This window comes from Cervus elaphus, chromosome 15 (assembly GCF_910594005.1).
Source record: "Cervus elaphus chromosome 15, mCerEla1.1, whole genome shotgun sequence".
NCBI classification, from domain to species: Eukaryota; Metazoa; Chordata; class Mammalia; order Artiodactyla; family Cervidae; genus Cervus; species Cervus elaphus.
In genome coordinates, this window is record NC_057829.1 from 57473112 (window position 1) to 57761469 (window position 288358).

A 288358-nucleotide genomic window follows, 5' to 3' on the forward strand; every position below is an offset into this window, starting at 1 on the left:
CTCCAGGGGATCTTCCTAACCCAGGGACCAAACCCAGGTCTCCCGCATTGCAGGCAGACGCTTTACCATCTGAGCTACCAGGGAAGCCCTGTGGATACACTAAAAAAAAACCATTAAATCGTACACTTTAAATTGGTGGGTTATATACAATGTGAACTTTATCTCAATAAAGATGTTTTAGGGAATTCCCTGACCATCAGTTTTTAGGACTTAGCGATTTCACTGTGGTGGCGTGGCCTAGGTTCAATTTCTGGTCAGGGAGCTAAGATCCCACAAACCTAGAGGGATGGCCAAAAAAAAAAAAAAAGATGTTTAAAAAAAAAAATGTATGTTACACACTTAGCACATAATTGGTGCTCAATGAGTTCTCATTGTTCTAACATTCTCCTTGCCTGGTTTGTCTCCAGCAATCAATAGTGAACGTTTGTTCCTATTTGCAGTGCCCTGGCTTAAGTGCATACCTACCCTCCCCCACTCCTTCTTAAACACTTGGTAGACTTTCTTCGTCTCCTTTTTGAGGTCCTTGAGGATTGGGGGGCAGTCTGCCTGCTGCTCCTTATGCTTGACCTCTGTCTTGGCCTGGGCTGTCCTGTGTATGCTCCTCCTTCACTGTGTCTCTCAAAATCACCTTCCTGGGCTACTTTTCAGACCTTTCCCCTCTCCTTCTTACTCAACAAACACGAGGTAGGAAGCCACCCTAAGCAGGGTACTGCTAGGCTAGGCACTGTGGATAATGCAAGGCGGTTAAAGACTTGCAAAGAGCTCTTTGATTATGCTTGGGGAAATGGCATATATATATAAAAACACAACTAAGCTGAGGACACAAGTTTGTTAAGTGTCAATTGTGTAATTCTCACAGAGGTGCTATGGGAGTTTAAAGAAGTGAGAGATCATTGGTTAGGGGGCTCTTCAAAAAGCAGTTGGTTTTTGACTGAGGGGTGAGCTTCCTACTGGAAGAGAGAATGGGGCCGGTGTGTAAGCAAAGGCATAGATAGAGGTCTCCCTTCTTCCTTCCTTACACATGTATTAAGCATATACTATATATGCTGGACTCTGGGGTTGTAAAGAAAGAGTGAGTCCTGCCCACTCAGCTTACAGATGTGGGGAAGCTGGACACACAAAGAAATAAAGAAAAATCCATGAATATAGTGGAGCAAGTTAGAGAGGTGCCTGCGGGAGTCTGCAAAGGCAGGGTAGAGAGCTGACATTTGGGTGTTCAGAGTGAAGAGGTGAGGAAGCAGTGTGTAGCGAAAGCAAAGGCTGGGGCATGACGGCTGGGATCAAAGGCTGGGGCTGTGGCTGTGAAGGTGTGTTGGGGTTTCATCGTAAGGGTTTTGTGTCCTGCGTTAAGTAATTTATGTTTCATTCTGAGGTAATCAAAGGTGGTGGGGGGCGGGGAACACTTTCCACTGCTCCCAGGCAAAACTGTCTAATCCCAGTTGTCTTTCTGCTTTCTTCTTGAACTTTACCCCTCTTCCAACGCTTCCTGCAGCTGGCCTCCTTCTTGCTTTCATTAAATGCTGAATGTTGTAGAAGTCATCTTTTCTTGAAGTCTTGCATGTGGGTCCCCAGGAAGACCCTACTTCTCTTTTCCTCTCCCATCTTGCACACATCTTACTGGAGGGTGGGGAGGGAAGCTTGAACAGGAGTTCTCCCCTCGGCCATCAGAGATCAAAATAATGCTGATCCCATGGGTTTTTACCTGTGGTCAAATGCAACATGTAGATTGCCTGACTTCTCACATTTTAGTTGGATTAAAACATTTTATTTTTTAAAAAATATTTATTTATTAAATTTTTTTTCTCTGCCTTGGGTCTTAGTTGTGGCATGCAGGATCTTCATTGGGGGCACTCGGGCTTCCGTCTAGTTGCAGCAGACTGATTTAGTTGCCCCCTTGCATGTGAGATCTTAAATCAAACCCATGTCCCCTAATTGCAAGGCAGATTCTTAACCACTGGAACACCAGGAAAGTCTCTGATTAAAGTGTTTTAAAATGCAGGTCCAAACCTTCCAACACATGAGCCCTTATAATGTTCCCAAACTAAATTAATACACTATCCATGGAATTTTTCTACATACAGGAAGATTTCAGTCATCTTTCTAAAAACAAATCCACTTGTAGATCACTGAAGGATTAGTAGAAATACATATAACATATTCAAAGATAGCTAAGTAGTTTTAAGCATAGCACTATACAGAAAACTATTTCTATGATATACAAGTAAGAGGGGATTGTAGTTTCCAAACAAAATAAAAGGGCAAATCTGTTGACTGAATTCATACTCATTTATCATAGTTTCCCGTACTGTATTAATATCTTTAACTGGCCAGTCAATCATAAAAAAATTAAATCCTCAGTAAATCTTATCAGGACCACAAAAATAATGGGATTTCTGTTTACAAGGTGTCGATTGTGTTCAGAGTCTTTGATAATGACTGCAGACAGTCAATAAACACTGAGACATTTACATGGTCTGTAGGAGCCTAACTAAACTATCTAATCTTTCAAAAGACAGTCAACACAATGAACTCTAAACCTAATCCCCTCAAATACTGGAGAGACAGTTTAGTGCTTTAAATACTCCTCAACCCCAAACTCCACACTAAAAAGAACCATTAAAGGCTTTTTCTTAAACTCACAGAAGTGGGACATTCTGATTTTAGTTCCATTCTCTGATGGCAAATCTTTACCTTATAATCGAAGTTCCACCTTTTATAGGATCTGGGATTTGTGAAGGGTGGCAAATATTGTAAGTATTGTAGGACTTGACTTAAAAGGAGAAAAGGAGTAGCATTTGGTGATTAAACTTTTTCAGTGACTTTTAAAAAGTTTCAAGAAAGAAAAACACAATACTTGCTGGTTTTGTTATGATCAGGTAAACTCACATTTACCCAGAATTCCTGCTCCTGGTCCCATATTTAGTCCTGGGAGATTTTTTTAAAGAAATTGAAAAAAAAAAAAAAAAAGCTATTGATTAATGATTTCTTCTTTTCCAGGACTGTATTGCTCAGTGAACATAAGGTTTAAAAATTCTAAACTCCTGACAAGAGACTTGTATAAGGGAAGTTGAAGATGCCTAACTATGGAGTCATCAATTTAGATACTAAGAGAAACCTTGGGTTTTCAGTGGCTGTCAGGGAAAGAGAAAGGAGAATTTCAGCAGCACTTCTGTAAATGCTGTTTTGATTCTACAATGTTTTTGTGAAGTTAGTCAATGATATGAAGATGCTTGGGAATACATTTGTCATATACTGGCTGGAAAAAGTGGGTCCTGGCATCCCACTCGGAAAGAATGAATCTCTTGAGAAGTTTGATATGGGGCTTTTTTTTCTTTCATTTCTTGCACAGTCCATGGTTCTTTGTTGCTCTTGTTTAAAGAGCCTGGCTTGAGAGGTACTGATGGATTGTTCCATTCCATACCCAAGGCAAGAGTGGGACTCAAGAAAAAGCAGCCTTGCTGCTTGTGTAACAGTCTTAATGAGATTCCAAACACATGTGGCTTTTAGCCTTAAAAACTGATGAATGCAAGAGACTGCCTACTCTGACAAGGCAACCACAGCAAATGCAGTGGTTGATTTTCAGTGCTCATCTTAATTGAACTACGACTGACATCTTAAACAATCATTCCCTCCTCAAATAAATATCACCATCAAAGGGTTTCACACTACACTCCTGGTTTCCCATTTACTTCATTGTTTCTCATTCTCTTTGCCTGATTCTTTCCGTTTCCTAGATCACTGAACGTTGGAGTTCTCTTGATCTCCAGTGTTGATCATTCTATGTTGACGTGCCCGGGGATTCTGTCCTAGGATCTCTTCTGTTTTGCATCTACACTTATTGCCTTGATGATCTCATCTAATCTCAGGGCTTTAAATACTCCCTATTTATAGGTGGGGGCTTCCCTGGTAGCTCAGATGGTAAAGCGTCTGCCTGCAATGCGGGAGACCCAGGTTTGATCCCTGGGTTGGGAAGATCCCCTGGAGAAGGAAATGGCAACCCACTCCATTATTCTTGCTTGGAAAATCTCATGGACTGAGGATCCTGTTAGGCTACAGTCCATTGGGTCGCAAAGAGTAGGCCAGGACTGAGCGACTACTTTACTTTACTTTTATATTGATTACTTCTATTTATATCTCCAGTATATACTATACTTCCCTGTGCTCCAGGTCATATGCCCAACTTCCAGCTTAACATCTCCACTAGGATGTCTAATAAATATCTGAGCATCTGAGCTCCTTCTGCTGCCATCAGGAAACTGCTCCTCCCAGAGTGTTCCCCTTCTCAGTAAGTGCCAATTCCATTCTCCTAGATGCTTAAATAAAAATAATCTTGGCATCACCCTTGACTCCCTTTTTATCTAATATGTCACATTCTAATCCATTAGCAAATCCCATGTGTTCTACCTTCAGATGTATTCAAAATCTGACACTTCTTCCATCTCCCTACTACTTCACTGGTTCAAACCAGCTTTTAGTTGATCCTGCTGCTTCTATTGTATCTAGTAAGTAGAAAAGCTGAGATTCAAACCCAACTGTTCTTTCATTTTGAAGACCTTGATCTTTTTGCCTGGGCTCTACTGTCCCTCTGCCTGGTTGCCTTTGGTGGCTGCTAATGTAGGTACTTCCTCTCTCTCCATTCTCATTCTTTCCATTTTTTTCTAATGGAATCATAACTACCTTCAAAATGGCACTGTGAGCAAATATCTTTTGTTCTGTCTTTCCCAACCTCATGCAGATAAGTGCACACACCAGCCCTGGACTGTCCTAGTCCTCATCTGGACTCATTTACACAAGAGAACAAAAGCCACTTGTAGGCTCTTTTTCTGTGACTTGAAACAACATAATTTCTACCAATTTACCTTGTCATAAATGGCAGCCACATACTTCTTCTGTATCTTTTAGACTCTAGCACAGTGCTAAGCACATAACTGGTCCTCAGTAAATGACAGTGATTGACTGCTTATGATAAAGCAAAATTTCTCCAAGTTTTAACTAACCCATTCCTACCACTATCAGTAATGAGATGACTAAAGCTTTGGAATCGAGTTTGTACCTCTGGCACTTCTGAGGGAATTTTTTTTGTGTTGAACTACATATGAAAAGTGAAAGTCACACAGTTGTGTCCGATTCTTTGTGATCTCATGAACTATATAGCCCGCCAGGCTCCTCTATCCATAGAAATCTCCAGGTAAGAGTACTGGAGTGGGTTGCCAGGGAACTATATAGCTCGGCCTTAAAATGAGTGAGAATTTTCTAGGTAAGAATACTGGAGTGGGTTGCCATTTCCTTCTCCAGGGAATCTTCCTGACCTAGGGTTTGAACCCAAGTCTTCTGCGTCTCCTGCACTGGCAAGTGGATTCTTTACCACTGAGCCACCCAGGAAGCCTAAGTAATATGACAGACTTATACCATACAGTATAGGGCTTAAATTAATAATAAAATTTGCATAAAATACAAGTATGGCTTATGAGACTGAGTCCATGAGTTTTCCCTAACATAAGTTCCATTACTTTAAGATTCTAAATAAAGATTAAAATATTTTTAGCAATAAATAAATAAAATACTGTTACCATTCTCAATGCCTTCCTCTGAAACATCATTTCAAGACAAATTTCTGTATAACACAGACTTTGGGTCTTTAAAAAGATTATGACATTACAAAATCTACTATAAGAAAAACAGTACTAACCGTCCATTGTGTTGGAATGTTACTGCTGAGCTGCTGGTTGCTGTTGTTGTCGCTAAGTCATGTCTGACTCTTTGTGACCCCATGGACTGCAGCATGCCAGGCTTTCCTGTCCTTTGCTATCTCCTGGAGGTTGCTCAAATTCATGTCCTTTGAGTCAGTGATGCTATCTAACCATCTCACCCTCTGCCGCCCTCTGAGATGTTGGTCGGCTTATAAATGCCTTAAAAGAAAACAATTTATAGTCTTGCTCTTTCCTGTTATTGAAAGGTCTTAAACCTCCAAATCACAATCCACCTCCAAGGCCTTTGAGGCCTGAATTCCAGGCCTCGTTAAGCAGAGAAACAGTTGAATATTACTCACAAGTGTGCAAAATCGGTTGGGAACTGCTTTGTTCTGTGCTGAGTCCATCTTAGGATTCAGGCCATGGGCTGTGGACTGTATTCATTCTAAGGTGAATTCTGATTGGTCGTCTCTAAGATGAATTCTGATTGGTGGAAAGAGCATGCTTCTTCAAGGGCTGTCCTCACTTACAAGTCTCTGGGCAGGTCGTTTAACCTCTCAGAGTCTACATTTTATTATTATTATTATGTAATCTACAGATGGAAATAATATCCAAAATAGCTATTCCATAGAGCTGTTGAGATGATAAAATGAAGGAATATTGTGAAAGGGCCTAGTTCATAGTAGTCACTCAATATTTGTTCATTCATCTTGATATATATTACATTTTATAAATGCTTTAGAATTTTTGAAATGCTTTCACACACTGTACAGGTTATTGTCAAAATATCAAGCACCGATTAACACTTCCTCTAAGAGCATTTGGATGGCTGTACTTTAATTATTTTAGGATGTGACCAGCTTTTGTGGAGTTGAGTTAGTTGGCTTCATTATTCCCTTGCAACATTTCCTCTGCACTCGTTGATTTCCATGGCTACACGATGATTACTTCCTGAGAAACAAAGGAACACATGTGTTTGGAAGTAAAAAGGAAGCATACAGATCACCTACTGAACCACAACCCTGCAAAACCTGGTATAAATGGAAACTTTTCTTTTTATCATAGTGTGTTTGAAGTGAAGGAATTCACATTAGTCATTCGCTCGGTTTTTACTCTACAATAGATGTCCTTGTAAGGGGCCAGATAGCGTCAGGCCGTATAAACCAAATATACTCCAAAATGTTTTGCGAGGTAGACTGTTTACAACATTAAAATTTCTGAGTGGTGACCAATTCAGAAAAGTGATAGTAGGTAATGGGAAATTTGAAGACAAAGAATTGAGTGTAGGAGGAAATAACTCACTACTTTAAAACACAATGATTCCTTTTTACTGCATTCATTGATCGATTATTTTAGCAAACATATGTTAAGGATTCTGGGTATGAGGTCCTGTAACTAAGTGCTCTGAGAACTACAAACATGAATAGGACCAAGGGGAATAAGGCCCAGAGATGGTCTTCAAAGAATTTATAGTTTATATTGGACATAAAATCTGTATGTCTCCTGGGTCCAAATTATGTCCCATATGAAGTACAATCCAAGACCTGTGATGGCTTTGAGAATGGGGCTATTTATGTTGAGTCTCAGAGAATACTTATAAAATTTTTCACCACGTAGACAGATGGAAAGGCATTCCAGACAGAAGAAACAGTGTATACAAAGGAACTGAGGTTACCAGGCTCAGAGCTCATGGATCAGAGATAGGCAAAGATTGGAGAGCAAGAGTAGGTTGAAAATATCTGTTTTGAGAATATCACCTGTTATTAGTAGATAGGTGTGTGATGTATGGAGATTGGCTTACAGTGGGAGGAGAGTGCTGTAGACTAAATGTTTGTGTCCTGTCAGAATTCATATGTTGAAACCTAATCCTCAATATGATGGGTTTTGGGAAGAGAGTAGATCATGACAGTGGAGCCTGTGAGAATTTGATTAGCATCCTTACAAAAGAGACTCCAAAGGGCTCCCTCTCCACCATATGAGGACACTGTGAGAAGACAGAGAAGACAACCATAGTGCACCAGGAAGTAAGCTCTTACCAGACCCCAAAGATAGGCTAGCTTTGATCTTGGACTTCTCAGATGTTAAAACTGGGAGAAATGTTTGTTGTATAAGCCACATAATCTATGGTATTCTGTTATAGCAGCTCAAACAGGCTAAGATAGAGAAGAAGTTTAGTATGCTCAGTTTGGGACAAGCTGAATGTCAAATGCCAGTGAGACACGATATTCTGGTGGAGATGTTATGTAGGTTTTTAGAAATGAAGTTTGGAACTTAGGAGAGATGTGCAATTCAGATTTAGGACTTGTCAGCATACAATGGAAGATGAACTCTTGGAGTCTAGTGTATGAAGAGAATGTAGTTGATGACAGATTCCTGGGAAACAGCTACATTTAAGGGACAGACTGACAAAAAGAAACCTAAGAAGGAGGCTGAGAAGAAGCCAGGGATATATGAAGGAAAACTCTAAGAAAATGGCAGCTTTCCCCTTTCTTTTCAGTGAAGTCCTTCTTTAGTGATCATTAGGGAATGTAAAAGTGGAAAAGGAACCAGTAAAATTGCATTTAATCTAGTCCTTTTTCTTTTGAGATTCTTTCCTGGGATTTGGGGTTCTTTTTCTAATTTTTTTTTTTTACTGTGCCATGTGGCTCACAGAATCTTAGTTCCCTGACCAGGGATTGAACCTGGATTTTCAGCAGCAGAAGCTCGGAGTCCTAATCACTGGACTGCCCTGAGGCTGGGAATTCTCTTTTTCTAACCTTGATTCCTTTCTTTATCTCTAAAAATAAACTCCAGGAGCCTAGGGTAGACCAAATAGGTGATCAGCTCTGGGGTTGCCCACAGAATGGAAGGTTCTAAGATTCAGGTAAATGGGATGGTCCTGGTTGTGAAGCTTCAGTGAGCCAGGGAGACGTTATCATATAGTGGTTATGAGCTCTCAGGTAGACAGTTGTTGTTCAGTCGCTAAGTCATGTCCGACACTTTGTGACTCCATGGACTGCAGCACACAAGGCTTCCCTGTGCTTCACCATCTCTCGGAGTTTGCCCAAACTCATGTCCACTGAGTCTGTCATGCCATCCAACCATCTCATCCTCCATGGCCATCCATGGCCAACCAACCATCCAACCATGGCCTCCTTCTCCTCCTGCCCTCAATCTTTCCTAGCATCAGGATTTTTCCAGTGAGTAGCATCAGATAGCCAAAGTATTGGAGCTTCAGCTTTAGCATCAGTCCTCCCAATGAATATTCAGGGTTGATTTCCTTTAGGATGATTGACTGGTTTGATCTTCTTGTTATCCAAGGGACTCTCAAGAGTCTTCTCCAGCACCACAGTTCAAAAGCATCAATTCTTTAGCACTCAGCCTTCTTTATGGTCCAACTCTCACATCTGTACATTATTACTGGAAAGACCATAGCTTTGACTATATGGGCCTTTGTTGGCAAAGTGATGGCTCTGCCTCTAATATGCTTTCTAGGTTTTGTCATAGCTTTTCTTCCAAGGGGCAAGCATCTTTTAATTTCATGCCTGCATTCACTGTCTACAGTAATTTTGGAGCCCAAGAAAATAAAGTCTGTCACTGTTTCCATTTTCCCCTATCTGTTTTTCATGAAGGACCGGATGCCATGATCTTAGTTTTTTTAATGTTGAGTTTTAAACCAGCTTTTTCACTCTCCTCTTTCACCTTCATCAAAAGACTCGTTAGCTCCTCTTTGCTTTCTGCCATTAGAGTGGTATCATGTGCATATCTGAGGTTGTTGATATTTCTCCCAGCAATCTTGATTCCAGCTTGTGATTCATCCAGCTCAGCATTTCATATGATATACTCTGCATATAAGTTAAACAAGCAGGCTGACAATATACAGCCTTGACGTAGTCCTTTCCCAATTTTGAACCAGTTCATTGTTCCATGTTCAGCTCTAGCTGTTGCTTCTTGATCTGCATAGATTTCTTAGGAAGATAAGGTGGTCTGATATTCCCATCTCTTTAAGAATTTTCCACAGTTTGTTGTGATCCACACAATGAAGCAGAAGTAGATGTTTTTCTTGAATTCCCTTGCTTTTTCTATGATCCAGTGGATGTTGGCAATTTGACCTCTGGTTTCTCCGCCTATTCTAAATCCAAACTTGTCCATCTGGAAGTTCTTGGTTGACGTACTGCTGAAGCCTAGCTTGAAGGATTTTGAGCATTATCTTGCTACCTTGTGAAAGGAGCTCAATTGTATGGTAGTTTGAACATTCTTTGGCATTGCCCTTCTTTGAGATTGGAATGAAAACTGAACTTTTTCAGTCCTGTGGCCACTGCTGAGTTTTCCAAATTTGCTGACATATTGAATGAGGGCAGCACTTTAATAGCATCATTTTTTAGGATTTGAAATAACTCAGCTGGAATTCCGTCACCTCCACTAGCTTTGTTCATAGTGATGCTTCCTACAGCCCACTTGACTTCATAATCCAGGATGTCTGGCTCTAGTTGAGTGTCTAAGAGTGCTTAGGATCTGCATTCAAAGCCTGACACTGAGACCCCAAGGGGAATTCTCCCAGCAGATGTGCATGCCATCCTGGGTGTGGACTGCAGATGTCTCATTCCCAGATCACTACTCTCAGTCTGGTTGGAATAAAGGAGAAATTTCTCTACTCCTTGTGGAGTTCTCAAGGGGTTAGTATAGAGTAGGTTCTTAAATATATAGTTTTCTTTTTAATAATCAGTAAATTAACAGAGAACTTTTCTAATGGCTCCGCAGTAAAAAATTCACCTTCAGTGCAGGAGACACAGGAGATGCAGCTTTGGTCTCTGGGTCAGGAAGATCCCCTGGAGGAGGAAATGGCAACCCACTCCAGTATTCTTGATAGGGAAAATCCTATGGACAGAGGAGCCTGGAGGGCTACAGTCCATGTGTGAGTGTTAAGTTTGTTCAGTCATATCCAACTCTTTGCAATCTTATAGACCACAGCCCACCAGGCTCCTCTGTCCATGGGATTATCCAGGCAAGAATACTGGAATGGGTTGCTGTGCCCTCCTCCAGGGGATCTTCCTGACCCAAGGATCCAACCTAGGTCTCTTTTGTCTCCTGCATTGTCAGGCAGGTTCTTTACCACTAGCGCCACTTGGTAAGCCTCGACTATAGTCCATAGGGTCTTAAAGAGTGGGTCACGACTGAGCTACTGAGCAAACTCACAGAACATAAAGATCAATACACAAGAAATAACTTTATTTAGGTATATGAGCATTGTGGGCTTCCCATGTGGCGCTATTGGTAAAGAACCCGTCTGCCAGTGCAGGAGATGTAAGATGCCGGTTTGATCCCTGGGTCAGGAAGATCCCCTGGAGTGGGGCATGGCAACCCACTCCAGTATTCTTGCCTGGAGAATCCCATAGCCAGGGGAGGCTGGTGGGCTACAGTCCAAAGGTCATAAAAAGTCAGACACAACTCTAAGTCACACGAAGTGACTTAGCAGGCATGAGTATTGTAGTCTGCTAACATCTTTATGGGTCACTGATATTTTCAAAACTCTGACCATTGAGCACCAGAGAAAATCTACCCCTGTCCATTATAAAGGAAATAGGAGAACAATACTACTCACTATAGCAAAATTATAAAACAGTTGACTTAAAAAAACAAATGATCCTCAATGGTTTATAATATGGTTCCTTATTAATAAGCAATGGCATAATACAAATGCTTCCACAATGCTTTTTAAATTTTTTTTACTTTCTTAACACTGTCTTGAAGAACTTATTTGCATTATTTAATTTAATTTTTCCAACAAATCTATCAAATAAGGGCTTGTCTATTATGTATAAAAGGAAACTCCAGACACAGAAGGTTCCCAAGGTCACATAGTTAATAGTTAGCAGAGGTAGGATTTGAACCCAGGAAGTCCAGATCTGGAGTCTGGGCATGCAACTGTTAACACTACACAGAAACCTGCTTTGATTCTGCTACTGGAACACTTTGTGAATCACCTAGTATGGAAGGAAATCTACACTGTACATGCAAAGGGAGGCTTTCTCAGCAGAGCTTCTATGTGGGCAGGTAGAGTGGAGGCAGGTTGTGGGAGATATATTTGTGCTAAGTCAGGGCCACAAGCATGATAATTTTTTATACTAACAGAAATCATAATCATATAATGATCTTATTTTCAATTTCCCGTTGGTGGGCAGACGACCTCAGCCCTTTGTCACAGACTAAGAGAGAGAGGCTCAGAGCTCGTGCAAAGGACCAACAAATATGTCTACTTGGAAGTCTCCGGGGAACTCACTGACCCTGTCTGTCTTCTCTGGTCTTATTGGAGTTTTCTGAAGGGACTTTGTATGAAGGGCCCAATCTTTTAGTTGGCATCCAGGAGCCCACACTGATTGTCCCTTATCTGAGGAGGGTAACTGAGAGAATTCTCAGAGTCTTTAAACCTTTCATGGCCACTGCCTTGAAAAAAATTTGAATCCAAAATGATTATTTGGAATCACTCTAAGGAATGAGCACAGTATATACTATAGCACGTATGCTTAAAAAAAAAAAAGATTCAGAATAAAATATTTCCTGATACTATGTGAATGAGGATGTTTTATAACTCTTATTTAAATATATTTAATATCACTTACAGAAGAAAAGAATTCCAAACATAAAAATAAATCAGATTAAGCTTTATCTTTTGATTCTTTTTTTTTTTTTTTTGGCTGAACAGGAAAATACTTATTAACAAAAGTTTTGAGAACAATGAAGTCACTGCAGGTTATTAATATGAAAATATTGTCAATTGTTCCTCTTGTAGAAATCTTTCTGGACAGCCCACTTCCTGAAAAATGACTCAGCAAAAGCTCCCAAGAAGTGTTGTTCATATTTAATACAATTGTTTAGGCCAGCACCTATTTCTTATCTGTGAAGTCTCCTTGTGATTGATGATTCATGTTTCTTTTCAATTATGGGCTTTGAATGCAAACTATTTCTTAATGTAAACAAATGGCTTTAGTATTTAAAGCAAAACATTTCCGTTTGCTTAGTACTATTTCCTATTTTATGCCTCAAACCGTATTTTTGAGGGAATTGTTTGGTTTCAAAAGAGGGAAAAGAGATGATTGTTTAGAAGAATGTGTGCAAGAAGGGTGTACTTGCCACGGGCTGCCTGCCAGACGTGCGTAGACTCAGATGGGGCACACTGTGAACTATCATCTCACATCACAGCCAAAAAAAGTTGTGTCCTGAATTCTGACGGTAAAGATTCAGGTTTTTCTGAGGGAGAATGGGGGTACCTTTGGCAGCTTGATAACTGACCTTGCCGAATGTCTTCTTAGTTCTGCTGAAAAGGTCTAAGCTAGGAGAATGGAGGATAAATTACACATAGAACAGATAGAACAGTTTTCAGAAATACCAGGAAAAATAGAGCAAGATATTTAGTGATTTCTGATGACATTTAACAATTGCCAATGCAAGAACTAAAATGAAAACCTAGAAGAGCCTGAGCCGGTTTCAGTGAAATCCATGCCAAAATTTGACCACTAGGTAGCGCCATAATTCAGCTCTGTGACAATGGGACTGCTGATGTTGATTCTCTATTGGCCAGGATGAAAATGTTTAAGATTTACTCCGGAAAAGATCAACAAGGGTGCCCTAAAATTTTGCAATCAGAACACCCTCACATAACAAACATAAGAGGTATAAGGTTCAAGTATTTACTTGGGGAAGCTATTTCTACCATTGCAAGTATGTTTACTGAGAACTCAGAAATATAGTGGTTGGTAGGAGAGATTTTAGCTTTTCCTTTTCTTAATGAAATCCCAGATTTACATAAAGAAAAGGAAAAGGAATAATCACAGTTAGTTACAATAATTAATCCAGAATTTCCTTGTCAAATTGAAAAACATCAATTTAATTAAGCAGTAAACACCACTCATGTTTATATTCATCATTCCCACTGAAGTCTTCCATTCATACTGGACCATCATACACCTTGCATCATGCTAGATGCTCAGAATATAAGGAATCATAAGGCATATTCCTTGCTTTTGTGTAGCTTATAGTCCAGTAAGGTTGATAAGTGTTTAACAGAAAAATATGTTCAAAAGGCTTATGGGAGACAGTAGCCAATCATTCTACACAACCAGGTGGCATTTGAACAAGGCCTTGAAAAAGTACTAACAGTAACAGCTGGTACTGATATTCATGTGCCAAACACTCTCCAGAGTGCTCTCCCTAATAAATGCCCAAAAGTCTATGCTCAAAAGGTCAAAATGCTCAAAAGGTCGTTGTAATCTTTACAACGACCATATGAGGTCGGTGATACTGTTATTATTTCCATGTTCCATACAAGAAAGGGAGGGTATTCTAGATAAAGGAAGCAGCATGTATAAATAAAGGTTCTGAGATGTACAGAACCAGGGCATGTTCCAGGGAGTAGAAGTTCAGATAACAGTAATGATACAATATTCATGGAAATACCATCTCTTCTATGAGTTTATAAACAGAAAAATGTGATGAGTTACATCAGAAATTTAGAAAAGATTAAAAAAAATTTTTTAATTACTCAGAAATTTGATTCTTGGGAATTCCCTGGAGGGCCTGTGGTTAGGACTCCATGTTCTCATTGCTGAGGGTTGCTGTTCAATCCCTACTTGGGGAACTAAGATCCTGTAAGCTGGCAGCACAGCCAGGATAAAAACTATCCTTTAAAGAACAGTAGAAATACAGTTTATTGAGAAAACACAGATTCATTAAAGGACCAAAATCCCTTTTGTAATGAAATTTTACATCCTGAATTTTGAAGATGATAGGAAAAAAATATATAGAATGGCTCTCTGGAAACACTATTTTGGATGCCACAGATTTTTCTTAAAAAACTAACTTTCAAATAACAAAACATGTTGCTCAGAGTCTCCTGAAAATAATAGTGCTGAAGTTTTAAAATTAACTGAGTGTTTTTCTGGGCAGAGAAGATACGAGGTAGGGGAAGGGAGGAACAGATAAACACAAGTCACTGTTGTGGAGTTTAGACGCTCACATGTTGAGTTTTATGGGGGAGGAAGTGGAAATTCTTGCGCACAGGTCTTATGCCTAGGCAGTGTTCCTGTATTTCAAGTTACACTGTCAGACGTGTATGGTAAGGCAGCAAGTTAGATGTGAAAGGTCAATTATGTAGGTATTATGACATACGAAGAGCTGCTGCAACTTGTGGCATCACCTCAACCCTAAAAGCTAGCCTATCTACTCACCACACCAAATGAGTTTAAAAAGTCACCTGCAAAAGCTAAAGGTCATCCTAGGTAACCATTCAGGCGTTCCTACCCATCCAGGCTGCTCTAGATTTTCTTGTGCTTTTGCTCATCTTATAGATCCCTAACTCAATCCTAACCTCTGGCTCCACTGGGATTGGAAATCCTCATTCTGCCTTTCTGAAATCTTGGGCCGTGTCATTCCCTAATATTTTAAAATCCTGTTAGAACTTTCAGTTGCAGCCCAATAGACTCTCAAGTCCTAGTTAGCACATCAACTTCCTAGATATTTATTGTATTTATATAATACAACCATGGATTCTGCAAATGTCAGTTTTTCTTCTTTCTTATCAACCTTTATATCTTTAATTTCTTTATCTTGCCTTATCACTAGGACTTCCAGGTCAGTTTCAAATAGAGCTAATGATTGTTGTTTCCCTGAACTGAGGAGTCCAGTGTTTAAGGTTTTGTCACCAAGTAAGATGTTAACGAGGCTTGTTTGTATTGATGTGTTTTCAGTCACTCAGTTGTATACCCCATGGGCTGCAGCATGCCAGGCTTCCCTGTCCTTCACCATCTCCTGGAGCTTGCTCAAACTCATGTCCATTGAGTCAATGATGCCATCCAACCATCTCATCTTCTGTCATCCCCTTCTCTTCCGGCCTTCCATCTTTCCCAGCATCAGGAACTTTTCCAATGAGTTGGCTCTTCCCATCACGTGGTCAAAGTATTGGAGCTTTAGCCTCAGCATCAGTCCCTCCAACAATATTCAGGGTCGATTTCCTCTAGGATTGACTGGTTTGATCTCCTTGCAATCCAAGAGACTTGTTTGTTTTAATTTATTTAATTTTTGGCTGTGCTGGGTCCTCACTGCTGCTCCGGTTTTTCTCTAGTTGCTGCAAACTGGGGCTCCTCTCTAGTTTCAGTGCCTGGACTTCTCTTGCCGCAGAGCACAGGCTCTAGGTTCGTGGGCTTCACTAGTTGCGGCTCCTAGGCTCTAGAGCAAAGGCTCAGTAGTTGTGGCACGTGGGCTGAGTTGCTCCACCACATGTGGGATCTTCTTGGACCAGGGATGGAATCTGTGTCCCTTGCATTGCTAGGCAGATTCTTATCCCCTGCCTTGCCTCCAGGCTACCAGGCATTTCCGAGAAACTGCAAATTGCAAAAGGGGCACCTGTGCCAGTGACACCCATGAGCATAATGTTTCCCATTGGTGGTTCCAATGCAGAGTTAGGAGGTTGGGATTCCAGTTTTGGTGAGGGAGGGATACAAAAAACTGACCGAGATTTTTTTTTTTTTTTAAATAATAAACTTACTTTTTAAAGAAGAGTCCGTTTCTAATTCTAGAGGGTTCCTAGCAGATTAATAAAACAAAGACTCAGTTACAGAGAAGAAAAAAAAAATACTTACAAAGGGGTCTGGGATCAGGGCATAGCCTGGTGGTGTGTCCCCAAGATACAGCTAGGGCTAGATTTCCCAACCTCAGCACTACTGGCATTTGGGGCTAGATAATTCTTTGTTGTGGGGAACTGTACTGTGCATTTAACAGAAACTCTAGCCTCTGTCACTGGATTCCAACCCACCTTCAGCATGAGACAGTCAAAAATGTCTCCAGTCTGGAAATAGAACTGCCATATGACCCAGCAATCCCACTCCTGGGCATACACACCAAGGAAACTAGATCTGAAAGAGACATGTGCACCCCAATGTTCATTGCAGCACTGTTTATAATAGCCAGGACATGGAAGCAACCTAGATGCCCATCAGCAGACGAATGGATAAGGAAGCTATGGTACATATACACAGTGGAATATTACTCAGCCATTAAAAAGAATTCATTTGAATCAGTTCTAATGAGATGGATGAAACTGGAGCCCATTATACAGAGTGAAGTAAGCCAGAAAGAAAAAGACCAATACAGTATACTAATGCATATATATGGAATTTAAAAAGATGGTAATGATAACCCTATATGCAAAACAGAAAAAGAGACACAGATGTACAGAACAGACTTTTGGACACTGTGGGAGAAGGCAAGGGTGTGATGTTCTGAGAGAATAGCATTGAAACAAGTATACTATCAAGGGTGAAACAGATCACTAGCCCAGGCTGGATGCATGAGACAAGTACTCAGGGCTGGTGCACTGGGAAGACCCAGAGGGAGGGAGGCAGGAGTGGGGATCGGGATGGGGAACACATGTAAATCCATGGCTGATTCATGTCAATGTATGGCAAAAACCACTACAATATTATAAAGTAATTAGCCTCCAATTAATAAAAATAAATTAGAAAATTAAAAAAAAAAAAAAAACCAATGTCTCCAGGCATTGCCCTATGGCTGGGAGAAGACAGGAGCACCCAGTGAGAGTCGCTGGCCTAGAGCTACCTACTCGTCTCCCGTCAGTGATCAGACTTGACTCCAGAGAGCAGTAAAAGAGTCTGAGCTGCAGCTGGGAGGTGAGGCTAAAGGTTGAGACTGGGAACATTCCAGTCATACTCCCCATTCTCTTTTATGGGTATCTTGGAATATGGCTGTTTAATATTTTTCCGTTACCTCCTTTTCTTTTCCTTATTTGGTGAATTTGTTGTCAGCGCTATGGGGTAGGGGAGCTTGTTTTCCTGACTGTTTCTCTTGGGAGGAGATTCTCTTCTGTTCATTCAATCTCTGCTGACTTCCGGCAGGAAATGGCACTCAAGGAAAGTTTTGAATAAAAGGAAGATGCTGGTTTAGTCAGTGGAAACAGGAAGTTGTAGCCTGCGTCTTACAAGGCTTAGAAGAAAGTAAGAGGCAGAGAAAAAATTCACTTAACCGAAGTGGGAGGAGCAGAAGGGAGCCGGGTGGGAGTAGAGGACTTATGGGGAGAGCTGAGGGGTGGATGGAGGCAACCAAGCCAACAGGATGGAAGACTTTGAGTTTCCTGGTGGGGTTGGCTATACAGGAAGAGAATAACGGCGCTATGCAGTAGGAACAGGGTTGGGCAGTAACTATGAGTCAAAGCTATTGTGGTTTGTTAATTATACTACTTTACAGTGTAACACTGTTCTAAAAATAGTCTATTTAAATTAACACAATTTTATCACTAGTTGTATTAAAAGCATATGCCTACATTACCGAATCCCCTTAAGTAAACAAAGAGAAAAGGAGAAAGCAAATGTAGCAAAATGTTAACAATGGATGAATCAGATGAAGGTTATCTGACTGTTCATGATATTCTTGTAATTCTTCTGTAAGTTTGAAAATTTTAAAAATAAAAATTTGCGTTATGTGGGGATAAAAGTCAATTTTTAAACTATGTTAGATTTAAGGCTGGATAGGTCATCATGGGTATATATGTTCCTGCGTACGTGGCCTTACCTCTGGGTTTGTTCTCTACAATATACTAAAGTGATGACCAACACTCTCTTACGACCAGAATGATTTCCCATCATGAATTTATGTATTCTCACAGTCTGTATGTATTCTATCTGGAAGTCTCATCTTTTCGCATCATTTGGACCAAACACATCCTCATAAGACAGAAGTGACTCTTAGCCTGTAGTTTTGCTGTCAATCTTTCATTGATTCAGTGAGCATTTCTTGAGCATCTACAGGGCAATGCATTAAGTGTTATGAGAAATACAAATACAAATCAAATAGACATTCTGCTTTTAGATAATCTGATTATTTGGTATAAATTTAAAACCTTGCATATAAATGATTTTAACACAGACAGAAAGTTACTGTTTTGTGTCAGGTCTTGAAGGAGGCCATGATTACTTCCTCTTGGAGGAAATGGTGTATGACATATTCCTGGTGCATTTCTTCCATTCTGCCAAGGAGGAAAACTGGGGTTTAAGCGTTGAGCCTATTGGTGGGGTTGATGTGAAGAATGCTGCAGTGGTTTGCCACTGCTGCATATAATCCATCACTTAGTGGCTGCAAAGAACCATCATTCATTTTTCTTCCTGTGTCTGTGGGTGTGTGGGGCCCGGCTGATCTGGCCCAGGCTGGGATGAGCAGCTCTGTATCAGATGCTGCAGCTGGATGGGAAAATGTCTTCTCCCTGCAGTTGTGTGGATCCATGGGGATGACTGTGCTTCATGTATCTCTCCTCCTCCTTGGACCAGCAAGCCAGCCAGGGCATGTATTTCTCAAGCGATGGCAGAGGTGTAAGAGGGCAAAGAGAAACATGTTTGCAAAGCCTAGGCTTAGAGCTCAAGTTCTGTCACTTGAGCTCGTATATCATTGGCCAGCAGGAGTTGCAGGGCTAAGCCCAGAGTCTTGGAGCATTAAGGGAGGGACACTTGGTGAGGCACTGGCAAGGATATGGATGTAGGGAGAAGTGAAAAACTGATGCAGTTGATAACATATGCTTTGTGATTACATGAACAGTCCATTTTGAGGAGAAAGAATTTCAATTTCTTTTCACAGTATTATTAACACATCTGATAAAAACTTTAAAAAATAGATTCATATGGAAGAATGTCACTACTCATCCCTTTATTTATTTTGGCTGCATGGCATGTGGAATGTGGGATCTTGGTTTTCTGACCAGGGATTGAACCCATGCCACTTGCAATGGAAGCGTGGACTCTTAAACACTGAACTACCAGGGAAGCAACTGTTCATTCCTTTAAATATGCACTTTGTGGTACTGGGCAAGAAATCATGAGGTTAAACTCAGAATTGAAGATGATCTAGCACAAATTGTAATGGGAAATTTGTATCTATTTAATTTTTTAGGCCTACCTGGGGCTATATGTTGTCCACATTTTTCCTTGATATTTTAGGCCTCTACTTCTTGCATGCATTCTTCCTCTCAGCAGCAACCAGCCCTCTTCAACCTCCTGGCATCTTCATGCTTTTACCCTTCCCATCAAAAGGATCTAGCAAACTCACTCACAGTCAGGCATAAGGAACTGATAAGGATTAAAATACAACCACTTCCAGGAGCATTTGTATTAGAACAGGAAACAAAAAAAGGAATGGCTCCATCATGGTTGAACTTCACCCAGCAGTGAAGAGTGTGGAGAAATGAAGAAGATGGGGGACCAAAGTGCTTGCTCAGTGACCTCAAAATCATATCCGAGAGGACTGTTTTTTTCTTGTTGTTGTTATTTTTTTGAGTTTGTGGGAACAAGGGTAGAGTTGCAGGAATAACTGAGAGTATGACTTTAATCACATACTTAGCATAAACAACATTAAAATATGTGCCCCAACAAGTCAATTGTCTTTCATAACTTTTTACAGTGTAATTGTTCTAATTCCTATCAAAGTTTGCAGTTACTGTATTTGAGAAACAAGTAAATAAATACAGCAGGCATCAGGCAGGAACTCTCTGAACTGTGTCAAGGTTAATAATAAGTAAAATGTTATAAGTAGAGACAAGACAGCAACAGCTGTGCAACATTCTTGGAAGCAAGGATTTTGATAGCATGAAGTCAGACAGAGAGCTCAGTTTTTGCTGCTACTCTGGCTGGACAGAGAGATCCTGTCATAATTATAATACAACTACATTTCTCTTATAAAGTATTGTCTTACATTAAAAAAATATGATGTCCACAGCTGGAAAATCAGGAGCAATGTTGGAAGAAGACCCAGATCAAACCTATGAGAATGTCCTGGCTGAGATTCAGTCTTTTGAGCTGCCCATTGAAGCTACTTTAAGGTAAGGCTCCTTTATATTTTGCTGTTTCTTCTTTGGTGGTGATAAAGTAGTCTTATTCATGTCTTTTTATACTTTTCTCTATAACAATAAAAAATAATTTTTGAGAAATGATTGCAATTCTATATATACCTAATCTCAGATTTTTATCCTTAGAGAAATGACGGTGAATAAATTATCCACATTTTTTGTATTATATTTGTTTCATGATTCATGACCACAAGGTTAAAAAATAGAAATGACTTTCAAGTGATCAAAAAGGGCTGCATGCCAGCTCCAAATAGATATTCCACCTTATTTACATCAGGTTTCACTTGTTTTTTCTAAAATGCTGCTTAGTGAAAAGTACAGAGAACAATTAGTCATATCATTGAAACTCATTTATATTTGAGTGGATGTGGATGTGAGTTGTAGGAAAAAACACAGAATGCTTATTTGTATTGTTGCTGCTCTTGGGTATATGGGGCACTCTCAAACATGTACTTTTTATTTCTACATAAGATTAAAAATCAGTTTCTTTGGTAAGATGGGGATTAATTTGCGTAGTTCAAGGACAGAATTAAAATGAAAGACCATATGTCTCTGTGTTAAGTGTGCAGTTTAAAAAATTTAATTCTTTTTGACTGCCTGCTTGTATCTTTCACTTATCAGTATGGGAACAGGATGGCAATCTTTGACTGTGATAGTGACAGTCAATAAATATTTGTTGACTAATATCTGTAGATTAAGTGAAAGGATATTTTTTTTGATGTTGTCTTTTTAGTCTCAGAAAGATCCAGGAGCAGATATGTTTAAATCTGAATTTAAATTTGATTTTGTATTAAATGTATCCTGAATCTTTCCAAAGGGCCTAAGGTAGGGTTGGGGGTTTTGGAAGCTATTGATATTAATTGGTTGATTCTTGGATTATCAATGTGTAGGTACAGTAGAAAAATAATCACAACTCCATTAAAACTGTTATTTATACCTTCATTTTATCTGAGCATCATGAACATCCATGAATAAGGGCAGGTGCTTTTTATTCTATTCAACAGGTAGAAAAAACCAAAGCTTTTCGCTAATGGGAAACTTGGTAACTTTTTGCAAGTGGAACATACTTTATACTGTACCAACACCTTCTAAAACTTGTGCATCTGCCCGGTGGCTAGGTCAGAAGTCTAAAAGGAAACATGAGAGGGGAACAAAGGGAGCCTGAAAAAGTGAAAGTGTTAGCTGCAACTGACTCTGTGTGACCCCATGGACTGTAGCCCACCAGGCTCCTATGTCCATGGAATTCTCCAGGCAAGAATACTGGAGTAAGTAGCCATTCTTCTTCCAGGGGATCTTCCCGATCCAGGGTTTGAACCTGGGTCTCTTGCATTGCAGGCGGACTCTTTACCATCGAGCCACCAGGGACGCCTGGGCAAGTGTTAATTCCTGTGGCTTTTGCAGCCATTGCTGCTTCAGAGCCCTTAGTCTTCAGCCCCTGACCCCCTCTACATCTCTCCCCTGGTCTCTCAACCCTGGCCAGTATCTACAGGCTTCATCCATCCTTGAACCTATCAGCGAGTTTTGCTCTGGTACTAGATCTGACTTCCTTTTTTGGTTCTTGGCTGTGTCCTACCTTCTGTTCCGAGGGTAAATGTCCTGGGTCTTGTACTAGGTCTCCTAAAGGAAAGAGTCAGTTTAGATCTGGCAGTCACAGCACTCTCTCATCATCACAAGAGCACACACATACTTTCTCCAGGTGCTGCCTGTCACCACCAGCGGACCTGGAATGCCCACTGTTAGCTTCACAAAGAGCTCTGACTCTATGCAACCTCATGGACTGTAGCCCATCAGGCTTCTCTCCATGGAATTCTCCAGGCAAGAATACTGGAGTGGGTTGCCTTTTCTTCTGCAGGAGAGCTTTCTGACCCAGGGATCGAACCCATGTCTCTTGCACTGCAGGCGGACTTTTACCATCTGAGCCACCTTGCGTACTGGGTCTTAGTTGTGGCATGCGGGATCTTCAATCTCCACTGTGGCATGCAGGATCTTTAGTTGCGGCATGTGGGATCTAGTCCCTGACCAGAGGTCGAACCCGGGCCCCCTGCATTGGGAGCATGGAGCCTTAGCCACTGGACCACAAGGGAAGTCCCCTAACAAACCTTTAATTGAGACAATATTCACCAAAATTACTGTTCCTAAACAATTGCTATAATCATTGATGAGATGAAGACTTCTTAGGCTGGTGTTTGCCTTTCAGCACTTCCCTATGTATGTTATTGATATTCCAGTGTCAACTATTCTGGTCCACTCCTCTTATGGAACATATCAGCTCATGTGGCCAAATATGAGGGTTGGAAAATAAAGACAGGACTTCCATTTTGGCCAAACTAAAGTATTTACTGTTTGATAATATGCCCTGATATTTTCTTCCTTCTGGTTCTTATGGTTCCTTTTCTTTATTAAATTGCACTCTTACTTCTGTCTGCCAAAATCCAACCCATCTTGCAAAGCACAGCTCAAATATTCTTTCTTCTATGAAGCCTCTCTGATCCATCAACCACCAGTGAGTGCTTCATCCTTTGAAGCCCCAAAGAATCCAGGGCATTTATTCTGACTCATTTGGGTGTGTGTACGCTCGCATGTATTTTGTGCTATAACCATTTTCAGGCTAAAGATTCCTGAGGGCACGGACTATTTATTTATATCTTAGTATCCTCTGCAGAAGCCTCTACCATACTTGACACTCAGTAGCTAGATAAATATTTGTTGAACTAATTTGTATGAGCTTCTGAGCTAATGACGGTCTTACAAGACAAAGGAAAAAAGGTAGTCCAGAGAGAAAGTCATCATTTCAGGGAATAAGAAAAGGCAGAAGTATTTGAATAGATTTGAATAGTTACAAGTTCTAAATGCAGAGAGGGTGGAAAAGCAGTTTGGCTGGAGGGAGACTGACCAGGAGGCCTGCACACGACCTCCTGTGAGGCCTTGTGAGGGGACAGTGAAGGGAAGGTCAGGACATTGAGAGGACAGGGCTGGGAATACAGGGGAGAAACCCCGTACGTGGAAACTGAGGGAGAGGAAATACCTGAGAGCCCTCCTAGTCATTCTTTCATGTCACAAAAGAAAGGCATTTTTCCACAGACATTTTCTGCTGTAAAATCCCAAACTGTTAAGTTAGCTTCCTCTCCCTGCCCACCTTGTTTCTGAGGTCAGTGTTCAGATCAGGGTTAGATCAGGGTTTTGTTTCTCTAACAGGGTGAGCTCAGGACTCAAAACCCATAGATGAGTTCTACTAGCATCATTTAAAAATGGCTCCACAGCCCTCCCTGTCACTCTCTGCCTCACCTTCATCTGAGAGAATGGGTCTCCTCCACTGAGGAGTCGTGAGTGAGTTGCTGAGGTTGCGGCTCAAGTCATCCAGCATTGTCAGTGGCCCTCGTCTCTTTCACCTGCCCAGGCTTCCTTCCCCCTACCTCCTGGTTTCATACAAGGCTGCTCCAAGAGCAGGCTTCTCCCAGGTGGCCCTTCCTGTCTCCTGCCTGACTTATCCATTGGGCTCTTGGGTCAGCTCCTTTGGTCTTTTTTCTGTTTTGGTGGAAAAGTGGAAAAGGATCAGATGATCCTGAGATCCTATGTTTGTTTTCATCTATGTGTGAAACGAATACTTCACTGCCTGAAGTATTAAGTTGAAAGGAGAGACAGTTTTAGGGGGAGCTGAGACATTATATTTTTCCATGGTTTATTTGTATTGCCAATAAAATACCCAATAAAGACATATCAGGCAGCTCTAATAATTGAATTGCTGGAGAAGTGGAATTTGATGTTGGACATGCAGACAGTGATTGAATTTCAAAGAAAAGACAGAAATGTAAAGAAAGATCTACTGCTAGTGCCCGGTTGTCCTAGCTTGGCTTTGCTTTGGGCATTCAAAATCTCCTGGCTGACAGATTCTTGGTAGGCTGAAACTCATGAGCAGGTGGGGTCTGAAATTAGTTTTGCTGTCCTAATCCTTTTTGCCCTGGGCATCACTGTTTTTTTATCATGTTACCGCCATATGGTAATTTCCACTAGATTTTCTCTTTTGGTTTTATGATTTTTACTCCAGTTCCTCCATTTGGCCTAGACATGCCCAGCTCCTTGCCAGCTGCTCCCTCTAGGGGGCGGGCCTGTCCCTGGTAGGCTTAATGGCTGTCTGGAGCCATGCTTTAAGAATCTACAAGACTAGTACTTTGTTGGGCCTTAATTAGTATTACCAGCTGCCTTGAACATGCACAGTTAATAGTTTTCAACCAGTATATTAATTCCAGTGCATTGGTAGTTATATGAATCCTCATGTTGAGGGTGGTTCTGGTAAAATAATGCTGGTGGCTATGGTCTTAGAACAGCACAGTAGCAGGACCCTAACATATTTATGCTAGAACTTCCAGCTGCCAAGCCTCCCTCATTAGACCTGCCCCCCATGGATATCCTCTCATACCTGGATATAGCCTGGGCTCATGATGCCTCATGGGGTCCTGCAGGTCTGTTGTTAGCCTCCTAGAATAGGTCCTGAAATGGTAACATGTTTGAACTGATTTGAGTTCAGAAATTTTTTGCCAGAGCTGAGACTGAGATAAAGAGATTGAAGAGAAGTGCAATGTTAGTGGGAGGTAGAAAAAGAGGAGGTATCCAAAGAAAGCCCTGCTGAGGGCTGGGAAAAATAGGAGGAAAAGGGAATTGTACATGATGACGTACCAGAAGAAATTTTTGCAATTGTTTTATGATAACATAATTGTTTTACATTTGTACTCACAGACTCTCTTGGGCTGTTTTCCAAAAGCTGACCGTGGAGTTTTACCAGTTTAAGAGCAAACAGGATATTGTAATTTCTTTGACTTTAATGTTTTTAAGAATGAAGATAACATACTTTTAGGAAAGCAAACTTTAAAGCAACAACAGCAAAACACCAACAACCTAAACTGTAAACACAATAAAATCTTAGGATGACATACTAAAAAATATAACTGGTTATATTCAGCAGTAGAATTCTAGGATGCTCTTGCTGTTTTTATCTTCAGAAATGTAAGATTTCTATTAAATCTTATTTCATTAAATACATTGATTAAGATCAAAGGTATAACATTTATTAGTTGTTTGATTTTGGCCTTAGTTTCTAAAACTACAAAATGGGGATTATAATAAAACCTATATCAAATAATTAAGGTATATGAAGTGCTTAGCACAATACCAGCCTAGCACATTGTAAATACTTGATAAATGTTATCAATTATTATTATTATGTTTAATTTACACTGGGATATACATTTCAGCATAATGTAATGTATACTTTAGAGTGCTGAAGTAAATGAGCATTCATGACATTTTGAAATTCTGAGCAGGTGGGATATACTGAATAATGTAAATTTTATTTTGGTTGCAAATATTCAAGGGAGAGAGGTATCCCTTTTTCAAAATCCTATTTACTAAGGCTTATATTTGATGCTAATATAATATCATAACCTCATCTAATGTCTTATGGGAGTGGTGTAGTGTGCCGAATGTTGTAGATATAAAATGGAATCCAAAGAAACTGTTTAGGAATAACTGAGGGCCTAATTATGACTGAGGCCTTCGATGTCTGCAGCACCGCAGGAAAGCTTGGGGTTCCTGATGACAGTGGGCTGTGTAGTTGCCAAATTTTCACTGAATACTTAAATGATTCTGTTAGCTGCTTGATCTTCAGGGAAACACTAGAGAGAAGTTAAATTTTTTTTTTTTAATTTTGAGAACAAAGTATTCCAAGCAGGGAGACAGTTTCATTTATTTATAGTTAAATGAATGGGCTCTGGAGCCAGTTCAAATTTTGCCTCTATACTTATAGATAGAACTATTAGAAGGTTTACACAAATTAGGCATTCAATGTATTTAATGTAGTGGCTCATATATGAGCCATACAATGCTCATACAATGCTCAGTCCTTTGTTCACTAAATAAATATTTATGGAGCATGTCCAATGTGGCAGAAGTGGTCAAGGATGGTCAGTAGCCTTGTTGATACAGCAAATTCCCTGCTATATCAGGGAATTCCCTGCTCTCCCAGGGAGCTGACATTTTAGTGAAGAGAGCTAAAAATAAATTAAAAACCAGTAATAAATTCTATGAAGAATAACAAATCAGGGTGAATGATAGTGAGGTCCAGGGATGCTATTTTACAAAAGTGACCAAGGGAGTAAATATCAGCTCTTACTATCATTTCAGTACATTAGTTACATTTCTAAATCCTTTTTGCTGAGAGGAGGAAAAAAATAGGACAAGTGAGAGGAGAAGCAGAAAGGGCAACAGGCAATGAAGGAAAGCTAAATGAGGAAAGAGTGAGGAATGGAGATGTTGCCCTGAACAGGATGAGGAATAATAATAATATAAAAACCACACAACAATGAGGAGGAAAGAGAAGAGAAAATAGTTGGTATTATAAGCCAGTGCTGGGGGTTGTTGGGGAGAGAGGAAAGAGAGAGAGAGTAGAATTCAGGGGAAATACTATTGCTCTTTAATTGCTCAGTGGACTTTAAAATGTTTAGCTTTGGGATGAGCAAGTTAATGGTTCTTTCTGGACATCATTCTGAGGGCAGGACTAGTAACATAATTTACAGGACCAATGCGAAATGAAGATGGAGTCCCCCTTGTCCAAAGGATGGTGATAGCAGAGTATTAACCCAAGAGCAACTTCTTCAGCCCCGCACGGATGAGCCAGCTCTGTCTGAAAGCTTAGCACAGAACCTGGCACACAGCAAGCTTTGAATAAAAGAAGCTGTTGAATGAAGAGAACCTGGGGCTAATTACTTTTGAACTTCTTTGAGGACCAGCCCATATTTCAGAAAAACTGATTTTATTTGGCTTCGATTTCAGGTTTCCTTCTATTGTTCTCCCCTGTGGGATATGGAACAGATTCCTGGACACAGTTTTGCAGCAGGAAGGAATCCTCCCAGACCTGGCAGGGCTTTGTTCCCATTCTCTTGCACTTACAGACTGTGGCCACTTGGGGTCACTGTACCAAGGTAGAAGCTGGAGGAACGCAGCTGTCAAGGCATTCTCCGAACAGTGGCTAAAAGGGAAGGCTTAACTGATTAGAGCCAATAAAGACTACCCTGTGTTCTGCATTTTGACAAAGTTCCGCAGTTATGTAGCAAAGGCTCTTAAACTCTTTAAGAAACATCTCAGTGATAATAACAAATTCCCGAGAGGTTAAAGATCAGGAAGTCTGATATAGGGTTCCTAGGAACGAGGAAGGGACTCTGTGTGGAGATATACCCTACCTCATGAAACATGCTTTTACAACAATAAACTTGACATGAGAAGTGTTATTTGCATATGGATCATTCATTTAACAAATAGTAACTGGGCTGGTAGTGAACAATACAGACATTGTCTCTGTGCCTGGAAATGAAGACAGACTCAACGATTTGTTTGCCACCACGATGTGTGTCTCAGAAGATGAGCATCGTCTCCAAGGACAACAAAGAGGCACTTGACTTAGAAGCAAGATCCGGAGGGCTCACTAAAGTGGATCCAGAACCAAGAGTCTAACCTAAAGATAAGGTCTTGGTTCCCTCTCCACAATAAGAACAACTTTCAGGCAGTTTCCACCAATCAAGCATTCAGAGAAAAAATGAGGTTCAGGTTCAGAGAACTCTGATACAAAATTAGGCTATTTTGTTAGTGATTAGAGAAAAAGGAACATTATTGTATCTGTTTTTTATTTTTATTTTACCAATGAGGAAGCTAAATTCTGGGCTTTTTGGTTGAATAACAAATGTCAGATAATCCTTACCTCCAATGCTCCATGTTGAATGAGCTCTGGACTAAACATTGTACATATATTATCTTCTTTAATATAATAGATGGTAAAGGATACATTATGTTATGCAATGGTAAAGAATCCACCTGCCAATGCAGGAGATGCAGGAGATGCAGGAAATATGGGTTTGATCTCTAGGTTGCAAAGCTTCCCTGGAGGAGGAAATGGCAACCTGCTCCAATATTCTTGCCGGGAGAATCCCATGGACAGAGAAGCCTGGCAGGCTATAGTCCATGGGGTCACAAGGAATTGCATGCAACTGAGTGACTAAGCACACAGGAGCACATCTTCTTTAATCCCCACACCACTTGGTAAGCTAGGGACTTTTATTGTTCCCAATTCACACTTGAAGAAACTGAAGCAAAGACAAGTTAAGTCCTTTTACAGAGTGTCCCACATTTAGTGAGATATGAATTGGAATTTGAACCCATTTAAATGCCAGACCAGGGCAGCAACATGCTACAGCCTCCTTCTGAGGGAGGGGCTTTCCCAAGGTTGGTTATTAGTCTGTAGACAAGTGGCTCAAAGTATAAGTTCTTAGTGACTAAGATTTTATTTACAGATTAAACCCTTACTTTGCTGATTAGTTTCCTACTGGACACAGAGTGTGTCTCCTGCTCTGTCAGTCTTCCTGGTATCTTTTCCCTCCCAGGAGTCCTGAAGAGAAATTTTGGTTGGATTTCTGGAAATCAATATCCACTGCTTCCCAAATAACTCACCAAACATGTGTAATCTTCCGATATGCCCTACTACCCCCAGCTTCCTCAGACCAGACTGACAGTCATTTATTCCTTGGGTAAAACAATATCAGAACAGTCTTCTTATCTGACTTTTTTATTAACAGGAAAAGCAAGAACAGCTTACTAGCTCCATCTTCTCCAACTCACTAGCTGTGTGGCCTTGGACAAGTGACTTAATCTCTCTAAGTCTCAGTTTCTCCAAATTAAATTGGAGATAGCAAGAGTACTACAAAGGCTGAAATTAGATTTTTAGTAAAATTAGTACTAACTTAATTACCAATAAAATGATGAATTAAATTAGTAAGAGTTAAATTAGATAATATAAAAGGCTTAGAAAATCGTGCTCAGTAAATAGCTATTAAGGTTATTTTGGTCTATAGCTGAAATTCTTTATTTTGGAGACTTTTAGAAATGTAGCACTTTATTTTTTAAAATATTTATTTATTTGGCTGCATCAGGTCTTAGGTGTGGTGTGCAGGCTCTTTGTTGCATCAGGCAGGGTCTTTCATTGCATGGACCCTCCAGCTGTGATGTCAGGGCTTAGTAGTTGCCATGTGCAGACTCAGTTGCTCTGTGGCATGTGGAATAGTTCCCCAACCAGGGGTCAAACTCACACCCCCTGCATTGGAAGGCAGATTCTTATCCATTGACTGGACCACCAGAGAAGTCCCTAGATATGTAGCAGTTTAGGCCTTTTTTCACATTAATGTGCATGTTATATCTATGTCCATAATTAAAATTTACATAGTGAGCTATTTAGGACATTAAACTTTCAATTCTTACCAAAAAACTTCAAGTACTAATGGATCTGCCAGAAGTCACAGAGGGAACCAGCTAGAGCTGTTTTAGAAGAAGTGGTAAATGGACTTCCTTCCATCTTAACTTGAATTAAGGGGAAGAGACTGCTACTTAATGCTGAGGTAATCCCTATGGGCAGGTGTTGAAACAGGTCAGGAGTGAGGAGTACATAAGTAGGGTTGGCTTCCCAGGGCAGGGGCATTTAGAACTGGGTTTGGATAGATTGCATCAGGGTTGGAGAAGAGAAGAGGGAAAGGTCTGGGTAATGAACACTGAAAAGAAATGACCCACTAGAAGCTGATCGCCAAATAAGAAGCTGGCTTCTGTCATATGTCCTACTCTCCTCACCTTGCTTTACTCTCTAGAACAATGAATTCTGGTCCTGCTCATCATTCGAGCTAAGATAGCCTGCCTTTTCCTGCAGAGAGAACTGGCTCTCTGTTCTCTTTGTAGGACACCATAAAATTTGTCCTCAGATCTTAGGTTTTGGTTTCAGGTTCAGTGTTCAAAAGGTTTATTTTTCCCGCTCAAGAGCTGAACCTGCATCTCGGACATGCTAACACCAGATGCTGGTGCCTCAGCAATTGAGGACTCAGTCTCCCAGGAAAAAAATTTGTTTCTTTTTTCTTACTACTCAATAAAAAGCAATTGGGGGAAGGGCCAAAATGCTGGGGTCTGGGTACAGGGATTTGACTTGACCCAAGAGTAAAATTTTAAGTAACCAGAGGAATGGGTGAAGTTTATATATATATATATAAACTATATACCCTCTAACGAAAGCCCATAAGTATAATTTCTTGCAGTGAAACTCTGATGGTGAACATCAGGGAATTTGAGGTAGCCTTTTCTGTTTGTGTTGCAGATTTCTATCAAGGCAACTGAATACACTACATTATAAGATGTGATATTTAATGTCAACTATATAAAGTTCAAGTTTGAAGAAACTAACTTTTTACAATGTGATATTCTAATTTCTAATTGTTACCAATAATGGATTAAACAAACTCAGGCCTTATGCTTTGATCTGTTTGGAACCCCTCTCTAAGTCATCCTGAACTCTTTTCAGTGGCTTCAGAACTTCAGCATTGCCTGGTTTTAAGACCCCTCCAGCTTTCTCTCAGCCACGCGCAGAACTCTAGGAGGAGCTATAAGAAACTTACATAGACCTTAACATGCTATGAAAGTGCTGGTGGACTTGGGAAGAGATTTTTTTTTTTTTTTCTGTATGTTTTCACAGCTTGAGGAAGTGAGATTTCCCAGGGAAGATCTGGGTTCTCTTGTACTATCAAGACAGTGGAAACAGGGACTTCCCTGGCTGTCCAGTGGTTAAGAGACTCTGCCGGGGGTGTTGGTTAGATCTCTGATTAGGAAACTAAGATCCTACATGCTGCCCAGTATGGTTGAAAAAAAAAAAGAAAAAAAGACAGTGGAAACAGGCTTGTGATAGGGTTTCTTGGTAGAATAAGCATGTGGATGTAGCAGAGCTTTCTTGGTCTTTCAAGCTAGCCTGCACTGAAATCAGTCATGTGTTTCTGTCCTGTGAGTGTCAACTGTACAAAAACAAACAAAATTCAAATTATAAGAAAGAACTAATCAAAACAAGTGCTCATTATTAAAACAGTTGTTGGTAGAGTGGGTAAATGGGCTAACTTAAACCTAGTCAGTAGAGAAGGTTTTGTGATTCCTTCTTGTTGCTGTTGCTTAGTTGCCGGGGTCCAGCCTCGGCAGGATCCAGGGGATACCCTCAGGATGAATGGTGTCGGCGAGAGAGAGAGAGAGAGAGAGAGAGAGAGAGAGAGAGAGAGAGAGAGAGAGAGAGAGAGAGAGAGAGAATGACCAGATGGGGGTGTTTACAGGGTCTGGCAGAGTCTGGCAGAGTCTGGCAATGCTTTATTTTTTACCCTGGCTTTTATACCCTAAATTAGTACATTTCTAAGGGGAAGATAGTTTAACATTACATCAGCTTGTTCTTCACGAAACCAGGGTGTTTTCTGCATACTTCTTTGTTTACGAGGGTCTTGTACATTATCTTCTGGCCTTGGGGTCTATTAACATCTTATGCAAGTCAGGTGAATGTAAACCTATTTTCTGTTTCTATGGTGACCTTAACTGAAAGGTAGCAGTCTCATAGGGCAACAGTACAGAGTAGAAGTATAACCTTGTTAACATAAAAATTAATCCTTCTGCAGAAGTTGTCAGTTGTGTTTATCTAAGAAGTTTACCCCAGACTGACTCTGCGACTTTGGTGAGGCAGCCTCTGCCTAGCACTCCTGGCTGACAATTAACAACCATCTCATTGTTACCACACAAGGGCTAAGCTCTTATTTCTCTAGATCTTTAACTATATTAACAATGGTTTCCATAACACAACGTTAGCACATTAAGAGCAAAAACACAGCAAGCAAATGTTAACCCAATAGCTACTTTTAGAATAATAATTCTTGTGTTTTCTAATAGGGCTTCCTCACCCCCCAAAGGGCTCTATGTCTGTTAGGGCCTTTATATGATCAGGTTCTTTATATTATTTTATGATTAGGGTATTATAAGCAATCATGCATATTAGTACCAAGGGCATAAATGCATTTGGCTAACAAACTACCAGCAAAGGAGTTTAAATTAAAACACTCCTTTCACCCTGGATGATCTCATAAAATACCACCACCTGGGAAACTTATTGATTAAAGTTCTAAACTGATTCTTATTTGGGAAGAGATCGGGGAAGGCCTTCTGCCTGTGTCACAGAAATTAGGGAGTAGTCTATTGAGGCAGGCATCAGAAAGGCAGATATCATCTTTAAGGTGAGTGCTGGGGGGCAGCTTTTCGAAACCCCTGAAAACCTGATCTGCCTTGCCTGTCAGGTTTTCTCCCTCATGACCTTGTCATGGGTAGGGTCTCGTGTGTTGGCTCCCGGTACTTAGTAGCTAAGTTGTATCTGGCTCTTTTGTGACCCCATAGCCTGCCAGGCTCCTCTGTCCATGGAATTCTCTAGGCAAGAACACTGGAATGGGTAGCCATTTCCGTTTCCAGGGGATCTTCCTGACCCAGGGATCGAACTCGCATCTCCTGTATTGACAGGTGGATTCTTTACCCCTGAGCCACCTTATTCCTTAGGGAAATCTTTATGAAGGAGATTAAATTTGAGTTGAAATTTCCGAGGAGGACAGAAATTTCAGATTAATAGGAAGGACATTTTTATACGTTAGTAAAGTTTACTGGGACCTTACTAAGAGGTAGGTAGAATAATGGTTCCCCCTAAATGTCCACAATCTAATCCTTAGAATCTGTAAATATATTACCTACATGACGAAAGGCATATTGCAGGTATGCCTGATGTTAAGACCTTGAGGTAGAAGATTCTCCAGAATTATAGTTGTGTCAAACCTAATGCCATGGGTCCTTAAAAGCAGAAAATCTTTTCTGGCCTAGGTCAGAGTCAGAGGGAAATATGACTATAGAAAAATGGTCAGAGAGATGCAAAATTTCTGACTGGAAAGACTGAGGAAGGGGGCCATAAGCCAAAGAATGTGGGTGGCCCCTGGAAGCTGAAATACATAAGGAAATAAATTCTCCCCTAGTGCCTCTGGAAAGAACACTGTTGTGCTGACACCTTATTTTTAGCCCAGTGAGACCTGTATTGGACTTCTAGCCTTCAGAACTACAATAAATTTGAATTGTTTTAAGCTAAGTTTGTTATAATTTGTTACAGCAGTCATAGAAAGCTAACACAACATGGGACAGCAAAATGAGGTAGACACTACCATGGTCATTTTCAGATGGAGAAACTTAACTATAAAGGGACTAGGTTCTGACACAATGTCACCCAGCTGTCGAGTGAAAGACTAGGGGATTAAATTGAGCACACCCGCCATCAGAAGTCATGCTTTTAACTGTTAGGCAGGATTTTTGTGGGAGAAGGATGGAAGTAGTAAAAGCTGCAAGAAAAAGCTCACTGGAGTGAGTTACACAGCTGTATTACAAAGAGCTTGGTTGACTCAAAGGGACATGCTGGGCCATGGATTAATGGAGACCAGAAAATAGTTGTCTCTCAGGGCTAGGTTATGTACTCTCTTTCTGATTAATCTTCCTCAGTCGCTGATTTGATCATGACAAACTGGTTTACTCAGCAGTCTCATAAACAAGACTCTTCCAAGCACCTGCCTGTCCTTCCCATCTCTCTGAAGCCCACTTCTCTCAAGGGCTTCCCCACCTCATCCCAGCCACAGCAACTTGGGGGCACTTGGGTTCAAGGACTTTGGCATGAAATCACACACTGCACTGGGTCTCTCTTGTATCTTTGCCATAAAATGTCTTCGTTTTACGTCATTTACTGTTTCTAGCGCTTATAATTTATCTCCAAGTAGACTGGCCTCTGTGAACTTCCCGCAGGCAGGAACAGGAATCCACTCAGAGCGGTCGTCCTTTTTCGCCGGCTGGGTTCTTCTTGGTTCATTCCTAAATCTTATTCCCACACATCATTTTGCTTTTCTTGAGTTTTCCTTTCTCTGACTCTCCACCACCCATGCCTCCTCGTTAAACATTCCCGTAGCCTTTATTGTCGACATCCCTCATTAAGAAAGAATCCCAAGCGCTAGTACAGGGTCTGCACACAGAATACAGGGATCTATGCGTTTAAAGCAGGGTCAATTACTAGACAGCAACTAGGGGCCAGGGCCGGGCGACAGTTGGAGGTGACAGGTTTCCACTCCGCACAGCGGCCGGCAGCACCTGGGCCTCCCCCAGGTGTGGGGACAGTGACCCGGTCGCGCGCCCGTGCGCGGCCTTCCACGCGCCCCAGTGCCGTCCGCCCCGCCCCTTTCCCCGCTCGTCCCGCCCCTTTCCCCGCCTCCTCGCGCTCGCGGCACAGGTTGCTCGCCCCCGCGGTCCGCGCGGGGCCGCGCCTCGCCGGCTCCTCAGCTTCCAGCCAAGATGGCGGAGAGCGGCGAAGGTCCGGGCACCGTCCCAGAGCACGAGCGGATCTTGCAGGAGATCCAGAGCACAGACACCGCCTGCGTGGGGCCCACCCTCCGGTAAAGCTCTCATCCTCTCGGGATCTCTGGCTGCCCCCTCCGGCCGCTCGTCAGGAAGCGGGCGGGTCTTCCGCCGTCGGCCGCGCGCGAAGCGGCCCGACAGGTGGTGCGCGAGGAGGCGGGCGGCCGGGCGGGGGCCGAGGCGCAGAGGGCCAGGACCTGAGCCGGGACCGGGGCGGGGCGTCACGGGCGACTGCACCTGTCCGCGCGGCCCGCCTCAGCCGCGGGAGCTGTCACTGCGCAGCTGGAGGGTGTGGCTGCCACGGTGCCTGTGACCCCGGGAGTCGAGGCACCGCCCCGTTTTCGACGCCCCGCCCTGCCCCAGTCCGGGCCTGGGGTCTCGAGAACGCGCCTGGGGCTTCCCGGCTCGCGCGACGCTCCGGGGCTGAGGGCGGCTCCGCCTCGGGCGTGCCGGGGACGAAGGTGAAGTGCCGGCAGACGGCGGGACTGAGGTGCCGACTCGCGCGCAGGTGGAAACGCTGGCGCGCTGGGCTTCTGCGGGCGTGGGAGAATTGAAATTGAGCGGGAGTCGCCGGCACCATTCTCTCTACTCCCGCGCCGCCAGAGTGGGCGAGGAGGGAGCGTGGGCGGGAGGGAGGAGCTGACGCTCAGGAACGCGCTGGTGTGACTGATCGTGACCGTGCGCTCGCCCGGCCAGCCTCTCTGGAGTCTGGGAAGCTTTTATTTATTTACGAATGTTTAATTTTGCATGCATTTCCCCGTTTATTTTAAAAAGAATCTCCACCGTTTAAAAATAGTATAAGAACAATGAATATTCGAGTATCTGTTGCCCTAGTAAATCCAGACACTCTAATGATCCATTAGAATGTTAGCCACTTTCTTCAAGAATGAGTGCCCTTTAAATATAAGGCTTCATTTTTCGGTGTGATAATAATGAAATTATTATTCACTTAGGGAACTTGGAACTCACTGTGCTTTTGTCATTATTATGTGGATCTGTGGTTGTAGTACAAAGTGAAACCAGTTATGGTGTAAATCCACCTTGCCCTTAGAGTAGGTAGAATTGGATTCTTGGTTTACACTAGTCTTACCACTGATGAAGTGTGCGGTCGTGGGCAAAAATCATTTAACTTCTCTGGACCTCGATTCTTTATTTGTAGACAGGGGAGGGGGTACGTGTTTAGACACCTAGAAAGCCCAGGAATTTGAAGACCTTGCCGATTTGTTCACTGCTGTGTGCCTAAGCATGTGGTAGACACCTGATACATTTTTGTCACATGAAGTTCCCTCTATGATATAAGTATGATTAGTGCATTTCCTTAATTTTTCAATACAACACTTTTCATAAAACTGCATTTGCTAATGAAAGTTGAACTAATACATTTAAAGGAAGCTTTGTTTTCCTCACTGCATGGTGAAACTGAAAGAGTATAGTGTGTGGTATAGTTATTACAATAGTCCATTTTTGAAAATAGTATTGATTAGGAAGGAGGTGCTTCTTCTTGAGAAAATGTGCTAGGCAGGATCCTTGAAAGCAGGTGAAATTAATTTAGAATAAAAATTTGAACTACAGTTGACTCTTGAACAATATGGATCTGAACTGTGTGGATTCACTTATACCTGTAATTTTTTGATAGTAAATACAGTGGTAGAGAATCTGCCTGCCAATGCAGGAGACGCAGGAGACTCAGGTTGAGGAAGATCCTGGGTCTAAATGATCCCCCAGAAGGAAATGAGAGCACACGCCAGGATTCTTGCTTGGGAAATCCATGGACAGAGGAGCCTGTTGGGCTACAGTCTATGGGGTCACAAGAGTCAGACACAACTTAGCGACTAAATAGCAACAACTGTGGGGACTGCTGGGGTAGGAGTTGGGTGCCCAGTTGACCCCAGGTGGGGGGAATTAAGATCCGGAAAGCCTCGTGGCTCGGCCAAAGAGAAAAAATACATACATACCTATTGTGATACTACACGATCCACAGTTGGTTGCATCTGGAAATGCGGAACTTGGGGTATAGAAGAACCCATTGTATGGACAATAAGTTATATGTGGATTTTTCACTGCATGAAAGGTCCTCGACCCTGATCCCCTCATTGTTTCAGGGTCAACTGTACACTGAGAGATTTTTGTAACACAAATAGAATATATGTGTTGGTGGTGTTATCGTTCTGTTTTGCTGGTGACGTTTGTATCACCTACTCACTTTGTTGAAACCCACACTCTTCTTTAGTGAACTACACTGACTCATACTTACTCTATATATACACTTGTCATCTCTCATTTGCAAGCAGGCCCTGCACACATATGTGGAAGGCACTGCTAGCAGTCCTTTCTCTTGAACAGAGTTTAAGCCAATGCTGTTTTTTTCCTAAGGTTTCACTGAGTGAAATGCTAATACTAAAGTTTAAAAATACTCATTATGGGAAAATTTAAATGTTTTAAGAAGTAAAAAAAAAAAAAAGTAAGGAATCCCCTGGTAGTCTGGTGGTTAGGACTGTGTGCTTTCATTGCTGAGCCAGGTTCAGTCCCTGGTCAGGGAACCTAGACCCTGCAAGCCTCTAAGTGCAGCCAAAAATAAAAATAAAAGTGAAAAATAAAGATTAAAAAGACTGACCGTACCACGTGTTGGTGAAGTTGTGAAACAACTCGCATTCTCTGTATACTGCAGTGGGAATTTCATAGATGCTGTTTTTCAGGTTGAGGTTATTCCCTTCTAGTTTGTTGAGTGTTTTTACTATGAAGGAGTGTTGAATTTTTTGGATGCTTTTTCTGCATCTATTGAGATGATCATGTGGATTTTGTCTCTTATCGTATCAAAATGGTGTTTTATATTAATTGATTTTCAGATATAAATCAACCGTGCATTTTTGGAATTAATCCCACTTGATCATAGTGTATAATCATTTTTTATATGTTACCAGATTCCATTTGTTAGTATCTTGTTTAGGACTTTTGCATGTATATTCATAAGAGCTATCTGTCTTTTATTTTCTGGTGATGTCTTTGGTTTTGGTATGAGAATAATACCTTATTGGTTAGTGTTCCTCAATTGAGATGAATGTGTTTTTATTTCTCCCTTTATTTATGTGGTGTACCATATTTATGTATATATGTATGTAATGTTGAATCACTCTTACATTCTTGGAATAAATCCCATATGGTCATGGAATATAATATTTTTAACATGTTGGTTTCAGCTTGCTAATATTTTATTGAGTGTTTTTACATTTGTGTTCATAGGGGATATTGGTACCTAGTTTTCTTTTTTTGTGATGTCTTCAGCTGGCTTTGGTATCAGAGTAATGCTGGCCTAATAGAATGAGTGAGGAGTGTCCCTGCTCTCCTGCTTTTTGAAAGTTTGTGTAGGAATAGTATTAATTTTTCTTTAAATTGATGGCAGAATTTGTCACTAAAACCATCTAGCTTTTCTTTCTTGGAAGGTTTCTGATTATTGATCAGTCTCTTGTTATAACAAGTCTGTTTTGATTTTCTATTCTTACTGCATCAGTTTTGGTAGTTTGTGTCATTTTAGAAATTTGTTCATTTTGTCTAGGTTATTAGGTTGTTAAGTATAAAGTGGTTCATATGCGTGTGTGCTCAGTCTGACTCTTTGGTGACCCCATATTCTCTAGCCCACCAGTCTCCTCTGTCCATGAGATTTCCCAGGCAAGAATACTGAAGTGGGTTGCCATTTCCTTCTCCAGGAGATCTTCCTGACTCAGGGGTCAAATCCACATCTCTTGCTTGGCAGGCAGATTCTTTAACATTGAGCCATCTGGGAATCACAGAATTGTTCATAGCATTCCCTTATAACCTTTTTTATTTCTGTAAGACTGGTGGTACTGACTTTTCCTTTACTCTTTTCTATTTATTTCTTTGGCTGTGAGGGACTTAGTTGTCACATATGGAATCTAGTTCCCTGACCAGGGATTGAACCTGGGCCTCTTGCATTTGGGAATCAGAGTCTTAACCACTGGACCATCAGGAAAGTCCCTCTTTTACTCTTGATTTTAGTAATTTGTGTCTCTCTTTTTCTTAATCAGTCTAGCTAAAAGTTTGACAATTTTATCAACTTTAGCATCATCTCATAAATTTTGGTATTGTGTGTTTTCATTTTTGTTCATTTCAAAGTATTTTTAAAATTTCCTTTGTGGTTTGCTCTTTGAGTCATTGCTTATTTAGAAGTATGTTGTTAAATTTCAACATATTTGTGAATTTATCAAATGCCTTTCTGTTACTAATGCCTAATTTCATTGCATTTGATCAGAGATCGTATTTTGTATGATTTCAATCCTTTTAAATTCACTGAGGCTTGTTTTATGGCCTAACATGTGGTCTGTCCTGGGGAATGTTACATGTTCACTTCAGAAGAGTGTATATACTGATGTTATTGGGTGGAAGATGCTATAGATGTCTGTTAGGTCTCGTTAGATTATAGTTGTTCAGGTCTTCTTCTTTCCTTTTGATCTTCTACCTGTTGTTCTGTCCATTATTGGGTAATGGGTAGTTTTTGTTTCATGTATTTTGGGCTCTGTTTTTCGGTGCATGTGTTTGCTCAGTGTGTCTGACTCTGTGATCCTTTGGACTGTAGCCCACCAGGCTCCTCTGTCCATGGGGATTTTCACACAAGTATATTGGAATAAGTTGCCATTTCCTCCCTCCAGGGGAACTTCCCCACGCAGGGATCGTACCTGCACCTCCTGAGTCTCCTGCATTGCAGGTAGATTCTTTACTGCTGAGGCATTGGGGAAGCCCATAAATGTATATTTCTTGTTGTTCACTTGCTCAGTTTTGTCCGATGCTTTGTGACCCCGTGGACTGCAGCATGCCAGGCTTCCCTGTCCTTCACCATCTCCCTGAGCTTGCTCAAACTTGTATCCATTGAGTCAGTGAGACCATCCAACCATCTTGTCCTCTGTTGCCCCCTTCTCCTCCTGCCTTCAGTCTTTCCCAGCACCAGGGTCTTTTCCAGTGAGTCAGTTCTTCTCATCAGGTGGCCAGAGTATTGGATCTTCAGCTTCAGCATCAGTCCTTCCAATGAATATTCAGGGTTGGTTTCCTTCAGGATTGACTGGTTTGATCTCCTTGCAGTCCAGAGGACTCACAAGGGTCTTCTTCAACACCACGGTTCAAAGGCATCAATTCTTCAGTGCTTGGCCTTCTTTATGGTCCCACTGTCACATCCATACATGACTACTGGAAAAACCATAGCCTTGACTAGACTTTGTTGACAAAGTAATGTCTCTGCTTTTTGATATGCTGTCTAGATTTGTCATAGCTTTTCTTTCAAGGAGCAAGTGTCTTAATTTCGTGGCTGCAGTCACCATTCAGAGTGATTTTGGAGCCCAAGAAAATGAAGTTTGTCACTGTTTCTATTATTTCCCCATCTATTTGCCATGTAGTGATGGGACTGGATGCCATGATCTTAGTTTTTTAATGTTTAGTTTTAAGCCAACTTTTTCACTCTCCTCTTTCATCAAGAGGCTCTTTAGCTCCTCTTTGCTTTCTGCCATAGGGGTGGTGTCATGTGCATATCTGAGGTTACTGATATTTCTCCTGGCAATCTTGATTCAGCTTGTGCTTCATCCAGCCCGGCATTTCACATGATGTATTCTGTATATTAGTTAAATAAGCAGGGTGGCAATATACATTCTTGATGTACTCCTTTCCCAGCTTGGAACCAGTCCATTCATTCTTCCATGTCTGGTTCTAATTGTTACTTCTTGACCTGCATACAGGTTACTCAGGAGACAGGTAAGGTGGTCTAGTATTCCCATCTTTTTAAGAATTTAATACAGTTTGTTGTGATTCACACAGTCAAAGGATTTAGTGTAGTCAATGAAGTAGAAGTAGATGTTTTTCTGGAATTCCCTTGCTTTTTCTATGATCCCGCGGATGTTGGCAATTTGATCTCTGGTTCATCTGCCTTTTCTAAATCCAGTGTGAACATCTGGAAGTTCTTTGTTTACCTACTGTTAAAGTCTGGCTTGGAGAATATTGAGCATTACTTTGCTAGCATGTGAAATGAATGCAATTGTGCAGTAGTTTGAACATTCTTTAACATTGCCTTTCTTTGGGATTGGAATGAAAACAGACCTTTTCCAGTCCTGTGGCCACTGTGGAGTTTTCCAAATTTGCTGGCATATTGAGTGCATCATTTTCACAGCATCATCTTTTAGGATTTGAAATAGCTCAACTGGAATTCCATCACCTCCACTAGCTTTGTTCGTAGTGATACTTGTTATATATTTCTGATTGATTGACTGTTTTACATTATAAAATGTTCCTCTTTATCTCTGGACTTATTTATTTTTTAAATTACTTTGTAAAGTCTGTATTGAATTTGTTACAGTGTTGCTTCTGGTTTTTTTATGTTTTGGTTTTTTGGCCCTGAGGCATGTGGGTTCTTAGTTACCTGACCAGGGATTGAATCCTCACCCCCTGCATTGGAAGGTGAAGTCTTAACCACTGGACAACCAGGAAAGTCTTCTAGACTTGTTTTTAAGTTTGTTTTGTCTGATATTAGTAAATCTACTCTAGCTTTCTTTGGTTGCTCTTTGTATGGTATGTCTCTTTTTATCTTTTTACTTTCAACCTATTTTTATCCTTGAATCCAAAGTGTATCTCCTATAGATAGCATATTGTTGTTTATCCAGTTTCATAACCTGACTTTTTAAAAATATAATTTTATTTATTTTATCATTTTTGACTGTGCTGAGTCTTTGTTGCTCCACAGGCTTTTCTCTTGTTGTGGTAAGTGAGGGCTCCTCTCTAGTTGTAAGTGTGCAGGTTTTTCATTGTGGTGGCTTCTCTTGATGCAGAGCATAGGCTCTACGGTGTGTGTGGGCTTCAGTAGTTGCAGTTCCTGGGCTCTAGAAGACAGGCTCAGTGGTTGTGGCACATGGGCATAGTCTCTGCACAGCAGGTAGGATCTTCCTGGATTAGGAATTGAACCCATGTCTCCTGCATTGGCAGGTGGATTCTTTATCACTGAATTACCAAGGAAGTCCATAATCTCTTAACTTTTGCCTGTACTGTTTCATCCATTTATGTTGAATGTTAATATTTATATAGTTGGATTTGTATCGGTCGTTTTACTTTTTGTTTTCTGTATGTCTCATTTCTTTTTGCTCCTCTGTTCCTTTTTTTCTATTTTCTGTTAAGTGAATATTTTCTAGTGTAATATTTTAGTTACTTTAATGATTTTTCTAGTATTTAAAAAGTTGATTTCTTAGTCATTGCTCTCAGAATCAGTTTCAGATTATTCTAAATTAATTTCAGTGAGATTCAGAAATACTCTATATAGAAGGCCTTCTTCAATGAACAATGAGTAAAAATAGAGGAAAACAATAGAAAGGGAAAGACCAGAGATCTTTTCAGGAAAATTGGAAATACCAAGGGAACATTTCACATAAAGATGGGCACAATAAAGGACAGAAATGGTGGACACCTAGTAGAAACAGAAGAGATCAAGAAGAGATAGAAAGAATACACAGAGGAACTGTATAAAAAAGATCTTAGTGAACCAGATAACTGTGATGGTATGGTCAGTCACCCAGAGCCAGACATTCTGAAGTGTGGAGTCAAGTGGGCCTTAAGAAGCGTTACTGTCAATAAAACTAGTGGATGCAATGGAATTTCAGTGGAGTTATTCAAAACTCTAAAAGATGATGCTATCAAAGTGTTACACTCAATATGTCAGCAAATCTGGAAGACCCAGCAGTGGCCACAGGACTGGAAAAAGTCAATTCTCATCCCACTTCCCAAGAAGGGCATTACTAAAGGATGTTCAAACCATCAGACAGTTGCACTTGTCTCCCATGCTAGTAAGGTCATGCTTAAAGTCTTGCATGCTAGGCTTCAGTATTACATGAATCAAGAACTTTGAGATGGCGCATCTGGGTTTAGAAAAGGCAGGGGAACCAGAGATCAAATTGCCAACACTTTCTGGATCACAGAGAAAACAATGGAATTCCAGAAGAACATCTACCTCTGTTTCGACTATGCTAAAACCTTTGACCGTGTGGATCATAACAAACTATGGAAAGCTCTTAAAGAGATGGGTATATAGACCATCTTACCTGCCTCCTGAGAAATCTGTATGTGGGTCAGGAAGCAACAGTTAGAACCCTGTATGGAACAACTGATTGGTTCAGGACTGAGAAAGGAGTATGACAGGGCTGTCTGTTGTCACCCTGTTTATTTAACTTATACACTGAACACATCATGAGAAATGCCAGACTGGGTGAGTTATAAGCTGGAATCAAGATACACGGGAGAAACATCAACAACCTCAGATATGCGGATGATACCACTCTCTTGGTGAAAGTGAAGAGGAACTAAAGAACCTCTTGAGAATGAACCTCTGAGAAAGAAGGAGGAAAGTGAGAAAGCCAACTTAAAACTAAATATTAAAAAACTAAGATCATGGCATCTGGCCCCATTACTTCATGGCAAATAGAAGGGGAAAAGGTGGAAGCAGTGACAGATCTCCTCTTCTGGGGGTCTAAAATCACTGCAGATGGTGACTATAGCCATGAACTCCGAAAATGATTGCTTCTTGGCAGGAAAGCCGTGACACACCTAGACAGTGTGTTGAAAAGCAGAGACATCACTCTGCTGACAAAGGTCCATATAGTCAAGGCTATGGTCTTCTCAGTAGACATGTACAGGTGTGAGAGCTGGATTGTAAAGATAGTAGAGCACCAAAGAATTGATGCCTTTGCACTATAGTCCTGGAGAAGACTCCTGAGAGTCCCTTGGACAGCAAGAAGATCAAGCCAATCAGTCAGTCTTTAAAAAAATCAACCCTGAATATTCATTGGAAGGACTGATACTGAAGCTCCAGAATTTTGGTCATCTGATGTGGACAGCTGACTCATTGGAAAAGTCCCTGATGCTGGGAAAGATCAAGGACAGAAGGAGAAGAGGGCATCAGAGGAAGAGATGTGACTGGATGGCATCACTGATGCAATGGACATGAACTTGGGCAAACTCTGGGAGATGTTTGCCCAGGGAAACCTGGGAAAGTTGGAAACCTGGGAAAACAGGGAAGCCTGGCCTGCTGCAGTCCATGGAGTCGCGAAAAGTCGGACACAACTGGGTGACTGAACAATAACAACATAGCTCTAGTCCCTCTTTCCCTCTTTTGTGGTATTATTGTTGTATCTTATATCTATATATATTACAAATCCAACAATATGTTGTTATAATTCTTACATATAGTTTTTTATTTTCCAAAGAAGCTGAGGGAGGGAGAGCAAGTATATTTATAGAGTTTGTTATGTTAGCCTTATTTACCATTTATGAATCTCTTCATTTGATGCTGAGTTTTTGGTTGTGTTGTTTTCTTATTCCAGTACAGCTTTGCTCCCACATTTGTGCTGTTATTTTCAAATATATTTCTATAGTTAAAATATATATTGTTGTCAGTACAGTTATGTACATGTTGTCTTATGCAGTTGCTTTTTCAGTCAATAAAAGAAGAAAGATGCATTTATACTATCTTAAAGAAAAATCATTTATTTAACTGTGCCAGGTCTTACTTGCCCTGACATGTAAGATCTTTAATTGTGGCATGTAGGATCTAGTTTCCTGACTAGGGTTAGAACCTGGGCCCCCTCCATTGTGAAAAGTGGAGTCTTAGCCACTGGACCACCAGGGAAGTCACTATAGTGTCCTTTATAGTTACACAGTTATCTTTACTGGTGTTTGTGTTATGTATGTGTGTTCATAAATGTGTTCATATTGCCATCTGGGCACACTCTTAATTATGAAGGACTTCCATTCATATTTCTTTTAGGACTGATCTGCTGTTAACAATTCTCTCAGCTTTTGTTTATCTGCAAGTGTTCTTATTTTACCTTCATTTTTTGAGAGAGAGAGCTTTGTTAGTTATAAGATTCTTGGTTGGCAGTTTTTTCTTTTCGCACTTTGAATATATCATCCCATTGCCTTTTGACCTGCGTTTTTGCTGATGATAAGTCAGCTGTTAGTCTCAGTGGGATCCCCTTTTATGTGGTTCCCCCACCCCCACCCCCTTGTTGCTTTCATGATTTTCCTTTTGTCTTTCATTATTTTACTGTGTTGTGTCTGGGAATGAGTTTCTTTATGTTTATTCTTCTTGTAGTTTATTGATTATCTTGGATATTTAAATTAATGTTTTTCATCAAATTAGGGAAATTTTAGCCATTGTTTCTTTCTTCTTTCTCTTTACTTTGGTACTCCCATCACATATATGTTGGTATGCTTAATGGTGTTCACATTTTTCTGAAGCTCTGTACATTTCCTTCATTCTTTTTTCTCTCTGTTGTTTGGATTACATTTTTCTGTTGGTCTGTGTTTAAGTAGTCTGTCTGTCTTCTGCCAGTTTATATCTGCTGCTGAGATCCTTTAATGAGTTTTTGTTTCTGTTGTTGACTTTTCAACTCCAGAATTCCAACTTGGTCATTTTTATAATTTCTCTCTCTGTGTCACAAATATTTTATAAGACACTGTCATCATACCTTCTTTCACTACTTTAAGCATGATGTTCTTTAGTTCTGTGAACATACTACTTTGAAGACTTGGTTAACTCTACCAGCTAGGCCCTCTCAAAGAGCCTGTTTCTTTTCCTGTGTGTGGGTCAGAGTCTCCTGTTTCTTTGCCTGTCTCATAATTTGTGGTTGAAAACTGGAAAATTCAGACAGTATAGACAGTATATTGTATCAACTTTGGATACTTAAACCCACCACCTGACCACCCTCTGGGGCTTATTTTTGTTTGTGTTTGTTAATTAATGGCTTGGCTGTACTATTTTAATCAAGTGTATTTATTTTCCTCACAATGTGAAGTCTCTGCTGTGGCTCCTCAGAGGGCACAGTCTTGGCACATAGTCACTCTGAAATGACAGTGTTTTAAGCAAAATTCTCTTTGTCTCTTTCCCTGATCTCTCTGTTAAGTTGTCTTCCTATCTTGGTATCACACTCAGATATTAGATTCCAGTAATTGCTGACTGGTTGCTTTATTGTTTTCAATAGTATCCAGGGGCATAAGTTATTTCACAGTCTAATTTAGTTAAATTTGGTCCCTTTTCCCTTCCCCCCCCCCCCCCCTTATGCAAGTGATTTGTTGAGGCAATATGTTCAGATGAAACTTGCAGGAGTGAGGAAAGTAGGATAGGGAAGAGATCAGTGAATCTGTGGGTTCAGCTTAAGTGTAGCTGCAGCCTGATTCCAGGAGAAGCTCTGGAGTTAGAATGATGTCACAGAGTTGTTGCACTTTGAGGCACTGGAGCTGAACTTTTGCTCCCACATCCAGCAATCTTTCATTGGCTACAGGCTGCCCCAAGAGCGTGTGTGCTGGCAGGGGGCACATACCTTCCCAGGCATTATTGGGCAAAGTGCCTCCAGCTTGCAGTTCTCCAGAGAAGAGGGTAGCTATGAGCCCTTAGCTGCTGGGAGGTGAATAGCACCACCAGGGATCTACTATACACCCCAGCAGCTAGAACACATTAGATCACACTTAGTAAATTTGAAGGAATAAATGGACAAAATTTTCATTTATCTTTCTATTTCATGAGCTTCCCTTGTGGCTCAGCTGGTAAAGAATCCGCCTGCAATGAGGGAGACCTGGGTTCGATCCCTGGATTGGGAAGATCCCCTGGAGAAGGGAAAGGCTACTCACTCCAGTATTCTGGCCTGGAGAGTTTCTTAATGATTTTTCTAGTGGATTAAATCCCCTGATCTCCCCAGTCTTGACTTTTAAATGTTACTTAAAAATTGTGGTAAAATATATGTAACGTAAAATTTATCTTTTTAAATGTACAATTCATGTCATAAAGTACATTCACATTGCTCTGCAACCTTCACCACCATCCATCTCCAGAACTTTTTCATCTTTCCAAACTGCAACTGTACACGTTTAAATGGTGACTCCCCATTGTCCCTTCCTACCAGCCCCTTGTAACTACCAGCATACTTTCTAGAATATGATTGCTTTAGATGCCTCATATATGTGGAATCATATAATTGTCCTTTTGTGACTGGCTTGTCTCACTTAACATTATGTCATCAAGGTCCGTGCATGCATGTTGTAGCTGTGTCAGAATTTCCTTCCTTTTCGAGGCTGGATAGTGTTTCATTGTATGTATATACTACTTTTTGTTGATCCATTATTTGTTTGCTTAGATTGCTTCCAACTTTTGCCTGTTGTGAATGCTGCTGTAAACATGATGTACAAATATGTGTTTGCAGTGTTAGTTTTTCAGGCCAGTCTCTGAGGTTTGTTCTGATCACCGGTGGACTCTTCACATTTTCTGTGGTTCTTCTTGGTAAACTGACTGATTATATAACCTCTCTCTATTTACCAGGGAGGAGGGCACAGTTCTTGAGGTGCTGTGTTCCCCCTTTGCCTGGCAAAGTAATAAAGCCATTCTTTCTTCTGGCTACAAGATGAAAGTGAAAGTTGCTCACTGTGTCTGAATCTCTGTAACCCCGTGGACTGTAGAGTCCATGGAATTCTCCAGGCCATAATACTGCAGTGGGTAGCCTTTCCCTTCTCCACGGGATCTTCCCAACCCAGGGATCGAACCCAGTTCTCCCACATTGCAGGTGGATTCTTTACTGGCTGAGCCACCAGTGAAGCCCACAAAATGAAATAGAGCTTACCCATAACAAGGCTAGTCCAAAAGGCAGAATCTCAATTAACATTGTGCCACAGGCAGAGCCTGAGGCAATAGGGAAGGATTCCCTGGTTTTGTTCATGTGAGCTCTGTAGTGGTAAAGAACCTGCCTGCCAAGCAAGACTTGGGTTTATCCCTGGGTTGGGAAGATCCCGTGGAGGAGGGCATTGCAACCCATGCCAGTATTCTTGCCTGGAGAATCCCATGGACAGAGGAGCCTGGTGGGCTACAGTCCAGAGGGTCACAGAGAGTTAGACACAACAGAAGTGACTTCCCACAGCTGGTCAAAAGTACTGATGCACATACATCAACAAGCAACATTAAACCATATATATATGCTCAGTGTCTTTTGCATTTAGAATTGTGTTATTTTTAAGTGCCTGCTTTTCTTTAAGCCAATTAAATAGAGCTATTTTACAAATTAATGTAAATGCCACAGTGTCCAAAGGCAAAGACACATTCTGAGACATACATATATCCAAACAGACACCAGGCTTCCCTGGTGGCTCAGTTTGTAAAGAATCCGCTTGCAGTGCAAGAGATCACCTGCAATGCGGGAGACTTGGGTTTGATCCCTGGGTTGGGAAGATCCCTCTGAGAAGAAAATGGCAACCTACTCCAGTATTCTTGCCTGGAAAATCCCATAGACAGAAGAACCCAGCAGGCTACAGTCCATGGGGTCACAAGAGTTGGACACAACTTAGAGACTAAACTACTATCACCCAAACAGACACATTATGAAATCTCATGGCTTCATTTCCCAGACTTAGTCAAGAGTCAGTAATCACAATATAAAACTCACTAGTTTATAATAACAGTTGGAATAAGTAAAAATTTTTAAAGGCTTCTTTTCCTATTTTTTTTCCCCCTCCTCAATTTCAGGAATTAGAGATGGTCTAGATAAGTGACCCTGAGAGCCATGGTCTCGAAGCATAGGGGGAGAAAAGCATTTTCTCTTAGTCAGTTTCCAAAAACTTTCAACTTATTTTCTTTGGAGTCTAAAGAATATTGTGGCCACACAGTCAAAAGTCACTTTTTGTTTTCTTTGGTCATAGTTTTGAAGTAGGAGGGAAGGAGGCAGGATACAGCTTTTGAAAGAGTGACATAGCCCAAGGATATAACATAAACTGATTAGAATCAAACGGGTCCAAGATGGCAGACATGTCACTTTTGACTAGACCTTGATCCTCAATTAGCAAGCTAAATGACACACCCAGGGGCGCCATGACAGTTCTAAGGCACCATCAAAAGACCAAAAGGTGTGTGGTGGCCCAGCTCCTGCAAATCTCCACCCCTTCCCTAAAGTAGTTTGAATAATCCTCCCATTCAGCGTTGTTGTTGTTCATTCGCCCAGTCATGGATTGCAGCACACCAGGCTTCCCTGTCCACCATCTCCCAGAGGCTGCTCAAACTCATGTCTGTTGAGTCAGTGATACCATCCAACCATCTCATCCTCTGTCATCCCCCTTCTTTTCCTGCCTTCAATTTTCCCTAGCATCAGGGTCTTTTCTTATGAGTTGGCTCTTCGCATCAGGTGGCTGAAGTATTGGAGCTTCAGCATCAGTCCTTCCAATGAATATTCAGGGTTGATTTCCTTTAGGATGGACTGATTGGATATGCTTGCAGTCCAAGGGACTCTCAAGAGTCTTCTCCAGCACCACAGTGCAAAAGTATCAATTCTTTGGCACTCAGCCTTCTTTATGGTCCAACTCTCATATCTGTACGTAACTACTAGAAAAATAGCAGCTTTGACTCGTAGTACAGAACTTTGTTGGCAAAGTGATGTCTCTGCTTTTTAATATATGCTGTCTAGGTTTGTCATGGCCTTCCCTGGGGTCTCAGTGGAAAGACTCCACCTCCCAAGCAAGAGATGTGGGTTTGAGCCTGGGAAATCCCATGGACAGAAGGGCCTAGCAGGCTACAGTCTATGGGAACTTGAAGAGTTGCACATGACTTAGCGACTAAACAAAAACATAGATTTATCATAGCTTTCCTTCCAGGGAGCAAGAGTCTTTTAATTTCATGGCTGCAGTCTCTGTCCGCAGTGATTTTGGAGCCCAAGAAAATAGTATCTGTCAACGCTTCATACTTTTTCCTCTTCTCTTTGCCATGAATTGATGGGACCCGATGCCATGGTCTGTAGAGAGGAAAATGAGACCAAACTCAGATAAACAGGGAGTCAGTCAAGTTAAATGTATGTTGCCACTTGTGTTTTCCTCCTAGGAGACCTTTAAAAACTAAAGCAGGGGGACTTCCCTGGAGGCCTGGTGGTTATGAATCTGCTTTGCAATGCAGGGGATGCCAGTTCAATGATCCCTTGTGCCATGGGGCAACAAAGAGCCCGAGTTCTGCAACCAAGACCCAGCGCAGCCAAGAGTTGGACATGACTGAGCGACTTCACTTTCACTTTTCACTTTTATGCACTGGAGAAGGATAGCAACCCACTCCAGTGTTCTTGCCTGGAGAATCCCAGGGATGGGGTCGCACAGAGTCGGACATGACTGAAGTGACTTAGCAGCAGTAGTAGCAAAAAGAAAAAGGAAGAGTTCCCTGGTGGCCTCAGTTCAGTTCAGTCGCTCAGTTGTGTCCGACTCTTTGCGACCCCATGAATCACGGCACACCAGGCCTCCCTGTCCATCACCAACTCCCGGAGTTTACTCAAACTCATATTCATCGAGTCGGTGATGCCATCCAGCCATCTCATCCTCTGTTGTCCCTTTCTCCTCCTGCCCCCAATCCCTCCCAGCATCAGGGTCTTTTCCAATGAGTCAACTCTTTGCATGAGGTGGACAAAGTATTGGATTTTCAGCTTCAGCCTCAGTCCTTCCAATGAACACCCAGGACTGATCTCCTTTAGGATGGACTGGTTGGATCTCCTTGTAGTACAAGGGACTCTCAAGAGTCTTCTCCAACACCACAGTTCAAAAGCATCCATTTTTCGGCACTCAGCTTTCTTCACAGTCCAACTCTCACATCCATACATGACCACTGGAAAAACCATAGCCTTGACTAGATGGCCCTTTGTTGACAAAGTAATGTCTCTGCTTTTTAATATGCTATCTAGGTTGGTCATAATTTTCCTTCCAAGGAGTAAGCGTCTTTTAATTTCATGGCTGCAGTCACCATCTGCAGTGATTTTGGAGCCCAGAAAAATAAAGTCTTAACACTGTTTCCACTGTTTCCCCCTCTATTTGCCATGAAGTGATGGGACCGGATCCCATGATCTTCGTTTTCTGAATGTTGAGCTTTAAGCCAAGTCTTTCACTCTCCTCTTTCACTTTCATCAAGAGGCTTTTTAGTTCCTCTTCACTTTCTGCCATAAAGGTGGAGTCATCTGAGGTTATTGCTATTTCTCCCGGCAATCTTGATTCCAGCTTGTGCTTCTTCCAGCCCAGCGTTTCTCATGATGTACTCTGCGTGTAAGTTAAACAAGCAGGGTGACAATATACAGCCTTGACGTACTCCTTTTCCTATTTGGAACTAGTCTGTTCCATGTCCAGTTCTAATTTTTGCTTCCTGACCTGCATATAGGTTTCTCAAGAGGCAGGTCAGGTGGTCTGGTATTCCCATCTCTTTCAGAATTTTCCACAGTTTATTGTGATCCACACAGTAGAATTCTGCAAAATTCACTTTCACTGCAAAATCGATCCCTGGTTGTGGAACCAAAAAAAAAAAAAACCCCTCAAGTGGAGGTGAAGATCTCTGGCAATGCAGTTTCCTGTTTCTGCCAGGTGAGTCCACTGGGAATTTTGATGAAACCTCCAGAACTATTAGAAGATAATTTTTAAAAATGATAAAATTATGCCCTGCATGCAGATAGTGAAAGAAAGAAAGTGAAGTCAGTCGTTCAGTCATGTCTGACTCTTTGCAGGCCCCATGGACTGTAGCCTACCAGGCTCCTCTATCTATGGGATTTTCCAGGCAAGAATACTGGAGTGGGTTGCCATTTCCTTCTCCAGGAGATCTTCCCAATCCAGGGATTGAACCCGGGTCTCCTGCATTGTAGGCAGACGCTTTACTGGCTGAGCCACCAGGGAAGTCATACAGATAGTAAATTAATGCATTCCAAAGATTCTCTTTAACTTATTAAATAATGAGGGAACCAATAATATGTTACAACTGTTTCAAAGGCAATGGCAAAAAAATGATATTGGCCTATGAGAATGCTGAAATAGATATATCAATAGGCATATAATTGGTCAGTATCTGCAGGGCAATAATCAGTTGCATTCCACTGATAAAAGTGTGTTACATTTCTATGGGCAAGAGTAACTTGCATCACTATCAGTTTCCAGCAATTTACAGAAATGTAAAATAGTTCAAAGACAATGAAAGCCACAGATAATCTAGAAGGGTGTGCTGGATGGAACATTCAGTGATTGTTTTCTGTTATTCAAAATATTTCAAAATTTTCAAAATTATTCAAAATATTTTGTAATTCTTGCCACTAGTTGGAAATTTTTAAAAAATTTTCTCTTTTACTACGCTGATGTGTTTTTTTTGCCATGCAAAAGTTTTTATGAAAATAAAATTCATCAATCTTTCCTTTTTGCTTGAAACTTTTCCATGCTACTAGGTTATAGGGAAATCCATTCATGTTTTCTTTTGGTAATTGTATGGTTTTATTTTTTACTTTCACATTTCTGATCCTTTTTGAATTTTCCTGGACTATTATGTGCTTTTTTCTTTTTTTTTAATATGGCAAACCAGCTAGCTATCTTAACACTTCTTATTGAAAAGTATATCTTTTTCACATTGATTTCAGATGCTGCTGTTATCATTTACTGAATTTTTATATGTGGTTGGTCTATCTCAGATTTTTTTAATCCTGTTCGTTGTCGACATGTTTATTCATGTGCTGTATACCATTATAACATTAATATGCTTGAATTTATTAAGGCATTTCCTGCTTTTGAAATAGTCCTGTCTTTATAGAATAAATCACATTTGTGTCATAGTGAATTGCTCTTTTAGTGTGCCGTTGAATTCTGTTTGTGCATATGCTTTTCAGGATTTTTTTTTTTTTTTGGCACTGATATTCATAAGTGAGATGGTCTAGTTTTTTTGGTGTGGTTTTCCTCACATCATTGAATCAATGTTGTGCTCATCTCATTAAATAAAATTAGAAGTTTTCTTTCTTTTTCTGTGCTTTAGAATAGTATAATTATCATTGATTATTATTTAACCTTTAAAGGTTTGTTAGAAATTACCTGATAAAATCAACTGAGTCTGGTGCCTCTTTTTTTTCTTGTATGAGCATCTTAACTCATTTCTCTATTTTTTCTGTTACAGTTGGTTTGTGTTACACTTTCTGTTTAGAGAGTCAATAAGTTGTATTCTTTTGAATTATCCATTTCTTCAAATTTATTTGAATGGAGTTGTGTAATGTAGTCTCATGTTAAAATTTCCTTCAGTTTTTGATGGCTTGTTTTATCCCCCTTGTCAGTTCTGATTTAGAATACAGTATTTGTGATTTCACTCATTTTTTCCTTGATTAGGTTTGTTAGTAGTTGATCTATTTTGACTTTAAAAAAAAAAAGTCTCAGGATTTATTCAATCAGTAGTTTATTTTCTAACTCATTCCTTTCTGCCTTTATATGTGATGATTTATTTCTTCTGGCTTATTTTATTCTTTTTCTAGCTTTTTGTGTTTTGTACTTAATTCATTTATTTTGTTTTATTGAGACAATTATTTGATGCTATTAATTTTTCTCTGGTGACTGATCTAGCTTTATCTTATATATTCTGATATTTTTTCCTCATTGCTATTTTAAAGAAATTCTGCTTTATTTTTATATTTTCAGTTTTATCCAACCGCTTTTTTAATAGTATGTTTTTTAAAAATTTCCAAATGTGAAGTCTTTTTTATTTTAAGAAAATGGCTTTTATTTTTTAATTTTATTTCACTACAGTTAGGTAAATCTATTTTCACTAATCCTATTCTCTGGAATTCATTGAGGTTTTACTATTTGTGGCTTAATATATGGTTAGTTTTCATGAGTGTTTCATGTACTCTTAAAAATAAAGCATATCCTTTTTTATATTTGAGTTCTCAGTTTTACACAGACTCTTTATTAAATAAGTCGGTTATATCTTGTTTCTTTCTTGAACTGAGAGAGATGTGTTACTGTCCCATTTTATTAATTTGTTACTCTCACTTCTTACATCTCTTAGAGGTCCTGTTTTATGAACGTTTGTTGCTAAAGTTTTGAGTATTATGTATTGGGTATAATATATACTATATCTATATCTTGAACTGTAGTTTTTAGCATAGAGTATACAGGTTATAAGTATAAAGCTCAATTTATTTTCTATTTTGTTTTCCATGATGAATGGTGGTTTTTGTTTTGTTTTTGGCTGTTTTGCTGACAAGTCAATCTTAAGTGAATTTCTCCTTAATTATAGATTAAAACTGCTGTAAAGGACTTTGGTAGCACATATAGATGAGAGATCTTAGGTTATTAGGCAAACTGCACTTTAGATCTGCTATAGACGGTTTGATATTTTTGTTGAACTTTCTAAATTTTTCTAGGGAAATAGTCCACCTCTGCATACATTAATCTGCTTAATTGTTTAAACTTTTTGAATTAAAGTTTACTTAGCAATTCAATTTGTTACCCTAGAGGAGAAATTTAATTTATATGTAATATGTGTTTTCCATTTCTCATCTTTAGCTTTTTACCAAGTAGCACAAAAGTCAACAGGAAGAGACATCTTGGTCAGGAGTGTAAAAACAGGAAGGAGGAAGTCTATTGCAAATCTGTGTTAGCTGATTATCAATTCAGATTTCACCATAGAGGATGTCCATTAACGATCATCGTTGTGCTGTGTTGTTAACCAGAATTTCAGTGAGTGTTAATGTCAGTATTACAGATGTCAGTCCTAGTTATAGGAAGTAATGTTAACGAACAGAATGCACTAGGCCCTTTCCTATGCATGGAAACAGGATACTATTAGTGAGAGCAAGTTTGAGAAATTGCACATAGAGGGAAACAAGGCAAGTAAAATATAACATCAAAAATAGAGAAAATCATCTTTATTTTTTTGCCTGTGCTTGATCTTGATGCTTTGATTGGTTGTATGATCCTTTAAGATATGAGTGTATCCTTTTTTTAAAAAAATTAGGGTATGTCAACTCTGTCATTAAAATATTGTTTGACAGAATACTTTCAACTGAATTAAAGGAAACACCTGGACGTTATTTACTAAAGTGTTCTCTAAGAGCACATGTAGCAAACTAGATAAAATATTTAATGGGAAAAGAGTGAATATTTTGTGAACAAGAAATCTTTTTTAGCTTTCTTTGGTGAAAGAAGTTGAATTCTTTGCTTATACATGTCTATGTTTATACACTCTTGGAGTTGCTAGTTCTGTTACTCTGTAGCTACAAGATACCTACTTGATTTAGATACCCAACAATATTTTAGGATATTTAACTTATCCTGAGTTCTTTACTTGGCCATGAAATATTGTGGATGTTTTAAAGAAATTAAAAGTGTTGTATAAAAGCTAGATGGCATTATATTATTATTGTTTTTTATTATTACTCTAGAGGCCTGTTTGACATTTTCTTTTCCTCAAACGTCTGTTTATTTAAACTGCGCCTTTATTTCTGAATTATTTTGAAATAAATGCGCTTCCCAGCATTTTGTATATCATGGCACAAATAGAAAGTTAGAATGAGAGTTGAGATGACTGTTATTGTGGTATGCCTGTAACCTATTCGTTTGGGAAGACATGCTCTAATACGTTAGTCAGATAAGGGGGTTTGTCAGCTCCTCATAATTGTAAGAAGTTGTGTTGTGTAGGTGTGTGCATGCATGTATGTCTTAGTTAAGGATTTTTTGTTTTAGTTTTAAGTACCAAACCAACTTGAATTAACTTAAGAAAAAAAATGAAAAGAAAAAAAATAGAAAGTTACTGGGTATCCCACAGAAATACTTCTCCAAAGACTGAAACAGAGAAGTAGAAGACCGTATTTCTTTCTGTTTCTCCATGCTTCATTCTGTCTTCTTTATTCTCTGAGGTCTGGCCTTCTCTGCTTCTCTTTGCCCTTGAGGAGGATGACCACGTACAGCTTCTATATGTCATAAGCTGACTATTTCTGAATTCTGCTTCAAAATTCCTGAAAGAATGTGTCTGAAGCAACTCAGATCAGTTGTTCACTTCTGGTGCAGTGCAGTCCGATGAGAAGAGGTTGTACTGCTCGTCCAGCCTTGTGGATGGTCAGTAGTTTTCAGATATATGCAGTTGTGTTTGTGCACTTTTCTAGGGAGAAGATATGTAACTTTTATTAAAATCATAGAAGAGTCTTGCCACTTCCAGACCCCTGCCTAGATAAAAATTAATAACTACTCTTAAGAGTTAGGATAGAATTCCCACCATGTTCAACAGGTATCCTTTGTATCAGTTAAACTGTTTGTCTTTTTCACAAGGCTGTGTTTTTTTCCTGGCTGTGTCTATCATGATTGAATTCTTTCCTCCTTATTTCTCCACTTACTCAATCTCCTGCCTATCACTGAATTCCCTTCTTAGGTCATATTTCCTTTATGAAATCTTGGCATCTCAGAGCACTGCATTCTATATGGAGGTATATAATTATATATATACACACACATGTATGTATATTTTCTGTGTCTGAATTCTTATAACTTGGATTTTTAAAAATGCTACACAGTGTTATTTAGTTGTATGTCTTAATATGTATATTTTATTTCTTTCTTATATGGCTGTGTTGCACAGCTCTCAGGATCTTAGTTCCCAACCAGGGATTGAATCTGGGCCATCCAGTCAAAAGTACTGAGCCCTAACTGCTGGACCATAGGGAATTCCCTGTATACTTTAAATAAATGTCCTAAATGTAGGCCTGATCTAATAGTCTGTGAGGCCTATTATTGTCGTGCATCCCTGATTAGTTCCAACTCTGTAATATAGCATAATGCCATGGGTACAATAGACTCTCAGTAAATATTTTTTGAATTAAATTAATGAAAAACAAGAACCTTCATTATAGAAAACTTGACTATATAGAATAGGAGAAAAAAATCACTTTTTCCCTACTGCTTAAGGATAATCAAAACTCTAGTCATTTTTAATATTAGAAACAACATGCTACTTGTTGAATATTTATTGGTTATGATATTCAACATTTTAAATGTTGAATTTTGTTAAACATTTGATAATGAAGTTTCATCTTGTTTTCTCTGTTTGTTTATCTTCTAATTGTTGCACATTTAGGTGGTTCTTAATTTTTTTGTGAAATAAAATAATTTCTTAGGATCTTTGTTCCTGGAAGTGAAAATAATCAAGTAGTAAATAATAGGTAATAGGGCTTCTCAGATGGCTCAGTGGTAAAGAATCCACCTGCCAGTGAAGGAGATGCAGGGGATGCAGATTTGATCCCTGGGTCAGGAAGATCCCCTGGAGTAGGAAATGGCAACCTGTTCCAATATTCTCGCCTGGAAAACTCGACTGAATGACTGAGCACACCACTGAATGACTAAGCACACAGACATGCACAAATAATAGGTAACAGCTAACATTTTTGAATATTTACTATATTCCACTCTTTAAAAGACTTGTTTCTGTTATTTCATTTAATCTTCATGAGAAGCAAATGAGGTGCCCATTTTGCAGATGAAGAAATTGAGGTAGAGATAGATTAGGTCATTTACCCTAGGTACTCAGTAAGTGGTGAGCTAGATATAGAACATAGGCTATTTGGCTTCTGAGCCTTTGCCTTCTGACTTAGATTATCAAATAATGAAAGCTGCAATATAAAAACAATTAAATTTTAACTAAAAAAGGGGGAAGAAGGTTTACATTAAGATTGGAAACAGTAAGGAATGTGACTAGAACTATACCCAGGGAGGGAGGGTCCTCTATCTTAAACTTGTACTGAGTCAGATATAGATTCCTTATTCCTCTGTGTTCCAAAATACAGGCCTCCAGTAGCTTTAGTAAGATCAGTTTCTGGTTTGTTCTCTCCAGGACTGGAAACTGCTTGATGCAAGAAAGATTACTGACCTTTTTACCTTCGTCTGGCCCTTTTTCAGTTCTGAATGATGAAAAAACAAGACACCGTCTTTCTCTGCCTTCTCTTTTTTCATCATTTCTATCCTCATTCATTCATTCCTGTGGTAAAAAGAACATAAGTCAGGTTTGTTTTTAGCCTTTCTTAGTAGAAGGGCTAGTTCTTTTCAGTTTGGTAGACCAGGCCTAATAGAATCCATGCACAATGGTTTGTTTGTTGTTTTGTTTTCTGTTTTTGCATGCCTGGATGTGAACGCAGGCAACTATTCTTTGTGTGGTTTGTGAAGAGAGTGTGTGTATGTGTTGTTGTTGTTTGAGTATTGCCAACTTCATTTTAAAGGAGCTTAATTTCAAGAGAATTCATTAATAGAGGCATTGCCATAGTAATAAGAAAGAAAGTCTGGAAATGTGTAATGAATCTGTTACTGACATATTTAAGATAAAGAATTTCATCTACTGAATGGTGATTCTTTTTGCAGTGAACTCCTTTTACTTCCTCTAACACTCCTTGTGAGTTCAAGACTTGGATTGTATATTTGGCTCTGGCCTTTTATAGGCACGTGCTGTTGAGCAAATCCTTTAGTTTCTCTGAGCCTCATTTCCTTCATCTGTGAGGCAGAGATAAAACCAGTTGCCCTGTCTGCTTCCCTAGGGTCCTTGGGATCAAATGCAATGATGTATGCAAAATTGTTTTGTTGATTGCAAAGCACCAGTACAAATGTAAAAGATTATTTTTAATTTTGTTAATTTATATTCTGCTTTTGAGTGGACACAGAATTGCTCTTCTCAACTTCTTCTCTCCATTTTTTCTTCTAAGCTGTGAAATGACCAGCAGAAGTGGACTTTGTGGTCAGGATAAATAATAGGGATTAAGATCAGCCTTGTATCAGGAGTTCTCTTTTCTTCCACATTATTTCTCAATTACATTTATTTGGCACAGTGTCTTTTGAAAAATGCATTATAAAAAATATGTATTAATATATTTATTTTTAAAATGCATAATTTTGGAATCCTTTCTTCCAGAGTTAAAATGAAATGCATTTGCATCAGTCTTTCATTTTTAATATTTTCTGCAGCTTGGTAAAGTTCTTTCTTTTACTTCAGGATATACTTACATCTTTTCCAGGACCTCCAAAACTAATTTTTTTTAAACACTAACTTCACTTGACATGTTTTTTCCCATAAAATGCTTATGTTGTATAGTTCAGAGGTAGTTTTAAAAACTCAAATCTGTTAGAAGTTTTAGATTATTTTTCATTCAGTAATTTTAGCATTATCCTCATGTATAAGACACTTAACATGAAAAAATCATAAAAATTGTATTTTTGTGGATTTTTCCAAATCTGGTGGAGAAGATAAGTGAAATAAATTTTCATTTATATTTGACTGATACTTAGTTTTTTTGGATCTTAACTTACGAATCAGTGCTAAGTTCCCATCAGTTTTCAATATAATATATAAATTCTTACATATTTATTACAAATTCAAACAGTGACTTTAAGGTGACCTTTAATTTCTGTGTGTTCTTTTAATATCCGAATGCCTATGATATATCAGGCACCATGTAATCTATAAGTTTATCCTACATTAGATTGTCCATACTTTCCCATAGGAACCTGGAGTTGCCAGAAAATTTTTATGGTGTTTATGATTCTGTTCTGTTATTTTTAAAATTAAACAGTTTTAAAATTCAAGTATAATTGATTTCCAATATTGTGTTAAGTTTCAGGTATATAGTAAAGTGATTAGTTATATATATATTTTCACATTATTTTCCATTATATGTTATTATCAGATATTGAATATAATTCTCTGTGTTATACAGTAAATCCTTGTTTCCTATCTGTTTTATATATAATAGTATATAATAATATAATATAATATCTTCAATTCCATATTCCTAATTTATCATTCTTCCCCTTCCTTTTCCCTTTTAGTAACCTTAAGTTTGTTTTGTATATAGATTCATTTGTATTTTTTTTTAGACTCCACATATAAGTGATATATACTATTTGTCTTTCCCTGTCTTCACTTAGTATGATAACCTCTAGGTCCATCCATGGAAATGGCAATATTTCATTCTTATGGCTAATATTTCATTGTATATATTATATACACAATGTCTTCTTAAACCAGTGGTCAGCTAGTGGGCACTTGGGTTGTTCCCATGTTTTGGCTATTGTAAATAATGCTGCTGTGACCATTGAGGGGTGTGTATCGTTTGAATTAGTTTTCTGTCTTTTCTGGCTGTATGCCCAGAGTGGGATTGCTAGATCACATGGTAGCTCTATTTTCGTTCTTTAAGCAATCTCCATAATGTTTTCCATAGTGGTTGTTGCCAATTTACATTCCCATCAACAGTGTAAGAGGGTTCCCTTTTCTTCACACCCTCTCCAGCATTTATTGTTTGTAGACGTTTTGATGACAGACATTCTGACTGGTGATACTTCATTGTGGTTTTGATTTGCATTTCTCTAGTAGTTAGCAGTGTTGTACATTTTTTCATGTTCTTATTGGCCATCTGTATTTCTTCTTTGAAGAAATACCTATTTAGGTCTTTTGCCCATTTTTTGATTGGGTTGTTTTTTTGATATTGAGTTGTTTATTTTGGATATTAGCCCCTTGTCTATTGCATCATTTGGGAATATTTTCTCCCATTTCATAGTTTGTCTTTTCATTTTGCTGATGGTTTCCTTTGCTGTGCAGAAGCTTTTAAGTTTGATTAGGTTCCTTTTGTTTACATTTACTTTTATTTCTTTTGCCTTGAAAGGCTGATCCAAGAAAATATTGCTACATTTTAAATGTGAGAATATTTTCCCTAAGTTTTCTCCTAGGAGATTTATGGTATCGTGTCTTATAGTTAGGTCTTTAAACCATTTTGAGTTTTATTTTTATATATGATGTGAGGGAGTGTTTGTTCTAATTTAATTGATTTACATGTGGCTGTCCCGCTTTCCCAACACTATTTGCTAAAGAGACTGTTTTTTCTCCATTGTATATTCTTGCCTCCTTTATCATAGATTAATTGATTGTAGGTGTGTGGGTTTATTTCTTGTTTCTCTGTTCATTTGTCTGTTTTTGTTCTTCTGTTTTTAACCATTATATTAAAGCAGTAGATAACAGGATAAAGTAGATTCAGAAAAGGAGGAAATGTTATTTTTATTTTGATTTCATAGTACTTAGTTGTTAATCAAGTTGAATGTGAGATTCACATCCATATTTTGATGCAACAGTGAAAAGAAATATATTGGATTTCTAGATTACTTTTTGGTGAAGAGTGCCCTCTAGTGAACCTTTTCTGTTTATTAAGATGAAGTTCTTTGCATCCTCACAGCACTTGTGAACTGAGTATAGAAGTGGAAGACACCTTCAGTTCTCAAGGAGTTTAGAAAATAAAACATGCAATAAGTTATTGGAGAATAAATTTGATATGTTATACAAATAAATAAAAGTGTATTACAGACTGTATATAATAGCACTGGGAAAATCCTAGGTCATGGAAAGTGAAGTTGCTCCGTCGTGTCTGACTCTTTGCGACCCAGTGGACTGTAACATACCAGGCTCCTCTGTCCATGGGATTTTCCAGGCAAGAGTACTGGAGTGGGTTGCCTTTTCCTTCTCCAGGGGATCTTCCCACCCAGGGATTGAACTCAGGTCTCCTGTATTGCAGGCAGACACTTTACCATCTGAGCCACCAGGGAAGCAATAGATCATGGGGCACCAGGGAAGCAATAAATAGGTCATGGGACAGTTATTACTCAGTATTCATGAGAGTATCCCTGAGAAACTACATTGAGGTGAATTTTGAAGGAAGTTTAAGATTGAGGCATATTGTAGGGAGGAGGAGCATCCTGGGTTGGAAAAAGAAGTTAAGGACAGTGCCAAAAAGGATTAGTGCCAAAAGGAAAAAAGAAATAGTGAAAAAAGGAATTATTTTAGAAAATATTCAAATTTAATTCTGTTTTAGATACTTTATACAGATGTTTAAACAAATTGTTCTTGTACTTGAAAACTTTTGTAAAAGATTGAAGACAGATTCCTCTACAGTTGTGTCTTGGGGTCTTTCATTTGGCTGCAGTCAGATATTGGTCGCTGGTTGGGCCAAAATCAGCTGAGGCCCAGCTGGACCAGACAGCCATAGTGGCTCACTCATGCCGGCGGTTGGTGTGGCTGTCGTTTGGGAGTGCCCACATGTGGCCCTTCAGCGTGTCATTTTTAGGATTGTTAGATTTCTTACATGATGGATAGTTTTCCCCAGAGTGTATGTGAAAGGTGCACGGCTTCTTTCTAGCTTCTGGAGTCACATATTATTACCTGAGTTATGTTCCATTGGTCGAAGCTGTCATCAGTCAGTTCAGTTCAGTCGCTCAGTCGTGTCTGACTCTTTGTGACCCCATGAATCGCAGCTCGCCAGGCTTCCCTGTCCGTTACCAACTCCCGGAGTTTACCCAAACTCATGTCCATTGAGTCAGTGATGCCATCCAGCCATCTCATCCTCTGTCTACACATTCTCCTCCTGCCCCCAATCCCTCCCAGCATCAGGGTCTTTTCCAATGAGTCAACTCTTCACGTGAGGTGGCCAAAGTACTGGAGTTTCAGCTTCAGCATCAGTCCTTCCAATGAACACCCAGGACTGATCTCCTTTAGGATGGACTGGTTGGATCTCCCTGCAGTCCAAGGGACTCTCAAGAGTTTTCTCCAACACCGCAGTTCAAAAACATCAATTTTTTGGCGCTCAACTTTCTTCACAGTCCAACTCTCACATCCATACATGACCACTGGGAAAACCACAGCCTTGACCAGACAGACCTTTGTTGGCAAAGTAATGTCTCTGATACAAAGTTATCATAAGCCTGTCCAAATTCAAAGGAAGGGGATATAGACCCTACCTCTCGATGGAAGATGTGTTAGAGAATTTTGGAACCATGTTGTAAAACTACATTTCCTTTCCTGCCTACTTGAAGAGTTAGGCTCAGTGCAGACACATTGTAATGATTTGGCGAGCAGCTGTCCTCTGTGTCAGTGTTACCTGTGCAGTGACTGTCCTCTGCACTTCGTTTTCAGCTTCTATTGTCCATGGTTGGCGTTTGATGAATATTGTTAGAATTCTCCTTTATCTTTATCTTGCTGTTAATGTTTTTTTAGCTGTTTCACTTCTTAATTCCATCTGGATTACAAAGAATCAGGGCAAGTTATGGCAAAGTTGTTATTCATGTTAGATATATTTGATGAAATGGTTGGAAAAATGTTGAGTGCTAATGTTTAACATGGTACCTTATGTTGACACTTTTCTTTCTTGCTGTTCTAAATTGCTAAGTAACTGTAGTGTAAATTTTTTCCCCCCAAGATAGAGTGGTACTTTGAGCAATCCTTTTTGTGTTTAAGATAGGGACATGGTGTCTTTGCTATTCGTTGTTTTTTTGAAAAAAGAATTCCAGATCATGTGACTTTATGTAAAAGAGGCTTTTCTCATTGATAACTCACTTGCTATCATGAAATATTTTAGCTCATTGTTTCTCATATGGATATTACTTGAATTTTGGGTACCTTAAATGTTTCTAAAGGCTGTTGAAGAGAGTCATAGTGTTTCAAGTCCCCATTTCTGACTCTGGCTACAGGTTTTTCAAGTGGGTTATAAACTGGCATTGAAGAGACTGCTCCACTGAAAAATAAGATTACGTTTCCAATTTACATAGCCTAGGAATACCAAAACCATGCCCTTAGGGTAAGAGTACTTCAGTGTATCTTTTCCTAGTTTCCAGGATCCATACAGTGGGCAGAGAGAACTGCTGATGAGACAAAGTCAAGTCTCACTGGTGTGTAACTGCCCTTTTATACTCAGGGCTTACATATACCCCATTCTGAAAGAACTTAAACTAGTAATTCATCATGTGCTTCTATAAAAGAAATATTTTCAAATCTTGCCCTGAAATTAATTCCCAGATGATTGGTGTGTTGCATGACCAATTGCTGAATTTACCAAATTTGCTGATATACCAAAAACCTGTTTTTAAAACTGTTTTTGAGATTGATAGCAAGTGACTTGTATTGGATAGGAATTGGATAGGATGGTTTTAATAGCTTTTGAAAATTTCTGGTCAGTTTTTCTGTATTATGTTTACCATTATCTTCATAGCAGCATTTTTAGGAATGCTAAATTTGTCCAAAGCTGATAATCATAAGGTGGTTAATTGTCATAAATATGTTTAATATTAGAAAAGTATTGGTTTGATTGGTACTTAGAACATGAAAAACACTCAATATAAATATGAAATTGCTGAAAAAGTATCATAAATCTCATTAACATGAAATACCAAATCTTGAATACTAATTACTAGAAATGCAAAATTGACTCATATTTTAGAAATTAAACTTGATATGCCATTTGAAACACTGGTGCGAGAACAGAAAAATGCCCGTGGACTGGAAAAATACAGAATGGTCAAAAGGATGCAAAAGCAATTTTTTATTACTAGAAATTTTAAAAAATCATTTCTCAGGAAACAAGTAGATTTCCTTTACAGTTAGTATGATAGAATCTTTTTTTCAGTGAATATACAATGAAAGAAAAAGATGCTGAGAACAGTATAAGAGGTTTTTTTTTTTATGCTTTTTGACAAAAAATTCCTAATGTTACTAGTAATTAGAAGAGTTCTTTTTCCACACAGTAGCTTGTGAATGTTGTTTTTCTTCAGAAAGATGTTTTCCTAAAAAAATTGGAATATGATTAGTGAATTGATAATATTAACAGAATGTAACATGTCCAAAAAATCAAAGTAGCTTGAATGCCTCTGTTAGGACATTTGATTTGATGATACAAATACTAATTTTCAAAGAACTAGTTTTAACATTTAAATGTCATGTTTTCTTATATTTATTTTATTACCACTAGGTGGAGCCCTATACATAAAATTTAAGAAGGCAGTTCAGAAGTATCATTTATTTACTTGTTTAAATTCTATAAGTTTGATAAATCGGGTGATCAAATACTAAGAGATAACTCATATTTCCACACTTTGGTATAGGTTAAATATAATGAAGATGGAAAGTGTATACCAAAAAATTGTTTTTTAGCTATGTTTTTAAAACATACATTTTAAAAAGACATATATAGGAATGCTTTTATTCATTCCTAGTTGCTAGTTAAAATATGTAAATAAAATCATAGTGTGTAGCATAGTCTATCTTTGTTTTTCTTCACAAAGTTTTAAAGTCATCTCTTTTAAATTGATTTCTCATCTGCATTTTTGTCTGATTAGCATTACATTTTGTCAGAAGTTAGATTTTATTGTGCTGAGCTTTTGGAAGTGATGACAGGACTCTTACACTTAAGTCATTATCTATATACGGAGCACTAAGTTGCAAGCGTAGTGGATGAAGGTAGTGGAAAATTTACTGACTTTCTAATGTTCACTCTGGTTTTGTCATATCTGTATTTATTTATAGGAACTTGATTACGTTTGCCAAGAGACATTATAAAATCCTGGGGACATTTTGAAAGAAGAAAAGCTTATTTTCATTAACATTGTATACTGCTTGAAAATTTAGAACAGCAGTATATCTAGGACACTAATTAGATGGATACAACTGCTTAACCAGTTTAGGATTCAGAGAATGAATAGTGCTGAATGGTATTTCCTTCTTGCCCTGCAAGTGAAAATTTCAAAGAATGATAACTATCATTCAAAGGCATAAAAAGGAAAAAGAAAAATATATTTTTCAGAGTCCCTTCAGCTGCGGTCAGCCAAGTACCGTACCGGGCCCTCAGTTTTCTCTTCACACTTCGTTCCTCCTCATTTTCTTGCATCTGTAATTTAATACTGCCTAACAATTAGCTATGCCTCACTTCTCATCCCCTCTTTCTGTTCATCGGATGATTTTACCTGATGGGTGCAACAGTGCACATCAGGGAATCCCTACTGAGTCATTCTCAATTGTTGATCTTCAAAGGTGATCTGGTTAGTTGCTATGCTGCTAACTTCTCTGCATTCTCATGGTGCTTATCACCATTTCTGATTGGAGTGGCTGTCTAAAACAATGGTTTAGAGCACTGGCTTTGGAGCCAGGTAGACCTAGGGTTAAATCTTGGTCCCACTACTCTGTGATTTTGGATTTAAAATCTTAATCTTCCCAAACTACATTTGTAAATTGGGATGCTGACAGTATCTACAGCATCATTAAGCTGTAGTGAACACTTAATGAGATAGTACATGTAAATCACTTAATAGTGAGTACGTGGTTGTGTGTTACTGTCTTTTTTTTTTGCAATCTTTACCACCTTAAGCCAGAAGCAGCGGAATATGACTCCTCTTTAGTCAATTAAGTCGCTGGGGGGAATTGCTGCTGCTTCTCTCCATATCTGTCTCCTACATCTTCTTTCCAAATTTTCTGTAATTAAGCATAGATTCCTTCAGAGAAAAGAGTGGTAATTCTTGCTGTGTGAAAATTCTTAAAGTAAAAATTGCTCTTCTTTTCTTCCTTTTTCCAGTGTTCTTATACATATCCACCCTTTCTCCCTTCCTGTCTCTATTCACTTAGCTATTTGTTATTGGCTTTATTAGCACATATTTAGAGTAGTTCCCTTGTGGCTCAGATGGTAAAGCGCCTGCCTACAATGCGGGAGACCTGAGTTCAATCCCTGGGTTGGGAAGATCCCCTGGAGAAGGAAACGGCAACCCACTCCAGTACTCTTGCCTGGAAAATCCCATGGATGGAGGAGCCTGGTAGGCTGTCCATGGGGTCGCAAAGAGTCAGACACATGGGGTCACAAAGAATCAGACTGAGCGACTTAACTTTCACTTTTTTACTTTCTGAGTAGTTATTTCTTACTTTACTTTTCATCACAGTGGGTAGAGAGTTAAATCAACTACATGTATTGATTAATGCCTTTGTGAGTACTTGTGTTTGGCTTTTAGATTTCTGCTGCAGCTATTAAATTGAGAAAGACAGAACTATGAACTTTCTAGAGTTCTTTTCAGGATCTGAGAATAGTCTAACTTTTGATGAAGTTTGCATTCTGGCACTTGCTTGATCCTTCAATACTTTCTTTAAATGTAATGTATTTCTGTGATTTAGAACATTTCTTTATCTTGACTTCTCCTTTCTGTGTACTCTGCTCACAAAGATCTCATTGATGTGGATTGTGGTTGACAAGTGGTTGTATCAGCTTGGGGTGCAGTTTGTACTCAGAAGTGGAATGATAGTTACCAAGGATCAGGAGAGATTAAGACTTATCAGTAGGCAGATCAAGACCTATTCTTCTCATACACAATACTAATTCTTTAATTTTTTTTTTATTTCCTGTATTGGGACTTATAGTTCTGTTTTAATAGCAGAAGGCATGGGATGTGAATAGTGTACCCATTTCAGGCTTTGGTTTTCTGTTAATGGAGGATAGGTATTACATGTGTCCTGATACTGTTTGTCTACATTCTAATAACATCAATAGGAAAAAAGGCATTCACCTGCTATAATAATTACACTGCTATTAAATATATTAATATATATGCTATAATACATGTATTATACCCATCGTTGTTCAGTTGCTCAGTCCTGTCTGACTCTTTGCGACCCCATGGACTGCATCACTCAAGGTTTCTCTGTCCTTCACTCCTGGAGCTTGCTCAAACTCATGTCCATTGAGTCGGTGATGCCATCCAGCCATCTTGTCCTCTGTCGACCCCTTCTCCTCCCAGCATCAGGGTCTTTTCTAATGAGTCAGCTCTTCCCGTCAGGTGCCCAAAGTATTGTAGCTCCCTCTTCAGCATACCCATATATATCCATATATATGTATGTAAATATCATATATCAGCACATATACCCATTTGTGTGTGTGTGTATGTGTGTATCTATGTATATATATAAATAGATGCCATAATAGATGCACAGGTAGTATCCTGAATTACTATAAAATGAGAGTAGTTTTGTTTTTAAAACTCTAGAGATTAAATTGAAAAGATACACTAAAGGGGACCTTTAAAGAACTTTCTAAAATAAAATAGACTTCTGGGAAATAACCATTGTTTCTCTTCCTTCTATTTATATATTATTGTCATTTTTAAAGAGAGAACAGTATCACCTTTGCACTCACAAAAGGAGTCACACTTTCCTTTGGAGGGACATTGTAGCAGGGCAGTCCTGAAATGTCTCTTGCTAGTTTTTTGCTACAATGCTATAGTAATTGGGGGGGGGGGCGGGGAAGAGCCAGTTTTTTCTGTATTTTCTGTTTATTATCTGGTATTTTGAGTCAGATAAATATCAAGCTTTTATTAAAATACGTAAAAAATAATCTTAGAAAAGCTTTATATATACATACATATATTACTTAAAGAAATGTAACACCTGTTCACAATTACGAAATAAAAATTTGTTTATAGCATACCAAGGTCAGTTGGGGCTTCTCAGGTGGCCCTAGTGGTAATGAACCCACCTGCCAATGCAGGAGACGTAAGAGACTTGGGTTTGGATTTGCTTCCTGGGTGGGGAAGATCCCCTGGAGGAGGGCACAGCAGGCCCCTCCAGTATTCTTGCCTGGAGAATCCCATGGACAGAGGAGCCTGGTGAGCTACAGTCCATAGGGTTGCAAAGAGTTGGACAGTACTGAAGTAACTTAGCATGCACGCAGGTCAGCTAATGCGAATTTTTCTTTGGGATAATGTTGTTAGTTTAATTAAGAGTTCTTTTTAGCTATGTTTATTAATTGTAGGAAAAGCATGAGATGGGAGTGACATTGAGCAAGTCATTTAGTATTTCTGGACCTAGTTCCTCATTTGTGAAAAGGAGGCAATGATATTTTCTGTGGTATGGTGTAAGAAACAAATGAAACATTACATGTAAAAATTACAGAAGTCCCTATACAATTGCCAGGTGTTACTGGTAGTCAGCCCCTACAGCATGGATAATTTGAGTATTAGGTATTTGATATTTGCTATCCATACTTAATTGTTTGGCAGATGGTTCACTTATTTAACAAGGATTTGTTTGACTCTTATGTGCGCTATGTGATCGTAGCCAGTGTATTTTGAGTACTTGCTGTGTGTCGGTTATTGTGCTAAGAATTTTTCATATGTTTGCTAATTTAATCCTTATAACTCTGTGATGTAGATACTTTTTTAATCCCTGTTTTATTTTTGAGAGAATTTGGATTCAGAGAATTTGTGTGGCTTATCTGAGGTTGAACAGCTACTAAGTGATGTTTTTAATTCCATCTGTCCATTTGTCCATCTGTCTATCTATCAGTTCTTTATTCAGCATCTGCTACATCAGGGACTCTTTTCTAGGGCTGGTTGTACAGCAGGGAACAAAACAGACAAAAACTGTCTGCCTTCCTGTAGCTTACATTCCAGTGAGCAAAAACAAAAACTACAAGTGTGAAGTAGAGAGTATATTAAATAGTGGTAAGAGTGATGCAGTAGCAAAGTGAATTCCTTTATTTTAGAAAAAAAAAAATAAAGCAGGAAAGGGAATAGTGTGTGTATGTGTGTGTGTTTATAATTTGGATATTGTGGCCAGAAAGGGCTTCATCAAGGAGACCAGAAAACCTGAAGGAGATGAGGGCGGCAGCCATGTGTGGAAATGTGATCAGAAGAGGAAAGCACGTGCAAAGCATGGGACAGCAGTGTGCTTGATGCGTTTCAGGAACCACAGGAGGCCAGTGCTGCTGGCATGGAGTGAGTATTAGGAAATGAGATCACTGTGGTAACATGGGGCAGGGTTCCATAGGGCTTTATAGGCTGCTGTAAGAAAAAGGGTTTTGAGCAGAAGAAAGATACGGGGTTTGCCTTTAAATTTAGTGGGATTATTTTTTCTACTTTGTTGAGTACAGACTGAAGGGAAATAAGGGTGGAATCAAGGAGACCAGTTAGGAAGCTGTCTGGAATAATGTAGGGAACACACGTTGATGGCTTAGTCCAGGGTGATACCAGTGGGGAAGCTGTGAGATGTGGTTGGATTGTTTTAGTGGGGAGGCGAGAGAAAGAATAGTCAAGAGTGATTTGAAGGTTTTCTGCCTCAACAACTAAAAGAATGGAGTTTACTAAGATGAGGGAAGGCCATGGGAGGACCAGGGTTTGGGAAAGAAGATAGGAATTCATTTTGGCCATACTTGAGATGCTTATCATACATCCAGTTGGAGAGATGCATGAGTATGAAGGTCAAAGGAGAGGTCAGGACCAGAAATACAAATTTGGGAGATGTCAGTGTTTATATAGTGTTTGGGCTTCCCTGATAGCTCAGTTGGTAAAGAATATGCCTGCAGTGCAGGAGACCCCAGTTCGATTCCTGGGTTGGGAAGAGCCCCTAGAGAAGGGGTAGGCTACCCACTCCAGTATTCTTGGGCTTCCCTTGTGGCTCAGCTGGTAAAGAATACGCCTGCAATCTGGGAGACCTGGGTTCAATCTCTGGGTTGGGAAGATGCCCTGGAGAAGGGAAAGGCTACCCACTCCAGTATTCTGGTCTGGAGAATTCCATGGACTGTATAGTCCATGGGGTCGCAAAGAGTCCGACAGGACTGAGCGACTTTCACTTTCACTTCCCATGTTTATAGAATTTAAAGCTCCAAGCCTAGAAGAGATTTAGACTGGTATAGTAGAAAAGAGAAGATATCCAAGACCAGTGCCTAATTCTAGCTCAGTTCTTTATTTGGCATGGAAATAATTGCAAAAGACCTGCTGGAGGAAATGGGACTTGAACTGAATCTCAACAATGGGCAACAGATGGGGGGCACATTTTTGGAAGGTCCCCAAGATTGCTTTCAGGTTCATTAATTTTCTTGGAGGACTCACAGAATTTGGCAAAGCTGTTACACTCACGGTTACTATTTCCTACAACAAAAGGATATAGATTAAAATTAACAACAAGCAAAGGCAGGTAAGTCAGGGTCTAGGAGAGTTCCAACGGGGAGCTTCCAGTTGTCTTTTCCTCCGGGAGTCATGTGGCCAGCACTTATTTCCCCCAGTGATGATGCATGGTAACACATATGGAGTAGTATTAACCAGAGAAGCTCTCCCAAGCTATGGTGTCCAGGGTTTTTCCTGGGGGTTGATTCCATAGACATGACCGACTGCTTGAGTTGCTGACCTTAGTCTTCAGCCCCTCCAGAACTGATTCCATGTGGCCCCTTGCCCCCATTAACTGTAAATCACATTGTAGGTCATATTGTTGTTGTTCAGTTGCTAAACCATTTTCGACTCTTTGCAACCCCATGGACTGAAGCATGCCAGCCTCCTCTGTCCTCCACTGTCTCCTGAAGTTTGCGCAAATTCATGTCCATTGGTTGGTGATACTATCTAATCATCTCATCCTCTGCCACCCCCTTCTCCTTTTGCCTTTGATCTTTCCCAGCACTTAGACCATTTTGCATTGTCCACGTAAACAGGGGCATCTATCAGGCAGGACATTCTGAAGACTAAACTGCCCAGGAGTTGGGAGAAAGACCCAAATGTTTCTTTGGGCAAGGTTAATCCTTTTCTGCACAGTGGATGGGGAAGTCCCTTGGTGTGGAGACCGCAGGACCTGAGATACAGTAGGAGTGTAAACGTAGTGTTTAGAGAACATTGTGGTGCCTGCAATATGGCCTTGTACTTAAGAGTATGGACTCTGGAGACTTCCCTGGTGGTCCAGTGGTTAAAACACCATACTTCCATGGCAGGGGACACCAGTTTGATCCCTGGTTGGAGAGCTAAGTTCCCACAAGTCATGTGAAAGTCACTCAGTCGTGTCTGACTTTTTGCGACCCCATGGCTAGTCCATGGAATTCTCCAGGTTAGAATACTGAAGTGGGTAGCCTTTCCCTTCTCCAGGGTATCTTTCCAACCCAGGGATTGAACCCAGGTCTCCTGCATTGCAGGCGGATATTTTATCAGCTGAACCACAAGGAAAGCCCAGTGATACTGGAGTGGGTAGCCTATCCCTTCTCCAGGGGACCTTCCCAACACAGGAATCGAACAGAGGTCTGCTGCATTGCAGGCAGATTCTTTACCAACTGAGCTATCAGGGAAGCCCACAAGTCATGAGGCATGGCCAAAAAATAGAAAAAAAAGAATATCAACTCTGGAGCCAGTTTCAAGGATTCAGATCCCATATTCATGCCCATTCCACAACTAGCAACTAGCTGTCACTTGCTAATTGTGGAATTTATGACAGTTTGCATAATCTGTAACTTATCTGTAAGTTAGTGAGGGTAATAACAGTATCTATGTTATAGGCTTGTTGTGAGGATTAAAGAGTTAATATATAAAGCACTCAGAATATGTCCTGACACATAATAAATGCTGTAGAAATCAGAAGTTTGTTTATTCATTCCTTAATCATTCAGTTAGTGATTCTTTTTTGAGCACTAGTGTGTTGAAGGCTCATCTCTTAAGTCTCAGACCTTTAATTCCAGATACTTAGTATGTATCTAGAGGACTTGTGGCTCTTTAAATACTAACATGTTCAAAAGGAGTTAAGTATTTTTCATCCAAACTGTTTGTACTGATGTTATTACTAACAGCCTAGTTTGTTTGTTCAGAGATTTTATTTTAAAATATCAGCTCTAATGATAGCTTTCTTTTTGTGTCTGTACAGGTCTGTGTATGATGACCAACCAAATGCACACAAGAAGTTTATGGAAAAGTTAGATGCTTGTATCCGTAATCATGACAAGGAAATTGAAAAGATGTGTAATTTTCATCACCAGGGTTTTGTAGATGCTATAACAGAACTCCTTAAAGTAAGGACTGATGCAGAGAAACTTAAGGTAAGAAATATGTTAAAATTCTATTTACTTTTGCTGTCAAATCACTTACATATTTATAGTGCATATTTACAAATTACTATTAAATGTACTGTTTTTAAGAAGTAGATTAGTGTACATATTTGGGAATGCTTTATTAATACAGTTGTCATACTGATGACAGGAGTTATTTCTCTCTCTCTCTCTTTTTTTTTTTGGTAATGCATTGACTTAACAGGATTTCTTTCCTTGCAAAAAATGAACTAAAAAAATTTGCACAGTGAAAGACCTCATTTGGAGTTTTAGAGTTCTCAAGTGACAATTAGTACAATTTTTTGATAAAAAACTATTTTCTGAAAACTTGTAAAAACTTAGGATAAGTGTGTTTTCAAAATTATTTAATAATAGTGAAACTTTTTTTTTCTTTGCTTAATAGCAGTGTGTAATTTTCTTAAAGCAAATTGGTCTACATTTTCTGCCACACAGCTAAAACTTTACTTATGAAATAAGACCTGGATTTGTTCTGTCAGAATATAAAATATTTAGTTATAAGAATTGTCCTATTTATCTTTCTTTACATTTAGAGAGCTTAGCAGACAGAACGACCCTGGTTCACCAAAGGTTATGATTAGAAAACCATTATATAAAGGATATTCAGATAACAAGAGACCAAATACGGCATCAATGAGGTCACTGAGCATCTTTGTTCAGAAATTAATGAGATTTTTAATAAACCAGAATGTGCTTCCTTACTATGATGACCTAATGAGTCACTTAATATGTGGGAAAATTTGAGGTTGAGCTTTGCCTGCACCTGCAGCATTAAAATGTTGCTGTGGATTGAGATTTCCGTGTTTGATGTTAATCAACCACCCAGTGTTTGCATTCAGCAAAGTATGAATGTTTAATTACCATAAAATGCAATCACCATTTCCTACAGACAATGAATGGCACATAGACCTCATTGAAGTTATCAAAAAGGGACCAGTGGTCAATTGGGTCAGTGATTTGAATTGTTTGACAGACTTAGAGAAGCAAGTAAAGTTCAAAAATCTAGATTAAATTTGAGAAGTTTGCCACAGAATCTGTTAAAAAGAACTGTCATAAGTAATTGAAGTTAACAAAAGCCCTTTTCAATCAAAAGTTCAAGTTCAAGCTGTAGAGTTAATTTGAATTTGCATTTCTTTGTTCTAAGTTTCTCATGAAGCATGATCTGATTACAAGGGTGAGCAGTTACATCAGGGCAGTTTTATGCATATTTGTCTAACTAAGGTGAAATTATTTTTAAGGTGCAAGTTACTGATACCAACCGAAGATTTCAAGATGCTGGAAAGGAGGTGAGAAAATGATTTATTTTTGTGTGTATTCAATATGTGGATGCAATTTAACTGTTCATTTTAAATATGTGCATTTCTTCTCTTTAAGGTGATAGTCCAAACAGAAGATATTATTCGATGTAGAATTCAGCAGAGGAATATTACTACTGTAGTAGAAAAATTACAGTTATGCCTTCCAGGTGAGTTACTCTGTAATGTAACATTCAGCTTGGCGAACCTGTAATTTACTGGTGTTTAATCATTATTCATTATAGGAATTATAGATTACTTGGTGATTGTTCCCCCAATGCCCATGGTTTTCTTTCCTATCTACTTTATTCCCTGAATTTTCATCTTTTTCCTTATTACAAGGCCCCTATTTGATGATCTATCACATCAGTCTCCTAGAACAACCTCTACCTTTCCATTCCCTTTCAGCCTAGTTTGCCCTTTGTCCCTCCCCAACCCCTCCTTTTTCCCCCCAGAATACTTTCCCATGGAGGGTGTCTTTTGATTCCATTTTCTTTCATTTTCCTAATTTGCCTACTTTTTTAAACCTCTAGTTTTCCATTGTTTTCTTTTTGTCACTTAAGCAGTTGGTCTTTGCGTGCAATTTCATTTTGCTATTAAGGTAACATACAGAATTGCCAGATATTCTCCCTTTTTCAGTCTTGCCTTTCTCCTGTGTTTTGGGAAGACTGAATTACCAGGTTTCTGAGTTTTCTGGTCTCTCTGTTAGGACTGGGACATTTCAGATAAATTCTGAATAAACTAGCCAGTATTTTCTTTACCTGGATATACCTTGTTTCAAAAAAAAGGAAACAGGTATATGACTTCTTTTTCTTAATATAGTAAGCTAAATCCATCTCAGTGTCCTATTTTTTAATTTTTTTTTGTAAGGAAGGAACCTGAACCTCCATATCCAGGGAGATAGAATAAGGTGCTTTGTATAATATTCACATATTGTAAATTTAGCTTAGACTACAAGTTACATAATCTGTTAGCATATTGTATTAGCTAAAGAAAAATTATTGGCTGACTTGTAAGAATAAAGTTGTTTTTTTATGGTCACTGAAGTTCGGCTCATCTTAATTTCTGATGAACCAGGGATATGTGCACATTAACTTTGAGTAAATAAAATATCTACTTATTGTGTTAGATTTTAGGGTTGGAAACTTAGTTCTTTATAATAATGCTTAATAATACCTCTTTGCCACCATCATATACACTGAAATAGTCATGAACACAGCCTCTTAAGTTTGAGTGCTTCGTCCTTGAACTGTAAGTAGTAAGTCTAAAAAAACTGGGTTCTCATGGAATGAGGAAGAGTAAATTCAGCTTATTCAACTCTAATGAGCTGTTTGAAATAGAGAAATAAAGGGAAGTAGAAGTTAAGAGTTTTTTACTGCTACTGTCTTTGCTCTCAAGGCTGAACAGGAAATCTGAGTTCGTGTAAACATTGTGTTCTTAATAGCCACATCCAGAACCACCTCTTTCCCTCCATCCATCCTTCTATCTAATTATCCACTCATACATACTTTTCTGTGTCAGGCATCATGGTAGATATTAGAAATATAAAGTTGAAAATGATGTAGTCCCAGCTCTGAAGGATCCTACAGTTTAATGTGAATAAAGACAAATAAGCCATTACAGTATAATTGCCTAACTTCCTCCTTAGATTAAGAGGGGTATGAGAGGATATAAGAAGTCACAGGGTAAACAATGAATTTTCCTGGTGGTGTAGTTAGTTATTTTTGAGAAAGTATCATTTTTATGTGAAAACAATATGGAAATAACATAGATGTGAAATTTGCATGAATTGTTGAGATAAAACAGGAGACTTCAAAGCAAGTTTATAGTTGTAGCAGCAGTTTTAGGCTCTTTCCTAAGTTATGTGTTCACTCTAATGCTTTGGATGGAAAATGTGAGATATATTGCATTGCAGTAAAGGGACTTTGATAGAGCTATACATGGGGTCTGCAGAGTTAGGGCTGGTTCATTATAGCCACCACTGCAGTTTTTATGGTTTTTCAGACAATTAAACAATATCTTTTGTGAACTTGAAACCCCCTAGGGAGTAGCCATAAGAGTGTAAAAAATCTGGAAAAAAATGTGTCTGTCTCTCTTGTCGGAAAATGTGAGCCAACTTAATGATCTAACAGTAATTCACCTGCTTTATACTTCGAAATTCTACTAAGGATGAGTGGTAATCTACATAGTTGCATTGAAACCTTTTTGGTGGCAGTATGTCTTCTTGCTGAAACTTATAACAATTTTATTGAATAATTACATTTCTGAGCCTTTGATGGAAATGATAAACAAAGATACTTTGTTATGTTTCTTTATGCCTTTATTATAATTTACTCTCTGCTGTAAACTTTTGAGATTTTTCTTTCTCTGTGAATTTGGTGTAAAATTTTGTTTCATGGGCTATAGTACAGTTACCTTATTTATTTAGTACATTGAATCAAAATCAGTTAATCTCACTATTGCTCAACTTTCTTTCTCAAGTTACTAAGACCACACTTCTCCTTCCACTGCAGCAAGAAATATTAATAAGTTTTTGATTAGGATAGTTATTGATGTCTCAGTTTTAGGTGTCAGCCTATGCAAGTGTTGCCAGTTTGATATAATGTATTAATTTATGTAATAGAGTGTTCAATATATGCAGATATTAAAATGGTTTCATTTACTTGAAGTATAAAATTTTATTTGAAAATATAAGCCTAAATCAAAGTACAGAGAAAATTACTGAATTTACAATATGCTCTTCCCTGCTTTATTTTAATCTTTCAAAATTTTTTTATTTAGAAAGCTAAAATAAATTTTCTTTTTTTAATGCAGTGCTAGAAATGTACAGTAAACTAAAAGAACAGATGAGTACAAAAAGGTGAGTTTCTTTCCTGTTTTTAATAAGAGGCTTTTTCCTATTACAGAAAGCATAAATAAAATTACTGTAAATTATAGTGAGTCATTTGAAGTTTTGCTTTCTATGTTTAACTGTTCTTTGTTAATGCAATTTGCCCATCAGGGTCTTTCAGTACAGCAATTCTTAGCCATTTATTTTTGGATCCTTGCCCTTACATATCAAAGATTGATAATATTGATGAAAGACAAATAGACAGCTGAACAAGAATGAAAAAATATTGATTAACTTAATATGTTAATGTTGCATACAGTCAAAGGCTAAGTGTGTATTTTGTGAAAGCAAAGTATGGGTAGTTAGTTACATGTTGACAATCTAGACTGTGTAGTTCATGTTCTGTTTTATAATACACATGAATACATGACAGATGAAAGATAATTTAAAGTAGTTTATGGATCACATAGGAGCATTAGATATAATTATGTTTAAAATATTCTAAAGATGAACAATTTTAAATTGTGTAGAAAAATTAGAATCAGACATGCTTGAAACAGGGAAATAATCACTTCTTATTTATTAATAGCTACTTAATTATCACAGCACATTGTATGCAAATATATACTCAAGAGATTTGTATATGTACTGCTTTGTGTAATGCTTTGCATTGAATTTTATTGGACTTTATCAATTGGTACTAATTAGTAGAATGATTTTATTCCTTCCTAATACATGACCCACAAACTATTCTGAGTCTTTTATTTTATGTATATGTTATTAATATATTGTGTATTATCTATCAAAGTTATATGTCCTCCTATTTTAAATAATAGTTAATAGTTCTGTGTGTTTGTTGCAAAAAAAGAAAGACCAGACATCACCTTCCCTTCTTGCCATTCACTAGTCCTTCTTCCTAGGGTCAAAAACTTTTCCCTTTTTTAAGAAATTATTTTAGTGTTTACATTTATGTCTTTAAATAACTAAATTTACTATTGCTTCACTATTTTCAAGCTTGGGGCATTATGTATTTCTTCAGATATTTTATAATCTAATACTTATATTAAATTTCTCCAGTTGTCCCCCAAATGTCTTCTATGTATTTTTTGTCCCTGTAATCTAAAATAGTCTTTCCACTTTGCTTTGTTTTTCATGAAAGAGTTCAGATTAGTTTTAGACCAGGGCATTTTGGATTTGTTTATTTTCTCATGTTTAGATTCAGATTAAATGTTTTCAGTAAGAGTACAACATAAATGATATTGTGTATGACAGCAGAAGTCATATGCTATCAGATTATCTCTAGATTATCCTAAATTTGATCATTTGCTTAAGGGGATGGCTTAAGAAAAGGTATGTTTTTCTCTTTGCAGCTAATAAGTAGATGTCTGGTGATTCCCTGGTGAGTGCTCATATTTAGTGCATGGTGTGTGTGAGTACTCAATCATGTCCAACTCTGTGCGATCCTATAGACTGTAGCCTGCCAGGCTTCTGTGTCCATGGGATTTTCTAGGCAAGAATACTTGAGTGGGTTGCCATTTCCTCCTCCAGGGGATCTTCCTGACCCAGGGATCGAACCTGCAACTCCTGAGTCTCCTGCATTGCAGGCAAATTCTTTACAGCTGAGCTTAGTGCAGTGGACATAAAAAACTGATTGGAATCTCTGGGGTGGGTGGGACTGGTTTATTGTGAGTTTCATTGTAAGGTTATCCAAGTGGGCCCTTTTAGTTGGGGAGTTTGTGATGTTAGAATCTGGAGTTGTTTCTTCTGGGACTGGTTAGATTTTCTAGAGGAGACTTTTCCTGTCTCTTCTCTGGAGGGTAAAGATTTGACTTCTGGTATTCTGAGATGTGAGTTGGAGAAGAGGGCATTTGCTATATATGGGCTCAACTAATCCTTTTCCCAGGTGGCTCAGTGGTAGAGAATCTGCAATGCAGGAGACACAGGTTCAATCCCTGGGTCAAGGCGATCCCCTGGAGAAGGAAATGGTGACCCTCTCCCGTATTCTTGCCTGGGAAATCCAGTGTACAGAGGAACCTGGTGGGCTACAGTCCATGAGGTTGCAAAAGAGTCAGACAAGACTTAAGAGACTAAACAACAACATATTATTGCCTTCAACCTTGAGTAGTGTCCCCCATTTTAGAAATTATTTGGTTTGCTCCGTTTAGCATTTTGCCAAGATGGAAAAAGGCAGTTGTTTAGATGCTTGTCAGGAAGAGAATCTAGGGTCTGCTTCTTAAACACATTTTAACCAGTGTTCCTTTACTTTAGCCCTCCTTTGGGGGTTTTGTAAGGGCTATTCCTTACAATAGCCCTCCTATTGGACACTTCTGCCTCCATAAATAGTGAGATTCCTGTCACTTCCTATACTTTTTGGAGTTTCTGTAGATAAATTATTCTTGGTTGTTCTTGGTTTTCCCCTGTTGAGTTAGAATTCATTTTCTCAAGTCTGCTGAGTTTTTTTTTTTACCACTTGTCCATCAACTTTCCAGATTCTAAAATTTCATTATACTCTCTTTTCCTTTTCTCTTCATCTGTGTGGGTTTATGCTTTTTAAAAAAATCCCTTCATTATCTTTTTATTGGTATTTCAAAAAGGAGTAAAGCAGAAAACATGTATTCGGTCTGCCATCTCACTAGATATTTAGTCCCTACTTCTCTTTTTGGGGCTTATGGTGCCCTGCTGTATGTTTTTGTAGGTATAGGTGTCCACATGGGATAATGAAATACTGAGTACAGGCAGATGTTATTCCTGCTGATCAACTGGAGGTTGCAAATTAAGTGACCTACAGAATCGAGCTAGCACACAGTTGTATTTGGTTTGACTTGCAAGATATAAAAAAGAAAATTGTTTTTTATTAGTTACTGTCACTTCACATTTGTTGAAAAAATATCTGGATTTATATTTGGATGACTCCCCAATTTAATCTCAAATCTTAAGCTCTAGTGTAACATCTCTGATGCTTTTTTTTTTTTTAAAGCTTTAATTTTATATTGGGGTATCAGTTCAGTTCAGTTCAGCTGCTCAGTCATCTTTGCAACCCCATGGACTGCAGCTTGCCAGGCTTCCCTGTCCATCATCAACTCCCAGAGCTTATTCAAACTCATGTCCTTCAAAATCGGTGATGCCATCCAGCCATCTCATCCTCTGTCATCCCCTTCTCCTACCTTCAATCTTTCACAGCATCGGGGTGTTTTCTAATGAGTCAGTTCTTCGCATCACATGGCCAAAGTATTGGAGCTTCAACTTCAGTATCAGTCCTTCCAATGAATATTCAGGATTGATTTTCTTTAGGATTGAATGGTTTGGTCTCCTTGCAGTCCAAGGGACTCTCAAGAATCTTCTCCAGCACCACAGTTCAAAAGCATCAGTTCTTTGGCATTCAGCTTTCTTTCTGGTCCAACTTTCACATCCATACATGACTACTGGAAAAACCATAGCTTTGACTAGACGGACCTTTGTTGGCAGTGTTTCTGCTTTTTAATATGCTGTCTAGGTTTGTCATAGCTTTTCTTCCAAGGAGCAAGCGTCTTTTAATTTCATGGCTGCAGTCACCGTCTGCAATGATTTTGGAGCCCAGGAAAATAAAGTCCATCACTGTTTCCCCATCTATTTGCCATATTGGAATCCAGCAGATTAACAGTGGTGTGATAATTTCAGCAAAGGGACTTAACCATATGTACACATGTTTCCATTCTCCCCCAAACTCCCCACCCCCATCCATCCTGCCTTATAAAGGCTGAGCAGAGTTCCCTGTGCTATATATAGTAACACCTTGTTGCCTATCCATTTTAAATATAGCAGTGTATACATGTCAATCCCAAACTCCCTAACCATCCCTTACCCCCACCCTTCTCCCCTGGCAACTGTAAGTTTGTTATCTAAGTCTGTGGATAATCTGTTCTATTTTGTAAATAAGTTCATTTGTATCCTTTCTTTTTAGATTCCACATATAAGGGATGTCCCTCAATATTTCTCTTCTCTGTCTGACATACTTGACTCAGTGTGACACATTCTGGGTCCATCCATGTTGCTGCAAATGGCATATTTCATCCTTTTAATAGCTGAGTAATATTCCATTTTATATATGTACCACACTTTCTTTATCCATTCCTCTGTTGATGAGTATTTAGGTTGCTTTCACGTCTTGGCTGTTGTGAATAGTGCCACCGTGAACACTGGGGTGCATGTGTCTTTTCAAGTTATGGTTTTCTCTGGATATATGCCCAGGAGTGGGATTGTAGGATCATATGGTAGCTCTCTTTTTAGTTCTTAAAGGACCTCTGTACTGTTCTCCATAGTGCCTGTACCAGTTTACAAACCCACCAACAATGTAGGAAGGTTCCCTTTTATCTACACCCTCTACAGCATTTATTGTTTGTAGAATTGTTGATGATGGTCATTCTGACAGTGAGAGGTGATACCTCTAATTTCCTTAAATGTATTTTACTTTAATTTGATTTAAGTCTGTACTATGTACTTTTTTGATGGTAGGAGATGTGGATGAGAGAGATATCATGAAATCATATATCAAATAATTTAATTAAAAATTTGGAACTATTATCCATATATATATTTAATGTATGTATATGATATAATTTAATATGATATGTATATTATGACTATGATAATGCTTGTGATGTTGTAGATTTAGATGAAATGAAGTAAAGAATTGTTTGTTAGTGAATTTCCTTCCTGCAGCTTTTTCATATGGTTTATAGTTTGTCATTAATATATAGAAGTAAATGTTAATTTTATTTACCTTAGCTATAACAGTATCCTTTTTGATGGAAGTGTTGGAATGATTATTTGGACTTACTTGTAAAATAAATATAATAAGAACTTTTACAGAGTGTTTTTTTTAACTTCTCACAGGTATTATTCAGCTCTAAAAACTATGGAACAATTAGAGAATGTGTATTTTCCCCGGGTTAGTCAGTACCGGTTTTGTCAGCTAATGATAGAAAATCTTCCTAAACTCCGTGAAGATATTAAAGAAATCTCCATGTCTGATCTCAAAGACTTTCTGGAAAGCATTCGAAAACATTCTGACAAAATAGGTGAAACAGCAATGAAACAGGTAAGAATACAGAGGAGAATTTTATTTACTTACTGAAATATAATTGATTTACAATGTTGTGTCAATCTCTGCTGTACAACAAAGTAACTCAGTTATGGAGATATATACATTTTTTAAAAGGAAAATTTTAATTTAATGGTATTTAATAATCTAGGTTATAGAATATATCCAAGGTTTACTTTTTTTTTACTTACATAAAATGCTTGTTTCAATTTTATCCTTTACTTTGTTTAGTCACTAAGTCATGTCCAAGCCTCTTATGACCCCATGGACTATAGCCCACCATGCTCCTCCGTCCATGGGATTATCCCAGCACATATACTGGAGTGGCTTGCCACTTCCTTTTCCAAGAGGTCTTCCCAACCCAGGAATCAAACTCAGGTTTCCTGCATTAGCAGGCTAATTCTTTACCAGTGAGCCACCTGAGGGAGTGTGTTATTTTTTACTTCGCATTCCTTATGCTTGTTTAGAATGAATTTCATTGGCATTTCTTTTTTGGTTGGCAGTTATTCCTTATTTAAGTAAAGTTGATCTAACTTGACTTACTACCTGATCTCTTAGCAGTCTTCTTCATGTATGTAGTATTATATTAACTTTTATCAGCAGTCAAATTTAGTATAAAATTAGTTAAAAAGTGGTAACCACAGAGGCAAGTGGGAGCCCTTGTATGCTAAGGTTGCAAGTTGCTCTCTTTTTAAAGCTTATTGAAAGTGTTATCTTTAAATTAACTCCTGCAGCTCAACAACAAAATGACAAACAATGGGGAAAGATTTGGCAGTTGTAAAATTAGTGTCCCTACCTTTTTAGTCAACAGTTCTTCTCCAAGGTATTTACTAATGAGAAATGAAAATACATCATCCTCAGGACTCTCATAGCAACTTTGTTCACAACTAGCCAAAAACTGGAAATAACCCAAATGGATATCAAAAAGAGAATGGGTACACGAGTTGTGCTGAAATCATAGAGTATTACTTAGCAGTAAGAAGGAGTGAACTTCTGATATATATAACAGCATATACGAATCTCTCAGACACTATGCTGAGCTACAGAAGCTGGACACAGAGCAGCAGACACATATCTGTGTGCGTGTGTGCTAAGTCACTTCAGTTGTGTTAGGTAGACTCTCTGTGACCTCGTGGACTTTAGCCTGCCTGGCTCCTCTGTCCATGAAATTCTCTAGGCAAGAATACTGGAATGGGTTGCCAATGCCTTCCTCCAGGAGATCTTCCTGACCCAGGGATAGAACCCATGTCTCTTGTGTCTCCTGCATTGGCAGGAGGGTTTTTTACCACTAGTGCCACCTGTTTGTGTCCAATTCTAAGACAGGCAAAACTAATTTAAGGTTAAAAAAAGGTCAAAGCAGTGATTGCCTCTGAGTGGGGAGATTGCCTGGGAAGGCACACAAGGGAACTTTCTGGGGAGATGGAAATGTTCTATACCATGAAAAAGTGTATCCACTTGTCAAAATTGTATAGTTACGATCTATACATTTCAATGTATATAAGTCTTAACTCAAAAGAATTGTAAGCAGTACTTGGAATGTTTGTGGAGTGAGTGGGTAAAGGCATAAATGAAAGGATGTATAAATATAAATTGTTGAAGATAGGTGATGTGAACTTAAGAGTTCGTTATATTAATCTGTTTACTTTGTATTTGAAATTTTCAATAGTAAAAAGTTTTAAAATTATTTTAATTGAATTATAATTTCTGTAGCTGTTAAAACCTTCTAATAGTTGTAATGTAATAGAAATAAAATTATGTTCATCTTGCTTTCTAACTCCTGATGTTTTCTTAAGTATTATAGACTGCTTTAGAGAAAGTTTTATTTTCTTTTTTTAAAAATTGAAGTGTAGTTGACTTACAGTGTTGTGTTAGTTTCTGGTTTACAGAAAAGTGATTCAGTTATACCTTTATATATTCTTTTGTGTATTTTTTAATGTTTTTTTCTATTATGGAAACTTTCCATAATGGAACTTACAGGATATTGAATATAGTTTCCCTGTTCTAAACAGAAGAATCCTGTTGTTTATCTGTATTATAAATAGTAGTTTGTATCTGCTAATCCCAAACTCTTAATTTATCCCTCGCCTACCACCTTTCCTCTTTGCTAACCCTAAATTTGTTTTCTATGTCTGAGTCTATTTCTGTTTTGTAAGTAAATTCATTTGTATCATATTTTAGATTCCACATAGAAATGATGTATGGTATTTCTCTTTTTCTTACTTCACTTAGTATGATAATTTCTAAGTCCATCATTTTTGCTGCAAATGGCATTATTTCATTCTTTTTATGGCTGAGTAGAATTCCATTTTATATATATATATATACATATATATATATATACACACACCATATCTTCTTTATTCATCCGTCGATGAATATTTAGGTTGCTTCTATGTCTTGGCTGTTGTAAGTAGTGCTGCTGTGAATATTGGGGTGCATGTATCTTTTCAAATTAGAGCTTTCTCTGGGTATGGCACAGCAGTGGGATTTCTGGATTATATGGCAACTCTATTTTTAGTTTTTAAGGAACGTCTACCCTTTTTTCGATGCACTAGTTTACATTCCCACCAAAAGTATAAGAGGGATCTCTTGTCTTTACACCCTCTCCAGCATTTATTGTTTGTAGACTTTTTAATGATGGCCATCCTGGCTGGTATGAGGTGATGCCTCACTGCATTTCATTTTGATTTGCATTTTTCTAATAATTAGTGATGTTGAGCATCTTTTCATGTGCCTATTGATCATCTGATGTCTTTGGAGATATGTGTATTTTGATCTTTTGGCCATTTTATGATGGAGTTTATTTTTCTGATTAAAGAAATATACCTGTATCAGACTATTACCACAGAAGAGGAAATTAAAATTCAGTATTTGAATTTTTTTCCTGTTTTAATTTCTGACGGATTGTCTATAAACCAGATAATCTCCATTTCTACCTATTGTTTAAGCTTTACATAACATAATAGTCTACGTGTAGACCTGGCGTGCTGCAGTCCATGGGGTGGCAAAGAGTCGGACACAACTGAGCGACTGAACTGAATAGATTGTTTTACCTTGAGGATGTTTTGATTTTATTGATTTTGAAAATTCTTTACCAGAATTGATTTACCTTAAGAAAAATGAAAACTGTATAATAATGTAGGACTTATGAGGATATACAATAATTTTTTTTAAAGTTGTTTCATTTTTAAAAAAATCTGTGGTTATCTGTTTTTTATCTGCAGATGGACCATATCAGATTTTTTTTTTGCTTTTTATTATTTTTTGAGAAAAATCTTATCTCATTTTTTAAAATTATTTTTTGAATTTTCGTTAATTTTTATTGAAGTATAGTTGATATACAAGGTTATATAAGTTACAGTTGTACAATATATTGATTCACAGTTTTTAAAGGTTATGCATGTATGCATGCTCCGTGGTGTCTGACTCTTGGTGACCCCATAAACTGCAGCCCACCAGACTCCTTTGTCCATGGAATTTTCCAGGTAAAAATACTGGAGTTGGTAGCCATTTCCTTCTCCAGGGGATCTTCCTGACCCAGGAATTGAACCTGTGTCTTCTGCATTGCAGGTGGATTCTTTACCACTGAGCCACCAGGGAAGCCCTTAAAGATTATACTTCATTTAGAGTTATTGTATAAAGGGATTGGCTTTGTTCCACACTTCTCTTCAGTGATTCCCAGTTACCCTTTACTAATTCCAAATTCCTCAGCCTGAAACAAAAGCCTCATCTCTGGATACTCCCTCTTCCTGTGTGCTATAGAGGTACACATATCATAAATTTTTTAACATACTGGTTGTTTCTTCTACTTAGAATGCCTCTTTCATTCTTCCCATCTGATGAATTGCTGTTTTTTCTCCCTTAAAACTGACTTACTGTATCACTTTTTTCTGAAAAATGTACTTTCCTCTGTCTCACTACTGCTAGCAAGAGATGGTCACTTCCTCCTCAGTGCATGTGTCTACTATACTTTTCACATGACATTAGAACTGCGTACTTTGTGTTTTTAATTAGACAGTGAGTTTTTAAAGTGAGAGGCTGTATCCTATTTATTTTTACCTTCCTGAAACCTACTAATAGCACTCTGCCTAGCATGAGTTGCACAAGAAGTTTTTTTTTTGGTTTGGAATTTAGAGCTGAGTTTTAGCTTCTCTAGGGAGAATTTTTTTTAAAGTAAAAGACAGCCTTTAAAAAAAAGACAGCCTTGCATTTGTAGTTCTATTGGGAAAGGTGAATCCACTATGAGTAGTTGATATTTAACTAGTCATTAAATACCTAAAATTCATAGTTTGAGTTAACATTTTCATATTGTATTCCCTGGTACACATTTTAATAGTGTTCTTTAGGGGAAAATGGGACTAAATGGTCAAATAAGTTTTGAAAACATGGGTTAAATAAAGTTAAACATATTTCTTATGAATTGTAAATCCCCTAAAAGGGAGATAAAATGTGTAATATTTATCTAACTTGTTTGAGCATAGAACCCTTTTTTCAAGAAATATTTATTGATAATGTGTGAAATGTTAGTTTTGTGCATAGTAGAGTTTGGAAGTGAAGTGAAGTGAAGTCGCTCAGTCGTGTCCAACTCTTTGCGACCCCATGGACTGTAGCCTACCACGCTCCTTGGTCCATGGGATTTTCCAGGCAAGAATGCTGGAGTGGGTTTCCATTTCCCTCTCCAGGGGATCTTCCTGACCCAGGGACCGAACCCGGGCTTCTGCATTGTAGGCAGACGCTTTTATCATCTGAGCCACCAGAGTTTGGAAGCAATGTTCTAACTAAATAATTTTTTACTACAAAAATTGAATATTATAGACAAAGTAAGTTCGGGCACAGAGGGAGAAAGAGAATTCTGACTTTTTTTTCCCCAGTGATAGGTTAATGATGTTAATGGGTGAGAAGGGACAATGATTTTCTTAAGCACAAGCCTCTAGAGCCAGCATCAAGGTTTAGGTGAGGGTAGAGCTAGATTTCTGTGATGTGCATGGCCTGATTACCTGGGAGTAGAAAGATCTGAATAGCAGTAGTGTAGCTCTTAGAGGAAATTCACCCTAAAGAGGCAGTGGGTAAACTGTCTACATGCTTACGGAACAGAGTAGCTACAATCTGACCTCTCTCAACAGAGGGAATGTTCCACTAATATGCATCAAGTACCATTTCCTTCCCCAGGGGATCTTCCTGACCCAGGCATCAAACCTGGGTCTCCTGCATTGCAATTGGATTCTTTATAGTCAGAGCTACCAAAGCATTAATTAGGCATTATATAGTGAGATTAAAATGCTGGAATTAATGCTATAGTTTTTTCAATCTCTGATAATGAGGCTCAGATAGTGAAGTATCACTGAAATGCATAAAAGAAAATATAAGGTTTCTCAATCTATATAAATACTCATATTTGTCAATAATTAAGTCAGTTGTGGGATAATAGTTTCTGCCTTTCAAGTGTTCATAAACTGTGGACATTTTCTGTGGAGAATAAAATAAGCTTGCAACTTGATATCATAGTTTTCTGTGAGGTTAGTAGACATTTTTTTTCTACAAATAATCCATTGGAGTTAAGGCAGCACATTTTATGTATGTTCCAGTATGGTATCATATCTTTTAAATTTTTCTGGCATTTTTAAGTTTATGTCTTTGGTATTCCTCTTAAAAAAGAACTAGTGGTAATTCTTTTATAAAATCTTAACAGTGCTGTAAACCAAAGGTCATTAAAATAATTGAATCACTAGTTTATCGGAGGCTTCCTAAGTGGCTCAGTGGTAAAGTATCCACCTGCCAATGCAGGAGATGCAAGAGACCACAGGTTTGATCCCTGGGTTGAGAAGAGCTCCTGGAGTAGGAAATGGCACCCACTCCAGCATTTGTGCATGGAAAATTTCATAGACAGAAGAGCCTGGCGGCTACAATCCATGGGGTTGCAAAGAGTCAGACACAACTGAGCATGCATGCACATAAATGAGTCAAATTCATTGAATCAAAGAGTGGGATGGTGGTTGCCAGAGGGAAATGAGTTACTCATCTACAGACATAAAGTTTCAGAATGAAATGAACAAGGTCTAGGGAATTCCCTGGTGGTCCAGTGGTTAGGACTCTGGGCTTTCAATGCTGTGGGCCCAGCCTCTATCCCTGGTCAGGGAACTGAGATCCCACAAGATGCGTGGTGTGCCTATTAAAAAAAAAAAAGATGAAAAGCTATAGAGGTCTTCTGTAACTATTATACCTAATATATCAGCTAATATATTATAACTAATATATCAGCAATAATATATTAAATTATTGATATACACATTGAATATGTACACTTAAAAATTGAAGAGAGTAGATCTCATGTTAAATGTGCTTACCATAATAAAATAGAATTGAAAAAAAGAAAGTCAAAGGAAATAATCAAGAGAAGAAATCAGTATAATAGAAAACAAAATACAGTAGAGAGGATCAACAAAGATGAAAATTGGTTCTTAACCTTTTCAAATAAAATTGATAATCCCCTGCAAGTCTCTTGAAAAAAGGAGGGTACAAATAAATCATGAATAAAAAATGGGACATCATTCCAGAGCCTACACCCTCCAGACATTAAAAAGATGAAAAAGTATGAAGAAATTCTTAAACCAGTTTTGACCACAGTATTTTTTCAAATAATCTGAACTTTTCTTTTCCCCAAATAGGCACAGCAGCAGAAAATCTTCACTGTTACTCTGCAGAAGCGAAATAATGTAAAATTTGGAAAGACTATGTATATAAATGATAGAATTCCAGAAGAAAGGAATGAAATTGTATTGAAACATGCATTTGAGGAAGAGGATGAGAATGAAGAGGAGGTGATGGGAATTTGTTTCTTTTTCTATTTTTTGTTTTTATCTGTTCCTTCATTCCTTTCTTTTCTTCCCTTTTTCCTTTCTTTTCTTCCTCCCTCCCTCATCTATTTTTGGGTGGTTTTTTCCGCTTGAGTTGTAATGTCTCTGTGAGTCTTGCCATGTGTAAAGTGAACTTAAGTAGATCACTTTGTAATGAGATTAGAACAAAAGAATCATCTAAAACGTTAGATGGCATAGTGGGCAGATATAGATTATCTATATAAGATATGGATAATAAAATATAGATTATGTCTTATATATAACATAAATAAGATATAGATTATATTTGTAAGCTACAGATAGTTTAACCTAGGTGTTCTGCAATAATTAACAGTAAAAGTATAAATTTAATTTTTTTTGTAGTGATCGCTCATAATTTAATTACTTGTGGCAAACATTTAATTGCATGATGGCTTAACCTTGCCATTTAGACTAATTCTGGATACCCTACCTTTTTTTTCTTTGGTTGGTGCTGAGATAGTACAAAGTAATTTTAGTATGATTAAAGTTAAGTTTTTAATTTCTTAAAAAAGTTTTATTAAGTCTAGAAATCTTGAAATTGTCCTTAAATATTTTCTTTCTTTTATTCTCTATGTTCAAATTCATTCCTTGTCAAATTCATTCATCTTTTATTCTTTCTACAAAGTCATCTGTTGAGCCTACTTTTTATCTTTTCTGTTGAATTTCTTTTGAATTAGTTAATACCATAAGAAGTCTAGTATTCCCAATTGTTTATAAGTTTTGCCTTGTCAATGAGATTTTAAATTCTTTTTTTAAGAACACTGTTAGGGTGTAGTAAGAACCTTTAATTGATTGATTAAAAAGGAACCATATAAATACATGTGTCCATGGCTTCTCTGTGGTTGTGGGAACCACTGAGTGTTCAATGGGTACATTTGCATTATATGCCTTGAGGATGAGTGAATCTGTATGTATTTATGAGTGTGTGTGTATATGTATGTATATGTATGTTAATATTAATATGTATGTATATACATATATTTACATATACAGTGGATGTCTGATATACAGACAAATAAACTGCCTTAAAGGGTTTAATGTCTTTCTAATGTGGAATTAATGTGACCTGAATGGTCCCTTGGAATAAAATAAACCTTTTTAAAATCTGCTTTTTTGTTCTTCTTAATCAATATTCAGAGAATCTCTATCTTTTCTCCCTTGAAATTCAGAATGGTGAAAATGAATCATCTAGTCTTTGTATCTCAATTTTCCTGAATCTGTTTTGTGTATCTTTCAACTGTTGGAAGCACTGCCATCTTCCCCTTCCCCTAAAGCCATACTCTAAGAGAAACTTGGTTGTTTCCCTGTTCTTTCAAATCTATTTAATTATTACTACATTTTATCTTTCATTTTCACTAATAAGTAACTTTATAATAAAAATAATTTAAGTTTACTCAGAGGATTTGTAAGAATAGAAATGTGTTTCTTTAAAAAGAATTTATTTCACAAGTTTGGGAAACTTTATATTACTTTGTTTCTTTCATTGTAAAGTGTCCTTTATTTATTTATTTTTAATAATTTTATTTATTTATTTATTTGGCCATTCTGGGTCTTCACCGCTGCATGAGTTTTCCTCTGGTTGCGGAGAGCAGGGGCTACTCTCTGGTTGTGATGCACAGGCTTCTCACTGTGGTGGCTTTTCTTGTTGCAGAGCTCAGGCTTAATTGCTCCGAGGCACGTGGGGCCTTCCCGGCTCAGGGATCGAACCTGTGTCTCCTGCATTGTCAGGCGGATTCTTTACCACTGAGCCACCAGGGAAGCCCTAAAGTGTACTTTAAAAATATTATTAACGTCTCAGAATCAGGATTCATCTTAAAATTGATGATATTATAGTTTCAAGTGGTAGTGTTTTTTTCTTTTTTAGTGTTCCATAAAATAATAGTGATAATATCTTAAATTTGATGAAATAATGATAAGTGATGCATAAAGGAAGGAACTTCATCTGTAACTAAGTCATACATTTGTGCACTGTCTTTTTCAGAAGCAGTAATTATATATCTAGTTATCCATAGCAGTTTTCTGATAATCTATTAAGCATGTTAAAGATATACAGTCTCCCCACTTTATTGACCTATAACCTAAAATAATCAACAACGATGATAAATATATAAAGCATAAGGTATGAACAGGTGCCAAAACATAATAAAAAGGCATTGTGTTTCTATTATATGCTTTTTATAGTTGATAAATGTTATAACATGAAATCTGTGAATCTTCTTGTCTAATTTTAACTTTATATTATTCAACAGTAGACTAGTAGTTTGACCTATAATTTTAAAAAATTGTTTTATTTTTTCAGGTCTTAACTGTACAAGATCTTGTTGATTTTTCCCCTGTTTACCAATGTTTGCATATTTATTCCGTTCTGGTAAGTATCTTTTGTATACGTGTATATGTGTATGTATACATATATGTGTGTATGCACATATGGGTGCATATACTTATATTATTAAAAAGACATGTGTGCATTTTAGGCCTGCTTTTCTAAAGGCTGACTACAAGTTCATTGAGCTGTAAATCTACATGCAGTATTTATTTGTGAAGTATCCCCTGCATGTGAGGCATTTACTTCTTTCTTCAACTTATGATGTACTTTGAAGTATACTTTTCATGTATATTTAAAAGAACTTTCCATTTCTTCCTTCTTGGCTCTGTACTGTTGTATCACAGTTACTTTTAAATATGTTACTTCCATATTTGTTATGCCAGACTACATTGTTTTCATTTTTGGTTGAACAATTATCCTTTTAAAAATAGCACTATTCTGATATAATTCACATACCAAAACATTTACCTTTCTCAGATACATAGTTTAGTGATTTTAGCATATTCACATGGATGTGCAACCATTACAAATAGTTTCTGAACATTTTATTAGTACAAAAAGAAACTTCTTACGTGTTAACAGCCACTCCTTACTCTCCCCTCACCTCAGTCCCTAACTAGTACTAATTTACTTTCTGTCTCTGTGAATTTGCCTATTCTGGGTATTTCATATAAATGGCATCATCATATATGTGGCCTTTTGTGTTCAACTTCTTTCATGTAGGTAGAAGTTTAAGATATTAATTGAAATTACTCTTCTTTTTTAATGAAGACATTTAAAGTTGTAAATTTCCTCCTAACTAATTCACTGCAGTCTCTGAGTTTTGATGTATTGTGTTTTTGTTTCCATTTATCTCAAAGTATTTTCTAATTTCCTGTGATTTTTTCTTTAACCCACTAATTATTTAATGGAGTTAAATAACTAATTTAGTTTAAATAACTAAACACCAAGATGGAGTTTAATCTCCATGTTGGTGAAGTTCCGTAAAGTTCTTCTGTTATTGATTCCTAATTTAATCCCATTGATTAAATCAGAGATCATATATTGTATGATTCTAGTCCTTTTAAATTTATTGAGGCTTGTCTTACGGCATCACAAATGCTTTATCCTGGAGAATGTTCCATGTAAACTTAAGAATAATGTATACCTGGCTGTTGCTTGATGCAGACTAATGGTAAACCATGTTAGAAACACTATATATTGTCCTGTGGTGAGATGTGCGTAGTTCTTATACAACATGTTCAGAAGTTGAGGCTTGATAGCTAATTTTCTTACTTAGTTTCATTCACTGACAGCCATATTTTCTTTGGTCAATCAAAAATGTATAAAGCCTAAGTGATAAGTTAGGTAACTATCAAATTATTTGAACTTACCTTTAGTTTTCTTAATTGTCATGACTCCATACAAGGTAACTGTCTATGAACTATAATGTGAAAAGCTTGTTCTTGGTAATCAATATGAAATACCATTCCACATTTAATTCTAGTTGTTAGAAGCTGAAAAATGACCCTTATGGGATAAAGAAGTTATCTGTTTAGCAGTGTGTTTGTGTTATGTGTGTTTTTATTACTCTACTGACTTTATTTTAGGGTGATGAGGAAACATTTGAAAATTATTACCGAAAACAAAGAAAGAAACAGGCAAGACTGGTATTGCAACCCCAGTCAAATATGGTAAGTATATAGAAATTTTGAATTGATTATGTTGTCAGTTTTTAGCCTGTTTAATTTCTTTAGAGCATACATTCCACTGCAAATATTTATTGCATACCTACCATTGCCAGTAATTGGTTTAGGTGTGAAGGTTATAGTAGTTCAAATGGATGAGTCCCTTCTCTCATGAACTTACATTCTGTTAGGGAAGACAGACTATAAATAAATAAGACAAATAAATATATGAAATGTCAGGGAGTGGTAACTAGTTTCTGACAGGATGGTAGACTGAGTACCTTAATTAAGTATTCTACTGAAAAAAACAACTAAAGATGCTGGATAAAACATTTTTTAAAATCTTAAATTCTTTTTACATGCACTGAGGATCACATAGGAAAGTATAGTCCTGACAAAGACTAAATAAGTAATCTGAAGGGGCTATGTTTGTGGGATTTTTATCAATCATTCTTAAGAATACATGTATTTTTTGGCTATAAAATTGTGACATATTTGCTGTAGAAAAATAAGGAAAAAATGAAATAAAATAATCCATAATGTAAAAAAACTAAGTCAATGTGAAACTGTTCTATATGTAGGTTATGGTGATACGTATTTGTGAAAGCTTATAGAAGCAGCACATGAAAAAGAGCTTTATTGATGTAACTTATACCTCAGTACACCTAAATATAAGATAAACCAAACAGGAAAACTTAAATGAATTCAAATCCAGACAGGCATAATGAAACACTGTGCGTGGGCCCTAAGTCACTTCAGTCATGTCCTACTCTTTGCGACCCTAAAGACTGTAGCCTGCCAGGCTCCTCTGTCCATAGGATTCTCCAGGCAATTACTGGAGTGGGTTGTCATGCCCTCCTCCAGGGAATCTTCCAGACCCAGGGATTGAACCTGCATTTCCTGTGGCTCCTGTATTGCAGGTGGATTCTTTACTACTGAACCCTGGGGTAAAGCCCCAGTGAAGCCATAAATGTAGCTTTTTCCCTAAGGGGAATCTGCTAAATGGGAAAGCATGAGTTTTAAGGATGTATAAGTATGTAGAAGTTTTAAGGCCAGAGTCACTCAAAGAGGGTGATGAGAAATTCTCTCCTTTGCAAGGCTGAGACTCCAAAGAATTATAGCTCATTATTGGGATGACCTAGAGAGAAAGCCATCTTGCAAAACCTCTCAGGTCCTTCTGCCAAACATACTAAAGAAAATTGCCTATCCCCAGTCCTGGTGCTGAGTGAACAAAGGAAAAAATCCCTGATAATTCATAAGAAGCAGTTCTTAACATGTGTTTGCAATCCAATTTCATTCTACTTGGAGCATCAAAAAAATCTCAGGCTGAAAATTTAAAGTCGTTCCATTTTGATGTTGTCTCCAGGTGTCTACTAGAAGCAAATGCAGATCTTCTCTGAACCTTCATACCAAGTTAAAAAATATCCACAGTTAAATTTTTAATAGGAAAATTAACAACTCATACTCAGAACTAGTTATTGAACAAGTGAGAACCTTTAGAAATATTGACGACAGGAATAAATTGTAAAAGACTTTCAATATTTGAGTTATTAGGCATAGAATATAAAAGTATTTTATATAAAAATATTTATTATATTTAAAGAAAGAAAAGCTTGCCCTTATCAATAGGGTCCATAAACTATAAAGGAACTACCCCAAAAAATGTGAAAAAAATCAAGTAGAACACCTAGTAAAGATTTATTAGCCAAAATGAAAAATTTTGTGAGCAGCTTTTAACAGTTGATCTTAGTTGACCTGAAGAAATTATCTAGCTCAACATCACTCATTATCAGAGAAATGCAAATCAAAACCACAATGAGGTACCATTTCATGCCAGTCAGAATGGCTGTTATCCAAAAGTCTATAAGCAATAAATGTTGGAGAGGGTGTGGAGAAAAGGGAACCCTCTTACACTGTTGGTGGGAATGCAAACTAGTACAGCCGCTATGGAGAACAGTGTGGAGATTCCTTAAAAAACTGGAAATAGAACTGCCATATGACCCGGCAATCCCACTCCTGGGCATACACACTGAGGAAACCAGAACTGAAAGAGACACGTTCATCGCAATGTTCATGTTCATCGCAGCACTGTTTATAATAACCAGGACATGGAAGCAACCTAGATGCCCATCAGCAGACGAATGGATAAGAAAGCTGTGGTACATATACACAATGGAATATTACTCAGCCATTAAAAAGAATACATTTGAATCAGTTCTAACGAGATGGGTGAAACTGGAGCCCATCATACAGAGTGAAGTAATGAAGTAAGCCAGAAAGATAAACACCAATACAGTATACTAACGCATGTATATGGAATTTAGAAAGATGGTAATGATAACCCTATATGCAAGACAGAAAAAGAGTCACAGATGTATAGAACAGACTTTTGGACTCTATGTGAGAAGGCAAGGGTGGATGATCTGAGAGAATAGCATTGAAACATGTATATTATCAAGTGTGAAACAGATCGCCAGTCCAGGTTGGATGCATGAGACAAGTGCTTGGGGCTGGTGCACTGGGATGACCCAGAGGGATGGGATGGGGAGGGAGGTGGGAGGGGGTTCAGGATGGGGAACACGTGTAAATCCATGGCTGATTCATGTCAATGTATGGCAAAAACCACTACAATATTGTAATTAGCCTCCAACTAATGTAAATAAATGGAAAAAAAAAAGAAATTATCTAGATGATATCACAGAGAGCGACTTGAACTCTGATACACTTCTGATAGGTATGAATATTGTAACTATTTGGAAAATAGTTAGACAATTTGTTATAATGTTAAGCAAACACTTATCATATGACCCAGAAATCCCATTCCTAAGTTTTTACCCATAAGAATTGAAAATGCATCTACATAGTGGCTTATATATGAATATTTATAGTAACTGTATTCATAAATGCTAGAAACTAGAAACATCCCAAATGTCTATGAGGTAGTGAATAGATAAACAGATTGTTGTACTACTGCATAATGGAATGTTATGGACTCAGCAGAAGAAAGGGAACTGATACATGCAATGACATGGATAAATCTTTTTTTTTTTTTTTTGAAACAAGTGAAGTGTTTATTAGGAGGAAAAGGAGTATAGTATGTGTGGATAGATACACAGGTGAGCTCAGAGAGAGGGTCCCTGAGTCACTGTCTCATGGCAATTGAAATCACTTATATAGGGCATTTCTTCTGGGTTTCCTTTCGCCAGTCATTTTGATTTGCCTGGTTCACAGTCCATATTTGGTATATCTCAGGATCCTCTTGACATGGATAAATCTTAAAAGCATTACTGGAAGTGAAAAAATTCAGATACAACAAAATTACATATAGTGTAATTTGTGTTATATGACATTTTTGAAAAGGCAAAACTGTAAGATAGAATGGGATCAGTGGTGAAGGGTTAGGGATTGGGCAGAGTGATGCACTACAAGGGGCAGAAGGGGAACTTTGTTATGAGAATTATTCTCTACCTTGATTTTGGTGTGGTTTCACTATGTAAAAAAGGTTAACTTTGCTTTATGTAAATTATAACAATAAATCTGACTTTAAAAATAAAGATAAGAGAAGACCTTAAAAATACCCAGAGAGAAGAGGTTATTTTCAAATAAACAAGACAGTGGAGTATTTTCAATGCTGAAGGAAAAGAACTGTCTACCTGGGATTCTCTATTCAGTGGAACAAAGACAAAGATAGGCATTTTCAGACAAAGAGGAGGAGAGTTTGTTACTGAGACGCCCTTAGAAGGAAAGAAAAGACTGTAGTCAAAAAGAAAGTGATGCCACTGTTTATAATAGCCAGGACATGGAAGCAACCTAGATGCCCATCAGCAGATGAATGGATAAGGAAGCTGTGGTACATATACACCATGGAATTTTACTCAGCCGTCAAAAAGAATTCATTTGAACCAGTCCTAATGAGATGGATGAAACTGGAGCCCCTTATACAGAGTGAAGTAAGCCAGAAAGATAAAGAACATTACAGCATACTAACACATATATATGGAATTTAGAAAGATGGTAACGATAACCCTATATGCAAAACAGAAAAAGAGACACAGAAATACAGAACAGACTTTTGAACTCTGTGGGAGAAGGTGAGGGTGGGATGTTTCAAAAGAACAGCATGTATACTATCTATGGTGAAACAGATCACCAGCCCAGGTGGGATGCATGAGACAAGTGCTCCGGCCTGGTGCACTGGGAAGACCCAGAGGAATCGGGTGGAGAGGGAGGTGGGAGGGGGGATCGGGTTGGGGAATAAGTGTAAATCTATGGCTGATTCATATCAATGTATGACAAAACCCACTGAAATGTTGTGAAGTAATTAGCCTCCAACTAATAAAAAAATTAAAAAAAAAAAAAAAAAAGAATCTACATTTACCTCTTAATAAAAATGAGATGACTATTTAAAAAAAAAAAAAAAAAGAAAGTGATGCCAAATGGAATAAATGAGATGCTAAAAGAAATGAATAGCAAAGAAAGTATAAATATGTGGATAAATCTGTGTTGACTATAGAAAATAATACAGTATTATGGATAGAATTTAAAACAAGATAGAATCTTATCTTTAAAATAAGATAGAATCAAAATGCACAATAACAATAGCATAAATATTAGGGTGAATAGCATAAATATTAGGAAGTTATTAAAACTGAACTGTTTTGGAATTATCCAGAAAAGAATAAAATTATTAATTAATTTTAGAGTTTGATTATTTAGGTATGCATAATGTAATTTCTGTAACCATTAGAAGAACAGAAACAGTATATAGTTAAATATAATTCAAAAAGCTAAAGTTATAAAAAATTCATGTCTTAGAGCTGATAAAAAATGCTAATTTGAATCTATAAATACTTGATAACATTGACTCAAAGTATTTAAAGCAAAATTGCTGCAACTAAAAGGGTAAATTAAAAAATCCATAAGCATTGTGGATGCTTCAGTATCTTATAAGCCATTAGACAGAATAGCAGTAAGAATACAGAACATGTTTAATAATAGACTTATCTAATAGGCTTAAAGCTCAACATTCAGGAAACTAAGATCATGGCATCTGGTCCCATCACTTCGTGGCAAATAGATGGGGAAACAGTGGAAACAGTGGCTGACTTTATTTTTTGGGGCTCCAAAATCACTGCAGATGGTGATTGCAGCCATGAAATTAAAAGACGCTTACTCCTTGGAAGGAAGATTATGACCAATCTAGATGGCATGTTAAAAAGCAGAGACATTACTTTGCCAACAAAGGTCCATCTAGTCAAGGCTATGGTTTTTCCAGTAGTCATGTATGGATGTGAGAGCTGGGCTGTAAAGAAAGCTGAGCACAGAAGAATTGATGCTTTTGAACTGTGGTGTTGGAGGAGACTCTTGAGAGTCCCTTGGACTACAAGGAGATCCAACTAGTCCATCCTAAAGGAGATCAGTCCTGGCTATTCATTGGAAGGACTGAAGCTGAAACTGCAATACTTTGGCCACCTGATGTGAAGAGCTGACTCATTGGAAAAGACCCTGATGCTGGGAAAGATCGAGGTCGGGAGGAGAAGGGGACAACAGAGGATAAGATGGTTGGATGGCATCACCGACTCAGTGGACATGAGTTTGGGTAAACTCCAGGAGTTGGTGATGGACAGGGAGGCCTGGTGTGCTGTGGTTCATGGGGTCGCAAAGAGTCGGACATGACTGAGCGACTGAACTGAACTGAATAGACTGGTGGTCCAGTGGTTAAGACTCAGCACTTTCACTGTTGTGGGCCCAGTTTGGTCCCTGATTGAGGAACTAAGATCCCACAAGCCATGCAGCATGGCCAGAAAAAAAGAATTCTGTTTCAACACCTGTAAAAACACTTTTTAAAAGTACATATTGAACATTGTAAATGTGACAACATACTATGTTATGAAGCAGGTATCAAAACATATCAAACTTTTGTGTCATGTAGACTCTATTGTCTGATCATAGTATTTTTAAGCCAAAAGTGTAATAACAGCCTCCTCCCTGAAAAAAATCCAGATGTTTGAAAATTTTGATCACTTTCATGAAATAAAATACAATATTTGAACTTAATTGAAATATTTCATGTAGTAAGCTCATGAAATTCAAATAATCAAATATTTTCTTTTTGTTAAAATTATGAACAATAGGAAATTGTAGACCATTTCAGAGGAATTTGACTTTTATTATGAATCAGATAAAAAATCATTAGAAGGTTTTTAGCAAACGATATGTTTATTTGATTATTTTTGAAAAGTATTGTTCTGGCAGCTGTCTGGAGAAGAGACTGAGGAAACAAGCCTGAAAGCTTGGAAGGCTAGGTAGGTGAATGATGTAATAGGCCAAGTGAGAGATGTTAGTGGATTGAATTAGCCTGCTGAGACGAAGGTTCTGACTTTTTAATTTGCTTATTTTGTCTCTTTTCAAATGCAAATTCCATGAGGGGTAAGGACTTTTTGTTATTTACCAGTGTATCCCTGTGTCTTAAAATGTATGCTTCTTTTATAGTAGACTATCAATAAATATTTGTTAACAAATGTTGTACTGATTTGGAACTACTTTTATGTTACTGATATCTGTTGTTTTAAATTGATTTTTATTTTTCATTTAAAGCATGAAACAGTTGACGGCTATAGAAGATATTTCACTCAAATTGTAGGGTATGTATCTAATATGGCAACAAATATTATTTTGATATTGTGTTAAATGTCAGAACTAATTATTTTCTATTTAGGTTTGAATTTTGTTTCAACTCGTTATTTTGCAATTGCTGTTTTTAGGTTCTTTGTGGTGGAAGATCACATTTTACATGTGACCCAAGGATTAGTAACCAGGGCATACACTGATGAACTTTGGAACATGGCCCTCTCAAAGATAATTGCTGTCCTTAGAGCTCATTCAGTAAGTTAGATAATTTATGTTACTAAATTTTTAATTCAGTTACTTCAAGAACTTATGAATTGGATAGTGTCAGAAGAAAGTGTACCTTCATTAGGTCTACATTTTTTTGATAATTGTCAGATTTGGAGGTAGTAATGTTAGGCCTTTGTTTGTGTGGTAATATTGAGCTGTGATTTTGCAACTGACTGGGGCTTGCTGAAGACACTTTCAGTCCAGCGTTATAGAAGATGGAGAATTATGCTGTTCTCATTAGTCTCAACTGACCTCTTCATTAGATCACTGAAAAGCACCATGAAGAAAGGGTTTTTAATTATCATTCCACATTCTTTGTTTCCAAAATAAACTCCACCATTAAAACTCAATAGAACTTGTTCTTCAATGTTTATAGCTTATTTGCAGTAGTACACTTATAAATGTCCTAAAAATAATATGCAGTTGTCAAAATTTAAACTCATTTGGAGTAGTGAATCTTTAAGTAATGAAAACTTTTTTATGAAGAAAGGTAAAATGATAAAATATTTTTATAATATGCCTTTTGCAGAAGTAAAAATCATGTTATAAGGACTAGTGAAATTAATAATTTCTTAGTGTGGACTTTTTCTTAGGATAATTTTGGAAGCTTGCCTTCAGTAAAATCTCCCCAAACTTAAAATTTTATAATCTATTATTTAAAATTTTATTATTAAGAATAGAGATTGAAAATATTTTAAAGAAAGATTATTAGTTTAAGTGATACTTAGATTATAAATACATTATATTTTTACTTATCAGGGACATAGATTCTGGGTACACTATTTGTCCAATGACCTACAACTTTTTCTATTATATATAATAAAGAACAATATATTTTATCATGGTTTATATTTAGATCAGCTATGAATATGTAATATTGTAGTATGCTCTCTATTAATTCCATGACATCATGTATGAAATCATAGTAAATGCAATATATCATGTTTAAATCTTACTAAATGCTATTAAAGGAACAAGAGTGAATTTCACTATCCTTTTGAAATTAATTATTTTCCTTTGATGGAGTACTAAGAAAATAAATTGTCACTTAGAAAAATATATTGATTGTATCTCTTTTATAATAGAATAAATAAATAATTGAAAAGTAGAAATATAAACCATTTTTTCAATTTGAAATAACTAGTTCTTTAAAATCTAAAGACTTTTTTGTAAATATAAGCATCGTTGCTTTGACTAAAGTAAGTGTGCGCAAATTTCAGGAAAATTTCTTTTCATATAGTACCTAAAGTGGTTTGTCATGTCATGATCTTTCCCTAAGAATTTTTTAATGAATAGAAGAAGTCAGCTGTGAATTTGATAATCAAGACTTTAAATTTATTGTAAGTCAAGCAAATTTAACGAAAAATTTTCAAGTTTTATTTCTTAGTTTTTAACCAAGTGACTCTGGTGTGTGTGTGTTTGTTTGTGTTTCTACCCCCACTTACCCTTCATTCTCCCAGTCTTATTGCACTGATCCTGATCTTGTCTTGGAGCTGAAGAATCTCATTGTAATATTTGCAGATACTCTACAGGTGGGTGATAATCTGATATTCAGTTAATGGCTATTTGAGCACATAAAACTATTCAAAATATAGTGTAGACCATACTCATTTCTTGTATTGTGGCTTAATGGTAGTAAATTAGTAATAATCAAATGTTTACTTATGTATTGATTTTCTCCTATCATGCAGAACTTTTCATACTACCGCTTTCCTGATTATGAAGATTGGACAGAGATCAGGGAATATCACCATCTGTTAAAATATTGGTCATTCTATTGGAGTAGATATAGTACTTTTGCAGTTAAAAAAAAGTACGCAATGTAGTGGAAAAAACCCTGAACTAGAAATTAGAATATTAAAGTTCTGCCTGAGGACAGTGAACATGAGCTGTGGAATCACAAAGACCCGAGTTTATGTTCAGCTTTTGTTGTTGATTAATTGTATGTTTACAAGTTTTCTGAACTTCAGATCCTCATTTGTGAAAGTGGATTTATTAATTACTAGTTTTCAGAATTGTTTGGAGTTTTAAATGTGATACTGTATATGAAAATAAATGCTAGTTTGAAAGCTGTATGTACTCATTTCTTTCCTAATTTCAGGTGTGCTATGATTGTAAGCATATCACTTTACTTTGCATTTTGGAGTTTTTTTCTTTTTAAAGTAAGATTAAAACTGAATTGTCTGAAAACTCATTGTCTTTGTGGTTATCAGTATCAAAGTTTTGAACTTGTCCCTCATCTTTGATCCACAGATAATACAGAATTGATTAAGTTTTCATGCTTAAACTTATGGGATTTTTGATAAATTTGATTGACTAATAGATGTTTGATTGGTTGATAAGTTTTCAACCATGCTTAAATTTATGGGGTTGTTATGTTTGGAATAACTTTTTGTGAAATATAGACCAGCATTTTCCAAAGTGTGATACTAGTTGTATGGTCAAAAATGTTTAGAAAATGCTGAGTGAAGTAAAAGAGATTTTCTACTAAGCAAGTTTATAGCATACATTTCCAAAGGTAAGGTGATTATGCAGCATTTTCACAACATATCTGACTCTTACATCGTTTTTTTCCCTTAGAGCATCTTTTTGATCTAGAGCTTCATCAAAAGGAAATGCTGGGGCTTCTCTTGTGGCTCAGTTGGTAAAGAATCTGCATGTAATGTGGGAGACCTGGGTTCGATCCCTGGGTTAGGAAGATCACCCTGGAGAAGGGAAAGGCTACCCACTCCAGTATTCTGGCCTGGAGAATTCCATGGACTGTATAGTCCATGGGGTTGCAAAAAGTTGGACACAGCTGAATGACCTTTACTTTTAGGAAATGCTAAACTATTTGTTTTATCACAGGAGTCCATCCTAGAATAATAGTTATCTATTTTATTCTTAAACCTAAGGAGAAGATACCACAAGCTCCTTTAGTAAATTATTTTATTGCCTTATATCTTCATTAGTTTGTATGGCTTATATTATAAAACCAGAATAATTTGGGACTTTTTTTCTTTCATAAATTTTGTGACTAATGTACCTGTAATACTGATCTCTCTGCAAGAAAACTTTAGTTTTATTAAAGACTGCCTTAATACTTGGGGCCTGTTTTTAAGTAACTTGGAGTTTTGCTATCCTTAATGACTCAAAGCATTGCTACTCAAAATATGGTCTGGGGACCCCAGGTCAACAAATTGTTTGTTATGGATCCATAATGAAAAGAAATTTCTGTCATAATGTAGATCAACTGTGTCACTAAAGTACGAACTTTAGCTCAGTTGGTTTTTGTTTTTGGTAACAATAGCAGCATTGATTTATATTCTGGTGTAAACTCTTTCTCTCTCTTTTAAAAACCATACAGACTGTTCTTGAATTGTCATTTTGAGTACAACTGTAGATTCAGTTTTAGATTAAGTATTTGGTATGGTTGCAAGGAACTCTGCAGAGAATCAAAGAGTAGTAGGCAATATTCAGGTTACAGAGGTGTTAAAAAAGCAACATTGATGGATGCATAAACCCTTGTTAATATACCTTTCTAATCTTACTGCTTTGAAATTAAGTTGAGGAAAACAAATCAGTTCTTGCTTATTTAGAAATCATGCAGTATTTTCATTTCACTGAAAATTGACAAGCTGATTATTAGGTAGATCTTACATTGAATTAAATAAATACTGGCTTTTCAAGTTGTACTTAGTAATTGAAAAGTTGAGAGAATTAAAGATGGTCTTTTCTAATTAATCTTTAATTAAAGCATATTGCACAATATTTCATTTTAAAAATTGGCACTTTACCACCCTAAGGGAATTTTTCTTTTTAAAATGTTACTATTTCATCACCTAAAACAAAGCTAACTAAACAATAAAGTGAAAAATCAAAACACAACATAGCATGTTCATAGTTCTGCTTACTGCCTGTTAAGCAAATGAAAAGTAAGCACTTATTGATTCATTCATTAACCTTTTTTGAGCACCTGCTGTGTGCTAACAGCTAGATAATATGATATATATAAAAATCAGTACAACAATAGGGACATAAAGATTCTTGGGTTTAAGAAATTGTTTAGTTGTAAACAAATAAGATGTATAATAAGACATACTAATTTAGTAATGTGTTAAAGAACTTTGGGCTCTTGGAAGATATAATGATAACTTTGATTCCAGGAGTTGGGAAGGGTTATACGGAAAGTTGAAATGTGAGCTGGATTTTGAAGGAAATGTGAGTTCAGCAAGTTAGATATGAAGGAAGAGGCATTAATGACAGGTAAATAGCATGTGTCAGTTATAGGTAACTGACTATACTATGTCACCATAGTATAGTATGGTGTACTTTGGCCACCGGATGCAAACAGCTGACGCGTTGGAAAAGACCCTGATGCTGGGAAGGATTGAAGGCAGAAGGAGAAGAGGGCAACAGGGAATGAGATGGTTGGATGACATCACCGATTCAATGGACATGAGCTTGGGCAAACTCCGAGAGATGGTGAAGGACAGGGAAGCCTGGAGTGCTGCAGTCCATAGAGGCACAAAGAGTCGGACATGACTTGGCGACTGAATGACAACAGCAAATAGTATGGTGGGCATGAGACTGGCTGACCAGCTTGGTGGTGTTAGAAATTGTAATGTTTAAATGTAAGCAAAGAAGGGTAGAGAGTGGTAATGAAACTGATTAGGTAGTTTTAGCCAGATTGTGGCATGTCTTATGAGACTTTAGTAAGCCTTCTCTAGGGGAATGGTATGATCAGATTTGCACTTTTAGTTGATAATTTTATGAGTTGGCAATAGAGTGAGTTGAGAGAGACAGATGGTTGGAATTTCAGTTTAGAAAGCTTTTACAGTTATCTAGGCAGGGGATGTTAAGGACCTAAAATAAAACAGTGGTACTGGAAAGATTTCTGAAGAAAGAAAGGTAGTAGATGATGGAGAAAAATGATAGGTTTGAATGAAATTTGTAAAGGAGGCAAAATCAAAAGAATCTGATGAGTGATTAGATGTTTGTTTTGGGGGCATTTAGATGACATTTAGGTTTCTTTCCTGATAAATTGGATTGATGATAGAACTATTAACAGGAATAGGAAGTAGGAAGAACACTTGGTTTAGTAGGAAGATATGAGTTTAATGTGCTTGTTGGTGGACTGGAGATGTCTAATAGCTGTTGGAATTAAATATTTAGAATTTATAGAGACATAGCTAGAGATACAGATTGAGAATAGTCAGTGAATGTAGTGTTTGAAGTCAATTGACTTGAAATTGCCCTTGAGAGCTAGAAGAAAAAATTGAAGGATGGAGATAGAAGAATAAAGAATCCAGAAGGATTACTCATAGATAAAAGGAGAACAAGGAGAGAGAGTAATATTACAGAATTCAAAGCAGAGGAAACAAAAGTAAGATAGAATGAGAGATCATGAAAATTTCTATTTAGGATATACTCTGTGATATTATTGACAGCAGTTTCAAAAAAGGAATAGAAGTGGGAGTTAGATTGTAGTAGGTTTGGCTAGGGAAGGACAGAGGAGGCAGCTGCAGGGCACAGAAAATCGTAGGAGGGCTTTTTTGTTTCCTTTAGTTCTCCTTTTAAAGATGGGAGGCAATTTAGCAAGTTTCTTTAGTGAAGAGAAAGGAAGTAGTGGAAGTTAAAAATGCAACAGATTGAGTAGCTAATCCATGGAGCAGTTTCTGAAGGAGGAGATAGGATCAAGACCAAAGACAAAGAGGTGAGCCTTGAAGGGGAAGAGGGACAACTCTGATGTGAGCAGAAATGTTTGGTCCTAATATGGGTATGATTTCAGTGGATTTGGAGTTGCAAAGGAATAAAATTTTTGAGTATCTGTTTGATAACTTTTCCCTGTACTACAAAGTCAGCACTGAATTGAAAGTACAGTGTTTCAGACAGAATGTATTCTCTTTTTTTCTTCTATCTTATTTAGAGACTGCTTCCCAAGACGCAGTTACGTGGATCAGTAATCTTGAACTTTTCCTCCAATTCTGACTTGTAATACTTTTTAAGGTTAACAGTGTAATCCAGACTGAAAAGAGAGAGAAGAAATGGAAAAATAATTCCAGCTTCATAAAACTTTCTAGACTCTTTTTTTAACTGGTGCAACTTAGTAGAAAGTCAAAAGAATATCATTTTTTCATACTGTTCAGATGGCATACAATTTGATATAATGATCACTTCAAACAGTTCTCTAGTATTCTGAACTTTTAAAAATGAATGTCTTTATTTATTTTACTTGTTTATCTGCTTTTTGTGTGTGTGTTTTAGGGTTATGGTTTTCCAGTGAATCGACTTTTTGACCTTTTATTTGAAATAAGAGATCAATACAATGAAACATTGCTTAAGAAATGGGCTGGAGTTTTCAGGTTAGTCTAAGCCATGGTACCTTAATGTAATTTTAAAAAATTGCCAAATGATGAAGTAATTGTTTTTGCATTTAGCAATAAAATTGCTTATAGTTATATTTTTATTGTGGTAAAATATGTGTAACTTAAAATTTACTATTTTAACCTTTTATGAATGTATAGTTCAGTTACATTAAGTATGTTCACACTGTTGAAACCATCACTACTGTTCACCTCCAGAACTTTCTTATCTTCCTAAACTGAAACTCTGTACCAATTAAACAGTACCTCCCAATCTCTTTTTCTTCTAGTCTGTCCCTAGAAATCACCATTCTACTTTGTCTTTGAATTTGGCTACTCTAGTTACTTCATATAAGTGGTTTGTACATTTGTTTGGGTTTTGTGTCTGAATTTGTTTGTTTTTTTTGGTCTGGTTTATTTCACTAAGCATAATGTCTTCAAGGTTCATCCATGTTGTGTCAGAATATCATTCCTTTTTTAAGGCTAAATAATATTCCATTGTGTGTATCATGTTTTATTTATCCATTCATCTCCTTATGGATATTTGGGTTGTTTTCACCTTTTGACAATTATGAATAATGCCACTATGAACACTGACAAACAGTTATCTGTTTGGGTCCCTGTTTCAGTTCTTTTGGGCATATACCCAGAAGTGGAATTGCTGGATTATATGGTAAATAATTTTGAGGAACCTCTGTTCTGTTTTCCACAACGGTTGCACCACAGGTTCATGACTTATTTCCAGCCTCTCATTAAGATGCCAGAGCCATTTATCAGTTAGATATTCATTATCTACTACCCAAACCATATCCTTCTCTTGTGTTCCTTACCTCTGCAAATGTCTGTGATGAGGTGAGATATATATCATTTGTCCATTTGCCTTGTCTAGAAACCACAGATTCATTAGGATTATACTTTCCCTCATAATCATCATTTAGTTTGTAAGTCCCATATATTCTACTTCTTAAAAACTGTTTCTGCCACTCCCTTTCTGCCTCCACAAATACAGCTTTAATTCAGATCCTCATCACTCTTTATTTGGATCATTCAATCTTTCTACCTGGCCTCTCTCTGTTCATTATTGTCTTTTTCCTTGTTTTTCCTCCACTGTGTGAAATTCATCCTATGATATTTGTCTGCCTAAAACCTCAGATGATATTCCATTGCCTATAGGATAAAATCTGGATCTCAGTTTGTCCACCTGCCCAGCCTCATTTTAAACCATGTCCCTTGCATATTTTATATTCCAGTAATACTGCATACTTGTGGTTTTATTCAACCCCTGCCCACAGTCATAATTTTTCATCCCTTATATTTTTGCATGTTATGGTCCATCCTTCGGAAATGCTATTCTCCTATAATCTCATTAGAAGTATTTCTTTTTATCTATAAAACCCCTACACAGCCCATCGGTTCTCTGTAAAACTTTTCATGAGATATCTCCCACCTAGTCTGATAAAGTTAGTTGCTTTTTTCCTTTGTCCTATATCTGAAACTTGTACCTCATTTACTGTCTGCATAACATCATTATAAACATAATCTGTTTGCATATCTCTCTCTCCTATTAGGCTTGAGAACAAAGATCTTGCTTTTATCTTCATGGGGGTAGAGAGTTTTCATTATAGTTAGCACAGAGACTAGCACATAATATATGCTCAAGAAATACTAATCAGACTGAATTATTGATCATAAAGAAGTTGATTGGACAGCAGGTATATTAGTATAGGCTGAGTTATGCTACTAACAAAAGTGCACAAAATCTCATTGGATAAAATAGGCATTTTATTTCTCACTTACACAGAGGTTTATAGTGGATCTAGTAGTCCACGACTCAGGCTTTTGCCATTTGTGATTCTGGGAGACATGGGGGTCTCCCCTATCACCATGGGACAGAGGATCACACAGTTAGCTCATAAATGCTTTAGACTTAAAGCAACACATGTAACTTGTGTTCACGGTCCAGTGGCTGAAACTAGTCATATGACTGCCTGTTTGCAAGGAAAGCACATGGATATTTGGTGAGTAGTAAATGTGTCTACCTTATTAAGTGTAAAAGCTCCTTTTCTAAGTACAGCATTATGAGAGACAGACAAATGGAAGACATTGTTTTCATCTTCAGGGAGCTTATGATCTAGTTGGAAAGAGAACACAAAAGACATACAATTTGAGAGCTGTTCCTGTTAAGAAATATAACTAGGATACTCTTCATCTCATTTTTAGTTGTAATTAGTTCATTCAGACTATATCATCTTGGGAACTGTTCTAAGGAATTGAAGTACTGAAGGATGTAAAATAAACAAGTAGAAAGAGGATCACACATTAATTTTGAGAGACACTTACTGGATACTGGATTTTACAATTCTGAGTGATTAGGCACTGTTCTCCTATTTATACCTTTAACTGACAAACAGAAAATTATTTTGTAATTATTGGGTTTTCTTAAAGTATTGTTCTATAGCACTCTGTTGGTGTATTTTCTAATATTAAATTTTCAATTCTGTCTTCTTTCTTAACAGGGACATTTTTGAAGAAGATAATTATAGCCCCATCCCTATTGTTAGTGAAGAAGAATATAGAGCAATCATAAGTAAATTTCCCTTTCAAGATCCAGACCTTGAAAAGGTACAACTTCGTTCTTACTTCAAGAATTTTCTTTAAAATAAATTAATCAGTAATACATTACATTAACCTGACATTGTGAGAATCGCTTCTTTTGAGGCTTTTGTTGTTATTGTTGTGTTATTTGAGAAAATTAATTATGTTTTTGTTAACTTTTAAAGATTATGTTACTACTACCACTGTTATTTTGGTGAGGTTAAGAAGGGACTTTCCTGGGGCTAGTAGCAGCAGTTGTCTCAAATGTTAGGTGGATTCCCAGAGCAGGTGTTACTAATGTTGGGTTGGTTCCAAATTAAACATATTGAGTAGATTATAGGAATAAGAGAATATTACAGGGAAAGAGAAATTTCTTTAAAATTTGTGTTACTGTGAAAGATTTTAATTTTTACTTTTTTTTCCCTAGAAATGTACTTATATAAAAAAAGTTTGTCTTGGTTCAGTAAGAGGTGTATGAAGGTAATAGTCATCTGGATTTTTTTCTGAAGTAAGAATGTATATTTTTGGAATCAGAATGTATGTGAACAAAAGATAGGATAGAGAAAGGAAATTTCTTTTGCTGAAATGCCGAAATACTGAAATTTCTTCCAGCATTAGAATATTCTATAAATACACCTGATTGCCCGTGTGTGTGCATGCACACAGAAACACACATGGTTGTACCAATCCAGTATCTCTGGGTAGAATTAGATCTTATGAGAAAAGGATATCATATTTCCTGCTAATATCACCTTTTTAGTTCCCTTCATTCTTGATGTTTTCCCTTAATCTTTTTTATTATTTTTCAACACTTTATAATTCAGTTCTTTTCTATATTTTTATCCCTTCATAATGAACAAGAGTGAATTCTCAGTGAGTTTTGTGAATTGTGACTGTAAATTTTTATGAAAATATAATAAATTTTTATTAAAATTCTACATTATATTCATTTATAAATAGACAAAGCAAATTATGTGTCAGTTCAGTTCAGTTGCTCAGTTGTGTTTGACTCTTTGTGACCCCATGGACTGCAGCACATCAGGCTTCTGTGTCCATCACCAATTCTTGGAACTTGCTCAAACTCATGTCACTCGAGTCAGCAATGCCATCCAAGCATCTCATCCTCTGTCATCCCCTTCTCCTCCTGCCTTCAGTCTTTCCCAGCATCAGGGTCTTTTCCAGTGAGTCAGTTCTTTGCATCAGGTGGCCAGAGTATTGGACCTCCAGCTTCAAAATATGTGTTCAGTTCAGTTCAGTCACTCAGTTGTGTCTGACTCTTTGCGACCCCATGAAACACAGCACGCCAGGCGTCCCTGTCCATCACCAACTCCCAGAGTCCACCCAAACCCATGTCCATCAAGTCGGTGATGCCATCCAACCATTTCATCCTCTGTTGTCCCCTTCTCCTCCCGCCCTCAATCTTTCCCAGCATCAGGGTCTTTTTCCACTGAGTCAGCTCTTCGCATCCCGTGGCCAAAGTATTGGAGTTTCAGCTTCAACATCAGTCCTTCCAATGAACACCCAGGACTGATCTCCTTTAGGATGGACTGGTTGGATCTCCTTGCAGTCCAAGGGACTCTCAAGAGTCTTCTCCAACACCACAGTTCAAAAGCATCAGTTCTTCTGCACTCAGCATTCTTTATAGTCCAACTCTCACATCCACACATGACCACTGGAAAAACCATAGTCTTGACTAGATGGACCTTTGTTGGCAAGGTAATGTCTCTGCTTTTTAATATGCTATCTAGGTTTGTCATAACTTTCCTTCCAAGGAGTAAGCGTCTTTTAATTTCATGGCTGCAATCACCATCTGCAGTGATTTTGGAGCCCCAAAAAATAAAATCTGACACTGCTTCCACTGTTTTCCCATCTATTTGCCATGAAGTGATGGGACCAGATGCCATGATCTTAGTTTTCTGAATGTTGAGTTTTAAGCCAACTTTTTCACTCTCCTCTTTTACTTTCGTCAAGAGACGCTTTAGTTCTTCTTCACTTTCTGCCATAAGGGTAGTGTCATCTGCATATCTGAGGTTATTGATATTCCTTCCAGCAATCTTGTACTTCCTCCAGCCCAGCGTTTATCATTATATACTCTGCATATTAGTTAAATAAGCAGGGTGATAGTATACAGCCTTGACGTACTCCTTTTCCTATTTGGAACCAGTCTGTTGTTCCTTGTCCAGTTCTAATTGTTGCTTCCTGACCTGCATACAGGTTTCTCAAGAGGCAGGTCAGGTGGTCTGATATACCCATCTCCTTCAGAATTTTCCACAGTTTATTGTGATCCACAGTCAAAGGCTTTGGCATAGTCAATAAAGCAGAAATAGATGTTTTTCTGGAACTCTGTTGTTTTTTCGATGATCCAGCGGATGTTGGCAATTTGACCTCTGGTTCCTCTGCCTTTTCTAAAACCAGCTTGAACATCTGGAAGTTTATGGTTCACGTATTGCTGAAGCCTGACTTTGGGAATTTTGAGCATTACTTTACTAGCGTGTGAGATGAGTGCAATTGTGCGGTAGTTTGAGCATTCTTTGGCACTGCCTTTCTTTGGGATTGGAAGGAAAACTGACCTTTTCCAGTCCTGTAGCCACTCCTGAGGTTTCTAAATTTGCTGGCATGTTGGGTGCAGCACTTTCACAACACTGTCTTTCAGGACTTGAAATAGCTCAACTGGAATTGCATCACCTGCACTAGCCTTGTTTGTAGTGATGCTTCCTAAGGCCCACTTGACTTCACATTCCAGCATGTCTGGCTCTAGGTGAGTGATCACACCATTGTGATTATCTGGGTTGTGAATATCTTTTATGTACAGTTCTTCTGTATATTCTTGCCACCTCTTCTTAATATCTTCTGCTTCTGTTAGGTCCCTACCATTTCTGTCCTTTACTGGGCCCATCTTTGCATGAAATGTTCCCTTGGTATCTCTCATTTTCTTGAAGAGATCTCTAGTCTTTTCCATTCTATTGTTTTCCTCTATTTCTTTGCATTGATTGCTGAGGAAGGCTTTCTTATCTCTCCTTGCTATTCTTTGGAACTCTGCATTCATATGGGTATATCTTTGCTTTTCTCCTTTGCTTTTCACTTCCCTTCTTTTCACAGCTATTTGTAAGGCCTCCTCAGACAACCATTTTGCTTTTTTGCATTTCTTTTTCTTGGGGATGGTCTTGATTCCTGTCTTCTGTACAATGTCACGAACCTCCATCCATAGTTCATTAGGCACTCTGTCTGTCAGGTCAAGTCCCTTAAATCTATTTCTCACTTCCACTGTATAGTCATAAGGGATTTGGTTTAGGTCATACCTAAATGGTCTAGTGGTTTTCCCCACTTTCTTCAATTTCAGTCTGAATTTGGCAACAAGGAGTTCATGATCTGAGCCACAGTGAACTCCCGGTCTTGTTTTTGCTGACTATATAGAGCTTCTCCATCTCTGGCTGCAAAGAATATAATCAGTCTGATTTCGGTACTGACCATCTGGTGATGTCCATGTGTAGAATCTTCTCTTGTGTTGTTGGAAGAGGGTGTTTGCTATGACCAGTGCATTTTCTTGGCAGAACTCCATTAGCCTTTTCCCTGCTTCATTCTGTACTCCAAGGCCAAATTTGCCTGTTACTCCAGGTGTTTCTTGACTTCCTACTTTTGCATTCCAGTCCCCTATAATGAAAAGGACATCTTTTTTGAGTGTTAGTTCTAGAAGGTCTTGTAGGTCTTCATAGAACTGTTCAACTTCAGCTTCTACAGTGTTACTGATCAGGGCATAGACTTGAATTACCGTGATATTGAATGGTTTGCCTTGGAAACGAACAGAGTTCATTCTGTCATTTTTGAGATTGTATCCAAGTACTGCATTTTGGACTCTTTTGTTGACAATGATGGCTACTCCATTTCTTCTAAGGGATTCCTGCCACAGTAGTAGATACAATGGTCATCTGAGTTAAATTCACCCATTCTAGTCCATCTTAGTTCACTGATTCCTAGAATGTCGATGTTCATCTCCTGTTTGACCACTTCCAATTTGCCTTGATTCATGGACCTAACATTCCAGGTTCCTATGCAATATTGCTCTTTACAGCATCGAACCTTGCTTCTATCACCAGTCCCATTCACAACTGGGTGTTGTTTTTGCTTTGGCTCCATCCCTTCATTCTTTCTGGAGTTATTTCTCCACTGATCTCCAGTAGCATATTGGGCACCTGCCCACGTGGGGACTTCATCTTTCAGTGTCCTTACTTTTTGCCTTTTCATACTGTTCATGCGGTTCTCAAGGCAAGAATTCTGAAGTGGTTTTCCATTCCCTTCTTCAGTGTAATAGTCACTAAATATAGGACCAATTAATTAAATGCATAGCTTTTAGTTTATAGCTGATGCTGTCATTGCATATACCTAATTGTATTCTAAACACACAAAAGACCAGATTAATTATTCTATTTCTGTATTTTTGAAGCCCCAATCAAAGATCCTTGTCAGGAAATATTATAAGAATATTCTGTATCTCATGGCTTGGTTTTGTTTTAGTTATTGGTAATAAATGTGTTCAGGATATAGCATCTGTAAAGAGAGCACTAGGCTTCTCTGGTGGCTCAGTGATAAAGAATCCACCTGCCAATGCAAGAGACACAGGTTTGTTCCCTGGGTTAGGAAGATCCTATGGAGAAGGAAAATGCAACCTACTCCAGGATTCTTGCCTGGGAAATCCAGTGGACAGGGGAGCTTGGCGGGCTGCAGCCGCCAGGTCATAAAAGAGTCGGACATGGCTTAGTGACTAAACAACAGCAAAAATAGCACTGGATTTGGTCTGGGTTCATGTGCCGGATCTGTCTGTGGCTTACTATGCGCAAGTGACTTACCCTGTTTGGGCATTTGTGCCTCAATTGTCTAATGAGAATTTTGAATTAAATAATCTCTAATATCTCTACTAATTACACTAAAGTATTCTAAATGGATTCATAGTTAAAATGATATTTGATTTTGCTTGTAGGTTACATCCCACGGTATTTTAGGATTAAATTTGTTAGGAATTGTATTCATTGGTTTGTGTATTATTTGTCATTAAAAGAACTATCACTAAGGCAGAAGCCACATGGAAAATTTAAATGTGGTAACTTAGAAATCCCATATCTTATTTTGTCGTAGTCTCTTGGTTGTTTGTGTATATACTGAATTTTTCCTAACTTAAGTATAATTTTCAATTAAAATGGTTTTAAAAAATATAAAGTTATCTTTCAAATAACTTGAGTTACTATTTTCAGTGGAAATACCAAGTGAGAAAAGTAAGACTGAACTGCAAAAATATGTATTTTTGCAGATAGCTGTGCTAATTTAACTAGTACCCTTTGGCTAAAATAAGAACATATTCATTTATTCTTTAATGTCATTAAAATAAATTCTTGTTGAAATGTCTTTGAAATAGTTAATATTGTTCATTATTCTGCAAGGCATAAATCGAAAGTGAGTTATCTCTTCCATGTTTATAAAGTGATTTTAAAGAATGGCAGCTCTTTAGTTGATTTTTGTAGTACTCCTAATTCAGTCCCTACATTTGGAAAGATTGAACCTACCAGTTTTAGAGAGAGACTGCTCTCTGCAAGTATCTCTATTACCAACTTTTTATAAGCTTCTTTCTGCTGGAGGTACCTAAGAATACATATGTTCATCATAGATTTATCATTTACCTACTATTTAATGGACAGTGTGCCATGTGCTAGTTTTTCCATCTCTGCTGTCACGGAACTTGTAGCCAAGTGAGGAATAGATAAAGTAAGTGGGAAATTACAATTCACAGAAGTTGACCATGCTAAGGATAGAAGAAGTTGAATGGCAAAAAAGCTGTAAATCTGTAGTATAAAGTATCAGTGGCAAGGTTAATAAAGTCCAAGAGATGAAGATCAAAAATGAAGTAGAAACAGCCAGACTATAAATAGACCTTATATAGAGTGTTAGGAAGTTTAGCCTTTACTCTGACAGCTAGCGTATGTCACCACCAGTTTTCAAGTAGTAAATACATAACCAGATTTGTGTTTTAGAAAGATCTCTGTGGCTAATGTTTGGAGAATGGATAGGAGAAGAGTAAGGTGGGGAAACTAGCTTGGGGATTGTTGCGGTAACTTTGGCAAGAGAAATTGGTGAGTGGGGAGTTATAGCTGTGGAATTTGATTTGAGATATTTAGGAGATAAGAATGACAGGAGTTGATTATCATTTGCTTATTTGGGATGATGAGGATAGAGGGGCAAGTATGCTAGCCAGGGTTCTGCCTTGGATGGTGGAAACATTCACTAATATAGGAAATACAAGAGTAGCAGATTTGGAAAGAAGGGATGATCATTTCACTTTGGGATCAGTTGAGAATGTCTCAAATGTTACAGCTAAATGGACATGTTCAGTGGTATCTTACTACACACATTTGAACTTCAGGAGAAAGATTGGGCTGAGATTGTGGATTTGGGAGATATTGGCTCTTGCATGGTGAGAGTAGGTGAGATTATCCAAAGACAGTATGTATGGTAAGAAGAAAAGAAGGTGTAGGATAGAACCATACCTAGAGGAGGAGATCTAGAGAAGGTAGAGAAATAAAAGGAAAACCAGTATAGGTCACAGATACCAAATAAGGAAAGGTCATTTAAGAAGCAGGGGGCCCATTGTGTCAGACTCTTCAGGTAAATCAGGTAACACTAAAAGTTCATTCAGTTCAGTTCAGTTCAGTCGCTCAGTCATGTCCAACTCTTTGCGACCCCATGGACTGCAGCACACTAGGCCTCCCTGTCCATCACCAATTCCCGGAGCTTGCTCAAACTCATGTGCATCGAGTCGGTGATGCCATCCAACCATCTCATCCTGTGTCATCCCCTTCTGCTCTTGCTTTCAATCTTTTCCAGCATCAGGGGCTTTTCCAAGGCCAAAGTATTAGGAGTTTCAGCTTCAGCATCAGTCCTTCCAGTGAATATTCAGGACAGATTTCCTTTAGGATGGACTGGTTGGATCTCCTTGCAGTCCAAGGGACTCTCAAGAGTCTTCTCCAACACCACAGTTCAAAAGCATCGATTCTTCAGTGCTCAGCCTTCTTTATAGTTCAAATCTCATATCCATACATGACTACTGGAAAACCATAGCTTTGACTAGATGGACCTTTGTTGACAAAGTAATGTCTCTGCTTTTCAGCATGCTGTCTAGGTTGATCATAGCTTTCCCTCCAAGGAGCAAGCGTCTTTTATTTTTATTTATTTATTTATTTATTTTTCATTTATTTTTATTAGTTGGAAGCTAATTACTTTACAATATTGTAGTGGTTTTTGCCATACATTGACATGAATCAACCATGGATTTACATGTGTTCCCCATCCTGAACCCCCCTCCCTCCTCCCTCCCCATCCCATCCCTCTGGGTCATCCCAGTGCACCAGCCCCAAGCACTTGTCTCATGTATCAAACCTGGACTGGCAATCTGTTTCACAATTGATAATATACATGTTTCGATGTTGTTCTCTCAGATCATCCATCCCACCCTCGCCTTCTCCCATAGAGTCCAAAAGTCTGTTCTATACATCTGTGTCTATATTTCTGTCTTGCATATAGGATTAGCATTACCATCTTTCTAAATTCCATGTATATGCATTAGTATACTGTATTGGTGTTTATCTTTCTGGCTTACTTCACTCTGTATAATGGGCTCCAGTTTCATCCATCTCGTTAGAACTGATTCAAATGTATTCTTTTTAATGGCTGAGTAATATTCCATTGTGTATATGTACCACAGCTTTCTTATCCATTCGTCTGCTGATGGGCATCTAGGTTGCTTCCATGTCCTGGCTATTATAAACAGTGCTACAATGAACATTGGGGTGCACGTGTCTCTTTCAGGTCTGGTTTCCGTGTATGCCCAGGAGTGGGATTGCTGGGTCATATGGCAGTTCTATTTCCAGTTTTTTAAGAAATCTCCACACTGTTCTCCATAGCGGCTGTACTAGTTTGCATTCCCACCAACAGTGTAAGAGGGTTCCCTTTTCTCCACAACCTCTCCAACATTTATTGCTTATAGACTTTTGGATAGCAGCGATTCTGACTGGCATGAAATGGTACCACATTGTGGTTTTGATTTGCATTTCTCTGATAATGAGTGATGTTGAGCATCTTTTCATGTGTTTGTTAGCCATCTGTATGTCTTCTTTGGAGAAATGTCTGTTTAGATCTTCGGCGCATTTTTTGATTGGGTCATTTATTTTTCTGGAATTGAGCTGCAGGAGTTGCTTGTATATTTTTGAGATTAATCCTTTGTCTGTTTCTTCATTTGCTATTATCTTCTCCCATTCTGAAGGCTGTCTTTTCACCTTGCTTATAGTTTCCTTTGTTGTGCAAAAGCTTTTAAGTTTAATTAGGTCTCATTTGTTTATTTTTGCTTTTATTTCCAATATTCTGGGAGGTGGGTCATAGAGGATAGCAAGCATCTTTTAATTTCATGGATGTAATTGCCACCTGCAGTGATTTTGGAGCCCCCCAAAATAAAGTCTCTCACTGTTTCCATTGTTTCCCCATCTATTTGCCATGAAGTGATGGAACCAGATGCCATGATCTTAGTTTTCTGAATGTTGAGCTTTAAGCCAACTTTCTCACTGTCCTCTTTCACTTTCATCAAGAGGCTCATTAGTTCTTCTTCACCTTCTGCCATAAGGGTGGTGTCATCTGCGTATCTGAGGTTATTAATATCTCTCCTGGCAATCTTGATTCCAGCTTGTGCTTCATCCAGCCTGGCATTTCACATGGATTTAACATTTACCAGGTCATTGGTGACCTTGGTGAGAGTACTTTCAATGATGTAAACTAAGTTGCAATGCATGTGAAGATAAAAGTAAATATTAGATTTCATAAAGTGTAAATAGAGGGCTCTTGGTAAAAATCGTCAAGAGTTTACCTTTTAGAGCTGATAATTTGCTAGTGGATGTTGGCTGGTAAAGCGTTTTAATCAAGAAGCACACTGTAAACCGTTAGCTGCATTCTGGTGTTTGATGGTATACAGGTCAGAAAGCTCTTGTAAGGTATTCGAAGAGTTATGGAATGAAATGGGTACCTTCTTGAATTGACATCAATTCAAGCAAATGAAGGGAGTCTTAGAATTATTTGATGACACTAAGCCAGGAAGCTCGCCCATAACTTTCATAACAAACTTGACTCTTGTATTATGACTGCAAAGAAACAGGCAGTTATGTATCTTCTGTAGGATACTTATCATCAGAACACATAGAGGTATTGTTATCTGCTTTCTGTGCTTGTTAGAAGTCTGATAATAAGATTTAAGAAACAGATAAATTGCTATATTTTTTCCTTCAGAAATATTTTGGTTCTCCTCCTCAAAAATAACGTTGAAATATAACAGTAGACTTTAAAATGTATGTATTAACTATTAATTCAGATGTGAAGTAAATTTAATTTTTACATTTTTGAGGTGTTTAGGATTTCTTTTTCTAAAATTTCAGAAATAATACCAACTTGTTTTTCTTTCAACAGCAACCTTTCCCAAAGAAATTGCCCATGTCTCAGTCAGTGCCTCTTATTTATATTCAAGTTAAAGAATTTATTTATGCCAGCCTTAAATTTTCAGAGTCACTACACCGGAGGTAAGTTTACTAATGAGAAATGTATCTATCAGAGCTATTTTTGTGAAACATTATTTGGTTTATAGGCCATGACTCTTTATTGGACTGGTACCATGTTGGAAGGCTTATATATTTTAGTAGAAGTGAAAGTTTTAGTTGCTCAGTTGTGTCTGACCTTTTGAGACCCCATGGACTGTAGCCTGCCAGGTTCCTCTGTCCATGGAATTCTCCAGGCAAGAATACTGGAATGGGTTGCCATTCCCTTCTTCAGGGAATGTTCCCAACCCAGGGATTGAACCCAGGTCTCCCACATTGCATGCAGATTCTTAATCATCTAAGCCATCAGGCAAGCCTATTTTAGTGGCATTTAGGGTTAGGTTGATATAAATTTGATGTTACATATTTTTTGACATTTCATTATGTAAATCTTCAAATATATATAAAAGTAGAGGTAATAGGAAAAGAAACTCCTGTGTTTTCAGCATTTTGATTTAACCATAATAAATGTTTTTTCCATAATAAGCTGTTATATTTGCTGAATTATTTTAAATCAAACTCCAGAAATAATGGCATTTTATCCCTCACTACTTAAGTGTTTTTAAAAACAATAAGGACATTTCATTGTTTAACACACTTAACAAAATTAACACTATTCCATAGTATCTGTTCTCTAGCCCATATCAGGATTTTATAAATTGTCCCCCAAATGTCTGTTTATGGCTGGTATGTTTGAATCAGGGACTAAATAAAGTTCACACCTTATGTTTGTTGTTAAATCTGTTTTACCAGTATCTCTTCTATTTTTTCTCTAGTTGTTTAGATCTTATTTATTTTAATTTCTCTATTGCTCAGGTTACCAATGGCTAAATAATATTCCTTTATTTCACTGACTTGTCAAAAAGCTAGTATTCTTAATAGTTTTTACTTGAGTAGGCTTAAAGTGAAGATTCAGACAAAATCAGTGAGAATTAATAAAGAATGCTATGAAAGTGTTACTCTGCTGCTGCTGCTGCTAAGTCACGTCAGTCGTGTCCGACTCTGTGCGACCCCATAGACAGCAGCCCACCAGGCTCCGCCATCCCTGGGATTCTCCAGGCAAGAACACTGGAGTGGGTTGCCATTCCGTTCTCTAGAGGATCTTCCTGACCCAGAGATCGAACCTGTTCTCCTGCATTGTAGGTGGATTCTTTACCATCTGAGCCACTATATCTACCTAAAGAATGCAATAGCAAATTGGTATCATGCTCAGTAATGGAGAGCAACAAGCATCTGTTGGTTCCTATAGCCAAATTAGTTTTATAGGAGAGAGAATACCATTTAACTGGTGTGATGAAGGTAATACCCAACATTTATAGATATGGGAAATGTGATATCCTTGTTTTGCACATAAGGAAACTGAAACTCAGAGAGGCTATATCATTCATCTCAGCCAGTATGAGATCTGTCATAAAGGAACAGTTCTTCTGACCCCATATCAGTGAAAGTATCTAGCTACCTAGATGGACCCTGCATTATAGTCATATAATATATTTCTCCCATCCAAGTACTAACCAGGCCCAACTCTGCTTAGTTTCCGATATCAGACGAGATCGGGCGCGTTCAGGGTGGTATGGCCGTAGACATAGTCATATAATGTATTTCTAATCGGGAATGCTCTGGAGGAGACAGTGGTGATGCACGCTTTCATGTCTTCCTTTTTGAAATCCATTTTTCTGAATTCATATACTTAATAGCAGTAATCATTTTCAGTATGGACCTCTTCTGAATTTTAAGTCATAAAAAGGCATGAAGGCAGTTCAAATAAATAGATATTTTTCAGGCCAAAACAGTGAGGCCACTGACAGATGTTTTTTTCTTGTTGTATGTGTGTCTCTTATGGTAAGCTACCACTATTTTGGATTTAAACAATGTGTAAATAAACAGTAAATGAAATGTGTGTCCTGCCAGAGTAAAAGAGTTACCTGATTTTAGGTCTTATACTGCTTTTTTTCTGTGTGTGCATAGGAATTCTTTAAAAGATTTCTTAATTTTTGTTCTAGATAATATGAGTTAGAGGGACTTCCCTGGTGGTCCAGTGGCTAAGATTCTATGCTCCCAGTGCAGGGGGCCAGGTTTCAATCCCTGGTCAGGGAAGTAGGTCCCACATACCACAGCTAAGACTTGAGGCAGTCAAATGAATAAACAAATAAATAAATATTTTAAAAAATATATGAGTTAGAGAGGAAAGGAAAGGAAAGGAATACAAATACCTAATATGTAGCATTCTGTAGTGTGTGTTTCTCACAAGCCAGTGACTCTCAAAGTGTAGTCCCCAGACCAGCAGCCTTAGCATCACATGGGAAAATGCTGGAAATGCAACCTTAGACCTACCGAATTAGAAACGAGGATGGGACCCTTGACTTTACTCAAGTTCTCTGGGTGACTCTGATGTACTCTTAAGAACCACTGCTTCATCATACTCTACTAGCCTCTTATACTGTAGTTTCTAAAGATATATTTTAAAGACATTAGCTTATAACCACAATCATAAAACTAACTAGAAGTAACGTATTCTCTGAACTGAACAGCATAATACACAGTTATCATTCAGCATTGGAAAAACAATGGATACAAATGAGTATTCATTGAAACAGAATGACAGACTTTTACAATGGTAGTTTTCAATAGTGGAGCTCTAATGGTCTGAGAGCTGCCAAAATTTATACCTTTTTTTTTTTTTTTCCATTTAAAAGTTCTGATCTAAAACAGAGGCAGTATAATGCAGTAGTGAAGAACATAAGCTTCAGACTTACACCTTAGTTTGACTCTTGATGCTGACATTCACACTGTAGTAGGACCTTGGGCAATCAAATTGTAGTTTCCTCATCTATAAAATGAGAGAAATAACTCATAGGTTATTTTAAGAATTAAATGAAGTGCTGTATGTGTATAGAGCACTCAGTGTAGCTTGGCACATGGTAGGCACATAAGGCATAAAATAGGATGGATTACTACAGTATTAGATTTGGGACTAGAGCTGGGAGTGTTTATATTTTATTTGCAGCCTTTGGGGAACTGTGGAAGTATTTTAAACTAAAAAATGACATGACTGGAGGAATATTTTAGAAAGTTTACTCTCGCCTCAATGTGGATGGTAGATTGGAGGGGATGAAGAAATAGTCATGTTGAATTGGTAAAGGCAGTGGCTCAAGACAGATGAAGAAAGACTTGAAGTAGTCAGAATCAGTAGTGATGAAAAGGAATGAACATATAAAAAGTGTTTAGGAATATTATTTACAATAGTCAGGACATGGAAGCAACCTAAATGTCCATCAACAGAGGAATGAATAAAGAAGATATGGTGCATATATATAATGAAATATTACTCAGCCATAAAAGGAAGAAAGCAGGGGCATTTGCAGCAACATGGATGGACCTAGAAATTGTCATACAGAGTGAAGTAAGTCAGAAAAAGAAAGACAAATACCATACAATACTGCTTATATATGGAATCTAGAAAAATAATTCAGATGAGCTTACTTGCAAAACTGAAATAGAGGCACAGATTACAAAACATAGTTATGGTTACCACGGGCAGGAGTAGGGGGTGGGATGAACTGGGAGATTGGGATTGACATACATACCTGCGTGTATGCTCAGTCACTCAGTCGTGTCTGACTCTTGCTACCTACCACATGGACTGTAGCCTGCCAGGCTCCTCTGTCCATGGGATTATCCCAGCAAGAATGCTGGAGTGGGTTGCCATTTCTTTTTCCAGGGGATCTTCCCAATGCAGGGGTCGAACCCACATCTCCTGCAGCTCCTGCATTGGCAGGCGGATTGTTTACCACTGAACCATCTGTCTTATATACACTATATATAAAATATCTAAAAAGAGCACTAGGTTTCCCTGGTAGCTCAGTGGTGAGGAATCTGCCTGCCAGTGTAGGAGCTGCAGGTTTGATCCCTGAGTCAGGAAGATCCCCTGGAAAAGGAAATGGCAGCCCACTCCAGTATTCTAACCTGGGAAATTCCATGAACAGAGAAGCCTGGTGGGCTACAGTCCATGGCGTCGCAAAGAGGTGGACATGACTTAGTGACTAAAACAATACACTGTTACAGTCTCAGGTTTTTCTGTGCTGTCTTTTGAACTTGAAAACCTAAATTATAATAACTAAATCACCTATTAGCTTTACTGTCTGTCATGTGAATTTGTTCCAGAATGAAGACTATAAAAAACTTGCATTTCAACCGCCAATTTACTATTTGGGGATAGAAGGAACTTCATATAACAAAATGCTAACATAGAGGATATAAACACAATTAAATGTTAGCATTTACTATTTTAATTCAAAACACAAAGTGTATTACAAAACATATATTTTGATTGCTCAGATCAAACAATTCTTTCATATCTAGTGATTTCCTTGTTTTCTTCATATCATTTGATGATATGTCTTTTCTCCCCCACATCACTTTGTAGTAGAGATTCAGAACGTCGATGAGAAATGTTTCATGCTATAAAAGATAGTTATCTATGCAAATTTCTCTCATTGTCAATATCACAGTCACACATTTTATGAATCAGGATAGTTAACAAGCTATTTTTAGAAATATATAATCAATTTGGTAGTAATTCTGATACCATTGGGCTTCCCTTGTGGCTCAGCTGTTAAAGAATCCGCCTGCAATGCGGGAGACCTGGGTTCAATCCCTGGGTTGGGAAGATCCCCTGGAGAAGGGAAAGGCTATCCATTCCAGTCTTCTGGCCTGGAGAATTCCATGGACTGTATAGTCCATGGGGTCACAAAGAGTCAGACATGACTGAGTGACTTTTCACTTTCATTTTCACTGATACCATAACAACAGATCATGATTCCAGATTGGCTTTAGATGGACTGTTTAGCATTATTTTATATTCATTAACTGAATGCCATCAGCTACATTATTTGATTCAGAGGTTATTTTTATTGCACTCCTGAGTTTGCACCAATTTATAACTGTCTTTTATTCACCTGAATTGTTTCATATGGATAATTTTCCATGTGTAAAGTGAATTTTTATCAATTTAATGTCATGATTTTAGATATTCTTTGGGTTTTTTAATATTCTTTGGTTTTTTTGTTATTTTAATCATGCTCTTGATGGATGGCGCTTTTATGGTATTTCTGATAAATCTGTGTGTATCAGATTTGTCTTTATCTTAAATGCATGTACGAAATTGTCCATATAAGAATTATCTAGTAAAACTCATTCAATATAATTAATAAAAAGGCATTGCACACACACATACACACACACTCAAAGAAGTGTTTAGGAGCCCTAAAATTAGAGTATTTATGAATAATTAGATGAAGAAGTTAAGGGACAAAAAAGAATTTGACTTACACTTGGGTGGACTTAACTTTGTTTATATACACTCAAATTGATTCTGGTTATAGTTACCTTTGAAAACAATGATACATACATTCATGTTTTACTTTGGGGTAAAGTATGCAAGTGAAAAGGAGAAAAAAGAAATATCTCAACGGTCACCCTACAACTTGGCTCAAATGTTATATTGTAGAATTATTCTTGAAGCTGCAATCCTGAATCTGTAAACTGGTCCTCCTCATTTTTCCTTTAAATATAGATTATTTTAACAATGGATATCATATATAATATGTCTATCCTGAAAAGTGTTTTTTATTATCTAATCTAACTGTTGATTCCTGAAATATAGGACTGATACTTAGTTAAGATACTGTTAATTGGTAGGAAGTATAGAAATTTAGCATCTTAGAATTAACTTTTATTTTGTTTTTTTACAAAGGAGAGGCAGTGGATCTCTATTGTTATTTGATTTTTTTACAGCATTTGTAATACCAAACATAAAAGCCATTAGTCACAATATTATGTGTAATTTTCCCAAAAGCTCCCCTACCTCCCCCTCAGTTCTGATTCTTTTTATGTATGAATTCTTAGCATTCTAAAAGGTAAATGTCTATTAATGCTACAGCAGGAAAGATTGTCTAGTTTTTCCTTCTCTTCTTAATAAAAATATTGTCATTTTGTTACTTCAGTATTCAGTTCTCATTAACTCTGATACTGTGTTATTCATCTTGCAAGGCATTTATGCTTACGTTTTTAAAAAATTAGCTTTACTAAGTACATTGCCTATTTTCGTTTTGTTAATGAAGTAATAACTACCTCAGAATACAGAAACAACATAGTTAGTATGAAAGTATATAAATTTATTCTTGGTTATCAGCTTTCTGACATGTATTTTCACTTAAAAATTTTATATCTGTGATCTAAAATTGAGCTACTGGAGTTGCTTTTTTTCTTAATTTGTCAGTAAAAGAGTTATGGAAAATAACTTTGTGTGTTTAAAGCTCTTTTATTGTATTTAAACATATTTTGCAGTTAAATTTTTAGAACAAGAAGATGCTTTAGAGCTCTTATAGTAAAAATGTTTGAGTTTTTTTTTTTTTATATGTGAATAAAAGCAGGGCCAGTGAATGAAGACTTCATGAAGAAACTCCAAAGTCTTTGTTATTTGGTTGCAGAGGAAACATCTGGATCTAATATGACCTTTAAGAAATTTTCAGTTTTCATAAAAGGTTAAGCTGTAACATAATTAAGAGATTTATTGTATATTAATATTTAATTACTATGAAATGCTATTTAAAAATTAGGAAGAGTACAAGTTATAATCTCAAAAGACAGAGAGTTAAGGGGAAAAATCGCTCAGTTAGGATAAAAGCCTTGTGGGGGAAATCCTGGTGATTGTTGGGTAAATCTTACCAGTACCAGTAGGACATAGGTGCTGATAGGTTTTCTTTCTCTGCTTTTACTTATGGAAGAAAAAGAGGCATTGATTCAGCATTCAGGGAAGTTCAGGGGACTTAAAAGACATTATCTGTCATGGATAACTTTTCATCTGAAAAGGATGCTGTGCAGGGTGTCTTTAAGCATAATTCTGAGTGTGTCAGGAAAGAAACCAGAGGAGTTGGCAACCACCTCCTTTTTATCAGTGTCAGTACGTTGCTTGTTCTAGGGACACTATTGATAGATTAGAGTTTTCTGTTAGTTTGCTGCTGTGTAACCCTGAAACCCTACTGAAATTATATACATTGCCTGGGCAGTCTTGACTTTAGATGCAAAGAATCAGAGAGACATAGTCACCTCAGGTCTGCCAGAATTAGAGTTGGCACATTTTGAAGAGTACCTGCATTAAAATGGAGAACATTAGGATAGTAGTGAAAATTACCTGTGATTTATCAAATCTTGCTCTATTTGCATATTTAAATATTAATATAAACTAGTAAATATTTGTGCTTCATAGATTTGTAAGAGTAATATCTTAATCAAATAAAAAGTAAAAGGGTGCTAAAATTAACATGTTAGACTGTGTTTGAGGCAGTGAGTCTCAACTGGGGCAGTTTTTCCCCCCAAAGTATATTTGACACCATCTGGAGACATTTTGCAGAGAAGGCAATGGCACCCCACTCCAGTACTCCTGCCTGGAAAATCCCATGGACAGAGGAGACTGGTAGGCTGCAGTTCATGGGGTCGCTAAGAGTTGGACTCGACTGAGCAACTTCACTTTCACTTTTCACTCTTATGCATTGGAGAAGGAAATGGCAACCCACTCCAGTGTTCTTGCCTGGAGAGTCCCAGGGATGGGGGAGCCTGGTGGGCTGCCGTCTATGGGGTCGCACAGAGTCAGACACGACTGAAGTGACTTAGCAGCAGAGACATTTTGGGTTGTCACGACTAGGGGAAAGAATGCTACTTGCATCAAGCGGATGGAGGCCAGGGATGCTACTACACATCTTTCAATGGTACAAGACAGCCCTACAAAAAAGAACTATCTAGCCTGTATGTATGTCAGTAGTGTTTAGACTGTGAAAACTTGATCTAGGACACAGCTTAATTGTTTTGGTTATGAGGCTGTATACAAAAAATACATATCATTATTTACTTGAAGGCCTACTGGTTAGAAGAAAATAGTCTTTTTAGTCCTATTTTAGCAATGTTTAGGATGCTAAGAAACATAAGGTTAGTTCCTCCCTCTCCCAAATTAAAACTAGTGTAAGGCAATTAATTTCTTTGAATCTTTTAAAAAAAAAACTCAGTGGAAATGGATAGCTTAGTTATATTAAAATTGAACCTAGCAATTAATTATATCCAGAGGGTTCACATCAATTTGTATTTTAACTATAGTGTATATAAAGTGTCTTTATATACACATATATAAAGTGTCGTTGGCTGTCACACAGTGGAGTCATAATTTAAGGATAGTTTTATTTCCTTATACTAAGTACCCTATGGTTTTACTGTAACAGTTAATTGAATACAGTTAAATTTTTCTATAAATGAACATTTTCATTTATGGCAAGTATCCTTTTTATGAAACTAAATTGAATTGAAATATGTGAGTTAATAAATATGAATGATTGTAATTTATATAACAATATAAAAAAATTGAAGCAAGTTACTTTAGTAAATTGCATTAAATTATTTAGGAATCTAAGTAACTGTAACCCTTGTGAAAAGCTTAATGATATCACCCTTTGTTTTTAGCTCAACAGAAATAGATGATATGCTTAGAAAATCTACAAATCTGCTGCTGACCAGAACTTTGAGTAGCTGTTTACTGAATCTTATTAAAAAACCTCATATAGGTTTGACAGAGGTAGGTTAAAAAGATATTTATAGCTAAATGTTTCATTGTATGAAACAATTATTATAAATTTATTGCTGAACATCATCCTATAAAACTTTTCATTTTAAATTTATTGATAGAAGTGGATTTGTTTTAAAACAAAATTCTCATTGTAAATTCAAGTGATATGAGGGAAAAGGGTTTACATGGAGAATAGTGGATAGGTGAAGATGTTAGAAGATATATGGAGATTTATGTTTGTCAGACTTTACATGAAGTGAAAATATTCTCTTTTAACTTTGTGAATGTATAAAATTTGAAAAAGTATCTTGGAAAGTTATTTTAAATTAATTGATAGACTCTTTTTTTAATGATAGTATTTGTAAGCAGTATTTGTAGCAGGCTTTGATATCAGATAATCAGTTGTATGCTATACTGCTATAATTATGCAGAAATGGTGCAGTTGCTGAAAGTAATAATCCTGTTTTTAAAAATGTAATGACGTTGTATACATGTAACTTTTTATGTATTTTACCGGAGATATTTTCTATTTTCTAGCTAGTGCAAATCATCATAAATACCACGCACCTAGAACAAGCCTGCAAATACCTTGAAGACTTTATAACTAACATTACAAATATTTCTCAAGAAACCGTCCATACCACAAGACTTTATGGGCTTTCTACTTTTAAGGTATGTAAAAGTCTGACCAAAAGTTTTTATTTCAATCACTGTAAGCAAACTTTTAAAGAGTAAAGACAAACAAAATATATATACATGTATATATATTTGTATATATGTTTGTATACATGTATATATATATAATCATGTTTTATATTTTGTTATATGTATAATTGTTATATACCATTATATTCCTAATAATTGAAAATTAGAGGTAACTATTGTCAACAGTGGGCAAATAAATGTCAGTTCCTTTTGGGCATTTTAAACATCTTGTTAAAAGAAAAAGTATATTGATTTTTTATAGCTATATTACATATTCTTCATGTTTTGAAGACTTAAGAATAGTGCTGAATCAGTCTAACTGAATTTTCTTTCATGTCTCACAGTTTAATAATTAATTGTGTATGTAATATATATGTGTGTGTATATGTTTGGAAATTTAAAATGTAAAAAGAGTTAGATAAGTATAAGATTTGCTTTACATCCTTTATTGAGTCTGATTGGAAGAAAAATAAATATTACTTTATTATATTATTATCCAAATCCTACCCTTTTCTCAATGGAAAGATTTTTGTTTTTGTAATACTGTGGAATATACCAAAAGATTAATTAATGATTGTTTTAAGCAGAGTGGAAGATTAAATTTGTAAATTTGTTTTTTAAGTTATTTTGTTATTTTATTAATTTGGGATCATGTAGATGAGACACTGGCATAGTCTTAACAAAATAAATCCTTTGCATTGAATATTTTGTTAAACTAATATAAACCACTTACTGATTCCTTATCTGTAAACTAGGCTTTCTAGTTTAACCTCATAACCCTTTCTAAGTTTTCTATTAAAAAGAATTCTCATCTCCCTACTCTTACTACTTGATGTTGTGTGTGTGTGCTCAGTTGTGTCCAACTCTTTGCAACCCCATGGACTGTAGGGTAGCCTGCTAGGCTTCTCTGTCTATGGAATTTTCCAGGCAAGAATACTAGAGTGGGTTGCCATTTCCTTCTCCAGGGAATCTTCCAAACCCAGGGATCAAACCCATGTCTTGCATCTCCTTCATTGGCATGTGGATTCTTTACCACTGTGCCACCTGGGACGTCATGATAGATTACCCAGTTTATCCCTTAAGATCATAGTATAATCATTTATATTTTAGAAATTCAGTATATTTGTATTTAGATATAACTAATGTTAACAGTAATCAGACTTTGAAAGTGTGAAGTCAAGAGAAGACCCTTAGTTTCCTAAAATTAGCAGCCTGATCCCCAAATCTTCTGCTCCTCTGATGATTCTTAAGCACATGTAGCCATCCTGATCCATAAGACACAAATGCAGATGATATCTGAGTGGACAAATTAATAAAATTATATATTACAAGTGAGATAGAAGCTGGACAAAACAGGCATTCATTTATTCAGTTTTGAACTGTGGTGTTGGAGAAGACTCTTGAGAGTCCCTTGGACTGCAAGGAGAGCAAACCAGTCAATCCTAAATATTCATTGGAGAGACTGATGCTGAAGCTGAAGCTCCAATACTTTGGCTACATGATATGAAGAACTGACTCACTGGAAAAGCCCCTGATGTTGGGAAAGGTTGAAGGTAGGAGGAGAAGGGGATGACAGAGGATGAGATGATTGGATGGCATCACCAACTCAATGGACATGAGTTTGAGCAAGCTCCAGAAGAAGGTGAAGGACAGGGAAGCCTGGCATGCTGTAGTCCATGGGGTCACAAAGAGTTGGACACGACCGAGTGAACAGCAGCAAATAGTACAGTAATTGTGAGCATATACTCTGGAATTAGACTACTGTGTGACTTTGCCACATTCTTTCATTTTAATGACTCCTGGGTTTATTATCTATAAAATTAGAGTAGTAATATATTATCTGTGTCATACAGTTATGAGGATTAAAGGGGACACTTAGCGCAGTGCCGTTTGTTGTACATGATCTGTGCTCTGAGCACTCTGTTAGGTGCTGAAAATAGAGAAATTAATCCCTGCCCTCAAGGAGCTCAGGAGGGAAAGCTGTAAAAGTACTCTTGAGGCTGGTCCGAGTGCAGTGCTGTTTACAATTAATTGATCACAGCCAGTTACAGATTTCTTTGTTCCTTCTCCACTCCCACTGCTTCACTTGACTAGCCTAAAAAAAAAAAAAAAAAAAAAAAAGTACTCTTGAAAATATGATATAAGAAGTACCATAATATAGAAGTAGATTCCACAAGTTTGTGAACATTTATTTATCCATAGACTGATTGATTCTTTGCTTCAATGTTAGATTTTATACAATCCTTTTTCTTTATTGTTTTCTGTCCTTATGTCCATATGTTACTCATATGCTGTCAAGAAGGGATTTACTGGGGACTGGAATTGTAAGCATATTTAACAATTGGGATTATATTCAATAGGCTAACTCTATACTCTGATTAAAACATGAAATGCATTAATCAAGGGATCGTCAAGCAATTTTTCTTACCAGTTGTAAGTCAACGTGCCACAGATACTGGAACATAATGCTTTAGATTAAGGGATCCTGGAACTACATATACTTTGCAAAATCTTCCTGTTGGGAGGAAACATTTAGAAATGTGAGCTCTGGTCCATATTGCCAATGGTCCTTAAGTTGTAGATATTTAGTTGAAAGTACAACTGTCATAAGATATACTCCTTGACTTTTCTTGGAAATCAGGAAATCAAGTTCAGCTTGTACAAATAGTAGAGCATCCTTATTTTTTATTGTTTATTTTTTATTTTCACAAAGAACTTAGGAAACCCTTTCTGTTTGATGATATAAAAACAAGAGCTATTTCAAGCTCAATATGTGAAGATTAAGTGTTCTTCAGTTCTGCCTTTGATCTGTTTCAAGAGGAATTATTTATCTTAAACTGTGATACAAGAAAGCAATTCAACAGGGAGAATTGTTAAATCAATATTAAAGTGAATTCCTGAGGGAGACTGGGGGAATTTCCATTCATAGTGAGTAGTCTGTAGATGATTAAAGTACAGTTTTGATTACAGATATTAGCATGGATTGCTTAGTTAACCTCTTAGCCTAATTTTTTTCAGTCCAATGGCCTGATTAAACATATTCCTATTAAGTTACTTAATGATTATAGAAATAAGCACTTGTATGCATGATCCTTTTACCCATACATCCATTTGCTTCCTTTCCAAACCCCCACATATGCATATACAAAGTGCTTGATTTTATATATTTGTTTACTTTATGAAATACTGTATAGACTGTCTCGTTAGCTTGCCTTTCATTGTACTAAATCTGTGAGTGATAAAGTAGATGGTTCCTGCCCTTCAGCAGTACGGCAGTTTTTTGAAGTTAACGTGGACCCACACTGAGAGTTACTTGAAGCTAATATAAGATTTTTAACTAGAAAGATTTGCATCAGAATAGAGGGGAAAGCGGGAATAGCATTCCCCTTTTAATCTGTGTATTAGAGGAATGGCCCAGTTCTTTTTCTTTGGCATCAGAGCTCTTTAACTTTGCTCCATGAAGCATTTCCAACCTGTCACCCTGAAGAGTCCTTTCCTTTTGAGTCCTGGCAGTAATTGCAGGTGTAAGTGCCTAGAAAGTATATACTTGTGATTCTTCGTCAATTTGCCTTTTTTAATCTGTTGATGAGTATGTAGCAATTTTTTTTTTTATTATGGCTAAAGTGATAGTGGTAAATTATCTTTGATTAAGGACTTGAAATTTTCCTCCTGTGGAGCTGGTACATGGACTCTAAAAAAACCTTAAAAATGTAACATTCATATATAAACATACATAATTTATACAGGCACTAATTATAAATAGATATAGCTCAATTATTATTAAAAAGTGAACACAGACTTCCATTTTTCCAGTCTGGCATGTAAAGAGCTAGGAAGTTGTCACTCTGTCCCAACAAGTAAAAAGCTGAGAAGATTGTGAAAAAATCAACAACTCTTCCTTGATCTTTCAGAGAAGTGATATTATAGACCACACTGCTGCCACCAAAATTGGAGAAATAGACAAATATAGAGAATGACAACTTAGGAAAACCTAAAGTATAATTGAGTGTCCAGAGTCCCTCCATCTTTTAATTTTTAACTCCACTTTATGTAGTTTGGGCCTCGTCTTCAGACTATAATGGCAGCTGTAGGTTTTCTTCTCTGTAGCAAAATGGCTGCGAGGTCAGTTTTAAACCTGACATCCTCATGCTGTCTCCATCTGAAAGCAGATAGCTGCCGTGGAACTCCCTGTGAGTTAGGAGGATGATCGGCTCGTCAGGCTCCATCCTTGGCACTAGACAGAGATTCAGTTCTATCCAGACCAAATAGAGCTGTGAATGGGGGCAGAGTGATTTTTCCAAAATGTATTTGCAGACTTTTCCAAGAAGGGAGAAAAGATAGTAGACAATAAATCATAGATGTTTACTAAAATTTTCAGTGATATTACCACTTATCTTTTATTTAAAGCACATTTGCTTATGGTCTATGAGGACTAGTGTGGAGTTTATGCATGTATCTGTTTAAAATAGTTCTTTGAGTGATTTTGTTGCACATCTGTGGTGAAGAACCGATGATAGTATGATATCACTTAATTTTTGTATGTTGAAATAAAAAAGTTCTTAAGTTACGTGAGATATGTTTCTGCCTCCAGAGGTCACTATTTCTTTAACAAGCAGTGTGTGTGTGAGAGAGAGAGTGTGTATGTGTGTGCATACACACATGTGCATGCGTGTGCTCATTTATATCCAACTCTTTGGGACCCCCACCAGGCTCCTCTGTCCATCAAGTTATGTGAAATATGTTTCTGCCTCCAGAGGGCACTATTTCTTTAACAAGCAGAGTGTGTGTGTTGGTGTGTGTGTGTGTGTATGTGAGAGAGCATATACACATGTGCGTGTGTGTGCTCATTCATGTACAACTCTTAGAGAGAGAGAGCATATATACCTGTGTGTGCATGTGCTCATGGGACCCCTGCCGGGCTCCACTGTCAGTGAAATTTCCCAGGCAAGAGTACAGGAGTAGGTTGTCATTTCCTACTCCAGGGAATCTTCCTGAGCCAGGGATCATACCTACTCTCTTAACACCTCCTGCATTGGCAGGCAGATTCTTTACTACTGCGCTACCTAGGAAGCCCCTTAAGAAGCAAAGAAGAAATTAGTTGCTTTGTTTATAAGCTGATTCATTTAAAATTTAATTCAGGAGTTAGTTGATGTGTTCTTGACTTTCTAATCAGATCTTAAGGACTGAGAGTGTTTGGTTTCAACTGTAGTACTACTCTCTAGGAAGTCCAAACTGATTTTCCTAACAGTCTCATAAGTGATAATTAGTGGTCATTTTTTAAGAAATATCTTACCAAATAATTCAGTGTATTCTAGTGTATAAATACAAAAAAAGATATAATGAAATCTTTTTATGTGCTTCTTTCCTTCTATTCTTTTTTTTGTTTTTAAGCCTTTACTGAATTTGTAACAATACTGCTGCTGTTTTATGTTTTGGTTTTTTGGCCAGAGGCATGTGGGATCTTAATTCCCCAACCATGTACTGAACCCAGGCCTCTGCTTGGGGAGCTCAGAGTCTTAACCACTGGACCACCAGGGAAGTCCCTCAGCCTGCTTTGTTTTATTCCTCTGATAAAAGTGAAAATGTTTTTTGCTCAGTTGTGTCCAACTCTTCACAAACCCGTGGACTGTATAGCCTGCCAAGCTCCTCTGTGCATGGAGTTCTCCAGGCAAGAATACTGGGGTGGGTAGCCATTCCCTTCTTCAGGGGATCTTCCCAACCCAGGGATTGAACCTCGGTAGCACTAATAATGTTTTGTAATATTGATTCTCTTCCTGAATTGTGAGATCCTTGAGGGTGAAAGATGTCTCAGTGTCTTTATACTGCTTTAATTCATAGGACATGATATAAATGATACATTAGGTTAAGTTGTGTTCAAATGTATGTGATTGATAATAGTGAGTGATACTTAGGTCTTCTCTTAGTCAAGATATGAATTTAAATAAGTATTAGGTTTTTGTGTGTGTGTGTGTGTGTGTTTTGCTTTTTGGCCATGATGCTTGGCTGGTGGGATATTAGTTCCCTGACCAGAAGTTGAACCTGCGTCCTCAGCAGTGAAAGCATGGAGTCCCAACCATTGGACCACCAGGGAATTTCCAATAAGTATTAGTTTTGCCAGAAATATCCATTCCATTGTAGTCAGAGAACATACCTTGTATGAGATCAGTCTTTTAAAGCCCCAGTCCCAGCTTTTTGGCACCGGGGATTGTTTTCATGGAAGACAGCTTTTCCATAGGTGGGGATGGGGTGAAGTGGGAGGTGGATGATTTTTAGGTTCACAGCTGTTCACCTCCTGCTAGATGGCCTGGTTGGGGAACTTTGCTTTAAAGATTTGTTTTATGACCTAACATTTGTTCTGTTCTGGATAGTGTCTCATGTTCATTTGAGACTAATGCATGGTCTGCTAATGTTGAATGTTCAGTAGATGTCTGTTAGGCCTAGTTGGTTTATATTGTTGATCAAATCTTCTTTGTCTTCTGCCTGCTCAGATTTGCTGTTGAACTCCTGTAGTGATTTTTTTTGTTTGTTTCATTTATTGTATTTTTCAACTACAGAATTTCTCTTAGGTTCTTTATTTTCAAGTAGTTTTTATCTCTTTATAGTTAATTTTGTCAGGTATTGTTCTCATATGTTCCTTTAGTTCTTTGATTATTTTAAAGAGCTGATTTAAAACCTTTGTCTTATAAGTCCAATGTCTCATACTTTCTTGTTTCTCTGTGCAATTGCAAATTTTATTGAAAACTGGACATTTAAAATAATGTAACATGGATGGATCTAGCGATTGTCAGACTGAGTGATGTAAGTCAGACACAGATAAATACCATATGATATCGTTTATATGTGAAACCTTAAAAGTGGGTACAAATGAACTTATTTACAAAACAGAAGTAGAATCACAGGTGTGGAAAACAAACTTACGGTTACCAGGGGCTAAGTGGGGGAGAGAGAAACTGGGAGATTGAGACTGACATATTGATTGAGGTTGACAGATGCACACTACAATAGATAACTAACTGGAACCTACTCTGTGGCGCAGGGAGCTCTACTCAGTACTCTGTAATGGCCTATATGGGAAAAGAATCTTTTTTTTTTTTTTTCCAACAGTAATTATGATATTTATTTAAAGTAATACATTTACAGCCCAAATAGTTCTACATTGTACACTTCAGGTTTAACCAACTTCATAAAAATACTTGAGAACAGCTGTACCCACAGATTTAGACTACTAAATTATTTCTTTGCCCATTCTTCTCTCTCTTTTCTTTCCCGAATAACCTCTTTCAGATATGGTTCAAGGTAGAATTTATCCTCCTCATATTTTGTCCACTGCTCTTTAGGCAGGATCTGCTGCCTCATGCTGAGGTCCAGTGCTCTCTTAATGCGAAACACTCTGTCGTTATACAGGTTCTCAGGAAGCCTTCTTATGGCTTCTTTTACATCGTCATTCTCATGTATTGTGTCATCTCGCATTAAGCCCAGTTTATTGAACCCGGCAGCGTTGTAATACCATTTTCGAATACCCTCCAGCCACCTGCTTGATGCTGAAACAGCTGGCCGGCCCGCCATGTTGACCTGACACGGAAAAGAATCTTAAAAAAGAGGGGCTATGTGTGTATAACTGATTCACTTTGCTGTACATCTGAAACTAACACAACATTGTAAATCAATTATATGCCAGTAAAAATTTAAAATAAAGTTGTATTGTAATGTGACAATTCTGATAATCAGATTCTCCTTTCTCCCCAAGGTTTGTTGTTTCTTCCTGGTAGGTGGTTGGTTGTTTCATGACTTTTCTGAATTAATTCTGTAAAGTCTGTATTTTTTGTCATCTGTGGCCACTGAAGTCTCTGCTTAGTTAGCTTAGTGACCAGCTAATGATTGGACACAGATTTCCATAAAAATCTGGAACCAATCAGTCTCCCAGTCTTTTTGAGGGACTCTCTGTATTTATTGGGGCACGCCTTCAGCCATCAGGCATTTGATACCTCTGCGTTAACCTTCACATCCTTTTTGCACAGAACTTCAGGGTCAGCTGTAAATGAGAGCTTAGAGCTTTCTCTGGTCTTTCCGGAGTATGTTCACAGCCCTACACATGTACATAGTCTTCTAGATTCTCAGGAGTATGTCAGAGCTTTTCAAAGCCATCTATGGACATTTCATTCCCCAGTTTTTCCTTTTAAGCTTTTTGGTTCGCTTATTGTGTACCCTAGTTGTTATCTGCCACCTAAAGTGTCTGTGATGTTACACAATTGCCTCTAATTGTTTTTAACAAATGCCCCCAGGAAAAAGACTTTTTGCTCCTGACAATCCTGTTTTTAGGTCATGTAGAGACATCTCTGCAAGTGAGATCTTCCAGGGAATTACCAGCTAGGTCAAATAATGATAATTCTCTGGGAATATGGCTTCAAAGGAGTGCCAACTCATTCTGCCCCCACTGTGTTGGCTGAGAGGCCAACACAGATTTGTACCACAGTTGTGGGATATTGATTTTCAAGGATACTGTGAACCTGGAGCTAGGGAGGAAAAGTGGAAATGGGGCACATTAGAACATCACAGAGCTTGTTTCCATATCAAGGTTCAGCAGTTTTTCATAAGTAGATGCTGCTTGAATTGCTGTAGGTTTTGAATTAATTTCCAGACGTCTGGAAAAATGGATCTTTGACAATTTTTGCTAGTTTTCTTGTTGCTTTAATGGATCAGAAAATGTTTGAGTATTCTTACTCTGCTCTTTTTTGTCACTCTATTTCTTTTATCTTCTTTTGAGAAGTTAACTGTTTTGGGAGCAATGGTGGGGGGGAGCTCTTCTACTCAAAACACCAATAATGATTTCATTTCTTACGTGATGGTCCAACTTAATTTCCCTCCGTGAGTCAGTGGATAGAAGTCGTTTGCATTCTTGACAACTTTTGTTTTCCGTTTCTGTTTCTCCCAAGGGTCTTAGAGCTGTGAGAACAGTTCAGAATTGATAACTAATAAGTTATCCTACCAAACAAAGACAAAAAAGGTAAAGGTGAGGTTGGGGAAAGAAGTGATGTCAAATAGAGTATTTTTAACCGGAAATCCTACAGTTTTGTTGGATTTTGAATAAATGTTTAAAATGTTAAACCAAAGAAATATAAAAAATAAAATTTGGAATTTTAAGAAAACTTGTTTTTTTTACCTGATTCTGTAACTTGTTTTTTACTTTTTGTTTTGTTGTATCCGGTCAGGATGCCCGACATGCAGCAGAGGGAGAAATATATACCAAGCTTAATCAAAAAATTGATGAATTTGTTCAGCTTGCTGATTATGACTGGACAATGTCTGAGCCAGATGGAAGAGCTAGTGGTTATTTAATGGATCTTATTAATTTTTTGAGAAGCATCTTTCAAGTGTTTACTCATTTGCCTGTAAGTATAAAAAATGTCAAAAAATTGTTATAATTTTGCTTACTCAAATATATTTAGAATTCAGTTTTAGTTGGAGGCTTACTTGTTTAAACCACTTCCTAGCTTGAATATTTCCTTTTCTGTAAACCAATTTGTGAAAAATGTTAATTTAGCTATTGTTTTTATTGAGTTAAAATTGGTACATAACATCATATAAATTTCAGGTGTATAACATTATAAATTGGTATTTGTGAACACTACAGTGACCACTATCATAAATCTAGTTACCATCTACTTCACCCTCCCCCAGCTCCTAACCCTCTGGTAACCACTAGTCTGTTCTGTGTATCTATGAGTTTGTTTTTGTTTTGTTTGATTCTACATGAAAGTGAAATCCTATGTTATTTGTCTTTCTCAGTCTGACTTATTTCACTTAGCATAATACCCTCCTGGTCCATCCATGTTGTCGCAAATGGCAAGATTTCCTTCCCTTTTTTATAGCTATATAGCAGTCTCTTGTCTATACATATGTATATATGGCACATTTTCATTATCCATTCATGGACACTTAGGTTGTTCTCATATCTTGGCTATTGTAAATTATGCTTCAGTGATCATAGTGGTGTATATACTTTCAAATTAGTAATTTTCCTTTTTTTCAAATAAATATACACAGCTGAAACAGCTAGATCATATGGCAGTACTACTCTTAATTTTTTGAGGAATCTCCATATTGTTTTCCATAGTGGTTACACCAGTTTACATTCTCACCAACAGCATATGAGGGTTCCCTTTTCTCCACATTCTCTCCAATACTTATTATTTCTGGTTTTTTTTTTTAATAATAGCCATTCTAACAGATGCGAGGTGATACCTCATTGAAGTTTTGATTTGCATTTTCCTCATGGTTAGTGATGTTGAACATCTTTTCATGTGCCTGCTGGCCATTTGTATGGCCAGCAAAATGGCTTTAGAAAAATGGCTCTTCAGATCTTCTGCCCAGTTTTTGAGTTGTTTGGTTTTTTATTGTTGAATTATGTGAGTTCATTATACAGCTTGGATATTAACTGCTATTGTATATGATTTGCAAAAATCTCTTCCTATTTGGTGGGTTGCTTTTTCATTTGTTGATGGTTTCCTTCACCATGCAGAAAATGTTTTTTAGTTTCATGGAGTCCCATTTGTTTATTTTTGCTTTCGTTTCTCTCACCTTTGGAGTCAGATCTAAAAAAACATGGCTAAGGCCAATGTCAGGGAGGTTACCTCCTATGTTTTCTTATAGGAACTTTATAATTTCAAGTCTTTTTAAAGTTTTTTTATTTATATATTTTTGGTTGTGCTGAGTCTTTGTTGTTGCTCATTGGCTTTCTCTAGCTGCCCTGAGTGGGGGCTACTCTTCCTTGTGGTACGCAGGCTTCTCATTGAGGTGGCTTCTCTTGTTGTGGAGCATAGGCTCTAGGCACTCAGGCTTTAGTAGTTGCGACACATGGGCTCAGTAGTTGTGGCTCATGGGATCTAGAGTGTGGGCTCAGTAGTCGTGGTGTACGGTCTGTAGTTGCTCTGTGGCATTTGGAATCTTCCCACTAGAGATCAAACCTGTGTCCCCTGTATTGGCAGACAGACACCCATCCACTGTACCACTAGGGAAGTCCAGTTTCAAGTTTTTAATTGATTTGAGTTAATTTTTATGTATAGTATATGATAGTGGTCTGGTTTCATATTTTTGTGTGTGGCTGCCCAGTTTTCCCAACCCTGTTTATTGAAGAGCTTCTCCTTTCCCCATTGTATGTTCTTGGCTTCTTTGCTGTAAATTAGTTGTCCATGTATGTGTGGGTTTATTCCTGGACTCTCTGTTTTGTTCCACTGTTCTGTGTGTCTATTTTTATACCAATGCCATGTTTTTATTAGCATGGCTTTGTAGTATAGTTTGAAATCAGGAATCATGATACCTCTTTAGTCAATTGTTTGAAACTTTAATTTGTTTTACTTTTTAAGCCAGATAACTTACATCTCACTTCTCACCAAAGCCAAAACAAACCCCCAAAACTGACAACATATTCTTAACTAGAAATAAACTCTGATAGCAGTTTTCATGAAACTACTTCAATATGATCAGTGACTTTTCTTTTAGAAAAGGCCAAGAAATTATTGGATATTTGTAGACCAGAGACTAAAAGTAAAATAGGAGCATTGCTCCATCCTATTATGTAGTCATGAACATTTACATCTGGAATAATCTGTTGATGAAATGTTTCTTAGGAAGATATGACAGGGACATTTGAGTGTGAGTAGGCTGAAACACTGGATTCTTCCTGTGAGGGATGCAAAGGGAATTCCCTGGTAATCCAGTGGTTAAGAGTCCAGGCTTTCGCTGCCGGGGGCCCCAGTTCAATCACTGGTTGAGGAACTAAGATCCCACAAGACTAGTGGCACTACCAAAGGAAGAGAAAGAAAGGCAAGACCAAACAGATGATGCTGGGATGCACATTTTCTCACTAGGTGTACTCTAAACTAACAGAGCTAGTGTTAAAATGTGAATGGAGTAGTTTTGTACAAAAGAAGTAGGGGGAAATTTTGACCTTTTTAATGTCATAATAAGATATAGGTGGACACAAAAAAGTTGAATCTGAAGCCTACCCAACTGCCTCTAACCATCTCCTTGTTTAAAATGAAAAGAAAAAAAAGATGTTATTCTCCCCATCTCTTTCTCTATCAAAGGGCCAGTTAGAATATTTGAAGGAATTGCTTAAAAATAGAAGAACTTCTTAAAGAGATTTTTGTAGTGGATCTGTGCCAAAGAGCTTTTAGAAGCTTTTCCAGGGTTGATACTATATTCCTCACTATTGTTCTTGAGTTGAAAAAGGGAACCTGTGTATTATATATATAATTTTAGTACCACCTCCCTAGTAGCTCAGTTGGTAAAGGATCTGCCTGCAATGTGGAAGACCTGGGTTCAATCCCTGAGTCAGGAAGATCCCCTGGGGAAGGGAATGGCATCCCACTCCAGTATTCTTGCCTGGCGAATCCCGTGGACAGAGGAGCCTGGTGGGCTATACAGTATATGAGGTCACAAAGAGTCAGACACGACTGAGCAACTAAACAGCGTTACAGCAATTTCAAAAAAGTGTGCATTAAATAATTATTGAATTAATTTGAATTCACCTTGTCAGTATATATCTCTGTCCTTCCAGCCAAATCCAGTTTTCACAAGTAAATACATGGCTCATGTGTGCACATATACACAGATACACATATACACAGATATATATCATGTTTCTGTGTTGCAATGTGTGCTTCACAGGTTGACATGAGATGATGGGTAAGGATTTTGTGCCTAGCTCAGGTAAGATTAAGAGAGATTATATATTAGAAAGGTTTGGGGTAAATGCCTTACCTCACGTGGCTGACATCTAGAGGGAAATCCTGCTTTTTCATAGGACATATTCTGCTGACATTTAGAATGACAGACTTCTGTCACTCACCTGATCTATTACAATATTTTGTATAGTTTTAGATGAGTGTGTGCCATTTTGGATTTTTATGTCATCTAACATGGGTTTTTCTGCAAGGAAAGTTCACTTTTATAAAATGTAGACCAACAAATTCAACAACAGCAATATATAGGACATGAGAAAATAAGAAAATTATGTTTTATAGTTAGGAAAAGAAAAAATGGTACTAATAACAGTATATTCTTATTCAAGGGATGAACTGAAAGCATAATTCTGAAGCAAAAATATTAAGTTGTTGACTATGGTAAATTCTAGCAAGATTGATTATTATGGCTGAGTATATTAATTCTCTGAAATGCTGAAATTATATAAGATATTCAGTTTGTGTTCTTTCAAGCAAAGAACAGTGTTATTAAATGCATTATTTTTCTAAGCAATATATGGCGATGTATAAGCTACCATTTTAATTTAAATGGTTTAAGCTAAAAATAATTCCTAATCTTCAGGTTACCTTTGGATCCAGATAGAGAGAGGGCCCAGTTTTGGACTCTTTCAAACTAAAAGAATCTTCAGAAGGTATTTGTTCATCACAGTCAGTCAGTCCCAAGTCAACCAGCTTAGGTAGAATTAGTTATCCATGAAAAATTATCTGGGGGAGCTGGCTCTGGCTCCATGATTCTTGATTTTGACGGGGTTAATTAATAGTGCCATGAGTTAGAGTCAATGGGAGCTGTGAAACCAAGGGTCACTCTTTCAAATAGTGCAAGTATTGTCCAGTATTGCAAGTAATTGGACAGACAAGTAGATCCTATAGGTTAAAGATGACTGTCTTGCCCCATCCCTAAAATATACCTAATACTGTCAGTTTAAAAGCTCCATTCTTAACTTCACTGCATATTTACTTCTTGTCAGTCCCTATGATTGCTGCAAAAGATTATTTTCCCCATCAAAGAGAGTCATGACTTGTAGTTGCTGACCACATTGCCTAGTAAAGGTTTCATTGGTTCTAGAAAAGTTATAATCCACCTGATAGGATTTTGTTCTCTCCTCACAGGGTATGAGAACAATAGAACTTAATGGATGATAATGGTTTTGGCAGAGCCCAGAGAAAGAACTTTATTGTTTTTCTCTTTTCTACTACACTGTGGTTGTGGTAGGAAGCTGCAGAATTTGGAAGGTCACCAATAATGTCTACTTTAAATGCCTCCAGTCTCTATGGTTGAATGGGTGAGAGAACTGGTATATTACTTTCCTCACCTGTTTCTCTTAAGAGTCAGCCAGCAAGCCTATGCAGAGGACAAAAAGTAAAGATTTGCCTTGCTTCCATGTTAGGAAGCATTTCCCTGTGCCGTAGCAGAGAAGCCAGGCTCTCTGCTGGCCACAGGAATTAACAGTAACTTAAAAAGCAGTATTTATAATAATGACAGGTATTTCCCCACACCCAGAATGTTAAACTGCCCTGTCAAATATATTATCTGTCTTCAGGAAACTTACCATTTAATGACTCAGAGTTAAGCCCACTTACATGTTACTATTCTTAGGGACCAGAGTGATGAAGGGAAGAGAGCACAGGATGGTCTTTAGAATTAGAACGACTTATGTTTAAACCTGAGATTTTTAACTTCCTGGCTGTGGAATCCTGGCAAGTTGCTTAACTTCTCTGAACTCCTTTACTTCTGCAAAATAGACATAATCCATTTTTCCCATAGGACTTCAGTTCAGTTCCGTTCAGTTCAGTCGCTCAGTTGTGTCCGACTCCTTGCGACCCCATGAACCGCAGCATACCAGGCTTCCCTGTCCATTACCAACTCCAGGAGCCCACCCAAACTCATGTCCTTTGAGTTAGTGATACAATCCAACCATCTCATCCTCTGTCGTCCCCTTCTCCTCCTGCCCTCAATCTTTCCCAGCATCAGGGTCTTTTCAAATGAGTCAGCTCTTCGCATCAGGTGGCCAAAGTATTGGAGTTTCAGCTTCAACACAGTCACCCATAGCACTGTCAGAGGATGAAATAAAATCATGTGTAGAATAGTTGGCTGGCAGGGTGCTTGACATAAAGTAGCCCCTATTAATAAATATTTTATCTTTCCTTCTCCTTTCTTCCTCTGTTGTTTTAAGGCCTTTTATAGTATGAGTTTTCAGTATCGTTACACTTTTTTTTTCTTGTATTTATGCCTATATTTTTGGCTTGTATTATTTAGTTTTGAGTTCTCTGCTTTTGCATTATATAACCATTTTTAAAACTTCTTCATTAATTATTAAAGATACTTACTGTAAAGTATATTTATTTGAATCATTGTTACAGCTTGACTGCAGTCCTTACAGTGGCTGATGGTCAGATGCTGCCTAATGTCAGTGAAGTGTGATTATTGTATGATATAAATATTATTTTATCCTCAAATCAGTGCTCTTGAAATCAGCAATGTTTACTGTTTCAAATGTGTAAGTGAACTTTCTTGTTTCTGATAAATTTTTCCTGACAGTTAAAAACTATTGCTCAGTATAGAGGAAAATTAAAAAAAAGTTATCTTCTGTTATCTTTTAAAAGGAAAATTACTGTTAACATTTTGACATGTGTTCTGCAAGTCATCTTTTTCTAATGCATTTGTAACACTTATTTTTAAGCCTAACTTATAAGCAAGCTTTGTGTTTTTTAAATAAGAATTTATATTAGCTAGAAAATTTGAAAACCATTCAATTTTGAATTTTAAAACCATTCATTGTTAAATTTTTTAAAGCATTCAGCATTCATTCACCACTTATAAGCCTATAAATACAAGATATTGTTGAGCAGTTTGCAGTTATTTAGTAATTCATGACTGCCAAGTGGAACTCAGTAATCTTTTACTGTGAATACAGTACCACCTAAAGACCCATCAGTGATCTACTGGAAACGATAGTTACCATTTCTTTCTTTTATATATGCTAGTGATGTGTTTGTTAAAATAAAAATGTTTTATTGATTTACAACCACTAAGGGATATGTGTAAATGATGAGCCTGGTGCCACTAACTTTTTTTTTTTTTTGCCACTAACTTTTTAATTTGCACTTTTAATTTCCACAAATAGTTTAAAAAACATTATGCTTTCTGTAAGTGAGAAATAAGGATGTATATCCAGTGAACGAAGGTGCATGATTTAGATAGAAATGGATAGTGTCTAACTTTTAAAACCATACACTTAAGAATTTTTTTCTGGAGATGCGGTACTATATTGAAAATCCTGAGTTTCACGGTCTAGGCCTGATTATTCCAATTAACCAACATTATGTAAGATGACAAATCATTCAGACTCTGAATTAATTTGCTAATTAATATATTTTATTTCATAGAACTAAAAATGAAGGTTGTTTTTTAAAAAATATTTTAAAAATAAAGGTTATTTTTAAAATTTGCTTCAGTTAATATGTATACATGGTAATAAGTCAGGTATCCCAGAAGACTTTGGGATGGAAAATAGCCTTCCCATCTCCCCTAACCCCAGACTACCATTTCACCATGTGTTTTCATTTCTTCTGGTGGTTATCTTAAAAAGAGAATGTCTTGTGAGTCCCTACTATGAAAGATAAGGCGCATGTATTCAATAGCGACTTCTCACTTCATCCTTTTTCTTCAGTTTGATGTTTTATTTATGTTTATCGTTTCTTTATATAAAAGTTATACTCCTATTTTTTGTTCCTTTTCTTTAGTCAGTATCTTAATTCACTTCTATGTAAGATAAAGACAGTAGCCTCCCTACCCTTCACTCTGTCAGTTCTTCATCTGATGTTTTCTGACTGCTGCAGAGGCCTCTGTCTCTGCTTTGTACCAGTTGCTCTCTAGAATTGCTGTATAGCTGTTTACCTGGGACTTTCTTTCTCTGATGCTCCAGAGTTGGAAACTGTTTCATGGATTTCAAGTGTTTTTAGTACTTCACTGGTTGGTTTTGCTAAACTGCCACAGTAGCTTTCTCCTATTGAAGTCCTTGCATATCATGAAATACCTTCCCTGTCCTTGTGTTTGATTGATAGTTTAGTAATTCTAGGTTGAATAGTTTTTCTCTGACAATTTTTGTTGCATTCCTCCATTGTCTTTTGGCATCCAGGTTTTAGGATCTATTTTTTATTCTTTAATATTCTAAATGTCATGATAATGTGTGGAGATGTAAGCTTTTATTTCATTTACTTAGCTCTTTATTCAATGGCCCCTTCCTGTCAAAGGGGAAGTTCAGCACAGGAAACTTCTCTTTTATTATTTTTTAGATCATTTTTTTCCCTCCACTTTTCTGTTCTCTCTTTCTTGGACTCTCATTAACTAGATGTTAGAGTTCCTAGACTGATCTTCTTTATCTTTTATCTTTTCCTTCATTTCCTATCTCTTTTTTTGTTCTCTGTTTTGGGAGGATTTCTCAATTTTATTTTCAGTCCATCTAGAGAATATTTTACTAGTTATATTTTAATTTTTAAGGAATCACTTTGTTTTAAAAGTGTTCTTTTCTCATAGAATACTGTTCTCTCTTTTTAAAAAATGTATATATTATCTTTCAAATCTCCCTGAGGTGTTAGAGGTTTTTTTTTTTTTTTTAATTAATTAATTTAATTGGCTGCGCGGCCTCTTTAGTTGCAGCATGTGGGATCTAGTTCCCTGACTAGGGATTGAACCTGGACCCCCTGAATTGGGAACACAGTGCCTTAGCCACTGGACCACCAGGGAAGTCCCTGGAGGGTTTTTTTAAAAGATATTTTCTGTTTCTTGAATTATCTATGTTACCCTTGAATAGGTTTTTTCTTTCTTTGTTTTTCTCATTCTCTTTTAACAAAGAATGCCCGAAATGCTGATTTGCATTTACTCTGCTACTGTATAAATACCCTGTTTTTTGATAGATTTTTTTTTTCCCCCTTAGTTAGGAATCTGACTGGAAATTTTTTTTAAATTTGGGAGACACTTTGCCTAGGATTCTTAACCTTAGAGTGAGCAGGTATAGAGCTATCCATGAGATTGTGGTTTCCTTTCTTTAGGGCTGACTTCATGGATATGTAACATGTGCTATGGCACGGGGTCCTGAGTTTAGAAGGGTTCTGCACGTGCTTTGGTGCTTTGCTGGCGTCTTGAAATTCTTAAAGATTTTTGGACAAGGGACCCCACATTTTCATTTTGCACTGAGCTCCACAAATTCTGTAGCCATCACTGCTCTTTCCATTGTCACAACACCCCCCTTCCTCCTTCCTGCTCTCTCTTTTTTTTTTCCTACCTACACCTGGAGTCTCACCTCTCCCTCTAAAGTTTCTCTCACTATGGAAAAATGCTTGTGCTCTGTAGTTAGGGGATCACTGGCACGCTTGTTCTAGAAATCTTTAGTTACTTACCCTGTTTCCCATCGCATTTCTGGTATCTCTCCTCTCTCATATGCACAACTGGACCTCTAATACACAGCTGGCTCCCAACTCCACTGTAGTTCCCCTAGTAGCATGTAATGGGCAGTTGCTTTCTCTTCTCTATTTAATCTGTTTTCTGGTGGTTAAGGTGTTAAGACTCTGCACTTCTAGTGCAGGGGGCACAGGTTTGATCCCTGGTTGGGGAACTAAGATCCCACATGTCTTGTGGCATGGCCAAAATAAATAAATAAATAAACATTTTAAAAAAAATTTTGTTTTCTGTCTTCTAGAAGGTATCCCTTAATGAATTCCCCTACATGCCTTCATTTTCTGTGTTGTTAAACATTTTATTCCTGTTTTGTAATTCTGGGCTTCTTGTATCACTTGTATCTCGGGATCAGTGGGAAGCAAATGCATTAACTTAGTCTACCATCTTGATTTTGAACAATTTCTTTCCTTCTCTTTGAAGTAAAAGGATTGGATGCGATCACCTCGAAGGTCCCCATATATAAAATTTATTATTAAGTGTCACACAGGTGTAAAGTCCTAACTTATACTTAGATTTATTCATTCCTGCACCTTATTTTCTTTTTTAGTTTTGCTCTTTTATGTTCTTTGTCCTTTGGTTCATACTTTTCCCCTGAATTAAATATATAGATGTACATGTCCTTTGACTTCACTGGAAACTGTAGAGGAGACTTTTAATAGTCAGGAGTACAATCACAGGCTTTAATCACCCTTTCTTTTATGTGATACCAGAAAGAATTATATTAAAAATACAAAAATTATATTTTTTAAATTGTTACATAAGCAGCTTTGAATACATTTTAGTAATTATCAAGTGAAAATATGACCATATATTTATTGTATACATATATGCTGACAAATTACTTTTTTCTTATTTCAATATTAATCCTTAAATATATAATGATAATGAATAATATTGATCTGATGACTTATTGACTGTAACATAAAAATTGTATAATGTGAGCAATGATAGAAGCATCACAAGTCCTGTGACTTACATGGTGTTCATGTTCATATGTTAAATGTTGTTGACTGACTTTTATTGACTACATTACAGAATTTTAGCTAAATTTCATCTTGGCTTTATGACTTTTATATCTCACATACAATTATATACCTTTTACGCAATTTGAAAGATTTTGGGAAAAAAATAGTTGAATAAAATAACTGTTGTGATGAGATTTTGCTAATCCAAACAAAATTTTTTTGGAAGTTAAATCTAGAAAGGACCTAGAGGTTACCTAGAGTGTAGTCCAGTCTTCCAGAAGAATGAATTGTCTGGATAACACAGCTGCCAACCCACTGCTTACTGTGGGTAATTAAAATAATCTACCTGGCTAGTTCAATGTCTTCCTCCATTTCTGCTTGTGGTTTCTCCTTTACTCCTTGTGTGTTTGGTAAAAAGGATAACTTCCCCTATGCAGGGCCGCCTTCAGTTCAGGCTAGATCAGATATTCAGGTGTCACTAATAAATAGATTTTGAGTTTCAAATTATAACAACAGAGAGTCAGCTGGCTTGTGTATGGTGTAATTTTTTACTGCTTTAACCACCACTTCTGTTGATATCGGAATACATTTTCCTTTTTTATGATTGCCTGTTTGACTTCCTTCTCAGACTAACAGCAGTGATCATGCAGCCATGTCGGTAAGTAGATACAAGCTCAAGCTAGCATGCGAATTAGAAAACAATGAACTTCCTGCAGGCTTATTTTTCTCTGCTTAGGTGCTTATGGAAAATTTTAATTGTTTTGGCAGTGTTCTTGGTACATTTGTAGTTTTTGTGGAAGCCAAAGTTTGAAGATAATAACTAGTTGTTTTGGTGAAGCAATCAAGATTCTCTGGGACTTGATTGTGAAAGTTAATATGCATCTGTGGTGAGCGCAGTGCTTTGGGGATATCTCTCTGTGGTCATCTCAGGCATGACAGGCCATGCTTGAGATATTTTCCTTATCTACAAATGAGTTCAGTAGTTCAATAAGAATATATACTCTAGAGATTTTTGTGAGGGTTAAATGAGGTAGTATGCATGAGATGTTCAGAAAAGTGCCTGGCATAAAATGAACACTCAAAACATATTAGTTGTTATATTTGTTTGTAAGATTATTTGTTCTTTTCCTGAATGCTTTTTCTCTACAACACTTATCCCAGACTCTACTTGTAGAAATCTCAGTGCATAACACAGTATAGCTCATGACCCAAGTCAAATGTTTCTTTTTCACCCCAAGCCCAATAGTGTTCATTGCCTTCCTCAGCACCTACTCTTTTTTAGTGGCTTTGTCACATTTTGCTCTTTATTGTATTTGTTCATCCTTTGCACCTCCAGTTATAAGCTCTTGAGAGCCGAAATAAGAACTCAAATGTTGTCTGAGTATAGATATTGAAAAATATTCTTATTTTTGAAAAAATATCATCTAGCATTTGAAATTTAAATGTTCCTAACCTACATTTTGTCCTTTCTGTTCTTATTTCTATTGTCAAAGTTCAAATTTTGATTATCGTTAATTGTCTCCTAATTCGTCTCTGCCAGTAGTCTCTCATTACTTCTGTTCATCCTACATATCAAAGCCAGATAATCCTTTTCAAAGCACATTTTAATTTCATTTTCTTTATTCAAATATTTCAAGATCTCTCACTTATCTACTGAATTAAGTGAAAATTCCATAGGCTAACAAATAAATGACCTTAGTCTCTTTCTGATACATTTCTGACCATGATTTAACCTGGGCATTTAAAGTGCAAAATTCACTCTGCCCTGCATCTAGCTTGAGTTTTCTACCTTGTCTTCATTTATAACTGTAAAAATTTTGAATCTCTTCCAAGAGCCATCTTTAATGCTACCTCTTTCATGAAGCCTTTACTGAGTCTACTTAACCTTATGTTGATACTTTGTCCCACTTTTATGGTACTTATTTATATTTTGTCTTGAACTATGATTGTAGACTTTCCTTCTTTCTACTCGCAGAATTTAATGTCATTATGTCAGGAACTATATCTACTCATCATGGTGTCTTCTATAGTACCTAAACACTGTCTTACGTAGAGGAAGTGCTTTGTAAGTACTTTTAAAGTTAATATGAGAGGAATAGTGAATAACTAGACTATTATAAAGATAATTTTCTTGTATGTTGAAAAAGTATGAAAAGTATACTGCAGGGAGTTCCCTGGTGGCCTAGGGGTTAGGATTCCAGGCTTTCACTGCCAGTCCCTAGGTTCAGTCTCTGGTCGGGGAACTGAGAATCCTGCAAGCTGTGTGGTGTGACCAAGAAAAAAAAGTATACTGTAAAAATCGAAGTTTTGAATCAAGAAATTTGTTTGTCAAATATAGAATACTTTCTAGTTTTGAAGAGAAAGTTTACAGTCTTATTTGCAGACAGGAATTTAGAAAATATCTGTGTGAATGTGATATAGTAAAGATGGTATTAGTACCATCAGATGAGTAGAAATATTTGCATGGTTACTCGTTCCTTATACACCTCCTTAAAAGGATAATATAATAACTCAGATCACCACTCTCTAGATATAGCTATAAATGTTGAATAGTGATTAAAATGAACCTATAGCATGAAAATAACTTGCAAATTCCCAACACTAAGGACTAACACTTTGACAAGAGACAGACCCTCAAGCTTTCACTTGACCTTTTTGCTCATTTAATAAATGTTCAGTTCATTTCAATAAATGTAGTAGTTGTTAAGTACCTGTTAAGCGTGCTTACAGATTTCCTGCAGATAGACCATATGCATATTCAGAATACAGAAATGATACTAACCTTGCTATCCAAAAAAAAAAAGAACCTCAGATTATTTCTTGTCCTGTATTTAAGGACGGATAGATTTGGGGATCAGTTTTAGATAAATGTGAGTGAATAATTTAGAAAGATTTGGCACTTGAATGTCCAGTGTTTTAAAAAAGTTACTTATTTGAAATAGTTCTTTCTGTGGTGATAAGCGAGGTATTTCTATGATACCTTTTGATACTTATTTCCATAGTTTATAATAAGTTACTTACAAGTACACAAAAATCAACAAGAGCAAACCACTGACAGTATGTCAGTGCAATGGAGAAAGTTAGAGAACTTTGAGAGAAAACATAAATGAAAAAGTTGAAAGCAATCAAGGTCCAGTGTTAGTAATAGAATTTCTATTTTTTCTTAAGCTTTTTCATAATGTAATAAAACTGTTAAGTGATTTCCACTGTTGGAAGTTAATTGCAAAAAAATCTTGCTTTTTAGTTGAAAGTGAACATACTTGAATTTTATAACTCTAATCCTTTTGGGTATTAAGTTGATGTCTCTATTAGCTAAATACTGACTAATCTTGGTGAGAAATTTGATTTCATAAGTTTGTAAGCCTTATGTGTGTATGTATCGCACAGCATACTTAAATAGTTCCCTGCTGTCAAAGGTTGTAGAAAACAGTATTTTGAATTGCTTTTAATGAGGGCATAGTTGGAAGAAATAGTGGTATTAATAACAAAGGGCTTTTAGCACGAGAATTTTGATAGGAAATCAGTGGATTAGGGGAGAAGTACAAGACCAACCTGTAAGTAACAGGTTAAGGAGATATAAATGGAAATAAAGTGGACTCTATATACACACACAGAGTATTAGTACATACATGTATATGCACACTTACAAATAACCTTTTACTTCACTCTCTAGTGGCTATAGATGAAACAGACTATATAATTGATGCAAGCTTTATGAGCAAAGGATCATTTTTAACAGGAAGATTCAGTATCAAAAACAGATGAAAACATACCATCTAGCAGTTTCACTACCAGATGGCAACAGAATTTGTGTTCGTAAGGGTACTTGAGTTTTTGCAAATAGGGGTAAGTTCTAGGAATGCAAATAGTATCTTTCCTTGTAACCTGTATTACACAATAGAAAGAAAAAAATAGAAGATAGTTCTCTCCACATACCACCCCCCACCAGCGTTAAGTAGGCCAAGGATGGGGGGAGAAAAGAGTCTAAAATATGTGGATAAGAGATTGTTTGAGTTGGAATTATGTTTATTATGAGCAGATAAAGAAAGTGAAAAAGACGTCAGATCCCCTGAAGTGAAAGAAAGGAGATGGTAGGGAAAGATGTTGGAGTCAGAAGTTTCCTGTGCAAGCCACGATCTGGTGATGCTCAAGAACCTGTATTTTTTTTTTCCCCTGTATAGAACAGACAGGAATGGATAAGGATGAGGATAAAAGAGATTATACTTTGCAGAGTGAAGTCCCAACAAAAGCGCAAGTTTAGATGAATATTACATATATATGCAACAACTTAATCACTTCCTTTTCTTTCATTCAGGAGACTAGGCATTGTAAGGAAGCTGTTTTAAACTTTCTGCCTCTGATGAAAATTGGTCTGGTAGCTGGTAATAGCATTGAGATTTAAAGCCTTTGTTTGGAAACAAGGAGGCAGTTGACAAAGACCTACTGTAGATGTCTATAAGGACTTATTTTTCACTCTCAGAATATTGTTGAATGTCATTTGCAAAATTGTTTTTAGAAAAAAAGTGCTTAGTAGATGACTTACCTTGTTTGCCCCCTCCTCCCATAATGAATTTTGTTCTGTTTTAATATGTATCCTTCCCTCACAGGGTACATTTCCCTGAATAGTTTAAACTCCTCTTCCAGGTACTCCCTCAACTGAAAGTGACTAATAGTATCTACCCCAACCGCATTCCCACAATCTAGGATTTAGCCCAATGAAATTACCTGTTCAAAAAATCCTTAATATTCTAGATGAGTATACCCTAAACCTTTGAGAATTCCAAAATTTGAGAATATGGCTGTGCCATGTAAGTTCTTTCAGAAAACACTGTAAGATACAGTTGAAAACTGTAGATCTTAACGAGAGTTACTTTATGCATGTCAACTAACAGAAGACAGCTAAGCCAGATTGACTTGGGGAGGTTGGGACTTTGACTGTATTCAGTCTCTGAGTAGTTCCTCCCTGCCCACAACCCATTTCACAGAGTACCTAACTCAAATGTCAGTCTCAGCAAATGAAGCCCTACTTGTACTGAACTCTCAGAGTCATCATTAAAAGGTTGAAATCTAGATATAAATGCCTTGGATGACAAAGGCCTACTCTGTGTTATGTTTACATATGTATGGCTATGTTTATAATATCATTGGGCTTCCCCAGTGGCTCAGATAGTAAAGAATCTGCCTGCAATGCAGGGGACCTGAGTTTGATCTCTGGTTGGAGAAGATCCCTGGAGAAGGGAATGGCTCCTCACTCCAGTATTTTGCCTGGAGAATTCCATGAACAGAGGAGCCTGGTGGGCTGCAGTCCCTAGGGTCGCAAACAGTCGGACATGATGAGTGACTAACACTTGCTTACTTAGCCTCCTACCTGTATATATTAATAAGAGAGAGTCAGCTTGGGTGACATTTTTCCATTTTACTAATGATCATGTGGAAACAGTCTATACTGTTCTAACTTGTTAGTGATTCTGACAACTTCTTTGCAAATTTTAAGTTGTACTGGGGTTGTAAAATACTAGTTTTTAATGATTATATAGTCCTAATACTCTGAGGTGGGTGCTTATGTAAAAAAAAATGAGGCTCTGACTCTGCTATGACAGAGTTGTTGTTTTAATAACAGTTCTTGGATATTTCAGTTTTTCACGCTTAATTCCTGTGGCTTGACCGTAGTATTCAGTCACATGTGGAAGTTTACAGCTTGTCTTAAGCTTCTCTTGCATTTCTTACATTTGCCAAGGGAAAAGGTATTAGGGCCTTGATATTTTATTGCTTCCCTATTTAAACATGTACCTAATTGCCCAGTTTGCTGTTATCGAGTGAATTTAGGAGGTAGGAAATATCTCTGTCTGTTCCTACACAGCACAGACTAGCTTCCTCTTCATGCTACCTTGGACAAAAGTATGTTTAATCTAGATTTCTGGTATAATCAGTAGCTTCGAAACCTTGACCTCTTCTAGACGTCACTGCCCTACTTGTCCTTGCATTCTCTTTCTGCTTATTAAAGTTAAGAGAAGTTTGAAGATATGGGACTGCCGTGACAGCAGCAGTGATATTTGCAGGAAGCTAAAAATCTGAGTGCTATATGTCATCTAAGACCATGTTCAAAAGATTGTTCTTCTTAAAGGAGGAAAAGGCCACCAAAGTTTGATGAGATCTGTGGTTGGGATGGGGCTCCCCTAGTGGCTCAGTGGTAAAGACCCCACCTGCGAGTGTAGACGACTGAAGAGATGCGCCTTCCATCCCTGGGTCAGGAAGATCCCCTGGGAGAGGGCGTGGCAACCCACTCCAGTATTCTTGCCTGGAAAATCCCTTGGACAGAGGAGCCAAGCAGGCTACAGTCCATAGGGTCGCAAAGCGTTGGACAACACACACACACACACACACACACACACACACACACACATGGTTGGGATAAGGAAGTTAGGATAAGGCATGAAATAGACATGTGCCATATATTATAAGTGTCCTGAAGTTTCCCCAGTTTGGAGAATTTTTTTTCCCAACTTTAAGATATTTCTGTTCTTTTTAATCTGTGCGTGTGTTTGTGAATGTGCATGTTTGTGTGTCCCAAGAGCAATACTTTATGTTATGTCTCATATAGTTATGGTTGAGAATTGTTAAAAGAAGAAAAGCCTAAGAGAAGAGAAAGGGAATTCATAATTGACTATGGGAATTGTGGTTAACTGATGTGATTACCAGTTCTTTGGGGACTAGAGCTCCTTAAATGCAAACAGGAAGAGTATGAGAGGAATATAGAAATGTAAAGGAGGTATTTTGGAGAATGTTAGGGACATTAGAGTAAGTATATTTTGGTAGACCTATGAATTTTGGGGGCATAATCTCAAAACTGTTTTCAAGATTGTATTAAAGTTATTTTTAAAACTTGCTAAAGAAATTCATCTTAATATTTAAACCTTTAAACCTTTAAACATACATTCTATATTATTGGGAATCAGAGACATTTCAGTATTATACCATGTGTTCAGCCAGAAAATAGATTAAAACCTTACTAGATGATGGAATCTTTGTGTATTTGTGAAGTCATCTTGGGGAAATTTTCATGTTTTAAATATGTTTTTTCCAGATTGAATAACATTTTTATGTTTGCATAGAAGTACATTTAAGTAGTTTCATATAATGAAATTTAAGTTAGTGAATCTTATGTAAAATAGAAAGAATTATAATAGATTTCTTAGATTAAGATGTCTATTTTTCAACTTGGCATCATTTTTCTATAAGAATTCATTTCTGGTTTTAGTGTTGGATACTCCATATTTGATGAAAGACCTCACTGTTTTGGACTATGTGTTTTAAAAGGCTAAAAATTGTGGTTCTTTAGGAGACTGACCAATTCATCAAAATATTTCCTTTCTTCTTTTGTCTTCCCTCTGAAAAGGCTGTTTTGTATCTCATAACTGAAATTCACATTGCAAATTGAGAGGCAGTAAGTTTGAATACTATAGTAGTATTTTGCTGTTTTTATTTAAATAACTTTAAAAGTCACATAGAATCAGAATTAATAAATGTGTTTATCAGTGTTAGATTTAATATTCAAATTGACCATGATTTTATTCAAGTTTTAAAGTTTTTCCTGACAAGAGTTACATAACTTTTCAAAACAAAACCTATCAACTTAAAGAATAATAAATATAGTGCATAATATTTCTGAGTCTATATTTTTCTTGACTTAAATAAAAAGTAGCTTATTGTGCAAAGTTGATCTTTTGTGTGGGTATAAATAAAAGAAAATGGATTCTCCTGGGATCTTTAAGGAAAATAGACCAACACAGAAAGAATGATTGTGATTTCAAGAGCACATTTTTATGTAAAGTGTATTTGAGAGAATGAAAGCAACATTGAAAAATGCTTTCAAATAATTATTGAAATCAAGCCTTCCTATTTTATTAGATCTTTGAAATAAGAGAATGGTGAGAAGAAATGAAAACTTCAAATGAAAATTTAAATGTGTCAAATTAGTTTCTAAGTATTCTACATTTCTCCTACTATTATATTAGAGTAGATCTATCAAAGTGTTACTTTGAAACCAAAACTGTTTTGAGTTATAATCTAATAAAATGTGTTGTATTTTTGTTACCATGTCATTTTATGATGTTTCAAAGGAAACAGAGTATCTTTACCTAATCTATAATAGTAAATTATTCTGGAAATTTGGCTTGACATACAAACAGATGTGTTTTCTTGATTCCTTTTAAACTGAGGGTTGGTGGTTTGTGGTTTATTGTTCCTGTGATTGGCGTTAAAAGCCTTATTTCACAGCTTGCAGTGAGGGATTATTGGGTAAAGACTGTCTGTGTTCCACAAACTAAATTCAAAAAGTGTCAATCAAGGTCTCACATAGGTTGCTTAGAGAATGAGTTTTCTTACTGATTTCACCAAATGTCGCCTCATGCTGTCTTTGATTGGCACAGCCTGGCAGGGAGGATGGATGAATCTGTCACCGACTGGATAATTGTGTTGCTGGACTCAGTCTGACATCAGGTCTTTGGCTCTTTAGTGGCTCAATACAAAACAAATTAGCAGATTGTAGTCATATTTCTCATTCTATATGCTTTGACTTTGTTGAATGCAGTCCATAAATCATATTGACTGACACACAAGTAAATGATGAAAGCTGCTTTTGAGACATGAATCTAGAAAGCAGCAGTGTGAAGGTGCCATGGAAGGATGCATATGGTTGACCCTCTGGGAATTTCCTAGGAGCCAAATGTCTCTTTACCACAATTGTTCTTAGAAGAAAAGCTTTTGGGTAATGCGAAAAGGATCTAATATGTCAGCAGATTCTCTTTTACAAGTTCCTTTGAAATACAAGAAGTTTGTCCAGGGGTTTTCTCTCTGTGCAAGTTGTTTTTCAGCAAAATGTGAGAGCAGGGTAAAGAAGTAGTTACCTTTAAAAGCTTGGCAGGTGTTTTTACTTACTTATTGAAATTCATGTTAAAGAAAAAGAGAATGTTAGCAATAGTTGCAGTTAACTTTTCAGATGAGAGGAGCAGAAATTTCTAGGCGCTTGATACTAAATGTGCTATATTTTCTCAGTCACTTCATTTAATTATTTTGGTTTTGTTTGTTGTATTGTTAAAAACCAGAACATCTATAATGAAAATGGCCAGTTTTTAAAGATAGTTGTAAAAGTACTTAGATTATTTTTGTTCTAGAAGGTGATACAGTATTAAAAGCATCAACAATAATAGCAAAATAGTGTTCGGAAAGGAGTGTTTTGGTTATACAAAAGTGTACCAAAGGCTACAGGCATCAGAAATGTTTGGGGGATGTGCAAGTTTCTGGAATATTAAAATTTTCTGTCTCAAAATAAGTAATAGATACAATTTAAGAATATTTGCTCACATTTTATAGTCAAAGAGTACACATTAAAAAAAATTGATCTTATAGACTATAACTTTAAGTGTTTAAAGGATTTGAACCTTTGATATCAATTTTGAGCTGTAAAAAGGAATTTTTCATTTCAATATTTTATAAACATTTTAAACTTCTATCTTTGAGAACAATAAGCCTGTATTTAATATGCATAATCAAAGGAAATTGCATGTGTTACTTAAACAGAAACACATGTGAGTGTGTGTGTGTGTGTGTGTGTGTGCATGCGCATGCATGCTTGTATGTTTTCATTACCCACGTCCACCAAGTTTATGAAATAGCCTGTATTTTTGTACTAGTACCATTATTTTGGCTCCAGTACTATTGCTGCATAGTCATATGTAGCATCTGAAACCATGTTAAAATTTTACACAGTGTGTTTGTTTATGAAATGAATGTAGTAGTAACTGTTTTTGGTAGTTTATTAATCTGCTTTTGCAGTTAGTACATTAGAGTGGCAACATAAGTAGGACATGGAACTGATTTGATGAAGTTACATTAAAACTAAAACGTGCTAGTTGTTCCATTAGGTCAAAATGACATTTCCATTAAGTTTTTTCAAGCCTACTACATTGTAATTAAACTACATGCCATTGATTTCTTCTTTTTCTGTCTCTCCCCTCCTGCTTCTCTTTCATATTGATATTATTCTGCTTGGGAGATGGAGCTGCATGTCTCCTAGACTAATTCTTCTTGGTTTGGGGATCTTGAAGCATGCTGGGTTTTGCATTGTTTGTTACATTCCTTTTTGGCAGTTCATCAGTATTTGTCAAATATATTGTTTGCATCAGCTTTTATCTCTAAAGTTTCTGATTTAGATATTGGCATTCCATTTCAGATGCACAGTTTTTTTTACTGTGCATAGTGTCTAAATACTAAAGACTTATCAAAGATTCGTAAGGATTCATAAAAATTGCTTGTTTCCAGTCTGACTTTAAATGTGTAATTGAATGAACAATTGTTCAAGTAAACATCTTAAAAATACATTTGTGTTCCTTGTTTTCTAACAGATCAATCCTATGTAAACATTTTTGCATCAATGTATTATAGCATTTATGTTTGGAAGATTTTCATGATTTTGTAGCTTTATTGGCCTTTGTGATAAGTAAGAAAAGCATAATGATCATATATCACTGGGTAAATATTTGTTAATGCTAATAAGGCAAAACATGGCACATCCTCCAAAAGTTCTTATTTCTAACCTTAGTCATAGATCTTTGAATCATATGGGTGTCGGTCCTTCACCAAATCACATAATTGTGGGTTGGAGATAGCCATACTAGCGGTGGTATTTACACTGGAAAGCTTTATCTGAAAGTTTTTGTAGTATTTTTTCAACTGTAGTTAAATAAAAAGCCTGCTTGAAAGAACAGTTTATACTAAAGGCAATATTATATTGTGATTCAGCTATATAATCTAGAAGCTAGACATTTTAAATTGTTTTTATCATTTTAAAGAAAATATAGCCTGAATCAAGGCTGACAAAATTCATATGGAGATTTAGGAGCTTATTTTAGTAGAAAATATAATGATATTATACTAAAAGACAACCACAAGTATTTCTAGCTCACTTTATATTTCTAAATTATCAGATGATTTTAAAACTTAATTTTTAAAACTAAATGAACAGATCTGTAGATGACTGTGAAATCATATCAGTATGCAAGCTTCTTTTTTTTCCTCCTAATTGAAGCTATGCTCCAAACTAAGCTTCCTATTAGAAGTAAGAACTTAATGACTCAAAGTATATTTTATAAAGACATTTTACTTATTACATACATATGAAAGTATATGTTATAAAGTATATTAGGTGTAGTTAAATTATAATAAATTACACTAGTAACTTAATTCTTGGCTTGGTTAATTACATAAAGGAAAGGTTAAAGACATTAAACTTTAAAAACTTTATATGAATAAATGTTCCATCAACATGACAGTTATTTTATGTCACAAATGGCATATTTTAATGTTCTTTTTTTAAAAATACTTGAGATATTTAAAGAGGTATGAAATAATCAATAGATTTTAAACACAAACTTTAATTTTTCTACATACAATTATAACTTTAATGATGATTATATCATGAGAATGACAAGTCAACAGAATGTTACTTTCAGTTCCTATGCTAAAAGACAGCCACTCAGAATACAGAAAGAGAAAGACCACCACTAAATATATGCCATGAAAAATTTTTGTGATACTTTATGATATGATACATTTCTATGTTTGTTTATTTTTTGGTTTGGATATTTGTTTTAAACAGGGGAAAGTTGCCCAGACTGCTTGCATGTCAGCCTGCCAGCATCTGTCAACATCCTTAATGCAGATGTTACTGGACAGTGAGTTAAAACAGATAAGCATGGGAGCCGTTCAGCAGTTTAATCTAGATGTCATACAGTGTGAATGTAAGTACCTTGTTGGTTAAAATGATGCATTTCTAGGAATATATATTTAAATTATATGGGAAAATGGTATAGAATAGCATAGTTCATTAAAGAGAGAGGAGGCCTGATCCAGTTAAACTTTCGGCAGCCTTAGAAGCAACTTCCTTCCAAGAAGAGAAAAATATTTGTTTCACATTGAGGGCCTTAGAGTGGCACTAAAGTGACAATCGAATGGATAATTAAAAAGGTGATTTATTTATAATTCCTTTTTTTTTTTCCTTTATTCCTCCTGGTCATGCTTGTCTTCTTGCCAGAACTCTCCTGAGGTTTGTAGTAAATGAATGAAATTATTGTTTGTCATTCTTATTTTCCATTCATAAACTTTCAGATACATGCTAAAGAATACTCTTAGGACCCTGCATTCCAAGTGCAGTTTCTTTATAGTCTGACATTTTGATTCTCTCTCCCAAAGAATTTCTCAAGTCTTTACCTTTGCCCTTATTTTTCGCTTTATTTTCTTTAGGTGACAGGGTTAGCAGATTCCACGATCTAATGTTGACATTAGCCAGTCACCTTCAAAGTTGATTGTGCTGTTTAGTTATTAGCCTTGCTATAAATGCTTCTAGCTGTTTGGTTTTTTACCCTTATACAAGACATGAGTTAATGGAATAATTTTTAAGCACTCCTTTCAAATGTATGGTATATTGATTAAATGATGAAAATCCCTGGTTGACAGTTTAGGCAGGCACCACTGTTGATAAATTGAAAAACAGTGGGGCACAAGAAGGATTATAAAATACTTGTTTGGCGCAGATTTTGCAATCATATATTCTCTGTGAAAGACGTTAGAAAATTAAATGTCAGTGGTTTGCAGCTGAAGCAGGAGTGACAGTTTTTTCAATGAGTAATAAATATTTGTCTGCTTCTATACAAGGCATTCTGCTAGGAAAAACATAATTAACATTAAAAAGAATAAGTACATAGGCTCAATTACTCATTATATTTATCAATCATTTATTACACAAAAAAATAACAGAGTTTTTAAAGACTCACCAACTTCCTTCAAAAAAAGAGAAATACTAATCTACAAAGTAAAAGAAAGATAGAGTTTCCCTACGAAAGAGAAGAATCCATTTTCTTTTCCTAGAAAGCTTTTCTAATTTTCTCAAATTAGAAAGCCTTTATTATATTTGTTTCTCAAAATAAAACTGTCATTTACAAGATGATATTTATTGTATTTCCTAAAATATTTACCAAAAAGCACTTTTTAAAATGTTTCTAGGGACTTTCCTGGTGGTCCAGTGGCCAATATTCTGCACTTCCAATACAGGGGTCACAGGTTTGATCCCTGATCAGGGAACTAGATCCTACATACCACAACTAAAGATCCTACATACAGCAATTAAGAGCTGGCACAGCCAAATAAATAGATATTTAAAAAAAAAAATTGTTTCAGGAACTTCCCTGGTGGTCCAGTGGTTAAGAATTCACCTGCCAGTGCAGGGGCCATGGGTTCGATCCCTGATCTAAGAAGATCCTACATGCTGTGGAGCAACTATGCCTGTGTGCCAAAGCTACTGTAGCCTACATGCTCTAGAGCCAGTGCTCTGCAACAAAAGAAACATCTCAGTGAGAAGCTGGAGCACCACAACTAGAGAGTAGCCCCTGCTCACTGCAACTAGAGAAAGCCCAAGTAGAGCAAGACCCAGCTGAAAATAAGTGCATAAATAAAAAAAATTTTTAAAGTTTCTAACTCAAAGCAATTGTTAATTCATTCTACAAATAGTTTGAAATTGATTTCTTAAAAGTCTTTAAAAGCTATCTTATATTTTCTCCCAATCTGAGGGCTGTCTTTTCACCTTACTTATAGTTTCCTTTGTAGTGCAAAAGCTTTTAAGTTTCATTAGGTCCCATTTGTTTAGTTTTGCTTTTATTTCCAATATTCTGGGAGGTGGGTCATAGAGGATCTTGCTGTGATTTTTGTCGGAGAGTGTTTTGCCTATGTTCTCCTCTAGGAGTTTTATAGTTTCTGGTCTTACATTTAGATCTTTAATCCATTTTGAGTTTATTTTTGTGTATGGTGTTAGAAAGTGTTCTAGTTTCATTCTTTTACAAGTGGTTGACCAGTTTTCCCAGCACCACTTGTTAAAGAGGTTGTCTTTTTTCCATTGTATATCCTTGCCTCCTTTGTCAAAGATAAGGTGTCCATAGGTTCGTGGATTTATCTCTGGGCTTTCTATTCTGTTCCATTGGTCTATATTTCTGTCTTTGTGCCAGTACCATACTGTCTTGATGACTGTGGCTTTGTAGTAGAGTCTGAAGTCAGGCAGGTTGATTCCTCCAGTTCCATTCTTCTTTCTCAAGATTATTTTGGCTATTCGAGGTTTTTTGTATTTCCATACAAATTGTGAAATTCTTTGGTCTAGTTCTGTGAAAAATACCGTTGGTAGCTTGATAGGGATTGCATTGAATCTATAGACTGCTTTGGGTAGAATAGCCATTTTGACAATATTGATTCTTCCAATCCATGAACACGGTATGTTTCTCCATCTGTTTGTGTCCTCTTTGATTTCTTTCATAAAAGACAGCCCTCAGATTGGGAGAAAATAATAGCAAATGAAGAAACAGACAAAGGATTAATCTCAAAAATATACAAGCAACTCCTGCAGCTCAATTCCAGAAAAATAAATGACCCAATCAAAAAATGGGCCAAAGAACTAAATAGACATTTCTCCAAAGAAGACATACAGATGGCTAACAAACACATGAAAAGATGCTCAACATCACTCATTATTAGAGAAATGCAAATCAAAACCACAATGAGGTACCATTACACGCCAGTCAGGATGGCTGCTATCCAAAAGTCTACAAGCAATAAATGCTGGAGAGGGTGTGGAGAAAAGGGAACCCTCTTAACACTGTTGGTGGGAATGCAAACTAGTACAGCCACTATGGAAAACAGTGTGGAGATTTCTTAAAAAACTGGAAATAGAACTGCCATATGACCCAGCAATCCCACTTCTGGGCATACACACTGAGGAAACCAGATCTGAAAGAGACACGTGCACCCCAATGTTCATCGCAGCACTGTTTATAATAGCCAGGACATGGAAGCAACCTAGATGCCCATCAGCAGATGAATGGATAAGGAAGCTGTGGTACATATACACCATGGAATATTACTCAGCCATTAAAAAGAATTCATTTGAACCAGTCCTAATGAGATGGATGAAGCTGGAGCCCATTATACAGAGTGAAGTTTGCCAGAAAGATAAAGAACATTACAGCATACTAACACATATATATGGAATTTAGAAAGATGGTAATGATAACCCTATATGCAAAACAGAAAAAGAGACACAGAAATACAGAACAGACTTTTGAACTTTGTGGGAGAATGTGAGGGTGGGATATTTCAAAAGAACAGCATGTATACTATCTATGGTGAAACAGATCACCAGCCCAGGTGGGATGCATGAGACAAGTGCTCCGGCCTGGTGCACTGGGAAGACCCAGAGGAATCGGGTGGAGAGGGAGGTGGGAGGGGGGATCGGGATTGGGAATACATGTAAACCCATGGCTGATTCATATCAATGTATGACAAAACCCACTGGAAAAAAAAATAATTAAAAAAAAAAAGCTATCTTATAGGGGAATTCCCAGGTGGTTCAGTGGTTGGGACTCTGCGTTTTCACTATAGAGGGCTCTGGTTCAATCCCTTGTAAGGACCTAAGGTCCCACAAGCCATGCTGCATGCCAAAAGAAAAAAAAAGCTGTCTTATGAGATCATTTTGGTATAATACTCATATAAACTTTTTATATAAGTATTGCTTGAGGCATTTCACAGTATTGATAATTGGGTCATTGAACCCTTTATTGGCATTTGGGTGTCTCAATTAGATATTTGTTCAAAAATGGAAATTACTGTTTGGTTAGGCAGCTTCAGGTACCTAGATTTTTTCTCTGTTCTCTTATCTCTCCTTGAAAAGCAAACCTGACTCTACTTAGAAAAGGCACATAAACACACAGCTTTGCCTCTTTGTCCCATCACAGGACACTTTCTCCCATTAGTTACTTATTTGGGTAGGGTTACTGAAGACTTCTTTTAAAACACTGATGTTTTCTTAAAAGATTAATCTCTTAGAAGAAATTATACAAAACTGTAAGGTATAACTCAGTTAAAGATGTCCAGGATCCAGGTGCAAAAGGGATAAACCCTAATGAGGGCCAAGGTTCTGGTACTACAGATATGGAAAGGGAGAAACCAGGACTTAAAGACAAGTCACAGAGGTTAACTCAGCTTCTTGTAAGATGATGCCTGTAGTTGGCTCTGCTCCTTAATACTTACCACGTATTTGTTGTTGTTCAGTCCCTCATTTGTGTCCGACTCATCGAAACTCCATGGACTGCAGCATGCCAGGCTTTCCTGTCCTTCACCATCTCCTGGAGCTTGCTCAAACTCATGTCCATTGAGTCAGTAATGCCATCCAACCATCTCATCCTCTGTCTTCCCCTTCTCCTCCTGCCTTCTCTTTCCCAGCATCAGGGTCTTTTCCAAAGAGTTGGCTCTTTGCATCAGGTGGCCAAAGTATTGGAGCTTCAGCTTCAGTATCAGTCCTTCCAGTGACTATTTAGGGTTGATTTCCTTTAGGATTGACTGGTTTGATCTCCTTGCTGTCCAAGGAACTCTCAAGAGTCTTCTCCAACACCACAGTTCAAAAGCATCAGTTCTTTGGCACTTAGCTTTCTTTGTGGTCCAACTCTTACATCCATACATGACTACTGGAAAAATTATAGCTTTGACTATATAGACCTTTGTTGGTAAAGTGATGTCTCTGCTTTTTACTGTGCTGTCTGGGTTTGTCATAGTTTTCCTTCCAAGGAACAAGTTTCTTTTAATTTCATGGCTGCAGTCACCATCTGCATTGATTTTGGAGCCCAAGAAAATAAAGTCTTTTAACTGTTTCCATTGTTTCCTCATCTATATGCATGAAGTAATGAGACCAGATCCTTACTTAATACAGTATCAGGTATTCAATAATCACTGAACAAATAAAAATTGACATTCCATTTCCCCCCCGCTTTGGCCACCTCATGAGGCTTGTGGGATCTTAGTTCCCCAACCAAGGATCAAACCTGGGCCCCTGGCATTGGAAACTCAAGAGTCCTAACCACTGGACCACCAGAGAATTACAACACTCCTTCTGGTACAAAAAGAACTCATGACTTCTTGTGATTGATATGTAAATCACTTAAACATGGAACTTAGCTTTCTCCAGTAATACGTTCAGAGAATTTTAGTTTTCATCCCATTATTAATTTATTTATTTGGCTATGCTACGCAGCTTGCAGACTCTTGGTAGCCTGACCAGGGTTTGAACCAAGACACCTTGGTTTGTAGTAGAAGCTTAGAGTCCTAACCTGTGGATTGCCAGGGAATTCCCTTCATGTTTATTTTAAATAGTGTTTTTGAAAGAAAGCAATTTTTAAAAATGCAGTTTATTTTTAGTTTTGATGCCATGTGTATGCTTTCTACATGTCAGGGCAGGGGAAGGAAAGGAAACGGAAACAGGAAAAAGAATTTGGTTAGGTGAGATGAATGCTAGAATATATGGTAAATTTGTGAAGAGAAGGAATATGGATGCCTTAGGAATCAACTAGGATATGGAGAAAATGGTAGTTCAAATGTAGAATCCTAGAAGTAAATAATGATTGAGTTTTGCCATCTTCCTGGTAATACACATTCACATACTCCCCTACTTTGAAACACTGTGAAATAATGCTGTCAGACTTTCCTGGTGGTCCAGGAGCTAAGACTCCATGTTCCCAGTGCAGAGGGACTGGTTTTGGTCCCTGGTCAGGAACTAGATCCCGTATGCCACAACTAAAGACCATGCGCAGCCAAATAAATATTTTTAAAAATAAATAAATGCGATAACCCTATATGCAAGACAGAAAAAGAGACACAGATGTATAGAACAGACTTTTGGACTCTATGGGAGAAGGTGAGGGTGGGATGATCTGAGAGAACAGCATCCAAACATGTATATTATCAAGTGTGAAACAGATCGCCAGTCCAGGTTGGATGCATGAGACAAGTGCTCGGGGCTGGTGCACTGGGATGATCCAGAGGGATGGGATGGGGAGGGAGGTGGGAGGGGGGTTCAGGATGGGGAACACATGTAAATCCACGGCTGATTCATGTCAATGTATGACAAAAACCACTGCAATATTGTAATTAGCCTCCAACTAATAAAAATAAATGGAAAAATAATAAATGAAAATAACCCTGTCAAGTAGTTGTCTAGCTATTGCTTGAACATTTAATTTGGGAGACAGCTACTCTTCAAAAAATGAGTTTCCATTTACTATATTACTGTATCATTTTCTTTCATTGAGCTGAAATATCATTTTCTCTAAACTTCTCCTAATGAAATCTAGTTTCTACCTTAGGACTAGAGTCACAACTAGTTCATATTGTGCCTTTGTGCAAATTAGAAAAGGTATTCTCACTGAAAGGAAAAAGTCTTCCAGTACTGTCCTCTTTATATGAATGAGAAAAAAGTTTACCCCTTTTCCAGTTGGACTCTCTGAGCAAGGCACACGACTTATCAGTTCAGTTCAGTTCAGTCACTCAGTCGTGTCTGACTCTTAGCGACCCCATGGACTGTAGCATGCCAGGCCTCCCTGTCCATCACCAACTCCCGGAGTTTACCCAAACTCATGTCCATTCAGTCACTGATGCCATCTAACCATCTCATCCTCTGTTATCCCCTTCTCCTCCTGCCCTCAATCTATCCCATCATCAGGGTCTTTTCAAATGAGTCAGCTCTTCGCATCAGGTGGCCAAAGTACTGGAGTTTCAGCTTCAGCATCTGTCCTTCCAAGGAACACCCAGGACTGATCTCCTTTAGGATGGACTGGTTGGATCTCCTTGCAGTCCAAGGAACTCTCAAGAGTCTTCTCCAACACCACGTTCAAAAGCATCAATTCTTTGGTGCTCCACTTTCTTTATAGTCCCACTCTCACATCCATACATGACTACTGGAAAAACCCCAGCCTTGACTAGACGGACGTTTGTTGGCAAAGTAATGTCTTATAAACTAAGATTTCAGCCCTCACTCCCTCCCCACTCCTTTCCTCAACTGGACACCTGTGTATAGTGAGCAGTCTGACAGCTATGTGTGGTAGTTCTGCTTAGTGTGATACAGAGAAAAGCAAGTCCTCATCCACAAGCCAAGTATATGAAAACTTCTTTATGTTTTTCTGAATCTTCTGAAAGCCAGACATAAACATTTCTTCTTACTTTTGTCATGTGATAACGATTTTAGAGCCAAAGCTCTTCTTTGAACAACCTGGTTTGACTACCTTCTATTTAATGTCTGATACCCAAAGCTGAATACAGAGATATGCAGGTGTGGGGGAACCAGTATAATACATAGTTGGAATATCAAATGCATTGTTCCATGTTTTGTACTTTATTAGTAAAGTCCAAACTGCTATTACCTTTTTTTGTTACCAGTGTATACTTTTGAGTCATTGAAGCTGTAGTGTTCTAAAATCTCTCTTTTTTTTCAGTGTGATTTGTTTTTCTTGTATGATTAGTTTTTATTTTAGGATTTTAAGATTATCCCTGTTAAATTTTAAGATTTCTCCCACAATTAGCCTATTGAGATCTTTTTATATAAAAATTTAATATCATCTTCAGATTTATAATCATGATTTTACTTAACAAAGTCATTAGTAAAATGTTGAACAAAACCTAATATCTGTATCCTGATATATAGTACATCAGTGATTATCAAAACATGGTTTTCAGATGAGCAGTAACTGTATCATCTGGGAACTTGTTGGTAATGTGAATTCTTGAACCCCACCTACTGAATTATAAATTCTTGGCACAGTTCAGTTCAGTTAAGTTCAGTCGCTCAGTCGTTTCTGACTCTTAGCGACCCCATGGACTGCAGCACACCAGGCCTCCCTGTCCATCACCAACCTACGGAGTTTACCCGAACTCATGTCCATTGAGTCAGTGATACCATCCAACCATCTCATCCTCTGTCGTCCCCTTCTCCTGCCTTAAATCTTTCCCAGCATCAGGGTCGTTTCAAATGAGTCAGCTCTTTGCATCAGGTGGCCAAAGTATTGCAGTTTCAGCTTCAACATCAGTCCTTCCAATGAACACCCAGGACTGATCTCCTTTAGGATGGACTGGTTGCATCTCCTTGCAGTCCAAGGGACTCTCAAGAGTCTTCTCCAACACCACAGTTCAAAAGCATCAGCTCTTCTGCGCTCAGCTTTCTGTATAGTCGAACTCTCACATCCATACATGACTAATGAAATAACCATAGCCTTCTCTAGACGTACCTTTATTGACAAAGTAATGTCTCTACTTTTTAATATGCTGTCTAGGTTGGTCATAACTTTCCTTCCAAGGAGTAAGCATTTTAATTTAATGGCTGTGGTCACCATCTGCAGTGATTTCAGAGCCCCAAAAGATAGTCTGCCACTGTTTCCACTGTTTCCCCATCTATTTGCCATGAAGTGATGGGACCAGATGCCATGACCTTTTCTGAAAGTTGAGCTTTAAGCCAACTTTGTCACTCTCCTCTTTCACTTTCATCAAGAGGCTCTTTAGTTCTTCTTCACTTTCTGCCATAAGGGTGGTGGTATCTGCATACCTGAGATTATTGATATTTCTCCCGGCAATCTTGATTCCAGCTTGTGCTTCATCCAGCCCAGTGTTTCTCATGTATCATGAGAAATAAGCAGGGTGACAATATACAGCCTTGACGTACTCCTTTTCCTATTTGGAACCAGTCTGTTGTTCCATGTCCAGTTCTAACTGTTGCCTCCTGACCTGCAAACAGGTTTCTCAAGAGGCAGGTTAGGTGATCTGGTATTCCCATCTCCTTCAGAATTTTCCACAGTTTATTGTGATCCACACAGTCAAAGGCTTTGGCATAGTCAATAAAGCAAAGATAGATGTTTTTCTGGAACTCTCTTGCTTTTTCAATGATCCAGCGGATGTTGGCAGTTTGATCTCTGGTTCTTCTGCCTTTTCTAAAATCAGCTTGAACATCTGGAAGTTCACAGTTCACATATTGTTTAAGCCTGGCTTGGAGAATTTTGAGCATTACTTTACTAGTATGTGAGATGAGTGCAATTGTGTGGTAGTTTGAGCATTCTTTAGCATTGCCTTTCTTTGGGATTGGAATGAAAACTGATCGTTTCCAGTCCTGTGGCCAGTCCTGAGGTTTCCAAATTTGCTGGCATATTGAGTGCAGCACTTTCACAGCATCATCTTTTAGGATTTGAAATAGCTCAACTGGAATTCCACCGGTGTAGGGCTACCCAAGACAGACGGGTCGTGGTGGAAAGTTCTGACAAAATGTGATCCCCTGGAGAAGGGAATGGAAACCACTTCAGTATTCTTACCTTGAGAACCCAATAAACAGTATGAAAAGGCAAAATTATAGCACACTGAAAGAAGAACCACCCAGGTCGATAGGTGCCCAATATGCTACTGGAGATCAGTGGACAAATACCTCCAGAAAGAATGAAGAGATGGAGCCAAAGCAAAAACAACACCCAGTTGTGGATGTGACTGGTGATGGAAGCATGGTCCAATGCTGTAAAGAGCAGTATTGGATAGGAACCTGGAACGTTAGGTCCATGAATCAAGGCAAATTGGAAATGGTCAAACAGGAGATGGCAGGAATCGACATTTTCAGAGTCAGCAAACTAAAATGGACTGGAATGGGTGAATTTAACTCAGATGACCATTATATTGACTACTGTGAGCAAAAATCCCTTGGAAGAAATGGAGTAGCCATCATTGTCAACAAAAGAGTCCAAAATGCAGTACTTGGATGCAATCTCAAAAATGACAGAATGATCTCTATTCCTTTCCAAGGCAAACCATTCAATATCACAGTAATCCAAGTCTGTGCCCCGACCAGTAATGCTGAAGAAGCTGAGGTTGAACAGTTTTATGAAGACCTACAAGACCTTTTAGAACTAACACCCAAAAAGATGTCCTTTTCATTTTAGGGACTAGAATATAAAAGTAGGAAGTCAAGAAACACCTGGTTCAGTTCAGTTCAGTCGCTCAGTCATGTCCGACTCTGCGACCCCATGAACCGCAGCACACCAGTCCTCCTTGTCCATCACCAACTCCCAGAGTTCACCCAAACCCATGAATACCTGGAGTAACAGGCAAATTTGGCCTTGGAATACAGAATGAAGCAGGCTAATAGAGTTCTGCCGAGAGGACACACTGGTCATAGCAAACACCCTCTTCCAACAACACAAGAGAAGACTCTACACATGGACATCACCAGATGGTCAGTACCGAAATCAGATTGATTATATTCTTTGCAGCCAAAGATGGAGAGGCTCTATACCGTCAGCAAAAACAAGACCGGGAGCTGACTGTGGCTCAGATCATGAACTCCTTATTGCCAAATTCAGACTGAAATTGAAGAAAGTGGGGAAAACCACTAGACCATTCAGGTATGACCTAAATCAAATCCCTTATGATTATACAGTAGAAGTGAGAAATAGATTTAAGGGATTAGATCTGATAGAGTGCCTGATGAACTATGGACGGAGGTTCATGACATTGTATAGGAGACAGGAATCAAAACCACCCCCAGGAAAAAGAAATGCAAAAAAGCAAAATGGCTGTCTGAGGAGGCCTTACAAATAGCTCTGAAAAGAAGAGAAGCGAAAAGCAAAGGAGAAAAGGAAAGATATACCCATTTGAATGCAGAGTTCCAAAGAATAGCCAGGAGAGATAAGAAAGCCTTCCTCAGTGATCAATGCAAAGAAATAAAGGAAAACAATAGAATAGGAAAGACTATAGAGATCTCTTCAAGAAAATGAGAGATACCAAGGGAACATTTCATGCAAAGATGGGCTCAATAAAGGACAGAAATGGTATAGACCTGACAGAAGCAGAATATATTAAGAAGAGGTGGCAAGAATGCATAGAAGAACTGTACAAAAAAGCTCTTCATGACCCAGATAATCACGATGGTATGATCACTCACCTAGAGCCAGACATGCTGGAATGTGAAGTCAAGTGGGCCTTAGGAAGCATCAGTATGAACAAAGCTAATGGAGGTGATGGAATTCCAGCTGAGCTTCTCAGATCCTAAAAGATGATGCTGCTCCACTCATATTGAGTGAAAGTGCTCCACTCAATATGCTAGCAATTCTTGGCACAGGACATAGCAATTTCTGTTTTAATAAGTCTTTCAAGTGATATTGACGCACAGTAAAGTTTGAGAACCACATTACCTGGATCTCTCTGTTCATTTTGACTTAGATCCATTATTCAGAATCTTGTGAGTGTCTTTAGCCCGTTGTTAATTCCTTTGTTGAATTTAACTCATAGTTTTGAATCTAAGTTGTAAGTCAAAGTTATGAGCCACTTTGCTGGATGCCTTGCTGGTATGTAGGAATAATAATGGCCGTTGAGTTTTCCTCTTCTACCAGTTTTAATTACTTTTTCAAAGAAGAAAATGTTACTGCTTTTATTCTTTGTAAATCCATATTAATTCATAGTAATTACTTTCCCTTCAAAAGGTTCAGAAACTGTTACTTAAAAGTCTGTGACTCAGTGTTACAGCTCTTTTAGAATTTGTCTAGCAGGTTTTCCGGTTCGCACCGGAAAGCCCCCAGGGAAAAAAAAAAAAAAAAGTCTGTGACTGGTTTGTGGGATTAACACAAAATCCTACTAGTCTGTTTTATGCTAGTAAGAAATCCAGAGTCCAAGAAAGTCAGATAGCAGAGATCAGGACCTAGGTAAACCACCAAAGATCCTGGGCATCTCAAGAAATTCAGTCAAAGATTTTAAACGATAAGAGGTGAACGTCAAATCTAAGCATCAAGAATGGCCTTTATTTTGAATTAAATGTTCCTTTTATTTATTTTGATTATTTTTCCGTCTTTATTACTTTGTAAAAACATTATGCATATATTTCCTAGGCCTTAAAATGTCGCTCTGCAGGTAGAAACAAATAGCACAATCAGCTGAAGTTGGGGAGGTAGAAAGTTAGAAGTACTTCAGTTTTTCATGTCATTCAGGCATTATGCTTTTAGTTGTTGTTTCATTTTTCTAATGGTGAAAGAATTAGTACTCACTCATCCATGTGCTCACTTATTTTTTCAAATATGTTTGTGCCCTTTTCCCTGGTATTTCTTGTGACACAGAGACTTAGGAGGTTTTAAACTGGCTTGAGCTCAAATTTCAGTCTGTAACTGAATTTTTTCCTTGTAGAGTCAACTAGTTTGTAGGAAAGATTCATTTATTCAGATGTTTAATGGGAACCTATTACCTGTTGTTACTGGTAAATAAAAAAGATGAATCAAGTTTCAAAGATCTCACATACTGGATGGGGAGAAAACAGACATGTAAATAGCTATAGTAGAACATAAATTCTTTATAGAAGTAAATATTACTTGAAGAGAGGGAGCAATTAATTATACATGCCATGGGATTGAAAAGATTGACTATCATGGAAGTGAAATTTGAGAGACTTAAAGGATGAGTATGATTTCATCAAAAGCAAGGAAGGGAATTCCTAACAGAGGGAACGGCATAGGCAAAAGCACTGTGCTGGGATTTCCCTGGTGGTACAGTGGATAAGAATCCAGCTGGTAATGCAGGGGACATGGGTTTGATCCCTGGTGCAAGAAGATTCCACATTCTATGGAGAAACTAAAGCCTGTGCGCTCTAGAGTCCATGAGTTGCAACTTCTGAGCCCAAGTGCTATAACCACTGAAGCCCGTGCATGTAGAGCCTGTGCTTTCCAACAGGAAAAGCCCCTGCGGCGAGAAGCCCGTGCACAGCAGCAGAGAGTGGCCCTTACTCACAGCAACTAGGGGAAGCCGTGTGCAGCAGCAAGAACCCAGCACAGCCATAAATAAGGAAATAAAAATTAAAGCAGTTTCCTAGGTCTTCCCTGGTGGTCTAGTAGTTAGGAGTCCGCCAGCCAATGCAAGGGACACAGGTTTGATCCCTGGTCCTTGAGGATCCCACATGCCGCAGAGCAACTAACCCCATGTTCCACAACTATGGGGTCAGTGCTCTGGAGCCCAAGAGGTGAGACTACTAAAGCCCAAGCAATCTAGGGCCCACGTTCCACATCAAGAGGAGCCACCGCCAGAAGAAGCCCGCACTCTAGAGTAGCCGCGCTGCTCACAGCAACAAGAGAAAGCCCTTGCACAGCAACGAAGACCCATCACAGCCAAAAATAAATAAATCTTAAAAAAAAAAACATTTTCTAAAAAGCACTGTGATGAGAGCATGCTTATGGAATCTTTATACAGTCTTTTGTAGCTAGACTATAAGATGCATGATTGAAAGTATTGAAAGATATGGCAGAAAAAACTTAGACTTCTGAACGCTTGGATTTTAGTTAATAAGCAATAGAGATACATTGAAACATTTTAATAAAGACCAGGGCATGGTAAGATTTATATTATAGAAAGTTAACTCTGTATCATGTGGAAATTAAACTGAAATGAGAGAGGTACTGCAAGTAGGAAGACATTTTAAAAGACTATTGAACGTTTTCCTGTGAAGAATAGAAAGAACTTGACTTTGGGCAGTGGGAATGGAGAGAAGAAAATGGATTCCAAATATTTTGAAGGAGGGAATACATAAAGATAGTAAATAAATAAATTTGATATGAATTAGGTGGTTAGAATCACAGACTCTCCTGGTAGAAGAGACCTGAGAATGCATCCCATGTTTGGGGTGGGTGGTATGAAGAGGGGAAAAAAAGAAAAGATGTGGAAGGGTAAGAAGCAAGGGAAAAGAGAAGAGATACAATCATCTAGGATAGAAGTTAAATTCAGTATAGAATTTATAATTATCAGCACCCTGCAGAATACTGTGCTCACAGAGTGTCTGTTGCATAAATGAACAAATTAACAAATCAAGAAGTCTCTATAGTCTACATTTACTTTTCTAGAGTTCTCCTAACTTTGTTATCAAAAAATTAAGGACAAGGAGTTCCCTGGAGATCCAGTGGTTAAGACTCCGTACTTCCACTACAGATGGCACGGGTTTGATCCTTGGTCATGTGGAACCAATATCCTGTATGCCTTTCAGCACAGCCAAAAATAAATAAATGAATAAATGCTGCTTCTTTGGGGAAAAAAGTTAAGCCAGTTGATGCTACTGTACTTGTTTTCAAGACCATTCAACTTCTTGGTATATACATAACTGATCATTTATGAAATTCTTCACATATTTGATGACTGTGTTTAAATGACCATTTAACTTCATCTGTTCTGAACTGAGCAGTCAAAATTTCTTTAGTATTTTCTTGTAGAATTATTTACATTTCCTTTTCAGTCATTTATCTTCAGGTCTTTTTCTGTTGTTGTTCTTGAAAATTCCATGGACAGGGGAGCCTGGTGGGCTAGAGTCCATGGGGTCACAAAGAGTCAGACATAACTGAGTGTGCATGTACACACACACACTACACACACACTACACACACACACACACACACACACACACACACACAGGTCAGACTGGATAAAATGTCTGAGTTAGGGGTGAAATCATATGAACTTATATAGAACTTTTTTTTTCCTTCAGTTCAGTCCAGTCACTCAGTCGTGTCTGACTGTTTGCAACCCCATGAACGGCAGCACACCAGGCCTCCCTGTCAATCACCAACTCCTGGAGTTTACCCAAACTCATGTCCATTCAGTCACTGATGCCATCCAACCATCTCATCCTCTGTCATCCCCTTCTTCTCCCGCCCTCAATCTTTCCCAGCATCAGGATCTTTTCAAATGAGTCAGCTTTTCACATCAGGTGGCCAAAGTATTGCAGTTTCAGCTTCAGCATCAGTCCTTCCAATGAACACCCGGGACTGATCTCCTTTAGGATGGACTGGTTGGATCTCCTTGCAGTCCAAGGGACTCTCAAGAGTCTTCTCCAACACCACAGTTCAAAAGCATCAATTCTTCGGTGCTCAGCTTTCTTTATAGTCCCAACTCTCACATCCATACTGGATGACCACTGGAAAAACCATAGCCAGGAAAACTGACCTTTTCCAGTGCTGTGGCCAGTGCTGAGTTTTCCAAATTTGCTGGCATATTGAATGCAGCACTTTCACAGCATCATCTTTTAGGATTTGAAATAGCTCAACTGGAATTCTATCACCTCCACTAGCTTTGTTCGTAGTGATGCTTTCTAAGGCCCACTTGACTTCACATTCCAGGTCTGGCTCTAGGTGAGTGATCACACCATTGTCATTATCTCTGTCGTGAAGATCTTTTTTATACAGTTCTTCTGTGTATTCTTGCCACCTCATCTTAATATCTTCTGCTTCTGTTAGGTCCATACCATTTCTGTCCTTTATTGAGCCCATCTTTGCATGAAATGTTCCCTTGGTATTTCTCATTTTCTTGAAGAGATCTCTAGTCTTTCCCATTCTATTCTTTTCCTCTATTTCTTTGCACTGATCTATCTTAAGATGGTTTGAGCAAATGTCAGGAAGTTAAGACCATCATTCTAGTCCTGGCTCTACCTGTATTTGGGCAAGTAGCTTTTGTATTTAACAGTTGAGAAGACTCAGTTTTTCCTGTGAAATAATGGATTTGGAATTCATAATTTCCAAGATACATCCTAGGATTCAGAGGTAGTAAAATTTAAGACAAAGAAGAGTATGAACATCAAAGTCGTATATTAATTAATTTCTTCACATCTACAAAGTGCTTGGCATTTAGAGGAAGTGGTAAACAAAACAGAAAAGGTCCTAACCCTCTTGGCTTTTAGGCTCAGTGGGAAGACATTCATTTTATGATTGCACAAATAAATATGATTACAAGTTGTTAAATTTTAGAAAAGTAGATAGCACTGTGAAAGAGTATAAGAAGCAGATCTAATTTAGTTAAAAGGTAGATGGATTGAGAGTATTAGGTAGTGTTTATGCATAAATAAAGTGCATATTTTTTGTTAACTTAACCATAACCAATATTATTAGTATAACTATATGGTTGGCGAAGGAAGATGTCAGTTTTCATTCCAGTCCCAAAGAAAGGCAATGCCAAACAATGCTCAAACTACCGCACAATTGCACTCATCTCACACTCTAGTAAAGTAATGCTTAAAATTTTCCAAGCCAGGCTTCAGCAATACGTGAACCATGAACTTCCAGATGTTCAAGCTGGTTTTAGAAAAGGCAGAAGAACCAGAGATCAAACTGCCAACATCTGCTGGATCATTGAAAAAGCAAGAGAGTTCCAGAAAAACATCTATCTTTGCTTTATTGACTATGCCAAAGCCTTTGACTGTGTGGATCACAATAAACTGTGGAAAATTCTGAAGGAGATGGGAATACCAGACCACCTGACCTGCCTCTGGAGAAACCTATATGCAGGTCAGGAGGTAACAGTTAGAACTGGACATGGAACTACAGACTGGTTCCAAATAGGAAAAGGAGTACATCAAGGCTATATATTGTCACCCTGCTTATTTAACTTATATGCAGAGTACATCATGAGAAACGCTGGGCTGGATGAAGCACAAGCTGGAATCAAGATTGCTGGGGGAAATATCAATAACCTCAGATATGCAGATGACACCACCCTTATGGCAGAAAGTGAAGAAGAACTAAAGAGCCTCTTGATGAAAGTGAAAGAGGAGAGTGAAAAAGTTAGCTTAAAGCTCAACATTCAGAAAAACTAAGATCATGGCATCCAGTCCCATCACTTCATAGCAAATAGATGGGGAAACAGTGGCTGACTTTATTTTTCTGGGCTCCAAAATCACTGCAGATGGTGATTGCAGCCATGAAATTAAAAGATGCTTACTCTTTGGAAGGAAAGTTATGACCAACCTAGACAGCATATTAAAAAGCAGAGACATTACTTTGTCAACAAAGGTCTGTCTAGTCAAGGCTCTGGTTTTTCCAGTGGTCATATATGGATGTGAGCGTTGGACTATAAAGAAAGCTGAGCACCAAAGAATTGATGCTTTTGAACTGTGGCATTGGAGAAGACTCTTGAGAGTCCCTTGGACTGCAAGGAGATCCAACCAGTCCATCCTAAAGGAGATCAGTCCTGGGTGTTCATTGGAAGGACTGATGTTGAAGCTGAAACTCCAGTACTTTGGCCACATAATGTGAAGCGCTGACTCATTTGAAAAGACCCTGGGGATTTCCCTAGTGGCCCAGTGGCTTAGATGCTGCACAGGGTCCCCCCATTGCATAGGGCCTGGGTTCAGTCCCTGGTCTGGGAACTAGATCCCAAATGCTGCAATTGAGCAGCCAAATAAGTAAATACTAATATTTTAAAAAAAAAAAAAAAACAACAACCCTGATTCTGGGAAAGATTAGTGCAGGAGGAGAAGGGGATGACAGAGGATGAGATGGTTGGATGGCATCACCGACTCGATGGACATGGGTTTGGGTGAACTCTGGGAGTTGGTGATGGACAGGGAGGCTTGCTGTGGTTCATGGGGTCACAAAGAGTCGGACAGGACTCAACGACTGAACTGAACTGAAAGACTTAGCCCACCTCAAAAAAAAAAAAAAAACCTATAAAGACTTTTTTGTATGTATGTGGCTATGATCTCAGGGTCTCTCTTCTAGCCTTGAAAAAGGTCTACACCCCAAAATAAAAGGATTCTGGGAAAATTATATTGATGGTATGAGGGGATATTTCAGTATCTTTTTTTAAGTGAGCTGGATGCTATTATATTATTTGCTTACTTGAATTTGTTCCTGGTTTTAATGCCATTTTAGAGTATCAAATTTATCAAATTTGCTCCTTTTCCAAGAAAGGGAGAGGAATAGACACTACCTTATATAAGAGTGGGGTGACGAATGTACAGGGGTAGTTGGGTCCAGAGGCTTGACCTCCACCGCTACCAGCCACATGTAATGGAATACAGCAGTCCAGAAATCTCACAAGACCTCGGACTCCCAGGCATGAGTTCTTCACCATTAGGAAAACCACTAGATGGTGCTCTTCATCACCCCTTCTAATAACACATCTGTTCCACACAGAATACTCGCCTAGCCAAACTTTGGGTTCTAACTAGCTACCTTAAATATTCAGCATAAGAAATGGAATTACGAGAAATCTCAATATGCAGATTGTTTGTATTTATATTCAGTCATTTATTTAGTTACAAAATTATTCCATTTTATATGCCCTTGCCTTGTTATCCACAAGCAGTGTCTTGAGACTTTATTTAGCTTAGCCTCTTCATCTTCTTTTTCAGCCTTTTAATCTGTTTACTCTTCTGATGCTGTGGAAATTCTTTTTTCCACTTCCACCCAACCCCTGACAACTTTTTCTACTCTGTGTAGATTATTTCCAAATAATCTACATGTTATGGTAAAGATAACTGTCTGCCTTGGACAAGATTGTTTAAGGATATATATTTTCATGCCAGAGATACATACTTACAGCCTGACTTCTTAGCCATTTTTCCTCCCTCCATACAAACCCTGTACATCTGTGCATAGATCCTAAGGGCAGGAAGGGCATATTTTCCTACTTAAAGTCTTGTTATGTTTACAAATAATTAGTGCTTTTTCTTCCCCTACGTGTGTGTATGCTAAGTTGCTTCAGTCATGTCGGACTGTTTGCGACCTTATGGACTGTAGTCTGTCAGGCTCCTCTGTCCACGGGATTCTCCAGGCAAGAATCCTGGAATGAGTTGCCATTTCCTTCTCCAGGGGATTTTCCCGACCCAGGGGTTGAACCCGGGTCTCCAGCATTGCGGGCAGATTCTTCACCATGTGAGCTACCAGGAAAGCCCTTTTTTTTTTTTCCCCTGTAGATACTGTTTATTCTCCTAAAACTTCATAGATTTACAACTTGGAAGTTGTTTTGTTGTTGTTGTTGTTTTGGTGATTATTACCACAACTTCTCTAGGAGATGTTATTTTTTGCTTTCAGTTTCATCTAAATTAATGCAGTCTTATCTTCTTCCCAGTTAGACTAATACAGCTAAGTTTTACCTTCCCAATAAAATGGCACCTCCCTCTCTAATCTTAGGGAATTTTTAAACTCAAAATCATTATTGTGTTGCAGGTTATAGCAAAAAAATAAGAGGAAATGAATATATCATGAAGTTATTTTGTTTTTAAGAAGAAATAATCAAATCGTAGGCATTAAGAGAAAAAAAACCCAAAGATTTTTACTTTCTTTAAAAAAAAAGCAACAAAAAACTTTAGAAAGCTGGGAACCTATTTTTAAATACCTTATTGAAAGACCAAAATCAACATGTGTTTTTAAAAAATACTCTTAATGGTCTGACTAAATGACAAAGAAATCGTATTAGGAAGTAAGTATTATTAAATAAAAATAATCAAAAGCTGGCCCAAGAGAGAAGAACAAAGAAAATGACAAAGCATATACAAAATGAGAATCTGGATGAGCCAAGGAGGGATCTGAAGACAAGCTAAAGGGATCCCCAAACAAAATTAGTCATCAGTTATTTAAGAAGTTCATAGCTTGAACTCTTATCTCTAGGATTATTGGGACAACATTTGAATAAATGAATTATTTGTATTATTCATTCATCCAACACATTTACTGAATATCTCTTGTACACTAGGCACAGAGTATGTGAAGGTTAAAAAAAAAACCAGATCTCTTATTTCTGTTAGCTTCTTGTTTGGTGGACGAACTCACGATTTAGTTTTGGCTGAAGGTTTCTTACCCACCCTTAATTATTTTGAAATAAATACACTAAATATGCAAAGGATGTTCTAGCTTTACACTGTCCAGTAGTCAAATGGTCTGGTGGGAAAACGTAGACAGGTAAACAATTATAGCAAAATAGGTACTGTAGTTAGGCTGTGTTAGGAGTTGCAGTGATATCGCAGAGGAGGGACCTAACCCAACCTTCAGGGTAGTGGACGGACGTCTTCCATAGAAGATGTACGGAATGGTAGGTAGGATAAGTAAGAGTTACCCACTGAAGAAGAAGAGTAAAGATGCTCCAGGAAGAAGGAGCAGAGGTACTGTGGAAAGAGGTGGCGCAAGGAAGTGCAGGTGGTTTGGAATGGAAGAAGTTTAAGGTGCCCCTACAGAAGTGGTAAGAGATCAGTTTAGAGAGATAGGTTATAAAGGACCTTACTTGTCCTACTTTATTGGGAAGGCGATGGGGAACCAGTGAAAGTTTTCAAACTGTGAAGTGTCACAAATCATATTTACATCTGATATAAATCATCCTGGTGAAAGTGGATGGAGAGATAGCACACAAGAAGCAAAGAGACCAAATAGGAGTGTATTTCCATAATCCAAGCAAGAAATGATGATAGCTTGAATTAAGATAGATACAGATTCAGACTCAAGATATTGTAGAAGGTTAAAAACAACAGGATTGACTGCATCAGAGTTTTAAAGAAGTAAAGAAAAAGATATGAAGCCTATTATCCCTAAGAATCATTTGTGGAAAAGAACTGAGAGCTATAAACTAGTGAATTTCACGTCCATATTGGTTACATAATTAGGAGAGATGGTAAGTAAGATGAGACTGAATACTTAATCAGATTCTGGATCAATGAGTTGAATATCAGGAAATCTGAATTAGCTGTGTGATCCTGGACAAATCAATTTAAGTGTTCCTGCCCTTTAAAATTATGAACATGGTGCCTTTAAACTGAGCCTTCAGAGGACTGTTAGAGATATTTCAAAGAGAGTGTCTTTTCTAGCTGCAAGACTTTGTGATCCATCATCTGCATGCCCTGTTTACTAAGATAAGTTATTATAATGATCAAAGACGATGGTATGTGAGAAAGTGCTTTGTAAGCTATAAAGTACTATATAAATTTATGGTACTATTATAATTTTAACACTAAGCTCTTTGGTTTAATGCCAAGCATTGGGGCTTATTAAACTATAGTATTTCGGATAGGAATTGAGAGAGAAGAAAACTGACAGATTATTTTCCGTGTAGAAAAATTCTGGAAGATTAAGTAGATAATAATCGAAGTATAATTGGAATTGAGCTGATTTTTGTGTCTGATATATAAAGTAAGTCTCTTTGTGTTATAGGAAGTCTGTGTGTGTGTGTGTGTGTGTGTGTATGTATGTATATATGGTGTTGGTAGAAACTAAGCTAACATTTATAGTCTTGGTTAGAGACCACTAGGGATTAGTAGTTAATTGTTACTTGGAAAGAGTAGCCTGAGACTTGCCAAAAAAGCCAACAATATGCTGGGTGGTCTTAAGAAAAGAACTTTTTAGATTAAAAAAAAAATCTTTACTTTTAAGGTATTAGAATTTTGGTTGTTATTTTCCAGTTAAGATCTCATGTTACTAAAGAGAGGTAACCCAGTTATCTGGGCCATGGTAGGCGGTGATGGGGTTGCACCAGTATGAAACTCTTCTTTTTCTTTTCTGGCTAGGCCAGGTCTTAGTTATGGTACATGGGAAATTTGAGCTTTGTTCCAGCATTCGATTTTTAGTTGCAGCATGCACACTCTTAATTGTGGCGTGTAGGATCTAGTTCCCTGACCAGGGATAGAACCCAGGCCCCCTGCATTGGGAGCTCAGAGTCTTAGCCAACTAGACCACAAGGGAAGTCCCAAAGTTTTCTACTTTCCATTGTATGAAAAGACAGTGATGTGAGTAAATTATACTAAACAGTGAAAAGTATGGTTAGATTTCCTGAATGAATCTTAGTTTTCCAGAAATAGGGGGCCTGAGGAAGGTGAATATAGTCACCTATCTAATGGGCATTGCTACTTAGTACCTATCAGAGAACCAGGAAGTAGGAAGGAAAATGGTGTAACTCTGAGTAACTAAAAGGTGCATATACTCAAAGGCACATATAAACTCATTCACATTACTTGTGGGAGAGGATCCTGTTCAGGCTATATTTTCTCTTCCTTTAGATGCTATTCTAGTACAATTAGCTGACTTACCTGCTCAAGAAGATTATAGGTGACATAATAAGAGATGAGTGAGAGAGGAGGGAGTAAGAATTTATGTTAAAACTGTAAGAGAGAAGGCAGAAAATTATAAAATATGGACATAAGAACTTAACACAGCATTCTGAGCTATTAAATGTAATAGAAAACAACTGTTAATATCATAGCAGCCCTGGGAATTTATTGTGTAGAATAAAAATTGTTCTTAATGGTTATCAATGAGGAGATTTAAGAAAAGTTTAAATAGTATTTAGTATTATTTTTTAAAAAGACATGGAAAGAATTATGATGCAGTTTAAAATTTTAGGAAAAAGTGCTTATTATGAAAAAAAGTTTTGATGCTTAAAGTAAAAATGATCATTAACTTTACAACATGAACAATAAAAACTTAATTTGAATTCTTCATTCTCCAAAAATGCCAAATAAATTAAGCTGTTCTAAACTTTCATATATTTATGGTTTTTAATTGTTGATTTTGAGCTTTTCTAAACTATATTTCACATAGAAAATAAGAATTATTTTTGTTATTCCAAAATGTATATAAAAATTTTTGTGGTTTCTAAAATACTGGCTCAGATAAATTCACAAGTGGAAAATTTGCAGTACTTTCTAAGAAAACTCAGGTATTAGTGGGGAGGGCAAAGGTGGCAGACATTCATATTCTTATCAGAGAAGCATGTGTGTAAAATGATAGGGTCTTTTTAATGAGCCACAAGGCTTTTGTTTTCAGAATAACTAGTATTGAGATTGTCTTCAAATAACAACAAAGCTGTGTTACTAGTATTAATTTTTTGTAAGTACAAAAATTTTTTGAAAGAGATTCCCTGGTGGTCCAGTGGGTAGGACTTAGTACTTTCACTGCAGTGGCCTGGGTTTAATCACTGGTCTGGAAATTATGATCTCTAACTGTGCGGCTTGGCACTTTCAAAATATTTTTTGTCTAAAGATTTTAAGAAATCTATCTCATGAAATCTAATTTTTAAGATATCCCTAGTTTTTAAAGAAGTGGGATTCCTTTATGGAAAAAAATTATTTGAAAGAAAGACATTCCTGCATCATCCTCATTTTGCTAATTTGAACATTTTACCTGTATGTTGCTTTCTTACATGGCTGCCATTGTTGCTGTTAGCTAGAAGTAGGATTTTATAGAGCATATTCCATAACAAAGCAGATGTTTTGAAATATTTTGATAACCATGCCATGGGTATAGTTTCAAAATGCTGCTATAATCATTCACCTAAGGCTAAAAAGAGTCAAAAAACATTTCATGATTGAAGTATATCATTACCCTTGAACTTCTGTGGGATAACCATTTAAAATTTATTGTAATTAATGATTTAGAGTAATTAAATGGCAGATTAGAAGTTTAAAATGATTGAAATATTTGTGGTAATGGGTGTAGAGAACATTCTTAGTGGTGAAATTGAAGGTTATAAATAGTCTTTATTTGAAATGATTACTTGTAAATATTATAATATATTTTTAATGAGTAGAAATTAATTTAGTGCTTAAACCCTTGTATATTTTGTAATTTTGTTTATATATATATATATATATTTTTTTTTAAATAGTGTTTGCCAGCTCTGAGCCGGTGCCAGGATTCCAAGGGGATACCCTGCAACTTGCATTTATTGACCTCAGACAAGTAAGATGTAATAATGTACTTTTCATTTATTGCTTTCTACCTCTTGCCTTTTTCTTTTCTTTTCTTTTCTTTTCTTTAATGCTACAGGAATGCTTGTTTTTGCCTCGAAACAACTTTTCTTTAGAGAAAAGTTTAGGTGTTTGGTCCTTCTCTCTGAACCTGTATCCATTCAGTGTCTCAACCTCATAGGGCATTCTTGTTGGTGAATATTTAATTTAGTTGTTATTAGCAAAGCACATGACTAAATACTAACTTTATACTTTGGTTTATTGATACTTTAAGTTCTTAATGATTTCATGGTCATATATGAAAATTTGGTAGTATAACATTAGTGTTAGGACCCAAATTAAGTATAAATTATTATAACCTAAAAAGGAATCCCTTGATTAAAATGTGGTCAGTGTAAAGAATGCTATTTTTATAGTTTTTCTGTATGCCTCCATAAAGAAGGATAAAACTAAATTTTGAAGGTAATTAATTATGTGGTGGTGGTGACGTTTACATAAATCTTTTGCAGTCATATAACTAAATATAATGACAAATGTGATGATTTTTAAATCTATTCATTTTACTGCTCTTTAACTTCTCTACTATATTGTCATTTTCTTTATTTTCTCCATATTACCTTGTCCCATCTCCCTCATAATTTTTCTTCTTATGCTCTTCTTCCTCTTTCCCCCTCCTTTTTCTTTCTTAATCCCAGGATTAAGGTGTTTAATCAAGCTGAGATTGCAAGAGTGTAGAGGAGGTATAAATCCAAGTAAGAGGGCTCAGGAGTGTTAGGATTGACAACAGGAGTGACTGCTGCCTTTGGCAAGAAGAACCAGATGAAGATAGAATTAAATATCAGTCTATTAATGCTCCCATCTTCTTTGAGGGGTGGAGATAACTGGAGATGAGGTTCCACCATTGGTATGAATAAACTCTTCCACAGTGATGTTAAAGAGCTCTGATTTCAATAAATGTTTGAACATAGAGCTGATTTTGCTCATTCCAAGCCAATGTTCAATAAGTATTTATGAACTACTAGATACTAATTATTTGGAGAGGGGAGATGTGGTTAAAATCCACACAAAAGTAATATTAGAGATAGTTCCATCCTTATGGAGCTTAACACTCCTTTAGAGAATCACAGTCTGGCTAGGAATACTTATATGACAGTGAGTCGTGTGGAAATAACTCGTATTTCAAGTCAGGTTTAGAAGGAAATTAGAAAAGCCATTCCTGTTGCCCAATTATAATCTGTAAATTACTGAACATATAAAATATAATCATTTATTTCTGTTTACAGTCAGCACTCGTGTATTATGCCAAACAAGGAATACTGTTATGAGTGACCTAGATCTATAGATGGTTAGCTACCTAGATCTGTAGATGGTTTTAGCTTTACTAAGTTGGGGAAGATAGTAGAAAATGAAGAAAGTGGATTCTGAACTTCCATTTCAGTTTACCAGAAGATATTCTTACTATTGATGGTAGATCTATTTTCTTCACAAGTAGTTACCTTTGTTGCTGTCCTCCTGCTCCTAGTAAGATTATATGGAAAACTGAGTCCTTTGATATTTATTGTTTACCATTTTTTCAGTTTTATATGAATTTTATGCTGTTCTAGTTTATGATCTCATGTAGGATTGTAGATAGGATCACATAATTTTTTTAAAAATTTTCTTGGAGTATAGTTGACTTACAATGTTATGTGAGTTTCAGGTGTACAGCAAATTGTTTCAGTTATACACGTGCATATATTCATTCTTTTTCAGATTCTTTTCTGATATAGGTTATCACAGAATTTTGAGTAGAGTTCCCTGTGCGGTACTACTATGGGGCTTCCCTGGTGGCTCAGACGGTAAACAAACCATCTGCAAAGCTGGAGACCTGGGTTTGATCCCTGGTTTGGGAAGATCCCCTGGAGGAGGGTATGGCAACCCACTCCAGTATTCTTACCTGGAAAATCTCTGACAGAGGAGCCTGGCGATGGGGTTGCAAAGAGTCAGACACGACTGATCGACTAAGCACAGCACACAGCATACTACTATACTACTATATAGTAGTGTGAGTGTGTTAATCCCAAACTCCTGATTTATCCATCTTCTCCACACTCCCCCTTTGGTAACCATAATTTAGTTTTCAATCTCTGTAAGTCTGTTTTTGTTTTGTAAGTAAGTTCATTTGTGTCATTTTTTTAAAATTAGATTCTACATATGAGTGATTTCACGTGGTATTTGTCTTTTTCTGTCTAACGTACTTAGTATGGTAAGTCCATCCATCCCTAGGTCCATCCATGTTGCTGTAGGATCACATAATTTATAATGCTTTTGGCAAAGATTCTGTTCCTTGATTTGTCCAGACAGGTGGTTGGTTCATAGCAGATTAAAACTGATCCTAGGTACTTTCTTCCTTCAAACAATCATCATTTGACAGCAAAAAAATTCTCTTTACAAGCATATAGCCCACTAGGGAATTGTTATGAAAGCATACTTATAAATATTAATAAACATTTCAACTCTTTTTGGTTGATTTACTTATCAGGTATGTGCACTTAAAGGCACAAGTCCAGATTGACATTTCCTCATCAAGGTAATTTCTTGAAGAAATTTTAAGTGAATAAAAAAAGTCTGTTCTAAAACATTTAGAATTCTGACATTAGAATTCTAAAACATTTAGAGTTACAAGTACATAGAACTGTTAAAAGATTAATATAGAAATAACCAGTTAATATAAAAAACAATTTTAAAGTATGGTAGTTAGTATGCAGTGAAAGTGAGTAGTGGATAGAAAATTTTGATGAGCTAGCTTTTTATGTATTAATTTTTCTAGTCTTAAAAGAGGCTTAAAATTATTTCCCCTGATTATTAATGTTAACATTTAATCATACTTTCTTCTTGTACTTATCTGTTCTAAAACAAAGTGCAACTAATTCTTTAAGTACAGGACCATGGTGATATAACATTAATTTTATGATTTCAGAGGCGTGGATTTAATAACAACTTGATAATGATAGTTATTTTTCACCTATATTTGTTTTTCAGATTAACTTACAAATAGTTTACTGGTAAAATTCTAGGTATGGAAATTGGCCAAAAATAAAATTAGTCTTGAAAACTTTAATCTCATATAAAGTGATATAATTTTTTTATCAGTGTCAGTAATTATTTAAATAAGGATGCCTTAAAGTTTCAGTAGTGTTATGTTCCTGCCATCATAAAGATATTTCATAGCAGCATATTATTTTAACACTTTTATGTAAAGTAGTATATCACCAAACATAGAGAGGGTGCTAACACTTTTATTTACATTTCAGTTGAATTTCTGCACTTTTCCTTCTTTTTTTCGTGGCCTGTGATCCGTTTCTGTCTTAATAGGGCAGCTGACAGTTCTTTTCAAGTGTACTTAGAAAGGCAAAAGAGCCCTTTTCATAGTACTTATAAGAGGTCATGCTTCTGTCTTTCAGTTTGAATTTGATACTGCTTCATGAATTGTTGGGTATGAAAGATTAGGAAGTAGGTCCAGTGGTCAAATTTTACCTGCCCACCCGGACTTTGCCCTGAGGTCAAACTCCTGATACTTGCTGTTCTGAATAGAGGAGTTGATGACAAGTATGAGCTGATACAAGGGGAAAGTTAGAACCATATCAAAGCTGAAGGCAAGAGAATTGGGACTCAATGAGAGACTGTAGCTAAAAGATGGATCATCAGAATTGCCCTCTTCTAAAGAAAAGGAAATAGCTGACCTGTGAGTGAAAAGACTTTATCATCCTGCCAATCACATGCTTGCTAATGGAAGCCAGTTATCTCAACAACATTTTAAGACCTACTGACCCAGTAGACAGTGTGGAGGATTAGCAGTACTGGTACTGTCTTATGTGAGTATCCTTCCTCACTCAATTTTAAATGTGCTGTTTGAACATGATTTGTCTGTGTATACTTTTTTAGTAAGTAAAGCCTACCATCCTTCTACCCCCAGTTCTGAAATGGAGTCACTAAATGATGACGGACTTTGATACACTTGTGTGTATCTGTTTTCTTTTACAAAGACCGTGTCTTTTGTTAAATATAATCTTTCAAATGGATTACAAAAGAATTTCAAAATATGTAAAATGAAAACCTTAAAAATTTTAAATATTTTTATTATAAGATTTTTATATAATATATAGTATTTAGTAATACATTTTAAAATAACTCATTCTTAATACATAGCAAAATTTCACTAAATGTCACTGAAAAAAGAGGTGTCCCATATAACTGAATTTCCCAGGAAACTAAATATTAGTGTTTAATCACTCAAACTTTTAAAATGTAGCCAAGTTAGTGGGAAACTTTAAAAATATATCTCTTACCTTCATAGCTTCTTATTGAGCATAATTCTCACAGTAGACTGAGCATTCATGGCTCACTAATAATCCTAATACCAAATCCTCTTTACTTGGTCCTATTTCACTTTGTGATAAATTAGACTGGCAAGATATTATTGCTACATCTGACAATATCTTGATAATCCTTCAGATAATAGGGAGAGGTTGAGGTAGGTTAGATGATAATGCAGTTAGATAGGTTTGAAGCTAATAAAACAATCTCTTCCCCAGAGAATGTTGGCTAATGTATCATTATCACCCTCAATCAATATGTCCTGAAGTGTCTTTCCAGGAACACTGATTTCTCAAGATGAGAAAAGACGTCTTTAAAAAAGAGTCTAAGTCAGCTAAGTTTAGGAAACACTTTATACTCTAATCTCTTCTTAAAAATTTACCATGTGCATTAGAATTGTAAGGACTGAGAAATGGTTTGGTAACCCAACATTACCTAAACTCCTCACAGAATACATCCCTTGCTAATTTGGAGTTGTATTACGTGAACATACTTTGGGAAATGCTGCTTTAAGTCAAGATTCTGGCAACACCTTCTTGATGTCTGTCTTTGACAGTTTGGGATGAGCATATTTTTAAAATGATGACTTGGATAAATACATAGAAGACAGAATCAAAGTGCTCTCCATAGACTTGAGTGATAAGCCAAAGCCAACAAAGTTACATTTAGCAAGAAAAATATTGAGTGCTCTATTTAACTTTTTTAAAATTAAATTTTTAAAAACACAGAATGTGGTAAATCTGACTTTTATTATGAAAAAGATCTGGTTGTTTTAGTTAACCTCCAAATGAACCAGCAGTATGCTGGGAATTCTTAGACTGCATTAATGAATGTGTGATATTTGGGTTAAACTACTGTGATTTGTGGCTGTTAAGACTGTGCTTTAAGTATTGCATGATTTGAGAACACATAAGAGAGAATTACAAGGGTAATGAGAGATCGGATACCTTGTCATATGAAGAGCCTTTAAAGATGTGATACTAGGGGACTTCCAGCGGTCCAGTGGCTAAGACTCTGTGCTTCCACTGCAGGGGCCATAGGTTTGATCTCTGATTGGGGAACTAAGATCCCACATGCCGTGTGACTAAAAGAAAAAAAATCTGGGAATATATAGTCTAAACCCTTAGAGAGGTATCTTTTTGTAGTGAAAATCAAATACGTGGTTCTTATTAGCCTATATTTGAGTCATTTTCTATACCATTTTCTGCTGCCTATTATAGTTCAGCTCAGTTCAATTGCTTAGTTGTGTCTGCCTCTTTGGACCCCATGAACTGCAGCACTCCAAGCTTCCCTGTCCATCACCAACTCCTGGAGCTTACTCAGACTCACATCCATCAAGCTGGTGATGCCATCCAACCATCTCATCCTCTGTCCTCTTCTCCTCCTGCCTTCAATCTTTCCCAGTATCAGGGTCTTTGCCAGTGAGTCAGCTCGTCTCATCAGGTAGCCAAAGTATTAGAGTTTCAGCTTTAGCATCAGTCCTTCCAATGAATATTCAGTACTAATTTCTTTTAGGACTGACTGGTTTGATCTTCTTGCAGTCCAAGAACTCTCAAGAGTCTTCTCCAACACCACAGTTCAAAAGCATCAGTTCTTTGGTACTCAGCTTTCTTTGTGGTCCAACTCTCACATCCATACATAACTATTGGAAAAACTGTAACTTCGACTAGACAGACCTTTGTTGGCAAAGTAATGTCTCTGCTTTTTAATATGCTGTCTAGGTTGGTCATAGCTTTTCTTCCAAGGAGCAATAACCCTATGCCATAAAAATTACAATTTTTCTTTTCCTATATAGGATTAGATTCCATTTTCAAGTATTTTATTTCTGGCAAAATAGGGAAAAGAAGAGGGATCATTCCTCTGAACTGTGTGTAGAGAATGTAAGAGAGAATTCTCATTGTGTAAGATATATTTGGAACTCACAGCACTTTTCAGATAAATGTTTTATTGAAATATAACATATATTCAAACAACTCATAGGTGTACTGTTGCCAATTTTTGACAAAGTGAATACATCTCTTTAACACCCAGATTGAAAAGAACAACTTCACTAGGAAGTACCTCGAAAGAGACCACCACCCTTCACTGCACTTCTCCCTCTCAAAGGATAATAACTATAGTGATTTCTAACACCACAGATAAATTTTGTCTGATTTTGAACTTTGTATACATGGAATCAGGACTTCCCCAGTAGCTCAGTTCGTTAACAATTTGCCTGCAATGCAGGTTCGATCTCTGGGTGGGGAAGATCCCTTGGAGAAGGAAGTGGCAACCCACTCCAGTATTGCCTGAAAAATCCCATGGACAGAGGAGCCTGATGGCCTACAGTCCATGGGGTCGCAAAGGGTCAGGTACAACTGAGTGTCTAAGCATATAGGCATATATATGTGGAATCATGTACTACTCACTTTTTGGTTCTGTCTTCTTTTGCTCAGTATTATGTTTGTGAAATTTATCCATGCTGTTACATGTAGCTGTGGTTCATTCATTCTCTTTGCTATGTAGTCTGCTGCTGCTGCTGCTGCTGCTGCTGCTGCTGCTAAGTCGCTTCAGTCGTGTCCGACTCTGTGCGACCCCATAGACGGCAGCCCACCAGGCTCCCTTCTCCCTGGGATTCTCCAGGCAAGAACACTGGAGTGGGTTGCCATTTCCTTCTCCAATGTGTGAAAGTGAGAAGTGAAAGTGAAGTCGCTCAGTCGTGCCGACTCTTAGCGACCCTGTGGACCGCAGCCTACCAGGCTCCTCCATCCATGGGATTTTCCAGGCAAGAGTACTGGAGTGGGGTGCCATTGCCTTCTCCGAGTCTACCATTATATAAAAATGCAGTAATTTATACATTGATGGGGATATGAATTGATTCCAGTTTTACTGTTATAAATTGTGCTAACATGACATGCTATTGCATGTCTTTTGATGAATGTGGACATGTTTTTGTTGAGGTATTTTACCTCGGAGTGGAATTGCTGTGTCAGGAGGATAGGTTTATAATCAGTTATAATAGATACTGTGAAGCAGTTTTCCAAAGCAGGAGTACTAGTTCATACTTCATACTTCAGCCAGCAGTGTAGAAGAGTTATTTTTGCTCTGCATCCTTGCTATCACTTGATATTAGTTGTCTTTTCCTTTTCAGGCTTTCTAGTGGGTATTAAATACTTTTACATTATGGCTTTAATCTGCATTTCCTTGATAAGTTATGAAATTGAACTCCTTTTCATTTATCTGTTGTCTCAATATCCTCTTTTGTGAATAACCTTTTCAAGTTTTTCCCATTTATTTTTCAATTGGATTGTCTACTTCTTACAGATTTCTAGAAGTTCTTTGTATATTTTGACTATGAGTCCTTTCTCAAGTGTGTGTATTGCAGGTATCTTCTGCTCTGTGTTGTCTGTTAACTCTTACTGATGGCTTTTGTTAAATAAAAGCTCATGATTTTAATGAAATCCAATTTATCATTTTTTTCCTTCATGATTAATCAGTTCTTTTCATGGTTCAATTTAAGAAGTCTTTACCTACCCCTGAAATTGTAAATGTTTTTTTCTAAAAGTTTTATTGTTTTACCATTCATATTTAGGTTTACAGTGCATCTGGAATTGATTTTTGTGCATAGTATAGAGTGTAAGGTTCAAGATTCATTATGTTCCATATGTTATCCAGTTGACCCAGGACGATTTAGTGAAAAGAATTGGCTCTCATAGCCAATTAATTTCAAATTAATTTGGCTCTCATAGCCAAATTAATTTCAATGTAAATTAATTATAAAACACAAGACTTTGAAACATAAATGATATGTATTTCTAATATACAAGTAACATGGGTTCAGTTGTCTCCCAGTTAACTGTATGCTTATACTTCATGATTCATGCCATACCTCATTAGGAAATTAGTTATAGGGCTGAGGTTTTAAAATAGCAGCCTAACTATATCCCTACCACATCAAAGGTATTTTTAAAAATAAAGCAGTTCTGGAGCAAGTATTCATAACAATACAGGTAACATAAAAGAAAAAAGCAAAGCGATAAGCCATGAAGATAAGAATTGTGCCTTTTTGGTTCACTACTGTACATCTATTGCTTAACGCTATTCCTGGCACATAGTAAACAATCAGTAAATGTTGACTAAGGTGAATGCAAATTATTCAGCTATAGTAAAAAATATTTTTGGTGTGTTCAGTTCAGTTCAGTCGCTCAGTCGTGTCCGACTCTTTGCGACCCCATGAATCGCAGCATGCCAGGCCTCCCTGTCCATCACCAGCTCCTGGAGTCCACTCAGACTCATGCCCATCGAGTCGGTGATGCCATCCAGCCGTCTCATCCTCTGTCGTCCCTTTCTCCTCCTGCCCCCAATCCCTCCCAGCATCAGGGTCTTTTCCAATGAGTCAACTCTTTGCATGAGGTGGCCAAAGCATTGGAGTTTCAGCTTTAGCATCAGTCCTTTCAGTGAACACCCAGGACTGATCTCCTTCAGGATGGACTGGTTGGATCTCCCTGCAGTCCCAGGGACTCTCAAGAGTCTTCTCCAACACCACAGTTCAAAAGCATCAATTTTTCGGTGCTCAGCTTTCTTCACAGTCCAACTCTCACATCCATACATGACCACTGGAAAAACCATAGCCTTGACCAGAGGACCTTTGTTGGCAAAGTAATGTCTCTGCTTTTTAATATGCTATCTAGGTTGGTCATAACTTTCCTTCCAAAGAGTAAACGTCTTTTAATTTCATGGCTGCAGTCACCATCTGCAGTGATTTTGGAGCCCAAAAAAATAAAGTCTGGCACTGTTTCCACCATCTCCCCATCTATTTCCCATGAGGTGATGGGACCAGAATCCATGATCTTAGTTTTCTGAATGTTGAGCTTTAAGCCAACTCTTTCACTCTCCTCTTTCACTTTCATCAAGAGACTTTTTAGTTCCTCTTCACTTTCTGCCATAAGGGTGGTGTCATCTGCATATCTGAGGTTATTGATATTTCTCCCAGCAATCTTAATTCCAGCTTGTGCTTAGGTATTACCAAATATTCCTAATTTGGTATTAGGAATTGGGATACTCCATATAAATTAATGTTCCCTATAAAAAACATACTTTAAAAGAAATAAAATTTTCTTTACTATTTCAGTTATTTTTCATGGGAATAGTTCTAAAAAATACATGACACATTTTTCTGCCTTCTCATGTAAAACTGTAAGCATTACAAACACTTCTTGATTTCTCTTGGTCATTTAGGGATACTAAAAGAAATGTCATTGTTCCAAAACCAACTGTTCTTTTACGGAGAAAGAAATATTTTTAGCAGGGGAATTATAGGAATTTAGACAAAGGCAGTATATGCCTTAATTGAGCAATCAACAATGACTAAATATAAACTAGAACTTAAATAAAGCAACATTTCCTAAACTTCTGTTATTTGGAACAGTGAGTCATGAAGAAAGTAGGTTATAGTCAGTTAATTTTAGGAAATCCTGAATATTGTGTTCCTCTCTTGTAAATTCACAATTTTATTAGCACATTGAAGGCTTTGAGAGTCCTGTAGTTAAGGTGTATCCCTCCCTCCCACCACCACCACCAGACTTGTTTAAGTACAAAATACTTTTTAAAAAAAAAATCTCTTGGGACTTCCCTGGTGATTCCATAGCTAAGACTCCTCACTCCCAATGCAGAGGACTCAGGTTCGATTGCTGTTCAAGGAACTAGATCCCATGTGCCACAACTAAGAGTTTGCATGCCAAAACTGAAAGATCCTGCATGCCGCAGCTAATACGTTGTGCAACCAAATAAATAAATGGAATATTCTTTTTTAAAAAAGAGAAAGAGCAGAGAATCCAAGTATGAATCCACACAAATATAGTGTTTAAAAAAAAAATCTCCTACTGTCCTGCAAATCAGTGCTTTATAACACAGTTTGAAAACACTGAATTACCTGGACTGCTGCAATGCGTTAATCTATGGATTTCTAGAACTATGTTCTGGTTAAAACAGAAGCCTGTGAAAGCAAATAGGTAAGCCTTTTAGTAGATAGATGAAATTTAAATATTAAAACACAGATAATACAAAAATGATGAAAAATAGTAGAAAACTTTCAAAAATAATTTGTCGAACTTCCTTTTTTAAAAAAAACATTCAGATAATTTTATGAAGAATGGTAATTACTAGAGGATTAATGCTGCTTAGCTTTAGTAAACCAGTCAGTCAGTCATACAGAATAACTTGTTTTTTAGGAAGAATGAAACGGTAACACAGGATTGCTTGTGAAGAATGAAGAGATTTAAGAGGGAAATTAAAATACCAGCTCATATGGAGTTCAGATCCTTACAGTTGTCACATTCCTTAGTGAATCATCAAGGCTATTGTTATTGAGCCACTGTATGCATACTTGGAGAGAAATAAAGAATATATTTGCTACTTTTTTTTCCTCCATTACTAATGCACTGTAAATGAGATGAGAAAATTTTGAAAGAGAGGTATTTTGATAAAATAATCAAGTTCTGCATTTTGTTTGTTGTGAAGAACATCTCCTGGGTTGCCATTTCCTTCCCCAGGGATTCTTCCCAACCTAGGGATTGAACCCACATCGCCTGTATCTCCTGTATTGACAGGCAGATTCTTTACCACTGTGCCACCTGGGAAGCAAATACATTTGAAGTGACTTTTTTCGAGATAACTGTACCTTTCCTTAAGACAGAAAACCCTAATACCTTCCAAATTAAGAATCTTAACGCCAAAATGTCACAAAGAAAATAGTATTACTACTTAGTGGTACTAAAAATGTAATGAAAACACTTCTGTGAGTCCTTTAAAGGACTTTAAATGTTCTCAGTTTACACATTATGTTTGTGGGTATGTGTCCTCAGTTGTACTCTGCAACCCCGTGGACTGTAGTCACATTAACTTAACCATAAGCACCTTCAGATACAAAATAGAGAAGAGTTAGGGAAACAAAAGCTGCTTTATTCAGTTTGTCTCTCTCCCCAATCACCAAGTCCTCCCTGGCAGCCAAGGAGGACGTGTACACCTAAAAAAACTTTTACCATCCATCACTTCTTTGATCTGACTTAATTTAAAGACTATGTTTTTTAAAAGTAATTTTGTGACCCTGCATATGCATCTTTTATTAATGGTACCCAGGGAAGATTCTCTGCCTCCCAGAAGAGTCAATGGACATTCTGAATTCTGAATATAAGCCGATTCCTTTTAGTTTGCTTTTTTTTTTTTAACATTATCAATTTCTAAAACTTGACTATCCATATCCTGAGCCAGTGTGACTTCATATACTTGGAACAGGAGTATAGTGCATGCCGTTTTTTAAAAAGGTAGCTCATAAAACCCCTCTTCCCTTCGCAGATTTGTTTTCTTACTTGCATATGTCATCAACACACATGCCATTTTCTTTCATGATAAACTCCAAATCTGGACTTCTCAATACAATAACCTGCATGAGGTAACTCAACAGCCCATTAGCCCTGACTATTATAGCCCTGACTATTACAGATTTGACTGATTTGACTGTTCTTATATTCTACCACTTTGTAGACAGATATGTTAGGAATGATTTGAAGCTTTTTATTATTTTTATTGTTTCCTTAAGCATTCAACTCCATGAGCAGGAATTGGTTATAACATAGATTGCATTGCATAAAGGTCCTTATGTGCCTTTAGATCAGGGATTCTAACCTGGGGATCATAGGTTGGTTTAGATTTATGCAAAATCTTTTCTATATGTGCATATTTCTGAGAACAGGGTCCAGTATTTTCAATAGATTCACAAAGGCATCATATGTGACCTAACAGCAGTTATCTCATCACCACTGCTCCAGGGAAACTGAAAACTGAGCATGCACACACACCTTAAGACACCTTTGGAACAGGAAGTGCATAAGTAAATTAAACATTTGTTAGTGAAATCCTAGAAGTATTTGTAGTAAAAGGCATTATGTATGTATGGATTGTCATTTATTTATTTACTAATTCATTTATTCAACAAGTGTTTATTGAGTGCCTTCTATAGCCAGCTACTGGGTAAACAATTGAACAGCAGGCAATAAAAGAGCTCCACAACCTGAGAGATGAGTTAGCTAGTATCACAGATGATAAAGTTGAAGATAAAGACTGTTCGATTCACGTGTAAATCTATGGCTGATTCATATCAATGTATGACCAAAAATAAAAAAAATAATAATAATAAAACTAATGATAGCAAGTTAAAAAAAAAATAAATCAGTATGCCTTTAAAAAAAAAAAAAAAAGACTGTTCGATTCAGAAAGGTGTCTTGGCTAATAGGATGGAAATTAAGGAGTGTAGAAAGAAAGCCATTGAAGAATCCAAATGGTGTGCTGAGGAGGACATTATCGTAGAGGAAATCATCTAATATGATGGATTCCTCCTTCTCTTAATAACTACTGTGTGCCATTGGGAAACTGTTTCCTGAACTATTTGAATGATTTAGTGAAATCTGTGTGGGAAAATGGTGTATAATTTACTTATGGGAGAGATCTTTTTCATGGCATGCTTAATCTTTGTTGCTAAAATTAGTGCATTGTGTGAAACTTGCATTGTAGGGATCATTAGTTGATTGAGTGAGCAGTTACCATCTCTTTGAATATACTATACTTCATCAGGGTGATGGCAAGACTGGTGTGCCAGCTCTGTATCATGTTAAACTATGAGTGTAGTTCCTTTTAATAATATTGTTTAATAAGGGAAGTACCCTGAGAACCCCCCTCTCTGTTCTCATTACCATTCTCACCTAATTTCTTCTATCCTTTTCTATCCTTTTCTACATAGTCTGACAATCTCTCTCTAACGTGCCCTCAAATGGTTATAAAATTTAGGAAAGAAGTTCAAATGTACTTCACCAGAGAAAGATAGGAGAAAACTGATAAATATATACTTGTGTTTGACTCAAATTGAAGCAACTTTGGTTTCTACCTAAAGGGACATGAACGAGCCTTGGAAGTTATGAAGGAATTGTTAGGCCATAATTCTTGCCTTGGAGACTGGGTGTCTGCCAAGACTTTACTTTGAAATTTCTGTCTTCTGTTACTAATCTTGAGGCATCATAACATACAATTCTTTTGCCACTAGTCCAGTTTATTCTTTTATGATGAGGAAGAAGGCACTTTTAAATAACAATTATTTCCACTATAATTAAACAAATCTTCTTTTGTTTGCATTATATTTGTTACTATATTGTATACACATTCTGCTTGCTTAAACATGCCCCTCTGACTACTTCACAGGAACTTTCTTTAGAAGTTTTAAAGTCTTTGACTTCTTAAAGTATTAATGGGATTTGCCAAAGTTGTAGTATCCAAATGCTTGACTAGATATAGTAGCAGGACAACAAGCTTGTTCACACAGCTCCTCCAGCAAGCATTTTTCCCTTAGACAATCCTAAATTCATTTGAAGTGCCAAAGAATTAAAGGAAGACATTTTGGGGGCTTACTTCTGAATATAACAAGATCAGACATCTCGCAAAGTTTACCTGTAAGGTCCAGATATTAGAAAAGTATGCTGCCCTTTGGGAGAGCTTAGATTAGGAAGGATTAGGCTGTACCTGAATAGCTTTTGCCTTTCAGTGTTGTAATACTGGTGCCTTACAGTTTATGCACTTAACTAGGTATGGAGTTTTATGCCCATATCTTCTTCAGTTATTGATACAAATTTTAAGCTAATAGATTTTTGTGATTATATTTAAGGGTAAAGGTTTGGAGCTATTTTGTAGTTTTGGGAAATTGCTCTCTAAATGATTTTTTGAAAGCAAGGGGAAAAAAATAAATAGCATAATAATTACAAAAATAATACATGTTCATGGTTCTTTTTGGTTTTTTAAGTAATTACAAATTTATAAGAAGTTACAAATACAGCTGAGAGAGGTCCTATGTATACTTCACCCAGCTTCCCCAATGGTAATTAATGTTTTGTATAGTTATCTGGAATGGGAAGTCAAGTGGGCCTTAGGAAGCATCGCTACAAACAAAGCTAGTAGAGGTGATGGAATTCTAGTTGAATTATTTCAAATCCTAAAAGATGATGCTATGAAAGTGCTGCAATCAATATGTCAGCAAATTTGGAAAACTCAGCAGTGGCCACAGTACTGGAAAGGTCAGTTTTCATTACAGTCCCAAAGAAGGGCAATGCCAAAGAATGTTCAAACTATCGCACAAGTGCACTCATCTCACACACTAGCAAAGTAATGCTCAAAATTCTCCAAGCCAGGCTTCAACAGTACATGAACTGTGAACTTAAGATGTTCACGCTAGATTTTAAAAAGGCAGAAGAACCAGAGGTCAAATTGCCGACATCCGTTGGATCATCGAAAAAGCAAGAGAGTTCCAGAAAAATATCTACTTCTGCTTTATTGATGACACCAAAGGCTTTGACTGTGTAGATCACAACAAACTGTGGAAACATCTTAAAGAGATCAGAATAGCAAACCACCTTACCTGCCTCCTGAGAATTATGTATGCAGATCAAGAAGCAACAGTTAGAACCGGACATGGAACAACAGACTGGTTCCAAATTGGGAAAGGAGTACATCAAGGCTATGTATTGTCACCCTGCTTATTTAACTTATGTGTAGAGTGCATCATGCTGGGCTAGATCCAGATTGAAGCACAAGCTGGAATCAAGCTTGCTGAGAGAAATATCAATAACCTCAGATATGCAGATGATACCACCCTTATAGCAGAAAGTGAAGAGGAGTTAAAGAGCCTCTTGATGAGAGTGAAAGAGGAGAGTGAAAAAGCTGGCTTAAAACTCAACATTCAGAAAACTAAGATCATGACATCTGGTCCTATCACTTCATGGCAAGTAGATCGGGAAACAATGGAAACAGTGACAGACTTTATTTTCTTGGGCTCCAAAATCACTGCAGTTGGAGACTGCAGCCATGAAATTAAAAGACGCTTGCTCCTTGGAAGAAAAGCTATGACCAACCTAGACAGCATATTAAAGAAGCAGAGACGTTACTTTGCTGACAAAGGTCCGTCTAGTCAAAGCTGTGGTTTTTTCAGTAATCATTAATGGATGTGAGAGTTGGACCATAAAGAAAACTAAGCACCAAAGAATTGATGCTTTTGAGCTGTGGTGTTGGAAAAGACTCTTGAGAGTCCCTTGGACTGTAAGGAGATCAAACCAGTCAATCCTAAAGGAAATCAGTCCTGAATATTCATTGGAAGGACTGATGCTGAAGCTGAAAGTCAAACACTTTGTCTATCTGATGCGAAGAACTGACTCATTGGAAAAGGCCCTGATCCTGGGAAAGATTGAAGGCAGGAGGAGAAGGGGACGACAGAGGATGAGATGGTTGGATAGCATCACTGACTCAATGGATGTGAGTTTGAGCAAGTTCCAGGAGTTGGTGATGAACAGGGAAGCTTTGCGTGCTGCAGTCCATGGGCTTTGCAGAGTTGGACACGTCTGAGTGACTGAACTGAACTGATAGTTATCGACTGTTGTAAAAATCAGAAAATTAACATGACATGCTCCCTGTTTAAAACACAAAAAATTCAAACATGTAGAAATTTATAAAAAGAAGGGCCTTATTTTTTTCCTCCTCTTCAGTCCCTCAGAATCATTGTTGTGTTTCCCTGTAGACCTTTTAAAATGCACATTTGAACACACACACATGTGCCCACTTTGTGCACACATGTAGAATTCTTTTCTTTGGAGGGGAATGGATCATATGTGCTATAATTTGCATTTTTCATGCAATACTATGTTATTTCATATGGGTAAATATGAATCTGCTTTACTCTTTTTCATTTCTTGTTTGTGTAAGTGTGCATTTGGGCAAATATGGAATATTCCTTATCTGTAAGTATTATAGTATGATTAATTTTGATGTACATTTTCAGTGTGTTACTAAAGAAGTAAGACTTTGTCCCCGTGGATGGGGAATTATAAGCCAGTGCATAACGTAAAGAGAGATAGTCCCAAATTTAAATTCTTAAATCATTGATATTCTTGCTGTTTTTTTCACTGACAGAAATAGGTTAAAATTTTTAGAATAGTCTGCCACCAATAAAAAATAGTGATATTCTGGCTCTTAGTAAATATTGTACATTCAGTAATATTAGATATAAAATCAATATTTGATGCTTTCCAAAAGGGAACTTTATCCTTCCTCTCAAAAGTAATTCACACTTTTGTCTAAATTGCAGTTATTCATTTATAAGAAAAATTATTTTCTCTAATAATTTTTTCTTTTATGAAACAAATGTTTCTCTTTTTAATTATCAGTTTCTTTGAGTTGTGAGGATAATTTATGAGAAGTTTACATATTTAAATGCTTTGTCAGAAAGAATAATGTACTATTTGTTTCACATACTAATGAGTATATCCACTGTTGCGGTCTTTTTGCAGCATAAAACAAAATTACCTAGGTTGCCCCTACTGTATTTGCTACATCTAATGTGAAATCTTACAGCAGTGTTCTGAGAAACCTTGCCAAGCATTTTTTATTGAAAGCAGATAGGTTTCAATAAAACCTACAAACATAAGGAAGTCTTGTATAAATTAAACCATCCTAAATAAGTTATTTAAGCCCTTAATTTGTAAATTTAGGAAATTAGATTCTAATCCTACTTTATATAAATTTGAACTAGGCAATCTCTCTGAAACCCAGTTTCTTCTTTTATAAAGTATAGAAAAGTCTCCACTTCACTGGAATAAAATGGTCAGGTGAAAGTTATACACAGATATGATGAATGGTCTGAAATAAAGATAAAAATGAACAGGTGACTAGTAAACTTTGTGTAAAGACTATCAGAATCTAGGTAATCTGTGTGTGGAGGAGTCCGAGAGTCAGGCTGTGTTTGTGCAAATCTTTTTTAGTGGCCTAATTAGACACTTTTACGTGTGTGTAAATTTCTCTGCTTTTCTTTCGTAGCTATGTTTTTTCGGAGAAAAAGCACAGTCCTTAAACTTTTGCTTCTCAAAGTGTTCTAGGAAATGTAATTTAGTTCAGTTCAACCAGCTTTCATAGAGTACCCTAAAAGAGAATTAAGAGATACTATGCTGCCCTTGAAGGTCTCGTAATTTGGTTGGAAAGTGAGAACAGACATAACCCCCAGATATGTACAAATATGTACATATTCCAGACTTTAGGTAGTTCTCAGTTGCCTGTAGAGCCATCCATCCTCAAATTTAGTTGGCTTAGGAAACTCAACACTGCTAACATTAAGCTAGCACTTGGAAGGAATGCATTCCACTCATATATTTATAAAACCATATATTAAAATAAATTTAGGTTAGTGTCTTTTAAGTCAATAGTGACTTAAGAGCCAAATGTATAATACAGTCATGATGAAAATTTTTGCTAGTATATATGGAAAGGATGTGATTTGCTGAAGGGATTAATTGATTTGAGAATTAATCATTATAGCATTTTTGCCTGAACTTCCTTCTTAGGTATACATTACAATGCTTAGTTCTTAATGTTAAGAGATAGTTTAGTCCCTAAAGTGTTTTACAATTTATAGTTCTTTTTCTTTGACTCTTCTGTTTTCTTAAATGTCAGATCATCTTCCAGTTACTTTCAGTCTGTGAGTGAGTGATTTTCATGGTCATGAAATCCTAAGATTTGAGAGTTAAGAGATTTCAGAAAGTCTAACCAAACCTCCTAGAAGTTCTCTCCTTAACCAGGGCTCTTGCTGCTCTTCAGAGTCCTGAGACATCCACATTCAGAGGTCTCTCTGCCCTTTGAAAACCTCATGGCAGCCTTCACTATTTCTTCCTGAGTCTTGGTCATTATAATTTCTGGCACTTCCCAGGCATGCATCTCTCTTTATAGAAGATTAAATATTTGATTACTCAATAAAGTTAAGTACTTTCTCGCTACTCTTTCTGCTTTCTTTATCCACTTCTTCCCACCTCCCAACCTATTTCCTGTCTCATTCCCTGTTGTTTTGTTTACTCTATACCTTCTCGCTTCTTCTAGCCGTTTCTTTATACCTTCATTCCAATGTAAACAGCCCTATAGCTTTTATTCTGGGGCAGAATGTTTTCTCTGCTACCTAATTATGGAATTCTAAGGGGAATGCTAACCCTGTAGTAGTTCACTAGTGGTAGCCACGTATTCTTCCACAAGCTGCACAGTGGAAAGAGAAATTGATGTTCTCCTAGGTCCTCTTTTCTATTTATAGATTCATTGTTCTTCCACTGTTGAGTGAAAGTTCCAGCCTCTTATACCCCCTTCATTCCTCACCGTCACTGTCCATCTCTCCCTGTTGCTTTTGCAGTCACAGTTTATCTGTATTTGCACTCATCTTCCTTTCCTTCCTTTAGAATCAGATGATAGGTAGCCATTTTATTCAAGGCTCTCTTGTCTTTCTTTTTTATGGGACTTTGTTTCATTACTCCTGTACCTTTCCTCTGCTTTATCCTTTTCCGAACTAGACTTCTCTGGTGGGTCAGATGGTAAAGCGTCTACATACAATGCGGGAGACCTGGGTTCAATCCCTGGGTTGGGAAGATCTCCTGGAGAAGGAAATGGCAACCCACTCCAATATTCTTGCCATAGCATAAAAACATGTTCAGATCTTTCCTATCTGAGAGGAGGAAAGAAAGGGAATCTTGTTTGACTTCCCCAGGGGCATGGCTTCCCCTGACTAGGGATCAAACCCATGCCCCCTGCTTTGGGAGCATGGAGTCATAACCACTGGACTGCCAGGGAAATCTGACAGTATCTTCTCTAGTCTCATTCTGGCTATTTCTGATCCCTTTTTTCTCTCCTTTGCAGATTCCTTAAGAGAATGAGTTAGAAGGATTTATATCCTTATTTCCTCATTTCTCATTGATTCTTCAACTCTACCTGCTTTGCTACACTGCTAACTAAAACAGTATTCACCAGGGAAGGCCAGTGGACATTTTTAGCCCTTATCTTACTGATTCTTCCTACTGCATTTGATAATGTTGATCATATCCTCTCAAATTTTCTCTTCTTCAAAGACTATACTCTCTTAACATTGTTTTTCTGTCTCTTTTGTGACTTTCTTTTCAACTACTCCCTGATTGTTGGTGTCTCTGAGGTTTTGTTCTTAGGACACTTCCCAGTATATACTTTACCTGGGTGAACTCATCCATTCTCATCTTATCTCTGACAGAAATGTTATATCCAGTTGCTTGGTAGACATTTCCACTGAGATGTGTGTCTTACATCTTGTGTGGCTAAAGCTCTCAAGACATCATCTTCCCTCATTCTGGATCAGATCTTCTTTCCATTTTCTCTATTTTGATTGATGGCACCACTCTGCTGTATCCCATACCTAGTTATTCATCATGCCCTGGGGACTTTTCCTCCTAAATATTTCTCAGACCCATCCTCTTCTTTCCATCCTAACTACCTGCCTACTACCTGTCCATCATCTTCTCTCCATCCCATGGGTAAAATCAATGGCTACCCAAAGTTCCTAAACAAGACATGCATGTCTTTTTATGACCTAGCCCTTGTCCCCTTCTCCAGTCTCTTGTGCTACCTACTTCCTTACTTGTATTTCAGTTTAGCAACACTATAAAGTGCATTATATTCCCCATAAGCAAAACTATTTCTTATCTTTGTACCTTTTTTCATGCTGTCCCTTCTATTTGGAAAAACCACCACTCTTCCTTTGATTAACTCCTTTATTAAACCCAGTTTGGGTACCATCTAAGATACTTTCTTGGGTTTGCATCTCACTCTCCTAAGCAAGAGAAGGCTCTAATAATAATAACCTACACATAACTCTATCAGTGTAATTCACATGTTCATAATTATGTCTGTATTATCTCTTCCATTACACTTAGGAACTCCTTGAATCCAAACACTGGGTCATCATCTTTTAATTGCTAGTGTCAAATAGAGTACGTGTCATATATAAACACAGTCCCTTCATTTTATGAAAGAGGAAGTTGAGATCCAGAGTTTATTACTACCTTAAATGATTAATTCAAAATGAAAGCTGATTTAAAAAAAACTTAATTGGAAGAGAATTTATTTTTTTTGTAAGAGAATTTAATAAGGTATAGATGTAAATACTCTGTTGGTATCAAAAGAAAAAGCATTAAAAAAATTTTTTTTTGATTATGCTGTGAGACATGGGGGATCTTAGTTTCCCAACTTGGGATTGAATTCCCACACCCCTTACAGTGGAAGCTCAGCGTCTTAACCACTGGACTGCCAGGGAAATCCTAAAACAGCACTTTTTTTTTTTAAACAGCACTTCTTATCCAAGTGAAATATGATCAAATAAACCAAGTCATATCCATAGAGTATTGATTATGTGAGACATTGGAGGAGCTTGAATTTTCCAACCCAAATGGTACCTGATTTCTAACATCCTACAGCACTAAAACCTAATGTCAGATATTTTTTAATTATTGGGGGGGCGGGGAATGCTGATTCTTTTAAGTTGTAGTGTTTGTTGAATCATTCTTTAAAATCGTTGACTATTCTCTTAATTAACTCAGCTCTGCTTAAGAATTAAATTCCTTTTTAAAAAGAATACTAACTTATTTTCAACTTCTCTGTAAATACTTAAGAATGCTTCCAACTTTCTTACCTGTTTGTTAACCCTCTTTCCCCTTCTTTGTCTTCCTAATTGTCAGCAAACTTTTACCTCCTCAACTATGTTGAGGGCACTGGGCCAGGCGCCAGTTTTATGTATTACAAAGAAGAGATGCTGTGGCTTAAATTTTTTCCAATGGCCTAGTGTAAAGATGTTTATGCAGAGTGTCAATGGAAACATAATTATCTTAACAGGATGACACAGCCTATTTTGCTTAGAAATGTCCTAATTTCCTGTTTAGGTTATCCAGAGGTCAGGTAGGGATTTCTTTTTGCACTCCCATAGTGCAGATTCACATCCTGCAAGCCTTGTAGGACTTAGATCACAAGCCCTTTAATTCCACTGGCTGCATTTATCTCCACAAGAAAGTAAGTCCTTCCCCTGTTGTTTTTATTTAGTTTCTTCTTTTGTATTTTACTGCTAAAACTTATAGTGAAAGTGATGCCAGTAGCTATTTACCAATAGCTGCTTCTTAACTAAGGGGCATCTTAAAGTTTGCATTGTTGCCCCTTTGAAGTTCACATCACAGTGCTGTTACTGTTACCCTGTCCAGAGAGTTACCAGTTACCTAGAGAGTTACCAGAGAGCTGTAACTAACTAAGCACTCAGGCATCGCCAGTCTCAAAGTAAACTATGGAACCTTCTACGTACCTACTACCTTCGTGAATTAGCTTCTGCATGTAGTTTTGTAACTGCCCCCTGCCTTTTTTATATTTAGTTATGCCTTGGGGCTATGGAAAAACCAAATTTATCTGTGAAAACAGACTAAGCAGCAAGTGTTCTGACGCATTTATTGAGCAAATTATTATACCTGACAAATGGTAATTACATACAGTTAGGTCTGGATAATTGTTTAGTCCCCAAGTCATCTCCCACTCTTTGCAACCCCATGGACTGCAGCATGCCAGGCTTCCCTGTCCTTCACCATCTCCCAGAGTTTGCTCAAACTCATGTCCATTGAGTCAGTGATGCATCTCATCCTTTTGTCACCCCTTTCTCCTGCCCTCAATCTTTTCCAGCATCAGGGTCTTTTCCAGTGAGTCGGCTCTTTGCATCAGGTAGCCAAAGTATTGGAGCTTCAGCTTCAGCATCAGTGCTTCCAGTGAATATTGAGGGTTAATTTCCTTTAGGATTGACTGTTTATCTCCTTGCTACCCAAGGGACCCTCAAGAGTCTTCAGCACCACAGTTCAAAAGCATCAATTCTTTGGTACTCAGCCTTCTTTATGGTCCAACTCTCTCATCCATACAAATCAAACCTGGGTCTCCTACATTGCAGGCAGCTTTTTTTTTTTTTTTTTTTTTACTGTCTGAGCCTTCTGGGAAGCCCCTGGATAATTAGAGGTTAATAAATTATTTAACATAAGTAAGTGTCTTAGATTTAGACAAACAAAAAATACATATATTTTTAAGTTGAGTAAAAATTACAAAATCTATTGTAAGATTTGAAAGAAAAAAATGAATGAAGATTCAGGCTCCATTAAATATTTCATACAAATATTCACCAAGATATTATAGTATTCTTTGTCTTTAATATAGACCACAAAGGTCCTTATTTTCCTTATTTCCTTCATGCTAAGTACAGTAAACTAGCTAACTCTGTATTCATTGGGAATCTAAGGCAAATTGGCAAAGGATCTGTATTTATCAATATATTCTAGGACATAAAACAGAGACCTTTATCTCTAGAAAGCTGAACAAATGAGACATGCATCTGAAATTCACTTCCCCACTTCACCAAACATTTCTTGCAAGGACTAGAACTGGGGTATTTGCTTTGTCAGTGCCTGCTAAGTTATTACCATAGAAACTCTCCCCCTTTTCCTCCTGAGACAATTAGGATATAATGGTCATGTTGTGTTTCATTTGTCTCAAATGGCCTGAGTTCCATTTCAAAGAATAGAATGATAATATGTATTGGGGCCTGAAGCATTTAGTTTTAATTTTAGTTTAGCTTTGTTTTTTCAAAAGCCAAAAGTCAGTGTTTATAACTAGTGACAAATTATAAATAATATATTATTTGACTTGCTAAAATTTTATAGTAAAACATAACGTCACTAATTACATTTAAGACTAAAGTAACCCAGCTATTAGTGTCTCCAAGTTTTCATTTGCATTATTTTAGAACACAACCATGGGGAGGAGAGGAGAGGAGTAGCCACTTAGACTCTTACAAATTTTAAAAATGGTTACCCTCTCCCTTTTGTTCTTCTTAATAAGTGTACTCTACAGGAGTACTTAAAGAAATCCCAGCCCAGTCTAGCTTCTCTCATTTGAGCAACTACTATATCCTGGAGTAAAGACACATTGGCATACAATTCTTGTTCATTGGCTGATCCATATTGTTTTCCTTTGTTGTTTGAGTTCTTCCAAAGTTAGTTCATATTAGCAGATCTTATTTCTTCAGAGTTGGAATGACACAAAAGGACTCATCATAGAGAACTAAAAGTTTAGTGAACACCTCACATCATGAGTTTCAAGGTTTGATTTCTTTAGTATTGGAAGTCTGAGCTTCATTGGTAAAGTCATTACATAACTCCCTGTTATATAAGTGTGGCAGATGATGTAGTGAATCCGGATAGAAAATTAAAGGTATGACCGAGGAATGTTTATTTAGCATGTTTGATTGTGGCAACACTGATTACAAAAGGTAATCTCAGGAGCAGAACTTTGGTTATGAAATATTTTACTATATTCTATAGCACAGATTAAATCAAAGAGACTAAGTGTCTGGCTTTCAGAATAATATAAGGCATTACTAAAAATTCAGAGTTGTCTTCATTATAAATAGTAAAGTAAATGATAACATAGCTATCTTATTAATATATGTGATGTGGGCTCTGCATAGACATAAACTCTGCGTCAAAAGGTAACATTTGCTTGGTTCCTGCTATATACCAGGTACTGGGCCAAATGTGAAGATACAGATGTTAAGCAAAACAAGTCACCAGCTTTGAGGCACTTACAAAGTACATTAATAGGAAGAAGAAAAGGCTTCACTACTGGTGTATAAGAAAAAGTCAGGCTGAGTTAGCCATGCATCATCCAGGCTACAGAAGGAATTATTGATATTTGATTCTTTAGTGGGTAGATAGACATAGTAACTATGATATCAACATAGTGTGAAAAACAGTGTGAAAGAGATTTTATGAAGGGGGATGTGAGGACACACGAAAGAGAACAGCTAACCTATGGTGGTCTGGGAAGGCTTCCTGAGAAAAGTGAATCCAGACTTAAATTGTATGGAATAAATGAGAGTTCCTGGGTGAAGAAGGAGGAGAAAGGGACTCAGAGAAGAAAATGACAATTTCATGGGGGATCATCATGGTTTTTAAGAGAACTCTGAGTAGTTCCTTGTTTAGGAGCTCAAATTCCAAGGCAGGAGAGGAAGCCAAAAGATCACTTTGCATGTCATGCTAAGGAACTGGAACTTTATCTTGTAGGAGCCGGGAAGTCATTGAAAGTTTTAGGCAAGTGAATGATATGATCAGGTATGTATTTTAGCTTCTTCTCTCTGGCAGCAGTGTGGAGGTTGATGGATCCTGGCGAGGAGGCAGAGGGAATAGGCAAGACCAAAGGCCCTAGGGGACAGAATCTGATATCTAAATCTAGGACAGTAGTAATAGCAGTGGTGGAAAGTAGGTAACAAGTGAATTCAAGAAATATCTAGGAAAAAAATATTTAGGACATTAAGTTGATGTAATTTGGGAATAAATAAGGTGCAGGAGTTGTGAGCGAGAAGATTCAAAGCAGAGTGAATCCAGATTTCTGGTTTGGGTAATTAGGTAAGTGCTAGCACTCTGTGTAACTCACCTCACAACACGAGGCAACTGAACAAGGTACAAGAAAAACAGGCCACAGATATGTGTGAAGGTAGCATACAAGCCAGAATCACACTCAACCACTTGAGCAAAATATCTGTAATGTTCTTTTCTATTTGGCTAGTTACTAGGTTTTTTGTATTTTAGAAGTAGAAGATAAAAAAGTTATTTGGGGGGAGGGGGCTGTGCCTCATGTCAAGCAAGATCTTAGTTCTCCAACCAGGGATAGAACTCATGCCCCCCGCAGTGGAAGCACAAAGTCTTAACTACTGAACTGCCAGGAAAGTCCCCCCAAATTCTTCATAATAATTTACTAATATCTGTCTGGATTCATAAAGAACTTTTTAGGAAACTTCAGCTAAATATCTTTTGTTATATGAGTTTAAATATATAATACAAATATTTTAAACCCCAATTGCCAAGAGAATTATTTAAAACTCAACTATATAAGGTGCTAATATTCTTACATTACTAAACAGAAAGTCAAAAGATCCTCTTAAAAGTTTCTGCAACCAATTCTACTCCCAGATATATACCCAAGAGTAAAATGCATGTCCACCCGAAAACATGTTCATAGCAGTATTATTCATAATAGCCCCTGGATGGGAATAACCCAAATGTTCAGTAACTGATAAATAGATAAACAAATGTGGTATATCCATATAACAGAATGTTATTTGGCAGTAAAGAGGAATGAATTACTGATACCTGCTACAACATGGATAAACCTTAAAAATATTATGTTAAGTAAAAGAAACTGGACACATAAAAAACACATGTTATGTGACTGCACTTTGGACACTGACTGCTAATGAGTATGGGGTGATAAAAGTGATCTCAAATTTATTGAGGTGGTTGGAGAATTCCGTGAATGTACTCAAGACCACTGATTTGTATACTTTAAATGGATAAACTGGACTATATATGAAATACATCTCAAAACTGTTAAAAAAAAGTTTAAGGTGATATAAGAAGAAACAGGAGTCTATATTAAAATTATAAAAGCAAAAATAGAAAAAAATGGTTATAACTATCAAAAATAAGAAGGTAGTATAAATAAGATAAATCCTCATATATGCTAACTGTATGATTATAAATAAAAACAAGAAAAATAAGTATATTTAGAAATATTGAGATAATCACCAATATTAAAACAGGAGTTAACTTGACTGCGTCTGAGAATGGAAAGTGTAGGATAGTGGACTGTTGGTTTTATGATCTGCCCCATTTGATTATTAACCATGTATTACTTGATAAAATTAATCTTAATAAAGAAAGAAACCACATAAAATCAAACAAATATATGTATCTTCATGGTCTTTTAGCCATGGTAGTGACCAGGAAATTCAAGAAAAAGTAAATACAGATGTGTATAAATCTAATGATGTAAATTTCTTTTGCCTCTTTTTTCCCCAAATTCCAAACCAACCTAGTAGTTATCTAGGACTACTACTTGGCTTATCATCAGAAATACTTTAGGAACATTCTGCTTCTGCTGTGTGCAGTTCACTGGAGTTAAGTGACTTGAAGAGAAGAATGCCTTTAAGCCACAATGTGCTCAGACCTTGCTCCTGATCCTCACATAGTTAGGAGTGGAAAGGCTGGCTGCGAGTGGGTTTGGCAGATGGACTATTTGAAGAGGGCAGACATGGGTTAGGGGTCAGGTGTATCAGAGAGTCAAAAGGCAGCACAAGAGCAGTGAACACCTAGAGGCAAAAAATGAAGTGGATAGACGCTCAACACTACTTCTTTAGTTTTTGCCCAAGCCCCCTCTGTGTGCTACTGAAAATTATTTTCTGTGCGGCATGTGGAATTTTCCAAATGTGTTTTCAGATAGCTGGAAAGGGGTAAAAGCCAAGTGCTTTAAAAAGCATATGGAGCTCATCATTTGATTTCAACATCTATTTAGAAAAAGTACTTGTATTCTGCGCCCCCCCCCCAATTGTGGTCAATTTAATAAGACCCATTTTTCTTGAATCCCCCAGTGCCTAATTACTCATATTTCTTCCTTAAAGCTACATTCTGGTTTAGGATTTTTGTTGTCATTTAAGTCTCTGAAGCACTCTAGGAGCCCTTGCTTTGGCTTTGTTTTTTTGGAAGCAAAGGAAAAATGATCTCCTGGTTTACTTTTGGAATCTGCAAAGCAACTTTGAGGTCCCAGGTGGGTTTAGTGTTTGGAAAGGGGAATTTGGGGGACTAAGGTTGACCCTGAGCCCCCAGATCACTGTTCACATTTACAAAAGCAAACCTGGTATCCCCAATTGCTTTTCTCTTGAGGTTGGCTTAACTTTATTTATCTTCTGCCTTGGGTCACTGCCCCTGAGGTGCTTCAAAAGCAAAACCCAAAGACCCAAAACAAAGAAAGCTAAACCAGATTCAAGGAAAAAATGACCTAGCACTCTGGGTTCACTTTTACAAAGGCAAAAAGTCACTTCAAGAGTTCCATAGAATGGTTTTAAGTTGGGCTAGATTCATTGTGTCGTTTGCACAAAGTGATCTCAACAGGTCTGAGACCCCAAGTTTCTTGGGTGTAGATTTGGAGTGCAGTTTAGGATGGGAAACCGTCAGCAGGCTAAATGCTTTGACACAGACTAACTCTTCAGTGATTCTCAACTATATTGAGCATATAAATAGACCACCCATGCAACCATTTCTTTTCTTAAGCCGAATCTTTTTGTTTGCTGGACATACGTACGAATCACTGAGGAAGTGAAACATACAACTCACTTTAAAAAGTTGGCATAAATCCACCTTATATTATCAGATTAGTTATGAAGGGCGTTTTTGAATCCTTGGTAAAAAAAAAGTTAGGTTACTAATTTTAGGTAATCTTATAAATCATGATGAAATAGAACTGAGGCATGTTATTTTGCTATTCATTTTTGTATGATCCATACTTTGCTTACTTCCCCAAAGGATTTAAGATGGAATTACTTTACTTGACTGTTGGGACAAACCCATTTTTAGAACCTAATACCAATTTTTGTTATAATATACCTGACTTTATCCTTTAATAAGTAATTGTAAAACTGCTTGTGGATAATCTAGGGGAGATTTTTGTTTTTGTTCATGTTTGATCTACATCTTTGAATTTCAGTTATATATGTTAACTAATAAATTCACCTGTTGAGACCATGTCTCACAGTTTATTTACAAGACTGAGGGAGATTTTTTGTGATTAATAACAGATGTATTATTTGTGTACTGCCATCTGAAGGAAGTAAAACTTGAAACAGAGAAGTGAAGTTTTCCATAAGGACAGAGTACATCCTGTGAAACCACAATGAATGTGAGAGGCATTCCCAAGGCAGTGGCTGTGTGGAGTGAAGAAGTCGGTGGCACCACTCCAGTTTCCTCATCCCTTCCTGTCACACTGTGGCTCTAGAGCAGTCATGTTTTTAAACCATCCCAGAAACCTGGCCTCCTGCTTCTTGGTCAAAAGAGGCACAGGTAGCTGCTTGTAGAAATAGACTCAGTCCATGAACCTGGCCCGGCATAGTGTTAGGTAGGACCCAAGAATAATGCCCTCGTTTTGTGTTACATCTTTCATCTCAAAAGAACTATATTTTAAAAAGTGAAAAAGGACCTTATAATTGTTACGGATATAGTCCATTTCTGTAGTCCATTCAGAAAAAGGAGTGCTTTTTTCTAGAAGTTCATTTACCTTAATTAACATTAGACCCAATGCCTTCTAATGAGGAAATCTATCCTCTGTATCAAGCCCCTGATGTCAAGAGCCGACTCATTGGAAAAGACCCTGATGCTGGCAAAGATTGAAGGCAGGAGGAGAAGGGGATGACAGAGGATGAGTTGGTTGGTTGGCATCACCAACTCAGTGGACTTGAGTTTGAGCAAGCTCTGGGAGATGGTGGACAGGGAAACCTGCTTACTGCAGTCCATGGGGTCAGACACAGAGTCAGACACAACTTAGTGAACACAACTGAACAACAACAGATGGGCATTTAGGTTAAATTTTGTGGTTCCTGTAATTTCTAAAGAAATTTCTAGCAATAACTTTGCAAATGAGTATCCGACCTTGTGAGAAAAGAGCATGTATTTCTTTATCTAGGAAAGTGTATTTTTTGCTGTGAAAGAACCACTTCTGTACTCACAGTTGGAGTTGGTGTAGGTTTTAAATTCATTAAATGGGCTCCTCCTTTCTCACCTGGGGGTAGATCAACCCTTATTTTAAACCCTTTTCCTCTTCCAAATCCCAAAGGTCATGTTGCTGTTGCTTTTCGGAAAGAAAGGGAATTTGCAGCCAGTACATTAAGTGGTTACTTTCTGCTGACTGTGCGCATGCCCACACACACTTGAGCAAACACAAATGCATACCTGAAAGAGGACTCCTTCAAAATGAGGCTTTTAACAACTGTGTGAGGGGAATTCCTTATTGGAATTTATTGGGGGGAAAAAGTATGTATGTAAACCTTATGAAAATAAAGACAATCACAGTTACCCATAATCCCACCCCAAATTACAGCTATTCTTAACATTTTCTCAAATTTTATTCCAGTCTCTTTTGATGGGTTTTTATGTGATTTTATTAGTAGTGTTTATTATAAGCTTCTTCCCAAGTTATTTAAAATTCTGTGTAAGCATTGATTTGAATAACCTCCCTATACATAGATAGATATCTCACTATTTCACCCTTCTGTTAACATTGAGATTTAACCTGTCTTCAGTGTTTTTTTTCCTTCTTCAATTTTTGATAACACAAATAACATTTTTGAGATTAACATATTTATTAATAAAATTTTATCTACCTTTATTATTGTTCACTGAAGTTAGATTCCTAGAAGTAGGATTACAGAGTCAAAGGGAATGGCCATTTTTTCTAAGGTTCTTAAATACATAATGCAAATTCACATTCTAAAGAAGTTATATTAATTTATATTTTCATTGCAGAGTGTAGAAAGTAACTATTCCTCCTTGTGAAAGAAGGGGAAACTGTTGCTTTAGCAAGAGTAAAGAATTACACAGAACTTGGAGTACTTCCCTTTTCTTTTTCATTGTATTCTTTTAACATTGTCTCAGTGCAGTTTCTGTACCAGTGACTTAACTTTTGGTATGGCCTAGAGTGTTGTCTGAAAGAAAAAATAGCGTGGCTTTTAATATTAGTAGCAAACATTTTCATTATAGAATTTTCTTCTTTGTATAAGAAAGTCTCTAATTAGTGGAGAGGGGAAGAGTCAAACAAATCCATTGTCTTCCTAAGGAGGAGCTAGTTTCTTGTAACTTTTCTCTAGTTTTTAACCACCCCAGAAGTTTTATGTCTCTCTGAGTCAGTGGATTGGCTCACGTGTTCTAAGAGTAAATAAAAATACTTCATTTGAAAGCAAAACCAATACACCCCTTACTTGTAAAGTGGGCTAAAACAAAAAGAAAGAATAATATAAAAACTGAAGGAAGGTAGTAAGTAAAGCATTTAGCTTTCTGAAACAGTTCAGATGGGGATAGGAAGTTGGTCTTAAATGGCTTAAAGGGGATTAGGGTTTTAAAGTTGGATAAGGAGTTTGGTGCTTTGGTTTATGCATGGCATTGCTTTTAAAAGATTACTTCTATATTTGACAACAATTCTAACTGGAGATTATAAAGCAAATAGTCAATTTTAAAACACTATGGAAAACAAGAGGGTTTCCTTTTTGTTGTTGTTTGTTTATACAAAATGATTGCCTAGAGTTAACAAGCTGAGTCCTGAAGGCCTCGTTTCATAACACTACTGAGGATCTATCACCAGGGAGAATCCAGCAGAGGTTGTTTAATGCACTTCATTGAGATTATCTGAGCTTTTCGGTTTAAATTACTTTGGGAAAGTCTAGGTGTAAACGACTTCTTTGAAAGGTAAACATACTTAACCTCTTTTAAAAAAAAAAAAAGGTTCAATTTAAATTCTTTAAAATTTTTTCAGTTAGCAGCAACCTTTACTAGTTAAATCTGAGTATGAACCAAATAATGTGTAAAGATTAAATCTCTATACATCAGAACAAGTGTTAATGTAATTATATAATAGTGTTTTCATTATTTTACAATTATTTGAAAATGCAATGAAGTACTTTATTAGAAAGGCAAGTCCTGACAATTTTAGTTATTTCAAAAGTGAAAAGATACCATACACTACGTTGGTTCTAAAGTGTAGTTAATGAAGTTTTAAAAATAAGATTGGTTATTCTGTTCCATCTGAGAAACAGGTTATATTCAAATGGATCAAGAGTAGCATATACTTTATGTATTGGCTGTGGATAAATAGTCAAAAATTGCTTTGACATTTTCCCCATCTTCCTCAGCTCCTCGACCTGTTTATGGTTTGGGATTGGTCTACTTATCTAGCTGATTATGGTCAGCCAGCGTCTAAGTACCTTCGGGTGAATCCAAACACAGCCCTTACTCTTTTGGAGAAGTGAGTATATTCTGAAAGCTTCGCATATCATTTTAGCAGCTTGTAATTCAGTGATAATTGAAAAACTGGAAATTTTTAATCAAAAGAGAAATGTCTACATGGAGCTTAAAAGTTCAGTTCATTTTAATGACTAAAATATAAGCCGCCTTCTTTCTTGCCTTCAGTGCTGGTATAGTTTTTTATGAGATTTCTGTTTGTGTTGATATGAACTAAACTTTTTTCCTATTGTGTCCTCAATATCTGACTTAATTAGCTTTAGAAATATGTTTACTGGAGATAAGTGAGATTGGAACTTAAAATATACATATATACTGTAACACAGGAAAGAAGGTATTTCCTAAAACGTAGATTGGGACTAGAATCAGTTTGCCATCAGTGCTATCTAAAGCCTACCATGATGGGCTTGGATTCCTTACAGGTAAAGAAGTATGCCTTTTGAAAAAATATTATAAAATCTGAAGTAACAGAACACTTACTGGTGCATCTTGTCCAAAAAACAAGTGTTGGTGTTACTTTTCCTTCTCATTATGCAGCATGTTTTCTTTTCTCTGTATCATATTTCAGATATCACTATTAAAAATTTCAATTTTTGCATTGAAAGTGTGTATTATTTTCCCACATTTCAAAATATCTGGTGTGTTTGATTTGAGAAGGACACAAGGAACTGTTTTAAATAAGTTGTTTTACAGTGCCATGAAACACCACTGAGGCAAAAAAAATTACTGCTTTAAATTTTCTATTGTTATTTTTCCTTTCACCTTGTCTTGGTATGAGTGTGATTTGCAGAGTCTGTAGAGGGTGTGTATTTTAGCATACTTTATGGAATGATATTAGAAAATAGTATCATGTAAGAAAACATGCTTTTAGATTTATATAGTAATGCAAAAACACCATTTCGTATAGAATGCAAAATAAAGCTGCTAATATTTTCTGTGGTTGCTATCTCTAACTCTATTAGTAATACCTATTTTCTTTGAAGTATATTTTTCAAGTATAGATTTAGTGTGAGATAACCCAGAGCATGCCAGAATATTTTAGTTGTTACAGTATAACTTTTAAATTCCTTTTATTAAGCTTCTTCATTCACATATATTCCTAGGATGAAGGATACTAGCAAAAAGAACAATATATTTGCTCAATTCAGGAAGAATGATCGAGACAAACAGAAGTTGATAGAAACAGTTGTGAAACAGCTGAGAAGTTTGGTGAATGGTATGTCCCAGCACACATAGCCGTCACATCACTTGCACTCAGTGATGCCAACTCCGTGACTCAATGTTGATCTCTAACAGGCACTGGTCATGATACAGAAAATTGTTTGCAGAATTAAAAAATACAATAGAGAAAAGACACTTGATGAGAGCTTAGAAACAAGAAAGAATTATAAATATCATTTGTATGGATTTTTAAATAATTGAATACTATTTTATATATGGAAAATGTGACAATTTTTTTCACTTCTAGGGAAAAAAGGCAAAACTGTAATATATAAATCAGGTCAAAAATTGTACATGAAACTGATTGTGTAAATACAGTAGAAGAACTTACGCCTCTATAGGGTGTTTTTTCTATTTAGACTTCAATGATTGTTCTGGTTGTTTTTTTTTCTTCCCAGTATCTGGTTTTGGAATGCAATCATGTATGACATTTTCCTGACTTTTTCTGACTTTTAGCTTTAATTTTCACCTCACTAGTACTAAATTGTCTAATTCTGCTGATTTTGAGGGAGGAAATAGACAAATATGTAAAGGAACCTGAAATTGAACTTAACCCAATAAGAATGTGAATTACTTGTTCAACTTGGGTGGTTTAATCTGAATATGAAGAAAAGGTATTTGGATTTTCTGAAGATGCAGTGTTGTTTCTGTTCAGCAGGGTTAATATTTCTAACTATATTGTTTGTAGCTGACCCCATTTATTTGGTTTGGTTTGGTTCAAGTTAGGAGGACAGAAACTAAGTGGGGCTAACCACTTCAGGTGGCACTTGTGCTAGGAGAGACATACTCCTGCATATAGAAGTTACCGCAGGGGTCAGGTTACTTTCTTCAAGGCGCAGACCTCGGTGCTGGATCCTTATTGTGGAAACAAGCCAAACCAAAATGAACTCTGGAAAACCTAAAACGAATGTACCTTTTACTCTGTGTAAATGACTGTGGTCCAAAGGGTAATATCAATCTGATCCTTACTTTGTCTTCTTTGTATTTATGCTGAATAATCCTTTTGCATTTTCAGAATTTATGCCTGTAAGAAACTTATATTTGACTCTGTAAAATAAGTGTAAAGAATTATATGTGCATTTCTTGATTTTGTGATTAAATATTAAAAAGGTTGAGCAAGTTGCTGAAAATTCATTGCTGTTGCATCTGTTTAGAGTTTCCTGATTTAAAACAACTGCTTTCTTCAGAAAGGCTGTTATTTAGTTACTGGAATGGGAGTATCGCCAGAACGAAGAAAACAAGCATTTTTTCTCTCGACGGTCTCTAATCCTGAAGTACTTAACGTTTAAAAAAATATTATATGGAAAACATGGTTACTTCTAGGTACAATACAATACCATCTGGAAGTTACTAAAGACGGCGAGCTGCTAGTTCTCTTTGGGGACTGGAAAGCGGTGGCCCTCGAGTGCCGTAGCCTGCCCTCCAGGGCACTTGGGACGTCTCCCCGGCTTGGGCTGAGGCGTCCCGGATTCAGAGAGACGCCGCCTTTGCACGGTTGGGAGCAGAGGACCGTGCCTTCGCAGCGGCGATGGTCTTGAGGAGTTTACTTTTCTCAGGGATACAAGCACCCGGCAATCCCCACCATCACCCCGCTCCGCAACACACACACACCCCTCGGGTTGAGCCGTAGTGACTAGGACGCCCGAGTCCTGGGCATTTAGGGCCCCACAAAAAGCCCGAAAAGCAACTGTGTAGCCTGACGAGATGGAAGGATACAAAGAGGGAGGGATCGGTGAATTTGGTCTTCGAGACCCGAAAGGCGCCCGGGGATATCTGCTCCTCGTGGGGTTGTGGGGTGGGGGGTGGGGGGCTCTCCGTGAAGCTTTGGGCAGCAGTTACACTACCCCCTTTTGAAGGATTCTGGAAGTGGTGGACCAGAGACCTCGGAGGGAGGGGATGTCGAAGAATCGCAACCCGGGCCATCCTTTGTAGGCGCTTGCGATGCCACGGCAGGCATGGAAGACCTCGATTTCCCTGAAATAAAAGCAGAGCAAAGGGGAGAACCCCTGTCCCTTTTAGCCCTGGAGTGCCGTGGGAACCGGCACCTGGAAGTTAGAGTGATCCCCCGTTAGCTCCCTGCGCTAGGTCAGTCCACTCGCCGAGCTCCTGCTTGGAGTCGGGAAGTTCTTGGCGCGAAACCGCAGGCCCCGCCCGAAGAGCTGCGTCGGGCACGGCACCCGCTGAGCGGTAGCGCAGTAGCTGCTGCCACTCCCCACACCAGCCCCCCGGAGAGCGCGCCGCTGCCCAACGCCTCCAATCGTTACCCTGCGTGGAGCGCCTTAAATATGCAGAGGCGCGTCACGTCGTGTGGATCGGGATCAATCCGCAGGGAGCAATCCAGTATCTATATAAATGTTGCCTGGGTAGGCCGAAAAGGGTTAAAAGGCTGGAGAAGAGAGAGGTGGGCGGGGGTCTACACAACCCGGGTGAGCGCAGCCCTGGTTGGCAAACCGGTGAGTTGCTCCTCTCTTTGCCCTCCCTCGCTGCTTCCATCGAAGGAGTGCTGACCCAGGGAGGTGGGAGGTGCTCGGCGCGAGCGGTCCTGAGGCAGCCCGCACCCCCGCAAGGAGGTGGCATTTTGGCCCGGGAGCCGTCGGACTCCGGAACAAGTCCTGAGCTCGCGAGTCTCTCTAAAGGCACGTTCCCTAAGGGCGCGTAGTCAACTGCGATCCTCCGCTGCCCCTCTGCTTGTAGAGCGAAACCCCTGGTAAATCTCAGTTTTGGTCCCCAAGCCCCCGGGTCCTTTCCGGACAGAACAGGTGAGCACTGCGCGCCGCAGCTCCGGCGCTTCCTGCGCTTGGAGCGGCCCGACCCCCGCAGGCTCGCCATGTTACCCTGGGGGCTGAGCTGCGTGTCCGTGCTAGGGGCGGTGGGCACCGCGCTCCTGGGCGCGGGCCTGCTACTCAGCCTGGCGCAGCACCTCTGGACCCTCCGCTGGACGCTGAGTCGGGACCGAGCCTCTGCCCTGCCCCTGCCCAAAGGCTCCATGGGCTGGCCCTTCTTCGGGGAAACGCTGCACTGGTTAGTTCAGGTGAGCAGTCCGTCGTTTCCGCACCCCGATTTGGCCCGTCTTCTCTGTCCCCCACTGCCTCTCAAGGTCCCCAGGGCTCGTAGCCATTCTCTTCCTGTCGCCCAGGGCTCCAGGGAGCATATACAGCCCTCCCCTCTACCCAGCTTCTCCCTCGAAGGGACTGTGTGTCACTGGCGTTCTCTCCAGCACAGCCTAAGACCCGACGCCACGCAGGGATGAGCAGGGGGGTTCTAGAGCCCTATGTCCTGCCACCATTGAATCGGGAGTCGGGCGCGTCTCAGCCCTCAGCTCTTTGGCACTCGGGTCCCCATTCTAATCCTGTTTCCCCATCTCACCAATGGGAACGGGAGCATGTACATCCCTGTAGAGTAGTCAGTCGCGAGATCCCTTTGAGACCGTTTTGTAAAGAATAAGATGCCAGCCTGGAGCAGGAGGCTTTTATCAAGAGACAGTTGGGATGCCTGGGCTAGTTTCGCAGCCGAGGCCCAGCGGCCCCATCCCTCTTCGCTCCTGGCTCGCAGGGCTCTCGCTTCCACAGCTCCCGCAGGGAGCGCTACGGGACGGTGTTCAAGACGCACCTGCTGGGCAGGCCAGTGATCCGCGTGAGCGGCGCCGAGAACGTGCGCACAATCCTGCTGGGCGAGCACCGCCTGGTGCGCAGCCAGTGGCCGCAGAGTGCGCACATCCTTCTGGGCTCGCACACACTGCTCGGCGCGGTTGGAGAGCCGCACCGGCAGCGGCGCAAGGTGAGCCCAAAACAGTAGCGGCCGTCGGAACGTCGGACCGGCGGCTTCTGAGCAGCTGCCGTCGGCCAGGCCGGGCGACGTGTTAGGGATCCACTGTGAACCTGACCAGGGCCCCTGACAAGTGGGTGGCATTGGGCTAGTAGTCCCTTATCTTCTCTGGATTCGGCTTATAAGCCGGGACTGGGACTTAAAGATCCTTTCATCTTCGATCTTCTGCGACTCTTATGCCAGAAGCGATGGAAATTCAAACTCAGTGTTAGGGACGACTTCCTGGAGTAGGTGGCCCCTGGAGCCTGGATGGAGAGGAGGCACGGTGTACATCAGACAAGCACTAGAGGGAATGGCGAGAGCAAAACCCAACACATTTGGGTCCGGGTCGCTTAGAAGAGGAAGAAGGGGCCGAAATTGGCCTCTTGACTCCGCTGGAGTCGTGGAGCAGAGGAAACCGGACGGCTGCCAGGGCTGACCCTGTGCGTTCCCCTCAGATCCTGGCTCGAGCGTTCAGCCGTGCGGCGCTGGAGCGCTACGTGCCTCGCCTGCAGGGGGCGCTGCGGCGGGAGGTGCGCTCCTGGTGCGCGGCCCGCGGGCCTGTCGCTGTCTATGAAGCCGCTAAAGCGCTCACCTTCCGCATGGCCGCGCGCATCCTGCTGGGGCTACAGCTAGACGAGGCGCAGTGCTCCGAGCTGGCCCGGACCTTCGAGCAGTTCGTGGAGAACCTCTTCTCGCTGCCCCTCGATGTGCCTTTCAGCGGCCTGCGCAAGGTACTGCCGCCCCGCCCGCCCCAGACCTTCTCTTTGGGGCTCCCTTGCTGCGCCATACGCATCACCTCTGCTGGGAGATGGAGGCTTTGCCCAGTGTGGGGAGGCGGCATGGTGGCGGTGGGCCTTGGGGCTGGTCTCTGTCCTGACTCGCTGTGTGAGCCGGGGCGGGCCACACACCCTCTCTGGACCACGCCTGGCGGGCCGAGCTCCAGCCCCAGCAGCCGCGGGCTTCCCGACGTTGGGTCTCGGTGGCGGGAGCCCAGCCAGTCGCCCCGGCCCCTCCCCAGAGCGGCGCCTCTAGGCCCGGCTTGCAGCGCCTCTTTGGAAGCCCCGTGGCTGGGCAACGGATGGGAGCACAAGGGCCGCAGACACGCCCCCGGCCCAGGCCGGCGCCAGCCCGGGTTGGAGAGGGGTGGGTGTCGGCTCACCGCCCGCGGCCCCAGGCCCGCTAGTTTCCGGATTAGAGAACCGTGGCCTCTTCAAACTTCAGAGCAATGGGCCGGACTTAGAGAGCAACTGATCTGGGGCTTCTTACCGTGCCAATGTCCTGGTTTTCATTCAGCCAATTAAAAATAATAGTTATGTGTAAAGGGACCTGGTATATGGACCGATTGCCTTGGGTACATTTTTCTGATTTAATCCTCTCAGTTGCAAAATATTATTCTCGTTTAATTGATGAAGAAACTGAAGCTCCAAGAGGTTAAATGACTTGCCCAAGATCACACAGCTAGTAGGGGCAGAGGCAAGGTTTGACAACCCCCCTCCCCCCACTCCCCGCCTCATCCTTGTCTCCCCTGACAAGAAGCCAATGTCCTCAAAATGCTTCCCCTGGCAGATGCTTTCTCACTGTGCTTGCTCCCTGAACTCTGGGGGACCATCCCAGCCCTCCTGCCTACCCCTTTACAAAGGCTAATGTTTAGAGCTTCCCAGTCGTGTCCTTTAAGCCAGAGCTTTCCTGAGTACATCAAGGTGTCCCTTCCTCTCTGCACTGGTGCCCACTGCCCCTGCATGCAGGGGAAGGGTGGTGGGCTAACTCCCAGGTTCTCTGCCAAGCACAGACACTTGAAGCTGCGTGACCCTGGGCAATTGCTTGACCTCTCTGAGCCTCAGCATCCTTCCCTTAGGAGGACAGTAAACTGCCTTGCTCCAAAGAGGGACTTGTGCTCATCAAGAGATAATGGTGTATGAGGGTAATGGACAAATTCCTGAGCCTTTATTGAGTCCCTTCAACAGTGTGGAGCTAAGCTGGGAATGTGTTAATGCTGGCTTTCAGCAGAGCCAGACCAGCACTGGGAAGATGTGGGGGGTAGGTGTCCAGGGCTAGCCCCCTCTGCCTTCCTACCCCAACTCCCTTCTCTCCCCACACACCAGGGCATTCGGGCACGGGACCAGCTGCATCGGCACCTGGAGGATGCCATTGTGCAGAAGCTTCTTGAAGACAAGGCTGCTGTGGAGCCAGGCGATGCCCTCGATGGGATCATCCACAGTACTAGGGAACTGGGCCATGAGCTCTCAGTGCAGGAACTGAAGGTATGTGGCCAGATTTCTCCTCCCCTCTTTTGCATTTATAGCAGGTCTCTACACACAGCCTGAATCCCTGGAACAACGGAGCAACATCCTGTTTGGCCCCACTTGGAGCCACAGACACGCCTCAGGGTGAGGGAAAGAGGAGACCTGGGTCCAGTCATGGCTCAGCTGCACCCCCTACCTCGGTGTCTTTGGGCCAATTGAAAGCCTGAATCCTAGGTCCTCCCTTACAGTTTCTGGCCGCAAACAGCTCTCCTCTTCCCCACTTCTCTGTCACTTCATACTTCTGCTTCTGCTGTCTGCCTGCCTATGACACTGTCTTCACCCCTTTTCTCGACAGACCCTAAGGGTTCAGGGTCAAATTCCAGTTCCTTGAAGTGCCCCCTTTCCTCCCCAAATCTACACGTCCATGAGCCACCTTGGCACCTGGTACCTTGGGTACTGGTCTGTTTTGCCACTGAATTTACTGGAGAATTAGAAACTGCCTGCCCCCCCCCCCCCCGCCGCCATGTATACATAGAACACATGCAGTGGAAGTAAGGAGGGAAGCTTTGGAATGACCCCTGGGCCCACCTTCCTGAGAACCCAAAAAGGAATGGAGAGGTTGGGGGAAGGGGTCAGGGGAGTTAGAAATGGAAACGCTTCATCCCTTCCATAAGCAACTCCCATCCTTTCTCTGGCACTCAGTTTCCCACTAGCGAAGGGTGGGGCTCAACCTGAGTATCTTCTCTGAAAATGGGACTAACAATCTCTTTCCTGACTTCTGGGTGGTTGTGAAGTCTGGAAGAGTCAAGGGGTTGGAGGTAGATGAGCAGGGGGCGCTGGTGAGTCCTGGGGGAGCCGGCGGGTAGGAATAGTTCTAGGCTGGGAAGGGGAGTGGTACGGAAAGAAGTGGACAGTCCCTCTGCCTCAGCAGAGCGGTGGAGAGCATGACAACACAGTCCGGGTTCTCCGGAAGGGACCCACTAGCCAGAAATCTTCAGGTCTGGCTGGTCAGGAAGGACCTTGGAGCCCCGGGGTCTCTGTCCCAGCTCCCCATCTTCTCCAGAGCAGGCAGTTAGCCTTGGATCAGCTCATTCATTCCACAAGCAGATTCTACCTATTCAGTGCCAGGCTCTCTCTATACAATGAGCACACATAGCCTCTGCTGGAGAGGAGGGGTCCACAGGGTTGTGAGCACAGGGTTGTGATCACATCCATCAGTGTGTAAACACACAAGCTGGTGCTGCCAGGAAGGAAGACGCCGTGCCAGGAGTTGGGAGGGCACAGGCAGGCGTTGAGGGCTGGGGCCTGGGTGATGAAGCCTCCAGACAGTGCAGACGGGGAAGAGGTATAGTCACTCACTGGGACCACCACTAGGCTGGAGGAGGACCACAATGCTCGCTCTGGTGCCAGGCTGCGGCTGCAGGTGCCTTGGTCAATTCCACAGCAGCCACGGTCAGGACGGCCAGCTGCACTGTCGGCAACACTGCATGGTTAAGAGCGCTGGACTCCTGGCCCGACTACTGGGCCTGGTGACCGTAGGGACCTTGGGCACCTCTCAGAGCCTCAGTAAAACGGGCAGAAACTGTGCCACACACAATGCGGGTGAGAATCCAATGAATTAATTCACTTAAAGCACTAAGAACATTACACCAAAAAAAGTTCCTGGCATTATCTAGGGGAACCTCCCAAGGCTATCTGTGGTTTCCCCAAATGGCGGACTTGGGATTCAGTCCACTCCTGGACCCGCGCAGGTAGCCATGCCTCCGAGCAGTCTGCGCTCTAGTCTATGCGCAGTGGCAAATTGGGGCCCCCTGCACCACAGCCCGAGAACCGGTTAATGGAGACAGCGCCCCTGGGCTGTCTTGCAGGAGTCAGCTGTGGAGCTCCTCTTCGCCGCCTTCTTCACCACGGCCAGTGCCAGCACATCCCTCGTCCTGCTACTCCTGCAGCATCCCGCAGCCATCGCCAAGATCCAGCAGGAGCTGGCGGCGCAGGGGCTGGGGCGCGCGTGTGGCTGCGCGCTGGCGGCCTCGGGGGGCGGCGCTGGGCCCCCGCCCGACTGCGGTTGCGAGCCCGACCTCAGCCTGGCGGCGCTGGGCCACCTGCGCTACGTCGGCTGCGTGGTCAAGGAGGTGCTGCGCCTCCTGCCGCCGGTGTCCGGGGGCTACCGGACAGCCCTGCGCACCTTCGAGCTCGACGTAAGTGCGCCGCCCGCCCGCCCCGCCTTGCAGCCGGCCGCTGGGAGTGGGGGTAGGGTTAGGACTGCGTTGTCTCCTTTTCCCTTCTCCCGGCCTCCTGGAAAATGGGCTGAATCTTATCACGTTTCCCGGGAACCACTGTTGAGGACACAAAGCAAGGTTAGGGACCCCGGGCTACGTGCTAAATTGCTTCAGTCGTGTCCTCCTCTGCGATCCTATGGACTATAGCCCTCCAGGCTCCTCTGTTCATGGAATTATCCAGGCAAGAATAGTGGAGTGGGTTGCATTTCCTCTTTCAGGGGATCTTGCCAACCCAAGGATGGAACCCAAGTCTCCTGCATTGGCAGGTGGGTTCTTTACCACTAGCGCCACCTGCGAAGATTTTGACTGCTGTCTGGGTAGTTAACTCAGTTAGAGGCCAGTTTTAGGATAAAATCATCCTTTTCTCTGCCCAGCACCCCCCTTTCAGCCAGTGAGGTCGGGTAGGGCACAAAGAGCCGCCCACTCTGTCCTGTACCCCATTTCTCTGGCTCTCTCACAATATAAACGGACCAATCATTGCTACCTGTCCAGGGTTCTGGCTGAGGCCAGGTTCCAGGAAAACGGGATTATTAAAGTATGGGTAGTGGTCAAGTTGGCGTGAGCTGGGCAGGAAAGTTAAGGTTTAGGCTTCATCTCTGTATGACCTTGGGTAATTCCCTGCTCACTCTGGGCCTCAGTTTGCTCTCTGGAAGGAAGCTGCCTTGGTCCCTCCCAGCTTTAACTCGGGGGAGGGGAAGGCTAACGCTGCCATACTGAGGGTGTTTGCCGCTGCACCACCCCCACCCCCAGCCCCAGCCCCATCCCTATCCCTGGGCAGCTCCAGGCAGAGGGGCACCTTCTCCCCTCCGCCTTAAACAGCCAGTGTCCCCATTGCATGCCAGAGTTTGAGAGGATGAGATGACTGGATGGAGTCACAGACTCAAAGGACATGAATTTGAGCAAACTCCTGGAGATAGTGAAGGACAGGGAGGTCTAGCATGCGGCAGTCCACAAGGTGGCAAAGAGTCGGACACGACTTAGCAACTGAACAAGGTAAAGAAATTCTGCCCTTGAGGTGCTGTTGTGGAGAGAAAGGGGGCCAGAGCCAGCAACTTCATCACAAACTGGTGTGAAGAAGAGAGTGACCTCTAGCTGAATGATACCAAAACATTTTGGGACCTGGCATTTGAACTGGAGCAGTGAAAGGTTAAGATGGGGACCACACATCACCAAGAGGGCATGGTCCAGACAAAGGTAGGTGTTTAGTAGTGTCTGGGATGCTGAATTTTGGTGTTCAGACATCACTGAGCAGGCGCTGGGGTGCAAGACTCAGGGAAACCAAGATAGAAGACCACTGGACCACCAGAGTGAATGGGGGCAGGGGTCTTAGCCATCCTCCAGGTTGCAGACGGGAAAACTGAGGCCTAGAGAGGAGAGGGCACGCCTTGGTGATTCCAAGATTTTCTGTTTGCCTGTTGAGAGCAAGGCTCTCCTGAAGCCTGTTCTAGCGAGGAAGCCCGATAGTTGGGGCTGGAAGACCTCTCAAAAGTGGAATAGTTGAAATAGTTGAAAAAGAGGTGAGCTAAGGGAACATGAAAGCTGCCTTCATCATTTTAAGCTTCCTTCCAACAATTTAATCCTCACATGCACCTTCTCAGTGTGGCTACTGGATCTGAAAGTTATGTACAGCTCATGGCTATTGAGTATAGAGAGGCAGTTTTCAGTTGAGTGCAAAGAGCTGAAAAATTGAGATGACCCTAAAGGAGCTGTCGTTTGCATTGCTCTGAGGCAGGCAGCTGGTACATGCAGCACTCGAATTTAGGTCTCCTAATGTGAGAAGAAAACAGACAAAACAGTGAACAATAACAGCACACTTACTGACCACTAATACATATGTCAGACCCGTTATCTGAATCCTCACAACAAAGCGGACATTTTTGTTCTCACTTGATCACTTAAGAAACTGAGACTCAGAGATTATGTAGCAACCACCGTCACACAGCTCACCAGAGAAGGAGCTGAAATAGACGGGAATGCAAAGCGGTCTCCTAGCTTCCGGTTAAGACGCACGTCCCTGCCTGTTCGGAAGCCTGTTTGATGAACCGCGGGTGAAGGATCGGTTAGGGCTGGGTTTCCGGGTGCCTGGTGGTCAGGCGGGTCTCCTCACCTCCCCGCAGGGCTACCAGATCCCCAAGGGGTGGAACGTGATGTACAGCATCCGAGACACGCACGAGACGGCCGCAGTGTACCGCAGCCCGCCGGAGGGCTTCGACCCAGAGCGCTTCGGCACTGCGGGCGACGACGCGCGGGGCGCCGCCGGCCGCTTTCACTACATCCCGTTCGGCGGCGGTGCGCGCAGCTGCCTTGGCCAGGAGCTGGCGCAGACCGTGCTCCAGCTGCTCGCGGTGGAGCTGGTGCGCACGGCGCGCTGGGAACTGGCCACGCCTGCCTTCCCCGCCATGCAGACCGTGCCCATCGTGCACCCGGTGGACGGGCTACGGCTCTTTTTCCACCCGCTTGCGTCTCCGGCGGCGCAGGATGGGCAACGCCTCTGACCTGCTGCGCTGTGGAACCTGGCTTGGCCAGCGGCTGCGGCGCGCTTGCGGCGCCGCCCATCTGCCGTTCTCCAGTGCCGGATCCGGCGCGCTCTCTTTCACCAAAAGGTTACTGAACGCGGCTCTGTGTCCGACTCTGAGGGAGACTCATGAGCCACCGCCACCGCACTTGGAGAAGCGTCCTGGCTGATGGGACGGTGCCTCCAGCACTTCGCACCCTTAGGGAGGAAAGGTGGTGGGCCAAATCTCTTATGCCCTTCCCAGGATTTCAAAGCAGGGATGGTGGGAACATTTCCCCTAGGATTCAAGCTGGGGAGGAGGTATGGGTCGAGGGGAGGAGGGGGTGGATTGGGCAGTCGAATGAGGGAGGACCTGCAACTGTCGCGAGGAAGCCGGCTCACCAGGAGCGCATCTCTGGCCTGGCTTTGGGCCACAGGAAGACACTGAGAAGGCGCCCAACGGAAGGCCCTCAGGCAGCTGGCCTCCTTTAGGTGCGCCCTGGCCACTCTGCCTGTCTCGGCAGAAACCCAGAATTGCGGGCGCTTTCAGGGCTCTAAACAGGATCAACAGCACCGGATTCTACTGGCGATTTCTTAAAAGAAAAATTCCTAGTTCAAGAACGCATATAATCTTTCCATTTATACAGGAGAGAATAGGTACACCAGGAGGATTCTAAGGCTGGATTATTTTCATGGGCGGTTGAGACATAATCAGAGAGGTTTGGGGTATTTGTACCCAAAACAGGAAGGCCGAGAAATCGTTTCCTGGCAGTGGCTGAGTGAGGAGGCTGCAGCTTAGCTGGGCAGCTCTCCTCGGTGGGAAAGTGGGGTGGAGGTGGCAGAGACTCAAGAAAGACCTCCTCCCCGGAAGGGCCTGCCCTTCATATACCCAGAGAGGGGCTAGGAACTGGACAGCCTGGGGCCCAGGCTGCTGGAACCTCGCTTGAGCATAGCCCCAGGGAACTGAGCTACAGATTATCTCCAAGATGATAGCTGACTGCAGGGATGCCCTGGTTTACTGCTTCAGCCTCCTTCATTACAAGGAGAGACTGAGGCCAGAGACTAGACCACTCACCCAGTGCTCTCTTCCACCCCATCCCTTACCCCCTGCTCCAGTCTCTGGCCTGTGGCCACCATGTAGCTCTTGGCTTTTTATCCTTTCATAGTGATCCCTAGGTTGGCCTAAGCACGCTCTGGACCTTTCCAACACAAAAGCTCCCAACAGGGCTTAAATCTAAACCAAGAGCCTCCTTTTTTCCTAACAGCGCACTGTAACCTGCTGGCCATCTTCGGACAGGCTGGGGGCAGTTGAACATGATGGGTGAGCCAGAGAAGTTGCTGCCAAGTCCTGAGCTGACCCCTTAGTGAACCAGAAGGAACCAGAAAGTGCCCTCCTGACCTTAGGCTTAAGGTGGATCCTGGGGCCAGAAGGGAAGGGGAAGCATCAGGCTTAGGCAGGGCCCGTAGCTCAAGAGCAGGAGCACAGCGGGCCCTTCAGAGCTCAACTGACACAGTCATAACCCCCATCTGCAACAATTCATCACCCACCGCTGACCACAGGCCCTGGCGCCATGGGATCTGCAGGCAGCCGGTGAAAGTGGTAGATCTGAGGCCTGCCCTCAGGGCGCTCCTGACACTGCAGAGACATTTCAGCCCAGAAGCTCCACTAGGGTGAGGTGGTGGGAAGACCAGGGCTCAGGGTTGATTCTGATTTGAGGAGAGATAGATGGGACAGGGCTCTCAGAAGCCTGGACTTCCCAGGTTCCAAGAGACCTGGTTTACGTGCTGTGGAGTCTGTACTAAACTATAAGCCTCTGAAAGGGCAGCTTCAGTTTTATTGTGACTTCCCAGTGATACATCGACTCATCATTTCAAGGAAAATCAGAGCTTTTGCTTCTCCTGATTCTCTGAGGAAGGAGCAGATGCGATTCTTACCCTCTTGGACTTGGTATGCTTTCAAAAGAAAGAGACAGTAAATAAACTAACAAATGAGCAAGAATAATTCTGATGATGGTAGAGCTGTTTCGAGAGACAAACAGGCTTGTCATACAGGTGCCTGGCAGCTCTGCTGGGCCGGCTGGGGCCTGGAAAGAGTGGCATTCGACCTTGGAAGGAACCAGCCAGGGGAGTCCGGGGATAGAAGAGCCCCAAGCAGAGAGTACAGCAGGTTTAGAACCGAAGGGGTGGGAATCAGTGCCCAAGACAAGGGAAGAAAGTGTTGATGGGAGAAAAGTGGGGGAGGGGTGCTTCAGCTGACCCCAGTCAGAAGCTCACCTCCCCGCCTAGCAAAGAGCTACTCCCCACCCCTGCCAGTCCTTCGCACCAGTCTGTTTTGTAAACATCTTAGAAACATAATTTTGTTTTTCAGTGAACCAAGCCCTCTCCCTACCCACCAGCACCCAAGAAAGCCTGGCAAGGTTTCTAGATCAAAGTTCTTACTGGGTTGGTCATTTACTGACCCTTCCCCTCTTGAAGATGCTCTTTAGTGCTCTTCACTATCCCATTTAATCCTTTCCCCCTGTCGCCCACGCGGGGCTGGATGGCAGATAGAGTAAAAGATTTTTCCCCTTTGTGGCGATTTCCAGCGGGCAGGCCCCGCTCATCTTGTGACCCGGCGCGCGCTGAACTTGGCGAGATGGCCCTGCAGAGTTCACTCAGATGTCACGGTCCGGCCCGCAGGGGTCACAGGCGGGTCAGGCCGGAGGACTGGGACTGGGCCCCAGGTCACGCCCCCGCTGGCCTGCTTTGCTCACCGGCCGGAGGCACCGTCCAGAAAGGGGCGGGCCTGGGGTTTCTGAGAATTACCTCCAGCGCGTCTCGCCCCGGTTCCAGCCGGTGCCCCAAGTGGCCTGTCACTGTTTACAGTTGTCAGTTCATTTGAAGAAACGATTGTGGGACAGACTCTTCCCTGGAGCCTCTGAAACACCAATGTAGGGTTATGGTGAGCCGCCGATTCTCCGAAAGACATCCTGCGGCTAACCAGGCGTGGAAAGTTTCTGCGAGCGTGAGGTCCCGGCGACCCCGCACACTGCCCAACCCGCCAGGTTGGGGGACCACGGCGGGAAGGTCGCGTATTTAACTAAACAGCTTTCAGGATCAAAGTGTTTTTCATCTCCAAGGGACGCTTTCCAAGGCGTGAGGCTCGCTCCTGTGAGAGCCGGTCTTCGGTTTTAAACAAACTTATACATCATTGTTTCGTTTTCGGAGCGACTGGTGGGTTCAGCGTTGAAGCCGAGGGAGCGAGTGGCCCTGACTGGTCCGAGGCAGTTCGGACCCTGTCCCACTGGCTCGACCGGGTTGGAAACGGGGAGCGCACGTGCGCTTCCCGCAGTGTCCGAGCTCCAGGCTGTGGCTGCAGGAGCAGCCAATCGTATAGGTGGGCGATGGCCAGAAGACCCATTTCCCAGTGACGATTCTCTCAACACTCTTAATCAGCGGCCGGCCGAGGCCTGGGTTTAGGACCCAGCACTCCCTCTCCGCTGGGTGGATTTCTGCCGGGTGGGAGCTGGAGAGCCCAAGTCACCCTGGTAAGGTAGACTAGCATGCCTGGGACTGGGAAGAGTATGTGCAACCATAAGCCCCTTTTGGAAACTCACAACTACCCTGACGTGTAGACTGGTCAGGAAAGATCACCTCCACATCAAGAAGGAGGAAACGGGCTCAAGGATGTGCTGTGACTTGCCCAAGATCATTCAAGTAGAGATGGATCCGGGACTCAGAGCCCAAACTCTGAGCTTTCCATCCATCCTCCTGCATCTGAGTGTCTTTATCCTGCCAGGATTAAGGACCCTCTTCCCTTCTGCCTAGCTGGAGCTGCTAACCCCAGGGCCCTCGGAATCTTACTTTGGCCTGATTGCAGAGCGCTGTTTGCCGTTGAGCCGCAGATGAATTGCCCCTGCGGTCCCAGGCTAGGGAGTCAGTCAGGGCTTAGACTTGAGCAGGGTTGCACCAGGAGTCCTGAGGATCTGGGGGCTCTCTTGTACCTTTAAGTAGGACCTTCCAAAATTTCATGAGTGTGAGCCTCGAGGGGTTTGGGGAGCTGAGAATTAGTGGTCAGCTGGTCGTGACTCCCCGCAACTCTCACTTGGGTCCTAGCCCTGGACTCTTCTGTGGGGTCTCTGGAAGAGTCGGGAGGCCTGCGTTTTGCTCTGCGTTCTGGACCTCAGTTTCCCCACCTGCGGGACAAGGCAGCTGAAGATCCCTGAACGCACTCCCCTTTACTTCCTCTGCAGGTGAAAGGGGGCCCTGTAAAACAGAAAGCGGGTGCACGCAGCTCTGGGCTGGGACCGCCCGTCGGACCCGGCGGGAGGGATTCCGAAGAGACCGCCAAGGAGCCCGGGGCGTGGAGTTTCCGCTCGCCGGAGTCCCTGCCGCCGTCCAGGAGCCCCGCACACTTTGAATGGGGACAGCAGGCTGCTCCTAGCCGGGCGCCCCAGGAGGCGCGCTCCGAGAGAAGCCGCCACGGCGCCGCCTCTGCCTCGGCGCGGAACAAACGGTTAAAGATTTGGGCAGCGCCTCGCGGGGGGAGGAGCCAGGGGCCCAATCCGCAATTAAAGATGAACTTTGGGTGAACTAATTTGTCTAAGGTAACGTGGGCAGCAACCTGGGCCGCCTATAAAGCGGGCGCGCGGCGGGATTCAGAGCGCTGAGGGTGGCGGCAGGTGGCGCGGGAGGTCGCGGCGCGCCATGGGGCTCCCGGCACTGCTGGCCAGCGCGCTCTGCACCTTCGTGCTACCGCTGCTGCTCTTCCTGGCCGCGATCAAGCTCTGGGACTTGTACTGCGTGAGCAGCCGGGACCGCAGCTCTGCCCTCCCTTTGCCTCCCGGAACGATGGGCTTCCCCTTCTTTGGGGAAACACTGCAGATGGTGCTACAGGTAAAGGAGCTTGGGGCGGGATTGGACGATTCTCCCGAGCCCGACTCGGCTCCAGACTTCCACTGAAGCGCCCCCCGGGAGGGAGGTGACTGGGGCTAGGATCAGGACCGGAGGGAGGCTCAGCGCTCCCCGGCGCCCCCTCACGCCCGCCTCTCTCCTCCGCTTTCCTCTCGCAGCGAAGGAAGTTCCTGCAGATGAAGCGCAGGAAATACGGCTTCATCTACAAGACGCATCTGTTCGGGCGGCCCACGGTGCGGGTGATGGGAGCGGACAACGTGCGGCGCATTTTGCTCGGAGAGCACCGGCTGGTGTCGGTCCACTGGCCCGCGTCAGTGCGCACCATCCTGGGTTCTGGATGCCTCTCTAACCTGCACGACTCCTCGCACAAGCAACGCAAGAAGGTGAGGGAGGGGTGGCGGCGCCTGGACAGGAAGTGGGACCCGATTCGAGCAAGGGGTTCGGGCAGATAGGTGCTGGGCGGGAGCCAGCTGCATGAAGCATCGGCTGGGACCCTCTCAAACCCAGTGTAACTTTCCCAGCCAGGAAGTGCTTTGGGTCTGGTGGGGTTGTAGATGTCTGGAAGGAGACCCTGGAAGGCAAGAGGGGCGGGTGGAGCCCGGCTTTAACACTCTTCCCTCCTCGGAGTTCAGGTGATTATGCAGGCCTTCAGCCGCGAGGCGCTTCAGTGCTACGTGCCAGTGATCGCCGAGGAAGTGGGCAACTACTTGGAGCAGTGGCTGAGCTGCGGCGAGCGCGGCCTCCTGGTCTATCCCCAGGTGAAGCGCCTTATGTTCCGCATCGCCATGCGCATCCTGCTGGGCTGCGAGTCCCGAGTGGCGAGCGGCGGGGAAGACGAGCAGCAGCTGGTAGAGGCCTTCGAGGAAATGACCCGCAATCTCTTCTCGTTGCCCATAGACGTGCCCTTCAGCGGACTGTACCGGGTAAGGGCGCCTTGTAGGGTTCGGAGCTAGGGCTCCGGGGTCACGGGATCCGGACTTCTGCTCACCGCGGTGCGCTCTCTGCGCTCAGGGCCTGAAGGCGCGCGACCTCATCCACGCGCGCATCGAGGAGAACATTCGCGCCAAGATCCGCAGGCTGCGGGCGGCGGAGGCGGGCGGGGGCTGCAAAGATGCCCTGCAGCTGTTGATCGAGCACTCGTGGGAGAGAGGAGAGAAGCTGGACATGCAGGTGAGCCGCAGCTTCAGGAGCGGCACGGCGAAGTTTGATCCCCTGGCTTCCCAAAAGCAGGTCCTAGGGTCTCCGAAGTGCGCGCAGAGGGGCCCGGGTTCCCAAAGTGAGAAGCCCTCCCAGACCCCAGGGACTGGACCCAGAGGTTGAGATACCGGGTCTGCAGAGCTCTGGGGAGAGGCCTTGTCGCCCATCCCTTTCAGATTTTAAAGGGAAAGTTGGAATTTGCAAGATGTGAGTAATGTTGGATGACTTTAATACAGCTAACGCTTTAAGAGTTCCAAGGAGAGTGGGAACTTACTGGACTTCCGTGCTCTAGCTGAACTAAAGGGCCTTAGCATTTTGTTTATTTTATTTTATTTTTTTAGCATTTTGTTTAAATGGATTTTCTGTCAGCCGACTTTCAGTCCTTCTCATCTTCCCTTCTGAATCCTCAGTTCTATTCTGAGTGGTTGCTCTGTAAAATTGCATGCAGACTTGTCAAAACGTTGGTCTTAATCCGCTTGTAGGCATTAAAGCAATCTTCAACAGAACTCCTCTTTGGAGGGCATGAAACCACAGCCAGTGCAGCTACGTCTCTGATCACTTACTTGGGGCTCTACCCACATGTTCTCCAGAAAGTTCGAGAGGAGCTGAAGAATAAGGTAGGGGATCTGGCGGTGGGGGTGGGGTGTTCGCATGAGTTGGGGAGGGGGTGGTGGTGGCTATTAGCTTAAAAACCTCAGCAGCTCTCTAGCCAAGTTCCCAATAGTTAAGTGTGCTGCCCACCTTCAGTATCTGGGAAGTACAGGGCCAAGGGTGGGTGAGTTGGATGATGGGAAAGAGAATTAGCTGTGTGAATAAGAAGGAGGGAATCTTGGGCTGTGATCCCACTCCGGCAGGGTTCAACCTTGTGTTTCTTCTCCACTTTTGGTGGATCCTTGGAGATTTTCAGACTTTCTTGGATCTGTGTGTTCAAGGGCATGAATGGGGAACCCCTAGGGGGTTGCGGTGGCAGCCAGCAGCCTTGGTGGGGACTGGGGGAGGGGGAGAAACTTGGCGGTTCTAACTGGTGACCTGCATTATCTTGGAATTGTAAACAATGGTTTGGGTCCAGGGGTGGAGGCAAATGGTCACTAGCTGCTCCTTGATTCCCCCTCACGCTCTGGGATCACGAGGCTCTTTGGGTCCAGCCGCCACTTAAACCCTGTTTACGTCTGCTGGACTGATTTTATTGGAGCGCAGAATAACCCTTCACTCTGTGTGACTGTTTTGATAGGGTTTACTTTGCAAAGGCAATCAAGACAACAAGTTGGACGTGGAAATTTTGGAACAGCTTAAATACATTGGGTGTGTTATTAAAGAGACCCTTCGACTGAACCCCCCAGTTCCAGGAGGGTTTCGGGTTGCCCTTAAGACTTTTGAATTAAATGTAAGTTAAAAGTTCTCTCTCACCCGCCCCTACCTTTTGTGCAGTAGTTTTAAATCTCCCTTTGTTTCCTGTGCTTTGACTTAAATTTCTTTTGATAACATTGCCCTGCCCCTGAATGTCTGTTTTTTTCTCTCTCCACCTCTCTTTCTTCCTTTTCTTTCAACTCATAACTCCTCCAAGGATATGTGTGTTAGATTTTTTTCCTTCCCTGTTGACAGCTGAATTTGAGTTTGTCAGCCCTTTGGACATCATAATCTTTTGCAGGGATACCAGATTCCCAAAGGCTGGAATGTAATCTACAGTATCTGCGATACTCATGATGTCGCTGATATCTTCACCAACAAGGAAGAATTCAATCCTGACCGCTTTCTGCTGCCTCACCCAGAGGATGCATCCAGGTTCAGCTTCATTCCATTTGGAGGAGGCCTTAGGAGCTGTGTAGGCAAAGAGTTTGCAAAAATTCTTCTCAAAATATTTACAGTGGAGCTGGCCAGGCATTGTGACTGGCAGCTTCTAAATGGACCTCCTACAATGAAAACGAGTCCCACTGTATATCCTGTGGACGATCTGCCGGCCAGGTTCACCCGTTTCCAGGGGGAAATCTGATGGGCTGGAAAGCCCAGACCTCAGACTTATTTGAAGTGTACAGAGGCATTTTTACCTAGTGTCATGTTGATTTGATTATATTTAATTTCTAAATGTATATTATAATATTTATGTGTCTCTTCTACAGTACTACAGTCTTTAAATATTAAAATAATGAATTTGGATAGTTTCCAAATAAAATAAAATCTGAAGGTGCTCGTCTTGCATTTAATATTCCTGTGAGAAAAAACTCACCAGTGTTATATTCATATATTTAACTAGATTTCTAATGTCTACAGGCATGACTTTGTCATCTGTGCCTATCTATTTTCTGGGAAGAAGAAACCTTACCTGTTTTTTTCTCTTAATAGTTAATAGAAAATGTATATTATATGTGTGTGTGAGTTAGTCCAAAGGTAATTTAGTAAATTTTTCCATGATAGTTTATATTCTGTATTTGGAAAAGCTATCAAAGTTAATTTAAAAAATGAAAAGGGGTTTGCTTTACTTTAGAGAAAGTTAAATTTGAAAAGAGAACACTTTGAGTTGATCCTCTTCTAATACAACACCTTCAACCATAATCAGTACATTTAATACACATAATAAATATGTGGTATTACATAGTGCCAGAACTGTTTTCTGAAATTAAAGTTTCAGGTAAGACAAAGTTATTGACTAAGACCCCAAATCACTAGCCTGTTTCCTTTACTCTGAAGTTGCATATGAAAACAGTATTGGAAAAGGCCAATCTTTGGTTTAGATAAGCGAATCCAGGTTTTCTTTATTGAAAATAAGGCAGGAAGAGTAGATTTAGCAAACTGACAGATAAAGTTTTTATCTATGCCAGGCAATAGGGTGTGAGCCTGACATGACTGATAAAATGGCCCAGTCATGACCCTGTGAACCTTGGCTAACCTCCGCGAAAGCGCAATTTTGTCACATTTCTGACCCTGGCATAGCCATGTTCTGAACTGAAGGCCAGACTCTCAATCCAGAAAGGTTAGCCCGGTGACTTGCTTATGCAAGCACATTTTCAGTTTTGAAATGGCACAATCTGCTTACTGAACCTCTGATGGCTTGTAGGTTTTGGACTTTAAAATTTTCATTACAATTTTAGAATCTGGCAACACTGCAGAAAAACTGGGTGGTCTAAATAGGTGTTTGAAAAGAATTCTGACTACAATAAGAGTTACATGTTTTACCTGACTTTAGTTTTTTAGGTGAAACTTGGATTGTAACTTCAGTTGGAATCCTCTGATATTTTAAGGGGTATTTACAGAATAATTTATAATACCTTATAATAACCTTATAATGCCTTTTTGTTTTTTTAATGAGAAATTACAGTTTTGTTGTTGTTGTTGTTTTTTTCTAGTCAAAGCTTTAGTGTCCCTTGGTGTGCAAAGCTGACCCTTCCCCCCATAACATTCACCCTGGATCATTCCAGTTAGGAACACACTAGCCTGAGGACATTATTTCCGATAATTTATCCAAGGTCATTTTTTAAGTGTTTTAATACTTCTCTTTTTGCCAGAGGACAGTCAGTGTTTCAGAACACCGTCTTAGGTGACTGCATGACCGTGTGTCTCTATGAGCATAGTGCAGAAAGAAATTTGAGCCATTTTATCATATAATTTAATTTTTAAAAACTGCCTTTATTTTTTATCCCGAGAGCTTGGAGGAAAGTGCTTCTGGCTTGCATTTCCCAGAGCAATTAGTCTAATTATACTCATCGATTACAGAGTAGTACAGAAATTTATCTCGAAAATACGTTAAAAACACAATCTTTGATAATGCGCTTAGTGCTGAGTAAAGGTGGTTTCCATGTGTGTGAGTGTGAGGCAGGATCAATGTTTGTGGGCTGCCGTGTGGCTTTAGATGGGCCTGGGTCACGTGATCTGGGCAGGTGTGTTTTATAGCCCAGGCCCCTATGGATCAGTGTCCATGTGTCACCCAGTGGAGAAGTGTCTCAGGAGGAGGAGGTCACTGTTGTAGACTTGGCCGAAGTTGGGGAGGCGGGGAGACCACTGTAAGAAAGGACTCTTTGGGGCTCCCAGGGGCCTGGCACAGTGCTGTGCCCTCCTGGGCCTTGGGTGAACCTGCCAACTGGCCCTCTGTTTCCCCTTCCTCATGTACCTCCTGCCCTGGCATCCTCCCATTCATTCTTCAGTCAGGGGTATGGTGCCACCAAGGACAGATTACTGTCAGGATTGGCATGTGAAGACTTCCAGTTTAGTCCATAAAGCAGGACATCCATCGGGATTGTAGCCTTCACCAGTGTAGCCCCAGAAGGCCCAGAGAGGCACTGTAACTTGCCCAGGGCCACCCAGGAAGTGGCAGAACCAGAAAGGACCTCCTGCTGCCTTTTCCTTCTTTCTTTTTCTCCCAACATCTAATAACACCTGCCTGATTTCTCTCTTTCTCTTACAGACAGCTAGGTCCAGGAGTGTCCACCTCCTAACTTCCCCTTGTGTCCCCCTCCACCACACTCTGTCCTGGGACAGTCCAGATCAGGAGACTGCAGGCAACTGGGGAAATGGGAGCAGAGACAGGAAGTGGCTGCACCTCCCAGAACCCTCATCTTCTTGGAGCTTTCAGGGTGCTTTTTGCATCCTGCCACCCACCAGAGGTCCACAAGGGGGCGGGCTTCTCCCTGCTATGCCAAGCTCAGCACCCAGTGGTTTCCCCACCAGTGTCCATGAAATCCAGGGTCCACAGACTCTGGCCCAGGGCCTGCTTTTACCCCAGACAGCAAGAGGCCACAATCCCCCGTGGCTTAGCCTCAGTCTCAGGCCTGGTTGCGGCTGTTAGGCCCCTCCGGGAGGGTCACCCTGGCTGGGTTGATCTTTGATCCGGACCATCTTTTAGTTTCAGAAGCAGCCACCATCCGCTGTGAATCTGAGGTCAGCTAGCTCTAGTTTCGAGCCTTGTCCATGTACTGCTTATGTTGCTTTCACCATCCCTGAAAAATGGCTCTGTTTTCTGGGAGTGGGGCCTATGCTTTTCAACATATGTAGGCATACTAATCCGTGTTCAGATGACCCTCACCAGGCCTAGAAGCCACCTCACAAAAGCACTGTGTGAGGAACCAGGAATGTTTATAGAGAGGTTGTGGGGGCCCCACCTTCCTTCCAATGGTGAAAGGACTTGCTATAGTAAATGCAGGTTCAGACCTGCTCTGAAGGACAGAGGAGGGTAAGCAAGAAGAAAGGAAATGTTAGGACCACGTAAGGAAAACCTGAGAAAACTAGAGCCTGAGACTTGATTCTGTATCACTTCAATTGCTCAGATTCTTATTTTACTTTGAAATACAGATGAACTCCAATCTAGGGAGATGGGACATCCTGACAGCTTCTTTCAGAGGCATTCAGCAGTCCTTGGTGATCATTCTGCCAAAGCTCCGAGTCAAATGAGGTGGGACCTGTGGAGTCTGACACATGTCCTCAGAGAGACACCGAACCCCTATGCTGATGCTGGAAGAACTCTCTCCTGCCCTGTGACCTGGTGCTCGCGGCTCCCGAGTCCTGTGTCTACTCTTGCACCCACAGACCTCTCACAGCCCCAGACTGTCCCCTTGACCTGGCTTCTGGGGTAATGCTCTGAGATGTTCCCCCAGTGCTCCCCAGTCTCCATGATGCTGCACGCTGACATTGGACTCTGCCCAACTGTCCTCTCTCTCCATCTCCTGAAAAGTTACTCACAGGTAGGCACTGTGTATCATCACTGGAATCTTGTAAATTCAGCCCATTCTTGTATATCTCTCTGCCCTCCTCTGGAACACACTCACGCATAAGAGGTGTTCTTTGGGAGAGAATGTTTCTTGGGGCCAGTCAACGCCATTCACCTTATGTCTCTCCAGCTTCACGGTGCCATGTTTTCCTTTGAAAAGTGAAACTTTCGTCTTTGGAAAGTCTCAGTAGCCGCAAGCTTACACGGCTGTGGTTTAACAGCATGTCACATTCCTGAAACTGATGCTTCATGGGTTTTTGGCCAAACAAGCTTTCCTTCTTTTGAAGTAGAGTCAACTTGAGTTAGAACCCTGGGACAGGATGAAAATTTAGCCCTGGATTACGTGGTGGGTTTTCTGGGTGAGAGTTATCATGTTGCAATATTCATAACCGTGCACCACAGCACAGAAGCTGACCCATACCTTATAGTTTCTCACCAGTGCCAAACCCCTCCCTAGACTATCCGGGGGTCAGAAATCTACTCACTCATTTCCGACCGTAGAAGTCTACTCACTCATATCTGACCATAGATGCTTCAAGAATTTTTTTTTGTTTGTTTGCTTCAAGAATTTTATCTGGGCAACTCACAGACTCATTTAACTCAAACACTTTGTGAAAAGAGGACAAGGTGCTTTGCTTACAACAGATATTTGACAAAATCATGTTGATTCATTAAGTACAGTCATACTGTCCAACATAACAGTGATTTATTTAATAATAGAGTAGGGGATTTTGTATTTTGAAATGGAAAGTTCATTTGTCAATTAGTCACAGGTTTTTAGGGCTGGAAGGGAGATTATGGATAGATCATCCAGGTCCCTCAATTTGCAGCTGAGAATTCTAAGGCTCACAGAAATGTAAGGTCACAACAGAGAATTAGGATTGACTGTTCAGTGTCTGGTACATTGTAGCATAGTCCTCAATTGAAAAAAAACTATTGTATTTATATAAGTGTATATGTGTATACACACACACACACACACACACTCACACAGGTGTCAGGAATCAAGGGCAGGTGAGCACATTATTTGAGACTAAATTGCTTACAGGTTCTTCCTTCTACTGTGACTCAGATCATGCTGGGTACAGACTGCTGGAATTTCTTGTGGGGCTGGGGGCTGGCGCTGCATATTAGTAGAACTGGACCCTTAGCATTTTAAGTGCCTTCTTCTGAACAGCTGAAAATGGATTCTGTTATGGGTTAAATTGCATCTCTCTTCCTGGAAGAAAAAAAAAGATCTTACATGTCTAACCCTCAGTTCATAGGAATGTGACTTTATTTGGAAATAGGGAAGTAATCAAGTTAAAATGAGGTCTTTGGTGTGGCCCTCATCCAATTTGACTGGAGTCCTTATAAGAAGGGGAAATTGGGACACAGGGAGATGCACACAGAAGGAAGATGAAGTGAAGACATGCGTGGAAACGCCGTGTAGAGACGGAGGACTGAAGTGACGAATCTGCAACCTAAGGAATGCCGAAGATTCCCGACAAACCTCCAGAAGCTACGGAAAGTCTAGGAAAGATTCGTCTGCAGCTTTCAGAGGCAGCCCACTTCAGACTCCTAAACAAGAAGTGCCTCAATTTTAAAAAAATATTTATTTGTCTGCGCTGGATCTTAGTTGCAGCACACAGGCTCTTCAATCTTTGTTGTGGCATGCAAATTCTTAGTTATGGCATGTGGGATCTAGTTCTCTGACCAGGGAGCAAACCCAGGCCCCCTGCATTGGGAGAGCACAGTCTTAGCCACTGGACCACCAGGGGAGTCCCAAGACAATCAATTTTTGTTGTTCTAAGTCACCAAGTTGCAGTACTTTTTAAAATAGCAGCCCTGGGAAACCAACAGTTTCCAAAGGCAAGAAACCTTATTTGTCAAGACTAGAAACCTTGTCTCTTATTTGGGAAAAACACTAGTTCTCAAAGTTAGCATGCTTTGGAATCCCCTGGAGGGCTTGTTGAAATACAAATTACTCGGCTTCACTCTGGAGTTTCTAGACCGATGCAAGAATCTGCATTACTAGGTGATGCTCATACTACTGGTCCCAGGACCACACTTAGAGAACAACCGACAAAAAGTTTTCTGATCTCTAAGTCAAGGACCACAAAATCAGGAGGGCCAGGAGGTAATTTAACAAGTGATATGAATGAGAGAGAAACAGCTGGGGTTGGTGCGTGTGCTGATACAAGACATACCAATCCCCTTTAGAGTGGCAGGAGCTACTCAGTCTGGCCTATCCTTAACCTGTAGGAATGAAAACTCTTCCAATTTTTCAGGAGGTGATGGAAATTCAGATTTGCATGGGAATACTCTGATGACTGAAATGACTTATCGCGCATGCATGCACTCTGTTTAGATGTTGGCAACTAATTAGCATTAAAACATTGTGCAGGCAAAATAAAGCCTATTTGTGGCCCTGACGGCTGCCAGTTTGCAACATCATAGGTCTTTTTTTTTTTTTTTTTCCATTTTGGGTCTTTGATCCTTGAAGTTTTCAGAATGCTTGTTTGAGAATGGCTCAGCTGTGTGGTTCTGTCACAGTCTCTCATAAGGTTGTGGTGAGGATGTTGGTTGTGGCTGCATCACCTGAAGGCTTGGCTGAAGCAGGAGATTCACTTCCAAGATGGCTCCCTCGCAAGGCAGGAAGTCTCCATATCTTGCATTGAGTCTCTCTTAGGACTGCTTGGGTATCCAAGCAGCAGACCTCCTTCAGAGCAAGTGGTCAAAAAAAGCAGTGAGACAATGCTGAAGTCTCTGTTTTTTCATGACCTGGCCTTGACAGTCACACTTTATTTCCACAATATCTTATTGGTGACACAGTTTAACCCTATCCATTGTAGAAGAGAGCCACATAAGGATGTGAATACAAGGAGGTGAGGACCACTGGGGGCCATCTTGGCTACCCTACTCAATTTTTGAGTGGGTGGGTAGACTCTTTTCCTGATCTTTCTTAGAAGCATTTTCATCTCTTTTTCTGGAAGTCTTTGATTTCTAACATTTTCGTAGTGACCTATCACCTATGGGAACTTAAAACTGCTACCAGAAAAAAACTCTATTACAGAATTTCTCAGCTGGATGGAGATTGAGGGGTCACGTGTGCCAAGGCTGCAAATTGGAGACTCTTGGGTAGAGCCTACCGGTGGACTATGGTGGTAGACTCTTGTATTTGCCAGTGCCTCCAACCATATCACTGCATTCACTAATATTACTTTCCAGGCCTCTCTCTCTGCTTTAATCCAACTGTCCTGTTTCCTAGACTCAGGATTTTCCATGCAAAAACTCAATAGTCCTGGGAAAAGTCAGATGGTCGATCACCCTAATCAACCACATTATTTGCAAAATGAGCAAAATTCAGCTCACACAGCAGATATGAACTGATTAGATCCTTGCAACTCAAAGTATAGTTGTATGTGCATCACCTCGTTGCTTGTTAGACATACAACAACTCAGACCCGACCCTAGACCTGCTGAGTCAATCTGAAGTTTAATTAGAGTCCCAGGTGATTGTTAGGGGCTTCCCTGGTAGCTCACTTCGTAAAGAATCTGCCTGCAATGCAGGAGACCCCAGTTCAATTCCTGGGTCAGGGAGATTTGCTGGAGAAGGGCTAGGCTACCCACTCTAGCATTCTTGGGCTTCCCTGGTGGCTCAGCTGGTAAAGAATCTGCCTGTAATGCGGGAGATCTGGGTTTGATCCCTGGGTTGGGAAGATCCCCTGGAGAAGGGAAAGGCTACCCACTCCAGTATTCTGGCCTGGACAATTCCATGGACTGTATTAGTCCATGTGGTCTCAGAGTCGGACACGACTGAGTGACTTTCACAGGTGATTCTTATGCACATGGTGGTCTAGGACTTTCTGAATAGGAGCAAAACCTGAGCTTGGGCTCTCTGAGGATTCAGATTTGCAGTCCATGTGGGTGAACTAAAGCTAACAATGACCTACTTGTGCTATGGTAATCTGACCTTGACCTGAGCATCTTATTTTTACTTCCTGCCTCCCAGATTCCCCCAAATAAAAGGCAGCTAAAGTTTCATTGTTGGAAGGAACTGAAAGTTCCCAATTCTCACCTGGGTTTGTGTAGTGGTTTTCATAAATCACTTTTCACATTTGAAATTTCCCCCCCTCCCCAAACAAAATGCCATTAAAACAGAGTTTAGGGGAGATGTCAGGGAATTTAGGTTATTTCCAGTGTCTGATACTTCAAGCAACTGGCAATCAATAAGTAACCTTGTATATGCGGGCTTATGTACACTCTATCACTTTATTTCTGTAGGATTGAGTCCCAAAAGTCCTGCTGGGTCAATGAGAATATGCTTTTAAAGTTGTAATGAATAGACAAAAAGGTATGTGTCCAAAGAGGTGTGTGTCTGAAAAAATAGTGGTGCATTTATGTCATGGAAAGTTATCAAGCCATAATAAGGTTCATACATGATAGATGTCCATGGACCTTGAGGGATAACTACCAAGTACTGTTAAATAGGAAGGAAAAGTTGCAGAGGGACTCAGGCAACTGGCAGGGAAAATTGAGGGGGATATTATACAAAGGGATTGATTACACTTTCTGAGTACATTTATGGATGCTTCTTATGGTTGTAAAGAATATGTGTTGATTTTGTAATTAAGAATTTTAGGAGAGAGGAAAAGTGAAGGTGATGTGGTTGAAGTGAACAGATATTCTACAGATCTGCCCTCAGTTTCCCCTGCCCATTTCCAACCTCCCCCAGCTCTTTGATTTCAGAAACTGCATCCCAGGTGGGAGCATCTGATTGGCTGAGCCCAGGTCACGTGCCCACGCTCTTGCTGCTACTTGTGAAGGGAGGGGTTGTTTGACCTCGTTTGATCCAGCCTGGCGTGCTGCAGTCCATAGGGTCGCAAAGAGTTGGACACGACTGAGCGACTGAACTGAACTGATCCAGCTATCTTCCCTGCCCGGCTATCCAGGTATTGCCCGCAAACAGGAGGTGTGTAGTGATAGAGCCTGACCCCCTAAGCAGAAACTGAAGTGGAAAGCCTTAGAGCTTTAGCCTTTTGAAAATCTAGCTGTGACTGGGGAATCAGTTTTGAGTTAATTAACCATATTTTCAGAGAGTGCAAGTAAAAATAACTGACAGGCTTCATTGAGCATTTGCTATATGTGCTAAGTATTTCACATTATCTCACATTCTCACAACATTTCCATGATGCAGGTGCAATTTTTAATACCCCCTTTTACAAATGGAGCCACTGAGGCACAGAATGGTTATGTAACTTGCCCGGAGTCACACAGCTAGTAAGTAGTAGAGACAGGATTTGAACCCAGGCTGTCTGAGGAAAAGGTTCTGATCTTTACGTTATACTGCCTCTAGGTTTACAGTTGGAATGGACACTGATTTTTAGTTGGACTAATAGCGATTCCTATTGTCACTGAATGCTTAGTGTATGCTGGATACTGTCCTGTTATACATGAATTAATTTAATCCTCACAACAACCCAAAGGAGAAAACTGAAAGTCAGAGATGTTAGCAGCTCAAACGGGGCCCCTTAGCTTTTAAGTGGCAGAGTTAGGGGTCCAACCCAGAGGATCTGTCCCCAGAGCTCAAGCACTGAGCTCCACCCTCCAGAGCCATCTGTTCTTTACTTCTCAACACGTCAACCCACCTTTTCTTCTCTGTTGCTCTGAAAGCAGTTCTCTTGAGAGATATTGAAGTTTGGGCAATTATGGATAATTCAATGGGAGCTTTGGATTTTATTTCAGTTTTCCATTTCATTTTGATACTGAGATTCTGACCCTAAGCTGATATCAGTGAAAATAATTTAAATTAAATCTGATCACTTTCATTTGTGAGGATTTGTTGGGAAGAAATATAAAAAGACAAAGGAGGTGTGTGTGAATGTGTATGATTGTGCAGTTCTAAAATTTCATCATTAAAGAGATGAGAAAAAATAAGAGAAAAGAGATCAATAGCATTTTTTTTGTTAAATTGTTACACATATAAAGATATGGCTTTTTGTGGGGAATTTTCAAAAGAGAATTTTATTGCTAGAGGGAATGTGCTTTTCTAAGTGAAAATATAGTTTATCCTCAATTTGAATTGCAAATCCTTTCAAAAGCAGAGTGGAAAGGAAGAATAGTGCCTAACAGGAATGAATTCTTTCTACTTTGTTTTATAAAAACTTCCTGAGACAAGCTTTACAAAATCATAATTATTTTTAAAAGTTCAGGTATTTTTTAAATACCTGATCTGAAAATTTTAGGTAAATAATCAAAATAACCGGATTATTTTATACAACATTAACTTGGTTTAAGATGGGAAAGAAATGACACTCAACACCCTTGCAGCTGGTGACTGGAAGCAGAAAATTGCAGGATGTCTTTGGCAAACTGTGGCTCTCGAAATCCTATTTGCCCCTAGAGGATAAACCACATCATAGAGAAGTGGGGGAAAGGAGAGATACATTAACATTTGTTTGGCACTTACTGAGCATGGTGCTAGGTACCAAAGTTTACGTATGTTACCAGAGTTCATCCTCACCACAGCTCTTTGCAGTGAGGTCATATACCCATTTTGCAGAGAGGATAATTGAAGCTCAAGGAAGTAAACTGACTTTTCCCAAGTTCCCCAGCTGGTAATCAGTTGTGAGTTTATTGGAGGAGTTCAGAGGAGAGCAAGCAAGGGCACAGTTGGGTGCGTTAAGGGGGAGACAGAAGCCAGAGACAAGTAGCCAGTGGGGGCTCTGTGATGCTCTAGATCAGGGAATGAGGAACCAGAGAGCCCAAGCTTGAGAGCCAAGGTGACTTGGCCCAGGTGAGGTCCCTGAGAGGGTTGGAGGCCCTGAGAGGGTTGAGAGGAGCAGAAGCTGGTTTGGGGAAGAAATAGGTGAGTCTGTGGACTGGAGACCCACAAAACGCCAGGTGGACGGGTCCCAAGCAGGCCTGCTGCTCAGGAGAGCTTGGCTTGTGGACACAGGTTTGGAGGGAGAGAATGACGTCAGCGGGCATGGTGTGTAGAAAAGGGGATGGGAGGGAAGCCAGGGAGCCAGGATCTTAGAAGCCAAGGGAGGACGGAGAGAGGCTTTTGTGGTTCTGTTTTTTTTTCAGGTCTCTTCAGGAGGTGATAGCAAAGGGCACAGAGCAAGATGTAAGACTAAGAGAGAGAGAAAACTGTAAAGGGAGCATGAAACATTTTTTAAAAAAGACATAAATATTGGATTTTGAGGAGCCAAGCTTTCACTATTAAATAGGACAAAGATCTGCTTTGTCATCCCTCTATTCCATCTTTGGATCTTTTCTGTCCGTGGAATTTTCCAGACAAGAATACTGGAACAGGTTGCCCTTTCCTATTCCAGGGAATCTTCCTGACCCAGGGATCAAACCCATGCCTCTCGAGTCTCCTGCATTGGAGGACGGATTCTTTTCCATTAGAGCTACCTGGGAAGCCTCCCTGTCTTCCATCTTAATGAATGTTAAGGTCTTCTTACATGAGTGAAAACACAATGGAATGAAAATGGCATTTTGTGAGCTTTAGGGGAGGCCCTGGGTCAACTGAGATGATGGAAGGGGGGCGGGGAGCTTCTATATACATCTGGGGTGATTGCAGCCTCATTGGAGGAAGGGTGCAGGGCCATCCAGTCCCCAGTGCTCCATGGCCTCCCTCCAAACCCCACCCTGCCCATGTGCACCTTCCACATGTCCCAGCAGGAAATCCTGGGAAACGTGTCAGGAGGGGCCAGTTCTCCTTGGCCAGCCAGTCCTGGGCTGTGCCTCCTGTATTCAAGGCTGCTTATTTACCCAGTGGGGCTGCCTCTGCCCATGATGAATCGGCAGGAATGGACCAGGGGGTGGACCAGAGGATGGACACCCAGGAGGGCTGGCAGAATTGTGTCTGCTCCCAGATCCTGGTAGTGGGGTGGCTAGGGGCAAAGGCCAGGGCAGATTTGGGGGCTTGCTAAAGAACCTTCCTGCTCATGCCTCTTGGGAAGCTGGTGCCTGCTGTCTGCAGCAGACTGTGTGCATTCAAGAGGGCTTTCAGGCGGTGCTGCTGGGCAACTTTCACCACAGGAGAGCCTCCTATGCCCAGTTTTGAGGAAAAGGTGACTTCTTAGTCAAATGGACTGTCATAACAAAATACCACAGACTACGTGGCATAAACAAAGGAAATTTATTTTCTCACAGTTCTGGAGGTTGGGAAGTCCAAGATCAAGGTGCCAGCCGATTCAATTCCTTGTAAGAGCTCTCTTCCTGACTTGCAGGTGGCTGCCTTCTTGTTATGTCTTCGCAGGACAGAGAGAGAAAGAGAGGGAGAGAGCTAACTGGTGTCTCTTCCTCTTCTCATAACGATGCCAGTCCCATAGGGTTAAGGCCTCACCCGTAGTATCTCCTTTAACCTATCACCTCCTCACAGGCCTTATGTCCAAATATAGTCACTTTGGAGGTTAGGATGTCAACATATGAATTTGGGGGTGGGGGACACACTGATATTCAGACAATAACAGGTAGGAACTTTAAATCTGCCTCCTAGCTCCCAACCAGAACTGCTTTTGTCTTCAGGAGCCGTAGCCTGTAGAGTGGCAAGAGGCACTCAGTGGTCTTCTAGATGGAGAAAGGGAGGCCCTAGGAGAAAGTGCTTTGTTTGCATCTGGATGAGAATCCTGGATGCCCCAGCCCTTGTGTATTCAGCTTATCCTGGGGTCCCCAGAACCAGCCACAGAGAGAACTTATACCTGTGGGTGGACTGGATGGTTTCTCACTTCCCAGAAGACGGGGCAGGTGAGGGGGCAGGGAACTCCCACCTATTCTGTCCGTCTGCCAAGACAGATAAGCCATTTTTGTGTTGCCATCCAGGCTTCTGGGCGAGAGTTCCATGGGTCCAGCTGGGGTCAAGTGTCCCCACTTGAGCCTGGGAGAAGTGGGGCTTCCGGGGTTTCTAGAGGGGAGATACTGTATTGTGAGTTGGGAAGATGCTGCTGATGTTACTTCAGAAGTACTTGAGAGAGGATTTGATTTTTCTTGTTGGAAATGCTGTTTACCTGTTTGTATCATCATCATCCGCTGCTGCTAAGTCGCTTCAGTCGTGTCCGACTCTGTGCGACCCCATAGACGGCAGCCCACCAGGCTCCCATCCCTGGGATTCTCCAGGCAAGAACACTGGAGTGGGTTGCCATTTCCTTCTCCACTGTATCATCTGGAAGGGTTCTATCCGTTTTTTAATTTGTTCGTTTAAAAGTTTTTTTGACTGCGGCATGTGGGATCTTAGTTCTCTGACCAAGGATCGAACCCGTGCCCCCTGAGTGGAAGTGTGGAGTCTTAATCACTGGACCACTAGGGAAATACTGCCTATTCCTTTTCCCCTATTATTCTGAGAAATAGGATCTTTCCTTTAGTTGAATATCATAAATTTAATATACATTTTCACATTAGTTGGAATAGAACTGGCATATTTTGCGATTTTTAAAAATGTATGGTGAAGGCAAGTTTTAATTGGCATTCCCATGGATTTTGTTTTTCCTTTTTTTCATTTTAACCAAAAAATTGAGCTTACAATTAGTATAGAGTTAGTATAGAGTTCCTTTGTTTTGGGGTGCCACCCAGAAGGAGTGCAGTACAGTCAGGACCTTCCTATCTATGGGTTTTCCACGTGCAGGTTTAACTGTGAATGTGAAACTTACGGATACAGAGGGCTGACTGTGCCATGGCCATTTCATATCAGGGACTTGAGCATCCATGAATTTTGATATACACAAATACCAGATACCTGGAGCAACCCCCTGCAATTACCAAGGTATGACTGTGTTTTTATGTTTTCCTCTCTCTCTTTTTAAGCAGAAATATGACTCTTACGGAATAGGTGTAAACCTATTAAAATGCTTGGATCACTTATTAATAACAGCAGTTATTGGTGACCTTTGAAGTTCTGAGTGAGTCCTGGAACTGCTGGTGCTGACGTCTTTTTCCTGGGGTCTCTTGGAGTGAGCGTCCCTGGAGCCCAGGACTTACCTGCAGCTGGTATTCTGTTCTGCCAGTCCTATTCCTTCTGCAGAGCCCTTCACAGTCCTGGACCACCTAAGTGGGGAGTATCAAGGCCCCTGCTTAACTTTCTAACCCATGGAGTTTTCCTTTTATTTATAATTTTTTATAATTATTTATAATCCACAGTAGAGTGACTGTGGATTTTCCCTCCTCAGGCCCTTTGCACATGCTGTCTTCTCTGTTTGGAATACTCTTTCCCTGGTTGGTTAGTTGGATCTTTGCTTAGATCCCAGTTATTTTATATCAATGCTGTATCCTTCACAGCACTTGCTGCAACCTGTAATTATTTTATTTCTTATTTATATGATTGCTTAGCCATCTTCCCCATGAAATCAGCAGGTTCTTGATTGTCTTGTTTAGAGCTCTCTGTTTAAGGCACCGGCTACACAGTAGGAGTTGAGGAGATGAGTGGAAAAAACCAAATGCTTAGGAGCGGACAAACTCCATCTGCCTGCAGGACCTGCTGCTACCATGGGCTTTGCCACTTGCTGGCCAGCTAGTTACCAGTCTCACTAGCTTTTTCCTTCCACCTGGCAGGTCTATTAGCCACAGTCCCAGCTTCCCGATGCCCTAGTAACCATGTCCCCCGGTCCCCCTTCTGTCTTACTTCTGTCTTACTCTTTTCATGAACTCTCAGCTGGCCTTACACCCAGACATTCAACTCACATCTCTCAAGAAATGCTTACTGAGGGTCAATATTTCAGGGGCCAGAATGACCCCTTAGAAATGCAAGTAGGGTCACGATGCCTCTCTCCTCAAAACCCTGCAAGGGCTCCCTGTGTTGCTCTGAGTAAAAGCCAAAGAAAGCTGTGACGGTGCCAAAGCGGTCCTTTGTGCTCTGGAGCCCCTGCCCTCCTTGCCTCTCTGTCTTGTCTCCTGTTCCTTTCCCTCCTGCTTCATTTGTGTCTGGCCTCCTTGCTGTTTCACACACGTGTGCAAGCCACACTACTGTCTCAGGGCTTTTGCATTTGCAACTACTTACATACCCAGCTGACTGGCCCCTTAATCACCTTTAAGTCCTAACTAGGTTTACACATCACCTTCTCAGACAACCTTCCCTCCCACCCTATTTAACATTGCTTCTTTCCTCCCTGCCTTCCCTCTCCCCTTTCCTGACTTTGTGTTTCTCCAGAACATACAAGTCACCATCTCACAAGTGAAGTCAAAGTCACTCAGTTGTGTCCGACTCTTTGTGACCCCATGGACTATACAGTCTGTGGAATTTTCCAAGCCAGAATACTGGAGTGGGTAGCCTTTCCCTTCTCCAGGGATCTTCCCAACCCAGGGATCGAACCCAGGTCTCCTGCATTGCAGCAGATTCTTTACCAGCTGAGCCACAAGGGAAGCCCAACAATACTGGAGTGGGTAGCCTATCCCTTCTCCAGCAGATCTTCCTGACCCAGGAATTGAACCAGGGTCTCCTGCATTGCTGGAAGATTCTTTTACCAACTGAGTTATCAGGGAAGCCCCATCTCACATGTCATATAATTTCCTCATCTTGTTTACAGTCTGTGTTCCTTACTACATCAAAAGTCCTTGAAGACAAGAGTTTTTATTTTGACACTGTTGTACCTCCAGCACCTAGAACAAAGTGCCTGGCCCATTACAGGTCTTCCAAAATCACTGTTGATGGGATGAGGACACATTTCAGTCAGAATATCCCATAGAGCACGGGGGTGGGGGGAACCCATATGTCTGAAGGTGATCGGTCACGCAAGGTTGAGTGAGGAGGCGTTTTCCTCAGATTCAGGCCGGGATGATCATTCCCCTTTTCCCTCAGACAGGAAAGTCTCCTAAGTTACACACCAGAGTCTAAGATGGTCACCTCCATGCTCATGGAGGACTGAGGGGGTCATCACTTCAGGCTGAAAGGCAACTGATTATGGAGGCTGTCTTAGTTTCTCCCTCTGGGAATATTCTTGATGGTGGCTTAGCTCCTGTCCAACTCTCTGGGCCTGTTCTGATACTCAAGAGGAATGTTATCATGGATTAGGATTATTTTAGGGACTGGAAAGAGGAGATGGGGTAAATGGGGCTGAGCTCCTTACCTTTCTTCAGACATGGTTCTTCCCTCAGGGAGCTTGTTTCAGAATCACAGGAGCATGGCCGTGGCCCAGTATTGACAAGTGCCGTCCCTCCAGGAGTGAGTCAGGTCGTCCCGGGTTCAATGTCTGGCTCTGCCATTTGCCCCCAGTCAAACCTCAAGCAGATTTCTCAAGCTTCCTGTGCCTTGGGTTTCTTGTCTGTCAAACAAGACCAAGGTAGTACCACAAGCAGACAACCTAGATTTGGGGAGATTCAATGTGGTGACATAAGCTAAGGGCTCGGTGTGTGCCTGATATCTCGTAGGAGCGTAATAATTGTTAGTATTTGTTAGTGTCTCCTTCTGGGACTTAGGTGATTGGAGCAGGCAGGAGCCACAGGCCCCCAGCATTGGCCATGCAGGAAACAAGGCTCGTCTTGCTCGGGCTTGTAAGCAGTGCCAGGGCTGGGATGAGAACCCACGAGTTCTGGCCCCCAGGTCTCTGTCCTCACCCTGCTCCAGGCTGCTGCCAGCTGGACTCGGCAGCCAAGGGACTCATGACATTTGACACACTCTTCTCCCTTGTGATCACTGACAGTGACTGTTCTGTGACAATGGTTGAAACAAGGCATTTCTGAGAAATTTAGATTTACTGAGCTGATTCAGTCAAGCAGAAATTGGATCTTGCTCTCTGCTCCGGGCTCCTGGGGGGATGGAATTCCCCCTGGAAAAGGTTGGGCTACCCTGAACCCCTAATTAATCTAAATTTTATTATTCATGCAGCAGAATTTGAGCTGCCTCTAATCACTTGAATGAAGAATGCTTTGTAGTCTGGTGTGGATGGGGATGTAGGAAGCATAATTTGGTCCATTATTTTTGGAGGACAGTCTTGGCAATGTGTATCAAAAACCTTCAAATTATACATGTTCTTTGACCCAAGGAGTCTAATTTTAGTTTTTGAGCAAATATTTAACTATAAGGATGCTCATTGGAGAATGTGTTATTCAAAACAATGTGATGTCCTCTGATAGGGGTTTGGGGAAATTATGGTACCTCTAACAATAGACTATTGTGTAGTCATTAAAAATGACCCTGGAGGCTAAGGACTCAGAGACATTTAAGGATATTTAGTTGGTTTTGAAACACTTAAGAGTGAGAGGGCCAGTTCTGGAATCAGATCTCCTGGGTTGAAATCTGAGCCCCACTATTTCACTGCTGGATGACATCAGACAAGCTACTTAACTTCTTTAAGCTTCAGTTACTCTGTAAGTAGAATAATAATTATATCCTCACTAAGAGTTATTGCAAAAATTGAGACAATCCAGGTGAAATGCTTAGCATAAACTACCCAGGCCAGGTAAGCACTTGCTCAACAATCATCACTATTATTATCATGAACCCACTTTTGCTTTCAAAATCTTATACGTTAAAAACAGAAGGAAAATAAGGAAGAAGTGAAAACAATGGAAATGGTTGTCTCTAGGTGGTGTGATCACATGTAGTTTAATTTTCTTCTGTGTTTTCTGTATTTTCAGAATGCTGTATGATACATAAGAGCCACTCATGTACAAAGGAGAAGGTCATTAAGAACAAAGTGGGGACAAGAGTGCTGTCTTGATTTGTTGAGACCCTCAGATAAGTTGCTCAGCGACTCCTCTGTCTTGGCTTAGAAGCCACTGAGATTGGGCACAGTGGGGAGAACGGACAGAAGTTGGGCCCTCCAGCCCTCCACACCTGCCCGCTGACCACACTTGCTCTGCCCACGCATCCTGCCTCGCCCAGCCCAGGAGGGTCCCAGAAGCACAGCCTGAGAGCTTAGCTGCTCAGGGAGGTGAAGTGACCTCTCTGAGAAGGTCCAGGATATAGGAGAGGCCCCAGTCATCGCTTGGAATCTTATTAAGCCCAGCAGCCAGGAAGAATTCATTAGAATCCACTCCCACCCCTTCTGCCACTGTGTCTGTTGTCAGCCCGGCTGTTCATTAGCATGTGTGACAAACTCCTCCAACAGAAGCTTTCAGCAGAACCAAACTGTTTCAATCTCCTTGGAGTGACAGCAGGGGACTTCCCCAGAAGTGCCTGACAATGGGGGCTGGGTTGGGCCTTTGAGGGGTCAGGGGGAGTCCAGGAATTGCTGTCCTCAGTGTAGGAAGGGGAGAGAAGAACCCGGAGCAGGAGACACTCAGTTGCTTGCTGGGGACAACTGATGAGCTGGGGAGGGTGGTTGGAGCCGCACATGGAGAAGGGTAGAGTGCGTGCCTGTGTGTGCGCGATCATGTCTGACTCTTTGCAACACTTTGGACTGTAGCCCACCGGGTTCCTCTGTCAGTGGAAAGCAGAAGGGGGGGCCACAAATAGGAATTGGGGCCGATCTTCCTTTCCGATGAAGCTTTGGTAGGCTGTGAGAGAGCTGAAAAAGCTCTGGAGCTGGCATTGGGCATGGGGGATCGGGAAAGACATAGGGGGTGGGGCGACGCGGAGCGGGGGAGACATGCGGATGGAGCGGAGCCTGGTGCCCAGCTGACCACAGCCACTCCAGCCTCTGTCCCAGTCTCTGTGCAGCAGGGAGGGAAAGTGACCAGGAAAACAGCGGCTGCAGGATTCTGAAGGATTTCAGTGTCCTGAAAATCATTGTTTCATGTATTTTGTCCATTCTTTTGATTGTTTTGGACATGGAGGCAAATTTTGTTTCTGCTTCTCTTTTGATTACTGGGCTTCCCTGGTGGCTCAGACAGTAAAGCGTCTGCCCACAATGCGGGAGACCCGGGTTCAATCCCTGGATTGGGAAGATCCCCTGGAGAAGGAAATGGCAACCCACTCCAGTACTCTTGCCTAGAAAATTCCATGGATGGAGGAGCCTGGTAGGCTACAGTCCATGGGGTTGCAAAGAGTTGGACACAACTGAGCGACTTCACTTTCTTGTGTCCTGAAAATCGTTGTTTCATGTATTTTGTCCATTCTTTTTGGTTGTTTTGGGCATGGAGGCAAATTTGGTTTCTGTTTCTCTTTTAATTGGAAATGGAAGAAACTCTTCTTTTCTATGGACGTAAAATTCAAATAACACAAAATTAACTACTTTTAAGTGAACAATTCAGAGACATTTAGCATATTCACAGTGTTGTACAACCCCCACCTCTATTTCATTCCAAAGCATTTCCATCACCCCAATAAGAAAACTATTAAGCAGTTTCCCCCATCTCCCCACTTCCTTCAGTCCCTGACAACCACTATCTGCATTCTATCTCTACGGATTTACCTATTCTGAATATTTCATATAAATGAGATCCTACAATATGTGACTTTTTGTGTCTGGCTTCTTTCACTTAGCATAATGTTTTTGAGGTTCATCATCTTGTAGTATGTATTAGTACTTCATTTCTTTTAATGACCAATAATATCCCATTGTGTGTGTGTGTATGCCACGTTTTGTCTGTTCATCCACTGATGGACATTTGGGCTGCTTCCACCTTTCAGCTCTGTGAAAAGTGCAACTATGAACATGCCTGTACATGTGTTTGTTTCAGTATCTCTTTCCAGTTCTTTTGGGTATATACCTAGGAATGGAATTGCTAGGTCATAATGTAACTTTATGCTTAACTTTCCGAGGAACTGTCAAACTGTTTTCCACAGTAGCTGGACCATTTTACATTCTCAGACTCTTTTTTTAAACAGTCAATCTTTTGGTGGCATAATTTACATGTCTTAAATTGCACACATTTTAATGTGTACAGCTCAACTAGTTTGTCAAGTGGATACATTTGCATAATTACCCTCACAGTCAAGAAATAAAGCATATCCATCACCTTCGAAAGGTTTCTCCTGTCTATGGCGTCAACATGTCTTCCAGTCAACCACTAATATATTTTCTGTCCCTGTAAATTAGTTTTGCTTATTTTAGAACTTCATACAAATGGAAGCATGCAGTATGTACTCTTCTGGATCTGACTTTTGCTCAGTATAAAGTTTTTCAAGATTCATCCATGTGGATGTGTTTGTCATAGTCTGTCCCTCTGTATTGTTGTTTTAGCTGCTCAGTTGTGTCCAACTCTCTGCAACCCCATGGACTGTAGCCCGCAAGGCTCCTCTGTCCATGGGATTTGCCAGGCAAGAATACTGGAGTGGGTTGGCATTTCCTTCTCCAGGGGAATCTTCCTGACCCAGGGATTGGACACCTGTCTCTTGCATTGCAGGTGGATTCTTTACCATGGGGCCACCAGGAAAGCCCTTGTTCTTCTTTATTGCTGAGTAAAAATCTAGTTTATTGATATACCACAATTCATTTATCCATTCATCTGTTGATGTACTTTTGGGTTGGTTCCAATGTGGGGCTGAAAAAAGTATTAATCACTATAAGCATTTGTAAACAAGTCTTTTTGTGATCATATGTTTTTGTTTACCTTGAGTAAATACCTCAGAGTGGACTTGCTGGATCAAAGATTAGAGGTAGCTTTAATTTTTTAAGAAACTGTCAAAATGTTTTCAAAGTGATTATCAAGTTGGTTGATGTTGCTCCTTAATGAATTTTTTTGCTTACTTGTGTCAGATTTTGTGAGAGGAGTATTAAAATATCTAACCACAATTAGAGATTGCCTATTTCCTCCTTGATTTCTTTTATGTTTTCTTCATGAGTTTTGAAAGTCTATTCTTAGAGGCCTACAAATTTAGATTTGTTTTACCTTCCTGAAGAATTGCCCCTGGTACCATGATATCTTTAATGATCCTTTTATTTTCAGTGTATTTGTGTCTTCATAATTAACATGTATCTCATGTAGAGAGCATGTATTTGAGTCTTATTTTTCATTCAGTTGAACTGCCTCTGAGTTTTGATTGAGGTTTTTACCCTTAAAGCAACGACAGATAAGGCTGTGTTTAAATCTGTTATTTTGCTGCTTGTTTTCCATTTAGTTTTTGTTTCTCCATTGCACCTTGTCTGCCTTCTTTGGGACTAATAAAATATTTTTTGATATTTCATTTTGCTTTCTCTGTTTCTTAGTTATGCATTTAAAGAATATTTTTAAGTAGTTTCTCTAGGACTAACAATATGCATTATTAACTTACTGAAGCCTGTTTAGAGTCGATTTTACCACTTCAGACTTTATATATCACACTTCATACTTAGACTTCCTACTTCACAAACGCAAAACCTTACAACAGTATGATTCTGGTTGCCCACTCCCATTTACAAGAGACCTCTTATTTCATAGAACAGGTTAAATGATTAAGCCACGTTGCCTTCCCTCAATGAGCCCAGTACAGGGGAGAAGATGGATGTGTAAAGGAAGAATTGTATTGTGGGGAGGTAAAAAGAGAAGGAAGCCTTAAAAAGAGGCATATGTGGCCTCAAAGAGAAACTTATCCAATCTGACCAAAGGGATTGGGAATCCAGGAAGATCTCACAGAGGAGATGCTAAAAATGAAGTTGTAAAAATAGGTATGACTTACCAGGAGCAAAAAGGGAAATATGGTTCCATGGGCAGAAGGAACTAGAAGATACAAGTAGTTTAGTGTGTCTGGAGCAGGCAATAGGCAGCATGGAGATAGTGAATAGACGAGGCTGAAGTCTAGGGCATTATATCTGCTTGATGGAGAGTGAAAGTTCCAATTCCAGTGCAATTCCAATTCCAGAAATAGGGAGCCACTGTTTCAGGCAGCAAAGGCTGAACTGTGCCCTGGTCCTGGCCTTCTGGGGTTCAGAACTTCTCCTGGACCTCAACATTTCTTACCACAGCTTCCTGTAATCGGGATCAAAGTGTGGGGGATGTGGTAGAAGGGCAGCAGGGTACCAGGTGGTAGGTGTTTTCCCTTTTAGGGCTTGGTAAGGAGCCTGGTAGGCTACAGTCCATGGGGTCACTAAGAGTTGGACACGACTGAGCAACTTCACTTTCACTTTTCACTTTCATGCACTGGAGAAGGAAATGGCAACCCACTCCAGTATTCTTGCCTAGAGAATCCCAGGGATGCGAGCCTGGCGGGCTGCTGTCTATGGGATCGCACTGAGTCAGACACGACTGACGTGACTTAGCAGCAGCAGCAGCAAGGGATGAAAGTAGCAAGCTCTCCACCCATATGAACTGCAGCAGTGACACAATGGGAAACATGGCGGGGGGGGGGGGCTCTTGGGATGGAGGAAGAGTCCTCACCTCTTGCCAGGGACATGCTTTCTTTCTTTATATTTGGCAGTGTTGGGTCTTCATTGCAACATGGGCTTTTCTGTAGTTGTGGTGAGTGGGGAACCACTCTCTATTTGCAGTGCGTGGGCTTCTCATTGTGGCGGCTTCTCTTGTTGCAGACCACGGGCTCTAGGGCATGTGGGCTTCAGTAGTTGTGGCATGTGGGTTCAACAGTTGTGGCTCCCAGGCTCTGGAGCACAGGCTCAATAGTTGGGGTGCATGGGCTTAGTTGCTCTGCAGTATGTGAGATCTTCCTGGATCAGGGATGGAACCTGTGTCTCCTGCATTGGCAGGTGAATTCTTTACCATTGAGCCACCAGGGAAGCCTGGGACTTGATTTCTAACTTTGGTCTTTTGTAGGATTCTGAAAGAAAACCAATAAAATGCACTTAAGCCATCAAAAAAAAAAAAAAAAAGAGAGCAGAGAAAAGAGTTTGTAGGAGAATTTGGTTGTCCCTGTCAGAAACAATGGCTGCCTCAAGGCACCTGGAGAGAAAGGCTAGAGAGGTAGGCACTAGAGGGAGTTGAACCACAGGACCCTATGATCAACTGGATGTGAGGAATGCCAGTGAAGGAGGTATCTGGGATGACTAGAGGTGTAAGCAACATTCACTAGGGTGGAGAGGGCAGACCGTGGTCAGTGACAGGAGACAGGGGAAGAGGAAGAGTTCAGGATGGGATGTGTTAAATGTGGGAGTGTTTGGAGATGGCCAAGAGACAGCTGCAAATGTGGTCGGTGTTCAGGGAAGAGAAGAATGGAATTGGGATTCATCTATGGATGGCAGTGGGGGACAGTGTGGCAGCTGTGGTTACGAATGAAACTGACCAGACGGAACATGTAGAGTGAGTATAACAGGCAAGAAAGGAGGCTTGGAAAAGGAATAAAGGGAAACCATCCAAGAAGAGAGCAGCTGGCCGAGATTCTCTGCTCTGGGGGAGCATTACTGGCTTTATTCACTTGTTAAATAATCCATTTGCCTTTTTGCTTAACCTAAAAGAACACTGCACATTAACTGAGCATGCGTGGTTTTATTCCGTGTTAATGTAGCAGTACCTGCTTCTCAAAGCCCAGGAGGGTGGGTCATGTGACATTTTCAATGGATCCCAACCTCCACTGCTGGGCAAGGTAGGGAAGGATGAAGTGCCCATTGCCAGCTCTCTCTCCCCACTGTCTTGGCTTGTTGGGCACAGCCTTGATGAAGATAAAACAAGGCACCCTTTAATGAGGACCTTATATGCTAAGCACTATAGAGGCCATTTACTATTTGTCCTTCCAACCCCAACAGAGGAGTATGAGAAAGTGATTAGCTCATTCTATTGGTAGAAAAAACCCCAAAGGCGCAGAATTCTGGAATGTACTAGTGGCTTGAACTCTTTGCCAGGTTAACCTTTTTTCCCTTTCTAGTATTTGTGTCTTCCTCTTTCTCCTCATTCAAACAGAAAGTCCACCTGTGCTCCTGAGCTCAAGGTAGATTTGAGACAGAGCTTCCTGGTTTTTTGTTTCTTAAAACTTAAAAATTTTAAGAATAGTATTTGAGAAGGGGAGGATTTTATTCACACATGCACACACACAAAGCTTCCTGGGGTTGGAGGCAGCGGGTAAGGAGGGTGAAGAACCTTCTTCTCCACCAGGGCTGCAGGGAATGTAAGTCTCAAGAGAGGGAATAAGGGACAGCCTCCAGAAGGTCCCTTCTGCAGAGGTGGCACAGAAGGAGGAAGAGGGCGGCATTCTGAAGATACCTTGCCGACCAGAGCAGGGATCTCCTGGGGGTGACCTCAGTGGAGACCTGACTGATCAGCCCACTACATTATGAGATCTGCCCTTGGCCCTCTTCCCCTTGCAATCTCAATGCAGGTGCTGGGAAAGGAAGGGGACCAGTGGAATCTGGTGAGCTGGCTTTCAAAGAAAAAGAAGGTCCGATGTGTAGCACTTGCAGATTGTGTGGTGTAACTGCTCCACCATGGCTGATTTCAAGCTGCCAGCATGAGGCACTGTATGCAGAGCTGGAGAAAACCATGTGTGGCCTACTCTCCTGAGCTGGTGCAAGCTGCCTCCCCCAGTCTAGAATCATCATTTCTTATCAGCAAAATAGAAAGGAAGCTGTGCTTTCAAAACATACGAATTGATTTTTCCTGTCTACATGGTTTCTGAACAGAGATTTTATCTGTTGCTTAATCTAAACACTGAGGAAGTGGCCGAGCTGGGATATGAATCAGGGCTACCTGACTCCAAGGACTTGTCAACCTTGTGATGGACTCTGTTCTCTAGGCTGAGGCCCTGTGGGGGTGTTTGACTTGTGGTACTGTCTTAGATTCTGCCATCATCCTCAACTCTTGCCCTTCCATGGTCCTATGAGAAGAACATCCTTGGCTGGGACTGAGACAGTGGTCAGGGGTATCATTTAAACCATCCCTCTCCTGCTGTAACCAACAGTTCCCTGGAAATCACTGGGCAGCAGGTCTAAACTTTACTTTCAGATCCTGGACACAACAACCTAATCATGGTAAGTGTCTGCTGGCTGCGGCGGGGGCAGGAAGGGGTCCTGTGGGTCATCATGTGGTTCTGTGGCTCACTTTGCCCGCCCAGCTGTCTATGCTCTTGGAAGTTGGGAGGTTGCGCTCACTTCTCATGCTCACTGTGGTAGGTCATTTGGTCACCAGAGGAAGGTCAAATATGCAGCTTTCAAGCCACCATGTCCCTTTTCTAGGCTTATGGTCCACATCACCAATTTGTCACAAAGTTTTTTTTTCCTCTTCTGAGCCTAGACTAGACTTCATAAGCCTCAATACTGCATTCCAGGAAGCAATTACCAGGTAGCTGAGCCAGGTTGTTATTCAGTCACTCAGTTGCGTCTGACTCTTTGTGACCTCATGGACTGCAGCATGCTAGGCTTCCCTGTCCTTCACTGTCACCTGGAGTTTGCTCAAACTCATGTCCACTGAGTCGGTGATGCCATCCAACCACTCATTCTCTGTTGCCTCCTTCCCCTCCTGCCTTCAATCTTTCCCAGCATCAGGGTCTTTTCCAATGAGTTGGCTCTTCCCATGAGGTTGCCAAGGTTGAGCTTCAGCTTCAACATCAGACCTTCTAATGAATATTCAGAGTTGATTTCCTTTAGGATTGACTGGTTTGATCTCCTTGCAGCCCAAGGGACTCTCAAGAGTCTTTCCAGCACCACAGTTCAAAAGCATCAATTCTTTGGTGCTCAACCGTCTTTATGGTCCAGCTCTCACATGCATACATGACTACTGGAGAAACCATAGCTTTGACTATTTGGACATTTGTTGGTAAAGTAATGTCTCTGCTTTTTAATATACTGTCTAGATTTGTTATAGCTTTTCTTCCATGGAGCAAGCGTCTTTTAATTTTGTGACTGCAGTCACCATCCGTGGTGATTTTAGCAGACCCAAATGCGTGTCTCAACTCCAAGCTCACCCTTCCATACCTGCTTTGGGATGCTGGGGCTGGGACTCTGCCCACCAGGGGGAGCTAGAGGGAAGCTGCCTGGCTGGGGGACTGGAAGGGATTGACTCCTTGGGGTCTTCTTGTGTTCCCCTGCATATCTCCTGGGCAACACTCCTTCTCTCTAGCAGTGGCAGTTTCTCTTTGTAGTAATTCTGAACACCTTTTGTAGTTTTTCCAACACACCTGTCAGACCAGCCTCCTCGTGCTCCTTTAGAGACATGGGCACCTGCCTGTCCACTGCTTTATTGGGGGTCTGAGTCTTGTCTCTGTGGCACTCTTCTGCAATCTCCAATGTTTCAATAATTTCCTATTGGTCCTGGATATAGGACTGTAGCTGCTTCTGCAGTTGCTACCTTTGTGATACCCTGAAGTTCTCTCTTAACCTTTTGTGTACATAGTTAGCAATTCTTTATATTGAATTCTGCCTATTAAAATACCTGGTCTGAGTTCTGTCCCCTGACTGGACCCTGATCAATACAATGCGAACAAAATAAAACCAATTTACTATCCCTGAACTAGGCCATTCAGTTCAGTTCAGTTGCTCAGTCGTGTCCTACTCTTTGTGACCCCATGAACCGCAGCACACCAGGCCTCCCTGTCCATCACCAACTCCTGAAGTTTACCCAAACTCATGTCCATTGAGTCGGTGATGCCATCCAACCATCTCATCCTCTGTTGTCCCCTTCTCCTCCTGCCCTCAATCTTTCCCAGCATCAGGGTCTTTTCCAATGAGTCAGCTCTTCACATGAGGTGGCCAAAGTATTGCAGTTTCAGCTTCAACATCAGTCCTTCCAATGAATACCCAGGACTGATCTCCTTTAGGATGGACTGGTTGGATCTCCTTGCAGTCCAAGGTACTCTCAAGAGTCTTCTCCAACACCACAGTTCAGAAACATCAATTCTTCGGCACTCAGCTTTCTTTATAGTCCAACTCTCACATCTATACATGACTACTGGCAAAACCATAGCCTTGACTAGACAGACCTTTGTTGGCAAAGTAATGTCTCTGCTTTTTCATATACTGTCTAGGTTGGTCATAACTTTCCTTCCAAGGAGTAAGCATCTTTTAATTTCATGGCTGCAGTCACCATCTGCAATGATTTTGGAGATCAAAAAAATAAAGTCAGCCACTGTTTCCACAGTTTCCCCATCTATTTACCATGAAGTGATGGGACCAGATGCTATGATCTTAGTTTTCTGAATGTTGAGCTTTAAGCCAACTTTTTCACTCTCCTCTTTCACTTTCATCAAGAGGCTCTTCAGTTCTTCTTCACTTTCTGCCATAAGGGTGGTGTCATCTGCATATCTGAGGTTATTGATATTTCTCCCGGCAATCTTGATTTCAGCTTGTGCTTCATTCAGCCCAGCATTTCTCTTGATGTATAAGTTAAATAAGCAGGGTGACAATATACTAGCCCACTATGGTGGTATTAATGGCAGAAGCTTCTACTTCATAAAACTTGAGGCTTTTCTATGCTTCTAATAAGTGTAAACCTAGCTCAACAAGCACAATGAGGCATGATAAAGTAGAAAGGGCCCTCAATGACTTTATTCTATTGGGCTAGATGTCCAGGTGGTAGGCTCCTCTCCCATTGCATATGCTAAAATTCCCACTTTAGAGCTGAGTCGGTGTGAGGGAACCTGAGAAATATGCCTCCTTGTTTTAGAATCAAAGAGATCCAACCAGTCAATCCTAAAGGAAATCAACTCTGAATATTTATTAGAAGGACTGATGCTGAAGCTAAAGCTCCAATACTTTGGCCACCTGATGCGAAGAGCCAATTCATTGGAAAAGATCCTGATGCTGGGAAAGATTGAGGGCAAGAGGAGAAGGGAGTGAAGGAGGATGAGATGGTTGTATGGCATCAGTGACTCAATGGGCATGAATCTGAGCAAACTCCAGGAGATAGTGAAGGACAGGGAAGCCTGGCGTGCTGCAGTTCATGGGGTCGCAAAGAGTCAGACACAACTTAGTGACTGAACAACAATATCTTAGAAGATAAACCCGAGACAATAAAATGGGAAGGGAGTTGACTAAGGTCACACAGAAAATGAATGATAAGGTGGGATTAGATCCCAGGTCTCCTGAAGCACTGAACTTCCTTGGATCACCGACTGGGTTGTAACTCTGCCCACTCCGTAAATATCTAGGCTTAAGGTAGAGGTTGTGCCAACTTGTTTCTCTACTATGTTGAATAAAATAAACATTTTTTCCCTAAAATTGAATAGAAATGATTAAAATATTTCTTCCTTTTTACAAAATTTATTTGTTATTGATGTGTAATTGTGTTACAATGTTGTGTTAATTACTGCTATATAGCAAAGTGACTCAGTTATACATCAATAACAAATAAATTCTTTTTCCATATCCTTCCTTCTCCCACCCCCCTTCCCTTTGGAAACTACCAGTCTATTCTCTATGTCCCTGATTTTGTTTCTGTTTCATAAATAGGTTTATTTGTGTCATATTTTAGATTTCACATATAAGTGATATCATATGGTGTTTGTCTTTCTGACTTAATTCATTTAGTATGCTAACCTCTAGCTGCATCCATGTTGCTCCAAATGGCATTATAAAATACTTGTTCTTTATGCATTTTAAAAAATAACCTGATCACTAAGCATAAAGGCACCACCCTAATGCTATATTTTTAAATGTGGCAAAGTAATGTGAAAGCTTGCCCCCACCTACATCATGCAGCTAGTGGTGAGATTATGGGAGAATTCCTTGACTGCTGTTTCCTGTAAAATGGCAGTTCTAATCATATTTACCTCTCAAGGTCAATACTGGGGCAAAGCATTCCTTTAATAGGTGGGACCTGTTGTTGATGAATAACTCTGATACTTGCTTCTAATGCAATTTATCCACTTTTTTTTCCCATTGGTCTTTTTGGTTCTGAAACAAACTTTTTTTTTTTTTTCTTCCAGTAGCACTATTCTTGGCATCAGCCTAATCTCAGTAAATGCTGGAGATGATTAAGTTGTCAGTATCAGCATGCGGTGTTTTCCTAAGAGCTCTGTGAAGCAAAATTCCTACCCAGAGAGACAGCCAAGGCCATGTCTTTGGGGGAATTGAGGACGCTTCTCCCTCCACCTCTTCCTAATCCCGTAAAAGGTCCTTTCTGGGGACTGAGCAGGCCGACTGGTCTCACACTCCTGGTGACCCATCTGTGGGGTCACTGAGTACAGGGCCTGCTGGGCTTAGCCTCCAGGATAAGGGGCCCCTGAAGGCCATCACCCAGCCCAGCTGGGTTCACACCCAGTGATTTACCGAGCATGGGGGCCACTGACACCTTTTATGCTCCCTACTTGAGGCCAAAGGAACTCGGCGAGGGGAGAGGTGGCCGGGAACCCACGCCTGGGTCACTCCACAGAACTCTCCCATCATTGATTGGTGTCCCTTTGCCCCGGAAAACAATACCTGGGCCCCTCGACTTTGGGTTACCACACTTTGGCACCACCTTTGAAGCCATGATCTGAATTTACGACATGAGCGTGAAAGACCGTTTCAGGCTCTGCCCTCTTTCCCGGCCGCTGAACTTGATGTGGTCCAGAGTAAATCACCCTAATAGCCACCGGGCCGGCATTGTTGCGCGAGGTTTTATACCCGTGCTGGCGGTTATTTAGGGAGCCAAGCTGCTTTGCCAAGTGTCGAGTTACGGTTACAAAAAACTGTCGCCTTGTGCATAATTATGAAGAGATAGAAGTATCCAAGGTGGGTTCACCGCAGGACTTTCAAAAGCTAGGTTCATGAAGGAGAGGGAGAAAATAAGGCAACTGTTTTCTAGCCCGTGAAGGGGTCTCCTTTTTCTAACACTGTGGACAAAAAAGTCACTTTTTCCTGGGAGAAGAGGTGGCGCAGGTCACCAAGTGGTCACTAGACTTGATGCTGGTGAAAAGAGTGTGTGTTCCAGGCCCCTCAGGTGGCTGGGACGTGGGCCTGCCTGGTTCTGGGTCCTTAGTGTGCAGAGAGGGTGATGGGGAGGAGGTGACGGGTCCCAGAGACACTTGCCAATTGAAGCTGTTGTCGGAATAAAGATCCTTAATCTCTTCTCCACGCACATTTGTACTGAGTGCTCATATTTCTGATGAGTTGTTGCATTGCATGGGGGCAGCTCTTTATACATCTGCAACCCTGGAGGGCCTTGGGAAGCATGCTGCCCTCCTAAGGGACAAAGCCCAGGGACCCAGCCTTCAGAACAACAGGCCCCGAGATGCACGAGTTATGAGTGTGGGAGATTTCTCTCCTGCTGCTTAGATTGATACCTGTACCCCTTGTGGCAGATCGAATCAGTGATGGTCCAATTCCCCTTTCTTTCTTTTTTAAAAAATATTCTTAGGAGGGAGGTTCAAGAGGGAGGGGACCTATGTATAACTATGGCTGATTCATGTTGATGTATGGCAGAAACCAATGCAATATTGTAAAGCAGTTATCCATCAATGAAAAATAAATACATTAAAGAAAGAAAAGCATGTTAAAAAATTTCTTAGTAACTTTATTCATAAGAGCCCCAAATAGGAAACAACCCAAATGTTCAGAATGGACCAAAACAACTTTTCATACAACAGAAGCACGCTCAGTGATAAAAAGGAATAAACTCTTAAAGCACTCAACAACATGGATATATCCCCAAAGAGTATGCTAACTGAAAGAAGTCATACACTGTATATGTTCATTCCTATTAAGTTCTAGAATAGGCAAAGTGAATCTATAGCAATAAAAATCAGAACACTCTTTGCCTGTTTGCTTACTTGGTGGGAGTTAGCCCGACAAGGACGTGTGAGGAGCTTCTCAGGGATGATGGAGGAGATCTACCTCTTGATAGCAGGGCTGGTTAACAGGTAAATACTATTGTCAAAGCTTTTCCTTTTCCTGCTGGTGTCAGGTGCGGTGATGTCTCTGCTTGTCCATCCAGTGATGGAGGATGCAGAAGGGAGAGAGGATGGTGAAGCAGGTGGTGCTAAAAAGGGCCCTGGCACCTCTTAGCGTTTCAGCGGCCCCATCCCCTCACACATTCTCTGAGGGTCTGACCTGGGGTGACTTTTCCTTCTTAAGGCTTCCTGCTCTTGATGCAAGTGCTGTTTAGTAAGTACTTTATTATTACATTGTAACTGAAAAACATACATTCCCACAGTAAAGAACTCACCAAAGAGCATTTAGTGAAAAGAAGCCTCCTTCACTCCCAGACCCCAGGTTCCCTCTCCTCGCCCCCAGAGGAAGCCATCACTACTGGTGCCTGGATTGGAATGTCCATTTTTGGACTTACTTTTACTTATATGAAAATGTCGAGGAGGAAGGGGAGGGAGGAACTGTGATTTGCTGCTGGCCCTTGGCTGCTGAAGGGCAAGGGCAAGGCTGACCAAGTCCACAGTTAGTGCCAAGTCTAAAAGCAGAAGAGCTACTTTTGTGCCAAGGCCTTGGGAGACTGGGGCAGGTCTTTCAGGAGGGAAAAGAGAGAAGAGGGAAACAGTGTAACCATGCATTGTTCTTTCAGAAAACCTGAGGGGTCTGGGGTTCCAGAGTTGAAAGATAGCACTTATCCTCAGTCAAATCTAGCAGGGGGGATGTGCAGAGAATTCAAATGCAATGCAATGGTGACATGCAGGTGCAATAAAGACAGTGCAGAGGGAGCAAAGAGGAAGGGGAGAGTAACCTGGTTGGGACGAAATGGTGAAGAAAGGCTTCCTGAAAACAGTCATGTCTGAGCTGGGCTTTGAAGGATCAATAGGAGTTGACTGGGCAGATAGAGGGCTACAGGGGAAACCATGTATCAAAAGTTTGGTGTTTGGAGAATTGCAGCCAGGTTGACATTGTTGAGCCCAAAATGTGTATGTGTGCACATGTGTGTGATGTGCATGAGCATGCACACAGAGAAGTGCATGGCTGTGTGTGTGTGTGTGCAGGGGTGAGGTTGGAGATGGAGCTTGAGAGGCATGCAAGGTCTGGGTCAGGAAGGGAATTGCCTTGACTGATGGTTGGGAGCAAAGTGTGTTTCCTTCACTTGTTACTCATCCCACAAATATTGGGCACAAGCGTGTGCCAGACAGAATGCCAGATGTCTGGGCGATGATGGAAGACAGGTGTCAGGGTCCTCTTCCTCATGGATTGACATTTGAGGTGTGTGTGTGAGGGGAGAGTGGATGGACAACAAACAGCAAATGCATGCTCATCATCAGTGTTGTGAGGAGAATAATGAGGTGCTTTGGGGAGCCCTCTCTGAGGAGGTGATGTTGAAGCTGAGACCTGAAGGATGGAAAAAATCTGGAAGACATGTCCAAGGAGTGGGACACAGGGCAAGTCAGCTGTGTGAATGAGGAGTGGAAGTGGGAGCCACAGTGTTCCCAGGTGAGCAGAGGTGACCAAGCCAACAGTTTGGAATCCCAGTAATTTTGTGGGGACTGGAGGGGACCTGTTTAAGATGGGACTTGGAGAAGCAGAATTTGACTGCCAAGTGAGAGTGTGCATTATGAGTGGAGGTGCTCGAAGACGCTGGTGCAAGTGGTCAGGGCCTGGGGGAGGGGAGGGTAACTACCACCACCTCCCCTCCCCCCCACTCCACCACTAGCCAGTCCATCACCACATCCAGCTCACTGCTCCTCCTCAGTATCTCACAAGTCCATCCATCCCTTTCTATTCCCAAGTCCCACTGACATCCTGGAGCAGGCACCATCCCACCTGGAGCTGGTTTACTTCATTGGTCTCCACATCTCCTTTTTAACCTCATGCAACCCAGTTTGCACTCAGCAGCCAGGGTGATGTTTTCAAATGGAAATATGATCACATCACCACCCTGCTCAAAACCCTTCAGATGTTCCCTCTTGCCTTCAAGCTCCTTAAGATAACCTGGCCTTTGTTGTTGTTGTTCAGTCGCTCAGTTTTATTTGACTCTTTGTGACCCCATGGACTGCAGCACACCAGGCTTCCCTGTCCTTCACTATCTCCCAGAGCTTGCTCAAACTCATGTCCGTTGAATCAGTGATGCCATCTAACCATCTCATCCTCTGTCATTCCCTTCTTCTCCTACCTTCAGTCTTTTACAGCATCAGGGTCTTTTCCAATGAGTGGCCTCTGCATCAGGTGGACAAAGTATTGGAGCTTCAGCTTCATCATCAGTCCTTTTAATGAATATTCAGGGTTGGTTTCCTTTAGGATTCACTGGTTGGATCTCCTTGCTGTCCAAGGTCTCTCGAGAGTCTTCTCTAGCACAATAGTTCAGACGCATCAGTTCTTCAGCACTCAGGCTTCTTTATGGTCCAACTCTCACATCCATACATAACTACTGGAAAAACCATAGCTTGGACTATATGTACCTTTGTTGGCAAAGTGATGTCTCTGTTTTTTAATAACATGTCTAGGTTTGTCACAGTTTTTCTTCTAAGGAGCAAGTGTCTTTTAGTTTATGGCTGCAGTCACCATCTGCAGTGATTTTGGAGCCCAAGAAAATAAAGTCTGTCACTGTTTCCATTTTTTCCCCAACTATTTGCCATGAAGTGATGGGACAGGATGCCATGATCTTAGTTTTTTGAATGTTGAGTTTTAAGCCAGCTCTTTCACTCTCCTCTTTCACCTTGATCAAGAGGCTCTTCAGTTCCTCTTCACTTTCTGCCATTAGGATTGTGTCATCTGTGTATCTGAGGTTATTGATATTTCTCCCACAATCTTGATTCCAGCTTGAGCTTCACCCCGCCCAGCATTTTGCATAATGTAATCTGCATATAAGTTAAATAAGCAGGGTGACAATACACAACCTGGATGTACTTTTTTCCCAATTTTGAACCAGTCCGTTGTTCTGTGTCTGGTTCTAAGTGTTGCTTCTTGACCTGCATACAGGTTTCTCAGGAGACAAGTAAGGTGATCTGGCATTCCCATCTCTTTAAGAATTTTTCACAGCTTATTGTGATCCACACAGAAAAAGGCTTTAGTATAGTTGCTGGGTTCAATATCATCACCTCTTGGCGCTCCTTGGCCCCCTCTTACCTCCCGCATTTTTTCCTGTCACAGAGGCTTTTATCGCTGCCCTGAAACTGCTCTCTTCTCGCTTGTCTCCAGGCCTTTATGTGGGCTCTTCCCTCTTCCTGTAATTCTCCTCTTCACCTTGTGTCTTCCATGAGCCCTAAATGGTCTCATTTCTGTTCATCTTCTGGGTCTTTTCAGGAAAGACTTTCTGTTTCACCAAGACTGGTTCAGGTGTCCCCACGACAGTGCACCGACCCCCATCCTAGCTCTTACTGTGCTGAGTTGTGACTGCCTTGTTTGTTGTCTGTGTGCTGGACTCGATTCCAAGAGGAGGGCAAACTTGTGTCCTTAGCCCTTAGCATAGTGCCTGACATGTAGCTGGTACTTGATAGATTTAGAGTTGAAGGACGGAAATCTGAGATGTGAGAAGGAAGAATGGGTAAGGGCTGAGAGTCGAGCTGGGGAAGGAAGAATTGGAGGTGATGTCATCAGGAACGGCTGGTGGCCATGGGACAGCAGCAGTAATGATGCTAAATATCTCCTGGTCCTTACTGTGTGCAAGGCACCACTCTAGGTGCTTTTTGCTCATTAATCCTCCTGAAAACAATATGAGGAGGATACCACTAGTGTTCCTCTTTTACAGACGAGGAAACTGAGGCACAGAAAGTTTAGGTAATTTATTCAGAGTCATACAACTAGTAAGTGAAAGGGCTGGGATTCAAACAAAGGAGTTCAGTTCCTACACTCTCTGTACACTATGAAGACACATTTAATTTGGGCATTTCACACTTTGAGTGGCAGCACGTTCCCTCAATAGTTCGCACTAGTTTCATAGAGTGGGGAAGAACTCAGCTAGTCCAAATTGGACAGGCTAAAGTACCTATCTAGATCTCTAGGTGAAACCCTAGGATGATAGAAGAGTTCTAAATAGCACTGAACTCCAACCCAGTGATAGGGTCCGGTGGAGCAGCAGTCAGCTCTTTCCTGGTGCTGGTGGTACTAATTGAAGTGAGTTTCCTTTTTTTTCTTCAACTTTTTATTTTGTATTGGGGGATAGCTGATTAACAAAGTTGTCATAGTTTCAGGTGAATAGCAAAGCGACTCAGCCATGCATATACATGTATCCATTCTCCCCCAAGCCCTCTCCCATTCAGGTTGCCACATAACAGTGAGCAGAGTTTCCTGCGCTATACAGTAGGTCCTTATTGGTTATCCATTTTGAATATAGCAGTGTGTACATGACCATCCCAAACTCCCTAACTGTCCCTCCCCCCTGGCAACCATAAGTTCGTTTTCTAAGTCTGTGAGTCTCTTTCTGTGTAGTACATATATACAGTGGAATATTACTCAGTCATTAAAAAAGAATGAAATAATGCCATTGGCAGCAACATGGATGAACCTAGAGAGGGTTATACTGAGTGAAGTAGGTCAGACAGAGGAGAAATATTGTATGACATCCCTTATATGTGGAATCTAAAAGGAAAGAATACAAATGAACTTACTTGAAGTGACTTTCTAAACTGAGCAGGTTGTGGATGACCTTGGATTTTGTTGACAAAATAGACTGCCAGTCTGGGGTCTCACTAGAAAGATGGTGGAGAAATTAAGGATGATTTCAGGCCATAGGAGTTGTTTGAAGCATGATGCCTCTTTATTACACTCAAGGTTCTCGGGAAGAAAGTAAGCAGCAGGAAGCAAGATGGTGCCCTCTTGAATGCTCGTTGAGTAGTCCTAACAACTCTTACTCAGATATCAAAGGGGCTATTTCATCATGACCCCAAGGCTAAAATTGGACCTTTTAGGTCCCTCTGACTTTGCTGGTGGAACTGTAAAGCAGTTCAACCTTTCTGTAGAGATTTTGCAATGTCTACCAAGAGTCTTAAGAAGGGGATTGCATTCCCATCCAGAAATTAATCCTACAGATATACGCAGAATTGAGGACAAAAGATTGATAACTAGGATTTTTCAGGGTAGTCTAAATTATGTAAAATTGGAAACTATGAAAAATATGTAAATAATTGTATATTTTCATGACATTCAGTTCAGTTCAGTCGCTCAGTCGTGTCCAACTCTTTGCGACCCCATGAGCCACAGCACGCCAGGCCTCCCTGTCTATCACCAACTCCCAGAGTTTACTCAAACTCATGTCCATTGAGTCAGTGATGCAATCCAGCCATCTCATCCTGTGTCATCCCCTTCTCCTCCTGCCCCCAATCCCTCCTAGCATCAGGGTCTTTTCCAAAAGTCAACTCTTTGCATGAGGTGGACAAAGTATTGGAGTTTCAACTTCAACATCAGTCCTTCCAATGAACACCCAGGACTGATCTCCTTTAGGATGGACTGGTTGGATCTCCTTGCAGTCCAAGGGACTCTCAAGAGTCTTCTCCAACACCACAGTTCAAAAGCATCAATTCTTCGGCGTTCAGCTTTCTTTATAGTCCAGCTCTCACATCCATACATGACTACTGGAAAAACCATAGCCTTGACTAGACAAACCTTTGTTGGCAAAATAATGTCTCTGCTTTTTCATATGCTGTCTAGGTTGGTCATAACTTTCCTTCCAAGGTGTAAGTGTCTTTTAATTTCATGGCTGCAGTCACCATCTGCAGTGATTTTGGAGCCCAAAAAAGTCTCTCACTGTTTCCATTGTTTCCCCATCTATTTGCCATGAAGTGATGGGACCAGATGCCATGATCTTAGTTTTCTGAATGTTGAGCTTTAAGCCAACTTTTTCACTCTCTTCTTTCACTTTCATCAAGAGGCTCTTTAGTTCTTCTTCACTTCTGCCATAAGTGTGGTGTCATCTACATATCTGAGGTTATTGGTATTTCTCCCAGCAATCTTGATTCCAGCTTGTGCTTCATCCAGTCCAGCATTTCTCATGATGTACTCTGCATATAAGTTAAATAAGCAGGGTGACAACATACAGCCTTGACATACTCCTTTCCCAAGTTGGAACAAATCTGTTATTCCTTTACATTAGGTGAAAAATAAACATATATTCAAAGGTTAAAATGCTTCTGCTAGTTTCTGACCTGAAGGAGCTATTGAGGCTTGGAAAATAAGCAAGAGAAAGAGTGAATCTCCCTCAGGAAAAGTCGTGCAGGCTCTTTAACCCCACAAAGCCTTTTCCATCCCTTCTCTGCTGCTACTTTAATGCATTCTCTGGCCGTAGTGAGAGTGAGTCTGGTACATGAGGCACCAAGGAGTATTCCCCCTGGTTTTCTGGCAAGCCTGTGCTAGCACAGGTGAAAGAGGAGCTGAAAGCAAGAACTAACAGTTGTCTAGTGCTTGCTCTGCATCAGCCCTGTTGTTTAGTGTGACACACACACTACTGTCTTCTGAACTTATGAATGCATTGCCCTCAGAGTGACCTTGTAACTTTGGTATTGCCACTGCTCCCATTTTGAAGATAGGAACACTGAGGCCCAGAAGAACAGTGTCCCCCGTGTCACACATCTAGTAAGTGGTACTGCCAGAATTTGAATCCAGATTCAAATTCTGATGGTGCTAAGTTGAATTTGAATCCAGATTCAAATTCTGATGGTGCTAAGTTGGGGAAAAAATGGAAATAGTGACAGACTTTATTTTCTTGGGCTCCAAAATCACTGTGGATGGTGACTGAAGCCATGAAATTAAAAGATGCTTGCTCCTTGGAAGAAAAACTATGACAAACCTAGACAGCGTTTTAAATAGCAGAGACATCACTTTGCCATCAAAGGTCCATCTAGTCAAAGCTATGGTCTTTCTAGTAGTCATGTATGGATGTGAGAGTTAGACCATAAAGAAAGCTGAGTGCTGAAGAATTTTGAACTGTGGTTCTGGAGAAGACTCTTGAGAGTCCCATGGACTGCAAAGAGATCAAATCAGTCAATCCCAAATGGAGTCAGTCCTGAATATTCATTAGAAGGACTGATGCTGAAGCTCCAATACTTCGGTCATCTAATGTGAAGGGCCAACTCACTTAAGCTGGGAAAGATTAAAGGCAGGAGGAAAAGGGGACAACAGAGGATAAGATGGTTGGATGGCATCACCAAGTCAATGGACAAGAATTTGAGCAAACTTCAGAAGATAGTGAAGGACAGGGAAGCCTGGCATCCTGCAGTCCATGGGGTCGCAAAGAGTCAGACACAACTTAGCGAGTAAATAACAAAGTTGAGGAGTGGGAAAAACAACAAATTATGGAGGAAAGGAAGAAGACAAAAGAGATGAGAAATCTAGTTTGGGTACAAGCCGAAGGTCAGTAACTGCAGGGTCCTCTCCACTCTGGAAAGCAACACCAGATTGGGATGCCAAGAGGCAGTTTGGAGTAGGAGAAAGATTGCTACCTTCACATATGTGGACCTTGTTGATTCCAGCACTACCTCTCACAAGGGCCACCCCTGTGACCTGGACAAGGGTTTCTTCAGGAGCAGCAATAGAAAGATTAAAAGAGAAATTGCTTTTGACCAATCATGAGCATTGGTATTTGAGAAAGTTTTTCTTAAAGGTTAAGAAAGAGGCACACATTTCTGGATTGATTCCGAAGAGAACTTCTGGGCACCTTCAAGGACTTCCCAGGTTGATAGCAATGCTTTTTATTCCAATTTCACTTTTGAACAGATGGCTTTTCTGTTCTGTGCTCCAGATAGAATTGCCCCTACAGCTCCCCTTATGCTCATCAGCTCCTTTTGAGGCTGGTTTTTGGCACCCAAATTGAACACAGATGGAGAGTGTTGGGGGCAAGTAAGAGGAAGTGTTTTCAGAGGTTTCTGAGCAAATGAAGGGAAAGAAAAGAGTTAGAAGCTTCATGTGAGAGACAATGCCAGTGGCTAGTGATAGAAGGAGAAACAGTGACAGAAAAAAAGGGGAAATGCAGTCTGAGTATGAGCCCCTTGAGGGAACGAAGAGAGAACCAATTCTTCATACCTGTCGACAGGTGGCAGCCCTGACACAATACAGCTTGGTTTTGTCTTATTTTATCTGAAGAAGTCTCTGCGACTGTGGGGTGGGGAGTGAAGGGAAACAGCAGTTTGGGGGCTGGCAGAGAAAGCTAATGGCAGCGTGCATCTGGCTGATATAAAGAATAGCACTCATAGCTTGTATTTGGCTTGCATTCATCATCATTGGGCCCATTTTCCAGCAATACACAAGATGAAGTGGTTTAATAGAAATTGGGTCATTTGTAGAGATGTGGATTGACCTATAGAGTGTCACACAGAGTGAAGAAAGTCAGAAAGAGAAAAACAAATACCATATATTAATGCATGTATGTGGAATCTAGAACAATGGTACAAATGAACCCATTTTTAGGGCAGTAATAGAGACACAGATGTAGGAAATGGATGTGTGGACACAGAGGGTATGTGTGGAATGAATTGGGAGATTGGGACTGATGTGTGGGCACTGCTATGTGTAAAACAGATAGCTAGTGGGAAGCTGCTGTAAGCACAGGGAGCTTGGTATGGTACTCTGATGACCTGAATGGGCCAGATGGGAGAGGTTGGAGGGAGGCTCATGAGGGATGGGATATATATATATACACACAGCTGATTCACGTCATTGTATAGCAGAAACTCACTCAGCATCATAAAGTGACTATACTCCAATACCAAAAAAAAAAAAAAAAATGATGGTTATGGCACACTTCAAATAGCATGCTGAGTTCTCTCATGAACTTGCCTCATTTCGTTCTCTTGTGGGTTGTTGTTATACCCATTTCACACACAAAAAGAAGCTAACAAAATGTTAGTTACCTCTTCAAGGGCTTAGTACTAGGAGGATGCAAAGCCAAGATCCAACTCTGTATCTGCCTGCTGCCAAAGACTGTTTTGATTTACTTTCCATGTTGATTTCCAAGACCAGCTGGAGGCACTGTGTTTATTGTTTAACCATCCTCATTCTTAATGTTCCAACTTGATTAAGTCGGTCTTCTTTGATGTTATGTGAACTTAAGGATTCCTGAGATATTCGTTAAAATATATCAATTCCTTAAAAAAAAAAATCAATTCCTGGGCTGTTCTCCTAGAACTACTGATTAGACTGTGAGAGGAGCCTGAAAATCTATTTTTGACATGCTCCAAATGTGATTCCCACGTACTCGGCCAGCTTGGTCAACATTGGTAGAGGTAGATTGTCACATTTATGAATATAAATTCAGTTGTCTGTAAATGGTGTATCTTTGCAAGGTTTTATATGGTTCAGGAAGTAAAATCATTCATGTTATATTTATGTGCTTTCCTCTGATCACTGAGATTTTTTACATTGTGACATTGAAATGGTCAATGAAGATTATGTTTACTTTTGGTGCTAAGGCTGAAATACAGCAATACTTCACTCCCTGTGGTGTCATTTCCCATTTTACTTTGTATATTAGAGCTGAAATATTTATCTGCATGAATTGAATTGAAAGGCATTCTCTGGTTAAGCAGTAGGAGTTTGAATTCTGTTTAACACTGAGTCATGAAAGGTCAAGGTTCATCATTAACTTAAAATTTTTTTCTTTTAATAATTTTAGTTGTTTATTTTTGATTGTGCTGGGTCTTCATTGTTGTGTAGACTTTTTTCTTGTTGCAATTCACAGGCTTCTCACTGTGGTGGTTTCCCCTGTTGAGGAGCATGGGCTATATAGGGTGTGAGGGCTTCAGTAGGCTCAGTAATTGTGGCTCTCAGGCTTTAGAGCACAGGCTAAATAGTTGTGGTGCATGAGCTTAGTTGCTCTGAAGCATGCGGGATCTTCCTGGATCAGAGATTGAACCTGGGTCTCCTGCATTGGCAGGGGGATTCTTTACCACCGAGCCACCAGGGAATCCCCTCATCTTTAACTTTTTAATCTTGCTTTTGGTGGACCTTGCTGCTCTTCCTAACTTTGTCCATCTGAATGGATTTAAGAGGAGGTAGTTTAATCTACATTGATAAAATTAAAGAGAAATGGAGATTTGGGGGAATTATCCATAATTAGGCCCCAAACCACTTTTAGGCTAAAATACCCAAATGTCAATTCTAATAATGCTTTTCGGGAGTCTGAGGTTAAATATGACTTATAGGAAACTTTTACTTTACACAGGATCATCTGAGATCCAGTATTCTAGTCTTAACTATTGGCAGGTACACAGAGAAGAATTCCCTAATAAATCAGTGCCCCTTTGAATACCTTCACCCTACCTAATGTCAGCATCTATCCAAGCTAACATTTACAAAATATCTTATAAAGATGCAGGATTTCATGAAGCATTCTGATGGGTGATGTTGGAGGATTCCTATGGTTTCAGACAAAGCTGTTAATAAATATGGATTTGGCAGAACTAGTCCAGTTAACAATGGAAGAAGAGAAAATCAACAGGATGCTTCAAAAGAGAATTATTTGAATACGAAATATTAAGAAAGCCTTCATAAAATGGATGAAGTCCTCTAATTTTTGGTGAGAATTACTGTTTTTATGATCATGCTAAAAATAAAATGAGAAGAATAATACTGTTGTGCTATCATGTAATATCAGAAAAACTTCACAAAAGAAACCCTAAGAACATTCATCTCTTGTTTGTTCTAAGTATTAGAGTGCATTTATTATTATTTCCCATATGTGGTTTAACATAAGATAAACTTAATTTTGCTTAGTTTCATTTTTCAAACAAATTTCCACCCATATTCGTCACTATATGTCACTATTCACTGCAAACCTTTTAATCTTGTTTTAAGAGAATTCACTTTAAGTGAGGATTAAATGAATTTTTACATGTAAAACATCTAAAAAGTGAAAGAAAGTGAAAGTCACTCAGTCGTGTCCAACTCTTTGTGACCCCGTGGAGAGTCCATGGAATTCTCCAGGCCAGAATACTGGAGTGGGTAGCCTTTCCCTTCTCCAGGGGCTCTTTCCAACCCAGGGCTCAAACCCAGGTCTCCCGCACTGCAAACGGATTCTTTACCAGCTGAGCCACAAATACATAATAAGTAAATATTCTGTAACTTCAGTTATTATTGTTATTAAAGTGTAATTTTTATTAATTAATTTTGTGGCAACACCACGTGGCTTGAGAACCCCAACTCTCAGCAGCAAGAGTGCAGAATCCTGAGCACTGGACCACCAGGGAATCCCAGTGTCATTTTTAAAAACACCAATTATACCTGGATAACAAGGGCAGCATGCTTTATATTTGGTCTTAGTAGCTGTTACTGTTTATTATATTCAATTGATTAGACACACTTTACATATATGATTTTATTTGATTCTTACAACCCATGCTAGGAGACAGGCACTACTTTTAGTTCCATCACTGTTAAGGAAACTGATGACAAGCAATATCTTAAGTCTCACACTGGTAAGTGGAAGAGCCAAGATTTGAATCCAAATTTGACTGAAAAGACTTGGATCTTCCTTCTTTTCCTTTCTTTCTTTCCCTCTCATCTCTTATTCTAAATTTTGATTATAGAAAACATCAGATATACACAAAAATAGCAACACAGTACCAAGAACCCACCCCCATCCCTCACATAGGCTTTTCCCAGTTTTTGCAATAACCAACTTGAGGCCAATCTTCCTTTATCTCTACCCCAACCTCCACCCCTACCCTCAGATTATTTGCACAAAATTCCAGCCATTGTATCATCTTCACTGTAAATATTTCCAGGTATAGTTCTAAAAGATAGGGACTCTTAGCCAAACACAACCTCAATATCATTGTTACACCCAAATAAAAAAAATAATATTAACCAACATTCACATGGTCTGTGAAATTTTCCTGATTATCCCATAAATTTAACATTTGGCTAGTTGAATCAGATTTGCATATCATATCTGTTTCATATATTCCTCAGAGCTCTCTTCATCTGTAGATTTCTTCTCCATTTTTTCCCCTTGAGATTTATTTGTTGAAAAAACTGATGCTTGTCCTGCAGAACTCTCTGTAACCTGGATTTTGATGATTTGATCCCTATGGTGCTGTTTAGAATCTGTAAACTGGTAGCTTTTCTTTTCTTTTTCTACAAAATTTTCTTGAACTCCTACTGTATTTAAGGTGCTGGGTTTCCATCCATCTAGTTCCTGCTCACATGGGGCTTAGGGTCTAGCCCATATCAAACCAGCCTGATATTTTATTTCTATTATTCTTATATAATATATAAATACATATTGCTTATGCTATAACTCTATTTGATTTACCTAATAGTGTGAAATAAAAGGTTTTGTATTGTACTAAAGAAGCCACTGAGACCTCAGAGAACCAGACAGAGTTCAAGTTGTCTCTATTATATCAACTCTGTGTGAACATGTGGTGGTGATGGGGGTGTCAGTGGGAGGGGGGAGGAGGAGTTGGTGAGGAGTTGTACTAGGTCTGGATTCTAGAGTCTTCATCATTAAAAATTATGGGTTTGGACCAAGAGAGTGTTTCCTTTGCTCTAAGAGTTTCTTAGAGCAAAGGAATTCTTTTTCTCCTCTACATGAGCTCTCAAGCCAATTCCTGATATACAAAAGAGGTAATAGTGGAGCTGAACTGAATGAAACAGGGGGTGGCTGTTAAGCCTGGCTCCATCTCACTCTTTATCTTTTTTTATCTTATTCCCCTCCATCCCCTAGGATGGTCACTGACATGTCTTGAGACCTTAGGTCTCCATGGAGAAGTCAGAAAACGACTGGGTTAGGTAAGGTTAGATGTTCTTCTAAGTATTACCAAACTGGTAATACTTAAAATATTAAGTATATCACTTCATGGGAAATAGATGGGGAAACAGTGTCAGACTTTATTTTTTTGGGCTCCAAAATCACTGCAGATGGTGATTGCAGCCATGAAATTAAAAGACGCTTACTCCTTGAAAGGAAAGTTATGACCAACCTAGATAGCATATTAAAAAGCAGAGACATTACTTTGCCAACAAAGGTCCGTCTAGTCAAGGCTATTGTTTTTCCAGTGGTCATGTATGGGTGTGAGAGTTGGACTGTGAAGAAAGCTGAGCACCGAAAAATTGATGCTTTTGAACTGTGGTGTTGGAGAAGACTCTTGAGAGTCCCTTGGACTGCAAGGAGATCCAACCAGTCCATCCTAAAGGAGATCAGTCCTGGGTGTTCATTGGAAGGACTGATGCTGAAGCTGAAACTCCAATACTTTGTCCACCTCATGCGAAGAGTTGACTCATTGGAAAAGACCCTGATGCTGGGAGGGATTGGGGGCAGGAGGAGAAGGGGATGACAGAGGATGAGATGGCTGGATGGCATCACCAACTCGATGGACATGAGGTTGAGTAAACTCTGGGAGTTGGTGATGGACAGGGAGGCCTGGCATGCTGTGATTCATGGGGTCGCAAAGAGTCAGACACGACTGAGCGACTGAACTGAACTGAATACTTAAAATATTAAGTAAATACCAAATCCGGAAAGGCCCGGATGAGTAATGCCTCGGTTTCCTCAGTGGGCTTGGAGCTCTGTGCACCCTTATTTAGTGTGTGTGTGCGTGCACACATGTGCATATGGTTGAACATGACATGCCAGAGCTGAAATGCTCTAATCCAACCTCTCCTTCTCAGGGAGCCCATCTTCAGTTGCAAGAGACAGAACCCAAGTCAAACAAGCTTGTGCATAATAGGGAAATCATTGTTACATTTAACTAGATAGAAAGTCCTCACATGGATCTGGCTTCAGGGCGGGGGTTTAAGCCCATATCATCAAGATATGGGCTTCTTAGCTCTTCCACTTCTTAGCTCTTCTATAGTCTGCATGGTTTCCTTCTGTGGCAGGTGTTCCTCATGATGAGGCTGCCAACGCCTCTCAGCTGACAGTCTAGCAACCCAACAACCTCCCTGGAAAGAGAGCACCGCCCCCTTGTTAGTTTCTATGGAAATCCTTCATGCCCACCCTCATTGGCCGGGTATGGGCCACGTGCTCAGTAATGCCCCAATCGCCATGGCCAGGGGATGCAGACCGCTAATTGGCCAGCTCGGGTTATCGAAACCACATAGGGCAGGCGTATTTTACTAACCCTTACGCTGCAAGCCAAGCCGAAATGCCGATATTTGCGGCAGAAAGAGCAGTTATTTGCAAGGCAGCCAAGCAAGAAGGCGGGAGACCAAATCTCAGATACTGCTCCCTGAAGGCAAAGGGCTGGAGTATCTATAAGGTAAAGAATAAAGAAGCAGGGCGATCTAAAGCATGGGGAGTGTGGAGAAGAGATGCGGTAATTGGCCTTCTTGGCAGACATAACTAGGCTGCAGGCCTCGATGCCTTCTGAGGGTGGAGTTTTCTGTTCTTTGGTGTTGTAAGGTGGGTTGGACTCTCTGCATACCCAGTTGGGGGGAAGGGGTCTGTGGTCCCATCCAGCCCTAACCGGCTTAGCTCAAACTAGCCAGGCTGACCCCAAGTTCCTGGAAAACAGCTAGGGCAGAACCTCCAAGGCTATCTACTGCTTGGCGTGCAAGTCTTCAAACAACCTTGATTAATGAAGGTAGGTGAAAAGAATTTAAGCCACAGTTTGAATTCCCCAAACATCAAGGTGCTGCTACTAAAAGAACGGGGAAATATCCCTAAGAGAGGAACACTGAAGTGACTGTATAACTTATGATCCAGACTGAAATACTTTAGAGAGTAAAAGGGGACCCCATTCATAGTTACAGTGGAGCCATAGATATAGACGGTACTGTTCTAGGCAACTCAGATAGTCACACTAGCTGTACCCCTTAGAGAAGCTAAATGACTTCACCAAGGTGGTGAAGTGAGAGAATTGGCTGTAGAACCCATTCCAGTATTTTCCACCAAAAAGTCATTATCAGCCACCAGGAACTTGTCTAGAGTAGGATTGTCTCAATGGAATAGGGTTTAGTATTCTATTGATGGCTCATATGGTAAAGAATCTGCCTGTGATGCAGGAGACCTGGGTTCGATTTCTGGGTTGGGAAGATACCCTGGAGAAAGGAATGGCTACCCACTCCAGTATTCTTGCCTGGAGAATCCCATGGACAGAGGAGCCTAGTGGGCTACAGTCCATGGGATCACAAAGAGTTGGACAAGACTGAACAACTAACACTTTCACCTTCAAACTAATAGGACCTCTGATGAAATTAGGCCGAGTCATTTGTGGTGTCTTGTCAGTGACCAGTGGCAACAACTTTCCATCTTTAACATGTTCAGATATCCTGCACTGAATATTTGGGTGCACAGACATAAAACACCCCGGAATGGTATGGCATGTGCTAAGTCGCTCAGTTGTGTCCAACTCTGTGCGGCCCCATGGACTGTAGCTTGCCAGGCTCCTCTGACCATGGGATTCTCCAGGCATGAATACATGGAGTGGGCTGCCATGTCCTTCTCCTGGTATGACATAGTCGGTGGTTAAAGACTGTGAGGTTGGAATCAACTGGGTTTAAGCCCATCTCTACCACTTATTGGTTGTGTGACTGGATAAATTAACCTGAGTCTGAGTCTGTTTCCTTATCTTTTAACAGAAACTAACAATAGCACTTACTGCAGAAATTTATTGTGAGGATAAAGCAAGACATTGTTTATCAAGTGCAGCGATGGAATAGGTGCATGCTCCAGAAATGTGACTATTTTTCTAAATTCTATTATGAGCATGCCTATAGAAACCTGTGCGGTCCCTGGTTTGGCCTCCTACCAGCCACTGTTAAAGTCTGAACTCTGGATGCTTTCTCGTGATACATGTAGGAGGACCCCTGGACAATGTGACAGGCATGATGACCTGCTCTGTCTCTAGCCACACACCTGCCCAGGTGTTCTTTCTCTGTGGTCAGCCCTTCTGTGACCTGATCAGGTATTTGCACCCTCAGCCCTCACCCAGTCAAATGGGGGAGCCGTCAGTTTGTGTGTGCAGCATGGACACTACACTGAGAAGTGTCGATAAGGAAACTCCAAGGATTTTATAGCATCTCTGGGGATTGTTAAACTGCAGGGAGGAAAAACTGCATAAAGGGCAGTCAAAAGTGTATTTAAAAAAATCAAGTTGAGCCATCACCAAGTCCCCGCAGTTCACAGTGTTAAAGCCGGAACCAAAAAGGAAAATCTGAGCCAAATATTTTTAGCGAATGTCTTTAGCTTCTGACACCTGGTTTGGAAACACATCACCACCTGTGCTGCATTAAACCTGCGAAAAACCCAGGAAGGAAATACAGTGTGTGAGGCCAGAAGAGGGTGGGCTCCTGGATCCCTTAGGTCAAACAGCAGGCTGTAAATGACTCTTTTCAAAACAGACATATTACTTCCCAAGATTGCGGCCTGCCACAAAGGAAGGTACACACAGCAGTTGTTCCCAGCAAGAGTTATACTATATGGCTATTAGGGGGAATGGGAGCAGCTTGATTCTCGCCAATGACAGGAAATAAGGTCAAGTAAAGATAACAGGTCTTTGAATTAAGGAGGCTTTAAACACACATCCTGGCCCCACGGCTTTAGCAGCAAATGAGAATTATGGAAAGAAGCCTCGGATTTTCTCACTCCCTTTAAACTGGACTTCTGAAACACACCCTTCCACGATTAATGTGAAGGAGGCCTGCATGGGGAAGGCCCCAGTTTCCTCATACCTTTGGCTTGTTTATGCTGTTTCTAAATAGACCTCCCTGCCGTGTTGCTCAGGCAGTCTCCCCTGGGGTGGTTTCAGGAGTTGTCTCATCTATAGCGTGTCTAGCGTCTTGCTAGTTAATACCTTCAGATTTAGAGGTCAGGATTGCAGTACTTCTGTCCAGGTATTGGGGAGGGGAGTTCAGAGACCCCAGGTGTAGCCAGGCCAGTGTATTTCTTTCTTTCCTTTTTTGTTAAAATTTGTTGCCATTATTATTATTATTATTTTAATCGGAGGATAACCGCTTTGCAGTGTTGTGTTGGTTTCTCCTGTACAATAAGGGGAGTCAGTTATAAAGGCCAGTGTATTTCTATGTTGCTGTGGTTTTCACAATATTCAAACAGGCTTCACTTAATCCAGTGCGACAGAGAAATCATCAGTTCGGGGTGGGGGGGAATCTCACAGAAAACAAAGCCAACATTAAAAGATTGTTTCAAATGTAGAGAAATACAGGTTGTTAGCCGAGATTCCCTGCCCTGTTGTGCAGAGTATATGGGTTATATACCCACCTTGATTTTCTTCCTCCTTGATTGGGAGGGCGGGGACAGGAATAGAGTAGAAGAGGGGAACTTAAGTTGAGCAATCAATTATAACAAATTAAAACAAATCCTGTTAAGTCAGTTAGCTGACTGGCTTGTCTACAGATACCCAGCTGGTTGGTGAAACTCAGTCTTTTCTTTTGATGCTTGTTGGCATTGGTTCTGTTGCACAGGACTATGGACCTGGGCTAGCTTTTTTCCTCCAGTAACTGTTTGAAGAAAGTACACAGATTCTTTGTGCTATTAACATTTTTTGTCTTCTGATAATTAAAATAGAAAAAAAAATCTTGATTTTGATAGTTAAGTGAGGACCCTGGCCTAATGCAACATCCATAGGGTGTGGTACCTGAAAAAAATCAAATGAAAGGATTTGCATCTGTGCAGACAGAGGTCAGAGTCATCTGTTTGTTAGCTGTGTGTCCTTAGGCAAATCCCCTTACAAAGTTTCAGTTTGCTCACCTAAAAGCTGGGAATCATGATTGACAGTATCACTTCTTAGGGCTGTTGAAAGATTGAATGAGATGATGCAGTGCTTAGCCTGATTCCTGGCACAGCGTAAGGAAGAATTCTGGAAGTGATAACTAACAGTTCACTGTGTCATCACTGAGATCTTTGTAGCTCACACGTACTTCATTGGCTTCAAAGGAGAGTCTATAAATCTGTAAGTTTCAGTTTCTGTCATGTAGAGAATGGTTGGAAGCGTTGCTGACTAGTCTTGGTTTGGTTTTAAATGGATCTTTGTTTCCTTGGTTTTTCACCTGAGTTAAAAACACAGTGTTCTGTTATGCTTAAAGATTTTTAATATGTATGGATGCACTTTTTTTTTTTTTTTACAAAATCAATCATACTCACTGATTTTTAAGAAGTGAATGATTTATTTTTTAAAAGTGAATGAGTATCATGAAAAAGAAGAAAATAATTGATAATTCTACCATTCAGAGATTACCACTGTCCACATTTGGTTAGACTATTATTGCACGTTTTGCAAATTTTCACCCCGTTGTATATCAGTTGTCTTTCACATCATTAATAGTCTTCAACGTCATGTTTAATGGCAACAGAGAATTTTATCCATGAGGCACCTCATTTATTTTAGCAGTCTTTTTATGGACATTCAGACCCTTCCTAATTTTTCCACTATTAAATGACACCATTGTTAAACTCCCAAGTCACCAAATTCTGTGATGTGGTTTCCAGTTTTGGGCCTTCATGCCCCTTCATAAACTTTTAGTTTTTTCTGAAAGTTAGAAATCCCCAACATCTAAAACTAGCCCCAAGGATCCCCTTTCAAAAGCTTGAGAAGGGAAATCCTTCCTTCCCAAGTGAGAAGAGGCAAATTTGGGGTCTTTTTCATGATAGCTGTTACTGTGGGTGAGGTGATCCAAAGAGGCATTCCCATTCTTTCCTGTTTCCCTTTAACTGTAGGCAATTTCCTCACTGCAGCAGCAGCCCCACCTTTCACGGGCAGGGTCAAAATACATCACCCAAATAGATGGTGCCTAAGACTAGGGGAGAGTTCACACGCATGTGTTCTGTGCAATGCTCTAGTGCCTTCAGACAATGTTTCACCTCTCATTCCAGGGTGGAATTGACTGGTGAAGCCTTTTCCTGTAACTGGAATTCGGACTCTTTTGAAGGATATACATGACTGCGTTTGCAGCTAAAGACAGATTGTTCAGTCCAGGAGTGGGGATGTGGAAGGGATTTGGGAGTATGAGGTGAACTGCTCAGTAAAGAGACATGGCTCAGGGGAGCAGGAGGGAGTTTCGTGGACAGTTTTGGTTGACTGCTCAGCCCTAGTTAAGCCCTAGGCTAGTCCTGGGAAACACTGTCAAGTGAGGGCTGTCTTCCAGGCCTCCCCAGCCTTTTCACTGTCCCCATGCACCCCAGAGCATCATGAACTTGGTAGGGACCTCTGGCTCCCGCTGGGTCAGCTGCTCAGGCCACCTTTTAGGGAAGCCCCTCAGTGCAGGCTAGAAGAGGCCCAACCTTGTCCTAGAGATGCTGTGTGTGCTAAGTTGCTCAGTCGTGTCTGCAACCCCATGGACTGTAGCCTGCCAGGCTCCTCTGTCTATGGGGATTTTCCAGGCAAGAATACTGGAGTGGTTGCCATGCCCTCCTCCAGGAGATCTTCCCAATCTAGGGACTGAACCAACGTCACCTGCATCTCCTGCATTGGCAGGTGATTTTTTTTTTTTTTTTTTTTTTACCTCTGAGCCACCAGGGAACCTCAAACTTTCCTTAACTATAGTTAAGGAAATATATATTAAGTAAACAAAAGTTCAGTTCAGTCATGTCTGACTCTTTGCGACCCCATGGACTGCAGTATGCCAGGCTTCCCTGTCCCTCATCAACTCCCCAAACAAAAGTTATAAACACTCAAAACTTAATCACTCCCTTGTTATTTTACTATGTTTTACCATTACTGAAACTTTTGAGGTAATTTGTGTCTGTTGTATGTATATGGTGGAAATAGTGGGAAATGATGGGCTCCTGCATGCCTCCTAGAAATCAGCCATAGTGGGAGTGTTTACATCGTGGAAATTGGCAAATGATACAAATTAGGGCCATGTTTTACTCTTGTTGTATGTTTAGAGAAATGAAATAGTGAAGTTGCTAATGTCAGAATTGTAAGTGGAATCCATTTCTCCTGACTCCATCAATGCTTCTGAACCATGTTTTGAAAAGTTGTTTTCTCAGTCCTTACCTTATTGGTCTCCTCTAGTGTCTCTAAACAATCTTTACCCCAAAGCATGAAAGTGTTTATATACAGGCTATTGAAAAAGTCATAGAACTATATGTTCAACAGACATTTATTGAGTACATGCTGGACTTCTTAGGTGGCACTAGTGGTAATGAACCTACCTGGCAATGCAGGAGATGAAAGAGATGCAGGTTCAGTCCCTGGGTTGGGAAGATCCTCTGGAGGAGGAAATGGCAACCCACTCCAGTACTCTTTCCTAAAGAATCCCATGGACAGAGGAGCCTGGCAGGCTACAATCCACAGGGTCACAAAGAGTTGGACATGACTGAAGTGACTTAGTATGAAGTGAAGTGAAAGTCGCTCAGTTGTGTCTGACTCTTTGTGACCCCATGGACAGGCTTCTCTGTCTATGGAATTCCCCAGGCAAGAATATTGAAATGGGTAGCTGTTCCCTTCTCCAGGGGATCTTCCCAACCCAGGGATTGAACCTGGGTCTCCCACATTGCAGGCTGATTCTTCACCTTCTGAGCCACTGGGGGAGAGACCAAGCATACTGGAATGGGTAACCTGTTCCTTCTCCAGCAGATCTTCCCAACCCAGGAATTGAACTGGGGTCTCCTGCCTTGCAGGCAGGTTCTTTACTGTCTGAGCCACCAGGAATATAAATGAAGTGTATACACACACATTGCTTCACTATCATGTGGTGGTCCACACATTAAAAACTGTAAACAGGGTCCTATAGTAGAATTGAGGGAGACAAAAATGTGTAGTGATTGAGAGCATGAGCTTTGGGACTTCCCTGGTGGTCCAGTGGTTAAGACTCAGTGCTATCAATGCAGAGTGCCTGTGTTCGATCCCTGGTCAGGCAGGTAGATCCCACATGCTGGAACTAAGACCTGGTGGAGCCAAAAAAAAAATTAAAAACAGCAAAAAAAAAAAAAAAAAAAAAAGAGCGTGAACTTTGAAGTCAGACTAACTTGGGTTCAAGTACTGACTGATTCCCTGCTAGCTCCACGACCTTTGGCAGATTACTCAACTGTTCCAAGTTCTAGTTTCCTTGTGCGAATAAAAATGGTAATCCCCTCATAAGGGTTATTTGAAGATTACACAATAATGTATGTGAAGCACTCTATGACTGGTGTGGAGTCAGCATTCAATACACATGAGCTTGAAACAAACCTTGAAGAAATAAATCTTAAAAGAGAAGGATACTAATTCTTTGGAATTACAAGCAATTCATGTATTTCTGAAGTTTGAATTTCTGTTAAATGAGTTTCATTTACTCTGGGCTTAGAATGGAGGCTGATTTGAGGTCTTTGCAGACACACAAGGCCCCCTTTGACCTCTGTGTTTGTCTATGTGCGCTCATCCTCTGGTGAACTGACCGCATGTCAGAGCTCACTCACTGCTGACCTCTCCCTTGCTCCTTACCCCAGTTTCACTTCCAACCAACCACAGTCCACGAAAAGTGCTCTTACTTAGGGCACCAGAGGAGTTCTGGCTGAACTTTTTATGGCATTTGATATTCTGATGACGCCTTGTGTCTTTAAGTAAGGTCTGGCCAATTTAGCTTTTAACTGTACCCAAAGGTGGAGAAAGTGAAGGCAAGGAGGCTTGAGGAAAGAAGTTGGGAGAAACAAGAATATCTGTGAAAGCTGTGTTTCTCTTGAGTGAATATAATTTCCTAAGAGTTCTCATCATAAGAAACACCTTTTTCTCCCCTGTTTTTTCAGTGTTGTATCTGTGTGAGATGATGTATGTTCACTAAACTTATTGTGATGATAATTTCATGATATATATAAGTCAGATCATCATTCTATATATCTTGAACATATCCAGTGCTATATGTCAGTTATATCTTAATAAAACTGAAAGGAAAGGAAAGAATGAAGATAATTCAAAGGAATTTTAAAGCAGAGCTTTGCTATATTTTTAGAAACTGAAGTGTTTCTTGTTGATGTTACTCATGGTGATTTTCACAGTCAGAATCATTTGGAGTTACTTATACCCATACTGTGTGCTTCATCCCCCTGCTTGCATCTCAGATATTCTTCTGGGGTAGTTTTCTTTTTTGAGGTCTGTCCTTTAAGGAGCACTTTTAGTGGGAGTCTGTCAGTAAATTTTCTCATTTTTTGTTTACCTGAAACTATTTTACTTGCATTCTTGAAAGAGTTTCTCTAAGTACAAACTTTTAGATTGAAAGTTCACTTTGAAGATTTTGTTCCACTGTCTACTGACTTCTATCTTTGTTGAGAATTCTTCTGTCAGCTTAATTTTTATTGTTTTAGAGAATTTCGACTTTGCTTTCTGGCTATTTCTTTTTTTCTTTGTTTAGGATGTATCCTGCTTCGAATTTATTGAAATTCCTGAATAAAAGGATTGAAGTCATATTAGTTTGGGAAAATTCTCAGCATATCTTTACTTCTTTCCAGAATATCAATTAGGTGTATGTGGGACCTTCTTACTATCCTTGTGCTTACTTACCCTCTGTTTCATATTTTTTGGTCTTCTTTGTGTTATTTTCTGTTTACTTTCCTCAGATCTATTTGATTTCTTTAGTTGTGATTGTTTTCCCCGTGATTTAACCCATTGAATTTTTTTTTTTCCCATTGAATTTTAAATAAAAATTTTTCTATTTTAATTTCTAGAAGTGATAGTAGGTTCATTTTCAGATTTGTTTTTTTAATTTTGGAAAAACATCTGAAATATTCTTATTACGTTTTGCATAGAGTAATTCTAATACCTGAAGTCTTTATGAATCATCCTCTGTTATTAGTTGCTTCTGCTGACTTTCATTCTTGGTGGCTTGTTTCCTTTGTTTTATGTATTTTTTGATTGTGAGCGCATTTGCTGAAAATATTATTTTGCAATAAAAATTCCCTTGCTCTTTTTGTGAGCATTGTAGGTACTACCATTTGTATTCCCAAACCTCTGTGTGTGGCCACGTTTGTGGTTACAAAATCTCATAGAAATTTTATTGTTATTTTTGTTATTGTTAGCTCCACCCAAGCCAGGGCTAACATAGACCATTTTCTTTGTTGTCTGCCACTGCTGGGTGGGTTTTCTTCTAGGTCACCTTTTCCCCAGGGTGTAGCCTACTTGAGTTGTGGCTTTCTGCAGGGTGGCTCTGGCTCTTCACCCTAGTTGAGATAGTTGAAGATCCATAGATGCTCCCAGCATAGGCAGTGGTGGCAATAGTCACCTAGCTCTTGTCTCCTGATTCAATCTTGGCCTCAGGGAGGTAAAGTACAGTTATTTTCTTGGAAGCTAATCTATTTAAAGAAGGCTTTCTCTATTTTGTCTAGACTTTTAAGCTTGCTTTGTACCCATGATATTTCCATATACCTAGGCCATTGTGTTGAGGAAATGGAAATCTGCGTGCTTGTCTCTTACCGCTGACATTCTGAATGTGCTTTTATTATACCTTTCAGCTGTTATTTCTTGCTAGCCCAAGCAAAATTAATTTCTGACAATGGAAACGAGAAGAAAAATGAAAATCACTTAATGGAAACTCACTTTCTAGGAAACTTGACTCTTGGCTAGCTCTGCAGTCTAGCCAGCTCACAAAGCTTATAGTCAACACACATTTACTGAGACCCCAGGGCTGCTAAGGAATGGAGGAGCTTTCTAACAGACAGAGGGCAGCTCCTTCTGTGGAGAAGATTCACAAACCAGCATTATCCCCATAATGTTTGGATAAGAAGGGCCAAAAAACTCCATTAGACTAGTTTCTCATTTGCAGATCAGTGGCTTGGTAGCCAGAGAGAGTGTTCTGTTCAGGGCCACAGAGTTGGGACTTCTCTCAAAGATATGAATGCAGAAACCCATTATTTTTTAAAGTTTGCTTGTGAATTCATGTAGACTTTTGTTCACCGAGCATTAATTGAATGTCTTCTCTATGCCAAGTCCCAGGATGCCCTTTAGCTAGTAAGTACTCAGTAAATGGGTAATATGCACACATCCTTGTCTGTATACAGAACAGACACTCTGTTGCTTCTGAGTCTCTTTATTCACCCTCTCCATATTTCCCACCCTAACCCTGAGCTACATACTCCACAAATAGGTGAGAGGGTGTGTACCTGGTGAGGAGAAGAATGATCAAGCAGGAGGTGCTATTATGGACCCCATGGGACTTGGGTAGGATTGCCTGAGCTCAGAGCCTTTACTCTTGGGACCATGACCTCCAGGGAGAAATCAGTGAGAACTGGCCATCGGCATTTGTGAGTCTAACACTGCCACACACTACCTGTTAGACTCTGAGCTTCAGTTTCCTCTTCTGTAGAGTGGGAGTTCCTTCTACTGAGTGTTAAGCACGCAAGAGACACTGTCCTTGCCTTTAAGAGCTTTTTCTTTTTAAAAATGGGTGAGAAAAGGAATTCCATAATGTCCTAAGTAACAAGAAAAAAAAAAAAAAATCACCCTTAGTCCATAATGCGAAGAAGTCTCTGTGTATCTATTTAGCCGGGATGGATGTTTCTACAGCCTGGCTTACACTGGCAAAAATGGGCAGTCATTCCTTTGAGCCTACCACTCTTCCTCCTTAGGGATAGCAGCTGCCAAGTTTTTTTTTTTTTTTTTGTCTTTAGTTCTCATTCCTCAAATGACAGCTACTGTCACATGGGCTACTATTACCCAGCCACTAGGGGGCCAGAGTCATTCATAAAAGGCTGCATTTAAAAATGAAATCATAAAAATCTTAAAACATCTTGAAGTTGGGGAGTGTGCTTTTGTGGAACTAAATCCAATTTGAGTATAGAAGCCAACAAAAATAAACCAGAACAATAAGCAAAACAAATATCTTGACACCCCAGGAAAAAGCCATAGCTCATTGTTTGAGCAAATGGCGCTAACTCTGTTCCCAAAGACAACTCTGCTCATTCAAAAACTATCAAGGGCATTTCTTCATGACTTCAAAGTTAGGTTTTAAACTCACTTCCAGTTCCCACCATGGCAGTGGAATTCCTGGACAGGTCTACTTGAAAACAGTCTGCCTGAGCTGAGTGGCTGATGCTGGGTGGGGAGTTGGTTGCCTGGGAGGGATGTGTGTTAGGGGGTGGGTTTGCATAACTAAGGGCTGTGGGAAATGTGAGTGAGCTGGGGTAAAGGATTCTCTTGCAATGAAAACCTCTTATGCCCCATATATGGAGGGTGGCATCCCAGATGGACATTTTCCAGGTCCAAGCCTATGAAATGGTTCTGCCTGATCTCTGCCCTACTCTGAGGGTGAGAAGAAAGTTCACTTACTGAGGAGAATGAATCGGGCACAGATGCTGCAGGCCATGGACTTGCCCTGACCTGCCAGCCTTCCTGGCAAGA

The 288358-nt window shown here is 39.7% G+C and overlaps 4 protein-coding genes and 1 non-coding gene across 14 annotated transcripts; 4 read left to right on the forward strand and 1 right to left on the reverse strand.

Moving 5' to 3' along the window:
• Positions 1 to 20411: 20411 nt before the first annotated feature.
• Positions 20412 to 215178, forward strand: EXOC6 (exocyst complex component 6). 10 transcript variants are annotated; one of them, XR_006345342.1, is made up of 23 exons: positions 20412 to 20541; positions 72128 to 72299; positions 73565 to 73612; positions 73701 to 73791; positions 76436 to 76481; positions 81324 to 81528; positions 88197 to 88349; positions 90706 to 90774; positions 92322 to 92405; positions 98997 to 99043; positions 99164 to 99284; positions 100757 to 100828; positions 105543 to 105640; positions 108157 to 108262; positions 117728 to 117837; positions 126364 to 126475; positions 127004 to 127138; positions 136381 to 136560; positions 146987 to 147016; positions 158015 to 158156; positions 181633 to 181713; positions 212715 to 212827; positions 213927 to 214065. XR_006345342.1 is itself a non-coding variant. In XM_043925655.1 (23 exons), the coding sequence occupies exons 1-23, from the start codon at positions 20426 to 20428 to the stop codon at positions 214057 to 214059; spliced, it is 2457 nt and encodes an 818-aa protein (XP_043781590.1). In that variant the 5' UTR covers positions 20415 to 20425; the 3' UTR covers positions 214060 to 215178. The 10 variants fall into 10 exon arrangements, 9 of the variants coding, with proteins under 9 accessions (XP_043781590.1, XP_043781592.1, XP_043781593.1 ...); XM_043925655.1 differs by having other exon boundaries at positions 20415 to 20541; positions 181633 to 181706; positions 213927 to 215178; XM_043925656.1 differs by lacking the exon at positions 20412 to 20541 and adding an exon at positions 34763 to 34907 and having other exon boundaries at positions 181633 to 181706; positions 213927 to 215178.
• LOC122708884 (cytochrome b-c1 complex subunit 7) lies at positions 134271 to 134759 on the reverse strand. The gene has a single exon (XM_043925665.1). It carries the CDS (start codon positions 134735 to 134737, stop codon positions 134402 to 134404), a length of 336 nt encoding a protein of 111 aa, XP_043781600.1. The 5' UTR covers positions 134738 to 134759; the 3' UTR covers positions 134271 to 134401.
• Positions 169760 to 169821, forward strand: LOC122709739. Its single transcript, XR_006345706.1, has one exon. It is a non-coding gene; the product is annotated as a U7 small nuclear RNA (small nuclear RNA).
• A 1191-nt stretch (positions 215179 to 216369) lies between the features above and the next one.
• On the forward strand, positions 216370 to 227353 carry LOC122709498 (cytochrome P450 26C1). The gene is made up of 6 exons (XM_043926918.1): positions 216370 to 217075; positions 217597 to 217821; positions 218307 to 218582; positions 219954 to 220112; positions 221963 to 222292; positions 224491 to 227353. The coding sequence occupies exons 1-6, from the start codon at positions 216872 to 216874 to the stop codon at positions 224866 to 224868; spliced, it is 1572 nt and encodes a 523-aa protein (XP_043782853.1). The 5' UTR covers positions 216370 to 216871; the 3' UTR covers positions 224869 to 227353.
• A 2037-nt stretch (positions 227354 to 229390) lies between these two features.
• LOC122709497 (cytochrome P450 26A1) lies at positions 229391 to 233142 on the forward strand. Its single transcript, XM_043926917.1, has 7 exons — positions 229391 to 229742; positions 229919 to 230143; positions 230393 to 230683; positions 230772 to 230930; positions 231440 to 231574; positions 232189 to 232341; positions 232606 to 233142. The coding sequence occupies exons 1-7, from the start codon at positions 229554 to 229556 to the stop codon at positions 232945 to 232947; spliced, it is 1494 nt and encodes a 497-aa protein (XP_043782852.1). The 5' UTR covers positions 229391 to 229553; the 3' UTR covers positions 232948 to 233142.
• Positions 233143 to 288358: the final 55216 nt, after the last annotated feature.

Bases quoted from the DNA above. Each gene is read 5' to 3' on its own strand.
- LOC122709497 (XM_043926917.1), top strand. From the start codon at position 229,554: ATGGGGCTCCCGGCACTGCTGGCCAGCGCGCTCTGCACCTTCGTGCTA. The intron at 231,575-232,188 runs GTAGGGGATCTG...CTGTTTTGATAG, and splicing joins GAGAGGAGCTGAAGAATAAG to GGTTTACTTTGCAAAGGCAA. The intron at 232,342-232,605 runs GTAAGTTAAAAG...AATCTTTTGCAG, and splicing joins TTAAGACTTTTGAATTAAAT to GGATACCAGATTCCCAAAGG.
- EXOC6 (XM_043925655.1), top strand. From the start codon at position 20,426: ATGATGTCCACAGCTGGAAAATCAGGAGCAATGTTGGAAGAAGACCCA. The intron at 99,285-100,756 runs GTAAGTTAGATA...TCATTCTCCCAG, and splicing joins CTGTCCTTAGAGCTCATTCA to TCTTATTGCACTGATCCTGA. The intron at 181,707-212,714 runs GTAAGATGTAAT...CATCTTCCTCAG, and splicing joins CATTTATTGACCTCAGACAA to CTCCTCGACCTGTTTATGGT.
- LOC122708884 (XM_043925665.1), bottom strand. From the start codon at position 134,737: ATGGCGGGCCGGCCAGCTGTTTCAGCATCAAGCAGGTGGCTGGAGGGT.
- LOC122709498 (XM_043926918.1), top strand. From the start codon at position 216,872: ATGTTACCCTGGGGGCTGAGCTGCGTGTCCGTGCTAGGGGCGGTGGGC. The intron at 217,822-218,306 runs GTGAGCCCAAAA...CGTTCCCCTCAG, and splicing joins CGCACCGGCAGCGGCGCAAG to ATCCTGGCTCGAGCGTTCAG. The intron at 222,293-224,490 runs GTAAGTGCGCCG...ACCTCCCCGCAG, and splicing joins TGCGCACCTTCGAGCTCGAC to GGCTACCAGATCCCCAAGGG.